A 224,207-nucleotide genomic window follows, 5' to 3' on the forward strand; every position below is an offset into this window, starting at 1 on the left:
TAGCTGAGATGTCTAGATGTGAGTGGGAAGCATCTTTAGATGACGGAATGAAGATGGCGTTGAATGACTCTGGCTATGGCATCAGGCAGTGTGCCAGTAAACTCTCCACATGACGCGTATAGTAGCAGGCATGAAAGTTGCCCGTACATGACCTGTTGTAGTGATATTTCTAAAACTTAAAGTCATTGAGTTTCAGCTTATAGGGCTTAGGAAAGGAGCAGTTTTAGTTTTTAGTGAAACTAGAAAGTTTCGGAATTTAATTCAGTTTACAGATAGATAACAAAACCTCAAAGAAAATGAACAGAACTAGAATTTGATAATGGGTGCACTATAGTGTTTAACTGAAATAACAATCTTTTTTTAATCATCACTCCTGTTTTTACCAAAAATAATCATAGTTCTTTTTTTCAAAATAAGTCTAATTCCATTAAATTTGACCTGATTGTTTACAGAAATGTAACATAATAATTTCGTGTATATTTTTAAATATGATACTTTAATCAGAGCTCTGTTCATATCCAAGGGGCTTTCGTGACTTTGTATCAATCAACCTTAGTTTTCAAAAACTGTCTGATAATGAGAAATCTCAGAACAGGTATTTTAAAACTTCTTGAAGAAGCCAAACTAAGAACTTGCCCAATTATGTTCTGTTATGAGAACCAATTTTTATTGAACCTATGATAATACTCATATTGCAAATAAAAATATTTAATAAGAGTTTCCAAATTCTGGAGTAATCAGGTAGGGAGAGAAAGATAAATGTTGCATTTTTGTTTACAAAGATATATATATAGATATATAGATATATAGATTTTTTTTTTTTTTACACAGAGTCTCACTGTCGCCTAGGCTGGATTGCAATGGCGTGATCTCGGCTCACTGCAAGCTCCGCCTCCCGGGTTCAGGCCATTCTCCTGCCTCAGCCTCCCGAGTAGCTGGGACTACAGGCACCCGCCACCACACCCAGCTAATTTTTTTTTTTTTTTTTTGTATTTTTAGTAGAGACGGGGTTTCACTGTGTTAGCTAGGATGGTCTCGATTTCCTGACATCGTGATCCACCCACCTCGGCCTCCCAAAGTTCTGGGATTACAGGTGTGAGCCACTGCACCTGGCCTACAAAGATATATTTTATCAAATTGTTATTGTAGACAGTTAAGGGAAGAGAAAAAAAGTCTCCTTAAATTTAGAAAATAAAACATTTCTTAGAACCAGCAATGCTTCAAAGAAAAACTCATAAAAAATTAAAATTATTTTCATCAGTTTAGTCTCATATAATTAATTTTTGTTTTCCTTGATATTGGATTAGCAGTTTTATGAGTCCATCAGTTTCCCATTACAGTTTTGGAAATTTTTACACAGTTCCATAGTATGATCTTATCAGAAAGCTGTATTGTCAGCCTTTTCTAATGAATCTCTTGTGCTTTTGTATCATAGTGGCATTCAAATGCTTTCAGGAAGGAAATTTGGTGTTTTGTGGCATATAGCATCTTAAGATAATAATTAGATTTATGACTGATAACAATATACCAGGATATATCAGATTTCTAGGAATTCTACACATTTCCTGGGATACTCATATCAATAACACATATAACTTAAAGAAGGATTAGTATCACTTATTATTTGACAACATCTTCCATGCAATTAACATATCAAATAAGCCTAATTAGTTTAACACTTCTCATTTACAAGGAGAGAAAATAAATTATTTTGAAATATTCCAGGGACACTTCTGGAAACTCCCAAAGTTAATGTGAGGTGGAAAACACTTAATTTAGAATTAATTTTGAGAAGCTGTCAAAAATGTCAAAATGTTTGAAACACTTGATTAAAAAGGATCATAAGTCATTGTGAAACAATATCAAAGTGATAAAAGATTTTAAAGGCAAATACAGAAAGTTACGTAGTTAAAGCTTGGCTTTTTTTTAAATACTGAAGACTAATTTTTCTCAAATAATCGAAGACCTACTAAAAAACAACATAATTTGGACTGCAGGGAAGACAATAAAAACAACAACAACATCAGGCTGGGTGCAGTGGCTCATGCCTGTAATCCCAGCACTTTGGGAGGCCAAGGTGGGCAGATCACTTGAGGCCAGGAGTTTGAGACTAGCCTGGCCAACATGGTGAAACCCCACCTCTGTGTGTGGTGTGCGCATGCCTGTAATTCCAGCTACTTGGGAGGCTTAGGCCGGAGAATCCCTTGAACCCAGGAGGTGGAGGTTGCAGTAAGCCAAGCCTGGGTGACAGAGCGAGACTCTGTCTCAAAAAAAAAAAAATTATCTCAATACAACACAATCTTTGTTTTCTTGGGCAATTATTTAAAAGGTAAAGAAAAAAACGTTCATAATCAAGAGCAAATCAACACTCCAAGAACATGTTGTCCTTTTAACAGAGAGAAAACAGAATTCTAATGACCTCAGCACATTATTGAGCTGTTATATATAAAACCTATCTCACCTTAGTAGTTTGACCACACAAAAAGTTTCTCTTTCACACACCTTCCACAATTTTCTGTATCCATTCAATTTTTGTCTCAGTCTTTTTCTCCTTTTTTATTCTGGAACAATCAGTCAACTTACTTTAAGACAAAATTATTCTTTTTGTCTTTAATGAAAATACATACCTTGTATACTTTTCCTATTAAATACACCTACTTTATTTGTACACTTTTATATACAGCTGTTTTCTTTTACCTTATTATTTCTAATAGTTTGAATTGCATATGTTAATTAAAATTCTTAGCCCTTAGTAATCTTAATTTTACCTTCCTTTTTTTGGAGACTAGGTCTCACTTGGTCACCCAGGCTGGAATGTGCAGTAGGACAACCACAGCTCACCACAGCCTTGACCTCCCAGGCTCAAGCAATCCTCCTCCTTCAGCCTCCTGAGTAGCTGGGACCACAGGAATGTACCACCACACCCAGCTGATTAAAAAAAAATTTTTTTTTGTAGAGATAAATTTTCCCTATGTTGCCCAGGCTGATCTCGAACTCCTGGGCTCAAGCAGTCCTCCACTTCAGCCTCCTGAGGAGCTGAGACTACAGGCACACACCACGGCACTGGGCTAATTTTTTATTTATTTTATTTATTTTTTTTATTATTATTATTTTCTCTTTTTTTGGGGGGACGGAGTCTTGCTCTGTCACCCAGGCTGGAGTGCAGTGGTGCGATCTCGGCTCACTGCAAGCTCCGCCTCCCAGGTTCTCGTCATTCTCCTGCCTCATCCTCTCCAGTAGCTGGGACTACAGGCGCCCGCCACCACGCCCAGCTAATTTTTTGTATTTTTAGTAGAGTCGGGGTTTCACTGTAGCCAGGATAACCTCGATCACCTGACCTCGTGATCTGCCCACCTCGGCCTCCCAAAGTGCTGGGATTACAGGCGTGAGCCACCGCGCCCGACCTGCACTGGGCTAATTTAAAAAAAATTTTTTTTTGTAGAGATGGGGACTTGCTTTCTTGCCCAAATTGGCCTTGAACTCCTGGCTTCAAGTGATCCTCCTGCCTTAGCCTCTTAAATTGCTGGGATTACAGACACAAGCCCCTGCACTCAGCCATTAATTTTTCATGAAAATTAGGAAATACATGATTTCACAGTTTTTTGTTTTTGTGTTTGTGTTTTTCAACAGAGTCTTGCTCTGTCACCCAGGTTGGAGTGCAGTGGCACCATCTCGGCTCACTGCAACCTCCACCTCCCAGGTTCAAGCGATTCTCCAGCCTCAGCTTCTCGAGTAGCTGGGACTACAGGCACGGGGTACACACCCGGCTAATTTTTGTATTTTTAGTAGAGACGGAGTTTCCCTATGTTAGCCAGGCTGGTCTCAAACTCCTGGCTTCAGATGATCCGCCCACCTCAGCCTCCCAAAGTGCTGGGATTATAGGCGTGAGCCACCGCACCCGGCCAGCTTTTAAATAGCATGCGTTTCCTTTTTATTTTTATTTTTATTTTTTGAGGCGTAGTTTCGCTCTTGTTGCCCAGGCTGGAGTAGTGCAATGGTGCGATCTCGGCTCATCGCAACCTCCGCCACCCAGGTTCAAGTGATTCTCCTGCCTTAGCTTCCCGAGTAGCTGGGATTACAAGCATGCGCCACCACCCCGGCTAATTTTGTATTTTTAGTAGAGATGGGGTTTCTCCATGTTGGTCAGGCTGGTCTTGAACTCCCAACCTCAGGAGATCCGCCTGCCTCAGCCCCACAAAGTGCTGGGATTACAGGGGTGAGCCACCGCACCCGGCAATAGCATGTGTTTTCTTGGAGCATGTGCTGTGCCTACTGGTGAACCCAACTCTCTCTAGTCTTTAATAAGAAGCCAAAAATACATAAGCTTAAATTTATGTTCAGGAATTAACGTTTTAGTAGTCATTTTATTTGGATATAATGTAGGTGTTTAATAAATATCTATCATTTAATTTAACTTAATATAATTTTATTTTATTTATTTATTTGAGACACAGTCTTACTCTCTCATCCAGGCTGGAGTGCAGTGGCGAGATCTCGACTCACTGCAACCTCTGCCTCCCGGGTTCAAGTGATTCTCCTGTCTCAGCCTCCTGAGTAGCTGGGATTACAGGTGCCTGCCACCATGCCCGGCTAACTTTTGTATTTTTTGGTAGAGATGGGGTTTCACCATGTTGGCCAGGCTGGTCTTGAACTTCTGACCTCAGGTGATCCGCCCACCTCAGCCTCCCAAAGTTCTAGGATTACAGCGCACCGCACCTGGCCTACTTAATATAATTTTAAAGTTTCAAGTTTTCACAAAGATTTTGGAAACTTTTCAAGCAGACATCTTGTAACATTTAAAAACCTACTTGTCACCTCAGGTTACTTATCTTGTTAATAAATTTTGTAACAGAGATAACATGAGTTTAACTAGCAAAGCTAAGTAGAATATGAATATCCATTAAGAATATCCATTTTTACTAAATCACCAATATTCTTTTTTTTTTTTTTTTTTTTTTTTGAGACAGGATCTCCCTCTGTTGCCCAGCCTTGAGTGCAGTAGGTGGGTTTACAGCTCACTGCAGTCTTGACCTCCCGGGCTCAAGCCATCCTCCCACCTCAGCCTCCCAAGTGCTAGAACTACAGGCTTGCACCACTATGCCTAGCTCATTTTTGTATTTTTTGTACAGACAAAGTTTCCCTATGTTGCCCAGGCTGGCCTTGAACTCCTGGACTCAAGCAATCCTCCCACCTCAGCCTCCCAAAGTGCTGGGATTACAGGTGTGAGCCACCATGCCTAGCTTAATATTCTTATTAAAGATTATTCAAGTCATATAAACTTGAAAAGCATTTGAATTAGTTGCTTTCTTTTCTGAGAAAATAATTTATGTGAGCACTTATTTTTCTCTAGGTCAATTAAGTATTAAGAGCTCTTTTAATATTTTCTTTTAGTAGGGAAAAAGATAATTATAAATTATTTCTGGCCAGGTGTGGTGGCTTGCACCTGTAATCCTGGCACTTTGAGAGGTTGAAGTTGTTGGATTACCTGAGGTCAGGAGTTTGAGACCAGCCTGTCCAACATGGTGAAACCCCGTCTCTACTAAAAATACAAAAATTAGCCAGGTGTGGTGGTGCATGCCTGTAATCCCAGCACTTTGGGAGCCTGAGTTAGGAGAATTGCTGGAACCCAGGAGGCAGAAGGCTGCAGTGAGCTGAGATCTCATCACTGCACTCCAGCACTGGGCGACAGAGACAGACTCCATCTCAAAAACAACAAACAAACAAAAAACAAAACAAAACAAACAAAAAACATAGAGAAACCCTGTCTCTACTAGGAATAAAAAAATTATCCAGGTGTGGTGGCACATGTCTGTAATCCCAGCTACTCAGGAGGCTGAGGCATGAGAATTGCTTGAGCCTGGGAGGTGGAGGTTGCAGTAAGCCAAGATTTGTACCACTGCATTCAGCCTGGGTGACAGAGTGAGACTCATATATATATATATACACACACACACACACACACACACATATATATATACATATATATGTGTATATATATATACACACACATATATACGTATATATGTGTATATATATACACACACATATATACGTATATATATGTATATATATTATTTCTAATAATACCATCTGGAGATAGAACAGTATTACATTTAAATAACATAGACATACATAGGCCAGGTGCATTGGCTCACGCTTGTAATCCCAGAAATTTGGGAGGCTGAGGCAGGTGGATCATTTGAGGTCAGGAATTTGAGACCAGCCTGGCCAACATAGAAACCCTGTTTCTACTAAAAATACAAAAATTAGCCGGGCATGGTGGCACATGCCTGTAATCCCAGCTACTCAGGAGGCTGAAGCAGGAGAATCGCTTGAACCCAGCAGGCAGGTGGAGGTTGCAGTGAGCTGAGATCGTGCCACTGCACTCCAGCCTGGGCGGCAGAGAGAGACTCAGTCTCAAAAAATTAATTAATTTAATTAATTACAAAATGAATAACATAGACATACATAAACATACAGACAGACACAAACAGAGATTCATGGCTTCTGTTCTGAAATTTGAGCCATGCGTCAGTCACAATAATATAAAACTCCCTAACTGGATCCAAATTGTGTTCTTGACAGTTAAAGTTACCTGTTCAGATGGCTAAAGGCTTTCATTAATGTTTTTGGAAAAGACATTCAGGATTCTTTCATCTGCCACTTTTCTAAAAACTTTTTTTTTTTATTCTGATGAGTCATTCTTCGAAGTTTGCATTTTAAAGATTTAAACATTTCTAAGGCAGAAAGCCTGTTAGGTTTTCACCAAAAAGGAGTCTTGGAGCATATTTACTTAGTATTGGGAGTCAATCTTGTTGAGACTGTGGATTAAGTTTTAGGTAAGTGACAGGGGAGAAATCCAATTTTTTTCCAATTAGTCTCAGGCGGTTGCTTTTATAATAGCCAAGTTGTGTGCAAGACCAAGATTTGCATTTAGTTGTTGCAGATACTCCTGGCTCATTTGAAGATCTTTTAAAGGAAGATAGTGTCCAGAATATTCAAGCATTCAGATGGAAAAAGACAAAAGATCAAACAGCCATGCAGATTCAAAATAATTTTTTTTTCTTTTTTTGAGATGGAGTCTTGCTCTGTCACCCAGGCTGGAATGCAGTGGCACGATCTCGGCTCACTGCAGCCTCCACCTCCCGGGTTCAAGTAATTCTTGTGCCTCAGCCTCCTGAGTAGCTGGGATTACAGGCGCCTACCACCACGCCCAGCTAATTTTTGCATTTTTTTTAGTAGAGATGAGGTTTCATCATGTTGGCCAGGCTGGATTTGAACGCCTGACCTCAGGTGATCCGCCCGCTTCGGCTTTCCAAAGTGCTGGGATTACAGGCATGAGCTACCACGCCAGCCTCAAAATAATTTTTATGAGTGTGTTGTAAAGATTTCTTTAGACAGGCTTTTTTTTTTTAAGTCATTCTGTCTTTGGGAAGCTTCCGTGTACCATCGAACAATGCATCTCATTGTTTCTTAAGTACTCAGGATCATCTTTTTTTAATGTACCCATAGATGAATAATTTCATCTAGAGTAAAACTTCCCTATTGTGGCCACTAGAATTGTAAGTTATCTTCCTGAGGCACATCCATTTCACTAGAATGGCACAGGTTCTGAATCTTCAGGTTCTAAACATAAAGTTAGCTGGAGCTCCAGACAGAGGAGTTTCAGACTCCCCAGATTCTGATGAACACACAATGCCCTGTCCTTCTAAATATGTGCTTACTTGAGGCCTCCAACTGGACCCTGTTCATTTCTTGTCAAATACCCACTTCAACCTCCAGATCCCAATCTGGATTCCAGTCTGGAAGTCCGTATACTAGACTGGACCTAGTCCAGCTCCTGTCAAACACCCAGTTTCACCCTAGTGAAAATTGCAAGGGCCCCAACATAGCAAGGAAAAATTGGAGGTAATGATAACTCCTATTTATGGCTTACTGTGTTCCCAGCCCTGTGTGTGCCAAGGGCTTCCAATATACCCTGTGAAATAAAGCTATTATTAACTCCATTTTACAGCTGAGGAAAGAGAGGAAGGCAGATGACTTACAAAGGTCACAAAGGGCCAGGCAGAGCTGGGATTTGAAGCTCAGTCATTAAAATAGACTCGGAGGTGTGCGTTGTTTGAAAGCTTGCTGCAAAAGCCAGGATGTGGCCCCAGAAAGAGGCACCAGGGTTGCATTAACAGAGGCAAGGGGCTGCCTGTGTGATGTGTCTTCCTGTGTGATCTCACACTAGCCCTGTGAGAGTGACAGGCCTGGTCTACCACTCCAGGTGATGGCTGGAGAAACCACGGTCCAGAGAAGTCAGTGATTTGCCAGAGATTACATAGTCAAAGGCAAAGCTGAGGTTCATGAGCCAGGTCAGTGACCATACCCTCTCACCCCACACTCACCATACCCTGACACCCTGTGTGTGTTAGGGCCTAGTGCTATGCACTGCAGACGCTGGAGGAAGCAGGAGGAGAGGGAGTGAAGAAGGGAGAAAGCTTAGTTTCAGGGCAGATGCCAGACCTCTGGTCTCTGGGTGGGATTCCTGACTACACTCCTGAGCCCTTCAATCCAGGGGAAAGCCATCCCAACCCTGACCTTGAACCCTTAGGCCTCCATAATACTCGCTTTAGGTGGCAGCACCCTCGTGTGGCTACAGATGGTAACTACATAAAGTTACAGGTTTCCTCCCTCAAAAGGATGCCTCACTCCCCAGGGCCTCACCCTTCTGCAATCCCTCTGAGCCTCAAAAAGAGAAGATGGCCATTCATGGGGCTAATGGCGGGTGGCAAGGGCAGGATGACATGGACAGGGCACTGGGCTGGGAGTCAGGAACCCTCAGATAAAATCCTCACTTGGTTACTGACTGCGGGGCTTAAGTCTCAAACTCCTCATCTGTATAAAGGGCTGAAACATCTCTCCCTGACTCCCTAAAGCTTTCTACAAGGACCAATGGTATCTCAAATACAAAGTACTCTGTAAACTGTAAAGCACTGTGAGAGGGTAAGGGTTATTACATAAACTGAGGAATGCACATTGGAGGGACTCTGGAAGAGAGACCAAGAATGCCGGTACCCAGTGTGTGACGACAGCCCGGGCCATAGAATCCTTGGGACGGACTTGGTAGCAGAGTAATGGTGGTCAGAAGAGGGGGTGGCCCAGAGCCCAGGCCACTCCATGAAACCCAATCCTGCAGATGGAGGGGTCTGCCCCCATGCCCACCCCCTCGCATGATGAACTAAGGGGAAAGCTTTATTGATCAGAGTTGGTCTATCAAAAGACTTGCATCAGATCCTAGGACCTATTTCCACATCTATGAGATAGGGACAGCCGCATTCTTCACAGGGCTGTTGGTTCCCAGAACAGTTGTTGAGAACATGTGAAAACCATCTCATGTGTGACTTGACGCAGAGTCGGTTCACAACAAATGACATTATTATGTAAACTAATGAACAAAGATAGTTTTGTTCATCAAAAACTGTGCAGGGAAACTGGTATCATTTATTACACCAGTGTGCTGGACACAATTTAATTGCCATAATTTCCCATGACATGACAAGAGAGCCACTTTACATAGATCTGTTACCTTTGGTCCACTTCCAGCAAGGAATTTGGTGAAAGATGAGGTGAACTAACTTGCCCAAGTGCACACAGAGTGGCGAGACCCACATGTGACCCCAGGTCAATCTGACTGGAATCATGCTATCAGAGCAGCATGGACTGCAGTTCCCAATGCCCGCAGCATGCCACCTCTGCAAGCGCCATGATGGCTACTGCAGTGGGGAATGCTGGGAAAGGGCCCCAACGACAGCTGCTGAGGCAAAATCACATGCTGGACTGGAAACCTGCATCCCCTCAGCTTCCTTTTCTTCTCCCCCTATTCCCAGGGCCTGTTAGTGATTAGCCCTTCCCCTTGAGGGGCCCATGTGAAGTTCCTTCAACCATCCTGACGCTCCACTTCCAGACACCAGCTGGTGTGGGCTTCCACCTGGCCTCTCTGGCTGGACCCAGCCTGTAACTGCCAACACTTACCAAATCTGCCCCTGGAGCAAAGTCGGTGAAGAAGGGCAGATGGCATCCTCAGGCTAGGGCCACGGGCACAATTGTGAGCTCCAGCCTCCTGTGTTACAAGCTAAAAGAGGCTCCCCAGTCTGAAGAGATGAGCATGCTCAGACATTGGACTGCTTGGCAGGCCTCAGTAGTGGGCACAGGTTGGCAGGGAGCAAATGGAGCAGCCCAAACAGAGGAAACGCGGAGGAGGAGAGGCCCAGACAGACGGTGCTGTAACCCAGACAGCTCATCTCAGGGGCCCAAGGAGAATATTCTGATGTGCAGAGTTGGAAATCTGGATTTGTATGTGCAGTATCTTGATTCTGAATGCACTGGGCAGGCTGAACCAAACATCTTTGGTTTAAATTGGGCTCAAAGAGCCATTAGTTTGGCACCTCTCCTCCCACCCTCACAAAACAACAAAACAAGCAGAAAGAAGCATGAGCAGGAAAGGGCTGTCCTGGGGAACTACACTGGGGGTGGGGTGGGGGGAGAGGTTAAAATAAAGCACAAACCCAGATTCCAAAGTTCTGTATTTTTCAAAATAAAGATCACACATTGTTTAGAGACAATCTACACAAGAGTTACAAAAAATAGTTGCCCAGGCATAAGCATACACAGGTTTGTTAATTATACACATATGGTTACAAGTGTGCTTGCAAAAAAGTTCATTGGAAATATACACAAGGCTCTGGAAATGTACACCGTGTAGTGTTACAATTCTATATTCAAACAAGGAAAATTGACAGTATGTTACATTCACTTACAAGTAGACAAAATGCAAAATACAGTTCATCTTCTGTACAAAAGGGAAGGGCGATTCACACTTTACAAGGTGAGAGGGGCTCTGATTGTAAGGAAAGCTCGGGCAAGGCTAGACTTTTGCACGTCCTTTTGACTGTCACAAAATCAAAACATTACTTTTTTAGGATTAAAAAAACACTAGTGAGAACTCAATCTTGAATAACATTTAGAAAGAATCTCGCTATACTTGAGACTAGATGACAAATAAAACCAAGCTATTTTTTTCTTTTTAAACATTAACTAGGCTGTATAAAGAACATTTATTCCTTCAAAAGAAAAAAATTTACTTCTGGTTGAAATTACAATTTACAATATACAACACTATATGCTACGACCATAAAAGGTGAGAATATACACTGAATGCACAGGGCTGGCTAATTCTCTTTTCTTACCAAAAAACGTGTTTATGTTGATTCAAACTTCTCCACATTTACATTACAGGTATACAAATGTACAATTGTACAATCAAAAGTATGTTCGACTACTAGGGTACATTATAGATACAGATTAGACATCAAAACAAGAAAATACTACAAATTTGTATATATGCAAAGTCTACACCAAGTATACACTATATATTTATAGAAGCAAGACCAAAAGCAGAGTTGGATTTTTTTTTCTCATGCTAAATAATCAGATTTTACCTTTCAATGTTAATAGAAAAAAATCCAGTAGGCAGTAAACAATCACACCCGCCCAGCCTCAAAAGACGTTCTGGGTGCTCGCATCTCCTCCTCACGAACAGCCTTCTTCAGCATAATATAGTCTCCAAAAAAGGCATTTTTTAGAATTTCATAAACTTAATGTCACAAACTGAAGCTTTAGCAACTCTGAAACCTTTTTCATTATATATATATATATATATATATATATTTTTTATAAACAGTGTTAAATGCCAGTTTGGGGTCATTTAACTACAATTCAAACTTCTCAGGTTTTTTTGTTTTTGTTTGTTTTTTACTAAAATGAGGAGGTGGGGAAGAGCTATTTGCAAAACTTGCCGGCCAGGCAAATGAGCTAAAAACCTTTTCCTTTTTTTCTTTTTTTTTTAAAGCTTTTTTTTTTTGTTAAACCAACCACCCTGAAAGTTTCCACATGTGAAATATAGATACAACAGTGAACAAAATATGTGGCCTCCCATGTACATTGGTTACCTATGTACAAGTATCCTATACACCAGTAAAACAGCAGGGCAATTAGTCAATTAAAAAAAATAGTACATGTTATGTGTAATAAAATTAAATTTACAAAGGCTTTTCCACTCGTGGATTTGATTCCTTTTTTGGAGGAGGGAGTAATCCTGGAGCAACCACTTGCCCGTCTCAGACTCTACACTAGAACATTTCTGGTTGCTGGTTGGATTTGCCAGTGGGCCAGTGAGGTCAGCGGGAATGAGGGAACAGCGGGTGACACTGCCTCAGATGATACCATTAGGGGGGCCACAGATGGGCCCTAAGTCAACACCGTTCTTCATGTAGTACTTCTCCAGCTTGGCCAGAATGTGCTTGCCATAGGTGTACTTACGAAGAGTTGCGATGTGGGGCCGGATCTGGGGAGGAAAGACAGTCTGTGTTACATGGCCTGAGATGAGACTTGGGGGCAGGCTTCCCGGACATGCATTTGCATGTCATGCATCACACACACATACACACACACACACACACACACACACACACACACACACACACACACCCCTACAGCAATACCTTTCACTGGCTCAGCCCAGTCCCCTGACTTCTAGCACTTTGGCAACCCATCAGATGAGGAGAGGAGCTCCTACCCTGAGTGGTGCCACAGGGCCTGAGGACCCTGGAGGCTGGGTGGCCATGGGCCACTCCCAGGACAACACATGGAGAAAGTGCATCCTAGCTGGGAAAATACACTGCCCACTACCCGCCAGCTGCACAGTGCTTCCCTGCAAGCATGAGCACAGGCCCCTCTGGCCCCATGCACGGCATCCAGGCTCTCCTGAGCAGTGGGGGTTATTTCGGGTCACCAGAATCCTGAGCTCACCACTTGACCCTGTCTCTCCAGGTCACAGTGGATCACAGAAAGCTAATCAATGACAAGAAGAGAAATGATGAACATCATGAGCTGGTGTGATTATCCCCATCTTACTGACAGAAAACATGAAGGCACAGAGTAGTTAAGTCACTCAGCCAAGGTTGAATGGCTAACAAAGGACAGCACAGATAGCTGAGCCCAAACTGTGTGGCTCCTCCACGAATCAGGTTTCTCCCCACTGTGCTCTCAAGGCACGCCCGCCACACCAGCCTCATCCCTCAGGCTCTCCGACCTATGCTCTGAGTCACTTCTCCAAGCATTCCTTTCTGTTCTTCCTTCCCTGGGCTGATCATTTCAAGAAGTCCTACATTCCAGAAAACTTGAGAGGTGCTTCTTCTCTGGAAGCCCCTTTTCTTTTCTGTGAGCTCAGGGAGCATTCTACATACCTCAGCTGTGTCTGCTATCTTTTGCTTAATTATCAATCTTTCCATATAAACAGTAAAGGACCACAGTTTATTCATCAGATTCCCCATCCAAACCTGCACCTGCATACATAAACGCACTGGATAAATGTACCGCAGTAGACAGAGGCTCTCCAGGTTGAGAGCTCCATGAGGGCACCAATTTTTGTCTGTTTAGCTGTGTCCTCAAAGCAAGGAAGGGTTGATCCGGTCTAGAAATCACCTGCGCATGCTTCCCAGGACACAGAGCTGCATCGGGTGTCACATTCCCACTTTGGAGCCTACAGGGGAAACTGGCTGGTGGCAAACAGTCCTTGGTTCCAGTTTCACCTCCCTTAAACTCACCTGTAAAACGGCGTATGCAATAATGCTATACTTTCCTTTCAGTTGTAATACTATGTTACTAATGTTTCTGTCATGAGAACTTGAGGTTCAAGATCCCCTTGCTTTTGGTAGCTTTCCTTTTAGAAAATAACTGAAATCCAATCCATTCCTCTGTCCCTGGAACTGGCTGCTGACAAGTCCAGGCACTTCACCTTTGTACTTCCCCAGAACAAAACAAAACAAAAAACCCCTAACAAGCCACACACACACATGTTGAACTCCATTTTTTATTGGATTTAACAAGAAGTGAAACGTTAATTACCTGCTTCTCTCCTTATGTCCCTTTTGCTGAAAAGGATACCACTTAGTAATGGAAGAGCTGAAAAACTAAGAGGGCTTCTCAGGACTCTCCCCGTCAACTCCCTCAGCCAACCAACTGCTAAGCCCTACCAATTCTAGCACCCTATTCTGTCCACTTCTCTTCAATCCCAAACCACCACCATCTGGTGCCTTGACGGCCTCCCATGTGGTCTCATCACTGCCTCCCTCCTCTAAACTACAAAGGCCACATGGCAGCCAGGACAATTATTTGAAATATACGTGTGATTTTGTCACCACACTCCTCCTCCACTGAACTTGTTTTACTTCTTCAGATACAACACGGTCTGGTCTCTGGCGTCCAAGTCTTCACACACCACGTTCCCTCTTCTGGAAAGGGTCATCACTCTATTAAGTATCACTCCGTTAGAGAGCCTCCTCTGTACCCACACGTTATAGAAGACACCCTGCCCATTCCTGGACAACCCTTTCCCCTGTATTTCTCCAGTGTCCCAGTAACTATCTGTGCACAGCACTATCACGTTTACCAATACAACCCTGCTGAGAATACGACCTGCTGTACAACAGGTGTTTAGCACTGAATGAATGAATGAATAGACATGTCTTAAGCTCCTACTTACCTCCAACATTCCCTCTGCCTTCACCAGCATCCTGAAAACTTACAACTTTAAGAACCTGGGACTCCCCCAGCCTTCAACTGCCACTGCCAACACCAGTGCAGTGGTTTGGATTGGTTTAGCTTGACTCAGGGGTGGTGGGTGTCTTGTCTGGCTCAGAACTTGAGTCCATTAACAAAGATTCTCATTACCGAACTTTGTTCTCAGTGAGGGCAAGTGGGTCATCATTGCCAGACAATGGCCAACCAACCCCTCAATTGAGAAGGGCTCAGTGAGTTCAGAGCCCAAAAGCTGCAGGCTCAGATGAGAAGCACCGGAGGCTGGAGGCACTGCCCAGCACAAACACAACTGTAGCACACCCTGCCTGTGGGTCTGTTTTGCCTCCTGGGCCCTGTGGTGTCTGCAGTGCTCACTGGACCCACGCCGTGACTTGTCAAGAAGCTGTGGGCCTGTTCAGGTGACTTCTCTTTCAGTTCCCCACTCACAGCACCTAAGCATTCTCATTTCTGTTCCTTCTTCCCTGTCTAACTCTTCTTTAGCCTTGCCTTCTCCTGCAAAGCCGGCCCTCAGGGACTCTGGGAAGGGTGAGGGGTCCTTCTCATGTCCTCACCACTGCTCACCACCATGGCTCTTCCCCACCAGAATGTACTCTGTGGGCAGGGATCAGGTGTTAGTCATCTCTGTGCTGATGAAGTCTGGCACAGAGTGGGCTTCAGGTCAATGTACCAGGCTATGCACCATGCTGGGCAGGCCTTTGTTCAATAGATGTTGGTGGGATGAAAGAACAGAAGGGAGGAGTGAGAAAAGGAAATGAGGCAAGTTGATTTGTTGGACTCATAAGCTGATTCTCTAGAGATCAGGGATGGAAATATTTCAAAAAATGTAGCTTAAGATTCTCATACCAGTGTGGCTATTGATAAGGGAGGGTTGGCAAATGTGTAAGGACAATGGTGACTCCACATAAAAGAAAAACAGAACACAGCATGGGACAGAGGTCAGTGACAAACTCTTCAAAAACAGCAGGGCACCCACCCTCCTTTGTGTTTCAGAAAGGAAGCCAAGGCCTTGCACACTTTCTCTGAGACCCTGCCCAGCCCGGCCTACCTTATGCATGACGATCTTCCGCTGGCCTGGCTCCGCCACGTCAATCATCTTCTGGACCACGTAGTTGGCATACTGGTCCTTCATCATGGTGTATAAGGCACTGTGGGGACCGTCGTTCATGGTGCACACCTCATCGATGAGCACAGCGCGCTCCGTACGTGAGGCGTGAGTAACACACTTCTCCACAACATTGCTGTAATGAGATAAAACCAGGGACAACTCTTACAAGAGAGGCCCCTGTTAGTGAGGCTGTGCTTGCCTAGCTTCTGCCCTGACCTCCGGACCAGCAGGGAGAGAGAGCTATTTAACATTTGAGGAAGATGAGTCGCCAACTGTCTGACTCTCTCAGTCTCTGACTCTCCACCTGTGCCATCTGTGGCATCCAATCGTAGGAAAGGGGGAACGTGGCATTAAATCAGATTTTTTCTCCAATCCACGGGGACTATAGAGGGTGATCAAATTATACACTGCCATACTACTGCATACTGACCACCCAGAGAGACCAGGTCTTCAAGGACATGGGACCCGGCCCTCTAACGGGTAAGGGTAAGGAGCCCAGGTAGGTGAGGAGACTTAAGCACAAGGTTCAGGACACTGGTTCACCACCAGCTGGTTATTATTTTAACACTTACCAAAATCTGTCCATTCTTTCCTCGCCTTTGTCAGTTCACCAAGGCCAGGAACAAACCTTACTTATGCCTATCTCCCTGCTGCCAAGCAGGGCATGGTGGTGCATGCCTGTAATCCCAGCTACTTGGGAGGTTGAGGCAGGAGAATTGCTTGAATCGGGAGGCGGAGGTTGCAGTGAGCCGAGATTGTGCCACTGCACTCCAGCCTGAGCGACAGAGCAAGACTCCATCTCGAACTCCTGACCTCGTTATCTGCCCACCTCAGCCTCCCAAAGTGCTGAGATTACAGGCATGAGCCACCATGCCTGGCCTCAAATAAGTAATTTTTTTTTAAGTAAAAATAGAAATTTTAGAAAAGGAAAATATAACATCAGAAATAAAATTTACTGTATGGCTTTAATAGTGGATTAGAGATGACAGAAGAGTCAATGAACTTGAAAATAGATCAATAGAAGTAAACAAAAAAATACATCAGTGGCTTTCAGACATTTATTTTTTATTTTATTTTCATTTTTGAGACAGGGTCTCACTCTGTCACCCAGGCTGGAGTGCAATGGCATGATCTCGGCTCACTGCAACTTCTGCCTCCCGGATTCAAATAATTCTTCTCCTGCCTCAGCCTCCCGAGCACCTGGGATTACAGATGTCCGCCATGACACCGGGCTAATTTTTGTATTTTTAGTAGAGACGGGGTTTCACCATGTTGGTCAGGCTGGGCTCAAACTCCCAACCTCAAGCAATCTGCCCGCCTCAGCCTCCCAAAGTGCTGGGATTATAGGCATAAGCCACCGCACCCGGCCCTATTTTTATTTTTGTAGAGGCAGGATCTTGCTGTGTTGCCCAGGCTAGTCTTGAACTCTTGGCCTCAAGCAATCCTTCTGCCTCGGCCTTCCAACATGCTGGGGTTACAGGCATGAGCCACTGTTCCTGCTTTCAGACATTTTTGATGGTGACCCAGAGTACAAAGTAAATTTTTCCACCATTTGAAAAAATTTTTGTTTGAGACAGTCTCGCTCTGTCACCTAGGCTGGCGTGCAGTGGCACGATCTCGACTCACTGCAACCTCCACCTCCTAGGTTCAAGCCATTCTCCTGACTCAGCCTCCCAAGTAGCTGGGACTATAGGCGTGTGCCACCACGCCCAGCTAATTTTTGTTATTTTCAGTAGAGATGGGTTTCCGCATGTTGACCAAGCTGGTCTGGAACTCCTGGCCTCAAGTGATTTGCCTGCCTTGGCCTCCCAAAGTGTTGGGATTACAGGTATGAGCTACCGTCTCCAGCCCCTATTTTTTCTTTTTAAAATAAGATTCTCAGCCGGGCACGGTGGCTGACACCTGTAATCCCAGCACTTTGGGAGGCCAAGGCAGATGGATCATGAGGTCAGGAGATCGAGACCATCCTGGCTAACATGGTGAAACCCTGTCTCTACTAAAAATACAAAAAAATTAGCCGGGAGTGGTGGCGGACACCTGTAGTCCCAGCTACTCGGGAGGCTGAGGCAGGAGAATGGTGTGAACCCAGGAGGCAGAGCTTGCAGTAAGCCAAGATTGCGCCACCGTACTCCAGCCTGGGCGACAGAGCGAGACTCCATCTCATTCATAGATAGAGATAGATAGATAGATAGATAGATAGATAGACAGACAGACAGACAGACAGACAGACAGACAGACAGACAGATAGACAGATAGACAGATACATACATACATACATAATTTTCTACTAAAATCTCCTATCTTTTCATTCACTACAGCATATTTTCCTTTACAACCTGAGTATATTTAAACAGCTGCTGTATAATCCTTCTTTACTAATTCCAATAACTGGGTCATTTTAGACTACCCACTGATTTTTATTTCTTTTTTCTTGAGTATAGGTCACATTTTCCTATTATCCAGATAGACACTGCGAATAACAGGCTACAGAAACTCAGACTTCTGCTATGTTCCACCAAAGAGAAGTGCCCTCCACTCCTGTTTTAGTGCAGTTAACTTGGCTATAGTCAAACTACAAACTTCTCCCATACAGTAAGCAGCAGCTGAAATCCCAGTTCAATTCTTTCAGCCTTAGCTGGAAATGTGGTTCAGGGGTCAGCCGGACTTGGGGGAAGGTTAAAACTGGGCCCCCCCGAACCCCTTCCGGCTCTCTCCCTTTCTAGGATTTCTCTTTGTTGTGGCTGCCCTGAGGATTGCCTATTCCAGCTTTAGCTGCCCAGCATGGAAAAGACTGGGAAGTGACCACAGGCTAACAGCCATCAGAAATAAGAAATTTCCCCAGTGCAATTCTCTTCTTCCAAATGCCAGCCCCCACCTCTCTGGTCTCCACCTGCCCTTTGGTTACTCTCTAGTGTCTTCAGGTAGTTCTTGTATTTTTGTCCACAGTTTACACATGTTATCAATGGGAGGACTGGGCCCACAGTAGCTACTCAGTTATTAATTGTTGTAGCTGGACATGGTGGTGTGCACCTACAGTCCCAGCTACTTAGGAGGTTGAGGTGGGAGGACTGCTTGAGCCCAGGAATCCTAGGCTGCAGTGAGCTAGGAGTGCACCACTGCACTCCAGCCAGGGCAACAGACTCTGTCCCTTAAAAAAATAAAAACTTCTTTTTTTTTAAATTGTTTTTGAATTTGTTGTAATATTAATTAATGCTTAGGCTATATCCAAGGGTGAGAAATTAAATACTGTGAACAAAAATGTAAACAGGAGACTGACCCGAAGAAGAGAACCCAAGAGATTCTGATCCCCATTCCTCAGTCCTGGCAACCGGTCAAAAGGAACCCCCCAAAACAAAACAATATAAAGTCGTAAGAGATAACCCTGATAGGGCTAGGCTATGGAGACACTGGATCTACAGGTACTTTCATTTCTTTTCTCTGTTTTTCCATGCTGTGACATGTTATAAAATTTCACAAATTTAAAATGAATGAGGCCAGGTACTGGTGGCTCGTGCTGGTAATCCCAGCACTTTGGGAGGCCTAAGTGGGAGGATTAAGTCCAGGAGTTCAAGACCAGCCCCTGGCCAATATGGTGAAACCCTGTCTCTACAAAAATAAAAAAAAGTAGCTGGGCGTGGTGGCGTGCGCCTGCAGTCCCAGCTACTTGAAAGCCTGAGGTAGGAGGATCGCTTGAGCCTGAGAGGTGGAGCTTGCAGTGAGCCGACACTGTGCCACTGCACTCAAGCCTGGGCGACAGAGCGTGACCCTGTCTCAAAAAATAACATAAATTAAAAACATCAAGGTTGTATGAGTCCTGTCCTGCCTTGCAATTTATTCTAAAAACCAGGGAAGAATATATTCCAAAAATAAAAAATAGTATGTTATGTGGGCAGTAGGACATATACAGTATCTTCTCAGAAGACTATACCACTATCCACATGGAAGGGCCATTGATTCCTTCTCCAACCTCTGCTACTTATAAGTGACCTAAGACACCTTTCACAACCTGGGAATAACTACTGCATTTCATTCTTGAGCTTGCACAATATGAAGACTGGAAAAGAGATCCTAAGAATACTAAGGCCTATATATAGATATGCATATGGTAAACTGCCTTTCTTTCAGGTGCTAAAAAGGGAAACTGAATAAACAACATTTCACAATTCCAAACAAACAAGTTAATAAAATATTCAGTTCATCAAAGTGTAACACTCACATTCTTTAGTAACATATTCCCCAGATTTCAAAGTGGCTGACTCTATCAGAGTAAGAAGCCCACTAAGGGACCTCTCAGAGTTTATACTTTGTAATAAAACTATTTGACTTTTAAGCTATATATACTTTGAAAACAACAACAACAACAACAACATTAAAAAATAAGATAATTATAGTTCAATACTACTAATCCTCTCTTCTGGGAAATAGTCCTTGTAACTCAAAGCACGTACCTTGCAAATTTGTGCTGACTCAATACAAGTACATTGCCTCGGATTTCTGCTACAATTTTGCTTTTATCCTCAGGACGACCGTGCTCCAGTACATGTTGGATTACATAATTTCCATATTGATCCTGTTTGAGAAACAGTAAGAGAAATAAAATGTATGTGAAAGCCAGTTCTGCAGGTTACTTAAGTCCTTATATCTAATTAAAACCTGTCTTTCTTTTACCACCATAACGGTTTATATGAATACTAATGAACACACAATTTTTAAGACAGGTAGTAACGTTCTTCTCTATTATTACAAAACAGGAACATATTATTACTAGACAATAGAATATACATATTCATTTTTAAAAGGGGAGGGAGTGTTATGGCAGTAAATATTCATTTTTCTCAAACACATATACAAATGGTTCACTGCACCTATCTATAACAGAGAAAAACTGGAAATATTTATGTCCAACAAAAAACAAGGGCATACCTAATTATTTAATCAGTGGTATAAGCAGAGAATGTATCAAAGCTAAAAACAAGAAATCAACAAATCAACTTATTTCATTTAACGATTATGAAACAGAGACCCAGAGGGATTAAATGTCTACCTAAGGTGACACCACAAGTACATGACAGAGTTCTGGAAGTCAGATCTCCTGACTCCAGGGCTAGGGCTCAATTCACTACCCATATTCATAAAACACAAACCAAGCTGCTCTGAATACAAATACAACCACAAGATTCAAGGGTATTTAAAACACATTAACCTCTTCTGGAACCTACACTGACAAAACACACAAACTCTGGCCCTGCACAAGCCCACAGGTGTTCGCAGTTCCTCTACTGGCAACTCCACTACCTGTACAAGCTGCTCTGTGTGCTGGTGAAGCTCCTCTAAAATAGGGAGTGTCTGGTCAGGGAGACAGTGCTCCAGGATTCTCTGAATCACTCGGCAGCCATAAGGATGTGTGGATAAGGCAAATACCTAAGGGTAGACAAACACAAATGAGAAGCAAAAATGACAGTCACCACCTTCAATGCTTCAGTATTGTTTATATATATATATATATATATATATATATATATATATATATATATGTATTATCCCACTAATCTTCACAAATGAACTTAATGGCATTTAAGTTCTCTCTACATATAATAAGGTGTGTGTGTATCAATAAACTCATCGCTTATCTATTTTAGGAATTCATAGATGTGCACAATTCAGAGCTGAAAAGGACTTTTCCAAGCCGCCAAGAAACAGATAGCTAGTCAAAGTCATGAAAAACACACTTAGTTAAGAGTCAAGTGTGTCAACTGACAACCTCTCCAAAAGACAGCGCTAACAACAGAAAAGGGAAGGACTGGGACCAAATCCTGAATGCTTTCACACCGCCAGAACAACCAGAATGCAATGTTCTGATTTAACTGTGATGTTTTTCAGCAATAAGAAAAGATTCTTTTGCTGGGTTTGGAGCAATAGAAAAGCACACTACCCTTGAGATTCTGCCCTTCCTAGCTTAGTGGCATACATCTCACAACTGTAATCAAGAACAATAATAAGAGCAATAATAGCAGCTAACACTTACTGGATGCTTGCCAAGTGTAAGTCATCACACCCAGTGCTTTCTGTATGATTTTGTTTTGTTTTGGAGACAAGGCTGGAGCGCAATGGTGATCACAGCTCACTGCAGCCTTGAGCTCTTGCACTCAGGTCATCCTCCTGCCTCAGCTTCCCAAGTTGCTGGGACTACAGGCACTTGCCACCACATCTGGCTACTTTAAAAAAAAATTGTGTGTAGAGACGGAGATTCGCTATGTTGCCCAGGCTGTTCCTGTACTCCTAGCCTTAAGCAATCCTCCCACCTTGGCCTCCCAAAGTGCCTGGATTACAGGTGTGAGCCACTGCACCTAGCCTTATGTGTGACTTTATACATGTAGCTTTATATTTACAATCGTAAAGATAAATAGTATACTGTATGGTTCTCCTTGAATTTAGCTTTATAAAAATGCTACACTTGTAGTCTGGAGCAACTTGATTTATTTCACTCAACATTATGATTCCCATGTTCATTTACAATACTGTGAGTTTCTGTAGTTTATTCTGCATGGTATATACAAAGAATTTTTTTTTTTTTTATTAGACAGAGTTTCACTCTTGTTGCCTAGGCTGGAGTGCAATGGCACCATCTCGGCTCACTGCAACCTCCGCCTCCCGGGCTCAAGCAATTCTCCTGCTTCAGCCTCCCAAGTAGCTGGGATTACAGGCACCCGGCTAATTTTTTGTATTTCTAGTAGAGACGGGGTTTCACCGTGTTGGCCAGGCTGGTCTCGAACTCCTGACCTCAGGTGATCCACCCGTCTCAGCCTCCCAAAGTGCTGGGATTACAGGTGTGAACCACCGTGCCCGGCCATGTATATGACATTTTTAAAAAATGCAATCCCCTGCTCATGGTCTTCTGGGTTCCTTAAGTCTTTTAAGAGAATAATGGTGTTTAAACATGTCTAAAAGGTCTCATGGTATACATGTACAGATATTTCAACAGGATCACAGAAATTATGAAGGTTGAAATTTGAAAGACAATACTAAATTATTTTCCAAAATGGTTGTGCCAATGTCTATTCCCACCAGCAGTGTACCTCATTCCTGTCAGCACATAGCAACTGATGGGTAAATAATAGTCTATTATTTGTGGCTTAATTTTGCATTTTCCTTGTTCCTAATGGAACTGAGTATTTTTTCATGTCTACTGGCAATTTGTGTTTCTTCTATGAAATGTCAACTTGTGTTCTGGGCTCACTTTTACATCATGTTGTATTGTTTTCTTTCATTAGAGAGGTTCTTTATACATTCTAGTTATCAATCCTTTGACCGTCGCATCTTGAAAATATTCTCTCCTGGTGGATTTATCGTTTTATCTTTTTTGTTGTATAATTCCATAAATGTAACATCTTAATGTTAAGGTAAACAGATCTACCCTTTTTTCTTTAACTCAGAAACTCCCAATAACCACGTGGGTTGCTGTCAGTGATCAACCATTGTGGTCATTGAGCAAACAGCAAAACCTAAAGATTACTACACATCACATATCACTCTATACTCAGCAGTACATAAATTATACCTGAAAATCTATGTGCTTTTTCTCATTTTTCCCCCTTCCCTAAAGAAAGACCAATTTCACACACCCAAAGGGGAGCTGAGTTTTACTGTCCTGTCCCACCCACCTTAGGAGACTGTAAGGACTTTGTGTTTTGGAAAAAAACAAAACAAACAAACAAACAAAAAAACACAAAACTATAGCCAATTCAGAAGCAATTCTGGAAAAAGGTATTTACATATAAAAGTAACAATCTTACTTGGAAGCTGAAGCTAAGAAGAGATTTTTGATATACAGGAAAACAGGAGAAACTAGAAGTTATCTCTGGTTATTTGGCCATTTAATACAATTCAAACCAACCTGGACTGCATCCCTTCCAAAAAAATTTAAGCAAAAAGCACCTTGTTATTTTAAAGATATATTCACACATGACCTACAACATTAGTACCGTAAATTACCTGAATTTTAAACCAAATTTAAAACGAAAGCACTGAAATATCAGAATAAATAGTACTTAACCAAGGGAAATAATTTATTCTTCAAATATGAGATTTCATCTTAAAAACTCTTATGATGGTGTTTCATCCCAATGTGAGCAGACAACTGCATTAATGACGGAAAGAAGACCGAGACCCAGACACTTGGCAACACACAGACAGGTACCTGACAGTACTATACAGGACTGCTTTTTACTGCAGTCTAAAGTACATTAAGATCAGGCACAGTGGCTCATGCCTGTAATCCCAGCAACTTCGGGAGGCTGAGGCAGGTGGATTGCTTGAGTGCAGGAATTCAAGACCAGCCTGGGCAACATGGTGAGGCCACTGTCTCTACAAAAAATTTAAAAATGAGCCAGGTGTGGTGGTATGTGCCTGTAATTCCAGCTACTTGGGAGGCTGAGGGGGGAGGATTGCTTGAACCTGGCAGTTCAAGGCTGTAGTGAGCCGTGATGGTGCCACTGCACTCCAGCCTGGGCAACAGAGTGGGATCCAGTCTCAAAAAAAATAAAGTACATTAAGCATATTGAGAACATGCCACAAATCCTACTCTGTTTTCTGCTCACAAAGGAAATAAATTTGTTTCCATTATTTCTCTCCTGGGTCACTTACCTGTCCCTTAAACGCATCGATGATAAATTGCAAAGACTGGGGCTGTACACATTCAATGCATTTCTGAACCACGTGATTGCCATTCTGATCTTTCACACACTTCAAGACATGGCCATCTAGTTCCCGAACCATCTCATTCTAATGGAGACAAAGAAAGCACCACCAGAATCACAGCAAGCAAACATGTGGACAAATAATATTCTTTTCACCAAACATGAAAGCACTACTGAACAGAGAATCTGTGATGATGAAAGTGGAATAGCAGCTGTGGAACAATGACAACAGGGAAACAAATGAGGACCTGAGTCTTTTCAGACATTAGCCAATTTACAGTAAAATTTCCAACAATAAATTTACTGTAACAATAACCAGTAACCAAAAAGATCTCACACCTGTAAAAACAAAAAACAAAGAAAAGCCTCTTAAGAGTGCTTTTGTGTTTTTATTTTATTTTTTTTGAGACGGAGTCTTGCTCTGTTACCCAGGCTAGAGTACAGTGGTACAATCTCAGCTCACTGCAACCTCCGCCTCCCAGGTTCAAGCAATTCTCCTGTCTCAGCCTCCCGAGTAGCTGGGATTACAGGTGTGTACCACCACACCTGGCTAATTTTTGTATTTTTACTAGAGACGGGGTCTTGCCATGTTGGCCAGGCTGTCTCGAACTCCTGACCTCAGGAGATCTGCCCTCTTTGGCCTCCCCAAGTGCTGGAATTACAGGCATGAGCCACCACACCCGGCCAACTCCTAGAGCTTAAAAAAAAATAAAGGGTAGACATCTTCAAATACAAAGAAGCCTACATCAGGAACAGATACTCCTTAACTTAGAAAAGAATTACATTCCAATTATAAGTTGAAAATATCATTAACTAAAAAATGCATTTAAATATCCCTAATTTACAGAACATCATAGCTAATCCTAGGCCCTCAGAAGTGCTCAGAGCATTTACAGTACCCTAGAGTTGGACAAAATTATTTATCACAGAGCCTATAATTAAAAAAAAAAAAATCATAGGCCAGGTGCAGTGGCTCATGCCTGTAACCCCAGCAATTTGGGAGGCCTAGGTGGGCAGATCACAAGGTCAGGAGTTCGAGACCAGCCTAGCCAAGATGGTGAAACCCCATCTCTACTAAAAATACAAAAATTAGCTGGGCATGGTGGTGCGCGCCTGTAATCTCAGCTACTCGGGAGGCTGAGGCAGGAGAATTTCTTGAACCGTGGAGGCGGAGGTTGCAGTGAGGCAAGATTGTGCCACTGCACTCCAGCCTGAGCGACAGAGCGAGACTCTGTCTCAAAAAAAAAAAAAAAATTATTTTATATATATACTTATATACATATATATAATAAAAACAATAAAAAAGATTCAAAGTACAGTTTTGAAAAATCATAAGTCAGGGGCTATTTGCACACTGTATTAAAGAATTTCTACATGGCACACAGCCATAATCCCAGCTACTCTGGAGGCTGAGGTGGGAGGATCACCTGAGCCCAGGAGTTTGAGGCTGCAGTGAGCTACGGTAACACCACCAGAAGCCTGGGTGACAGAGCAACACCCTGTCTCTAAAAATAAAACTAAACCAAACTAAAGAATTTCACATACAATTAATCGTGTTTTTATTATGATAACTCTGTAAAGTATGACTAGTAATGATACTAATTAAGCTAGAGTTTACCCCTGGTTAGGCATACCTCTAACCGTGTAACATGTTTTAATTAAATTTTCCTAACAGTCTTACGGAGTGGACACCACCATAGATGGAGACACCAAGGAAGAGGCAAATTAAAAGACTTACAAAACTATAGACCTAGATTCCCAACATTCAAACCCAAGCAATCTGGCTGAACTGTATGGTAAACCACTATATCAGTAAACCAAACTGTCAACAATACATTATCCTGAACACCCCACCTCTGCTGGTATATAAAAGAAACTGAGACAGAGGGGCTTAAGTCACATATTTCAAACTATGGATAGAAAGTGACAGAATTAGAATTCTAGCCTAAGCTGTGACTCCAACACCTATGATCTTACTACTAGGTCACAGTGACTGCAGAGTCAGCAGGAATGGTTCTCAATTAATGAAAAGTGTGCAAACAAAGGAAGTAAATGAAATGGCCAGAAACTGAGTCTGTGAGTAGGAAATGGGTGATGGTGACAGGATATATAGAAAGAGAGACACTGGGATTTTGACTGGAGCCCTTCCCCCAAACTCATTGCCCCAGGTCTTAGGTATCTTGAAATTAAATGCCTGCACCATGGCTATACCTGGTGCCTCCTGCCCAGTTTCCCTGCTGTCTCCAATCTCTGTACATTGGCTAAACTGTGCTGCCAGTGGATTTATGTTAGAAGACTGCAAGTCACATCAAAATAGTGATGTTAATGAATACAATGTCTTAAATGCCCAAAATGTTGAGTACCTCAAAGCAACTAAGATATCATCTAATTAAATTAAAGATTACACTGGCAGGGGCTAAAGAAGCAAAAGGCAAGAGACACAGTGATTAACCAAGTGTCAGAAGGGAATAAATTTTTTTTTTTTTTTTTTTTGAAACAGGGTCTCTTAGGATCTGTCACCCAGGCTGCTCACTGCAGCCTCAACCTCCCGGGCTCAAGCGATCCTCCTGCCTTAGCACCCCAAGCAGCTGAGACTATAGGAGTGCACCACCATGCCCAGCCAACTTTTTATAGAGATGGGGTTTCACTATGCTGCCCAGGCTGGTCTCAAACTCCTGGGCCCTAGCAATCTACCCACCTTGGCCTCCCAAAGTGCTGGGATTACAGGCATAAGCCACTGTGCTGGGCCCAGAAGAGAATAATTTACTCTGAAAATACAATTATAGGAATGATGGGAATTGTGGGAATAATTATGACAATGAAGCTTATACAAAAATAAAGTCAAAGAATACTTATAAACAAAATGAAGGAGAGATGGCTTCCCTGGATATTTTTGTGATCCAGAAGAAATAAAAATTCCAACAAAGATGAGTTAATTTTACCCAAAATGGCAAATTTGCATCTAGAGAAGAGTAAAATAATAAAGGGTAGGAAGCATAAGTCAGGCCCAGAACAAGACACCACAGAGAAACATGACCAGAAAAAATATGTGCAAAAATATAACACAGGAAACAACGACAGCTGGGTATGGTATCTCACACCTGTAATCCCAGCACTTTGGGAGGCCAAATCAATTGAACCCAGGGGTTCAAGACCAGCCTGGGCAACGTGGTGAAACCCCATCTCTACCAAAAATACACACATTAACCAGGGGAAGTGGCGTATGCCTGTAGTTCCAGCTACTCAGGAGGCTAAGATGGGAGGACCACTTGAGCTCAGGAGGTTGAGGCTGCAACAAGGACAATTGTGCCACTGCACTCCAGCCTGGGTGACAGAGTGAGACCTTGTCTCCAAAAAGAAAGAAAGAAAAACAAGAAAATTAAAGAAGAACAATTCAACTATCTATGAAAATCCAAGAAAAATTAAAATTGGCAATGATCTGAACATTAAAAGAAAATTTAAAATAGCTTCACACTTGCTTCTAATTACTTATACTTTCTTATTAATGCTACATCTCTAGTACTAAGCACTGAATAAATGAACTCCAGACCTGCTCTATCTCCAACATTCCTTTCTCCCTTCACCAGCATCGTGGCACATACCTTTGAAACTTATCACTTTAAAAACTTTGGACTTCTTCAGCCTTCAACTGCCACTGCCAACACCAGTGCAGTGGTTTGGATTGGTTTAGCTTGACTCAGGGGTGGTGGGTGTCTTGTCTGGCTCAGAACTTGAGTCCATTAACAAAGATTCTCATTACCGAACTTTGTTCTCAGTGAGGGCAAGTGGGTCATCATTGCCAGACAATGGCCAACCAACCCCTCAATTGAGAAGGGCTCAGTGAGTTCAGAGCCCAAAAGCTGCAGGCTCAGATGAGAAGCACCGGAGGCTGGAGGCACTGCCCAGCACAAACACAACTGTAGCACACCCTGCCTGTGGGTCTGTTTTGCCTCCTGGGCCCTGTGGTGTCTGCAGTGCTCACTGGACCCACGCCGTGACTTGTCAAGAAGCTGTGGGCCTGTTCAGGTGACTTCTCTTTCAGTTCCCCACTCACAGCACCTAAGCATTCTCATTTCTGTTCCTTCTTCCCTGTCTAACTCTTCTTTAGCCTTGCCTTCTCCTGCAAAGCCGGCCCTCAGGGACTCTGGGAAGGGTGAGGGGTCCTTCTCATGTCCTCACCACTGCTCACCACCATGGCTCTTCCCCACCAGAATGCACTCTGTGGGCAGGGATCAGGTGTTAGTCATCTCTGTGCTGATGAAGTCTGGCACAGAGTGGGCTTCAGGTCAATGTACCAGGCTATGCACCATGCTGGGCAGGCCTTTGTTCAATAGATGTTGGTGGGATGAAAGAACAGGAGAGAAGGAGTAAAAAAATATGGAAGGTGGGTTGGATGAAAGTTTGACTTGTTGGAGAAAATGATGGCTTATTAGTATTTTACCTGCTTTATTCATGGAAAAAAAAACCACCTATAAAATTGAACCTATTAAAGGCTAAGTTCTAGCCAATGGAAGAGTATTGGATACCACAGGTTTTAATACAAGATACTTGATCTGCAACAAGTTTAAATTATTTGCACAGTTCATGCTTGCCATGCACAAAAAGGCAGCCATAAGCAACAATGCAAAACCATAAAAGAAAACTGAAAATTGACAGAATTACAGGGTTCACTACATGTACCATGGAGAAACATCAAACACCAAGAGAAAAGTTAAAGGGGAAACTTACAATTACCTGCTGGTCTGAAGGAATAAACTCAAGAGCTTTCTGGATAACACGGCAGCCATACATCTGTAGTGCCAATGACAGGACGTGGCCTCGAATCCGTTCTGCCAAAGCCAGCTTCTGTTCAAGACTGCCAAACTAGACATAATGTGTGGGTAAACACCATTACTTAAGTAGAAGGAAATAAACCAGAGAAAGCAAAGCATTCATTATTCTGCATCAACCACTGGCATAACCTCTTTTAGCCCTGATACCCATGATTAACTAAACCTTTTATTTAAAGAGCCATTGCTTCTTCAAGCCAGTAGTTCTCGATCTCTTAATTATGAGTAACCCTTTTTAATGTTAAGAAGTTTCTCGGATACCCAACAATAGGTAGTTTCACTATTAATATCTGCTAAGCAAACACATAATTCCTCAAAGCTGTCATTAATTCATACTATTAAATGAATCTGGCCAGGTGCAGTGGCTCACACCGGTAAACCCAGCACTTTGGGAGGCCAAGGAGGGTGGATCACCTGAGGTCAGGAGTTTGAGACCAGCCTCGCCAACATGGCAAAATCCTGCCTCTACTAAAAACACAAAAATTGGCTGGGCATGGTGGCACGCTCCTGTTAACTCCAGCTACTCCGGAGGCTGAGGCAGGAGAATCGCTTGAACCCAGGCGGCAGAGGTTACAGTGAGCTGAGATAGCACCACTACACTCCAGCCTGCCCAATGGAGCAAGACTGTGTGTCAAAAAAAAGAATCCTACACTCTTACTGCCAAAGCACACATGGACACACTGTTTTGAAATAGTATTCTACATCATTAAGAGAATTGATTTTTTTTTCTCCTATTTACACAAGGTAACAGAGTTGGGAGGGGAAAAATCAGTAGAATCAAGAAGTGAGGCTACACAATGTTAAAATTCTACTTAGAATGATTTTCCATCCTTGGCTTATTATTTTCATTTCAATCACATAATCGTGAGATTGGAGGAGACTTTATGAATTCTCAGCCCATCCAACCTCCTCATTCTCCCAAGGGAAACTAAGATCCAGAGAAGTTCTCAAGCTTGGTCCAAATCATATGGCTATAATCCATTGTACATTTTGTCACCCCAAGGTGCATCAGCCTCCAGAACTAGAAAGCTCAGTATTTTTATATATGTGACAAAACGGCAGTGCAAAGTCATTCTAAAATCAAAAATACAAAAGTCATGTTTAGATTGGTTTCTTAGTCCAAAGCTGAAGAATTCAGGGTGAAAAAACATAAGTCTTCATGAAAAAACTTGGGAAGGTAAAACTTGAGTACGTCAGTTTTTCATCTTCATACAAATCAAACAGGATGAGATGTTAAGACATTTACAAATTTGTTTTGTGGTAGGTAATGTGCAGAATTCCAGCATTTTCCTCCCCATACCAGACTCCTCCTCATCTCGAAGTTTTGTGCCATTCTGCATCTACACCTTAGGGTTGCCAATACCAGATAATAAGGGCTACAATGGTAAGCAAAAAAGTCCCTGCCTCTCTGAAATTTTACCTCACTAGAGGGAAAAGACATCAACCTAACAATCTCATTCTTTCCAAAGACAATGATACAACAAGTGAACATTATTCAAATTAACAGAAGTAAAACAAGAAATCAAGGCCAAACGATCAGCCAAGAAGCAGCATTTAACAATTCTTGTGACCCTAGCTGATAATGAAACATACTGGAGTCGGTGTCCAAAGACAATTCTCTAAGAACCTTAGAAAAATTTGTTTTTGGCAATATTTTATTGTGATCCTGCTAAAACTACTTTACAAGGATTATTTCCTCCTTAAGTGACACGTTTTGTGAAACTATTATAACAATCTGAAATAATGTGCTGGGTCCTAAATGGGGACACCAGTTTTCGAAACACATTTCCAAAATAGATTGGCATTATCTGCTCGGATATTTAAACCATACAGAATAGATAGACTGCTGCTAATGAATTGGAAAAACACTAAAAACCTCTTCAAAAAGACCACACACCCTTCATTCTGAGGACTGGAATGGGACTGCTATGCTTAAAAAGGCTAATGAAAATCAAAATGCTCTGCAGATTCTCTTAAGTCAAAGGATAGAAAGAACAAAGGCTTACTTCAAAGAACTTCTGAATGACGTAATTACCAAACACATCCACCATGAGTTGGTAGGCAGCCTGGAGGATTTCATTGAAGACAAGCTGGCGCTCAGCTGGTGTGGCACGCTCCAGTTTCAGCTGAATGAATCTGAAGTACAAAGTAAAAAGGGCAATCACAGCACTGAAGGAAGACCTGGAGATACATCAGTGTACCTCGGTTTATAGACTGCATCCGTTCTGAAACATGTGAGTGAGCATGTGTGCACACACATGCACACAATAAACCAAACTTTATTTGAATGAATCACTTGAACTCCCTTGAAGAGTTTTTAAATAGAGGAAGAAGGTCCTAACTTAATTGAGCTTTGAAAATTACATATAAATGTTGGCACATTTCATTCCAGTAGGGCATGCATACTGAATCTTATTTATGTGCAAGGTGGGAGGGAAGATGAAAGCGGGGGGGGCGGGGGGGGGGCGGGAGGGGCAGGGGTGCAGGAAGAGAGGAGGGGTGGAGGGAGACATAACACAACATGTACCCTACTTGACTTTTTTCCTTTAGAAACCAGCCTCACATCAATGAACTCAAAGCTTACAGTCCTTACTATATTCTTTAACTTATTTTCATATAAAACAGTACTCATCAGCTACTCGGGAGGCTGAAGCAGGAGAATGGCGTGAACCCGGGAGGCAGAGCTTGCAATGAGCCAAGATTGCGCCACTGCACTCCAGCCTGGGCGACAGAGCAAGACTCTGTCTCAAAAAAACAAAACAAAACAAAACAAAACAAAAAAACAAAAACAAAACAGTATTCATTATCTTCTGAAGTAGTAACAGTCTGCCTTTTTTTAGTCCAAATGACCACTATCAGGAAAATCATGTTGCCTCTGAATCTAGCCTATAGAATTCAAATATGAGAAATTTTGGCCCAGTAGCAAGCTGGCAGAACTTAAGGAGGAGGTAGCTTCTGTAGAAACTGTTTCACTGGACACAGTATCAGAGAAAGAAACAGAAACAGAAATGGGAAAGAAGGATGGGTGTTGTCACCATAATTATGCTCTATCCCCAGGACCAGATTCGCTTTCTGTGAAGCCCACTGCAGCAGCCCAACAGGAAGGGGTAAACCAAACCAAATTCTGTCTTCTATAATAGTTTCTTCTCTCGTCTCTACATAGACTGTCACTTCTACAGAGTGGAACAACAAAGAAAGGTGGTAGAGCTGTCTTACTCCTCAGCACCCTAGATCAAACTTGTATTTGAATAGCAACTCTTTGAGAGCAAAAGATTCTTCATAATGCTTAAAGCAGCCGAAGTGTATGTATGTCTTTGTGTTCATGTTTGTTTCTTAAATCCCTATGAAATAATGTGATGCAAACTAAGAGGCACGCTTTTAAAAAATTACTATATGGCAATTTATTTAAGTAGATACCCATCTGAGCCAAGACAGTTAAGGCATTACAATTTCGGGTACCTTAAAGTGCCAAAGCCAAGTACTCACCTGGACCCATGCTGGTCTTGGGAAAATTCCATTATATGTCCAGCAATCTCCCGCAGTTGTAAATTGGGGTACCGGTTGTTTCGAAAATCTTCCAAAAGCCTGCTCCTGCCAGAAGGCATGACATCAGACATTCCATATCGCAAACGAGAGGAAGAGAAAAGAGTGCTGCTCGGGCTGAAGAGGCTGGAGGCGCTGCTTGCACTGCGGTACTTGGCTTCAGCGCCTGGAGCAGCAGAGATGTATCTTCCACTGCCATTCGTGAGTCCTCCTGTTGGTTACAGAACAGGATAACTTAAGACCACTCTTCAGCAACTTCATTCAAGAGAGAAAAAAGCATTCCCACACCCGAAAGCCTGCACCATTTCTGATTTCTTCAATGCTGTTGTTTTTGTGTCAAGACAATTCTATTAGCGTCATGACTTTCGTGGGTCAACTCAACAACCTGGAAGGAAACTTTTGCACAAAGATTGAGAAGGGAATGCTTTTACCGTTGATGGTAGACTGCTAGTAAGGCTGGAGCAACAGTTAGCATGGCCCCTAGTAAATGAAATGAGGAAGAAATGTGCCGACCAGGTGAACCTAGCACCTGAGCACCAGCAATAAAAACTCAGAAAATGCAAAACAAACTCAGACTGGAGTGGTTTTCCATTCTGAGATCTGCGGAGATTCCTTTCATTCTTGAATAACCCCCATTTCCATCTGAAACCCACTCTAAAAAATCAGGCATCCAGATTGGTCTGTTTTATACAGGGGATCCCATGAAAAAGCTGTCTTTGAAGGAATGATTTTGCCACTAAATAGAAGTGTGAAAATCGCTAAGACATTCCAGGCCATGGATGAGACATAATGAGTACAAGACAGGAGATGCCTTAAAAATGAAAAATTTTCGAGTTTTCATTACAAATGGACAGCTCTTAACAATTTCTATTGTGACACAGCCTGAAATGACTGTAGTTCCAACAACCTTCATGCCACTGATAATGCTGTTTTGATGGGTGACAAGGGAATAATTGTGAATCACAGATAAAACAAACATATGACCAAAAGGCGTATCAAAACATATAGCAGGCCAGGCGTGGTGGCTGATGTCTGTAAACCCAACACTTTGGGAAGTCGAAGCAGGAGGATGGCTTGAGCCTAAGAGTTCGAGACCAGCCTGGACAACAGAGAGAGACCCCATCTCTAAAAAAAAATAAAAAATAAAAATTAGCTGGGTGTGGTGATACACACCTGTAGTCCTAACTACTTGGGATGTTGAGATAGGAGGATCACCTGAGCCCAGTAGGTCGAGGCTGCAGTAAGCCATGATTGCACCACTCCACTCCAGTCTAGGCAACAGAGCAAGACCTTGTCTCCAAAAAAAACAAACAAACAAACAAAAAAAAACAAAAACAAACAAACAGAAAAAAACAGTATAGCAGCATAATAAATTATGAGTATTTTAAAATAACAAAATAACAGGCCAGGGACGGTGGCTCATGCCTGTAATCCTGACACTTTGGGAGGCTGAGACGGGCCGATCACAAGGTCGGGAGATCAAGACCATCCTGGCTAACACGGTGAAACCCCGACTCTACTAAAAAATACAAAAAAAAAAAAAAAAATTAGCTGGGCGTGGTGGCAGGTGCCTGTAATCCCAGCTACTTGGGAGGCTGAGGCAGGAGAATGGCGAACCCCGGAGGCAGGGCTTGCAGTGAGCCGAGATTGTGCCACTGCACTCCAGCCTGGGCGACAGAGCAAGACTCCATCTGAAAAAAAAAAAAAACCAAACCAAAACAAAACAAAACAAAAAACAGTTCTTATTTTATTTCATTTTAAATTTTGATTGCAATAGAAAAAAGATGCCAAGCCTTTCTGGGGTTGTTTCCCCCACCTCCTTTTAAACAAAAGGCCAAAGGAGGTAAGAAATATTACATAAACCACAAAAAGTTTAGATGAATAACAATTAAAAACCCACGAGAAAAGTCATCCAATATTAACTACTTCTCAACTCTTCACAAGTCTTAATAAATGTCTGGTTTGGGGTTTAATGGTAGCCACAAAAAGATACCCAGGCTGGACTTCACAGAATTCCAGGGCCCAGCTTCAAAAGTCTGGGTCTCAATCAAAGTGATGAAACCAAAAGAAAATGACTCAATGCAGAAATTTGTAAAATATTTACTTAGTATTTGTCCTAAGCCCAATTCTATGTTAGAAGTTTTTCATATACACTTTCTCTGGAATTCTCACTGGCATTTTGGAAAAGGAGTTTGCAACTCCCATTTATGTAACAGAAAATTAAGCCCAGAGAGGTGAAATGTTCATCCAAAGATACAAAACCCAAAATTGTCATGGCCAGAATTCAGAACAGGGCTCTTGACTCCAGGGTCAAGGCCCTTTCGGGGTCTGAAATTCATTTTCTGACTCAGTTTCATCAAGTTTTCTTGTTCTACAGAACATTCTTGTCAAATTCCACAGTATTTCTGAATTCAAATGAAAAGTGATTTTTTTAAGGAAGAAAGGAGATTAACTGAAAAGAAAACAGCAGTCATAAGACTGTTTTTTTTTGTTTTGTTTTTTGTTTTTTTTGAGACGGAGTCTTGCTCTGTCACCTAGGCTGGAGTGCAATGGTGCAATCTCAGCTCACTGCAATCTCCGCCTCCCAGGTTGAAGCAATTCTCCCACCTCAGCCGTCCAAGTAGCTGGGACTACAGGTGTGCACCACCACGCCCGGCTAATTTTTGTACTTTTAGTAGAGATGGGGTTTCACCATGTTGGCCAGACTACTCTCAAACTCCTGACCTCATGTGATCCGCCCATCTCAGCCTCCCAAAGTGCTGGGATTACAGGCATGAGCCACGGCGCCCGGCCAAGACTGTTCTTTATTCCATTTCAGAAACAATTCTGTCTTACCTGTCTGAGGCTGGGGAGAAATGGACAAAGAGGTGGTAACAGGGTAGGTTGGCAGGTATGGGGAAAGTGTGGCAATAGCAACAAACATACCAAAGAAGAAGGTATGGGGCGAACACACAATGTTTTGAAAACAATTTAAAGGGATTTTAAGAAACTGGTCACTGACCAAAATGGAAGGTAAATTATAAAGGAGCCAGGTCCTTGGTGACAATGTTTAATGACAAGACAAACCAACCCTGAACACTGCCCTACCACTATACTTCCAGTTATAAAGGCCAATAAATGCACTTATTGTTTAAGCCACTCTTTGTTGGATGTTCTGTTATTATGGGCAAAAACATAATGACTAATCCACACACAGGACTGGACTGAACAACAGTTAATACGCCTACAAAAACGGTTAATACATTTACCGTGAAGTTTTGATTTTTGCCTCTTATCTCCTTAGATGTCAGACAAGTACATACTACAAGGACATTCATACACACACACACACACACACACACACACACACACACAGCTTTTATTACTAAGAAATATAGACATCTCTGAAGTGAAATTTTCCTAGGTACTAAATTATAAATGGCAATGGCAAACTGACAGTTCACAGACATATTTTGTTTGAGCCAAGCAGTACTTCTTTCAACATTAAGCCAAAGCTTAAATTTTTGCTCTAAATTGTAATATCTTGTTTTTGAAAAAAATGCGTGACAAATAGTAAATAAATATCTGACCATCAGTAAGTATTTGTTGACTGAATCTCATTTAGATGGCGAATGCACAAATGTGCTTTCCGATTCACAATAGTCTGAATACCAACATGTACTTGCACCCAAACCACTATAGCTCTGGGGGTTTGGGTGCAACACTCTGGAAGTGTTTAAATTTGCAACTGTTTTAAAAGAAACATTTCTCATAAGGCTTCAAAGGGACAGTGGTGGATTTCATAGGAGTGTGTCCTATGACAACTTTCCACAGAGAGTAAGGGCTTAAATGTTTTATTTAAATTAATAAGTGCTTCAGCTATTTTGCATAATTGTATATAAGGGATTTCTGCCAGTGGTCATGTAGTATGTCATGCCCATGCTACGTCAAATGTTATCATTTACTTGCTTTTTGTACTCATAGATCTAATAGATGCCTAATGGGCAAAGCCCTGCCTTCCCACTTTTAAAGAAAAATTCCCATGGTCCCCAGTATCTAGTTCTGTGTTTAATACAACCAGAAGCAACAATGTTCATCAAAATGTTTTAAAAATAAGTTCTCTCCAATTCATTCTCCAACACAACACCAAGGTAGCTCTAAATTAAATAACCCTGAAAACTGATCATCTTAGTGCATGATTAATGAGTCCAAAATACGTTAATTGTCACATGGTTGGTTTTACAGCTGATACGTCTCCTTCAAAGAACCAAGTGAGAAATCACAAAATATTCATTTCAATTCAGAATGGGGAAATACCTAAACACATACATGACTACTGCTTACTGGCCAGTAACTTAGAAACTTCTCCTTCAGTTCAAGCAAGGACAGAGAAAGGTATTTTCTGTTTGAGCTGTGCTTTTCCTAAAAAACTAAAAGGCGTATAAAACCCTGAAGATAAAGGACAGAAAGAATACATTTTGAGAAGATAATACTTCTATCACAATAATAAAACTAAATGCTTTTTAGTTTAGAACTAAGTTTAGAACTAAATTGAAATTTAGTTATAAATGCTTTCATTTTTTTGCCCTAGACAGCTTATGAACTTTTGAGCTCATTTTTACTATTATATATTTCATTTCTGAAGTAATGAACAACCACAACACTTTTCTTCCAGGGCAAATGAAAAGCCTGGGTGTCGTCAACAAAAAACTGTACCTGCTACCTCTTGATGTTTAAGAGTTTTTAAATGATACAGCCAGGGGATTGTGCAAAAAACTGTAAGCATGGAGAAGCATTCTAAGAAATGAGGGGTGAGAAAGGGCGGGGGAGTAGGATAAAGAGATCCATGGGTAGGCAGGGCATGAAACCATTACAGTCAGTCTTTGGGGACACTCATATCCACATCCCTTACTTTTTTTCTCTTTGAGATGGGAAGTAGAATTTACTAGACATGGATGTTTCAGTTATAGGTGAGAGTTTAAGGTTTTCTATGTAACCCACATATAAACCACAAATGAGAGTTACAGATCTAGTTGTTAAGAAAATTCATATTTATTAACTATGATTAATAATACTGTTAAATTGAGACATGTAACACATAAGTCAAACAAAATAAATACTTGCAACATCTGCCTTGTTCAGGGTCACAACATATTTTATATGTACACATTCATGGGTATATATGCATGTATGGGGAAGATGGGAGAGGAAGATTGAGAGAGAGATTTCACTTATTAAAATAGTACATTTTATGCTAACAAATTTGGCATTTTAGATGAAATGGACAAATTCCTAGAAGGTCACAAATTATCAAAACTGACTCAAGAAGAAATAAAAATCTGAACCTATAAGACCTATAAGATGTAAAGAAATGGGTTAAGTAAAAATCTTACTACAAATAAATGCCCAGGCTAAGACTGGCTTACCTGGTCAAGTTTATCAAATGTTTAAAGAAATAATGCTAGTACTCCACAAACTCTTCCAGAAAACAGAGAGGGATGGTACACTTCGAATTTCATGCTATGAGGTCAGTATCACCCTGACACCAAGCCACAACACACACCTCACGAGAAAGAAAAACACACATCCTTCATTAATACAGATTCAAAAATCCTCAACAAAAATACAAACACACCAAATCGAACATGACCAAAGTAAGATGTATATCTGGAATGCAGTTGGATTAATATCTGAAAATCAATTAATGTAACATACCACATTCACAGAATACAAGATAAAAGCCACATGATGGTCAGTTAAGATGTATATCTGGAATGCAGGATTGGATTAATATCTGAAAATCAATTAATGTAACATACCACATTCACGGAATACAGGATAAAAGCCACATGATCGTCAATTAATGCAGAAAAAATGGCCGGGCGAGATGGCTCACACCTGTAATCCCAACACTTTGGGAGGCCAAGGCAGGCAGATCATGAGGTCAGGAGATCGAGACCATCCTGGCTGACACTGTGAAACCCCATCTCTACAAAAAATACAAAAAATTAGCCGGGCGTGGTGGTGGGCGCCTATAGTCCCAGCTACTTGGGAAGCTGAGGCAGGAGAATGGTGTGAACCCAGGGGGCAGAGGTTGCAGTGAGCCGAGATTGCACCATTGCACTCCACCCTGGGAGACAGACCAAGACTCCAGCTCAAAAAAAAAAAAAAGGGCATAAAAAACACTTGACAAAAACTAAAACCCATTTGCAACAAAAACTCTCAATAAACTTAGGCTAGAAGGAAACTTTCTCAACCTAATAAAGGGCATCTACTAAAAACCAACTGTGATTATGCTTAATGGTAAAAGACAAACACTTTACCTCCACCCCCTGCCAAGATCAGGAACAAGGGAAAGATGTGTGCTCTTATTTCTTCCATTTAACACAGTCCAGGTTGAGTACCCTTTATCCAAAGTACTTGGGACCAGAAGTGTTTCAGATTTCAAAGTCTTTCAGATTTTGGAATACGTGAATTATATCTACCAGCTGAGCATCCTAATATGAAAATCAAAAATTCTAAATGCTCCAATGAGCATTTCCTTTGAGCTTTGTTAACTTTCAACAAAGACTTTGTTGATGCTCAAAAATGTTTTGGGTTTTGCAGCATTTCAGATTTTTGACTTGGGATTCTCAATCTGTCCTGGAGGTTCTACACAGTGCAATCAGACAAGAAAAAGAAAAGTCATCCAGATTGGGAAATGGCTTTTATTCTTAAGATGATATGATCTTATATGTAGAAAATCCTACAGAATCCACCCAAAAACCATTAGAACTACTAATAAACAACTACAGCGAGGCCACAGTATATAAGATCAATATACAAAAACCAATTGTATTTCCATAAGCAAGCAATAGTCTATCAAAAGATAAAACCGGAACATAATTCTATTTGTAATAGCATCAAAAATATATCCAGTTAGGAATAAATTTAACAGAAGCAGTGCAAGACCTGCACACCAAAATTACAAAGGAAAATGGTGCTAGGACAACTAGAAATGCATGTGCAAAAAGATGAACCCTGACCTGACACCCAAAATTAACTCAAAATGGATCACAGACTTATATTTAAGAGATAAAACAATAAATTTTTTTAGAGCAAAACATGAGAAAATATTCCCCCAAGAGTTTGAGTTAGGCAAAGATTTCTTCGATACTATTCCAAAACCAAGATAAACTGGACCTCATCAAAATAAAAAACTAGTGCATTTTAAAAGACAACATTTTAAAAATGAAAAAAAAAAGGGACCAGCCTGGCCAACATGGTAAAACACCATCTCTACTAAAAATAAAAAATTAGCTGGGCATGGTGGCACGTGCCTGTAATCCCAGCTACTTGGGAGGCTGAGGCAGGAGAATCACTTGAACCGGGAGGCAGAAGTTGGAGTGGGCCGAGATCACGCCACTGCATTCCAACCAGGGCCACAGAGTGAAACTCTATCTCAAAAAAATAAATAAAATAAAATAAAGAAAAAAAGGAGCCAGGAATAGTAGCTCACATCTGTAATCCTAGTGCTTTGAGAGGCCAAGGCAAGAGGATCACTGGAGGCCCGGAGTTCGAGACCACCCTGACCAACATAGCAAGACTTAGTTTCTACAAAAAAAAAAAAAAAAAAATTATTTTAATTAGCTGGGTGTGGTGGTGTGTGCTTACAGTACCAGCTACTTGGGAAGCTGGGGTGGAAAGATCCTTTGAGCCCAGGAGTTTGAGGTTACAGTGAGCTATGATAGCACCACTGCATTCCAGTCTGGGCAACAGAGCAAGACCCTGTCCCAAACAATAAAAACGGGGGGGAATAGAACTCAAAAAGGTTTGTTTTTAGTCTGAACTTTAAACAATCAGTAATGAAAAACCATGCCACTCAATAAGTGATTTTTAAAAAAATAATAGGAAAAATTACTAAACAGGTCACTGATTTTGTTAAAAGATACTAACACATATCTGCCTCCTGGGACAAAGTGTAAAAAAGACAAGATGGGGAAAAGATCCACACGAGATATAGGCTGATGTGCGCATTCAAACACTAGTTTTGTGGTCGATATCATTAGCAATATTAATTAAGCCACGCTGAATTTTAAGGGGTGAAGGGTTCTTTTGAGTATTCAACACAATGAATATAAAATGCTTAGTATGGCTGCTCATCACTGCTGATGGCTGGTGGCAGCAGTGAAGTAGTATTAACAACAGAAGCTATATTAGGTGTGGGCCAGAAAGAAATGTTATGTTTCTTATACTAAAATGTCTTTAAGGCCTTTGTATGGAGATTGTTAGAAACCAAGTAGCACACCTCTACTTTCTCGAGGAAACAGACTGAGCTGAGGCAAAGCTGTACTGAGACAAAGAGTTCCTCAGGAATGGCATGTACGAAACATGCACTACACACAACAGAAGTCCAGTGCAAATGTACACTAAAAAACTGCTTGAACAAGGTGAATGTTTCCAAAGAGAAGTTATGTTAAACATAAAACTAGGCAGGCAACAAGTCATTTGACAAGAAATAACTCACACTAATAGTTATTTCCTTCTTCACAGGGAAAACAAAAATTAAGAGGTAGTATTACATTAAATTGCTGATGCTTTAGAAAGAGGAAAGGTATCATGCATGAAAGTAGTATTTCTGGCTCCATTTCCACGCACCAAGGAACCACAGCTTTTTATTTTATTTTATCTTATTTTGTTTTGAGACAGGGTCTTACTCTGTTGCTCAGGCTGGAGCGCAGTGGCACGATCTCAGCTCACTGCAGCCTGTCTCCCAGGTTCAAGCAATTCTCCCACCTCAGCCTCCCAAGCAGCTGGGACTACAGGCACACGCCACCATGCCTGGCTAATTTTTGTATTTTTTGGTAGAGGCGGGGCTTCACTATGTTGGCCAGACTGGTCTTGAACTCCTGACCTCAAGTGATCTGCCCACCTCGGCCTCCCAAAGTGCTGGGATTACAGATGTGAGCCATCATGCCTGGCCCATCTATTTTTATAAATAAGGTTTTATTAGAAGATAGCTACGTATTCACTCATTTACATTTTGTCTGTGGTTGCTTTCACACTTCAACAGCAGAGTTAAATATTCACTACAGACACCATCTGGCCTATAAAACCTAAAACATTTACTATCTGGCTCTTTATGAAAAAAAAACTTAGCAGGTTCAGTTTATTTAGTATGTAGTATGGGATGACATAGTTCACATGTTTTTAAACCAAGAAATTAAAAGATACATATTTCTGGATTTGGTAATGGACTGGTTCAAGATATCCTGAGTACATCATGTAACAGGATATACACTGAAACTGCATGCTTTGGAGTCGAAAAGGCTTGATTCTAAATCTGTTCAAATCTGAGATGACACAGGCTAGGCAAGATATTTAAGTCCTGAGACACGAAATAATACCTATACCTTCCAGTGTTGTATGTACAGGACCCAAAACCATTAACACCAGCAGGTAAATGCCAGGTCAGTGAACATTACTTCCTTCCTTCTAGCCACGTATCAAACTGGGAGTTTGACAGCTCTCTCCAGATTCTGCATTAACCCCCAGTGTTTAAAGCCAGGCATTGTGTCACTAGGAAACACTGTTGTGCAATGTACCCCATCCCCCTGTCTACCTATTATGGACCTACTAATCAGGAATGTCACAGTAACTTTTATAAAGTGATGTTCATATATAACCTGAGAAAATGAGTTCTACAACTAAAGTTCTTACTGTATAAAACTTCAGGATACGCACACACATGCCAATGTGTATATATAAACATAGTTTTGACTTGAAACTCGCCTCTTTCAAACTCAAAGCTATCACTCCTAGGTCTAGAATAATAAGTCTATTACCCTACCCACTTCAGACTTCTCTTGAATCTTATAAATCACTTTCTAGTCTGCCTATCCAAACGAAGGCATCCTGTTTGTTTTTAGTCAAGTTCTCACTTCTGAGTCCATGAAGCCACTTTTAATCTTGCTGGTTAAGAACAGAATCTTCTTGGTAAAGTGGCCACATGTGCTGATTTGCCCAGGACAGTCCTGATTTAGGCCTATCATCACCAAGTAATTATTCATAGCACCCCCTTCCACTCACAAAAGTGTTCTGGTTTGCATGATACATTATATGGTGACTCTACATCTAGCATTCAATTTTCCCCATCTAGCAAATAAATCAGTACTTTAAACTTAATACATAACTGCGGGAGAGGAGTATGCACCATGCTTGAGATAAGAAAACATCTCCCATGTCCTGAAAGATTTAGAGATTTGCCACCAAAAAAAAGGTAATATAATTTTCTTTTCATTCTTATAGCCTGCTGCTTGGGATCCTCTTTTTCTCTCCCTATTTTCTAGAATCTAGATGGTAATATTTTAAAATCCCATGCATAAAACAATCTAAATATTTAATAGGGAAATATACATCTCCTCATTAACATACTATATGGTTTGAGAGTTTATATTTACAAATATTTTAAAATATGGCAAAATTTTAAAAATAAAATGCTTTTTGTGAAAAAGCAAGATATTATATGTACATATAGCAGAGGGGAAATTTTGAAAGGAAATAAGGCAAAATATTAATTGTGGTGGTATTTCAGGTGGTGATACTAGGTGATTAAATTCTGTCTCTGTGTTTCCTAGCTTCACTGAAATGAACCTGTGTTTATATTGTTTACATTGAAATACTCTCACAGGTAGCCAAAGAATAAAATGTTCATACTAAAGCTAACTGAATATACAGGGAATGTACCCAAACTATAATAAAGCCAAAACTGCTATACTATCTATAGGTACAGCCTGAATAACATGAGGTATTTACGGAAGGCACAGAACACCCAGGACACTTCTAGTATAAAGGGACTGTCCTTTGCTTATGCAAAGTTCTTGTAATGTCATCGGTGGCAAGAGAGTTCTAGAGTTCAAGGTGGTGTTAGAGTAATGGTTCTTACCCAGGTTTAAGCTTGAAGAGGATCCATGTGAAGAGAGGGAAGGAGGTGGTGTCTGTGAATGTCCTGGTCCCTGACTAGGGAGAGGCATGCCCACGGGTCCAGGAGAGGAGGAAAAGCTAAGGCCGTTATAAAAACTGTGTCCAATGGGGGTCAAGCTGCTCGATGTCCTCTTATAAAGGTCACTGCTGCCAGTCAGGGAGTCACGGCGGGAGCCACTGCCAGTGTTGGAGTTTGCAACTAAAATGGAATTAAAACAATGCAGATAAGAACAGGCCTGTTCTTCGAAGAACAAGCCCAGTGACCTGTTCCTAACACTTTGATCCAGACTCCTTACCACCGCAAATTTGTCAGCAGAGACAGCCTAACTGTTAATGTAGCAGTACTAGGGGCAGATAAGTAATAAAGAGGACATGGCTCAGGTTAACATGACCATCAAACATATGCCAAATTTACCTTCCTATGGTGTCGTATATTATAGGATAAGGGAGGGTTAAAAAGCTCTGACGGCCACATGAACTATGGAAAAGGTGGAAGAAAATGGACTAGAAGAATGCCTTTCATCAATTGAAAAGGTTCAAGTAGAAAAATGGGATACAGAAAAAAGATTTGTAAATGGGGTACTGCCCCACTACACAAGACTTCTATATGAAAGCCTGTTTTCTCAGTGGGTTCAATCGAGAGTTAATGCTGCCCTCAATTCCAATTAAGATACTTTCTTTCACACATGCCCTTCTATTTAGGGATCACTTTTGTTTGTTTGTTTTTTATAATCTCTGCAATTATCCCATTATTCACCATACTACACTCCTGCTTTTTTCATCAAAACATTAAAAATATCTTGGTCTAATATCCTTCCTCCTAATTTTCCACATGTCTACCTTAAATTCTACTCAAAAGACTGAAGAAAACTTGTAACTCTTTAAGGCCTGCAGGCCAAGAACTCGGCTCAGTCTCAATTGTGGAGTATTTCAGCTCTGCTATCTTTAGTAAGTCCTCCTCCCTCAGTTTTTGATATCAATTTCTACAGTTCCCTCAATATTTTTCCCAAATACAGCAAAAATCTTCCCTAGATTTCAAATCCCTGAAAGAAACTGATTAAGTAAGTAGCCACATGAGCATGGATTGAAATAGGTCCCATCTGTATAACTTGATTTCAATAGTCTATCATCTCACAGATTATGTGGGATGGCTGGATTCCCACAAGGCTTGGTCCAGATCTGCCTGTGGTTCCATGCATTGCCAGTATTCCAGAAGGATTGTAAAAATAATTAAAATTCAGTCTTAAGAGCATATCAGTCTAATTTCTACCTGCTGTTCCAAACCCTCCAAGGGCGGATCCCAGGGTGGCGCCGAGAGAACTGCTACTTCCGAATCCCAAGGATGTGTTGGCAGGCTGGGCAGAGCCCTGGGAGAAGAGGGAGCTGCTCTGTGAATTGCTGTTCAGAGAGTTGTTGCCGTAGAAAGAACTGGATGCCAGGTTGTTATTGGGCTGCTGCTGGGGCTGGGGCTGAGGCTGCTGTGTTCCTAAAGGGCGAAATGGTCCATTTGTTGTTCCAGCAAGACCACCAGCTGCTCCATTTGCTGAAGCTGCGGCTGCTGCAACAGCTATGAAGAAGAAAGCAAACCGTTTGGCTATGAAAGGGACTGGCCACATTTCCAAACTACATTTTTATCTTTTTTCAAAAAATCTTTTAATGCTGCCTATCTTTTCAAAACAGACACAAACCATACAAATCTGTCTTTGATCCCTTCATATGAAGCTTCTATTTTCTGTTTCTACTTTCAATTTGAACTCAAAATACCACTAGAACAAGTTCACTATGCTGGTTGCTTTTAAGAGTATACAGATTAAAAGGGGTATAAACATCAAATGTATCCATTAAATACAACTACTTCCTAAAATCTTAAATTCCATAAATATCTATGTTGAGGGTTTCTTCTAGAACCATGTAATGCACATACACATCCTTCAAATTCCTATTTTAGCACACTGCTGTCTTCTAGATGTTCCTGTTATTGTTCTTAATTAAAAAATAAATAAATATAAACACTTAAAGTAAAAAACTATTACTCCTCCCAACCAAATGTATTATTTTGTCACTTCTCACTACTCTTTCCCACGTCCTCCACTCCTGCCCCTGTGGCAAAAAACAACCCCTCCTCTAAAATTATCTTAAAATAATGACTTGGATTTCTGCCAACAAAGCCATTTTGTGTGAGTAATGCAACTTCTATGTTCTCAGTGGAGCCAGACCTTCAGACCTTGCTTCTAACCAGCTGGCACATGCCACCCCTCCCCCAACCCACCAACCCCCCAACAAAAAGGAGAATCCACTAAGGTCACTTATTGCTTCTGATCTCTTTTTGAAACATTACAGGGTAGAACCGATATACTGAGAATTGCCAAAAGTTTATTTCAACATACTTTAAGAATCTCACTATCAGTCGCCACTTTTAGATCTCTGGCAGGAGTCCACTCAGATGTGCGCTCACCTGCTTGTGCAGCTGAGGAACTAATGATGACTGGGGCAGGAGCTACAAGTCGAACAGGAGCTCCAAGACCATTTCTCGCGCCTGCATTCACTACAAGGGCACCAGTTTGGTCATAGTAAGCAGCAGGAGCCAACACCGGATAACCTAGGAATATCAAGCCAACAAAGAAATGTATATGTTAAACAAACAAGTATCTCCTGGGCACCAACATATTGTCAATAATCACAAACTCAGCTTTGAGGTTGAATTGGCCAGATTTATATACTGGCTCCATCACTTAAATAGTTGAATAAACAGAGGCTACAAATGATTATAAAAATCATAGTACTTTCATACTACATAATAATTTAAGAACAAATATCCTGCAAAATAGCAGGAAAAACCTAGATAGGCTTTAAATAACATGATCTTTCAATATTATGTGAGATAGAATCTCCAAATCCCAGTTTAAGCCATATGAAAAACTGCAGGTGACTTCCTAAGAACACACAAAGGCTCAGTAACTAAAAAACAAATGAAACAGGTTAAAGTTATTTATTGAATTCATAAATGGCTCAGTTAAATTGGCTATGCTCTATGATCAGTAAAGGTCCATAAAAATACGCTGACATCTCTCAAAGACTTGTTTCACATGTAGAACATCAAAGTACATCTAATCCCATGCAAAGCACCAAACCAGCTGACAGTGAACCAAAAACAACATATATTCAAGATGTATCTATATAAACATGTATCTCAGAGGTAGACAGCTAAAAAGGACCCCTACTATTGGTTTAAGAGAAACCTTAAAAACGTAAGGGATGACCCTATCAAGGTATACCAGAAATTTCTCACTAATCATGCTGTTCAAAAACATCAACATAAAGACTAAGCCTTGTAAACTAGCTTGGCCACTCCATCTATCCCTGATTCTGAAACAGAAAACAGATAATCCACCAAGGAAAAACCACATATTCCAAGCTGCATGGACATTTAGATACCTCCAATATGACTTAAGACTGGCTCAGAACAATGCTCTCATCAGTGAACTATAGTCTAAGTGAGGGCAAGTGTGTATCATCCTTGCCAGTCCCCAAATCATGACAAGCCTAAGCAAGGTGAAAGCACTGCTCATTCCCCTCTGTAATCACCTCAAACGTGCAGCCTTTTTCCCTGCCAAAGTATTAGGAATAACAATGCAGCCGCACCTGGCATGCCTGCTGCCAGACCTTGTCCAAATGCAAGGGCAGAATTCACTGCTGCAGCTGCCACAAGGGGATCCGTTTGCTGTCCCTGCTGGTTCTGGTTTGGGGTCAAAGGACGTTGGCTGGCTCCTCCACGGAGAACCTGGGAAAGGAAGACAGAAATAACTCAACCACTTTCTTTTCATTGGAGAAGACCTACCCTATGCTCAGGTTGGGTCAACTTTTAAAACTTAATTGTAAATTGTTTCCCTATAATGGTTTTTATATGTCACAGCTGTTAGCGTATAAATTCAATTAATAACATTTCATAGAGTGGAATTTCATTCTACCATTCTTACTTTAAACACATTATCTCTATAAGCAGCAAAAAGCACACAAAAGTGATGATTCATTCATTCAAACATTTTATCTCATCTGCCTCATAAAGTTCTTGTGACAATTAAGTTAAAAGATGAATTTGGAATATCTGGCATCAGCAAGTGGTAGTGTTATCAAATATTTAATGCCTACCATGTGGCAAATGGGCAAGTGAGACAGAGCAATGAACAAGACCGACAAAGCCCCTGTCCTCATGGAGCTTTTATTTTAACGAATGAGACAGACAATAAACCATACTATATAATGTCAGTGCTCTGACAAAAAGTGGGTGAAGAAAAAAAAAGAGTGTAACAGGCCAGGCGTGGTGGCTCACGCCTGTAATCCTAGCACTTTGGGAGGCCGAGGCAGGTGGATTATCAGAGGTCAGGAGTTCGAGACCAGCCTGGCCAACATGGCAAAACCCCGTCTCTACTAAAACTACAAAAATTAGCCAGGCGTGGCAGCAGGTGCCTATAATCCCAGCTACGAGAGAGGATGAGGCAGGAGAATCACTTGAACCTGGGAGGCGGAGGTTGCAGTGAGCTGAGATCGAGACACTTCGCTCCAGCCTGGGAAAAAGAGCAAAACTCCATTTCAAAACACACACACAAAAAAAAAAAAAAAAAAAAGAAAAAAAAAGAGTATTAATGGGGGTTGGGAGGGGTTCCAGACAAGATGAACAGGGGTAATTTACCCACACATTTAAAGTCAACTGAGTCTCACATGCACACAAAAGATGGAATGAGAATATTTCCTCTTTAACACTAATATATTTATCAAGGTCCACATGGCCCCAAATGAGTTCACCAGATTCGATTTGGTAGGGCTCTCACCTGACTATTTCTATTTCCCTCTCAGAAATTCCACAAACATACGCATTAGTCAAGTTCAGTGCAGAATACCAGTTATGCCACTCTGATAAAGGATCTACTTTTTTTTTTTTGGTGGGCGGCGGGTGGCGCGGAGTGCAGGGAAGAGACAGGGCCATGCTCTGCTGCTCAGGCTGGAGTGTAGTGTGGCACAGTCTCAGCTCACTGTAACCCCTGCATCCCAGGCTGAAGAGATGCTCCCACCTCTCCTGAGTAGCTGGTACTACAGGTATGCACCACCACACCTGGCTAATTTTTCTATTTTTTGTAGAGACAGGGTCTCACCATGTTGTTCAGGCTAATCTCTAACTCCTGGGCACAAGCAATCCACCTGCCTTGGCCTGCCAAAGTGTTGGGATTACAAGTGTGAAGCCACTGAGCCCAGTCAAGGATCTACTTTTTATTAATGAAACACAGACATCAAAATGCTAGCAATCATTATTATTCTGAATGATGTGAAGAATCTATCTCACAAGATCTACACACTCCAGCAAGCAAAAATGCAAAACCCACAAACCAAGGCTAAAATTACTACAGTTCCTAACAATGTGTTTTGTCATATTGTCAAGTGTACAGTTCTTATCAGATCACTTTCAATTTCACTGTGTTATTTATAAAAGTTAGACATATGGTCAAGAAAATGGGTACAAATTATTCTTGGTACCAGTGGTAAAAAAAAAATGTAAAAAGAGAAGCAACACTAATAACCAATTAAATATTTGTTAAGTGAGTATAAGGTGACCAACACTGTCCACACTGGCAAGAAGGGATGTGTGGACACTTAATTTGCCCAATCTTTTACTTCTATATCAGTAATAAGTAAGAATTAACAAATGATCTTGCAGATTTGCTGGAAATATCTCAAATAATGTGTTTAAGCCACACTGCCTGATACCCAGGAGATCATCAATAACCAATAGCAAATCACTATTATCAAGATATTATATAATTTGTTTCTGACCTAAAGAACCTAACCAACTTTGTAAGAGAAAGTGTGTTTCAAACTACGTAGATAGAAGAGTCGGGGGGCTGTACAGGTGAGTTTTACCAAATACTTAGAATTTACATACCCAATAACTCAAAAGAGATCTCACTCTAGGATAAGTAAATAGCAAGCATTTTTGCCAAATACTTAGAATTTACATACCCAATAACTCAGAAGAGATCTCACTCTAGGATAAGTAAATAGCAAGCACAGAAATATGGCAAATGCTAATAGTTCAAAATTGCTGAAGATTTTAAAAAACAATGAAAGCATTGCTTTCACAGAATATAAAGAAGTAGGTTTATGTTTGATTAGGTGTTCTGTGAAAGGGCAGGTGTGGTAGAGTGGACAAGGTACCTAAAGAGGTAGTCTAAGACTATTGATGAGTCTTGTAATAAGGAAGGAAAACAGTGTTAGCTTTTTGTCCACTCTCTAGAAATCTGTCCAGTACCCCTAACTACAAATAAAAGTCCTTCAGTTATCTGCCAAAATTCATATATTTTCATTTCATCAATAGCTGTCAAATCCATGATTTTATGGAAACAAAATATACAGTTTCACAAGTAACATTTTAAAGTCTAATAAATCACAAAATGACTGAATTTATAAAAACTATCCTAGAACAGTCAGCTTGACTAGAACGCAACATATACTTTCTGATAAAATACAAGGGCCCAAAAGGCCAACAGCAAAGTTTAAAAAGAACCTCTCATTTTAATTACTATGACAAGGCAGTTTACCAAAAAAATCATATTTTCCTCAAATACTTAAAATCAGAAACTGGCACCCAAAAAAAAGGAACTAAAACAATGGCTGCTAATTAAAAACTAATGCTAAAAACTTCTTAGTAGGGTTTGACAGAACCTGTAGGGAATGACAGAAAACTGAAAAGTTAATGATTATTATGTCCATTTTATAACAAAAATATATGCATTTAGAGAAGCCATCCAACTTGCCCTAGTTGTAAGCTAGTTAACGGCAGAAGAAACACAAGATCTCAGATTTTCTTTAAGTCAAGACATCACAATATGGTCAGAAGAAAAGTTGTCAAGACAGAGGCTTATGTTCAAATCTTAACAACTTTGTATTTGTGTGACCCTGGGCACACAAATTGTATTTCCTCAATCGATTTCCTCTCAATTATGAAATTCTATTTCATAAAACAAGAAGTTGTACAACTATCATAATAAGAGAAATAGAAATTACATGTACAGCACTTAACTCTGCACAGAAAGCTTTCAATAAACAGCAATTAGTATTATTCTTGTTCACTGTATTAGACCTAATTTTAAAACATGGTAATTACTTTAGTCTTCCAAATGCATAATAATTTGGCAGCCATTTAAACAAAAAGATGATCACACAAATAAATACAGACTTATCCACAAAGAGCAGTTATTAAGAAATTTATTTGCTAGGTGCAGTGGTTCACACCTGTAACCCAGCACTCTGGGAGGCCAAGGTGGGTGGAACACTGGAGGTCAGGAGTTCGAGATCAGCCTGGACAACATGGTAAAACCCTGTCACTACCAAAAATACAAAAACTAGCCAGGTATGGTGGCACGTGCCTGTAATCCCAGCTACTAGGGAGGCTGAGGCACGAGAATTGCTTGAACCTGGGAGGCGAAGGTTGCAGTGAGCAAACTTGGCGCCACTGCACTCCAGGCTGGAAGACAGAGCAAGATTATGTCAGAAAGAAAAGAAAAGAAGGGAAGGGAAGGGAAGGGGAGGGGAGGGGAGGGGAGGGGAGGGGAGGGGAGGGGAGGGGAGGGGAGGGGAGGGGAGGGGAGGGGAGGGGAGGGGAGGGGAGGGGAGGGGAGGGGAGGGGAGGGGAGGGGAGGGGAGGGGAGGGGAGGGGAGGGGAGGGGAGGGGAGGGGAGGGGAGGGAAGAGAAGAGAAGAGAAGAGAAGAGAAATTAATTTATTTAATAGGCCAGGCACAGTGACTCATGCCTGCAATCCCAGCACTTTGGGAGGCCGAGGGGGGTGGATCACTGAAGGTCAAGAGTTCGAGATCAGTCTGGCCACCATGGTGAAATCCCATCTCTACTAAAAATACAAAAATTAGCCAGGTGTGGCGGCACACACCTGTAATCCCAGCTACTCAGGAGGCTGAGGCAGAAGAATCACTTGAACCCAGGAGGCAGAGGTTGCAGCGAGCCAAGAGCTCACTGCACTCCAGCCTGGGCAATAGAACTAGACTCCATCTCAAAAAAAACAAACAAAAAAAGAAATTTGGCCAGGCGTGGTGGCTCAGGCCTACAATCACAGCACTTTGGGAGGCCGAGACGGGTGGATCACCTGAGGTCAGGAGTTCGAGACCAGCCTGGCCAATGTGGTGAAACCCCGTCTCTACTAAAAAGACAAAAATTAGCCAGGCGTGGTGGTGGGGGCCTGTAATCCCAGCTACTTGGGAGGCTGAGGCAGGAGAATCGCTTGAACCCTGGAGGCAGAGGTTGCAGTGAGCCAAGATTGCACCATTGCACTCCAGCCTGGGCAACAAAAGCAAAATTCCGTCTCAAAACAAATTTATTTTAACAGATCACTCATTCTGTCAACAAATTATTTACTGAATTTCCTTATATATATGGTACAAGAACTGTATCTGTTGCCAAGAAAATCATTTAATAGTGTCCAAATAACGGGGGGAATTTCAAGACCTGTTTTTTTTTTCTGTAATTGTGTGGAATCTAAAAAAAAAAAAAAAATTAAACATACACCCTCTGAGTAAGACTGATGTCAAGCAAAAAATTCTTGTTTGGATCATTTAATATATTCATATATGAGCAGGGTGTTTTGTCTCAAATGACAGCTTTTATCTGACAATGCGTATCGAAGCCTAAGTGCTGATTTTATTTGCTCCAGAAAAACTCCATTACTAGGAATTTTTTCCAAGGATAAACTTATGTAAAGGATGTTAATCAATCTCATTTAAAACACCAAAATACTGATACAAATGAAATATCAAATATAATAGACTAGTCAAAATAAAGTATCGTTTGGTGGATTTAAATGTACCTAGTAAAAATGTCATTTAAAAGAACACTAAATAACACAGTAAAGTATGAAATCAGAATGTAAAACCACGTGGACACAATAATGACAATTTTGTAAAATATTAAATAATAAGGCTAAAATAACAGATACCAAACATAATAGCATTGGTTTTCTGACATAAGGATTTAGGGTAATTTTTTTTTTCAAGTTTTCTAGTTTACCACAGTTTCTATCAATAAAGAGGTGTTATTGGCCAGGCACGGTGGTCACGCCTGTAATCCCAGCACTTTGGGAGGCCGAGGCGGGTGGATCACGAGGTCAGGAGTTTGAGACAAGCCTGACCAACATGGTGAAACCCCATTTCTACTAAAAATACAAAAATTAGCTGGGCATGGTGTAGCGTGCCTGTAATCCCAGCTACTCAGGAGGCTAAGGCAGGAGAACTGCTTGAATCCGGGATGCGGAGATTGCAGTGAGCTGAGATTGCACCACGGCATTCCAGCCTGGGCGACAGAGCTAGACTCCATCTCAAAAAAAAAAAAAAGGTGTTATTCTAGCAATCAAGGAGGAAATGACCTGTTTAAAAAAATAAAAGATGTAGTTTTGCAGTTTACCGTCCTTTCTCAACTCAAATAAAAAGCTAATGCAGATATGATAGTTTAAGATTTACATCCAATCCAATCCAATAGGTACTACAAATAAGCAGTCTAAAAATCTAGTACCCCTGCTTTAGTGTCAAGCCCCTTGCAAAACCCTGAAATGATCTGAAAGTGGTGCTTAGCAAGCAACTACAGTATGGCAGAACAAAATTTTACTGTAACTTTGAAGATCCACTTTGCCACTTGCAGCTAAGCAATTTCCCTATAGGTGAACTGGTTAGTATCGTTACCCCACCTAGGTACAATAGTGTCTAATATATAAAAGACATTCCGTAAGAGTAGTTAAATCTGAGCCTGAACTCAGACACACATATATACACACAAGAGGAAATTCATGCATTCACAGTGTTTTTCTATTAGGCGCAATATTACCTATTAATTATCCACAATACTACGATTCCCACTTAGAAGAGGTAAATTTTGTCTACATTTACCTGCTGCTGTCCTTGCTGAGCCTGTGGGGTGGTCTGTTGATTAGCTGAATTAGTTGCTGCAGCGGCAGCGGCAGCTTGCTGCTGGAAAAGACTGGCAGGGTAGACTCCCCAGGGAGTAACTCCATAATACTGGTGAGGGACCACAGCTGGGCCTAAAAATAGCAAAAGAAAGGTAAAGAAAGTCTGAACTACTGAGGCTCATCTCAGCCTTTCCAAAATTACATCTGACTCAATAGATCCTACTGTAAAATATTAACTTAAAAGTATATATTAATTTATGCTAGCTAATCATTAACTCTTTTTAAAGAATAGTAAACATTATATGAGATCCTTACACCAGTCTTCTAATATAATCCAGGCCTAGAGGAAGAAGCAGTGGGGAATGAAACATTAGAAAACTAAAAGGGGGAATCACTGATAGAAGGGGTTCAATTTAATAACAGATGGAGGATGTAGCATAGAGACAATATCTGTTGGTAGAAGGGAGTAAATGGAGGGTTTGCGTGCTTAAAGTGATGGAATAGAACAAAAGGTTAGGATGTATCCTATGTTCAATGATAAGAATGGCACCTAAGGTGATTTAACGGAGTGCTGTTGTTTCATTAACTCCAGAAAAAGAACATCTATCAGTCTGACAACAAAACCTAGACACTCAACTGAACCTCCACTGCAACTTCAAAGTTGCTGTTACTGTTTGTTTTTTTTGTTTTTTTGTTTTTTGAGACAGGGTCTCTCTGTCACCCAGGCTGGAATGCAATGAGGCAATCTCAGCTCACTGCAACCCTGACCTCCCCGGCTTAAGTGATCCTCCCACCTCAGCCTCCCTAATACCTGGGATTACAGATGCATGCCACTATACCTGACTAATTTTTTTTTTTTTTTTTTTTTTTTTGGTAGAGGTCTGTGTTGCCCCAGGCTGGTGTCAAACTCCTGGGCTCAAGCGATCCATCTGCCTTGGCCTCCCATATTGCTGGGACTTTAGGCTTGAGCCACCAGGCCTGGCCCCTATTTCTATTTTTAAAGTCACAAAGGCATTCAACACAACTACATTCAGACACTGATATGTGAAATTTTAAATTTAAGTCAACGTTGAACACAAATAGAAACAAAAAATACAACACCTTGACTTGTTACAGACCTGTTGAGAACCTTAAACAAAATTAAGCATTCTCTGTAACCCCAGCATTACGGGAGGCCAAGTTGGGTGGATCACTTTGAGGTCAGGAGTTCGAGACCAGCCTGGCCAACATGGTGAAACCCCATCTCTACTAAAAAAATATATAAAAAATTAGCCGGACGTGGTGGCAGATGCCTGTAATCCCAGCTACTCGGAAGGCTGAGGCAGGAGAACTGCTTGAACCCAGGAGGCAGAGGTTACAGTGAGCCAAGATTGTACCACTGCACTCCAGCCTGGGCAACAGAGCAAAGAGTGTGTCTCCAAAAAAAAAAAAAAAAATTAAGCATTCTGCTTTAATCCAAATTATCTGTTCATTTTCCTTGGCAACAAAGTACAGCTGCAGTCGGCCACATAAAGTACACAACAGAGATATAACAAAATTATGCAGATATCAACCCAAGTGTGGCAGAAATCTAATTATAGAATTCTATGACGAAGCTGGTAGCAAGAAACACCAAAGACACATTTGCTAACCAGGAAATGGGCTCAAAGTCAATTCTTCAAATCTGCTGAAACATATCTCCAAGTTGAACTTCCTTAAAGCAGAGAGTTAAATATTTCCAACTTGATTCATTAACAGTAACCAAACCTTCCTTACACTGACTGAAGTTCTGAAGAGCTGTTTCAAATATTACAGCTACTCTGATGCTACAGCTAATTCTGGAGAAACACATAATTCATTAAGCCAAAATAAATAGACACATATTCTTGTTTCCCCCATTTTAAGCTTCCAAAACACAAATAAGTCAAATTGTACCACTGCCCAATATAAATATGTTTTGACATTTCTAATTTGGTGTTTTCTATACCTGTGGGCTTAGAAAAGATTAAGAAGCTGTTTACAAGCAAGGGTGCACACTGAAACACTATACCTGGGTACAGAATAAAGGTGTTGCTAAGAAAAGCTGTTACACTATGAACTATTTTACTATAAGAAGAAAAGGGGTTAAAACATTTTTTAATTTGTCAGAAACTGAACGGCCTAAAAGCCATGTATTCAAGTTTAAAAAAAAAAAAAAGAGTGATAGAGCCTCATACTCATTTGATTAGTGTTTATAAAGCAGGGTGGTCTTGGGCAGTTAAAGAAATAAATAAGAGAAAAAACACACAAAAAAGACCCTAACTGTGCCTTAGTTTCCTCACCTGTAAAAATGGGTAAACAGGTAGAGTGTTCCTTAACCAGAGTGCTTGAGACCAGAAGTGTTACCGATTTCAGATTGTAGACTATGTGTGTGTCCAAGAGTTATCTTGGGGATGTGACCCAAGTCTAAACACAAAGTTCATTTACGTTTCATATATGCCTTATACACATAGCCTGGGGGTAATTTTACTTTTCCTTTGGGGATGCTGAATAGATGAACTGTGTGTTATGTGCCTGTGGTTTTGACTATGACCCATCACATGAGATCAAGGTCAAGTGTGGAATTTTCCACTTATGGTGTCATGTTACTACTCAAAAAGATTTTGAATTTTCAGATTAGGGATGCTCAACCTGTAATACATGTTGGGAGTACAGCCGTATCTACCTTGAATGAGTGGTTGCAACCTGCAATAATAGTCCCAACGCTCTCCCAAAAGCCAACAAAAGCGAGCCTCTACTGGGCAAGGACTGCTATTACCATTAACATCTGCATTACTCTCTAAATTTTCTCAACTGGCATTTCTACTACTATACGCTGGTCACATGGCCTAAGGTTAAATTTAGGAAAACATCCCAGGGCAAATCAACTGAGCTTGGCACATCAGGATGCCCACTTCAATTCCTGTGTGACTGACACCCTCAAAGAATACACATTTTCATAGTTTTAACAGTTAACATTTCCTGTTATTTGTGAAAGTATTAACTCATTTTCACCCTGGCTCAACTGACATATACAAAAAACAAGATTCTGATCACCGAACTACCATCTCAGTGACAGCAGCAGTGTCAACCCTAAGACCAGTTCTTTGTTTCAAGTAACATAAATTAGTAAAGACTTCTAAAGAAAGTACAGAAAAGACAATTCAAGACAGACAGCACAGGCATTCTATATACTATAGTGAAGCATACGCATGAGCTTTGGAGTTAAACCTGGTTCAAACCCCAACTCTACAACATTTAAATTGTGTGACTTCAAATGAGACAGTTCTCTCTAGGTTGGGCGCAGTGGCTCACAACTGTAATCCCAGCACTCTGGGAGGCCAAGGAGGGTGGATCACTTTAAGTCAGGAGTTTGAGACCAGCCTGGCAAACATGGCAAAACCCCATCTCTACTAAAAATACAAAAATTAGCCAGGCGTGGTGGTGGGTGCCTGTAGTCCCAGTTATTCAGGAGGTTGAGGTAGGAGAATCAATCACTTGAACCCAAGAGGCAGAGACTGCAGTGAGCCGAGATCGCACCACTGAACTCCAGCCTGGGCGAGAGAGCAAGACTCAGTCTCAAAAAAACAAAAAACAACAAATAAGGCAGCTGTCTGAGCCACAAATTTCTAATCTCTAAAATCATCATCTGAAAAATCATATGAAAGAAAAGCATTCAGGACAATGCCTGACAAAAGTTAAGTGCTCAATAAATATTAATGATGGTTAGCAGAGATCATTCTCCTACGAAGAGCTTTCTGTTTTCCCCCAAAAGGGGGATGACCACGGACAGCCAGATGACCCTATGTTAACTATCTTCCCATCATAACCATGCCAAAATGTAAACAATTTTTTAAAAAATCTAAGAAATGCTAGGCTACATTTAAGTTCATAATTGCAAATTACATGTTACATAATAAGTAGTAAAATTTCGAAGTAATATTTAGTCATGATGAACTTGACTTGGAGGGATCTTCCCCCAGTGAATATCTAAACTGGAAGACATTTTGTTTGTCCTAATGTTGAATTCAACCCATCATACATTTATGGTCCCATCACGGTGACGGTAACTGTGCAACACACAGTCAAATAACAAAGATGCCTGTCTTTTAAAAATCTAGTCTCAAGGGAAAGAAAAAAACACTCATAGGCTGGGCACAGTGGCTCATGCCTGGAATGCCAGCACTTTGGGAGGCCAAGGGAGGAGGACTGCTTGAGCCCGAGAATTTGACACAACACCAGCCTAGGCAACGCTGGCGAGACCACCCCATCTCTCCAAAAATTTAACAATTAGCTAAGTGTGGTGATGCACAGTAGCCCTAGCTACTCAGGAGGCTGACGCAGGAGAATCCAGTGGGCCCAGGAATTCAAGGTTACAGTGAACTGTATTCACGCCACTGCATCCCATCCTCGGCAACAGAGTGAGATCCTGTCTCCAAAAAAAAAAAAGAGAGAGAGAGAAAGAAAGAGAAAAAAAAAAAGAGGGGAAAAAACTCATGTATACATCCCACAAGCAAATAAAAACAGTGCAGTAATTAGCCAACTAGGGCACTTCACAGGCAAAGAATGGGAAAAAGAGCTTACTACAGAAGACCACAGTGACCAAAGACAGGGGCCTAAACCAATGCAGTATCTGCAGCAAACTAAAATCAGATCTGTACTGCTACAATGTATGGTGTTAGCCAATGGCAGTCAACTAGGAAGGGAATTGGGTGGTACATATGTAGAGACCTGTATGTATGAGGCATGGTGATAGAGCCCTATATACTGTGGGTCCCAACCCTAGCTAACCCACAGAATTATCTGGAAGCTCCTTAAAAATACTGATTCCAAGGAACAAAACACCACCACCCCCACCCCGACTCCAAGTAAGTTGTAATGATCAGCCATGTTTGGTAATAACTGTAGTATGACATACTAGGGTAGAAAAAAGGGAAATCAATAAAAGGTTTAAGCAGAAAGATGAAGAGGTAAGATCTAAGTTTGAAATCATTTTCTTGAACAATTTAGAGGGGAAGAGGAGGTGAGAGAGGCAAGGAAATTATAAATACATTAGAGACCAGTAAAAGTACCTGAACTATATGATAGACTAGAGGTGGTAGGAGATCTGGGCAAGGGGGGAAATTCCCAAAATATAAATGAGTATCTGGTGGCTCCATGGATCAAAAACACATATGCAAGGCGTATGTGATTAATTTGCCTTTGAACATTTTCAAGTCTGAGGGGCCTATGATACAGCTACGGAGAGATATTAAGCTGGCAGGTAGATGGCATTGAAAATCTGGATAATCTCCACTGGAGACATGGATTTGGGAAAGAGTATAAAGAATGCACGCCCATCTCAAATGACTTTTCAGCAGGTGAGAAAATCCCTCATGCAGCAGAATGTCTCACCTAGTGTCGCTGCTGCAGCCAATCCAGCTGTGTAGGGGTCCGTCCCTGGGGGAGCAGCGCTGATGATGTATGGATTGGGGACAAACGCAGCGGGAGCTAAACCTGCTGAAAACATACCTGTCAGTAAAAACAAACTTGACTAAAACTGCAGCCCTATCAAATACCTACACAGTTTCGCTATTCACTCCAGACAGTAGATAAGGAAAAAATGAAAAAAGAGAAGACGGGACAGGTTGAGGGTAAAGAGAAATTTTAAAAAGATAACTGCTATACTAAAGATTATAATGAAATGTTTATATAGTCAAATTTTACCTTTGCTAAAGAAATATTTAACTTAAAACTGTATATAGTTATAAATTCAGCATTTCTAAAAGATTATTAAAATTGTAACAGCCTACAATAGAACAATTTTAAAGACTAATATTAAAATGGGATGAAGTATTTATTTCTATTTAAAACAATTTTCCAAACAGTTTTCATGAAATAAAATGTATGGGTATTTATAAAGATTACCATCTACAACTATACATTATCAGACCCAAGGACTTTATGCCTGGCCTTTATTTATTTAGGTTGGAAGTAAGTATATTCTTCTATAGCCTATCACATCCAAGATTAGCTATCTCCTTTCTACTCAATCATGCCATTTTGACACATTAAAAAAAAAAATTCTACTTCTACTTGTTTATACTTAATGCACTCTAAGAGACCTTAAGAAGGTCCAGGGGGAAGAAACGTCTAGGCAGTACGATGAATACATCGCTCAAAACTTTAACAACTGCTAAAGGAAAAGGGCAAAGCTACTTTAAAATCGGTAATTATATGAGAATACTTTTAAATTTTTTCAATGCATACTTACTGGAAAATGGATTTATACTGTTTGTTCACAAAATAAGAAGCTGATATATTAGTCTATAGAACCACAACTTATGTAATCAATGTCATCCAAATCTTACCGAAAGAGCTAATGGTAGTCACCAGTCATTACTCTGATAAATACTTTAAATCCTGAAACATCTGAGGTAGGGCAATGGCTGAACACTGAAGAAATGTTATGATGCGGGTCTACAAGCTATGTCAAAACTAATGTGGCTGGAGACAACTGGACAAAAGGAAGAGGCCACTTACTCTGTCTGAGGGATTTGTCTGAACTTTTATAATCAGTTTAAATTACTGGGTTTCACAGCAACCAGTTATCCTAAAATGGCGGCCACACCTATCATGAAAGAGCTATGGGCTTAAGGACTTACCGATGTGCGGCTGATGAGCAGCTGCCAGTGCATACTGCTGCTGCTGAGCAGCTGTCAACTGCTGGACAGCAAGCGCATTAGGTCTTTGGAACAGCTGAGGCAAGAGGAAAAACACGGTGTGGTTAGGGAAACTGTCTTACAAAATCATTTAAAAACCTCTCTGACTAAAAATTTTAATAAGCACTTGTTTAGGCGTGACACCTTAACAATAAATGTTCTCACACTCTACTTCATTCCCATGGGATTAAAATGTTTCATACTTCTGTTCTCCCTGTCTCTCTTTCTTTACTTCAATTTACTGTGTCCTGGTTCCATGAGCTGACCGCTTCACAGATTATATGTCCCCTGAACCACAAATACACACTCTCTCACACACACACACACACATATGAGATATCTATATCTATATCTATATATCTATCTATATATCTCATATATATGCATTCAAAAGCCCTAAAGATTATCAGGTCTACAGGTCCTGCCTGATCCAAGGCAAAGTTAAAAATTAGACAAATGTACTACCAACTGATTTGTCACATTGTCCCTAGTGCTGAATCTCCTTTCAGTGCTTTCAAGACCCCACAAATAACTGAATTAATCCTCACCTACTCACATTTTGGAGAAGAATATGAAAAGTGTTCACTTCATCCTCTGAGCTGCCTCTTCCTGGGAAAATGGTATTGAATAACTTCCTCAACTAGTAGCTTATCCTAATGAGTAAATTAAGACACCTGCCCAACTTTCGGGAGCTCCAGAGTCTTCTGGGATACTATTCTTTATATGTTAAAAATAAAACAGCAGAAACACAGCAGCTACTAACAAAACTTGGATTATGAGCTCACACCTAGCACACTTCTTAGTTCTAAAGAAAAGAAAGTTCAAAGGCCTTAACAACACTAAGAATGTCTTACGATTCTACGTTAATACAAAACCAGTCATTCACTCATTAATTCAACAAATATTTATGAAACAAATGATACCTGCTAGGCACTGTGCAAGGAACTAGGGATATGACAGTCAATAAAACAATACATAATCCTGCCCTGATGGAGATTACATTTTAGTATGAATAGTATTGGTATAAAGAAAGGGGATGCCAGTAACCTAATTTGTGGATCACCTTAATGGGCCTCCTTCCAAGGAGTCATACTGAAGACTTCAATGTTTGCTAAAATCAGACTGAAAGCACTTACTGAAGTGACCTCCCTGGATAGGACCTTCAACCTACCTGCTCTTCCTACAGGATTTTTCAACAGCTCAGCTGACATTGCTGGATGATGTTTAACAGACACCATGGATCTTGAATTACAGATGTCCTCATAAAGAGACCTGATTGTTTCAGACATTAGGAGATAATGTCATTCTAGCAACTCAGCTTAATTATTGTCATGACTGGACTTACTCTTATCTTAGGTGGTGGAGAGATTTTATCCTGAGATTTGGCTACCCTCTACACCTCAAACATGAGGCTAATTTTAGATTAAAAGAAAACAAAAAGTGAATACTTTGAAGATATTGGCCAATTTCACCTGTTAACTCTTTAGTCTTAGTCTCTGCTTTTGGAGTATGAATGTCAAAAGTAACCATGCACAGATTTCAAAAATACTTTAGTTTTTTTTGTTTTGTTTTGTTTTGTTTTTCCCCAAAAGTTAAAGAAAAACTTCACTGCGATGCTGGCAAAAAAGAAACAGTATTACTAAATATCAAGTCTTAAAAAGAAATAGGGGAACTGAATCTACTGACAGACATTATCAAAACATTTGTCCTCCAGGAAGGGAGCCAGTCAAGACTATTTGGTAACAGTGTGCTTGTGATTTCTGCAAGTTGGTTTCACATTTCTGTTTTACTAAAGATGTGTCTCACACAGTATTCCCTCCAACAGGAGGCAGTCCACCCAAGAGGGGCAGCCAGGAGTGGGAAATAAGTAAAACAGTAGAAAGTTACTTTTAAATTATTTCCAAGGTTGTGAAAACATCTCATAGTTCCACTAAACATGTATTGCCTCTTCAATGGGTTTCTGGAATTTTCTTGGCCTAAAACCTTTTGCAACATTTAACATATCAGCTTGTGCTAGCTGCTTCTCTCTACCCTTCTTTGCCCTACTGCAAACAAAAGAATTCATTTCATTCAACAGATGTTTTTCGAGCACCTATTATTAGGCAGGTGCTGTGACATGGAACTGGGGAAAAAAAGACAGTATGTTCAGAACACAACTCTTAAGGGTATCTCGATTTATTAACCAAAAACAGTAGTCCACTGCCATTCCATCTGACTTAACCTCACTTCATATATTTTTGTTTGTTTGAAGAGTCGGAGTCTTACTCTGTCTGTCACCCAGGCTTAAATGCAGTGACGTGATCATGGCTCACTACAGCCTCAAACTCCTGGGCTCAAGCAATCCTCCTGCCTCAGCCTCCAAGTAGCTGCGCATGTCACCACGCCTGGCATTTTTTTTTTTTTTTTTTTGAACTTTTTTGTAGAGATGAAGTCTACGTTGCTCAGGCTGGTCTGGAACTCCTGGGCTCAAATGATCCTTCCACTTTGGCCTCCCAAAGGACTGGAATTACAGGCGTGAGCCACCACACCTGGGCTATATATTTTTTTAATATTACATGTAAGTCATTTTATGTATGTGTACTGTATCTGTAAATATACACGGAAATACATGGCATGTGGGAATACCACAAAAGTAATCATTCCATATAACATTAGCTTGTGGTTTTCACCACCACATTAAAACATTCTGAAAGCAGGAACTATTACTTTTAACTAAAAGCAAACAAGCCTTACAAGAGACCCCATATAGCCTATGTTTGAGAGCTGATTAATATCTTAGTAATTATGGTGAATAGAAAAGGATTTTCTTGAGACCATTTTGCAGTAAACAACTTAACAAAAGTAAATTATACATCTACAGCAGACAGATTTGATTACAGAACAGATTACAGCAATTTTGGCACATTCTCTTTATGTAAATGGTGCAATATTAACTGGAAATACAGAGTATTCAAAACAAATTGGGTAATTGGCAAGTGACAGATTCCAAAGGATCCTGAAAAACTCACACAAATGCCATCTGCTGGGCAAAGCACTGAGCTCTGCTAACATTTTCATGTTTTTCACAAAGCAAGCGAATATCCCATAACTGAGAAACAAAATACTGTGAGTTGGGGGAAATGCTCAAAGGTCAGTATAATGATAAATGTGACGCAGTTAATTATAATTCACTTGGGTAGATTTCACAAGTTGTTCAAGAGTCTGAATGCTGGGGAAAATGTATCATCTACTTCAAGCATATCGAGGTTCCTAATAAATACTGAAGGCATAGTTTAAGAAGTAGACAAGCTGGTTTGCCTCCTTTCTCTGTCACTTACTATATTAAAAACAGTCTACAGAGCTCTTATTCCAGAAAGGAATCCGGGCAGCCAAAAACACCCAATATAGTGACTGACATGTAGTTGGCATCTTATAAAAGATAGCTACTACTATTATTACTGTTGTTGTTATCAATAGCAGTTGCTGACATAAAAAATTATGGCTTTTTTTTTCTAAACCTGGAGGAGTAATGTCTAAATAAGGAGTTAGTAAATGCAAAAGACTACCGCCCCCACTCCCCCCTGGCCACCGGCCACAATAAAATGTACTGCCAGCCCTGACTTTTTTACCAGTTTGAGACTATATACATAGCAGACAGGGGTTAAGAGCACTGACTCTGGAGCCAGACAGCCTTGGTTTCTATCTCAGCTCACCAGTGACTTGCTATGTCACCTCTGGCAAATCGCTTAATCTCTCTGTGCCTCATTCTCTTCTCCTCTTTAATATGACAATAAAGATAATATGTAACATGGCAGGTTGCTGTGGGGATTAAAATTAACACATGTAAAGATTTATAAGAGTCCTTTATGTGTGATGTTCTTTCTGATGAATGGGGAGAGCACCCCCAACAGACTCAGCCCTTCTGAGAGTCACCCTTTACAGTTCCTTCCCAGAGCCAGGCAGCCCAAGCAGACCAAAAGCAGAGGGCAGGACTCCTCCTAGTCTGTATTAAGAGTCTAAATCAGCCAGGCAAAGTGGCTCATGCCTTTAATGCTAGCATTCTGGGAGGCCGAGGCAGGCGGATCACCTGAGGTCAGGAGTTCGAGACCAGCCTGACCAATATGGAGAAACCCCATCTCTAATAAAAATACAAAATTAGCCGGGAGTGGTGGTGCAGGCCTGTAATCCCAGTTACTCGGGAGGCTGAGGCAGAAGAATTGCTTGAACCCAGGAGGCGGAAGTTGAGGTGAGCCGAGATGGCCATTGCACTCCAGCCTAAGCAACAAGAGTGAAACTCCATCTCAAAAAAAAAAAAAAAAAAAGAGTCAAAATCTCACCGCACCAGGACCACCAGCTGCTATCAGTGGGTCACAAAGATAACAGGGAAGAAAGAAAACCATTTTTGTTTTTACGGATGAGTACTTTCTGCATTATACTACTTTAAGAAAAAGCTATGTAGTTGAATTTGAAGGTGAGACAACTCCACCTATTAAAAGGCCCTGCGTTTCTAATACAAAGTTCAAAAGAGACAGCCTGAAGCTAGAAACCAAAATAATAGCTATCTGCATAGCTTGTACTAGATGACCTTCAAACAAGTCCCTAAACTTCACTGATTTTTTTTTTTGGAGACAGAGTGAGACTCTGTCCCCGGGGCTGGAGTGCAGTGGTGCGATCTTGGCTCACTGCAACCTCCGCCTCCTGGGTTCAAGCGATTCTCCTGTCTCAGCCTCTGGAGTAGCTGGGATTACAGGCTTGCGCCACCACACCTGGCTAATTTTTGTATTTTTACTAGAGACGGGGTTTCACCATGTTGGCCAGGCTGATCTCAAACTCCTGACCTTGGGTGTCCTGCCAGCCTCAGCCTCCCAAAGCGCTGGGATTACAGGCATGAGCCACCATGCTTGGCCTCTTATGTGTAAAAATAAAATAGCTGCCCTACCTCGTGGGGTTGTTTTCAGGGTTCACAGAGAAAATCCCTTCGAAACAGTAAAAGCACTATATCAATGATGGGATTCTAAAATTTTAAGAAAAAGGTTTATTTTGGAGTCATTCCTCAGCATATGAAATTTGTGAAATCTTGTTACTGCTTGAAGCTTCTAGATAAAAGCCCAGTTTATACCAGGTTATTTGAACTACTGCAATGATCAACTAATGATTACAATGATTTTTCGTAGGCGCATACAAATTAAACCATGCTGCTAAACTAAAAAAAAAAAATCATCATCATCATCATCTGTGCATTTCTTTGGCAGATGAAGAATCTGATTCCAAAACAAATGATTTCTAAGGTCCTAGGGAAGAACAAAACACATCCCTTCACTAAGTATTATTAATACTTTTTGAGAAAAACTTCACCATAAGTAAAATTTGAACGAAGTCAAATAACAATAGAAGTTAAGCTTCAACTGATCAATTACTAGTCACTCTTTGTCAGTTACTATACACATGACACTTGATAGAATAATCATTTGTAAGTTAAAGAGAAAGTTGAGCATATTAAATACCTACATTAAAAGTATATACACACTTGGCCTCACGAGAATGACATTTAATCACACTGCCACACTTTTAACACATGCCGATTTCCACTCCCCTCTGACTGTGGTCGTGCAGGAATGAATACCATACTTCAACTTTCATTTTCAGAATATTGAATCTTTGTTAAAATTCATGCTTAACAGATGAGTTTTAGTACAACAGTGTCCAATTTTGTGAAACATACTACATTAGGCTATTTTTAGATTAACTGAATTCTAAATAAAGATCAACAATACAATTAATTCTACACTGATATAATCCTGGCTTTGGTTTGTGCCATGTTTGTAACATAATACAACCTAGTAACAAATTTTTTTTTTTTTTTTTTTAAGACGGCGTCTCACTCTGTCGCCCAGGCTGGAGTGCAGTGGCGTGATCTCAGCTCACTGCAACCTCCGCCTCCTGGGTTCAGGTGATTCTCCTGCCTCAGCCTCCCGAGTAGCTGGGACTACAGGCGTGTGCTACCACGCCCGGCTAATTTTTGTATTTTTAGTAGAAAGGGGATTTCACCATATTGGCCAGGCTGCTCTCGAACTCCTGACCTCATGATCTGCCCGCCTCGGCCTCCCAAAGTGCTGAGATTACAGGCGTGAGCCACCGCGCCTAGCCAAAACCTAGTAATAATTTTCTAAACTGCATTTAAGGAAACAGGCAACTGTATAGCATTTTGTAAAAAATAAATACTGCTCCAACATCACAGTACAAAATGGTATGAACACATTATGCATGAACTGCTCACAGCTGTTTTCCAGGATTAAGAAGACAATGAAGTGAATTTGAGACAAAGGAAGAACATTTTAGAAATAACAACGAGCATTTCAAGCTGACAAAATACTCCAAGTCAGAGGTTCTGAACCCAAGATATTTGTACTTGGGTGGGTAATACTGCATCTTTATCTCATGCACATTTACCTGAAATTTAGCATGTTCTTCAATTATGATTGTAGACAACAAACTACATTAACTTTAGCAATATACCTGTGACATTATCACAAACAGAAATCACATATACTTTCATGTTACTTTACAGTTGTTACAAGTATCTCAACATCTTACTTGTGCTCATTATGACAGCTAGTACATCTACTTCTATTTCATGCATCATATCATAAATAAGTAAATATATAATTAACTTTGTTTTTAAATATGACAGCTATTTTTATACCACTGGTTTCCTTTGTAATCCTACTTTATACATTTTAAACATTATTCTGAGAAGTAGTCCACATGGTTCACTTATTAAGAAGTTCACGGCACACACAAAAACAAACAAAAAAGAATTAGAAACTCCTGCTCTTATAAATAAACCTTACAAGGGTTAAATTCAGAGTGATTAACAGTGACCAGACAACCAACTGACTCATCAAAATCCCATGTCACAGCTAACAAGAACTAAGTTTGCAATGAATTAAATGAAAATTACCTTTTCCCTATTTGCAGGCTGCTCCATGTCATGTATCTCATTATAGGCTGATAATAAGTTTGATGAAACCAGCTTATTACACCAAATCAAAGCCAAGATTGAAAGAAAATATAACAAAAGAGAGAATTACTTATTTTGTCAACCTCCAAACCAGATTCCTATTCTAAAAAATCACAAATAAAGCAAACCTACCATTTGCAGCAAACTCTAAACCAAGAAAAATGATCACCTTTGTTGCTTATTTCAGAAAGCCAAGATAAAAAGAGCAGAATGTGCAGAAAAGTATGTGCTGCACTAGACCTCTGGTCCAACCCTCACAATCATCAGTACTGTCTGAGACTTCCAGCTGGTTCTCAAGGCCTCCGGGACTCAATTTTCAAAGGCATCTGTACCTCCTTGTCCTCTTGTACACTCGTCTTCTACTCTCTTCAGCCTAGGACTACACCACAGTCATTCCCAGCTCCATACCTCTGCTCTGACCTGCAACAAAATGTATTCCACCTGTCCTTCAAGTCAGTTGCATGCAACCTTTGTCCTCATTGAGCCCTCCCCTTGTCTGATAAGATTCAGAACCCATTAATTTAGCACTTAGTTCCCCAAATATTCCACTACTGTTTCATTCAGAACCCAAGGTTCCTAGAAGGACACAACAGTCAACAGTTAACTGAATAATAAGAGTAAGAGAATGCCTCAAACTGCTGCTAAACTCACACTAACCACAAAAAAAACAAACTATAATAATTAAGTAATTCCTGCTTTAAAGTGTCTTCTCATTTCCTATAGGCAACACAGCATAAGACTCACAACACCATCTCTTCAACCTCTCTAGTTATTTTTCTTCAACCTAACCACCAACCAGACTGACTACTTCTACATTATCTACTGAACACATATCTGTTTTACTATTTCCTCCACTAGAATTCTCATTTTCTTCGTATATAAAAAAGTCTTTCAAGGCACAGCTAAAGAACTACCTCTTCTGGCTGGGCGCAGTGGCTCATGCCTGTAATCTCAGCACTTTGGGAGGCCAAGGCGGGCAGATCACCTGAGGTCAGGAGTTCGAAACCAGCCTGGCCAGTAAGGCGAAACCCCATCTCTACCAAAACTACAAAAATTAGCCAGGCACAGTGGTGGGTGTCTGTAGTCCCAGCTACTCGGGAGGCTGAGGCAGGAGAATCGCTTGAACCCAGGAGGCGGAAGTTGCAGTGAGCCAAGATCGTACCACTGAACTCCAGCCTGGGCAAAAGAGTGAGACTCCGTCTCAAAAAAAAAAAAAAAAAAAAAAAAAAAAGAACCACTTCTTCCACAAAGTCCTTCCCTTCCCAAGAGACCAGAGTACACTCTCCATAGTTGCAGGGTTCCAAGAATATGGGCATAAATGGTCTCATCACTTGTCATCGAGTACTTCCATGCACAATTTAAATGATAAAGTGAGTTACAATGACTAACCTGAGAGCAAATCAAGAAGAAGAAAGGGAATCTTACTCTATTCATGAAAGATATGGTTGGCTACAAAGAACAAAAGATATGAACAGAAGGCTGTATCTGTAGAACACAAATCTGTGGTCTCCCTGAAGTTATCTACAAAACTGAGTGTCAGAGAATTATGTACATTTTTCTCATGAGAGAGACCATGGCTTCTGATCAGATGACAACAGAGTGAGCCTTAAAATATTAAGTTCTGATCCAAGAAGTAACTTTCCTGGATATTATACAGCATAGTTATTTGTATATAAGTGGTAAGCTGGATCCAAAGGACACACATATTAGAAAACACGGTAGTTCTCAAAGAGTAGCCTCCAGACCTCCTGAAAGGCTAGTTTCAAATTTTAATTTTGGGAAGCATATTACGTACAGAGGATGCACTGAGATATTATAATAGGGATGGGGGAAAGTCCCCTGAAACCTTGTTCTGCTAAAGCAATGCAGAGGAAATGGGGTAAGGTTCAGTCTTTGCCCTCAAGGAGCTTACAATCTGGCAAGGACTATTAGACGAGTAATCACAACACAAGACAAAACATGGTAACACCTTCTCTTAAAGGAAACACAAAATGCTATGGAGTTCTAGGGAGGCAGACATGACAGCTTTTTGGTTTGGAGACTAAGAAAGGAAGGTGACAGTACTGAACCTTGACAAATGAGGTGGACGTAAATTAGAAATGAAAAGTGGAATAAAATGTAATGAAAACTAAAAGGATAAGGGATAAAATGTAAGAAACAAACACCAATTTCCAATAGAAAAGGAATCGTTCCTTCTTGACAACTACTAGCTCTTATACAGGAACACCGAGAGATTGAGGGTCTTAAAGATATAGGAGGCTTACGCCAGTGGTTCCCAGGTATGCTATTAGGGCCCCCGGTACAAGAATGTATAAAACAAACTACTCAGAAAAGAATTATGGCCCATGAGATAAAACAACACTCACATCATGACAGTGGTATGTCTGTGTAAAAATGCCTCTATGTTGCAGCAACCAAGACATGCACAGGAAACCTGAATCCAACAAGAGATTAACTTTCAAAATAATGTTTACTTTCAATAACTGCTGAGATATATGGTGAGGGCACCCTTGGTTTTATATTTTTGAATAAGTGGTAGCTATGATGTAATCATGCTAACTACTTGTGGGTACATAGAAGTACATTTCTGTTCAAGTTCTAATAATTGTCCAGTCTCCAAAAACTGGTAAAATTATTTTGAAACCAAAGATCAATAAATCAAAAAAGAATATCAACTCTGATTATGAAGTAAAGAACAGTTTAAAAAAAAAAGAGAGAACCATATATTTTTGTTCATAAGAAATCTGAGACAAACCCTTCTTAAAAAACACAGAAAGTGTTAGATTGCATTACACTGGGAATGGAAGCTAAGAACCAAAAATGGCCATAAAGAGAAAAAAAGCACAGAGAGTCAATTCATATGGGGAGGCAGGCATACCTACTAAGAACTGCACGGAGAAGAGTGTACACTTTCAGTTTACTCTCTCTGAAAGATATTTTGTTAATTTAACCTTATATGAATATGCACATTCACACAATCCCTTAAAGGTATTTATTGTTCATAAACGACACAGGAGACTTAAAGGGAAACTTCATATGTTTAACTTTTTACTCTATCAATCAAAATTCATTTAGTATCAGCTATTTATGACAATAACTAAAGGTACAACACGGCATAATAATCTCCAAAGACCATAAGCTAATTTCCCTACATAGAATTTCTAAACTTCAAAATGAGATGCTAACCTTTCAAACCTAGAAGTCTGCATTAACGATCTATTACAAAACTACTAAAGAGTAACAGAAATTCATGGTCAATCAAACTGCTTCCGCCACAAGGGAGAACTTAACAAGATTGGGAAACTAACAGCCCCTCTTTTGTAGTTCAGACAGCTGACCTTTCTTTAAAAAATAAATAAATAAACACAGAGATCAGTTAATCCTAGAGGTAGTCCTACATGTCTTCAAAAACAGAAGGTAGACATACAACATCTTCAGGGACTTATGAATTTAAAAAAAGAAAAAGAGCCAAGCAATTTCATGGTAGATTTTAAGTTGAATGATTTGTGTGTGTGGTTTCCTCTGATCGCATTCTAATACTTTTGAAAGATGCCAGATCCTTGTCTATGCTATCTGGAGTAACTTGTTTAACTGTAAGACACAACTGGTAAGATGACCTGGCACTACACTCCTGACAGCGGTGGATAGTAGAGTTTACTATTTTAAAAACAAAACAAACCAACAGCATCACAACCACATAAATCTTCAGAGATTAATTTAGCACCCGAGAGGGTTGTGTTACAAGAGGCAATACTACCTCATCCACTCCCCAGCTGCTGAGGAGAGAGAAGAACCAAAGGAAGTACATACAGAGGACGGTGGCCTCTTGCCAGTGACCTCAGCATAGGGACCAGCTTCATGAGGGGACTCTGTAAACCTACATCACTAACAGGTTCACAAGGGCTAGCTATGGATAGCCTGAAACAATGCCACCACCTCCCCCATCCCCCCATTCTTAATTACTTGAACAACGTGCTGGCTGGAGGGAGAGTAGAGAGGGTGACAGAGACACACACAGTACCTGTTGTTGAGAATTGTAGTCAAAAAGTCCCACAGTTGCTGCTGCTGAGTCCACAGGTACCTGCGTGCCTGAATAATCAAACTGAAGAGGCTCCATGCCCACATGTTCCATGGGGTCCAAGGGGACACTCTGGGACTCCATGTTGGAGAAATCCTCCACAGGCTTGGCACCATTGGTGCTGGTCAGCTGGGCTAAGCCCTCAGAACCATTCTGGTTTGGACCCAGAAGATCCACTTCATTAGCAGAGTTCTGGCAATTACCAGGGGTACGGCTAAACAGAGAAAGTAAAGGGCATTAAACCTTATTTTCAGTGGGGAGGGACTACAGCAACCCAAGTTTAAGGACAATGTCCTCAACATAGCTCATTATCAACAGTATTTAAAACTATTTCTATAAAATAACCAGAGATACTTTACAGGGCTTACAGGGTTACATCTTCTAAATTGATGCTTCTATTGCCGGCAATTCCATATAACTCACCCCTTAAATTCACATTAATTGCTATTAATTTACATCCCTTCACCAAGGGGGCCGGGTTTGAGGAAAACTGAAATAAAGTGGAAAAATCACTGTCTATAGCATCCATGAAAGCAGATCCCAAAATGCATCAAAATGCAACATCTACTCTATCTACTCTTTAAATACAGAGACAATGGAAAAAGTTGGTTTCTGGGGGAAATTCCACAACTCAGTGATTCTAAAAAGTTTTTATCTTCCTGGCATATTTGTGAGGAAAGAAACAGAATGAAAAAAGTTTTTACATGTCGTTGGTATTACTGACCAATGTTAAAACTAACTCCCCTTTCTAAGAAACCGAAATAAGCAGACTATTCCAAAGTAGTACAAGATGAACTCATTATCTAGGATATGCCCCTGTTAAGGAGACAATTCTAAGAATTAAAAGTAATGGGAAGATGTAATTTATCATCCAAACCAGGACATGCCTAAGATTTAAAAAAAAAAAAAAAAAACAGGGCACTATTGATAATTATTGTAGGACACAAGGTTCTGGGTAACCCAGGGTCTACCATCACCTTATATAAAAGGACTTCAGGATTATATGATCCAAAATCAGACTAATATATAATATTATATAAACAGAAGAGTGTAACCTGTGGCAACATTCAATGCCCTTCTTCTCCACCTCCAACCCCCTACCCCAAAAAATCCTGTAGTCCAGTAGCTGGTACATATTAAAGGTATTATTCTGGTTCCTTCTCTTTCTTTCTCTCACTCACACACTCACCACCACCACCACCAGCCCCCATTTAAATACAACAAAATACTGCTACAGGCTGCTGGATATTCAAGGTGGAGAGGACACCTGAACTCATCTGAAAGACCTTAGGTAAGTATTTATTACCCTGTGCCTTAAATTTCTTCCAAAGATTGTAATTCAGGCCGGGCATGGTGGCTCATGCCTGTAATCTCAGCACTTTGGGAGGCTAAGGCAGGCAGACCACTTGAGCTCAGGAGTTCAAGACCAACCTAGCAACATGGCAAAACCCCATCTCTACAAAAGATATAAAAATTAGCCAGGCATGGTGGTGCGCGGCTGTAGTCCCAGCTACTCGGGAGGCTGAAGTGGGAAGACTGCTTGAACTCAGGAGGTGGTGGCTGCAGTGAGCTAACTTCATGCCACTGCAGTCCAGCCTGAGTAACAGAGTGAGACCCTGTCTCCAAAAAATAAATAAATAAAAATAATTTTTAAAAAGTTTAAGACTGTAATTATTTACACATGCAAGATTAACAATAATTAGATTAGGGATACAAAACAACTGACACTTGTCCTACAACGATGGTCCAAAATACATTTTCATTTTGACTTTGGCAGACATTAGAATAAGCAGAGGGGTGTGAGTGTGTGCATGCACACACATTAGCTTTACACTGATATTAAAATTACTCAAAATTAAATTCTCTACCTGTACTATCACACTGGAGATTAAAAAAAAATCCTCTACCTGTATATATAACTGGACAAGGATTTTTATAGATTTTTCAAGAATATGTGCCAATTGTGGAAGATAAATATACATTATTTTAATACTGTGTAACTTAAATAATAGGGTAAAACCTGTACATTAATCATGACCAGAGATGGAATGAGAGGCATCTGCAGAAGAGATATGATTAAGAACAAATCATTTAAGCTGCATCTCTGGCTCTTCAAAATAAGGAAAATGATACCTGGTCCACCTACCTCAAAAAGAGCTCATGAGACTCAAATGAGATAATGCACAAGTTCTCAACTGTTTTTCCCTCTAAACCACCAGAGGGATATGACATATTCCATTAGTAACCATAGCTCTCTAATACGGTAATTTGGGAGAAACTTAAGAAAGGTTCCAAGGCATCTATCCTAGGTGATTTTAATATCTGAGAATCACTGAAATAGTCTTCTCTGGAATCTTTCTTCAGATTTTAAAGTTCTATGCAAATGCAAAATCTATCATTTTGGCAACGCTTCAGGCATTGACACCTTTTAGAAAATTCCACCTCACCAGTTAATTTACAATCTTTGTAGCATAGCCTACACTAGATTGGATTCTTAAAAAGAAAACATGAAGAGGGGAAGAAAACGAAAATCAAAGTAAAACTAAATCAAAACAAACAAAATCCCATAGCCCATATTCAAAAATCAGAAGTGTAAAACATACAAACCTAAAATCTTTGACGTCTGCATCAATCCCATTCTGCACTGGTAAACCATTGGTCTTGTCCATCACATCACCCTCCTCCTTCAAATCTCCTAGCTTATCTCCATCAAACGTACCCTTGTTCTTCTTTTCACCTTTGTCGTTTTCATCACTGTCTGCATCCCTTGGGCCCTGTTTAAAAAATAGCTTCAGCTTCACTAATCGTCATCAACTAATAATAACGGGCAACCGTTGTGGGCACCAGACTACACTAGATGCTACTCAGAAGAGGATAGTGTTGTGCCCTTTCACACATTACAATCTAATTAACAAACAACACAGAGGCAGGAACACTGCAGAAGGTCTTGCCAAATGAGGGAGACAGACATACATTTATGTTACAGAGTTCAGAACAGTCTTACTATATCCAATGTCCCACCAACCCATTTTCTTCCTTCCTTTTTTTTCTTCCTTCCTTTTTTTTCTTCCTACCCAAAGCCCAGCCATAACTTTGCAGCTCTTGGTCAAGTTCTCTACTCCCAAACCTAACTCTGTATAATAGCATGACTCTTAATAAGCCCCAGGTATGACAGCTAATAGCATAGAAAAAAAAAATTATTAAGCCTGTAAAAAGAATTTCATACTTCTCCACTGCACTATGTAAATTCCTCCCTTACTTCTAAATATTGAGCCAAGTGTGGTCTAACATCATATCAACTCAATTATTCTGTACCTGATCTTGGGATATATGCCCTGTCAATTTGCATCACCTCCCAGCTCTACCCTATAAGCCTCACAGGTATGCATCAATTCACTGATGACCCTTAAATTTTTTAATGCCTCAAAACAAGTTAACTCTGAGATTCTTTCACCAAAAGTATTCTAATAACTATCTTCTACCATCTACTGGTAACAAAGATTATTCATGAGATCTCTAAGTGGGAGTATGTTAAATTGAAGCATTTGATACAAAAGAATTTCTCTCTGAAGTGTCTATCTCCTCTTACCGACATCCCAAGTTAAGCCCTGGACATATAAAGTACATGTACCTTGATTTCCAAAGGAAAAGATTTGGTATAGTGACTTGACATAGTACAGAGAGATTTGCAGAACCTTACACCAAAGGGTTAAGGGTTTAACCCTTTGTTCTTGTAAAACTAGAGGGAAGCAGCCTTGCTTTTCCCCACGACTGACTCCTGGTTTAAGGAAGAGAAATGCACATGGACCAAGTTCAAGTTCCTGGTACAAGGCAAGATCCACTCAATAGAAGATGAGAGTGGCTGCAAAGCATTCCCAGTCACCAAAACCAAATGTCAATGGGGAGAAATCAACAATGGAGGACACAGCAGCAGACACTCGGTTATAAATAGACTGACTGTGGACAGGCCTGTAGATCCAAAACCAACAGATGCTCTTAAGAGATCACTGGCCCAGAAAGGCTGACATTCTTAAACCTTTCAACTACTACTTTAGAGCCCATTTTACTTCTAAAGTTATTCTCTGTTCAAATGTGATACAGAAAAAGATAATATAAAAAAAGAACAAATATGACAAGGAACTGAGAAAGGATATACAACTTAGCTTCATGTGGCATCAAAACAGTAAACCACAGCTTTGACGGCCATTGAGATGTGCCCTTCAGAATAGAATCTTTAAAGTATGTGGCTGTTATTGATTTAAAAGGACTGAATGATAACCAATTATGCACCACATTGAGATTCCTCAAAGCAGAGATAGGAATATGATAGGGTTCTAAAGGCAAAAAGATCTTTCAAAATATCCAAAGGCAATAGCTTCCTCCATACTGCAGAGGCAAAACTGACTAAAGCTGTGTACTCATTTTTATATCCCTAGCACTGACTGCAGTGCCTGATAAAAGCTCAATAAATATGATGAAGAAAATTAAAAGGAACAAAAAAATCATGCAAAACTGAACTGTTAAAATAAGAATGATCTTCCTGTTGTCCTTATCATCATTAAATAAGAGTCCTGGAGGTGGTAATATGGTCTAGATGACAACTCTGCCTGAATCAGAAACCATTAATGTCAACAGCAAAAGAATATTACAAGAATCATCCCACTGCCACGCCTAAGTCATCATCTTCCGCAGTCTACAAATCAAATCACTGGCTCAGAAGAAACAGTTCAGCTCCAATTTCTCAAAAGGAGTTCAAAAGGTCTGTAGGCAAAAATGGAAAGAAAGGGCCAGGCGCAGTGGCTCACACCTATAATCCCAGCACTTTGGAAGGGCAAGGCAGGATCACTTGAGCTCAGGAGTTCAAGACCAGCCTGGCTAACATGGTGAAACCCTGTCTCTAAGAAAAATACAAAAATTAGGCAGCACCTGAAATCCCAGCTACTCGGGAGGCTGAGGCAGGACAATCGCTTGAACCCAGGAGGCAGGGGTTGCAGTGAGCCAAGATCACACCATTGCACTCCAGCCTAGGCAACAAGAGTGAAACTCGTCTTTTTTTTTTTTTTTTTTTTTAAAGGAAAGAAAGGAGGATAAAGCAGCAGTAGGAAGTTTCAACAACAAGCAAGACAGCTGGTTGCAGGGGATGTGCACTAGTCATATCAATGCTCTGCATTATCTTTCCTCAGGGGCTCTTCACAAGGGCTTTACTGAGAACCTGCTCAGCTCTTCTACATGCTGACTGGCCTGAAATCTCTTTTGTGGTGGTGGTGGTGTTTTTTAAGACGGAATCTTGCTCTGTTGCCCAGGATGGAGTGCAGTGGTGCGATCTCAGGTCACTGAAACCTCCACCTCCCAGGTTCAAGTGATTCTCCTGCCTCAGCCTCCCCAGTAGCAAAGATTACCGGCATGCACCACCACGCCCGGCATGGCCTGAAATCTTGACTGCTAAGTTACACTTTCAGCCACTAATTTACATTCTCAGTTATACTGCCACGGGCCAGATTTTCAAATATTTCCCTGCAATGTGTTGCATTTTACCAATATCGTACAGGCCATTCCTACAAAATACCGGGTTTTCTACTCTGAATAAGCTATTGATGCCTAACCAAAATGGTGGGCTCCTTCTTTTAGAGAGTGGGGAACCCAAGGGAAGTTTCTAATTCTTGATCTGGGAAGGTGTTATATGGGTGTTTTGATTTTGCAGAAATTCAAGACGAACATTTATGGCTCGTACACTTCTCTGAACATAGGTCATATTTCAATATAAAGTTTACTTAAAAGAAAAAAGAAACTCAAGAAATCAACAATGGCCCTCCATAAAAATGGCCAGCAGAAGTCTGACTTCTGAGTAAAAACAAAAGCACAAATAGGAAACCATTCTGTCAAAAGTCTGTTATTAAGAGATAGTATCAGCTGCACGCAGTGGCTCATGCCTGTAATCCTAGCACTTTGAGGCAGAAGCGGAAGGATCTAGGTTGAGGCCTAGAGTTCAAGACAAGCCTGGGCAACACAGAGGAGACGCCATCTCTAAAAAAAAAGTTTTTAAAAAAATTAGCTGGGCAAGGTGGCATGCGCCTGTAGTCCTTGCTACTCAGGAGGCTGAGGCAAGAAGACCACTTGAGCTCAGGGGTTCAAAGCTGCAGTGAGCTGTGGGGTGGGCACTTGATCTACTCCAAGAATAGATAAAATAAAGGATACGAAAAGAAAAGAAAAATAAAAGACTTGACTGATATTTTGAGCTCTCCTGTTATTCTGAAAGCTGCTCTCCTGAAGTTTGAGATTCCTATGGGGAATACTACCAAAAATTTACAGTGAATGCTCAGAACAAAATATGCACTGGCAATGCACTCCAGTCTGGGGACAAAGTGAGACCCTGAGTTTATTTCATTAATAGACAGCAGTATCAGGTTCAAGATCCTTAAAATGGTCTCTTAAAAACATGAAGACCCTAAAGACAATAGAAGAAAGGTATAAATGGGCTAAGTTTTATGAAAATTTTACACTTCTGAAAAATATTTAAGATAAACTATTCATAGCTGTGTGGTGTTTTTGTTTTTGTTTTTGTTTTTGTTTTTGAGACAGGGTCTCGCTCTTTCACCCTGACTAGAATGCAGTACTGCAATGATGACTCACTGCAGCCTTGACCTCTAGGGCTCATGTGATCCTTCCACCTTAGCCTCCCAAGGAGCTATGACTACAGATGCACACACCATGCCTGGCTGATTTTTATATTTTTTGTAGAGATGGGGTCTTGCTATGTTTCACAGGCTAGATTCAAACACCTGGCTTCAAGTGATCCTCCTGCCTTGGTCTCCCAAAGCTCTGTGATTACAAGTGTGAGCCATAACACCTAGCCCAGTCTTTTAAAAAAATACTGAACCCGCCAGGTGCGGTGGCTCACACCTGTAATCCCAGCACTTTGAGAGGCCGAGGCAGGCGGATCACCTGAGGTCAGGAGTTCAAGACCAGCCTGGCCAACAAGGTGAAACCCCATCTCTACTAAAACTACAAAAATTAGCCAGACGTGGTGGTGCACACCTGTAATCCCAGCTACTCGGGAGGCTGAGGCAGGAGAATCGCTTGAACCCTGGAGGCAGAGGTTGCAGTGAGCCAAGATCACACTGCTGCACTCCAGCCTGGGTGACAGAGCAAGACTCTGTCTCAAAAAAAAAAAAAAAAAAAAAAAAAAAAAAAAAAAAAGGTGCTGAACCAGGGTGCACAGAACCTACATTCTATCTCAACTGCTAACACTTACTGGTCACAGGACTTTGGACAGGTCATTTAATCTCTGAGACTTTGTTTACTCATGAATAACAATGAAATAATGCATGCCTAAAAGTTTTATAAAGATAAGCCATTTTACACAAATGTAATATAATAGTAATAAAGAGACGCACTGGGATGGTGTTTCTTTGTAACACTATACATGACATCAAGAATAAAAATCTTAAATGTCCCAATTAAGTGGTTTAAATCTCAAATACAAGTATACGGCCAATATGGCCCTCCCAGGGGCATTGTCATTTGCACAAAGCAGTGGTTCTATGATTAGGGTTAGGCATCGCAATCTTTTTAAATTCACAGGTGGCTGGGCCCACCCTCTGCACCAGAGATTGATCTGATTGGTCTGTAGAGGTTCCTGCAAATGTTGTGAAAAGCTTCTCCTCAAATAGCTCGGGTAAGTATCCACAATTGAGAACCAAGGTAATTAAATGCAACATAAGCATCAGAAAGGCATGGTTTGTGATTTGCTTTTTTGTTATATATTATCAAGTACATACAGTACTGGAAAAGTCTATTAGCTAAATGAATAAATGAAAAAGGCTTAACAGCATCTTTTAATTATGGGCTTTCTTTAGCTGAATGTTAACCCAAAGCTATAGTGCTCAAATACAAACTTCAGTAAAATGCTCAAATTGCAAGTGGCCAAGCCCAATCAAAATCTCAAGAGTGGAACCAAGATGGGTGCTGAGAGATCCCAGACCTACAGAGAGGCAGAGAAATTGCTAAATATCAAAGAACTGGGAGAAAAGCAGACGTAGGTAGAACTATATATTGTTGAGGTCAGAATCCATGCACTTATGGCTCAACTTCCTCAAAAGACTCACATAAAGGGGGGAATACTTCCTAATATACCTATTAATTCTGAATGAAGTCAGAAGATTTCAAATCTATTTACTACTCTTACTGCCGTGATCTTAAAAGAAAGCTTCACACAGCAGAAGTCATATTTAATGGGATTAGTCATTTTCCTCCCTTCTTTCTACAAAGTATTTTATACCTGCTTGACACACTGAGTCCAAAAACTATAACAATGTTAACTAAAACACTGGTTTCTCCTGCACACACTTACCCATTTTCACAAAATGCCATAAAACTGAAATGTCTGATTCCTTTGAAGTACAACAATGTCGAGCTCTACTGGTAATTTAAAATTTCAAATATAAATTAGCTGGGTGTGGGCCGGGCACAGTGGCTCACGCCTGTAATCCCAGCACTTTGGGAGGCTGAGGCGGGCGGATCACGAGGTCAGGAGAGCGAGACCATCCTGGCTAACACAGTGAAACCCCATCTCTACTAAAAATACAGAAAAATTAGCTGGGCATGGTGGTGGGCGCCTGTAGTCCCAGCTACTCTGCAGGTTGAGGCAGAATGGCATGAACCCGGGAGGCGGAGCTTGCAGTGAGCCGAGATTGCGCCACTGCGCTCTAGCCTGGGCGACAGAGCAAGACTCCGTCTCAAAAAAAAATAAAAATAAAATAAATAAATAAATTAGCTGGGTGTGGTGGCACATGCACTCCTGTAGTCCCAGCTACTGGGGAGGCAGGGGCACAAGAATCACTTGAACCCAGGAAGCAGAAGTTGCAGTGAGCTGAGATCACACCACTGCATTCCAGGTGACAGAAAGAGACAGAAAGAGATTGTCTCAAAAAAAAAAAATTCAAATATTAAAAATTATAAGTTTGAAACTGCTGGCCATGTGAAATACTCCTTAATTTAACATATTAAATCTGATCCTTTTGTGAGGATTCCTACTCACAAACAATGCCAGTATGGCACAGTTGAAAGCAATACAGCTAAAAATTGAAATTAGAACAAACAAAGTTTGAATTCAGCCCCCCATTTCCCCTCTAAGACTCAGTTTTCTCATCTATAAATTAATAGAGACAACAGTATCTACCTCAAAGTGTTGTTCCAAGGACTAAACAAAGAAATTCATGAAAGTACAGTTGTCTTTTTAAAAAAATACTTTATCCAATTTTCACATTTTTTCCCCATTGCCTTTTTCACAATGCCCTCACCAGCCCTCCCCACCAAGGCTTAAAAATTGCTAGACATACTATGTTTTTTCCCCTAGGAAACTTTTAAGGCTCTAATCATTAGACTCTTTGTCCAGCTGAGTTTTCTGAGATAACGCGTATGATAGCAGTGCTTATCAAACTTTAATGTGCATACAAATCATCTGGGTAGTCTTGTCAAAATGCAGATTTTGATTCATTCGCTCTCAGGTATGATCTGAGATTCTGCGTTTCTGATAAGCTCCCAGGTGATGCTAATGCTGTCGGCCCACTGACTTTGGTAGTAAGACTTCTAATGTTTACAAAGCATTTTCACATATGCTACACAGCCGTATGAATTAGACTTTGTTGAGTTTTGATTATTCTCATTTTGCAGATGAATTAAGGTCCATTTGAAACTCAAACCCCTGATTTCTATCTGCATTACATTGTACAGAAGTTTTCAAACAAAACCTATGAAAGTTAAGTAGCACTGGTTACCTAAAGTAAATGCAGTGAAACCTAGACAAACAAGTTTCACGGCCCAAATAGATGTATACTACGAATGTGTATACATCCTCCAGATCAAAAAGCAGATACTCTCTACAGAACAAACAGAAAGACCTTCCCAATATATTTTTTCTAAAAATCTTTCTTCTGTGAGGTTAAGGTGGTCATTACCCTAATCAAAGTTTAGAGTGATCTTCTCATTTCCCTGGGCACCATAAACCAGCAAGGTAGAAATCATGATCCATTTTTTGGCTGGCTAGGCTTCCACCTATTTGAAAAAGATCAGCTGGTATTCCAGAGAGCAGGGTCCTTAGATGGCAATCTCACCCATGGGCCTCAAAAATAAAATAATTACATCTGATTTTGTAACCACCCTGAACCATGGGGGGCTGTGGGGTGAGCACCTGTTCTACTCCAAGAATAAATAAAGGATACAAAAGAAAAGAAAAATAAAAGACTTGATTGATATTTTTGAGCTCTATTATTCTGAAAGCTGCTCTCCTAAAGTTTGAGATTCCTATGTGGAATACTACCAAAAATTTACAGTGAATGCTCAGAACAAAATATGGTTGCCAGATTCTTCTTGTTAGCCAGAATGTATTCTTATCACAGAAGCCAAAACCACTAAACTGAGACCATTTGTACAATCAAAATGAATTCAAGCTAGACAAAGAGCTAAACAGCTTCAATCTAGCCATAACCAGCAAAGTTCACTGAAAATGGTAAAACACTACATAGAGATTTATTTTAGTTCTAAACACCTTTACCTGAAAAGTTAAAGTCTCAATTATCTGTTGTCAGTGTGTTAAGAATAACTTCTTAGTTACTTGCTTTGAGGTCTACAATCACTATACCATCAGAGATGATGCTTTCAGCTCTCAGGATTAAAGTGAGGCTTACTGGAATTAATGTTGATACAGCTACCCCAAAAGTAAAAATACGTGGATGCCCTGACCCCATACACTACCAAGTACCACTCCTCCTTTAGAACAATTATCTACAAGAAGCAGAAATCCTATCTTCCTGGTTCTCTGAATTCAACACTTTAAATGACAGACTAGACTTTAAAAGAAAAGGCTCACTTTCCTCAAGAAGATGTATGCATACTATGACAAAAATAAAGTGATTCAGGCTTCCACAAAAAGAGCTTTGGTCAGGTGTCATCCTGACCAACAGGCAGAGCAAAGTCAGGTTAGGTATAAAATCAAGAGGATACAACCACAAAGCTGATAATCAGTTCACTGGCCGGGCGCGGTGGCTCACGCTTGTAATCCCAGCACTTTGGGAGGCTGAGGTGGGAAGATCACCTGAGGTCAGGAGTTTGAGACCAGCCTGGCCAACATGGGGAAACCGGATCTCTACTAAAAATACAAAAATTACCCGGGCATGGTGGCAGGCATCTGTAATCTCAGCTACTCAGGAGGCTAAGGCAGGAGAATCGTTTGAACCCTGGAAGTGGAGGTTGCGATGAGCCAAGATCATGCCATTGCACTCCAGTCTGGGCGACAAGAGTGAAACTCCACCTCAATAATAATAACAATAATAATCAGTTCACTGAGCCACAGGTCTCCATCCACCAGAAGACTGTATATGCCAACAAGTGGCTTGATGTCACTAGATCAGTCCTCTTGTATCACTCTATAGATGCAATCTAAGTCAAACTATGGGATAATATTCCATTACCCACAATCTTCCTTCTAAAAGAAGCTGGAACACAGATTTGGAGAATTTTCATTTATCTTCATGCATACTTCAGAATTTTCATTTATCTTTATGCATACCTCAGCAGCTCAGTAAATTATCTTGATGGTTAAAGTCCAATCTTCTGGCCCCATCTATCTAGCCTGAAGTCTTAACCTCCTCTGTCACGATTCTTTTGTAAAAGAGGTAAATCACCAGTCTCCCAAGACAAATGATACAGCTTTTGTCATCAAAATAACCGTCTAGTGAGATGACTGTTTAAAGAGAGAAAAATAAGTGGCAAAATGATTCAATCCCACCATGTATCTTCCTCCTAATTCCAACTATTTTTCTGCCTCCTACAAGCTTCACAGTAATGCAGGCACATGCCTCCTGGTTAGTGCCCAAGAATTAGAAACTGATCACACACATGACAGAGAATTCACAGCTAGAGTCACAGGTTCCAGTTCACCACACTAGCAACCTACTGATGCACAACACTAATTTCTGCTGAGGAATCTGTGCTCATAAGATGAGGAAAGAGTGAGGACAGAAAAAGAGGTGAGCTGGGGATAGGGTGAAGAAAGAGAAGTAACTCACATCCAAAGGGTAGATCTTGTTCTTCCCAAGCAGCCCCTTGGGAAGGTTCAAATAACAGGAGCCATCTCCTATCTGATTCACAAGCTACTAAACCTGACCTAGGTCTCTGCAGGGTCAAAACACTGAAAAGCAATCAGGTCAGCTTTAGAATAGCTAGTACTTAAGAACTGTACTTGACACTTGAGAAAGCTGCACCAAAAATGAACTACTGTTACTCTAACAAAATTTAATGTGGAATAGGGAAAATAGGACCAAGCCTCTGATACCCAGCAAAAGATGTATAACACTAAGAAATACTGAGCAACAAATGCTATTAAAGAAAGACAGTTATAATATTAATTCTCAATTTGTGGGAAAGAAGGTGCTTCTGCTGTTCTTTCCCACAAATTACATTAAAATCTTTTAAATGACTGTTTTCAGGTGATATCAGCCCAAAATGACTGCAGGGAGAAATGTCTTTGAAAAAGTACAAAACAAGTTTAGACAGGAGAAAGGGAGGGAAGAAGATTCATGTGCCTCTCATGGCCTTCCTGTCTGTGACCTGGAATATGACAACAGTCGCAGAATTCAAAATGAGGAAGACTCAAATGGAAATACATCTTAACACTTCTCGATCTAGAAAGTTAATGATAAAGAAAGAAATTGTTTTGAGAAAGGCTATCACAGATGCTCATAGAAAAATGCTTAAGACTTAAAAAGAAAAAGGCTATAGACACAGAGACTTATTTGACTTCAGTTTAGCATCAGAGAGGTCAGTGATAATGAATCAAAAAAATTTGTAAGAAAGAATTAACAGAATCCCTAATTTCTTGACAGGCCAGGTGTGAGAAACAAAGCCGTTCAAGGAGGGCCAAAGAGGATTCTATAATTAAATCGTAGCTAACAAAACAAGAATAGCCCTATAATCTGATCTATATTAAGGTTTCTCGGGTATTGGCAAATCACTGCTCTCAAATCTGGAATTCCCTGTTAACATCCCAGCATCAGCTTTATTTTTTTAATTCCTTCACCACCCCCCTTTTGCTTTTATTTTAAAGTAAAAATGGTGTTTTCTGATAGACCAATGAACTTTGATCCAGATTTCAGTTCTTATCTCACAATACTATCAATGTGTCCCCCCACCAAAACATTATTACTTTAGTTTTTAAAAGTTGAGTTTACATCTCCTACTATGTTTGCTGAGTTCTATTTACAACAAACGTTGTTTGAAAATACCCTGTAATTAATGCTGTGAACATCTAAGGAAACTAAACAGGCATGTTTTGCTTTAGGGGAAAAAAAGAGAGAGAGAGAGAGAGAGAGAGAGAGAGAGATAGGAACAAGTTCCTCAAGCCAACTTACAAATCCTCCTTTTCTTAGACAGGAATCGCCCGGGGATGAGCTCAACACATACTCCACCATGCTAACGCCTAGTCCCCCACTCTCCGATCGTGGGGACAGTACAGAATTGACCTCACTGTTCACATGGAAACTCTGACCAGGTCTTCTCTGCACCATGATTGGCTGGGAAACTGAATGATCTACAAAAAAGATACACAAGCATGATACAGTGCAGCCAGAGGCTCAAACAAATTATGAGTGATGTCTCATGGATAACCAATGGAATCAGGAAACTTGCCATGGTCAGTTGAGCCAAAACCTCCTATCATGTCCCTCACTGTATGATATTCAACATAAGCTAAGGAAATGGAACACACTCCTCATTTATCCAGGATAGCAGAGGAATACAACAGTTTATCTAGCTTATCTGGTTTAACTAGCTGAGTGGATAAAATTTTTACCCCTTTATAAGTAAAAGGATTTCTTTTTAATATATTTTATTAGTATTACTAAAACAAAATATGATTTTACTGCCCTTTTTAAAAACAATATAATTTGTTCTTTTCTGATAATTCACTGTCATCATGAGGTTCCATGCTTACGTTGTACTGTAATACACGACATTGGCTTTTGGGTTTTCTGTCTCCTTCCTCCCTATCATCTGTCACTTTTTCTGCTGTCAGTGTGTCTGCCTCTATAAGTTCTCCCCATCCCTCTTCAGGGGTAGTATGCCAGAAGAATGTCCATGCCCAGTGACTTGATTTGGTCCCAATCACGTTTAAAGATAGATCATTCCATACACGGTACACAAGGGCAAGGGGAGAAAAAGAAACATGAACTTCAAATGGCAGGTGTGGATTTTCTAATTCCAAGTATGCTGACAGCAGTACAGAACAAAACGTTACAGCTGAAATTATGGTCGTTTCAAATAAGACCATTCCCCTGTGGCTAGCACTTCAAAAAATATTGAAGATATGATTTTGTGTTAATTATGTTTTAATAAATTACATCATATAAGCTCCTTAATGGCAATTATACTACAGGAGAGGACACTGCTTGACATGCTTATGTCACTGATGTAAAATTCATGACTTGCCAATTGCTGAGGAAAGGAGCTCTAAGACAGGCATAAATCACAGTACAGATGCTAGATCTAGATTACCTGATGTTCCCCAGGCACTGTCTCGCCATTGATCACCCAGGAATATTCCTTTTGGTCCATCTTTGCTGGATTCATCTGTTTCCCAAAACTTTTTACCTGGCAAGAGCTGCTGCAAATTAAAAATAATAGATGCTTTTAAAGAATTCATAAAGGATGAAAGTACAGCAGTCAACACTTTCTTTTAGACAAGGGTACTGAAGATGCTCACGTGCCCTGAAGGTCTTTAATTAAAGTGTTCCAACTACACAACTGTGGTCAGAACACTGCTATATATTTGGTAAAAGTCACAGAGAGGCCTAAGGCAAGGTGGGGGGCAGGGGTGGGGACACTGATCAAACCATCCAATAGAGGCTGAACTTAAATATCTAGAATTACTCGCTTAACCCATGCCAAGATTTTTAAGGAGTGGGGAAGGGAACTAACAGTGACCCTATTAGCTAACTACTAAGTGGACTCTTACTGAAAAAGAAAGTATTTACAACTATTAAAACACTTCTCTCTATACGTGTACTAACTACCAGACAAAGTTACTCAAGCTGGAGCATGAACCAGCTATGAACCTCAGCTATGGAATGCCAGAGGCAAAATTCACTTCCTTTATACACAGAGACTCCATTAACCAAAATACTTCCCAACCACAACACTAACCTATTCCAAGATTTTGGAAGGACAGAAAAGCTATTCCTTCATTACTGGAAGGGAAATAAAATCTTCTAACCTCCATTAATTTTTTAACAATACTTGGTAATGCCATTAAAGTGACTTCACAAATCACTCCATGCTTCAGAGAAACAGGGATCGCTGGCCATAAGCCAACATGAGAAGTTTATACTAGCTTCAACAAAAAAATGCAAAGTACCCTTCAAGCAAGACACAGTACAGTTTTGCATAAGATCAAAGCACCAGTGACCAGGCTTACAAAGTAAAATTCCACAGAACTCTATCATTCTTGGTTCTGGTCATCAGCTTTACTGACTAAAATGCCCCCTCTTATTTCCTCTAATTATGTTTTCAACTGCTATTACACAGGAAACTAAGATGTTTGAGATAGTATTTAACCACCATTTTTGAGCACAAAAATACCTGGAGAGTTGAATTTCTCAGAAGAACACAATAAAAAACCAGAAAGCACAAAACATTTCCTCTCCTTGACGATAAAGGTTTAACTTTCCCATTTAACCCATAACCCAATGATAATGGAAAAATAATTAAACTCTGCTCTCACTAAAATAAATCTCTGCTTCCCAAATCTAATTTCTGGGTTTCTCGGCATAATTTTCATCTACCTTTAAGTGGCTCTATAATCTATCTCATGGACTTGGGTTACTGCCTGGACCAAAGCAGTTTGCCATACATTTTGCTCTTAAGGACCTAATTTGTTGTTTACTAATTAAACAAGATTGAGAAAAAAAAAAAACATTTGTCTGGTATTTAATTGCACAGATACCTAAGTTTCCTTGAAAATGAACAGTTATAAGTAGCAGTCTTCCTGGTGTACCACTTATTACCCTAAGGGCATTTGGGGGAGGGTGAGGATCAGGGTAAAATGGGAAAGAGCCCCGATCGAGGGTAGCATTAGGGTCGGGAAGCACTAAACTGGACAACTTTGAAGTGCCCTAGGAAATCTTACTAAACTGCCCTGAACCTCATTCTCTTTTTATTGATGAAGAAAATATCGTTCAAGTTGCTGTGATGATTAGAAATATTGTTGATGAGTGCCTAGCACAACAGGTTCTCAATAATGTATTCAAAAACATCACACCTAGGCAAAACAGCGGTCAAACCAGGTCACAGAGGGGATACTGAAAATTAATGTAAACTATGCAAAGGACAATTCAATAATTATTTTTAAACTTATTTTTCTCCTTTTAGTCTCAAAAATGTCCTGTCCCCTGCAAGGCCGGGCGCGGTGGCTCACACCTATAATCCTAGCACTTTGGGAGGCCAAGGCAGGAGCATCACAAGGTCAGGAGATCAAGACCATCCTGGCTAACACAGCGAAACCCTGTCTTTACTAAAAATACAAAAAAAAAAAAAAAATTGGCCGGGCGTGGTGGTGTGTGCCTGTAGTCCCAGCTCCTCAGGAGGCTGCGGCAGGAGACTAGCTTGAACCCAGGAGTGGGAGGGTGCGGTGAGCTAAGATCATGCCACTGAACTCCAGCCTGGGCAACAGAGCGAGACTCCATCTTCAAAAAAAAAAAAAATCCTGTCCGAAGATTACAAATAAAATTTCTTTCCTCATTGGTTATACCCTTTCTCCAATTAAAATTCTGATTTTTTTTCTCCCGTATTTTGTGCAAAGCAAAAGCAACTACTCTTTTGTATTCCAGAAGAAAGAATGTCAGCCTAAGGAGGGTCTCACTTGTTTTATGCTCCACATAACAGTGCAAAGAACGCTAAGGTGATCAAAACCATTCTTGTCCTTTAAATGTTTTAAGAGTTCATTCCTCACAGAAACTTGTAAATGTTTATTTAAAACTCAAGGAACAGGGCCCAGCATGGTGGCTCACGCCTGTAATCCCAGCACCTTGGGAGGCTGAGGCAGGTGAATCACCTGAGGTCAGGAGTTCGAGACTAGAATGGCCAACATGGCAAGATCCCCGTCTCTACTAAAAAACTCAAAAATTAGCTGCGTATGGTGGTGTACATCTATAGTCCCAGCTACTCGGGAGGCTGAGGCACAAGAATTGCTTGAACCAGGGACGCAGAGGTTGCAATGAGCCAAGATCACGCCACTGTACTCCAGCCTGGGCAAGAGAGCAAGACTCTGTCTCAAAAAAAAAAAAAAAAAAAACAAAAACAGAAACAAAAAAAAACACCTCAAGGAACAGTTTCCAAAAGTACCAGCCTCCATATGTAAATATAGTCTTATCCATAATTTGTAAAATTGCTTACAGAAAGCAGCAGCCTTTCAGCTCAAGGCTTCAAAAATCAGTTCTGGGATCCTGTCACCTTTCATGATAGTATACCAGGCTGTCATAATGTGCAAAGCCAGGAGAAGCAGGTGAACACATAAGCGAGGCTATTTTCAGGGTAAATTCTCTCAAAAGGAAACAACAATACAGCAAACATGAAGCAAAGTGCTATTAGGTTGGTGCAAAAGTGTGGTTTTTGCCACTATGGCAAAAAAAAAAGAAAGCAAAAGACTGAACCAAGGTGCTTGGGCAAAGACAGAAGCAAAATTAGCAAAGCTCTTAAAAGTCTCTGAATCTTACTCAGTCTTTCTCCCTTTCCTCCAAAACATATGCGTCTATACTCAACTGCTGTGGTTAGCAGCATCTGAAATGACTCTTAATGATCTTCACTTACAAGTACTCATACCCTGAGTAATCCCCTTCCCCTGACTGTGGGCTAGACCTATGACATGCCTCTAAGAAATAACATAAGACAAGTCATGGGATGTTCCTTTCAAGATGTTACAAAAGCTGTGATTTCCATCTTGCTTGTCCTCTTCTATCTATTGTCCTGATTGCTTACTCTGATGATGACTGCTGCTATGTTGTGAGCTGCCCTATACAGACGCCACATGAAGCCAAGAGAGAGACATCTCTGGACAACAGCTACATATACAAAGCTGTTGCTCCGCAGCTTCCCACTGAACTCTGCCTCTGCCCTGGGTCATTTACACACAATTAAGAACTGAGATCCTCCGTCCAACAACCAGCAAAGAATGGATTCTGATGGTTGATACCACATGAGTGAGTTTGGAAACAGACCTTTCTCCAAGCAAGTTTGAGACAGACCTTTCTCCAAGCAAGCTTTGAGATGAATGCAGCCAAAGTTGAAATCATGACTGCAGCTTGTGAAGGACCCTGAAGCAGATGACTCAGGAAAGTCATGCCTAGGTTCCTAACCTATAGCAACTATGAGGCTTAAACAACTGTCTTGTTTTAGGCAGGGCGTGGTGGCTTACACCTGTAATCCCAGTGCTTTCTAAGGGTGAGGCCAGGAGTCTAAGATCAGACTTAGCAACCAACATAGCGAGACTCTAGCTTTACAAAAGACTTTTTAAAAATCAGTCCGGAGTGGTGGCACACCCCTGCAGTCCCAGCTACTCAGGAGGCTGAGGTGGGAAGACTCCTTGAGCCCAGAGGTTTGAAGCTGCAGTGAGCTACGATTACACTACTGCACTCCTGCCTGGGCAACAGAGTGAGACCCTATCTCTTAAAATACACACACACACACACACACACACACACACACACACACACTGTGCTGTTTTAAGCCACTAAATTTTAGGGTGATTTGTTAAGCAGCAATAACACTGTTGTGAATATGTGGAAGTATTTTTGTATATTTGAAACACTTCTTTAGGAGTCTGTTTTCAAGAAACACTTCTTGTTCCATTTCTAATATTTAAATGTAAGTGATGAAACTAAAATCCTTTTCAATTGAAAAAAAGTAAAAGACTGGCTTTTTTAACTCGGCAAAATCAAATCAATTTAGACATGTTGAGCTTACTGAGAATTAGTAGCAATCACTTATATTCAACAGTCAGCTAAAAGATACCTAACTGTTCAAATCTGATCATATTAAAAGGAGTTAGAAACTACTGAATTATAAAACCAAATGATAATGTGTTATCCAAGTACAATTTCAAATTCAACAGTAAGCTCTCTGGAGGTAACATCATCCACAGCGTTGGGTAAAATATCCTAGTTTGCCAACCCACTGGCATAAATACCAGCAGTTGCCAAATCTTCACTTAACACACAATAACCAAAAATGTAAATGCATCCAACCTATGAAAAGATAGTTCCTATCCACCCCATCAAGAATCTGGAAATAAAGACTAGTTTTTTTGACAAGGCGAAAAGTAACAGATCACAAGAGAGATGTAGAGTTTGTTTTAAAGAATAACTTAGCAGTAAGAGGATTAAATGATGTGACAATTCCAAAAGAAGATAACAGGAATTAGGAATTGGTCCAACAAAAGCAAAAGAGACCCAAGGAATCAGATGTAGCCAGTATTATCCAGGTGACACATTTAAGGGCAGGGCATATGATGCACAAAGAAGCCTATTCTTATCAAAGCAATTAATGCATCTGGTTAGATAGTAGCTTAATTACACTGGACACTAAAAACACCCAAGTAATCTCCCTGGCTCCAACTCTGCTTACCAAGCCACCTTCTTAAAGAACTGGCTTCCTCCTATAGCCAACCATGCCAATCACCAAACACAACCATCCTTGTCCATCTAAGAGTTGTTTTTTTTCCTTAAAAAAAAAAAATCAGCAGACTGCATTTTGGTTTTCATACATTAGCCTCTTGTTGTTCTGGTTAGTGTGGGGTCAATATCGCAACCCAGTCATCTGAATTAGTAATAACAGTCCATTTCAAGATCTACAAACTGAGAACCATGACTTGGGGAGTCCTATCATCCCCAGCAATAAAATAAATAGACCTTGTACTCTTTCTTGTAATGAAACATTAAGTGGAATTCCTAACTGCCCCACCAATAGTGTGTGCTCTCAAATCTCTGGGAGAAACACACACACGTACACTGTTTATCCCACCCTGAATCGTAAGTTTATAAAATAAAAAAACTTATGAAAAGTAAAAAAAAAAAAAAAAAAAAAATTCAGTAAGCTTATCTATGAGGCTTCTGGAAAACAAAATAGAAGTCAAGCACTGGTTTACAAGCAATGTCAGCCACTTGAGACACTTCTTTTAAATTTGTCTGGAAACACCTTTTTTCCTTTCCATCTAACAAAAAAGAACAATACGCAAAACCACACTTAACACTTAACAATCAATCATGTCATAAACCCCTACACCAAGAACCCTTAAAACATGGATTAAGACAATAAAAAGTGGAGAATATCAAGAAACTCTAAGCTTCTTATTTTAAGAACAGTGATAAAGACCCATGAATGCTCTGAAATCACTTTATTTTAAACTAGTTTTAAATCCCAGCTGTGTGAATTTTATCCTCTTCTGCTTTTTCTCACCTATAAAATGACCTATTGTGTACAATGAAAGAGATAACACATGTAATGACATAATACAATGCTGAAACAGTAAACAAAAAATCAGCTACTATCCTTCTTTAAAAGAGCAAAGTAGCAGCCAATAGACATCACAATACTAATGATTTGTCAATGAAATGCTCCTATGTCAAACTATCAGACACAGTGATCATGGCATCACCTAGGCCATGTCAGTACAAACCTCATTACATTAACTACCCCAACAAAACAACACTACAAGAACCATGATTACGGCTTTTCAGGAACTGCAGAGGCAAGACAATTATTGCCTGGACTTGTTTGACCATACCGCCACTAATATTTGAATAGGGATTTATCAATGAGGTTTACTGATGATCTCAACAGTAAAAGGGCTCTCCAGCAACTACTCTGTACTCAAAAGGAATAAAATATTAGGTAACTGCTTACACACTCAATACAGGCTGCACAGAGCATCTCTCAGAGCAGAAATTGAGCATCTTAAGAAATACTACTAACATGGATGTTACAACCCTGCAGACGTGATCAGTTTGATCATGTTATTATCTAGCATCTCTAACTTACAACACAAGCTTAGTTTCACTGGAATGCAGCCAATGCAGGAAACAAATGCTTGATATTTAACTAGCTGGTAAGACAGACCAACAACCAAAACAATTATTAATCTCTTAGTATATATCTCACCACACTCTCAGTACATTAAGAGAAGATGACATCAACTCAGAGAAAGGACCTTTCAGAACTAACTGAAATGAGGAAGTTTGATTGGTAACCACTGATAATCACAGGTGGTAGTCTTACTTGTAAAAATTTTGTATTTTTCACAACTTATGTAGTCTCTCCATACCACAGACTGTTGTTGTGAAATCAAGTGAGATAGTATATGAAGTGCTTTTATAAATACTAAGAACTATACTGATATTAAGTTATACTAAAGCTTTATTTAAAGCTTTAACTTATTAAAACATATCTTTAAGAAAAGCCAAGTTCATTCATTCCTGGTTAGCGTAATTCTTTTGGAAGGGCCTCAGAAACTACATACGTATCAAAAGTCACAGCCAGGTATGATGGCTGATTCCTGCAATCCCAGCACTTTGGGAGGTGAGGCAGGAGGATAGCTTGAGTCTAGGAGTTAAAGACCAGCCTGGAAAACATGTGACAGCCCATCTCTACAAAAACTTAAAAAAGCCAAGTGTGGTAGCACATGCCTGTGGTCCTAGCTATTCAGGAGGCTGACCTAGGTGGGAGGATCACCTGAGCCCAGGAGGTCAAGGCTGCAGTGAGCCATGATTGTGCCACTGCACTCTAGCCTGGGCAACAGAGCAAGATCCAGTCTCCAAAAAAAAAAAAAAAAAAAAAATCTACATTCAAAGTGCTTGTAAAAATAAAAAAAAGTCGAGGCTGGATGCAGTGGCTCATGCTTGTAACCCCAGCACTTTAGGAGGCTGAGGTGGGAGGGTCACTTGAGGAGTTCAAGACCAGCCTGAGCAACATGCCAAGACCCAATCTCTATTTTTAAACATTAAAATTAAAAAAAAAAGAATTAAAAAAGTTGAAAGTAGGCCTGTAATCTCAGCACTTTGGGAGGCTGAGGCGGGCGGATTGCTTGCGGTCAGGAGTTCAAGACCAGCCTGGACAACATGGTGAAAACCTGTCTCTACTAAAAATACAAAAATCAGCCAGGCGTAGTGGCCAGGCGCCTATAATCCCAGCTACTCGGGAGGCTGAGGTAGCAGAATCACTTGAACCCAGGAGGCGGAGGTTACAGTGAGCCAAGATCGCACCACTGCACTCCAGCCTGGGCGACAGAGCAAGACTGTGTCTCAGAAAAAAAAAAAAAAGTTGAAAGCAAACTGCAAACTAAGTATTCAACAATAAATTAGCTGTGGGCCTGGTGCAGTGGCCCACACCTATAATCCCAGCATATTGGTAGGCAGAAGGATCACTTGAGGCCAGGAATTCAAGACTAGCCTGTGCAACATAGTGAGACCCTGTCTCTTTAAATAAATAAATAAGCAAGCAAACAAGTTGTAGTACAACAATGTAAGCTCACCAAAAATAGCCATAATGACTACATGTAATATTTATAAAATAACATTAAATTTTAAAAGTAAAATACAAAATTGTACATGTAAAGACTGCTTCTCCTCATGCATTCTTCCCTTTTGGATCAAGACTGGAAAGAAAAATAAAAGCAGAAGAGTGTTTGTTAGTGCACTGGGATTGTGGATTACTTAATTCAAAATATACTTTTGTTATGATTTTCAACTAATTCTCTAATAAATAAAACTGAGATTATGGTGGTCTGAAATTCACTGCAAATAAATAAGGCATATCTCTCAAGCAGATACATTTCACTTCAACATAATTTCATTTTCTTTTTCTTTTTTTTTTTTGAGACGGAGTCTCGCTCTGTTGCCCAGGCTGGAGTGCAGTGGCATGATCTCGGCTCACTGCAAGCTCCACCTCCTGGGTTCACGCCATTCTCCTGCCTCAGCTTCCCGAGTAGCTGGGAATACAGGCACCTGCCACCACGCCTGACTAATTTTTTATATTTTTAGTAGAGACGGGGTTTCACCATGTTACTCAGGATGGTCTTGATCTCCTGATCTCGTGATCTGCCCACCTCGGCCTCCCAAAGTGCTGGGATTACAGACGTGAGCCATCACGCCCAGCCACTTCAATGTAATTTATTTATTTTTCTTTTTTTTTCTTTTTTTTTTTTTTGAGATGGAGTTTCTCTATTGTTGCCCAGGCTGGAGTGCAATGATGCGATCTCAGCTCACCGCAACCTCCGCCTCCTGGGTTCAAGCATTTCTCCTGCCTCAGCCTCCGGAGTAGCTGGGATTACAGGCATGCGCCACCATACCTGGCTAATTTTGTATTTTTAGTAGAGATGGGGTTTCTCCATGTTGGTCAGGCTGGTCTTGAACTCCTGACCTCAGGTGATCCACCCGCCTCGGCCTCCCAACGTGCTGGGATTACAGGCATAAGCCACTGCGCCTGGCCACTTCAATACAATTTCAAAAGGGCAAAAGTTAATAGCAATTTTAAGAAGAGAGCTCATGTCCTAAATTTCAAATATTTTTAAGCAAGCTGATACAGGCTTAGCATCCTTAATCCAAAAAAATGCAAAATTTGAAATGCTCTAAAATCCAAAACTTTTTGATTGCCAATGTGACAGTCAAAGGAAATGCTCACTGGATCATTTCAGATTTCACGTTTCCAGATTGGGCTGTTCAGCTAGTAATTATTATGCAAATATTCCAAACATCAAAAAATTCCAAAACATTTCTGGCCCCAAGTATTCTGGGTAAGAGATACCCAACCTGTAATAAACTTCCAACTCATTTTGAAAATTGTTGCTTAAATAAGGAATGTTAAAAATGTTGAGTGTTCCATCACAAGCCAGTTTTTTTAATTAAAAATAAGTATATAAAGCAAAGAATTTTTAAGTTTTCACCTTCTCTTTCAGTGAAGGAATAAGATCTTCCAAATTCTCGTTTTGCATTTATATATATGTATATATTCATGGTATTAAAAATAATCTACATATAAGCAGAGTGAAGTGCATCCACTTTAATCAGTTACTCAATACTTACATGTAAAGATGTTAAATGTTAAAATTTGTGTTCTCATTAATTTAATTCAAATCACCAAAAAAACTGTCTAAGAATCAACATCTCCAATAATTTTCTTCATATTTCTCTACTAGGTATCATCACAATCTGGCATGCAGTAATTACTGCTTAAAATTTTTACCCTGTTGTTTCAAATGGTTACTACTGAAAACAGATTACCATAGACATGGTGGTGTCTTAACAAAATGCCTCTTTTGGCTGAAATCTAATATACTGCTTTTAAAAAAAGCAAACTTTAATCTGTTGCATAATTATAATTATGCAGTATATAAATTAACAGATTTTTTAAAGGTTTTCCCAGGTTATTAAGCACCTTTTATAAGCACTGTTGATACCTGTATCTAATGCCTTTAAATAACACTTCCTCCACTAAGGATGAAATCAAGGAGATCGCAGAGTATAGGACAAGATGAGGTAATCTGATCTTCTCTCCCACAACTGGGAAATCAACACTGCTTTTCTGACTATTGAAAAAATAAATTTCAGTATTTGAAGTACTTGCTGATGCCCAAAAGTACTACTTGCACACACCCTAAAATGCACAGCCTGCATTAGCCACTATTGGAAAAAACAAAAAAAGCAGTAAAAGACATTCTTTGCCCTGAAGGAACTTAAAAGATTAAAAAGAAAAACCAGAGTCAAACGGACACGTAATTTTAAGATAAGCACACTGCCTAATAATGGAGTATAGACTGCTAAAATTCACAACCTACTACAGATGAAGAAAGGAAGAGTAACCAACCACACCAATGAAGAAATGAACCTGGGATAGGATGGTCAAGAAGTATCTTAAAGAAGGGGACAGAATTTAGAGCAAGCTTGTCCAACCCGCAGCCCAGAACTGCTTTGAATGTGGCCCAATACAAATTCATACACTTGCTTAAAACATTATGAGATTTTATTTTGCGATTTTTTTCTTCTTTTTTTTTTTTAGTTCATCAGCTATCACTAGTGATAGTGTATTTTATGTGTGGCCCAAGATCACATTCTTCCAATGTGGTCCAGGGAAGCCAAAAGACTGGACAACCCTGATTTAGAGTGAGTGAGACAGTGCAAAGGACCTTCTACAATGAACCAAGGTAGGCAGAAATGAAAGCAAGTGGAGCAGGTGCCCACCTGGAAACTGGCCATCAACACAGGGTAGCAATAAGAAGAGGGTGAAAAATCACTAATGTCAGCTGTCAGTGAGACTACAAAAAGCACCCCTAGGGCTCTAATCCAATAGGCAACAGTAGTAACATTATAAAATTTATCTTTAAAAGATTGATCTGACAGTCCTCCATAAAATGGGGTGAAGGAAAGCAAATGAATATTGGGAGTCTAAGCAAAGAGGCCAATGTAGTAATCCAGATGTGAAATGGTAAGAAAAGGAACTGTGGAAGTAGGGGCAAGGACAAAATTGCTGCTGAGAGACTCTTTTCAAAGCAAGTGTTTTTGTTTTTGTTTTTTTAAGCTATATAATTTTACCAGGCGCGGTGGCTCATGCCTGAATTACCAGCACTTTGGGAGGCCGAGGTGGTGGATCACCTAAAGTCAGGAGTTCAAGACCAGCCTGGCCAACATGGTAAACTCTCATCTCTGCTAAAATACAAAAATTAGCTGGGTGTAGTGGCACATGCCTGTAATTCCAGCTACTTGGGAGGCTGAGGCAGGAGAATCATCTGAGCCTGGGAGGTGGAGGTTGCAGTGAGCCGAGATCTCGCCACTGCACTCAAGCCTGGATGACAGAGAGAGACTCCATCTCAAAAAAATAAAAATGAAAAAAATTAAAGGCTGGCGAGGCGTGGTGGCTCACGCCTCTAATCCCAGCACTTTGGGAGGCCGATGGATCACCTGAGGTCAGGAGTTCGAGACCCAGCCTAACCAATGTGGTGAAACCCCGTCTCTACTAAAAATACAAAAAATTAGCCAGGTGTCATGGCATGCACCCGTAGTCCCTGCTACTTGGGAGGCTGAGACAGGAGAATTGCTTGAACCTAGGAGGCGGAGGTTGCAGTGAGCCAAGATCATGGCACCGTAATCCAGCCTGGGTGACAGAGCAAGGCTCCATCTCAAAAATTTTAAATAAAGTAAAACAAAATAAAAGCTATAAATTTCAGAAGAGTCATTGCCCATTATGATGATCAAGAATGAATTCACTAAGTATACATAAGCCAGTCTATCATTGGAGTTCTTTTAATTAGGAATCTATTCTGCAGAGACAGCTGAGTGCAAAAGCTAAATGAAAACAGAATCCATTAAGTCTCCTGTGGGGTACATGAAGAAAAAGAAAATTCAAAAATAAAAAATAAAAACACAAACAGATCCAAATGTGTGCATATAGTATCAAAAGTTTAAGTTTTATGCATTCAAAGGGTATTGAGGCTGCCCTGAAGATCCTCTATAGGCTGCTGGGCGACAGTAAGAGCAAAAAGAGCAATCAAGTTGAGATAAGAATTTGGTAGCTTTTAAATTTTAGGACAACCAGGTCGGGTGTGGTGGCTCATGCCTGTAATCCTAGCTCTTTGGGAGGCTGAGGCGAGCGAATCGCTTGAGCCCAGATTTTCAAGACCAACCTGGCCAATATGGTGAAACCCCGCCTCCATTAGAAGTACAAAATTAGCCAGGTGTGGTGGCAGGCACCTGTGATCCCAGTTACTTGGGAGGCTGAGGCACGAGAATCACTTAAACCCAGGAGATGGAGGTTGCAGTGAGCCAACATAGTGCCGCTGCGCTCCAGCCTGGGCAACAGGGCAAGACTCTGTTTCAAAAACATAAATAAATAAACAAATTTTAGGACAACCACAAATTAGATATTAGATAGAATTGCAAACTTGATGACTACCATTAAACTTCAAAACGCACAGGGGTTTCCTGTTTTCTGCACACACCAAAGAATACAACCCTGTCTGTCAACGACTTCATCCTAGAAACCAAGCACATCAAAAGATATCATTCATACTTTCATAAAGCAAGTCCATTAAAGAACATTCAGAAATACTGTTAGCACCTTACACTCCATGTTATTTTGTCATGAATTAACCTGAACAGGCTCCCATACACGTGCCCTTCTGAATCTGAAAGTAAAGGTTTCTTTATACCTTCACATTTTGTTAATGGAACAGAGCCAAGAAACTTCTCTTCTCTACTGTCTTCATAAAACCTGACAGACTGACAGTAAAGTATGTTGATAAAATGATGAAATTCCCAGAGTGAATCGGGCTTTTCTGCATGATACAGGAACAGCATATAAGGGATGTTATGTTATCTACAGGTTACCTATAAATAAGGTCACGTGTTTTTACATATGAATAAACTACACAAGGTTTTTTTTTTTTAGATTCAGAGAGCAAATGTGCAGGTTTGTTACATGGCTATAATATATTGTGTGATGCTGAGATTTGGGCTTCAACTGAACCTGTCACCCAAATAGTGAACATAGTTACCCAATAAGTAGTTTTTCAACCCTTGCCTCCCTCCTTCCCTTTCCCTTTTTGGAGTCCTCAGGGTCTACTGTTCCCTTCTTTATGTCTATGTGTACCCAATGTTTAGTTCCCACTTACAAGTGAGAACATGTGGTATTTGGATTTCTGTTCCAGTGATTAATTCACTTAGGATAATGGACTCCAGCTGCACCCATGTTGCTGCAAAGGACATAATTTCATTCTTTTTTTATGGGTGTAGGTGTACCACATGTTCCTTATCCAATTCACTGTTGCTGGGCACCTAAGTTGATTCCACGTCTGTGCTATTGTGAATAGTGCTGCAATAAACATGCAAGCGCAAGTGTCTTTTTGGTATAACAATTTATTTTGACTACATGGTTTGATCTATAGCATAACCACATTCATTTTATAATAGGTATTCACTTTAATAATTACATATTACAGTACTTGTGAGCCCAGTATACAAAAGATAAGCTCCAGACCCCTCAGGATACTGTAAAGTTCACAAATACAATGATGAAAACATCTAGATTGCTTCATGACCCCCTCACACCCCCAAAGCAGGAAGCAAACAGCCCGACTGAGATAACAAAGAATACTCCACATCAAGATGGGACCAAATACTCTAATAAACCCACACCCAGTTAGCCTCAGGGAATTTTAAATTTTTGATCTGAAAAAGACAAGGATCTCAACCCTGAGTTCCCCTTTTCCTTCATTATAGGAAACAAATATTTCATAGATATGCCTGCTATGTATATAGGGAATACAACACAGAAAATAAACTTTTGCTACATGCTTCACCTCAATGAGAACCACATCATGCACCAATTAATCAAAATACAATGGATTTGCTTTGATGTTATGGTTCCTTATTAGCAAGGTTACAGTAACCAAGAAGGAATTACACACAACATAGTTTAATACCAGCTTGAGAAAGCAATGGAACAAAAGTAATTCTATTTTTCTAAACATCATTATGTCTGGTTACTGTATATATAATGAGGATATATTTCCATGCTCCAACAGATGGCCCAGAGAAAGTACCATCGATCTGTAACAACGTAACAACTATATTAAACAAAAGATCCTTTATTTAAAAATGCCTTTATATATCGGATTCAATTTGGGTAACAGCACTGCTGATTTATTGTTTGTCTTCTATATTTTTGCAAAAGTAGCTAATGAATAGCTTTTAAATGTACATATTTGCAGACAGCCTGAATATATGCTTTCAGTTTTGTCTGTTCTTTATTCTCTCCCTGTACACTCCAACATCCCTGAGAGCAGAAAAGTCATGTGAACAGAAAATACAACCAATATTTACTAAATTGAACTGAGCTCCCTTGGGGGATAGACAAGGATACCAATTTCTGATGTAAAAGGAAAAATAAAGAGGAAACTATGCTTAGGAAAAAATATTTACTGATATGATTCTTTCAATACAATATATTTAGCAGCTATTGTTTACAAAGCACATTATTAGCTGAAGCCCCACCCTCAACAAACTTTTGTATGAGAAAAAAGAAAACATCACCATATATACACAAATCATTATGTATAAAACAAACTGGGCCATGATTGTTGAAACAGTACTTTAGAGTCCAGCATGCAAAAGATAAAGCCCAGACCATCTGGGTATCATCTGGGGCTTTGATAAGCCACAGATCATCATTTGTATCATCTTTGTAAGAATACTACAAATCACTTGCTACTTGAATTCCCCTTCACAGCTTCTAATGGGAGGGAGCAAAAAAGCTTTAATAGGGGAGCTGATATCTGAAGCTAAATCTTGAATAAGTAGACTGTGAATATGCAGAAACCAACCAGAAAAACTCAGGATTTGAGTTATAAGAGATCTGGGTTCAAACAGAGGCTTAATGATTACATTAACTTCTCTAATCCTTGTTCACCCCATCTAAAAAAAAAAGGCATCATAATATTGCAGGACCACCCTAAAAACTGTAACATACATGAGGTGATTAGCATAGTTCTGGGAAAATTGTATACACTCAATATTTTGTAGCTATTATTACTTCCGAGCCTAGAAAAAAAAAAAAAACAGAATTTGAAGATAATCCCCATCTTGACACTTAAGAATTTAGCTGGAGTCATTTAATCTTAGGGCTCATTCTGCTCATCTAAAAAAAAATGGGAATAATACCTCTCAAAAACCTACTGGGAGATTCATATCGATAATGATATCATATAGATCATTATATTGAAAAGTGTTACCATTTATTAGTCTTCCCTCCAATAAAGCATGCTAGTATGGATAAAAGAGTAACATTTTAGCCAAAGGAGGTTGATGAAAGGGAAGAAATTTAATGAAGACAAAGTAAGCAGCATGTGGATCTTCTGCTGCAAGAGTATGATTTGCTGCATTCAAACATTCCAAGACAGCTTAACATCTACATACAGTAGTATGTTCCTGGTCTTCCCAGTGCAGGTTAGAAGACAGACAGAAGAATGGGTGGGGTTTGCACATTGGTCTCAAAGTCAGGACAGACCTGGGAACTACGTTCCAAATCAGTTATGACCACATTTCCTGGGTTAGAAAACACCTTCTCCTATCTCGTTCCTCAAAGTGCCCAATCCCAATCCCAAAATTATTATTTTGGGTCCCAGGAACTTCCTCAAACAATACTGATAAAAAGGTCACTTTACCTCTAACAGTCATTAACCTAAAATAAGCCATCTACCAAGATCTTGTTCCTCCAGACCACTTGGCGTGGTTAGCTGTTTTTTCTAAAATAAACATTTCAAGAACAAGATGTCAAAAAAATACCCAAAAAACATAAAGTTAAGGGAACTAGGGTGTTTTTACTATTCCTATTGTACGTGAAAGCTACATTTTGGCTGGGCGCAGTGGGTCACGCCTGCAATCCCAGCGCTTTGGGAGGCAGAGGCAGGTGGATCACTGGAAGTCACGAGTTTGAGACCAGCCTGGCCAACATAGTGAAACCCTGTCTCTATTAAAAAAAAATACAACAAATTAGCTGGGAATGGTGGCACACACCTGTAGTCCCAGCTACTTGGGAGGCTGAGGCAGGAGAATTGCTTGAACCCAGGAGGTTGAGGTTGCAGTGAGCTGAGATCGCACCACTGCACTCCAGCGTGGGTGACAGAGTGAAACTCCATCTCAAAAAAAAAAAAGGCTACATTTTGAGGAAAAAGGGGAATTAATTACACTGCTTGGTCACATATTTTTATATTAATATACCTCAAGGCATTATTAATTTTTCATCCCTTCAGCAAGAAAGTCTATATGATTTTGCTGGCAGACATCTTTCCAAAACTCAGTCCATTTTGGAGTCAACTGTGCTGCTTTTATGGCACCCTAATTGCAAAGAACTGCCAGTGTTAATTTAAGGTAGCCCTCCCAGAGCTGTGGATTCTAGAAGTACTTTTAGCTATTCAAAAGCCTCCAATTCTATTAAGACACTGTTTGCCATAATAGAAAGATGTGGGAAAAAAATTTAACAGATTTAGTCTCCATACTGGAGTCAGGCTAATACTTGCCTTGACTCCAGTATTACCATCCCACGAACTCTGATGGACACTTCAGTGTCTTGGGCAGCTGCAGACAGTGAATAAGTCACTTTAAAGAACCCAACGAAGCCAGGCGCGGTGGCTCATGCCTGTAATTCCAGCACTTTGGGAAGCCAAGGTGGATGGATCACGAAGTCAAGAGATAGAGACCATCCTGGCCAACATGGTGAAACCCCGTCTACTAAAAATACAAAAATTAGCTGGGTGTGTGGTGGTGCACATCTGTACTCCCAGCCACTCAAGAGGCTGAAGCAGGAGAATCGCTTGAACCCGGGAGGCGGAATTTGCAGTGAGCCAAGATCGCGCCACACTTCAGCCTGGTGACAGAGCGAGACTCTGTCTCAAAAAAAAAAAAAAAAAAACCCCAATGAAAAGTTACAAAATCTCTAAATCACAGGGGGGAAAGTCAATCTAAAAGGATATCTTTTAGACACTCTCTACTATATCCTAAAAAGGCCAGAACAATTCCTCTTTTCTATCTTTTTAAAGAGAGAAAGAAGGGCAAGCTCCCAGAATCTTAGACCTGAAAAGGTCCTAGGAAACTATCTAGTCCAACATCTTTGTCTTACGGGTAGAAAAAAGTAAGTGCAAAGAAGATGAATGTTTGAACCTAGGCTCTAAGAAGTTGTGGCGTCAGAGTTCTGGCCCAATCCAATGCTACCTCTATCCCACCAAATTTTGCCTTTCTTTGGATTAACAGCTCACCCAAATCACTATCCAATTCCTCCCTCTATAAGCCACTCTGCTATCCCACACCTATGGATCAAGTACTATATAATGTCTAATGAGAATATAAAGCTACAATTTAAATATATCTCAGGTTATCCTAATTCCTGTGAATAAGGTAGGATTTGTTATCACTCTGTATATAGGAGCACTTTCTAGATTTCCTTTGTCAGGTTTACAAACTTGTTATAATCAAGGGTATGTTTTTCTATGCTTCAGCTTTCTAAGACAAAGGTGAAGAGTCACATATCTAAATACAATCCATTTGTTGTAGAAATAAGCTAGTATTCACTACTATTTTAACTTCCCTGGAAGTTGTCAAGTTCACTACACATAAAACATTAAAGAATCTTAAGGGAAAAAAAGGTCCTTGATTTTTAAAAGTTAAAAAACCAATTATGCGAACAAAGTACCTTTCTGTCAACCTCTCAAAGTACTTTCCAACTACAGCTTCTTTTTTAAAAATCCATCCTTTTCTAGGTCATGAACAGTAACAATGCTGCCAACCTAAAGGTGGAGCAAACAGGTTATGCAAGATCATAAACCAAACCAATTTAGAAATAGAGCCCAGAAGCCCAAGGTCAGTGAGCCTTCCTCTCTACTACAAACATCCTTTTCTAGAATCATCGATTAGCAGACTGATCTCTTCATATATAAATAAAAGCTGCTAAAGTATGTGCCTTTAAACTTCTCAGGGCTTTAAGCCAAATGAAAGGGGCTAACAAGGAAAGTAGACAAAATTTTTAAATAATTTGTGGCCTTGATCCTAAGATCTTTTCCTATCTTCTTTTTTATATTAGCTTTGTAGAATAGGAAGCACATAAAGCACTTGTACTATGAGTCCTTCAGCTAAGAACAGCTTGGAGAGTGATATTTTTAAGTAGTCACCTCTTAGCAAGATTTCTTCTAAGAAATACTCTAAACCTTTCAAAGTGACACCAAGAGGCCAACAGTGGCTTTGAAGAAAAAAACGTAACAAGAGTCAACCAGCACTAATTTTCAACTACTAGAAATCAATTACTTTGAATGGAACCAATTCTATTTGAATTCTAAAGACTCCATACATTCTTTACATAACTAGCATTTACCCTAATGACTCACACAGATGCACACGCGCATAGGTGCCCACACATCCACAAAGAAACCAAATAACTCAAACGAAGATATGGTGCCTAGCTTAAAAGTCATGCAATTTACTTCTAGTGTTTATATGGGTAAATACTGGTTTGTTTTTTGTCTTTTTTTTTTTTTTTTTTTTTTTTGAGACGGAGTCTCACTCACTCTGTTGCCCAGGCTGGAGTACAGTGGCACTATCTGGGCTCAGTACAACCTCCACCACCTGGGTTCAAGTGATTCTCCTGCCTCAGTCTCCCAAGTAGCTGGGACTACAGGCGCACACCATCACGCCCAGCTAATTTTTGTATTTTTAGTAGAGATGGGATTTCACTATGTTGACCAGGCTGGTCTCAAACTCCTGACCTCAGGTGATCTGCCCACCTCGGCCTCCCAAAGTGCTGGCATTCCAGGCGTGAGCCACCACGCCCGGCCAGTAAATACTGTATTTATACACACTCCCTCTCAGAGATGTTTTATTGCTAAAAAGGAAGAAAATTTAATGAAGTTAATTAGAAGCTGTTCTTTTTTATTATAAAAGCTTATCTTCCACCGGGCACGGTAGCTCAAGCCTGTAATCCTAGCACTTTGGGAGGCCAAGGCAGGCGACTGCCTGAGCTCAGAAGTTCAAGACCAGCCTGGGCAACACAGTGAAACCCTGTTTCTACTAAAATACAAAAATAAAATTAGCCGGGCACGGCGGCATGCACCTGTAGTCCAAGCTACTCAGGAGGCTAAGGCAGGAGAACTGCTTGAACCCAGGAGGCGGAGGTTACAGTGAGCCGAGATTGTGCCACTTCACTCTAGCCTGGGTGACAGAGTGAGACTCAGTCTCTTAAAAAAAAAAAAAAGAAAAGGAAAAAAAAGCTTATTTTCATTTTTTCTTTTGTGCTGTTCTCCCGTTGCTGCAAAAAAAATTCTCTTAATCTGTACCTATCCAAAGCCTAACTAAACTAGAAGATGCTTTTTAAGGAATATCTCTCCTCCTCCATTAAAGTCTAACTAGTCCTGTCAATAATGATCCTGCCTTCTCTGAACTCCAACCATACATAGAAAAAAATTTACTCTTTCTGTTTATATGTATATTCATTGTTTCCTTAACTAGCTAAAGAAAGAACTCCTTGAATACAGAAACCTCACTCCACACTTAGGAAATGTTTTACCTCTCAATTATTTTACAAACATTAACTTCATTTACCCTAATTAAGGGCACATGCCTTGCAGTGGGAGGAAGCCAGGGAAGAATCCTATCACTTACTAGATGTGTTACCTTTGGCAAATTATTTCATCTCTCTTGGCCTTTTTCCTTATCCGGATAATAGAACTGTCCTCATAGAGTTATTAATCAGATAATGCATAAAAGCCCCTTAGCATCTACCTATGATTGATAAATGGTAGTTGTTACTGTTACTTGTGAATAGTGGGGAAAGGAAGAAGAATGACACAGCATTACTGATGGAATATACTGTTTTGTTATTAACATATGCCTATATTCATGCCCACGGAATTATATACATATACCACAAAAAAAAAAAAAAAAAGGCGTTTCTGGAAGAAGAAAAAAATGATAAAAAAAGAATTTAACACTGTCAACTTGTCATTTAAATAAACTTTACCCTCTACTGAAATTGTTTGCTATTCAATTAAAATTAAGCATTCAGTGATTATAAACTGTTGCTCACAAAACAATAATAGGGCATTATTCTTATCTTGTATCATTAATTTTTTAAAAATAAAAACAGGCTGGACACAGTGGCTCATGCCTGTAATCTCAACACTTTGGGAGGCCAAGGCAGAAGGATCACTTGAGCCCAAGATTAGTCTGGACAACATAGTGAGACTCTGTCTCTATTTTTATAAAAAATTCAAAAAAGAAAGAAAAACACCTGGAATTGGATTTTTGGTGGAATACACCAGCTTAGAATTATAGGAGTAAGAAAGACAATACATATAGTTTCTCTTTCTATACTTAATATCCAACAAATATGTTAACTTTCTGTTCAAATCTGCTCCAAAAACTTAGTGACAAAGTCTTTTAGACTTTCTAAACCATACAGGGTTTATTGATTTGCATTGTGTCAGTGACATTAGGCAGGCACAGGAAACACAAGGACATCTCCCAATCATCTCCTAAAGCTCTAGGAGGAAAACAGACCAAAAATGCATGAACTCAAGATGATAGGACACTGGACTCTGTGGCCACAAGAAGATTCAGAAAGTTGGAAACAAAATCTTGTAACAAAGAAAGCAAGGATCTCAGTTTAAACATCAACAATTTTTAACTGTTCACTGCCTAACCACAAAGGCAATCAAGGAATATTTGCTTCAAACTCAGAAGAGTAATTATCCTAATTTTGACCTCAGAACCTAGCACAGTGCCTGGGGATCAAACATTTGCTGAATCAAAGAACAAATGTATCTAATAAATGGTATAAATGAGGACCCTAGAATAAAGTAATTCTCCCTCTTGTGAAATATTAAAATCGATGTAGGAGCTATCAAATATTAGATACACAAAAAATGAAATGGAAGAGAAAACCTAACGTCACTTTCCAGAACAAGAGAGCCACAACAAATGTCACTTGTGGGCCTGTGGTATTTTAAGTAGTTAATTCAAACTGTATATTCTACCTTTGTCATCAATACATGCTTATTGTCACAGCTACAATAGCCAGCAGTTGGCTACATGTTAGATATCTATACTCCCCTTCCTTTTTAAGACTTACAGCAACCCTCTCTATTGATGTAATGGATAAAAGTAAATTTTGTTTCTGCAAATTTTAAACATTACAGTCAAAGCAAAATTCTTATTTCTGAATTTCCTGTAATGGATGACTGGCTCAGCTCTCTACCTTCTGTAATTCCTCCACTAGAAACCTAACAACTTCCCTTTCACAATGGAGCTCTAAACAACTTCCTCAAAAAAAGGCACTACTCTAAAAATAGGTTACTGACATTTTCTGATTAGCAGCCAATCTAAGACTCCCTTTGCCATTGGCGGGGGGGGTGGGTTGGGGGAAAACCTAGCCACTGGAAAATGAAGTAAAGGTTGGCCTTTTATTTAATGCATATAAAATTAAAATACTTCTTAAACTTAAAATGTCTCAATTTATAGCTGACATTAATATTCAATAATTTGTGCTCACATTTTGGCTACTTTGTTTTGCTTTTAAGACATTAGGTTATGGTTAACATTCTTCTTTTAATGACATAGTTTTGGCAAAATTCTCCAGCATCCCGTTCCTATCATGAGAATGGCAACAAGGAAAAGCAAGCACATATTTCTGGAGACTAGATTTGGACACATTTGATGAAAGACAACTCCAACCTTCCCTTAAAAACAGACCCACTTTTCTGACACACCAGTTCACTTACCTCTCCCATCGCTCTTCCCTCCAGAGCAAGTGCTTGAAAATCATGATTCAGTTCATCCATGGAACGCACCTATTGTTTAGAATAGAGAAGGAAAAATCTTCAAGTCAGCATCTTGAATTTTACATACACATTACACACAATTGAAAATTTATTCTATGTTTACTTTCAGACATTGGCAAAGACAATAGCAATGATCAAGTGACTAAGAGATTAAACATTCACTTACCTTTAACCATCAGGGTTCAGCAATGACCCCTACTTTCTCCCCTCCCATTCCCTTATATTTTCAAAACATGAAAAACACAAAATCCAAATGAATGAAAAAGCAAATTCCATCATGAGAATTATGTTAGCTATTTCTCATACTTTTTAATTTAATAAGACCAACATTCTGAAGAGCAATGATGCCTTCAAGATGACTATGTGACCTAATGAGTCAAAAGATCATGGCTCCTCCCCAGTTGTGAACAGTTAAGTTAAATTAGGGAGTGCATTTGATTCAATCCACTATTTCTCTTTGGTAAACCTCAGGAAAGGGGGATGCAAACCCTATAATGAAGTATCCCAATATCTCTCCATATTGGGAGATCCCTGGGGGCTCCCCAAACCTAACCAGGGGGAGAAAATAACATGTCACAAGAATCCCTCCAAACCTTACTAATTGTTAAATGTAATCCTACCTACAGCATAACAATCTCTTTAGGCTTCAATTTACCTATCTATCTCCAAAGCCATTCCTACAAGGTAATAACATCAAGGATGATGTGTGAAATAGATTATTCAAAACAGTTATAATTCAACTAGTTTACTGGTCTTCTTTGTTATGAGCAGCAAGCATGTCTCTGCTGTCTGAGGCTAGAGTCACCACCTACCCCTGGGCAAGGGATTCAAGAGTACATTCCTTTGTTTATTAAAGACGTAGGCTCCCAGCCTGGGGAACATGGCAAAATTCCCCTCTCTACAAAAAATATAAAAATTAGTTGGGCTGTGGTGGCACACACCCAGATACTCAGCAGGGTGAGGTGGGAGGATCACGTAAGCCCAGGAGCTAGAGGCTGCAGTGAGCCGTGATCGCACCACTGGACTCCAATCTAGGTAACAGAGGGAGATCCTTTTTCAAAAAAAAAAAAAAAAAAAAGGCTGGGCGCAGTGGCTCAAGCCTGTAACCCCAGCACTTTGGGAGGGCGAGGCAGGAGGATCACTTGAGATCAGGAGTTCGAGACCAGCCTGGCCAACATGGTGAAACCCTGTTATCTACTAAAAATACAAAAATTAGCCGGGCGTGGTGGCAGGCGCCTATAATCTCAGGAGGTTGAGGTGGGAGAATCACTTGAACCCGGGAGGCAGAGGTTGCGGTGAGCCAAGATCGCGCCATTGCACTCCAGCCTGGGTGACAGAGCGAGATTCTGTCTCAAAAAAAAACAAAACAAAAAAAAGATGTAGGCTTTGCTCTTCTGCCTACATGAAAAACAATGTTGACTACCTGAAGCAGGAGTCTCTCAAACTCCCTCCTCTGATCTCCACTACCTTCCAATGTCTGTTTACAATTTCTACCACTGGATAAACGTATTGAGGGTCAAGTTAGGGCCAAGCAATGGAGAAAAGAGTATGGAGAACATGAGCCAGAATACAATTAAGAGAATCAGTTTAAGAATTTTATTTGAGGCAAGATCACTAAAGCCCAGGAGTTCAAGACCAGCCTGGGCAATGTAGTAGAGTACCCTGTCTCTACAAACAAAAATTTAAAAAATAAAAATAAAAATAAAATAGCTGGGCACGGTGATGCACGCCTATGGTCCCAGCTACTCCGGAGGCTGAGGTGGGAAGATAGCCTGCACCCGGGCAGTCGAGGCTGCAGTCAGCAGAAATCACGCCACTACACTCTAGCCTGGGTGAGAGTGAGACAGTGTCCGGAAAAAAAAAAAAGGATTTAATAACATGCTGCCTAGCTGCCTATACATTATATCACCTAAGAATCTTAACTGTCAGAACTAACACTGCAAAAAGATACAGTTGCATTATTGTTTTCAGTCACATATTTTAAAAACGCACAGCCAATACTATGCTACAAATGAGACACACCGTATCACTAAGATACAAAAGATTGGGAATGCTCACTAAAAATTGAAATTTATAAAACTCAAAGTAAGAGTAAAGTTCAGTTAGTTACATGAGCACAAAGAGACAGACAAGGCTTATAATACTGTGGTGTTTTAAAAAGGCCCTGAAATAGGAGCTATGATCATTTTACATGGTGTTTAGATTATTAGATGAGCACAATAAATAGACTCATAAACTGTATATAATAAAAATAAAGGAGGGTAGGGAGGATGAAGACAGGATGTTAGCTAGGAACTCTACACGTTATATGAAATGATAAACCTTTAGGCCAGCATTAACATTGACAAAGCATGTAAATCAAATGCACAAAGCTCTGTATCTAGCTCTTTCTGTGGAATCTAATTATACATTTAAATAGAGCTAGACATTTCTTGGAAATCCAAAAACCTACAAATACAGTTTCAACCAGAAATATTAAAAATTCTATTTATATGTCCCAAGGAAACTAAGTAGGAGGAGTAAGAAAAAAAGTATGCACTGTGTATATTTATGTAGCCATCACAACAACCTCACAGTGATTATTCCCATTTTAGAGATTAGGAAACTGATCCTCCAAGAAATGCCTTCTCCAACCATTGTTAGGTAGGGAAAAGCATAGGAGGAAACTAAGGCTCAGAGCACTTACATGGCACTGCCAGGATCTTAATCCAAGTCTTCCCATTTAAAGTTCAAGGCCCTTTCTGTACCACCAAGCTGCCCCCTGGCAGTCAAAGGAAGTTTCCACCTCCAATATTCTATTATTTTACTACATAAAACTGCTGTCAGTTTCTGCTGTGGGCTTCGATGAATGTGCTCTCTTGGTCTTGCCTTTGCTTTTCACTATCTCTTCCCCTACCTTCAAAACTTGCTCATCCTGCCCTTGTAGCATTTTCCATTCCTTTCTACACTATCTTCCTGCCACCATTCTCTTTCACCATCTATTTACACTCTTTTGGATATGCGCACTCTCGCTCCCTGCCTCCCCTGGCCCTCTCTCTCTCTCTCTCTCTCTGGTTTCTTCTCTCCCTCTCTTTTTCTCTCTACTCACCCTCCCCACCTCCCTCTTTCAGGGTATCTCCCGCTGCCTCATTTATATAAGAACCACACTCTTTCCCTATCCCTGTATACCACCCTCCTGCCCTACCTCTTACAGTCAATTGTTGAGAAAGGAGGCTCAACTTCTAAGAGTTTTGCTAGTGCAGAAACTACATTTTAAACCAGTCACCCACGTTGACTACATGAGATAAACCAAGTCATTCTCTCACAAAAGTTTTTAACTATTTGGGAACTTATTTATTCATACTGGGAGCTGTATTTTGTACAGTCACTGCCACAGGGCAGACTCTCCAGACAAAATTCTTCCTAGGAAACAAAACTAATACTCAGAAAAAGATGCTCAAGAATCAAGAGAAATCAAAAAATGAAGGCACTGTAAGAAATATTTGTAAGAAATATTTTAGAAGGGAGAAGTATTTTCCATGATAAAGGAGAAAAGCTAGCTGTCAATTATAATCAGAGTAAATGCTCCCATCAAGGTAGAATAAGCCTTTCAAGTTCCTTCTACACTTCCCTTTTCTCTAGCAATCTATTTGAGTCTCAGGTTAATGTTTTGTTTTGTTTTTTGAGACTCCTGCTCTGTTGCCCAGGCTGGAGTGCAGTGGCGTGATCTTTTTTTTAAAAAAAAAAAAAAAGGTTTTTAATCAAATAGATAAACCTGGAACTACATTACCACATTTTGGAAAATGAAAAATTAAAAGTATCACTTTACAAATCTTTTGGCATGTGCCTGTAGTCCCAGCTACTCATGAGGCTAAAGCAGGAGGACTGCTTGAGCCTCGGAGATGGAGGCTGCAATGAGCCAAGGTAACACCACTACACTCCAGCCTGGGCCATAGAGGGAGACCCTGTTTCAAAAATAAAATAAAGTGGGCCAGGCGTGGTGACTCACACCTGTAATCCTAGCACTTTGGGAGGCTAAGGCGGGCAGATCACCTGAGGTCAGGAGTTCAAGACCAGCCTGGCCAACATGGCAAAACTCCGTCTCTACTAAAAATACAAAAATTAGCTGGGCGTGATGGCGCATGCCTGTAGTCTCAGCCACTCGGGAGGCCGAGGCAGGAGAATCGCTTGAATCCTGTCTCTAAAAAAAAATACAAAAAAAGAAAAAAAAAAACGTTATTTTCCTTGACTACAGTGTAGGCTGGCAGAAATAAAAGGTGGAAATCTAAATACAGGGCTAGGAAGAGAATTAGGAGACCATATTGGTTATCGAGCCAAAAAATAAAGGAAGTTTAGAAGACGACCTTACTGATTTTTCCTTTTTTTTTTTGAGATGGAGTCTGGCTGTTGCCCAGGCTGGAGTGCAGTGGTGCGATCTCACCTCACTGCAACCTCCACCTTCCAGGCTCAAGTGATCCTCCCATCTCAGCCTCCTGAGCAGCTGAGACTATAGGTATGTGCCACCACATCCAGCTAATTTTCTTTTTTTTTTTTTTTTTTTTTTTTTTTGAGACGGAGTCTCGCTCTGTCGCCCAGGCCGGACTGCGGACTGCAGTGGCGCAATCTCGGCTCACTGCAAGCTCTGCTTCCCGGGTTCACGCCATTCTCCTGCCTCAGCCTCCCGAGTATCCAGCTAATTTTCATATTTTTTGAAGAAGACGAGGTTTTACCATGTTGCCCAGGCAGGTCTCGAAGCCCTAAGCCCAAGTGATCCATCCAGCATGGCCTCCTAAAGTGCTGGGCTTACAGGTGTTAGCCACCACGCCCAGCCCATTTTATTTTTTTGAGACAGGGTCTGGCTCTGTTACCTAGGCTGGAATGCAGTGGCGCAATCACAGCTCACTACAGCCTCAAACTCCCACCTCAGCCTCTCGAGTAGCCAGGACTAGAGACACACACCACCACACCCAGCTAATTGTTTTTAATTTTTTTGTAGAGACAAGGTTTCACTATGTCATCTAGGCTGGTTTTGAATTCCTGACCTCAAGCAATCCTCCCGCCTTCTAAAGTGCTGGGATTACAGGTATTAGCCACCGCACCCAGCCATGGAAAATAAATTCAAACAGACTTGGGCACAAAGGAATTCTGAATTGTAAGAAGTTAATGATCCAAATAGAAATTCAATTATTTGAATAATTACAATTTATCCATTTTTCAAGCAGGTATTATTGAACATTGAATCTTAAAAAGCAGAATAAAGCAAACATTATGTTAAACCATGCATTCTGGAATAAAATCACTAAAAACGACACAGGTTTTGCTAGCATTCTGGTTCAGTTCTTGTACTTGCTTTACTGGCATTCTTGTCCTGAACTGCTCAGTGTGTCTTTACAATGAACGTCCCTTTACTGGAGCCGATTTGACTAGTTGTCTGTTGCCTGATTAGAGAAACCAAACTCAGTTACAACAGAGTATCACTGAGTTGGGGAGTTCATTAAATCACACTGAAAATTTCCATATTAAAACAAATGTACAGGCTCACACCTGCAATCACAGAACTTTGGGAGGCTGAGGTGGACAGTTTCACTCGAGGTCAGCAGTTCAAGACCAGCATGGCCAACACGGTGAAATCCCGTCTCTACCAAAAATACAAAAATTACCCAGGTGTGGTGGCTAATTGACGTATAAGCAAAAGGTAGCAGTCAACATAGAGAAAAGAAATGTGCTGAAAGAAGCAGAGACAAGGGACTACAGTGCCCTTTAAAAAAACAGAAAGCCTCCAAGTATTCAGGAAGCCCACATATATATTTCTTGCTCTGAGGTTCAGAGAGTCCTTAGTGTTCTTTCACTAAATCCCCTGAATTTTTGTTAACTAGAGTAGATTTCCATACTTTTAACTGCCTTTGCTAGATTATTTCCTCATAAAGATAGGCTCTTCATCTCCACACCTACTTTTGTTCTCAAGGATTTTTTGCATACAGAAACCTAGATCATGATGGTTCCATTTCACTAAAAGAGATCAGAACAATATAATCAGAATCGTTGATGCCAGGAACCATTATGGAAAGGAAATACCAGTGAGAAAATGGCAGGCAAAGAGGAGAAACTTGAGCAATGAGAAAAGGAAAGAGAATATAAGAATTAATCTAATTTGAATTTAATCAACAAAGGGAAAAAAACCTAGTAAATCTGTTCTACAGCATCTTCTGCACACGATATATCTGTATTAATAACAACTATTACTAAGACTTACTTTGTGTCTGGTCCTGATCCCATAAATACTTTATACACTTTATCATCTCTTTTAATAGTCATAACTACACAGGAGGCTGAGGTAAGTGGGTCCCTTGAGCCTGCGACCAGCCTGGGCAACATGAGAAAAATCCTGTCTCTATTAAAAATATGAAAATCAGCCAGGCATGATGGCACATGCCTGTAATCCCAGCTACTTGGGAGGCTGAGGCACAAGAATCACTTGAGCCCGAGAGGCGGAGGTTGCAGTGAGCCGAGACTGCACCACTGCACTCCAACCTGGGTGACAAAACAAGTCTGTCTCAAAAGAAAAAAAAAAAAGTCATAACTACCCTGAAAACACAGATAATATTATTCCCATTTTGGAAGCAAAGCAAGAAGTTGGTGGGGCGCAGTGGCTCACACCTATAATCCCAGCACTTTCGGAGGCCGAGGCGGGCGGATCACCTGAGGTCAGGAGGTCGAGACCAGCCTGACCAACATGGAGAAACACCGTCTCTACTAAAAATACAAAATTAGCCGGGCATGGTGGCGTGCACCTGTAATCCCAGCTACTCAGGAGGCTGAGGCAGGAGAATTGCTTGAACCTGGGAGGCAGAGGTTGCAGTGAACCGAGATAGCGCCACTGCACTCCTGCCTGGGCAACGAGAGTGAAACTCCATCTCAAATAAAAAAAAAAAGAAAAGAATAGCAAGAAGTTATTACAGCCCTTAAACAAAATATAGATAAATCATTCTTTCCTAATTACTGGAGGAGAAAAAAACCAAAAAACCTCTTTTGGTATAAATGGCTGCAAAACCTATTGCATGATGTTATGAATGAATGTTCATATCATTTATTAACTGTCAATAACAACAACACTAAACACCAGGCACTGGCACTGCGAAACAGACGTTATTCCATTTTATATACGAGGAAACCAAGGTTTACAGAAATTACTTGTCCAAAATCATGTAACTGATAAAGATCCGAAATAGAATTCAAACTCAAGTTTGTTTTTTTTTTTTTAGTCTCACTCTGTTGCCCAGGCTGAAGTGCAGTGGCACTATCTCGGCTCACTGCAACCCCTGCCTCCCGAGTTCAAGCAATTCTCCTACCTCAGCCTCCCGAGTAGCTGGGACTACGAGTGCGTGCCACTGCACCTGGCTAATTTTTTGTATTTTTTAGTAGAGATGGGGTTTCACCATGTTGGCCAGGCTGGTCTTGAACTCCGACCTCATGATCCGCCTGCCTCGGCCTCCCAAAGTGCTGGGATTACAGGTGTGAGCCACCATGCCCGGCCCAAATTCAGCTCTTTATGCCTTTTACCACTTGTTCCTGTTGTCATCAAAGGCAAGAGCAGACCATACAGGGTGGCTCACACCTCTACATGGCCAGTACTTTCGAGGCCAAGGCAGGAGGATCACTTGAGGCGAGGCCAGGAGTTCAAGATCAGCCTGGGCAGCACAGCAGACTCTCATCTCTACAAAAAATATGTTCAGGCAAACATCCTGCTCCCCAGTCAAGGCACTTGGCTAAAAATGGGATTGGACAGCAGGGGAGGCAGGGATTCGGAGTGCTCTGAGGCCTCGAGCTCTCCACTGGGGAGCAGCTTAGTGTTCTGTTTTGAAGAATGCTATGAAGTTCCTGGCTATACATGAGGACACGTTTAGGTCTTTGGAGCCACACTCAGAGTACACGAAGGGTAGGAAAAACCACACGAGGCAAAGAACTTACATCAAGACCAGGCCTAAAATACATTAATGTGGGTGGTTCAGCACAAGGGCAGTTGTCTGATAGCTATAATGAAGAAGAGTATGACTGTCCCATTTCAGATGAAGATAAGAGTAATTGATGAGTCAGATAACCATATGAGAGAAGGTAAAGATACTGCTGATTACCATGGTTGTGGTTTCTTCCCTGAACACTGGCTTCACATAGTTTTTTGTGCTGAGAACAGATACCAACCAGTGTATTGTACACAAGACTTAAACAAGGGGTTAAGGTCAGAAGAAACTAAAAGACAATACTCAGTGTGAGATTTCTCACTCTTTATGAAGCCACAATATCCTACAAGGAAAAACCAGGCATCAACTATTCAGCAATAAACCAGAAGAGCTAGAAAATAATATAGATCAGATCTTGAAATAAATTGAAAAGTGGATCAAAGATCGTAACACTTGGACCATAAGACTAGCCACTTTACAATCACTCCTGTTGATATTTCTCTGCTGACGTGACAGAAACTGTCCAAGTATCGGTGACGCTTCATTAAAATTATTTTCCAAGACTAGCAGGTGGACAGTGAAAAGGTTTATTAAGTCTGGGTATCTACCTCCCCATGAGAAAGTTAAAGATCTAAAACATAATGAATTTAGGCTGGGTACAATGGCTCATGCCTCCCAGCACTTGGGAGGCCAAGGCGGGCGGATCACTTGAGGTCAGGAGTTTGAGACCAGCCTGGCCAACATGGTGAAACCCTGCCTCTACTAAAAATACAAAAAATTAGCTGGGCGTGGTGGCGGGCACCTGTATTCCCAGCTACTCAGCAGGCTGAGGCAGGATAACTGCTTGAACCAAGGAAGCGGCCAAGATTGCACCACTGCACTCCAGCCCGGGCGACAAAGCACGATTCAGTCTCAAAAAAAGAAAGAAGGAATATAAGATTATTCAGGATTTAAAATAAAAATTGGCATCATTTAGGGCCGGGCGTGGTGGCTCACACCTGTAATCCCAGCACTTTGGGAGGCCAAGGTGGGCAGATCACGAGGTCAGGAGATCATCTGGCTAACACAGTCAGGAGGTCAGCAGACCATCCTGGCTAACACGGTGAAACCCCGTCTCTACTAAAAAATACAAAAAAATTAGCCAGGCGTGGTGGCAGGGGCCTGTAGTCCCAGCTACTTGGGAGGCTGAGGCAGGAGAATGGCGTGAACTCAGGAGGCGGAAGTTGCAGTGAGCCGAGATTTCGCCACTGCACTCCAGCCTCGGAAATAGAGTGAGACTCCATCTCAAAAAAAAAAAAAAACCCTGGCATCATTTAATACTTCAACTGCTAAAGAATAAATAAACATGGCCAAATGGGTGGATACCTTTTATTACAGAAGAAAATGCAGATGATCTTTAAAGCTAAAGGTTAAAAAAAAAAAAGAGAGAGAGAAATATGTTCAGAGGAGAACTATCAGCTACCAGGCATGCCTACAGTGTTAGTCTCCATGAACTGAGGGGGTAGAAATTATTTAAACAAGGGGGAAAAACTTTAACCTGCGATTACTTCTCTAGTTGATTTGCTCTCCCTTTGCGATGGACTAGGCATTGCAGAAATGTAGACTACTGTTCAAAGACCATGGTAGACACTACTTTCTACACTCTCCTTAACATCTGAAGTAACACCCGCCAAGTACCAAACCGCACCTTATTAACAGTGCTATGGTGATTTGTCTTATCTCCCTAAAAATAATCCCTTGAGCGTCTAGCACAGTATCAAAAACATGACAGGCATTACATACAAATATTTGTAATGTGAGAAACTGCCCTTAGTCATACAAGTGGTGAAATAGTACTGCTAGAGCTAGGTTCTTTAAGATGATTCTTATCCTTCTTTAAAACACGCATACAAATACACACAACTTTACCTTGCTTTATTTGACTTTTCTGGACATCTGACAATATGTAATATGGGTTTGATTAATATTCATGCCCTTTGATCTGGTAATTCCACTTCTAGGAATTTAACCTAAGCAAATCATGAGAAATATGGGCACAGATTTGTTAACAAACATCTTTAACCTGGTACTGTAATAGGAAAAGATGGAAACAGTCTAAATACAGCAGTAATTATTAAAGCATATACTTAGAGAATTTATATAGCCATTTAAAATGTTTTAAAATTTTATATATATATATATATATATATATATTTTTTTTTTTTTTTTCCTTTTCTCTTTTTGAGACAATGCCTCATTCTGTCACCCAGGCTGGAATGCAGTGGCACAAATACAGCTCACAGCAGTCCCAACCTGCCAGGTTCAAGCAGTCCTCCCACCTCAGCTGCCTGAGTAGCTGGGACTACACGTGTATGTCACCATGCCTGGCTGACTTTTTAATTTTTTTATAGCAATGAGGTCTCCCTGTTACCCACGCTAACAAAAAAAAAATTTTTTTTTTTTTTGAGGCAGAGTCTGGCTCTGTCACCCAGGCTGGAGTGCAGTGGCACGATCTCAGCTCACTGCAAGCTCCCTCTGCCTCCCGGGTTCGTGCCATTCTCCTGCCTCAGCCTCCCGAGTAGCTGGGACTACAGGCGCCTGATACCACACCCGGCTAATTTTTTTGTATTTTTAGTATAGACAGAGTTTCACTGTGTTAGCCAGGATGGTCTCAATCTCCTGACCTTGTGATCCACCCACCTCAGCCTTCCAAAGTGCTGGGATAACAGGCATGAGCCACTGCACCCAGCCTACCCAGGCTAAAACTTTTTAAACACAGAAAAATGTTATGTATGTGTAAGGATTCTATAACGTAGGCTATAGATGGGTGTATATAAAAAGATGTTAGGCTGGACCCAGTGGCTCACGCCTGTAATCCCAACACTTTGGGAGGTTGAGGCAGGCTAATCACCTGAGGTCAGGAGTTCAAGACCAGCCTGGCTGACATGGTAAAACCCCGTCTCTACTAAAAACACAAAAATTAGCCAGGCATGGTGGCGCACTTGTAATCCCAGCTACCTGGGAGGCTGTGGCAGGATAATCGCTTGAACCCAGGAGGCAGAGGCTGCAGTGAGACAGAAAGCTGAGATGCTGCCACTGTGCTCCAGCCTGGGAGACAGAGCAAGACTCTATCTCACAAGAAATTTAAAAAAACTCATGCTGGGCCCAGTGGCTCACACCTGTAATCCCTGGGCGACAAGAGCGAAACTCCATCTCAAAAATAATAATAATAAATATTAAAAACAAAATACATGAACTGTGTCTTATCATTGAGAATTCTAATTCAGCAGGACTGGACTTAAGCCCAAGAATCTCTTTTTTTTAAAAAATAGAGACAAGGGTCTCACTATGCTGCCACAGCTCTTCTAGAACTCCTAGGCTCATGCGATCCTCCCACATTGGCTTCCCAAAGTGCTGGGATCACAGGCATGAGCCACCATGCCCCGCCAAGAATCTCTTTATTGAAACAGCTTCCTAGCACCGGATGTTAAGGGAAAAAGTAAATATTAAACTCCAATACAGGAAGATAAAGCTTCAATGAGATGTGTATGACATACAATAGTGGCATCAAAGGCAGGCACCCAACCTTGGAGAAAAGTGGGAGTAAAGGAGTACATTTATCAGAGATGAAGATACATTAGTTGAAGCTTGAAAGATGAGGAAAAGGCCAGGTAAATGAAGAAGGTAGGGGATTCCAAAGAGAAAACTACATAAATAAAAATAGCACTAGTATGCTGAGAAACTGCACAAACTATAAAAATAGGATGGGTATTCACAAAACTACAAATACTTTAGTATAGCCGAAATGGAGCGCCAGTAAGGACTGGAGAGGCAAGCTGGACCAAAACACAAAAGACAGCTGGGCATGCGAAGGCATATGCCTGTAGTGCCAGCTACACAAGGGGGAAGGGACTGCTTGAGGCCAGGAGTTCAAGTCCAGCCTGGGCAACAAAGTGAACACCCTCATCTCTAAAACTAATAATAAATTTAAAATAAAAATTTATTTTATCTTTAAAAAAAAAATAACATGAAAGGTCTCCTATGCTATGAGGAGGAGCTTAGAAGTTATCCCAAAAGCAACAGGAAAGAAAACGCACACACACACGAGTGCGTGAGCAAAAGGGTGAGAAATAAGCAGATCGTATCTTCAAAAACATCAATTTGGCAGTGGCACAGACAATGGCTACAAAGAAGAAAACGGGAGATGCAGGAAAGCCAGTGAGAAGACTACTGAACATCTCCAGGCAAGAAACATGAGCCTATCAAATAAAGCAACATAGGTATAATCTCGGAACTATTGTCGGCAGAAACAGGAGGCAGAAATCTAGGATAGCTCCTAACATGCCACAAATGGATATATCAACCACAGAAACAGAATACAGTACAGGAATTGAAGGAAATAATTAAATTCAATTTTGAATAGCATCATGCCATTCACTGAGCACTTATGAAAACTAAACTCCTAGGCTTTTTAAATATTTTTTAACAGATATGGGGGTCTTGGTATGTTGCCCCAGCTGTTCTCCAACTCCTAGACTCAAGTGATCCTCCCACCTTGGCCTCCCAAAGTGCTAGGATTACAGGCATGAGCCATCACGGCCAGTCAAAAAGTAAATTTTTTTTTTAAAGAAAAGCTATCCTCTGGGGGGCGGGGGGTGTGGGGAAAGGATATTATACTTTGATATAGCTTGGATGTTTGTCCCCTCCAAATCTCATCTGAAATGTGACTTCTAAGGTTGGAGGTGAACCTAGTGTGTAGTGTCTGGGTCATGGGGGCCCATCCCTCAGGAAGTACTTGATATCCTCCCCATGGTAATGAGTGAGTTCTCACTCTATTAATTCACACAAGAGCTGGCTGTTTAAAAGTGCCTGGAACCTCTTCTCTCTCCAGCTCCCTCTCTTGACCATGTGACACATGTGCTCCCACTGTGCCTTCTGCCATGAGTAAAAGTGTCCTGAGGCCTCACCAGCAGCAGATGCTGTAACTTACTTCCTGTACAGTCTGCAAAACTGAGACAAATAAACCTCTTTTTGTTATAAATTGCCCAGTCTCCTATATTCCTTTATAGCAACACAAAATGGACTAACATACTTTTTTTAAAAAAAAATGAGAAAGATAAAAATGTGCATACAGTACTGAGTGGCTCAAATCATGTAAAAATATTAGAACACTTCCAGGACAAAGCATATGATTACTCGTTATTAATTCTAGATACAGAAAGGAAATAATACTAAAATAAAATCATCTCTAGGCCAGGCCCAGTGGCTCACGCCTGTAATCCCAGGACTTTGGGAGGCCGAGGCAGGTGGATCATCTAAGGTCAGGAGTTCGAGACCAGCCTGGTCAACATGGTTGGAACCCTGTCTCTACTAAAACTATAAAAATTAGCCAAGCATGGTGGTGCATCCCTGTAATCCCAGCTACTCAGGAGGCTGAGGCATGAGAATCGCTTGAATCCAGGAGGCAGAGGTTGCAGTGAGCCGAGATTGCACCACTGCACTCCAACCTGGGCAACAGAGCGAGACTCTGTATCAAAAATAAATAAATAAATAAATAAATAAATAAAATAAAATAAAATAAAATTGCCTCTAGATCTCATTGAATACACCCAACCTATTTCAGCAACCTATATTCAACATATCTACTAACTTTTTTAAAAATTAAAAGAGAGATAACTAATGCAAAGGACAGCACTTCATCAGGGGAAAAAAGCTAAATAATTTCGATTTCCAAGGTCTTTTCTAACATCTAAACTCCACTGGAAATGTGTAAACCATCTGCTTTCACTCAAAATGGCAGACCAAGCTCTTAACAGATGGTATAAGGTTTGTCTTTTTTTCTTTTTTAACTGTTTGAAATTCAGAAAATACAAAATGGACAAGAGCAAAGCATACTACCTGTAATCTCTCCATGCATACAAATATAAACACTTTGCAGTACTTTCTTCCAGTCCTTAATCCATGTACATCACTTTTAAGGGCTACACTGAACTTAAAGACCATTTTCTTAAAAGACAGGGTCTCGCTCTGTTGCCCAGGCTGGAGTGCAGTAGCACGACGTCGGCTCACTGCAGACTCCACCTCCAAGAGTCAAGCCATTACAGGCATGCACCAGATGATTTTTCTTTTTTTTTCTCAGTAGTGACAGGGTTTCTCCATGTTGGCTAGGCTGGTCTCGAATTCCTGACCTCAGGTGATCCACTTGCCTCATGTGCTGGGATTACAGGCATGAGCCACCACGCCTAGCCAGAAACAATTATCTTTATAATTCCCTCCTCTCTTTATGAAACTAAGTTTCTCCAAAGGAACGACATATTAATTTCATTGTTTTGTATTTTACAAGGCTTCTGACCCTTAAAAGTGGTATCTCCCTAATTTGGGACAACTGGGTGGGGGAAGCAATTTGACTCAATAAACTCTAACAAATTAAAGAACATTTCCTTTTTTTTTGAGACAGTTTCACTCTTGTTGCTCAGGTTGGAGTGCAATGGTGCGATCTCAGCTCACCACAACATCCGCCTCCAGGGTTCAAGTGATTCTCCTGCCTCAGCCACCTGAGAACCTGGGATTATAGGCACCCCCCCATCATGTCCGGCTAATTTTTTTTTTTTTGTATTTTTGTATTTTTGTAGAGATGGGGGTTTCACCATGTTGGTCAGGCTGGTCTTGAACTCCTGACCTCAGGTGATCCACCTGCCTCAGCCTCCCAAATTGCTGGGATTACAGAGAACATTTCTTAATAATTAACACCCAATTTGGTGATTTTAAATACATATAATAACCAAGACTAGGTTAATGAACTGTCCCCTTGTTAAAATTCTTAGGGAACTTGCTTTAATAAAGAAAAATTGTCACCAGCAGATCAATCAACTGCATATTCATTGCATCTAAAGAGTTTACGGAGCTCACTGAAAACACCTGTTCTCTACAGTTTAAGCACTCCTCTTCCCGGGTTTGTAAACAAGTTTATTTACAGTGTTAGCCTCCAAATACTTCCTTCAGAGAGAAAAGAAAGTAGTCATTAGCCCCAGTAAAATGTGTGGCTTGGAAAAATTCCAAATCCATAGTGTAAGTTGTAGATAAACTAATCCTCCCATCCCCCATTTCTAATGAGCACCTGCCCCTAGTGAAGAAATTTGTTATTTTTGTACCTATACATTACAAATTTATATACTCTCAAACCTGAGAAATGAAAGCATGTCTACAGAAAAAAACTTGAACACAAATGTTCATAGCAGCATTATCCATAATAGCCAAAAAAGAAGAAAAAAAGGCCCATCAACTGATAAATGGATAAATTAAATGTGGCAGATCTATACAATGAAATATTATACAAAAATAAAAAGAAGGCCGGGCGCAGTGGCTCACACCTGTAATCCCAGCACTTTGGGAGGCCGAGGCAGGTGGATCACGAGGTCAGGAGATCGAGACCATCCTGGCTAACACTGTGAAACCCCGTCTCAACTAAAAATACAAAAAATTAGCCAGGCGAGGTGGCGGGCGCCTGTAGTCCCAGCTACTCGGGAGGCTGAGGCAAGAGAATGGCGGGAACCCCAGGGGGCGGAGCCTGCAGTGAGCTGAGATCGTGCCACTGCACTCCAGCCTGGGCGACAGCGAGACTCCATCTAAAAAATAAAAAATAAAAATAAATGATGTACTGATAAATGCTACATACAACATAGATGAACCCTTAAAACATTATGCTAAGTAAAAGAAGGCAGTCACAAAACATGCTTCACTTATGTCCAGAATAGGCAAATAAAGAGACAGAAGTGGACTGGTGGTTGCCTAAGACTGGGGAGTGACGGCTGCTGGGTAAAGGATTTTTGGGGTAATGCAAATATTCTAAAATTAATGATTATGATATATGCACAACAATGAATACACTAAAAACTAAAAACTACTGAACTATATATTTTTTTTAAGATGGAGTCTTGCTCTTGTCCCCCAGGCTGGAGTGCAATTGCATGATGTCGGCTCACTGCAAGCTCCGCCTCAGGCTCCAGCCCAGCTAATTTTTATTGTTTTGTTTTGTTTTTTGTTGTTGTTGTTGTTTGAGACAGAGTATAGCTGTGTCACCCAGGCTGGAGTGCAATGGCACGATCTCGGCTTACTGCAACCTCCGCCTCCCGGATTCAAACAACTCTCTTGCCTCAGCCTCCTGAGTACCTGGGATTAAAGGCATGCGCCACCACGCCCAGCTAGTTTTTGTATTTTTAGTAGAGATGTGGTTTCATATGTTGGTCTCGATCTCCTGACCTCGTGATCCACCCGCCTCGGCCTCCCAAAGTGCTGGGATTACAGGAGTGACCCACCGTGCCCAGCTGGAATTATACACTTTAAATGGATAAACTACAAATCTGTAAAGCTGCTTTTTTTTTTTTTGAGACGAAGTCATCACCTAGGCTGGAGTGCAGTGGTGCGATCTCAGTTCACTGTAACCTCCGCCCCGACAGGGTTCAGGCGATTCTCCTGCCTCGGCCTCTTGAGTAGCTGTGATTACAAGCGCCCACCCCCACACCCGGCTAATTTTTTTCTGTATTTTCAGTAGAGACAGGGTTTCACCATGTTGGCCAGGCAGGTCGCGAACTCCTGGCCTCAGACGATCCACCCACCTCAGCCTCCCAAAGTGCTGGGAATTACAGGCTTGAGCCACTGCACTGGCCAAAGCTGCTATTTTAAAAAATCTTTAACAGGCCAGGCATGATGGCTCACACCTGTAATACCAGCACTTTGGGAGGTCAAGGCAGGAGGACTGCTGGAGGCCAGAAGTTCAAGACAAGCCTGGGCAACATGAGACCCCATCTGTACAAGATGATAATATTAATTAATGAATAAAAATGAATTTAAAAATATTTAGGGCCCCCAATTTCCAAAAACCTAGAACAGTTTTCCTGATGAGACTCATAAAAATATTAAGAAAGGTACTTGGACCATAAAAGAGCACTTACTAATGGCAACAGACAAATCCACATCTACTAAATCTAGTAAAACCATTAATAAGCTATCAACAAAAATCAATAGTTCAGGCTGAGCCCACTGGCTCACATCTGTAATCCTGGCACTTTGGGAGGCTGAAGCGGGTGGATCACTTGAGGCCAGGAGTTCAAGACCAGCCTGGTCAACATGGCGAAACCCAGTCTCTACTAAAAATACAAAAATTAGCTGGACGTGGTGGTGCATGCTTGTAATCCCGGCTACTCGGGAGCCTGAGGCAGGAGAATCGCTTGAACCCAGGAGGTGGAGATTGCAGTGAGCCGAGATCGTGCCACTACACTCCAGCCTGGGCAACAGCGTAAGACTCTGTCTCAAAATAATTTAGAAAAAAAAAAGGGCTGGGGGCGGTAGCTCACGCCTGTAATCCCAGCACTTTGGGAGGCCAAGGTGGGCAGATCACCTGAGGTCGGGAGGTCGAAACCAGCCTCACCAAGAAGGAGAAATCCCATCTCTACTAAAAATACAAAATTAGCTGGGTGTGGTGGCGCACGCCTGTAATCACAGCTACTCGGGAGGCTAAGGCAGGAGAATTGCTTGAACCCGGGAGGTGGAGGTTGCGGTGAGCCGAAATCGTGCCACTGCACTCCAACCTGGGCAACAAGAGTGAAACTCTCTCTCAAAACAAAATTAAAAAAATCAACAGTTTTCAAAAAAATATTACACAAAAAACATGAAGCGCATTCCTCTGGAGAAGTCTAATAACTGCAGCGGGGTTTTTGGGTTTTTTTTTTTTGTTTTTTTGGTTTTTTTTTTTTTTGAGACAGAGCCTTGCTCTGTCACTCAGGCTGGAGTGCAGTGGCGCGATCTTGGCTGACTGTAACTTCCGCCTCCGGGGTTCAAGCGATTCTCCTGCCTCAGCCTCCTAAGTAGCTGGGATTACAGGCACCTGCCACCACACACAGCATGTTGGTCAGTCTGGTCTCGAACTCCTAACCTCGTGATCCACCCACCTCCGTCTCCCAAAGTGCTGGGATTACAGGCATGAGCCACCACACAAGGCCCAACTGCAAGTACCAACACATTTACACCATTCAGGGCCAAGTTCTTTAACCAAATTCCCAAGTATTAAACTTACCCAACCTATTGCCAATCACTGACCCCACCACTTCTTACATGGAGGTGTAAGATTATATTCACAGCAGGCTATGCACAGTGGCTCACGCCTGTAATCTCAGCACTTTGGAAGGCCAAGGCGGGTGGATCATAAGGTCAGGAGTTCAAAAATCAGCCTGGCCAACATAGTGAAACCTCATCTCTACTAAAAATACAAAAATTAGCCAGGCATGGTGGTGCACACCCCTAGTCCCAGCTACTCAGGAGGCTGTGGCAGGACTCACTTGAACCCGGGAGGTGGAAGCTGTGGTAAGCCGAGATTGCACCATTGCACTCCAGCCTAGGCGACAGATAGAGACCCAATCTCAAAAAAAGAGTACATTCACAGCAAGGAGCAAAATGCCAGGGCAGCCAACAACTACACACTGAGCTGAAGCCACAGTGCTATTATGGCTCTTTACAATATCCAGAAGTCAAAGAAACTGAATGTAAAAAACAAAGAGGAGATCAGAAATCTCTCAAAAGGAAAAGAAAAAAAAAAGATGATTTACCCTATCCTCAGCACTTCAGCACTGACTTCTCTCCTGGCACTATGTTGTCAGTTCTTTCATCCTGTATGAATGTTTAAGTCCTTTCACAAGAGTGAATAACTAGATAGATTCTAATTGTTAAAGTATTCTTTCCACACACCCAGAAACCTAATTTTGTACTCAGGCTTAGCCTGCAGAGTATTCAGCAAATGCTGTTGCCTGAGAGAAAATGGACACATGCACAAAAGACATGTGTGTCTTCTGAAAATACAGAAAGGTGTCATGAAAAACAAGTAATAACATCCCACTGGCTGGGCATGGTGGCTCATTCCTGTAATCCCAGCACTCTGGGAGGTGGAGGTGGGTGGATCACCTGAGGTCACGTGTTCGAGACATCCTGGCCAACACGGTGAAACCCCATCTCTACTAAAAGTACAAAAATTAGCTGGGCATGTTGGCACATGCCTGTAATCCCAGCTACTGGGGAGGCTGAGGCATTGGAATGGCTTGAACCCAGGAGGTGGAGATTGCAGTGAGCCGAGATCGCACCACTGCACTATACAGCCTGGGCAACAAGAGTGAGACTCCGCTAAAAAACTTTTTAAAAGGCCGGACACAGTGGCTCACGCCTGTAATACCAGCACTTTGGGAGGCCGAGGCGGGTGGATCATGAGGTCAGGAGATCGAGACCCTCCTGGCTGATACAGTGAAACCCCATCTCTACTAAAAATACAAAAATTAGCTGGGCTTGGTGGCGGGCGCCTATAGTCCCAGCTACTCGGGAGGCTGAGGCAGGAGAATGACATGAACCCAGGAGGCAGAGCTTGCAGTGAGCTGATATCGCGCCACTGCACTCCAGCCTGGGCAACAGAACGAGACTGTCTCAAAAACAATAAAATAAAATAAAATAAAAAATAAAAAAAAGAAATAAAAAAAATCTTATTACTTTACAGTTTACAAAGCACTTCAACCACATCTATAACTGAAATTCCAAACACAACTCTCCCTAACTGCTGTTTTTTCCTCTAAGTAAGAATCTCAGGAATCATTATGCTTTCCTCTTTTCTTTAGCCACCAGGACCATCAAGGTAAATTCTTTTTTCTTTTTTCTTTTTATTTTTATTTTTTTTATTTTTTTTTTGAGATGGAGTCTCGCTCTGTCGCCCAGGCTGGAGTGCAATGGTGCGATCTCGGCTCACTGCAACCTCCGCCTCCCAAGTTCAAGCAATTCTCCTGCCTCAGCCTCCCAAGTAGCTGGGACTACAGGCGCGTGCCACCATGCCCAGCTAATTTTTTGTATTTTTAGTAGAGACGGGGTTTCACTGTGTTAGCCAGGACAGTCTCAATCTCCTGACCTCATGATCCGCCTGCCTCGGCCTCCCAAAGTGCTGCGATTACAGGCTTGAGCCACCATGCCCGGCCCATCAGGGTAAATTCTATAACCCATTATTCTGGTGCATATTTCTAACTTTACTCCAATTTATTTTCCTATCATGACCTTTTATTCCCATAGTCACATCTCACTACCACCTATCATACAATTTTACTAATTTCACATCAAAAACCTTTTGAGGCCGGGCGCAGTGGCTCACGCCTGTAATCCTAGTACTTTGGGAGGCTGAGGCGGGTAGATCACCTGAGGTCAGGAGCTCAAGACCAGCCTGGCCAATATGGCAAAACCCCGTCTCTACTAAAAATACAAAAATGAGCTGGCATGATGGCACATGCCTATAATCCCAGCTACTCAGGAGGCTGAGGCAGGAGAATCACCTGAACCTGGGAGGAGGAGGTTGCAGTGAGCCGAGATTGTGCCACTGCACTCCAGTCTGGGTGACAGCGAAACTCTGTCTGAAAAAATAAAAAACAAAAAACTACAAAAATTGGCTGGGGGCGGTGGCTCATGCCTATAATCCCAGCACTCTGGGAGGCTGAGGCAGGTGGATCACTTGAGGTCAGGAGTTCGAGACCAGCCTGGCCAACATGGTGAAACCCTGTCTCTACTAAAAACAGAAAAAGTAGCCGGGCATGGTAGCATGTGCCGGTAATCCCAGCTACTCAGGAAGTTAAGGCACAAGAAGTGCTTGAACCCAGGAGGCAGAGGTTGCAGTGAGCCAAGATCGCGCCATTGCACTCCAGCCTGGGCAACAGAGCAAGATTCCGTCTCAAAAAAAAAAAAAAATTAGCCAGGCATGGTAGTGGACACGTATAATCCCAACTGCTTGGGAGGCTGAAGCAGGAGAACTGCTTGAACCCAGGAGGAAGAGGTTGCAGTGATCTGAGATCCTGCCACTTCTCTCCAGCCTAGGTGAAAGGATGAAACTCCATCTCAAAAAAATAAAATTAAATTTAAAAAACCTTCTAAAATTAAACAAGGTAAAGATACATCATAAATATCTCTACAAGTTGCCATTTCAGAGGCATATATAATCAAGTACCATTCAGCATTAGAGAAGAGCATCTGACTGAACTTCCTTTTTTTTTTTTTTTTTTTTTTTTGAGACAGAGTCTTGCTCTGTCGCCCAAGCTGGAGTGCAGTGGTGCAATCTCAGCTCACTGCAATCTCCGCCTCCCAGGTTCAAGTGATTCTCCTGCCTCAGCCTCCCAAGTAGCTGGGACCACAGGCACCCGCCAACACACCTGGCTAATTTTTGTATTTTTTAGTAGAGACGGGGTTTCACCATGTTGGCCAGGCTGGTCTCAAACTCCTGACCTCAGGTGATCCGCCCACCTCAGCCTCCCAAAGTGCTGGGATTACAGGCGTGAGCCAATTGCAACCAGCCGAACTTCTTTTGTTTACACTGGAACAAGGTAATTCTTAAAGTTATAATCAGGCTAGGTTAAAATTATAGTCAGGCCAGGTACGTGGCTCACACTTTTAATCTCAGTACTTTGGGAGGCCAAGGTGCGAGGACTGCTTGAGACCAGGAGTTTAAAACCAGCCTGGACAACATTGTGAAACCCTGTCTCTACTAAAAATACAAAAATTAGCCAGGCATGGTGGTACACCCCTGTAATCCCAGCTACTCAGGAGGCTGAGGCACCAGATTGCTTGTACAAAGGAGGCAGAGGTTTCAGTGAGCCTAGATAGTGCCAGTGGGTGACAAAGTGAGACTCTGTCTCAAAAAAAAGAAAAAGTTATAGTTGAAGAAGGCCTGCTGATGATTCCTTTGACCAAGCACATAATGTTAAGCCTTGTGAATTCTGAGCATAATGAAAAGGCTCTAAGAGTACATGTGTAAGAGAAACAAAATATGAAAGATGGATTATTCAGCTTTAACATGTTAACCAAATGCTACTAGCACAAATGCTAAGGCAATCTACCCAGGTAGACAAGATTCATTGTCTAAGAGAGTCCATCAGCAGGTACAACAGAAAGACATTTCTAGGGAATGTCAAGACTCCCCAGTTTGGGAAATACTTGGGCTCCCTCCCAGTTTAACATAGTAGTCCCTGTTAATTACAAGGTATAAAAATTAACTGGAGCTCTTTCCTTTTGTCTCACTGCACTCCTGAGAGCAAGATGGGTCACCAGCAGCTCTACTGGAGCCACTCGCAAAAATTCAGCCAGGGTTCTCTCTCTTGTTGCGTATGCTCAGACCAGCAAGATCTGATCCAAATTACGGCCTCAATATGCCCCACCAGTGTTTCTGTCAGTAAGCGAAGAAAATGGGTTTCATTAAATTGGGCTGCATTAAGTTGGACGAAGTGATCTTCCTTGAATGGATTATCCAAGGCATCCACCCCAATGAAAGAAACCATGATAGCTCTTTTTTAATACATAATAAAAATAAAATTTTTAAAACCCTTCAAAAAAAAAAAGACTAACAGCACTGAAGAGTAAGACTGGTTGACATGTCAGGGGTGGGTATCAGAATATCATTGTTAAGATGGCCACACCAAGTGAAAGAAAAAGAAGGTACAAGTGGAGTCAAAATATATTCATCCACTGAATTTTTTTTTTTTTTTTTTGAGACGGCATTTCGCTCTTGTTGCCCAGAGTGGAGTGCAATGGCACAATCTCGGCTCACCGCAAACTCTGCCTCCCAGGTTCAAGCAATTCTCCTGCCTCAGCCACCCAAGTAGCTGGGATTACAGGCGTGCGCCACCACGCCCCACTAATTTTGTATTTTTTGTAGAGATGGGGTTTCTCCATGTTGGTCAGGCTGGTCTCCAACTCCTGACCTCAGGTGATCCGCCTGCCTTGGCCTCCCAAAGTGCTGGGATTATAGGTATGAGCCACTGCACCTGGCCTCACCCACTGATTTTTTTTTTTTGCCTGGTTCTCTGGAATTATCTCCTATAGGCTGTCAATCTATGATGGATACTGATATATCCTAGTGCTAAAAGAGTGCAAGCAAAGTGGGTAAGCTCTGTGGAACTGTCCTCCAAATTTCCCTTCCCCCAGGGCAAAGCTTCTACCTCTGTCCCTCATAATCCAGTACAGAGGCTACAGTTCAACCAATCGACTTTAATTTTTTTGCCCTATTTCATCAACCAGTTTATCTATCCCACAGCAGTTTACAGAGAAAACAGATTTCACAATACAAGAATAAAACACTCTCAAGTCAAAGACTTGACCTTAGGCTTTTAGTAATGAAATTTTCAATGTTATTCAGGAAAGAAAAAAATCTAAAGGTATAAAAATTACTGTCAAAATAAGTAACTTTTTTTTTTCTTTGGAGACGGAGTCTTGCTCTGTCGCCCAGGCTGGAGGGCAGTGGTGCGATCTTGGCTCACTGCAAGCTCCACCTCCCGGGTTCATGCCATTCTCCTGCCTCAGACTCCCGAGTAGCTGGGACTACAGGCGCCCACCACCACACCCGGCTAATTTTTCATATTTTTAGTAGAGACAGGGTTTCACCGTGTTAGCCAGGATGGTCTCGATCTCCTGATCTCGTGATCCGCCTGCCTCGGCCTCCCAAAGTGCTGGGATTACAGACATGAGCCACCGTGCCCAGCCCAAAATGAGTAACATTTTCAAATACATAACTCATTTGGGTGGGAAGATGTGTCTAGTGTTTCCTAGTATTTGTTTTTTAAATTTCCTTTTTTTCATTTTTTTTTTCTTTTCAAAGAGACAGGATCTCACTGTCACACAGGCTGGAGTGCCTGAACTCCCTGGGCTCAAGTGATCCTCCCTTGAGTAGGACTACAGGCATATGCCACCATGCCCAGCTAATTTTTTTCCTTTTTATTGTAGATACAGTGTCTCACTATATTGCCCAGGCTGGTCTCAAACTCCTGGCCTCAAGCAACCCTCCTGACCCAGCCTCCTGAGTATCTGGGATTAGAGGCAGGAGCCAATGTACCCAGCTTTATTTTCTAGTATTTTGCTCCATATCCATTATCTTTTTTTTTTTTTTTTGAGACAGAGCCTTGCTCTGTCGCCCAGGCTGGAGTGCAGTTGTGCGATCTCAGCTCACTGCAACCTCTGCCCTGCTTCCCGGGTTAGAGCAATTCTCATGCCTCAGCCTCTCGAGCAGCTGGAATTACAGTAACGCGCCACGACGCCCGGCTGATTTTTGTATTTTTAGTAGACACGGGGTTTCATCATGTTGCCCAGGTTAGTCTCGAACTCCTGGCCTCAACTGATCCGCCCACCTCGGCCTCCAAAAGTGCTGGGATTACAGGCATAAGCCACCACGCCTGGCCCAATATCCATCATCTTTTTTTTTTTTTGAGACAGAGTCTCCCTCTGTCACCCAGGCTGGAATGCAGTGGCGGGATCTCGGCTCACTGCAACCTCTGCCCCCGATTCAAGCGATTTTCCTGCCTCTCCTGAGTAGCTGGGATTACAGGCACGTGCCACCACACCTGGCTAATTTTTGTATTTTTAGTAGAGACAGGGTTTCACCATGTTGGCTGGTCTCAAACGCCTGACCTCGTGATCCACCTGCCTCAGCCTCCCAAAGTGCTGGGAGTACAGGCGTGAGCCACCACGCCCAGTCCACATTATCTTAATTGTATACTATGGGTATAATTTTACAGGCAAAAAAAAAAAAAAAATTTTTTTCATGAGACTTCTTTCCCTCACTTCCCTCCGAAGACCTCAGTTTGGCCCAAAAATGAGGGCTCTCTGCCGGGCGCAGTGGCTCACGCCTGTAATCCCAGCACTTTGGGAGGCCTTTTTTTTTTTTTGAGACAGGGTCTCAACTCTGTCACCCAAAATGGAGTGCAGTGGCACAATCTCGGCTCACTGCAACCTACGTCTCCTGGGCTCAAGTGATCCTCCTACCTCAGCCCTCCAAGTAGCTGGGACCACAGGCACAGCGCCACCATGCCTGGCTAATTTCTGTATATTTTGTAGAGACATGATCTCACCATGTTGTCCAGGCTGCTCTCGAACTCCTGGGGGCTCAAACTATCCACCCTCCTCAGCCTCCCAAAGTGCTGCGATTACAGGTGTGAGCCACTGCGTCCAGCCAAAAAATGAAAAACTTTTTAATGTAAGTATACAAGTGGCCCAGGAACGGTGGCTCATGCCTATAATCCCAGCACTTTGGGAGGCCGAGGCAGGTGGATCACCTGAGGTTAGGAGTTCGAGACTAGCCTGGCCAACATGGTGAAACCTTGTTTCTACTAAAAATACAAAATTAGCCGGGCGTGGTGGTGCACACTTGTAGTCCCAGCTACTGGGGAGACTGAGGCAGGAGAATCACTTGAACCCAGGAGGCGGAGGTTGCAGTGAGCTGAGATCGCGTCACTGCACTCCAGCCTGGACTACAGAGCAAGACTTTATTTCAAAAAAAAAAAAAAAAAAAAAAAAAAAGGAGTTTGAGACCAGCCTGAGCATGGCAAAACTCCACCTCTACAAAAAATACAAAGATGAGCTAGGTGTTGTGACGTGTGCCTGTGGTCCCAGGATAGGGAGGCTAAGGCAGAAGAATCGCTTGAGCCGAGGAGGCAGAGGTTGCAGTGAGCCTAGATGGTGCCCATTGCACTCCAGCCTCGGCAACAGGAGTGAAACCCTGTCTCAATAAATAAAAAGAAAAAAGTGTAAAAGCAATTGCTCTTAAATGGGAGTAATTACGAGAGAAATAAAGTACCTGGCATGACAAAGAGTTCCCCTCCCTCCAATGCTACTGGCATCACAGCCTGTGATATTCTTTACTTCGCTAGTTCACTAGTGAAAGCATCCTGCCAATTCGATCTCAAACTTTGTTCCATTATGCCAAAGGGCCACTAAAAAAAAAAAAAAAAAAAAAAAGGCCCAGTGGTAGGGTAGAATGAGCTGGCAATAGGATCACTTTATATTGAGTCATTCTGTCTCTACAGAGATAATTTTCCATCCACATTACCACTTAGAACACATATGTAATAAAAAACAGAACTGAAGAAAAATGGACTTTACCATTACTGCTTTTGGGAGTTGGGGGCAAGTACTCCTGCAATTATAGGAGAATGGTCAACATTTGTATTCATCTCATTATTAAGTTTACAGTCTCTAAATTTCAAGCAAAATTATGGCAAAACAATTCTTTGGCCCTGTAATGTGCCACTTGGTTGCACAGTTTTGTCTGGTTTATCTTGCCTAGGGAAGCAGAAACAGATCTAGAACGTGGACACTGGAATCAAAGACTGATTTCAAAAACCAGGTATTACCTGGTAACAAAGCCTCAGTTTCTCACTTTTCAAAAAAGGGTATTTATCTCCTTCATAGGATTGCTGTAAGGATTATATATAGGAAATACAATAGCCCAATGCCTAGAACATATAAATATTTCCGTTATCATCAGTGGTTCTCAACCTCTTTTTCACTCTGACCCACATGACAGATCAGGCACCCTCTTACACCTCCTATCCGTAACAGTGGCTAATAAGGGCAGAGATTCTCCACCTAGAGATGTGCCCCTTTGCTCTTCAATTATGCTACCCTTAGCACAGCTGCCTATCAAGTGGCCTCTACCTGTTGCCATGTGTTTCCCAGCAGGATGACTGAGCTGTAAGACCCACTCCTTTACCTGAGCGCAAAACTGAAGAACCTCTCGTCTTCCCTCATTCAATCAACACGAAAGTTTCATAATACCTCCTGGAAAAGGGGCATGAAAAACACAAGTCTCTGATCTAGAATAGTTCAGTCCAGAAGGTGAGAACAACACTAAAACCAGTACAATACACTATAATGACTACAGAAAAGTAACCTGTGGGTGGTCCACAACTGCAATATACCAACTACCCTGAGTTCCCCAACGTTGTTCATTATTTCATGCGTCCAGCCCAAAGAATTGTGTTGTAATGATGAATGCCAATTCCAAGGTCACTGGTTTAGGCCACCTGAGTGGGAAACAGGTTTTGCCATTTACTATTATTAACTCAAGTTTGCTAACTGACCTGGATAAAACTGCTCAGTAAGTCAGATGTGATTCCTTATGATAGGGCTCAGTGTAAGACAGAGGCCTGAGTAAGCCTTCAATAAACGCTTCTTAACTTGCACAGCAATAATCAGATCTTAGAGCTCTGCCAAGGACTGACCTAGAGTTTGATTTGCTCACCTAGCAAAGAACCTGCCAGGCACCTTGACTCTCCTTTCAGCTTCCACCCATCAGTCTATCATTAGGAAACACAACAAAAGATCTTATAGATCTTTATTACAGATTTTAAAAAACCAATGTTTATGATTTTTGAATAACATTTAGCCAAATAGTACAGAGATTACAGGGTTTGTTTTTGCCCCACTACACAGATGCCACCCAAATCAAATACCTCCTACCTTGATTTCCTGCTACAGGTAGAGCTGCCTACAGTATACACCCAGATATTCTGCTTCTACCTCAAACTCAACAGGTGTCCTATCAAATGTAATCACTGTGTCCCAAACCAGAGGCACTCTGTACTTTTCCTCCATTACTTCATCTTTCCAGGATATAAGATTTCTAATTCAATCACCAAATTCTGTGCATATCTTCATCCCAAAGAAAGAGAAAATCTTTCTTTTTTCTTTTTTTGGAGACAGAGTTTCGCTCTTGTCACTCAGGCTGGAGTGCAATGGTGTGATCTCTGCTCACTGCAACCTCCACCTCCCGGGTTCAAGCGATTCTCCTGCCTCAGCCTCCCGAGGAGCTGGGATTACAGGTGTGCACCACCATGCCAGGCTAATTTTTTTGTATTATTAGTAGAGACGGGGTTTCACCATGTTGGCCAGGCTGGTCTTGAACTCCTGACCTCAGGTGATCCACCTGCCTTGACCTCCCAAAGTGTTGAGATTGCAGGGGTGAGCCTTCTTTCAGCCTTACAGCTGAAAACCTTCCTTTTCTTTTCTTTTTTTTTTTTTTTTTTTTTTTTTTTTTTTTTTTGAGACAGGGTCCCACTCTGTTGCCCAGGCTGAAGTGCAGTGGCATGATCTCTGTTCACTGCAACTTCTGCCACCCACGCTCAAGCAATCCTTCCACCTCAGGCTCCCAAGCAGCTGGAAACACAGGCATGTGCCCCCACGCCCAGCTAATTTTTTACTTTATTTTTTGAGATGGAGTTTCACCCATTGCCTAGGCTGGAGTGCAATGGCAAGATCTCAGCTCACTGCAAACTCCCTGTCCCAGGTTCAAGTGACTCTCCTGCCTCAGCCTTCCAAGTAGCTGGGATTACAAGCATGCGCCACCACGCCTGGCTAATTTCTGCATTTTTAGTAGAGACAGGGTTTCACCATGTTGGTCAGGCTGGTCTCAAACTCCTTACCTCAGGTGATCCACCCACCTCGGCCTCCCAAAGTGCTGGGATTACAGGCATGAGCCACTGCACCCAGCCTGTCTTTGTTTCGACTATAGTAAAGAACTGGTCAGATGCAGTAGCTCACACTTGCAATCCCAGCACTCTGGGAGTCCAAGGCAGGTGGATCACTGTGAGCCTGGGCTCAAAGTAGAGCCTGGCCAACATGGCAAAACCCCGTCTCTACAAAAAATACAAAAGTAGCCGGGTGTAGTGTTGCAAACCTGTAGTCCCAGCTACTCAGGAGACTGAGGTGGGAGGATCGCTTGAACCAGGGAGACCGTGGTTGCAGTGAGCCAATATCATCATATCACCACACTCCAGCCTGGATGACAGAGCCAGACCTTGTCTCAAAAAAAAAAAAAAAAAGAAAAAGAAAAAAAAAAAAGGGCTGGGCATGGTGGCTCACACCCGTAATCCCAGCACTTTGGGAGGCTGAGGCAGGTGGATCACATGAGGTCAGGAGTTCAAGACCAGCCCGGCCAACATGGTGAAACCCTCTCTCTGCTAAAAATACAAAAATTAGCCAGGTATGGAGGTGGGTGCCTGTAATCCCAGCTACTCGGGAAGGTAAGGCAGGAGAATTGCTTAAACCTGGGAGGGGGAGGTTGCAGTGAGCCGAGATTGTGCCACTGCACTCCAGCCTGGGCGACAGAGCGAGACTCCATCTCAAAAAAAAAAAAAAAAAAAAAAACAACTATGGTTCACTTTTGGGGGGATCAGAGGAAGTATAATAAAATCAGACTTGCAGGTATGTTTGTACCTGATTTTTTCTGAAGTAAAACAGAAGCACTAGAAGCCTAATGAAAAATGTCAGTTCTCGCTAATCAGTACTGACGGGTGACACAAAATGAACCTTTCCAAATTCAACCTATACCCAATTTCAAAGAATACCCTGATCAAAACAGTCTAATCTTTTGGTTGGTCATTATCAAGAAATCAGGAAACATGGATAAGGCTAACCTCTCTTCTCAGTAAAATATGCTATGATTCCCACTATGGTTTTAGATTAATAAGACTGAACATGTTAAAATTAAAAATTAAACAATAACAAGAGGACAAAGGTGGTTAAAACCTAAAAGCCACAACCACTTCTCTCTGACACAATATATCAGTCCCATTTCAAATAAATTTCACTTGAGCAGCTGATGTTATCAACTTCCCCCTACTTTCAACTACAACATCTTAAAATCAAGTCACCCACACCCAAGAGAAAAGATTCAAAAATATGTATCTATCCTATAAACAACCCTAGCAGTTCTTATGTCAACAGTAAAAAAAAGAATCCTTTGTTCCAAAAAAAGTGTTCTTAAAAATGCGTTGTAGGCCGGGCGCAGTGGCTCACGCCTGTAATCCCAGCACTTTGGGAGGCCGAGATGGGTGGATCACGAGGTCAGGAGATAGAGACCATCCTGGCTAACACAGTGAAACCCCGTCTCTACCAAAAAAAATACAAAAAATTAGCCAGGCATGGTGCGGGCACCTGTAGTCCCAGCTACTCGGGAGGCTGAGGCAGGAGAATGGCATGAACCTGGGAGGCGGAGCTTGCAGTGAGCAGAGATCGCGCCAGTGCACTCCAGCCTGGGCAAAAGAGTGAGACTCCGTCTTAAAAAAAAAAAAAAATGCATTCTATAGGCCGGGCGTGGGTGGCTCACAACTGTAATCCCAGCACTTTGGGAGGCCGAAGCGGGCAGATCACTTGAGGTCAGGAGTTCGAGGCCAGCCTGGACAACATGGTGAAACCCTGTTTCTACTGAAAATACATAATCAGCCAGGCGTGGTGGTGCACACCTGTAGTCCCAGCTACTCAGGAGGCTGAGGCAGGAGAACTGCTTGAACCTGGGAGGCAGCAGCTGCAGTGAGCCGAGATCAAGCCGAGATCAGGCGACTACACTCCAGCCTGGGTGACAGAGCAAGACTCTGTCTCAAATGAATGAATGAATGAATGAATTGGCTATTTACTATTTAGCACCAGAATGATAAATGACCCAGTAACAGTATTACAATGATCAACCTTTATAACAAGTAACTGTTTGTACCAAATGAAATCAGCAATTTAAGTTTTTAAAGACATTCATTGAAAGCAGATATCCTAAGTGGACAGTGATTATAAAGGAATGTCAAAGCTAAAATAGTGAACTTTTTTTTACCTGATGTTCTGCATGAATGTTATCCCCAGTAGGCCATCGATGTTTGCTATTATTATAGCCGCCTCCTCCACTTCCTCCTCCCCCAAGCTGCTCACCATGCTGCCTCTGAAAGAAGTAGTCCACCATAGCGTCGTCCTGGGAACGGCCTGCAACTCCTATAGATCCTGGGACAGGGCTGGAGTGAGTCCCAGCTGCAAGAGCCTGATTTGCAGCTGGTTGTGGCTGCGCTTGCGACCCTGTTCCAGATGTCAAAACAACAGGCATGTTGGGATTAGCTGGTTCTTGAGGGTGATGTTTCAGGTGGGGGCTGAAAGAGTCCTGCCAAAGCACTGCTTTTCTCTTCAAGACACATGCAACGCTCATTCCACCAACACCTAAGGACAAACAGGTTACAAATATTTAATATTTCCATCTTTTGAAACATAAAACACACTAAGATAAAAACATGAACCCCATGTCTTTTACAATAAATAAATGTCGTTGGTGGCATGCACTCTGGCAAGGTATTGGGATCAGAACTCAATACTACCACTTCAGAGAAGTTTATGTTGTTAACCAACACATAGCAATACAGAATTAGACTTCTATCAGTCTACCCAACTTACTTATACCTCAAACCAACTGACAGTTTTTAAATGAACAAAAGCTTTTTTTTTTTTGAGACAAGAGTTTTGCCCCTGTTGCCCAGGCTAGGGTGCAATGACGCGATCTCGGCTCACTACAGCCTCCGCCTCCTAGACTCAAGCGACTCTCCTGCCTCAGCCTCCTGAGTAGCTGGTACTACAGGCGCCCACCACCACGGGTGGCTAATTTTTTGTATTTTTAGTAAAGACGGGGTTTCACCATGTTGGCCAGGCTGGTCTCGAACTCCCGACCTCAGGTGATCTACCCACCTCGGCCTCCGGAAGTGCTGGGATTACAGGCGTGAGCCACCGCGCCCAGCCCCAAAAGCCTTTTTAAAACTATCACAACTTCGGCCGGGTGTGGTGGCTCATGCCTGTAATCCCAGCACTTTGGGAGGCCAAAGTGGGTGGATCACCTGACGTCAGGAGTTCAAGACCAGCCTGGCCAACATGGTGAAACCCCATCTCTACTAAAAATATAAAAATTAGCCAGGTATGGTGCTGGGCACCTGTAATCCCAGCTACTCGGGAGGCTGAGGCAGGAGAATGGCTTGAATCCAGAAGGCAAAGGTTGCAGTGAGCCGAGATCATGCCACTGTACTCCAACCTGGGTGACAGAGCGAGACTCTCTCTCAAAAAATCAATCAATCAATCAATCACAACTTTACAGCTGGAGCAGACATATGCTAATAACTAAACAAAAGCCTAAACCCATATATAAGTAGCAATGGCTCAGATTGTGTAATTTGAAAGGATCCCTTAAAGTGTCCAACATATTGGCCAGGCGAGGTGGCTCACGCCTATAATCCCAACACTTCGGAGGCCAAGGCAGGTGTATCACTTGAGGTCAGGAGTTCGAGACCAGCCTGGCCAACATTATGAAACCCCATCTCTACTGGAAATACAAAAATTAACTGGGTGTGGTGGTACACACTTTTAATCCCAACTACTTGGGAAGCTGAGGCAGGAGAATCGTTTGAACCCGGGAGGCAGAGGTTGCAGTGAGCCAAGATCGCACCACTGCACTCCAGCCTGGGCGACAAATCGAGACTCTGTTTCAGTAAAAAAAAAAAAAATAATAAATAAATAAATAAATAAAACCTCCAATATATTGATAGGATATTTCTTAAAGAAACAATAAAACCCTCTGACCAAGAACAGCAGCAGAATGCTTTTAGCCTAAGCCCTCTCCTCAGTTGTCACTGATTTTTAAAAGCATTAATATTTTTACCAGTAACTTACAACTATTAACTGTAATCACATTATGCCATTAGTACTTCAACTACTATAAACAGGATGAGACCAAACCAAATTTAAACACTTCATATTAGTGTAGAAAGCCTCACTACAGGCTGGGCACAGTGGCTCACTCCTGTCATCCCAGCACCTTCGGAGACTTAGGCAGGGAGAATCGCTTGAGCCAGGAGCTGAAGACCAGCCTAGGCAACACAGTGAGACCCCCATCTCTATTATTTTATTAAAAAATAAGGCTCTAAGAAGGCCAATGGAGGTTGGGCACGGTGGCTCATGCCTGTAATCCCAGCACTTTGGGAGGCCGAGGCGGGTGGATCATGAGGTCAGGAGATCAAGACCATCCTGGCTAACATGGTGAAACCCCGACTCTACTGAAAACACAGAAATTAGCCAGGCTTGGTGGCACGCGCCTGTAATCCCAGCTACTTGGGAGGCTGAGGCAGGAGAATCACTTGAACCAGGGAGGCAGAGGTCGCACCACTGTGCTCCAGCCGGGCGACAGAGCGAGACTCTGTCTCAAAATAAATAAATAAATAAAATAATTTTTTTAAATTATAAAAAAAAAAGAAAGCCTCACTATACAAACCAGAAGCCTCAGTTGGGTGTGGTGGCTCATACCTACAATCCCAGCACTTTGGGAGGCTGAGGTGGGCAGACAGCTTGAGCCCAGGAGTTCAAGACCAGCCTGGGCAACATAGCAAGACCTATCTCTACTAAAAATAATTAGCCAGGCATGGTGGCATGTGCCTATAGTCCCAGCTACTAGGGAGGCTGAGGTGGGAGGATCATTTGAGCCCAGGAGCGGGAGGCTGCACACCCGCTTGGGCGACAGAGTGAGTTCCTGTCTCAAAAACAAACAAACAAACAGAAGCTTCAACACGGTAATAGTGTAATGAATATATCGCAGACATTGTCTCATCACAAAAGCATTGAAAGGTAGCCATTATTATTTCTATTTTACAAATGAAAACACTAAGGTACAGGAGGAAAATGGGATGTTTCCAAGGCCATTCAACTAGCAAGTAGCAGAGAAAGGATTCAAACCCTAATCGTTCCCAAGCTTACTTCTTTCTACTAACCCCTTGCAGGAGTAACTCAACAATATGTCTCATTTGTATCCTCTACTCCTCTGGAAGACCAACAAAGAATCCCTCAAATGTTACTATGAAACACTAAAGTTCCTTAAAACCAAAAACTGCATCTGTACTTAAGATAGAACACTTGCCAGCCTGTGGGTGCTTTTAAAAAATGCTACAAAGTGTCCGGACACGGTGGCTTACGCCTGTAATCCCAGCACTTTGGGAGGCGGAGGCAGGCGCATCTCCAGGTCAGAATTCCAGACCAGCCTGGCCAATATACTGAAACCCCGTCTCTACTAAAAATATAAAAAGTAGCCAGGTGTGGTGGCACGCACCTGTAGTCCCAGCTACTCGGGAGACTGAGGCAGAAGAATCGCTTGAACCCAGGAGGCGGAGGTTGCAGTGAGCCGAGATCAAGGCACTGCACTCCAGCCTGGACGACAGAGTGAGACTCCATCTCAAAAAAAAAAAAAAAAAGCTACAAAGTAAATAAATCAGTTACCAATTAGGACACACCTGTCCACAGCCACGGTCTAATTTCAAAGCCATCGGCCTAACAGTCTACTGCTACAAATGCTTTATCTCTTCTCCCAACCCCCACTGTGATGCTTCAAAAACACATGAATAACAAATCTACTATCTCTCTGTTGAATAAATAAACCTTCTGATAAAGTAGCATTTGCTTCTCACAACTAAATTCATGTTTTTGAAGCCAGCCTAAGAAGACACAATGGAATTTGTAATTTGTTTAAAGCCTAATTTGGAAATGCCTAGTCTAGGTTAAGAATTCCAATCCATCAGAACCTTAGCAGGGTACTGGAGTAGTCTAACCTAGACACTAGTCCCTGCTCAAGTACCAAAACCAAAAAGTCATAGCCCGGTTTCACCATCGGTCTTTCAAAAGTGCAAACCAGCCTAATGCCTCCCTGCTTGGTTTTTTAAAGAATTCATTACTCTCTTAGTACTAATACTAGACAGTCCCATTCTGTTCTAAAAGGAAATCTCGACCTAACAATCTTTGTTCTAGAGCAGGCCAAGAGTTCCAAAACCCAAGTTCTTTCACTAAACAAAACTACCTGTTTCCTCATCTAGAAAATGAAAGAAATCCTTCCTCTATGACTCTCAATGTTTTGGGTTTTTCTTAATGAAAATGAGATAAATATAAAAGTTTTTGGTAAATTTAAAGTCATCGTGCTTAAGACTCTTAGAATTTAGTTACCCCTAGTTAAGGCAACTCCAGTCCCTAACAGAATTCCTAAAACAGCAAATGCAATCTTTTCTGAAATAAAAGCCTTCTCAAAATAGTTATCTAGGAGGCTGAGAGAAGGATAATGAGAGATTACCTAAGGAGGACAATGTACGTTATTCCAGTGATGGACACACAAAAAGCCCTGGCTTCACCACTACGCAATACACGCATGTACAAATTACACTTGTACCTCACAAATTATACAAATAAAAATTTTTAAAAGAAAAAAGTTATCTAACAAAGAATATCCACATAAAAGAGGAGTTTATCACTGACGCACACTAAACACACCTTCATTCTAAAAGGAATGGGGGAAAGAAAAGACTCCTATAAAAATGTTCAAACGAAACAATTGGCTTTTGTAAAGCTATCTGTATGCCCTAAGACTTCCTGCTTTACCTAAAGAGGCAAGGCAGTTTCTCAAACCAGAGAAAACCTGGCAGAACAGTTTCAAAGTGAGCAAATACCTAAGCAATTAACATGTTATCTTGGGTAGTTTTGTGGTATTTTGGCAAATACGGCACAAAAATTAAAAACTCAGTATCCTAAATATCAGAAAAGCTCACTAATACGTGTAGCATTTAAAATGTGATTTTTTTACAAATGACACCTTATAAGTACTTTAAGCAACTAGAAGTGCTCAGTCCAGCTACTCTTTCACAGCTTTCAAATGTTTACAAAGTTTTTTAAAATATCACTAATTGAGTTGAATTCAAAGGAACACGGTTTACTTTATTTCCATGGCTCACCTTTTACTAAAATGCTTAGTGGTTTAAAAGGTGTTTATTTTTACCACACTTAACAAACATTCTGTGGTCATAAATTTATCTTAAAACAGTTCATTTTAAACCTAAACTAAACAAATTCCAACTTCAAAAAGCTGTGGCCTTGAACAAAATGAATTCAATTGTCGCTAAAGCAAAACACTAACTCAAAGTTCAGAATCCGGAGAGCGTTTCCCAAGAGCCCAGATAAAGAATCAACAGCCCCCCAGTGTTTTATAAAGTTAAAATTAGCAAAGGGTCAAAATGTTTATTTTGCTTACGAAAACTGCATCGGAAGCCACATTTCTTGGGGTTGGGCCTGTCTTAGTAAGTTTTTAGGTGCTTTCAAGAAACAAAATGCTAAGCCTATTGTTTCAGAAGTTAACTGACTTTAAAACAGAACCCAGGAAAAGCTTCATAAAATCTTATTCTTAATTAATCCCAGTAATAACAGGAATTGAGCAAAATGGTATCGAGGGCTGAGAACAGTGTTTTCTTAATTGAACAATAAAAGGTAACAATCTAAGTTACGGGAGAATAAAGCCTTCTCTGGTAATGCTGTGTGTGGGTTTCTGGCTTTGTTTTTTCAGCGGGGGGGGGGGGGGGGGCTATAGGAGGGAAAAGTTACAGGAGTGTATTCCTCACTTGACGTGGGAATGGTACTGACAAGTAAAACAAATGATCTATGTTTACCAAGCATGTTTGTGAGGACTAAAACTAGTATTGTGTATCTAGATTTTCCTACTAGCAAGGGGTGAACCCCTCTTTGAGTGAAGAGAGACACCAACACCGGGAGGCTCAAAAAGGAAGAACCCACCAAAAACACAAGCTCACACGGAAACAAAAGGCCACAGCAACCCAGGAGCCTAAAAAGCATTCTGAAACTTCCTGATCGCCACTTCTCCACATTTAAGGCTCGCAAAGTTCCCCCACGGTGAATCTCGCCTGTGGACAAGGGCCACGGCTGCTTCTAAAGCGATTTATTGTTCCTCCTCCTCCGGCGCTGCCACGGAAGCTCAAGAAGTCGAAGAAATCGGGGTGGCACAGAATTACACTTCATGGCCACACAGAAGACTCGGGGCTTCGCAAACCCATCAAAAAAAGCAACCCGAATGGCAACATCAATCTTCGGTGGTTCCCAACAGGGCCAGGCAAAAATGTAGAGGCACGTCTACGCCCTGGGCTCGGGCCTAAACCCCCAGCATTTTCCTAGCTTCGACCCCGCTCCCCACCCCCTCCCTCCTTTGATAACAATAGGGGCCTTGCTGCTGACTCCAAAACATGTACGAGGAACAGCGAGTGAGAAGCCTCAGCCAGGGCCCCGGCGGCTTTTCCAAAGCCCTTCTCACCCCCACAACCACTCTCAAACACCAATATGAAGGGACAATCTGCTCGTTAGGGGTCCGGAGCAGCGTTTGGGGCCGGTGGGGTGCGGATACTCACGGGCGGAGCGGTAGGATGAAGATGGATTTCAGCCCCCCGATCTTCTCTCTCTGGCGCTCTCGCTCCCCCTTACCTTTCACTCCGACAACATGGCGGCCCACTGGGGACTGGGTTGGCGCGGTGCATCCTGGGATAGGCTCCGGCCCCGGCCCCGGCGGTGGCAGCGGCATGTGCGGAGAAGGCTGGCGGCTCTGGAACAGGTTGCCTGGTTGCCATGCCAACCCAGGGCCTGTGTGAACTCGGGAAACTCGCAGGCAACACAAACGCTGCGCGCGAGTGCCCGCCCGCTAGGCGAGCGCGCGCCGCCAGGGCCGAAGGCGGGGTCCCGCCGGCCCGCACCTGGGAGAACACGGCCTGGAGCTGGGCACGCGGGGTTGCGCCGGTGACGCTCCACCGAGTCTCGGACGCGCTCCTCGCGCCCGCCGCGCCCTCGGAAGCTTGCCCCCGAGCACCACAGCTAGCAGGGTTCGCGGACGGCCACCCGCACTGCCCTGGCCCCAGAGGTGCAGGGTTCAAACCCCTTCTCTGCAGCTTTCTAGCTCTGCGGCCTTATTTAAATCGACCTGCCTCCATTTCCACATTTGTACAATGAAGAAGAAAATAACCCCCACTTAACAGAATGGCCTGGAGGATTAAGTGGAATAATGTATGTTAAGTGCTTTTAGTCTTACTGTCTCAAACTAAACTCAAAATAGATTGAAGGCCGGGCGCGGTGGCTCACGCCTGTAATCCCTGGACTTTGGGAGGCTGAGGCGGGCGGATCATGAGGTCAGGAGATCGAGACCATCCTGGCTAACATGGTGAAACCCTGTCTCTACTAAAAATACAAAAAAATTAGCCGGGCGTGGTGGCGGGCACCTGTAGTCCCAGCTACTCGGGAGGCTGAGGCAGGAGAATGGCCTGAACCTGGGAGGCGGAGCTTGCAGTGAGCAGAGATCGCGCCACTGCACTTGAGCCTGGGCGACACGGAGAGGCTCCGTCTCAAAAAAAAAAAAAAAATAGATTGAAAACAGACAAATCGCAATACTGTAAAAGACCAGAAGAAGATATGGGGAGAAGCTCTATAATTGGAGGAGGGAAAATGTTTATACTCATGAATCAAAGTCAAAAGATCATAAAAGAAAATATTGAAAGAAATATAAACATCTGTACGAGAAGAGATGCCATCAACAAAGTAGAACAAATGGATAAAAAATATTTGCAGTACACGGCCAGGCGCGATGGCTCATGCCTGTAATCCCAGCACTTTGGGAGGCCGAGGCGGGTGGATCATGAGGTCAAGAGATCAAGACCATCCTGGCCAACATGGTGAAACCCCGTCTCTACTAAAAATACAAAAAAATTAGCCGGGAGTGGTGGCGGGCGCCTGTGGTCCCAGCTACTGGGGAGGCTGAGGCAGGAGAATCACTTGAACCCAGGAGGCAGAGGTTGCAGTGAGCCAATATTGTGCCACTGCACTCCAGCCTGATGACAGAGCAAGACTCCGTCTCAAGAAAAAAAATATATATATATACACATATATGTATATATACATATATACATATATATACACATATATACATATATACACATATATACATATATACATATATACACATATATACATATATAAACATATATATACGTATATATACATATATATATATTTGCAATACACATGATAAGGAAATGGTTGATCATCATGATAAATGCAAAATTTCTCCCATCAGGGTCCTGGTGGGGTGGCTCACACCTGTAATCCCAGCACTTTGGGAGGCAGAGGTGGTAGAATTGGTTGAGGCCAGCAGTTTGAGACCAGGCTGGGCAACATAGTGAGGCCTCGTCTCTACAAAAAGTTAAAAATTATCTGGGCATGGTGGCACACATCTGTAGTCCTAGCTACTTGGGAGCTAAAGCAGGAGAATTCCCTTGAGCCCAGGAATTGAGCTGCAATGAGCTATGATTGGGCCACTACATTCCAGCCTAGGAGACAGAAAGAGGCCCTGTATCAAATAAATAAATAAATAAAATCTGTAATCAATTTCTAAAAATCCGAAATGGGCTGGGCGCAGCGGCTCATGCCTGCAATCTGAACACTTTGGGAGGCCGAGGCAGGCAGATCACTTGAGGTCAGGAGTTCGAGACCAGCCTGGCCAACATGGTGAAACCCCATCTCTACTAAAACTACAAAAATTAGCCGAGCGTGGTTATGGGCGCCTGTAATCCCAGTTACTCTGGAGGCCGAGGCAAGAGAATCGCTTGAACCCAGGAGGTGGAGGTTGCAGTGAGCTGAGATGAAGCACTGCCTGGGAAACAGAATGAGATTCCATGTCAAAAGGAAAGAAATAAATCCAAAATAAAATAAATCCAAAATAAACAAACATAACAAAATCACATACAGCCAAGAAACATAAAAGTAGCCTGGGGTTGAGGGATGAAAGAGCAGAAATGGGAAGGTACTGCTAATGGGTATGGGGTCTCCTTTTGGAGTGTTGAAAACCTTTTAAAATTAGAGTGCGATGACGGTTGCAAAACTGTGAGTATACCATAAACCACCAAAGTAGACACTTTATGATTTAAATGGTGAATTTGTATTTTACTTTTGTTTTTCGAGACAGGGTCTCCCAGGTTAGAGTGCAGTGGTGTAACCATGGCTCACTTGTAGGCTTGAACTCCAGGGCCCAAGCGATCCTCTCACCTTGGCCTCCTAAGAAGTTGGAACTTCAGCCATGCACCAACACACTTAGCTAATTTTTTTGTTTTTGTTTTTGTTTTGAGATGAGTTCACCCTGTGTTGCCCAGGCTGGTAAATTAGTGAATTTTAGGCCGTGTATGGTGGCTCATGCCTGTAATCCCAAAACTTTGGGAGGCTGAAGCAGGCTGATGACTGGAGGTCAGGAGTTCAAGACCAGCCTGGCCAACATGGTGAAACCTCATCTCTACTAAGAATACAAAAATTAGCTGGGCGTAGTGTCAGGTGCCTGTAATACCAGCTACTTGGGAGACTGAGGCAGGAGAATCACTTGAACACGGAAGGCAGAGGTTGCAGTGAGTAGAGATTGCACCATTGCACTCCAGCCTGGGTGACAAGAGCCAGACTCCGCCTCAAAAAAATAAAATAAAATAAAATAAAATAGTGAGTTTTATGGTATATGAAATATATATCGGCCGGGCACGGTGACTCATGCCCGTAATCCCAGCAATTTGGGAGGCCGAGGCAAGCGGATCATGAGGTCCTGAGATCGAGAACATCCTGACCAACATGGTGAAACCCTGTCTCTACTAAAAATACAAAAATTAGCTGGGCGTGGTGGTGTGCACTTGTAGTCCCAGCTACTTGGGAGGCTGAGGCAGGAGAATCACTTGAGACTGGGAGGCGGAGGTTGCAGTGTGACGAGATCTCGACACTGGATTCCAGCCTGGCGACAGAGCAAGTTTCCGTCTCAAAAAAAAAGTTTTATATATATATATAATCTCAAAGCTGTAAAAGATGAGAAAAAATAACTAATAAAAGAAATGCAACTTTAAAGTATAATATTTTCATCCATTAAACACACTGGCCAAAATTAAAATGATTATTAACATAGTGTTTCTACAAGTGTATAAGAAAATTGGTATCCATGTTGTTTACATTGTTTGAGCATGTATTATCTTTTTTTTTTTTTTTTAATTTTTTTTGAGATGGAGTCTCACTCTGTCGCCCAGGCTGGAGTGCAGTGGCACAATCTCGGCTCACTGCAACCTCTGCCTCCCAGGTTTAAGCAATCCTCCTGCCTCAGCCTCCTGAGTAGCTGGGATTACAGGTGTGCACCAACACGCCCAGCTAGTTTTCCTATTTTTAGTAGAGACGGGGTTTCGTCACGTTGGCCAGGCTAGTCTTGAACTCCTGACCTCAAGTGATCCGCCTGCCTCGGCATCCCAGAGTGCCAGGATTACAGGCATGAGCCACCACGCCCAGCCTATCTTTACTTTAAAAAACAGAATGTTACTTTTGTTTAAAAAAATAGAAGACAGAGATTTTAATCTCTGAATGAGTTGGAAGTTAAAGATGTGAGCTTTGCTATTTTCTAGCCATGTGACCTTGAGAGCATGAGTCCAGCTCCCTCATCTGTTAAATGAGGATATCTATACTTTTCTTGCATGTTACGATGGTTAAATTAACTAGCACACGGTAGTGTCTGATACAGCCAGGTGCAGTGACTCACATCAGTAATCCCAGTTATTCCAGAAACTGAAGAAGTAAGATCTTTTGAGCGCAGAAGTACGAGACCACCCTAGGCCATATAGCCAGACTCCCTCTCAAGGAAAAAAAAAAAAAGTATCTGATACAGAATTATTATTATTATTATTATTTTAAAGAATAGAGATTAGGTTTCCCCATGTTGCCCAGGCTGGTCTGGCTCAAGAGCTGGATTTCCGAATACAACACCTTATGGGGTTGTTGAATTTGAGTGTTGACACTTTTATTTTTTTGAAATGAGGTCTCATTCTGTCACCCAGGCTGGAGTTCAGTGGTGATTACTGCTCACTGTAACCTCAAACTCCTGGGCTCAAGCAATCCTACTGCCTCGGCCTCCCAAAATTCAAATTCAACAACTCCATAAGATGTTGTATTCGGAAATCCAGCGCTTGAGCCAGACAAGAAATCATTTACTTAATCTCTCTGAGCCTCCATTTTCTCCCCTATAACATGGGTCTAATAGAATAGCACTGAATGAAATAAAGCTGATAAAGCATTTAGCCCCATCGGGCCAGGACATTGCAAAGTGCTGGTAACTATAATAGGAAAACCTGCAGGGGGAAATTGAGCAAATGAGCACACATGAGAAAGTTACAAAGATTTCAGTTTTCAGAACCTTACCACACGTTCTGTGCTCCATGATTTCATTCTGAGATCCATGACTAACTCCTTAGGTTTTGTTTGTTTGTTTGTTTTGAGCCAGAGCCTCGCTCTGTCGCCCAGGCTAGAGTACAGTGGCGTGACCTCAGCCCCCTGGGTTCAAGCAATTCTCCTGCCTCAGTATTCCTAGTAGCTGGGATTACAGGCCTGCGCTACCACACCCAACTGATTTTTGTATTTTTAGTAGAGACGGGGTTTCACCATGTTGGCCAGGCTGGTCTCGAACTCCTGACCTCAAGTGATCTGCCCGCCTCAGCCTCCCAAAGTACTGGGATCACAGGCGTGAGCCACCGTGTCCAGCCACTCCTTAGTTTTAACTTTAGCTTTTATTATTCAGGTGTAGAGATTCTTTTTTTCTTTTTTTCTTTTTCTTTTTTTTTCTTTTTTTTTTTTTTTGAGATGGAGTTTTGCTCTTGTTGCCCAGGCTGGAGTGCAATGGCATGACCTCGGCTCACTTCAACTTCCGCCTCCCGGGTTGAGGCAATTCTCCTACCTCAGCCTCCGGAGTAGCTGGGATTACAGGCACCCGCCACCATGCCAGGCTAATTTTTTGTATTTTTAGTAGAGATGGAGTTTCACTATGTTGGCCAGGCTGGTCTCGAACTCCTGACCTCAGGTGATCCACCCGCCTCGCCCTCCCAAAGTGCTGGGATTACAGGCGTGAACCACCTCACCAGGCCTGGTGTATAGATTCTAAAGTCAGTTTAGCCACAGCCACGTGGAACCAACCTTCAGCTGCCTCCCCATCCAGTCAAATGATGCAATCCCAACAGAACACTTGACACTCATCCATAGATTTCCCTTAAAGAATTACCTTCCAGGGCCTGAGGCACCAGCTCAGCACCCAAATAATCCTATCAGAGCAGTGCCTCCAACAAACACTAGAGACTGTCCTGTTAGCAAATGTTTACCTGTGCCACACACCGTGTTAAGACTTCTATAATTGCCTGGCGCGGTGGTTCACGCCTGTAATCCCAGCACTTTGGGAGGCTGAGGCAGGCAGATCGCTTGAGCTCAGGAGTCTGAGATCAGCCTGGGCAACATGACAGAACTCTGTACTAAAAAGTACAAAAATTAGCCTGTAATCCCAGCATTTTGGGATGCCAAGGCATGCAGATCACTTGAGGTCAGGAGTTCAAGACCAGCCTGCCGGTGTGGCAAAATCCTGCCTCTACTAAAAATACAAAAAAATTAGCCAGGTGTGGTGCTGCATGCCTGTAATTCCAGCTACTGAGGAGGCTAAGGCAGGAGAATTTCTTGAACCTGGGAGGCAGAGGTTGCAGTGAGCAGAGATCACACCACTGCTCTCTAGCCTGGGTGATAGAGCAAGACTCTGTCAAAAACAAACAAACAAACAAACAAAAAAGACTTTTATAGTCATTATTTCATTTAAAACTCCCAAAATATCTATGACATGGACAAAATTATTATTCCCATTTCCCATGAGAAAACTGGCTGGGCATGGTGGCTTATGGCCTGTAATCCCCAATTGCTTGAGCTCAGGAGTTCAAGACCAGCTTGGGCAGCATAGTGAGATCCCCATCTCTACAAAAACAATTTAAAAATTAAAAAAATTAGCCAGGCATGGTGGTGCATACCCGTGGTCCCAGCTACTCAGGAGGCTGAGGTGGGAGGATGGCGTTGCAGTCTTTCTGCTCCTTAGCTCAGCTAGGTCTGAGTTCTTTACCTAGAAAAAGGAAAAATTAGGAATATGGACACTGGAGAGTGAGTGGAGTAGAATTTATTAAGCAAAAGGAAAGCTCTCAGCAGAGGGGATGTGAGGGGTGGTTCCCCTACCCTACTTGAAAGCGGGCAAGTCCCCCAGGTGGTTGGGTCTGGGGCCCTTTATGGACTTAGAATGGAGAGTGTGTGCTGACTGGTTTGTGAGTATGCAAAAAAGGTTCAAGTAAAGACACCACTCAAAGGTGGGCACAACAGTGTAGAAAAACCAATTAGGAAAGGGTAGGTATATGTAAAACAGGTGAAGGGTGGGGCCCAATCAGAGGAAAGTACACCAAACAGGAAGAAAGTTCTCAATACAGTCGGAGGATTTAACTTGTAGCTTGGGCTTCAGGCTTTAAACGGTCTTCAGCTTGGAGGTGGGGTTTCACCCGGGACTCACCCTTATCTGCCTAGGCATTTGTCTGCCTCCTGCCACTCTCACTGGCTTAGGCCCTGGAGGTCAAGGATGCAGTGAGCCATGATGACACCACTGCTTGCCAGCCTGGGCAACAGAGACTCTGTCTCTAAAAAAATAATAATTTAAACAAAATTAAAAACTAATTTTAAAAAAGATGAGAAAACCAAAACTTGAAGAGGTAAAGGAAACGGATTAGTATTTATCCAAACATTGTCTAAGGCTGTTTGCTGAGTGTTGTCTGATCAAGACAATGTGGAAATCATGTCTAAAACTTGGCAATCTTCTCAATTCATCTGGTTAAGCGGATACATAATAGACAATATCATCAAACTTTGGGGGTTTGTGAAACTTAAAATCTAATCAAGCTGACCCAGGGAGAGGATTAAGGTGGATTTGAGAAGGGTATTTTTATTTATCTAATCAGTAAAACCTAATCCATTCCATTGTAACCTAATCAGAGAATGATAGAAATCTCAAAATAGAAACTTTTAGTGTAGGTCATTCTAGAAAGCCTGGGTTCAGGAATTTTGAATGCTACTTCTTCATAGGGTAGCGGTTCTCAAGGTGTGCTCGGAGGCTTAGTGGTGAATCAGCCAACCTGGCCCTGCTGACCATGAGAACAAAGTCCACAATAGACAACTGTGATACAATTCCACAGATTTTCATTCTCTTACAACCACCTGTACTTGGCTAGTATGTTACTATCATCTGGTATTTGTAAACTGAATGTAAAGCATTCCCAAGTAAAGTTTACATCCCTCAATTTTCAGAAAGGATTTTTCTCTTTGGGGGAGGTGGATATTTTGTTATAAGTGTTTGAGTTGCTTTTTCAACTATGTTACACTTGTGTTCTTCTATTTGTAGAATCTCCCTTGGATGGCACTTCAGTTCATTGTTTTGGTGCTTAGGTAATTGTTACACTGTTAGCATTTCCACTGTCATTTTGTTTCATAGCAAGTCGTGATTCTTAGAGTGCTTTTCCCATGGGAAAGTAGGAGTGAGGAAGAATTTGGACGTCTGGTATTGGTAACTATGTAATTCTGACCAACGCTGGTAAAATTGGAAAAATATTTTAAAGATCTCTGCTTGATATTATTGGAAAGCCAACAAGGTAGTGAAGAATTACCGAGCCAGGATTTCTGAAAGGAAGGAAACTGAGGGATGTAAACCCCATATTTAGAACTACTTTTCCAGGTGAGGTATTTCCTGACAGATAGCTAAGACGGTGAATGGTGTTTGGTCTTTGTTTTTGTCAAAGACTTGTTTGAGATCTGGAGTGGTGTTTTTATTTTATTTTGTTTTTTTGTTATTTGTTTATTTGTTTATTTATTTTTGAGGCAACATCTCACAGTGTCACCTAGCCTGGAGTGCAGTGGCACCATCATGGCCCACTGAAGCCTCAACCTCCCAGTCTCAAGCAATCTTCCCACCTCAGCCTCCTGAGCAGCTGGGACTACAGGCAGGCACCATCACACCCAGCTAATTTTTCAGTTTTTTGTAGAGACAGAGTCCCACTGTGTTGCCCAGGCTGGTCTCCAACTCCTGGTCTCAGGTGATCTGCCCACCTTGGCCTCCCAAAGTGTTGTGAACCACAATACCCAGCGTATTTTGACTTTTTTTTTTTAATTTATTTTATTTTGACACAGGCTCTCTCTCTGGCACAATCATGGCTCACTGCAGCCTCGATCTCCTGGGCCCAGGTGATCCTCCTGCCTCAGCCTCCCCATTAGCTGGGACTACAGGCATGTACCACCACACCTTCCTAATTTTTTTATTTTTATTCTGTAGAGCAAAAGTCTCACTGTGTTGACCAGGCTGATTTTGAACTCCTGGGTTCAAGATATCTTCCTGCTTTGGCCTCCCAAAGTGCTGGGATTACAGGCATGAGCCACCATGCCCAGCTATTTTATTTATTTATTTATTTATTTAGGGATGGAGTCTTACTCTGTTGCCCAGGCTGGAGTGCAGTGGCGCGATGTTGGCTCACTACAACCTCTGCCTCCCAGGTTCAAGTGATTCTTCCTCAGCCTCCTCCTGAGTAGCTGAGATTACAGGCACCTGCCACCACAGCCAGTTAAATTTTTTTTTTTTTTAATTTAGACGGAGTCTAGCTCTGTCACCCAGGCTGGAGTGCACTGACACAATCTCGGCTCAGCCTCCCGGGTTCACACCATTCTCCTGCCTCAGCCTCCCAAGTAGCTGGGACTACAGGCACCTGCCACCACGCCCAGCTAATTTTTTGTGTTTTTAGTAGAGACTTTCTCCATGTTGGTCAGGCTGGTCTTGAACTCCTGACCTCAGGTGATCCACCCACCTTGGCCTCCCAAAGTGCTGGGATTACAGGCATAAGCCACCTCACCTGGTCTTTTTTTTTTTTTTTTTTTTTTAGATGGATTCTCGCTCTGTCGCCAGGCTGGAGTGCAGTGGCGTGATCTCGGCTCACTGCAACCTCTGCAGGGATCAAGGGATTCTCCTGCCTCAGCCTCCCGAGTAGTTGGGACTACAGGTGCACACCACCATGCCCAGCTAATTTTTGTATTTTTAGTAGAGACAGGGTTTCACCATGTTGGCAGGATGGTCTTGATTTCTTGACCTCGAGATCCACCAGCCTTGGCCTCCCAAAGTCCTGGGATTACAGATGTGAGCCACCAAGCCCAGCCTAATTTTTATATTTTTAGTAGAGACAGGATTTTGTCATGTTGGCCAGGCTGGTCTCAAACTCCTGACCTCAGGTGATTCGCCTGGTTCGGCCTCCCAAAGTGCTGGGATTATAGGCATGAGCCATGGCACCTGGCAGTATTTATAACTTTTAAACCAGAAGAAGAAAACTTTGTTGTGAAAAGAACAAAAACAATGTACAGTAAATAGGAGATATAAAATATAGCAGAAAAAAGTCTTAAGAGTAATTCCAATAAATATAGAAGGGTTAAACTTACCACTAAATACAAGAATGCTATGATGGGGCTGGCTGGGCATGGTGGTGCACTCCTGTAATCCCAACATTTTGGGAGGCCAAGGCAGATGGATCACTTGAGGTCAGGAGTTGGAGACAAGCATGGCCAACATAGTGAAACCCCATCTCCACTAAAAATACAAAAATTAGCCTGGGCATGGTGGTGCGCGCCTGTCATCCCAGCTACTTGGGAGGCTGAGGTGGGAGAATCACTTGAACCCGGGAGGCGGAGCTTGCAGTGAGCTGAGATCGTGCCACTGCACTCCAGCCTGGGAGACAGAGCAAGACGCCATCTCAAAAAAAAAAAAAGCTATGATTGGGTAAGATTATAAGAGGGATAGTTAAAAATAAATACCACCTAAATATGAACCTAAAGAAAGCGAGTATAAAAATGTAAATATGTGATATGATAAACTTAGGTTTAAAAATATCAATAAGGGCTACTCTGTATGATAGTATACAAGTGGACATGGCTGGGCCCAGTGGCTCACGCCTGTAATCCCAACACTTTGGGAGGCAGAGGCAGGCGGATCACCTGAGGTCAGGAGTTCAAGACCAGCATGGCCAACATGGTGAAACCCCGTCTCTATTAAAAAATAATAATAATACAAAAATTAGCCAGGTGTGGTGGCACTTGCCTGTAATCCCATCTACCCAGGAGGCTGAGGTAGGAGAATTGCTGGAACCTGGGAGGCAGAGGCTACAGTGAGCCGAGATCGCGCCACTGCACTCCAGGCTGGGCGACAGAGAGAGACTCTGTCTCAAAAAAAAAAAAAAAAAAAAAGAGTATACATGCCATTATACATTTGTCAAAACTCATAAAATGTGCAAAACCAATTGTGAACTCTAATGTAAATATGGATTTGGGGTGGTGATGATGTGTCAATGTAGGTTCATTGATTGTAACAAATGTACCATTCTGGTGCTGGATGTTGATAGTGGTGGAGGCTGTGCGTTTGTAAAGGCAGGGGGTGCATGGGAACTTTCTGTACTTTCTGCTCAATTTTGCTGTGAGCCTAAAACTACCATAGAAAATTGACTCTAATTTAAAAATATATGTAGGTGGGCCCAGCACGGTGGCTCACACCTGTAATCCCAGCACTTTGGGAGGCCAAGTCAGGCAGATCACCTGAGGTTGGGAGTTCGAGACCAGCCTGACCAACATGGAGAAGCTCTGTCTCTACTAAAAATACAAAATTAGCCAGACGTGGTGGTGAATACCTGTCATCCCAGCTACTCAGGAGGCTGAGGCAGGAGAATCGCTTGAACCCGGGAGGCAGAGGTTGTGGTGAGCCGAGATTATGCCATTGCACTCCAGCCTGGGCAATGAGAGCAAAAATCTGCCTCAAAAAAAAAAAAAAAGTATGTATACATACATACGTACACACACATATATATACTAAGGGTAGAGGGTAAATAAGTATGTTATATATTGATAAAATGAATATGTGGGCCGGGCATGGTGGCTCACCCCTGTAATCCCAGCACTTAGGGAGGCCAAGGCTGGTGGATCACCTGAGGTCAGGAGTTCGAGACCAGCCTGGCCAACATGGCAAAAACCCATCTCTACTAAAAATACAAAAATTAGCTGGGTGTGGTGGCAGGTGCCTGTAATCCCATGTACTTGGGAGGCTGAGGCAGGAGAATTGCTTGAACCCAGGAGGCGAAGGTTGCAGTGAGCCGAGATCCTGCCACTGCACTCCAGCCTGGGCAATGGAGAGAGACTCCGTCTCAAAAAAAAAAAAAAAAAAAAAAAAAGAATATATGGCCATGGTAAACTTTATTTACTTTTTTACAAACAAGGTCTTGCTCTGTCACTCAGGCTGGAGTGCAGTGGTGTGATCATAGCTCACTGCAGCCTCACCCTCCTGAGCTCAATCAATCCTCCCATCTCAGCCTCCTAAGTAGATGGGACCACAGGTATACACCACCATGCCTGGCGATTTCTTTTTTTTTTTTTAAGATGGAGTCTCGCTCTGTTGCCAGGCTGGAGTGCAGTGGTGAAATCTCGGCTCACTGCAACCTCCGCCTCCTGGGTTCAAGTGATTGTCCTGCCTCAGCCTCCCAAGTGGCTGGGACAACAGGCACCCACGACCATGCCCAGCTAGTTTTTTGTATTTTTAGTAGAGGCTGGGTTTCACCATGTTGGCCAGGATGGTCTCGATCTCTTGACCTCATGATCCGCCTGCTTCAGCCTCCCAAAGTGCTGGGATTACAGGTGTGAGCCACTGCACCTGGCCAATTTTTGTATTTTTAGTAGAGACAGGGTTTCACCATGTTAGCCAGGCTGGTCTTTGACTCCTGGGGTCAGATGATCCACCTGCCTCAGTCCCCCAAAGTGCTGGGATTACAGGCATGAGCCACTGCACCTGGCAGATGCCTGGCTAATTTTTTTTGGAGCAGGGGAGTAGGAGAGTCTCACTGCATTACCCAGGCTGGTCACAAACTCCTGGGCTCAAGTGATCTGTCAGCCTCCCAAAGTGCACAGCCCTCTCCCAATCATTTTGCTTATTATATCCTTCAGTCTATGTTTCTGTTTCTGGGGTTATTCTGTTGTTTTTTTCCTTTCTATTTATCTCATCATTTTTCGACTAGCTTGTCTTTTTTTTTTTTTTCGGTAGAGATGGGGGTCTTGCCATGGTACCCAGGCTGGTCTCAAATCTTGGGCTCAAGCATTCCTCCTGCCTTGGCCTCCCAAAGTGCTGGGATTATAGGTGTGCGCTACTGTGCCCAGCTGTTCATGATAAACTATAGTATCAATAACACAGCCTGAGCCGGGTGCAGTGGCTCACGCCTGTAATCCCAGCACTTTGGGAGGCCGAGGCAGGTGGATCACCTGTGGTCAGGGGTTTGAGACCAGCCTGGCCAACGTGGTGAAACCCTGTCTCTACTAAAAATACAAAAATTAGCGGGGCATGGTGGCACACACCCATAATCCCAGCTACTCGGGAGGCTGAGGTGGGAGAATCTCTTGAGCCTGGGAGACAGAGGTTGCAGTGAGCCAAGACTGAGCCACTGCACTCCAGCCTGGATGACAGAGTGAGACCCTGTCTCAAAAACAAACAAACAAACAAACAAACAAAAAATAACAACAACAACAACAAAATTAACACAGCCTGCAAATACAGAAATGTGACCGACAGAGCTGCAGGAAAAAACAGATACATTAACCATTATAGTTTTCAACATACTTCTTTCAAAATAGAGCAAATAGACAAAATATGTAAAATCTGTCTAGATGCAGTGGCTTATGCCTGAAATCCTAACACTTTAGGATGCTGGGGCAGGATGCTTGAGCCCAGGCATTTAAGACCAGCCTAGGCAACATAGCAAGACCTGTCTGTACTAAAAATTTAAAAATTAGCTGTGCACAATGGCATCTGCCTGTAGTCCCAGCTTCTCCAGAGGCTGAAGTGGGAGGATTGCTTGAGCTCAGGAGGTTAAGGCTGCAGTAAGCTGTGGTCATGCCACTGCACTCTAGCCTGAGCAAGACCCTGTCTCAAAAAAGAAAAAAGAAAAGAAAAGAAGAGGCCAGGCGCGGTGGCTCACACCTGTAATCCCAGCACTTTGGGAGGCCGAGGTGGCCGGATCACGAGGTCAGATCGAGACCATCCTCGCTAACACGGTGAAACCTTGTCTCTACTAAAAATACAAAAAATTAGCCGTCATGGTGGCGGGCGCCTGTAGTCCCAGCTACTCAAGCGGCTGAGGCAGGAGAATGGTGTGAACCCAGGAGGCGGAGCTTGCAGTGAGCTGAGATTGAGCCATTGCACTCCAGCCTGGGCGACAGAGCAAGACTCCGCCTCAAAAGAAAAAAGAAAAGAAAAGAAGAAAGAAAGAAAACCACAAATCCTGTACTTGAAACTAAACAACGTTATTAAAAAACTATTGAGTTAAGATAATTGTAGAGGAGGCCGGGCATGGCAGATCATGCCTGTAATCCCAGCACTTTGATAGGCCGAGGCGGGCGAATCACTTTAGGACAGGAGTTTGAGACCAGCCTGGCCAACATGGTGAAACCCTGTCTCTACTAAAAATACAAAAATTAGCCGGTCGTGGTGGCGCACACCTGTAATCCCAGCTACTCGGGAGGCTGAGGCATGAGAATTGCTTGAACCCAGGAGGCAGAGGTTGCAGTGAGCTGAGATTATGCCACCGCACTCCAGCCTGGGTGACAGAGCGAGACTCCTCTCAAAAAAAAAAAAAAAAGACAATTGTAGAGGAAATTGCTTAGAAATGAATAATGAAAACACTACACATCAAAATTTGTGGGTCAGAGCAAAAACGGAACTTGGGGGAAAATATGAAATTTAAATACATTTTTTAGGAGATAAAATTGTTCAAAATGAACAGGCTAAGGAATTCAATCAAGAAATAAGAAAAAGTTACAGAGCAAAAGCCTAAAGGAAAAAGAAAGGAAACCCATGTGGATTCTTACAAGGCAAAAGCCAAGAGAATATTAACATAAGAATTAAAACTGCAAAAGATTTGTTGGCTGTTACTCTCCGTGGAGATACCCTTGGTCAATTTTATGATCTTGCGGAACATTTTTTAAAGTGTAGAAAATTACTAGACATATCTGTTCAAGGGAAAATATGTATATAAACACTGTTGTTCAGTGGACACCGTGACTCTGTTTGTGATATTAAAGATATATTATCCAGGCTGAGTGCATTGGCTCATGCCTGTAATCCCAGCACTTGGGGAGGCCGAGGCAGGTTGATCAGTTGAGCCCAGGAGGAGTTCAAGATCTCAAATGATTCACCTGCCTCGGCCTCTCAGTGTTGGGATTACAGGTGTGAACCATCGCAGCTGGCCAATTTTTTTTTTTGTAAAGATAGGGTCTCACTAAGTTGCACGGGCTGGTCAACCTATTATTATTATTATTATTATTATTATATTATTATTATTATTTGAGATAGCATCTGGCTCTGTGGCCCAGGCTGGAATGCAGGCCCAAGATCACAGTTCACTGCAGCCTCAATCTCCTGTGCTCGAGCAATCCTCTGTGTAGCTCAGATGTATTATATACATACATACATATATATATATATATATATATATATATATATATATATATATATTTTTTTTTTTTTTTTTTTTTTTTTTTTTTTTTTTGGCACAAAGTCTCACTCTGTTGCCCAGACTGGGGTGCAATGGCACAATCTCGGCTCACTGCAACCTCTGCCTACAGGGTTCAAGCGTTTCTCCTGCCTCAGCCTCCTGAGTAGCTGGGATTACAGGTGCACGCCACCACGCCCGGATAATTTTATATTTTCAGTAGACATGGGATTTCTCCATGTTGGTCAAGCTGATCTCAAACTCCTGACCTCGTGATCTGCTCACCCCAGCCTCCCAAAGTGCTGAGATTACAGGCGCAAGCCACTATGCCTGGCTATATTTTTTAAGCTCAGAAAGCTGAGAGTAGAATCTTAACTTGGTAAATGTTTTATACCAAAAATCTAAGCCAATATTGCATTTAATGGAGACTTTTTTGGCACACTTCTTTTAAATTGAAAACAAAGGCCAGAGGCCCAGCATAGTAGTGCGGGTCTATGGTCTCAGCAACTCATGAGGCTGAGGTGGGAGGATCGCTGGAGCGCAGGAGGTCGAGGGTGCGTTGAGCCAAGATTGTGTCACTGCACTCCAGCCTGGGTGACAGAGAGGGGCCATATATTTGCAATTTTTTTTTTTTTTTTTTGAGACAGAGTCTCCCTCTGTCACCCAGGCTGGAGTGCAATGGCACGATCTCAGATCTTGGCTCACTGCAACCTCTGCCTCCTGGGTTCAAGTGATTCTTATGCCTCAGCCTCCAGAGTAGCTGGGATTACAGGCGTCTGCCACCACATCTGGCTAATTTTTGTATTTTTAGTAGAGACAGGGTTTCACCATGTTTTTCAGGCTGGTCTCAAACTCCTGACCTCAGGTGATCCACCTGCTTCGGCCTCCAAAAGTGCTGGGATTACAGGCATGAGCAAAAATTTTTTTAAATAACAATAATAATAAAGAAAATAACCAGGATGCCCAATCACCACTCTTGTTTACCACATGACTAGAGATCTGGGCAATGCTGTGAGGAAAAACAAAGGACTTAAAACGGATGAGGTTTCAGGGCGAACGTGGTGGCTCACAACTGTAATCCCAGTACTTTGGGAGGCTGAGGCGGGTGGATCACTTGAGGCCAGGAGTTTGAGACTAGTCTGGGCAACATGGCACAACCCCATCTCTATGAAAAATACAAAAATTAGCTGAGTGTGATGGTGCATGCCTGTAGTCCCAGCTACTAGGGAGACTGAGGCATGAGAATTGCTTGAACCTGGGAGGCGGAGGTTTCAGTGAGCCAAGGTAAGCCGAGATTGGGCCACTGCATTCCAGCCAGGGTAACAGAGTGAGACTCTGTCTCAAAGAAAAAAAAAAGGATAGGAGGCCAGGCACGGTGGCTTACACCTGTAATCCCAGCACTTTGGGAGGCTGAGGCAGGTGGATCACCTGAGATCAGAAGTTCAAGACCAGCTCGGCCAATATGGTGAAACCCCAACTTCACTAAAAATACAAAAATTAGCCGGGTTTGGTGGCACGCGCTTGTAATCCCAGCTACTCAGGAGGCTGAGGCAGGACAATTGCTTGAACCAGGAAGGTGGAGGTTGCAGTGAGCCAAAATCATGCCACTGCACTCCAGCCTCGGTGACAAAGTGAGACTCTGTCCAATAAATAAATAAATAAATAAGGATTCAAAGGAAAGAGCTGAAATTATCACGGCTTGCATATATCTATCTACTGGGAAAAGCCAACAGAATCATCAGAAAAACTATTAGAACCTATGCAAAGGCTACACAATGTTGCTGAATATATTATCAAACCACTAACATCAAGAAAATTTCTCTACCAGCAATAACCAGAGAAAATACAATTCAAAAAATAAGAGGCTGGGTGTGGTGGCTCACACCTATAATCCCAGAACTTTACGAGGCTGAGGCAGGAGGATCATCTGAGGCCATGAGTGTGAGATCAGCCTAGGCAACATAGGGAGACCTCCTCTCTACCAAAAATAAAAATAAGGCTGGGCGTGGTGGCTCATGCCTGTAATCCCAGCACTTAAAGGGAGGCCGAGGCAGGTGGATCACCTGAGGTCAGGAGTTCAAGACCAGCCTGGCCAACATGGTGAAACCCCATCTCTAATAAAAATACAAAAAAAAAAAAAAATTAGCCAGGTATGGTGGCAGGCACCTGGCTACTCAGGAGGCTGAGGCAGGAGAATCACTTAAACCTGGGAGGCAGAGGTTGCAGTGAGCCAAGGTTGCGCCACTGCACTCCAGCCTGGGCAACAAAAGTGAAACTCCATCTCAAAAAATAAAATACAATACAGTAAAATAAATAAAAATAAAAATAAATTAGCCAGTGTGGTGGGGCACACCTGTGGTCCCAGCTATTTGAGAGGCTAAGATCATAAGCTGGCTTGAGCCTGGGAAGTCAAGGTTGCAGTGAACTGTGATCTTGCCTCTGCACTCCAGCCTAGACAACAGAAAGAAAGAAAAATGTCAGAATACTAACAGAAACCTTAATGTATTTAAGAACTAAGCAAAAACATGCAGACATATACAGAGAAAACTTAAAGATTATATTGAAAGGCTGGACATAGTGGTTCATACCTGTAATCCCAGCACTTTGGGAGGCAGAGGTGGGAGGACTGCTTGGGCCCAGGATTTAGGGACCAGACTGGGAAATAATAGCAAGAACTTGTCTCTACAAAAAAAATTAAAAAAAAAAAAGCATAGTGATGAACATATAAACAAAGAGACTAGTCTTAGATGAAATAACCAAACATTATATACATGTCACCACTCCCTAATATTCCATAAATTAATTGCAGTCCCAATAACAATAATTCCAGATTAAAGGTCCACAAATAAAGTTCCATCTTGGAAAGCCTGAATGGGCCAGGCGCGGTTTCACATGCCTCTAATCCCAGCACTTTGGGAGGCCGAGGCCGGCAGATCACAAGGTCAGGAAATCGAGACCAGCCTGGCCAAGATGGTGAAACCCCATCTCTACTAAAAATATGAAAAAAAAAAAATTAATCGGGCATGGTGGCAGACACCTGTAGTCCCAGCTACTCGGGAGACTGAGGCAGGAGAATGGCGTGAACCCAGGAGGTGGAGCTTGTGGTGATCCGAGATCACGCCACAGCACTCCAGCCTGGGTGACAGAGCGAGACTCCGTCTCAAAAAAAAAAAAGAAAGGCTGAATGAACAGGGAGGATTGGGCTTCCTAGATATTAGGGCATACTACAAAACCATAGCAACAAAATTCATTGTGGCATTGTTCAAGAACAGACAAATAGACCAATGGAATAAACTAGAAAGCTTGGAGCCAAGCCTATGTAGATATGAGAACTTAATACACAAGAAAAGCAACACCACAATCACCGGGGAAGGGATGGCTTACTTAGGAGGTGGTGCTGGCAAAGCTGGCTCTCAATAAACCTGGTGACTGCTTAACACAAAAACAAAGGTAGGCTCCTGATGGAATAAAGGCATAAATGTGAAAGGCAAAAATCGCCAGTTAATCAAAGAAAATACTGTAGTCCCCCCACTTATCCACAGGGGACACAGGTAACACCTCCCAGTGAATGCCTGAAACTTCAGATAGTACCAAACCCTCTATAAACTGTTTTTTCCTACATGTATATACCTATCACAAAGTTTAATTTATGAACTAGGCACAGTAGGAGATTAACAACAAATAATAAAATGGAACAATTATAACAATGTACTGTGAGGACTAAAAATAAAAATTTTAAAACCAACCAGACTCCCTCTTGGCCTAGAGGATCCAAGAGAACCCTTAAAAACTGGCAAGAGAGGTTAGACACACCTCACTATACCACTCCTTTTTGGACACAGGTGGCCAGCATTAATGCGAAAATAGAAATCATAAGACTGATGAAACAGACTCTTTGTGACAATAAGATACCAAATTATAAACAATACTCGACCGGGCACCATGGCTCACGCCTGTAATCCCAGCATTTTTGGAGGCGAGGCAGGCGAATCACCTGAGGTCAGGAGTTCGAAACCAGCCTGGCCAACATGGCAAAACCCCATCTCTACTAAAAACAAAAAAAACAAAAAAACAATACTCAAGGCCATGCTAGGCAAGGGTTAAGCCATCCACCCCTACACTTAAAGAACAAACTATGTTCTAACTGCCACAGGTTTTTCTTTCTTTCTTTTCTTTTTTTTTTTTTGAGACGGACTCTCACTCTACTGCCCAGGCTGGAGTGCAGTGGTGTGACCTCGGTTCACTGCAACCTCCGATTCCTAGGTTCAAGCGATTCTCCTGCCTCAGTCTCCTGAGTAGCTGGGATTACAGGCATGCACCACCATGCTAAGCTAATTTTTGTATTTTTAGTAGAGACGGATTTCACCATGTTGGCCAGGTTGGCCTTGAACTCCTGACCTCAGGTGATCTGCCAGCCTTGGCCTCCCAAAGTGCTGGGATTATGGGTTTGAGCCACTGCGCCCAGCCACAAGGTTTTTCTTTTTCTCTGACAGCCAAACAAGCACTGGTCTGGAGATAAACAATCTTAAAACAATTACAACTCATCCAACACCAGACGCTGACAAACTGACCCCCCCTCCCCACCCCCCGTACCACAAACCGTAACTACAGCTTTAACTGGGCTAGTTCAGTGACTTTCTCTTGATAAGAGACCACCAACCGTGGAGTGGCTCTGGTGGTTTACAGAGGCTGTGCACTTTGAGTGCCTTCGTGTCCCTGTTTTACCCTATGTCATATAGGGCCAGATTGTAATGTATTTAAATGTTAAGTCTTCACTCTAAAGTAAACATGAGATGTATGTAACATGCATGTTTATTTAATATACATGTATCAGGACTCCCTTCATAAATATTCATAGCTCCTCCTAGGCCGGGCGCGGTGACTCACACCTGTAATCCCAGCGCTTTGGGAGGCTGAGGCGGGCAGATCACGAGGTCAGGAGATTGAGACCATCTTGGCTAACATGGTGAAACCCCGTCTCTACTAAAAATACAAAAAATTAGCTGGGCGCCATGGCAGGCGCCTGTAGTCCCAGCTACTCGGGAGGCTGAGGCAGGAGAATGGCGTGAACCCGGGAGGCAGAGCTTGCAGTGAGCCGAGATCACGCCACTGGACTCCAGCCTGGGCAACAGAGCAAGACTCTGTCTCAAAAAAAAAAAAAAATTCATAGCTCCTCCTATAACCTGTTGAATATGCATACATGACCAACCTGTTCAACATAAATCCCTGTTCCACTCTCCACTTGCTCAAAGTGCCTGCCTTTCAGTCTGTACTGGAGGCCACACTTCCCAGTCTATCAGAAAGGCCCCCTTACGGGCTGTAACCCATGTAAAAAGTAAAGCTCTGCTTTCTAAATTTATAATTTGTTGGCCAGCCACAATGGCTCACACCTGTAATCCCAACACTTTGGGAGGCCAAGGTGGGAGGATCACTTGAGTCCAGGAGTTCAAGACCAGCTTGGGCAACACAGTGAGACCTCATCTCTACAAAAAATACAAAAATTAGGGGCTGGGTGTGGTGGTTCATGCCTGTGATTCCAGCACTTTGGGAGGCCAAGGCAGGCGGATCACTTGGGGTCAAGAATTCAAGAACAGCCTGACCAACATGGTGAAATCCCGTCTCTACTAAAACTACAAAATTAGCCAGGCATGGTGGCACATGCCTGTAAACCCAGGTACTTGGGAGGCTGAGGCGGGAGAATCACTTGAACCCAAGAGGCAGAGGTTGCAGTGAGCCGAGATCAGATCATGCATTTGTACTCCAGCCTGAGCAACAAGAGCAAAACTTCGTCTCAAAAAAAATAAAAAATAAAAAAATAAAAAAATATGTATATATACACACACACAAAAATTAGCCAGTGTGGTGGTATACTCCTATAGTCCTAGCTGCTGGGGAGGCTGAGACAGGAAGGTCACTTGAGCCTAGCAATTTAATGCTGCAGTGAGCTATGATTGTGCCACTGCACTCCAGCCTGGGCAGCAGAGTGATACTCTGTTTCAAAAAATATATGTATTATTTTAATTTGCAATATACTTAATTACAATTCCAAGAGTATACATATGTTAAATGATTGTCTTTGAGGGCAGTGGTGGCGGGGGAAGGCGATGGAAATGGTGGGAGCAGAAAGAACTAGGGAGTGAGAAGGAAGAGTAGGATAGGAGGTCAGGCCTCTGGGGCCACTGCAAGGCTAGCTAGCCAAGATATTGATCAGGGCTGCGTGATGCAGTCTGACTTAGGTTTCTCAAAAATCACTCTGTATGTTGCATCAGGAATAGACTGTGGCAGGCCGAGGTAGAAGCACAGAGACCTGTTTAGAGGCTATTTACAGTAAACCTGGAAAAAAGATAATGACAGCTCAGACAAAAGTGGTATGAGTGGGACTGGTAAGAAGAGTCTGGATTCTGGATATTTTTGAAGGTAGAGTAAATAAGATTTCCTAAATGAAGGAGTCATGGAGAAGGTAAAAGAAAATAAAGGAATCAGACCAGGTGTGGTGGCTCACGCCTGTAATCCCAGAAGATGCCCAGCTGGGTGGACCACCTGAGGTCAGGAGTTCGAGACCAGCCTGGCCAACATTCTGAAACCCCATCTCTACTAGAAATACAAAAATTAGCCAGGCGTGGTGGCAGGTGCCTGTAATCCTGGCTACTTGGGAGACTGAGGCAGGAGAATCGCTTGAACCCGGGAGGTGGAGGTTGCAGTGAGCCAAGATCATGCCACTGCATTCCAACCTGGGTGACAGAGTGAGACTTGGTCTCAAAAGATAAAAAGAAAAATAAAAAAAGCAAATAAAGGAATCAAAGACAATAATACACCAAGGGAGTTAGTTGTGGTGATAAGGTGGTCTTCACTGGGTTTAGGCAACAAGAAATAAAGATGTGCATTGTCAGTAAATAATTCTAAAATAGACTAAATGTTACTCTGCTATTCAATATCATCATGTACTAGCAATTTTAAACAATGTCTAAAAGTTATAAAATATTTCTCGGCCAGGCGCGGTGGCTCATGCCTGTAATCCCAGCACTTTGGGAGGCCGAGGCAGGTGGATCGCCTGAGGTTGGGAGTTCGAGACCAGCCTGACTAACATGGAGAAACTCCATCTCTCCTAAAAATACAAAATTATCCGGGCATGGTGGTGCATGCCTGTAATCCCAGCTACTCAAGAGGCTGAGGCAGGAGAATCACTTGAACCCAGGAGGCAGAGGTTGCGGTGAGCTGAGATCACACCATTGTACTCTAGCCCAGGCAACTGAGCGCAACGCCATCTAAAAAAAAAAAAAAAAAAAAATTTCTCCCCACCTTAGCAGACCACTCCTACTGCTCATTTCCATCAACCTTGGTGTGCCCTAAGATGACTTAAGGATTTGAGGACTAGAGTACTAGAAAGTTTTACTGAGGGCTGGGCAAGGTAGCTCACACCTGTAATCCCAGCACTATGGGAGGCGGAGGCAGGCAGATCACAAGGTCAGGAGTTTGAGACCACCCTGGCCAATATGGTGAAACCCCATCTCTACTACAAATACAAAAGTTAGCTGGGCATGGTGACGGGCACCTGTAGTCTCAGCTACTTGGGAGACTGAGGCAGGAGAATCACTTAAACCCGGGAGAGGTTGCAGTGAGCCAAGATTGCATCACTACACTCCAGCCTGGGTGACAAAGTGAGACTCCATCTCAAAAAAAAAAAAGAAAGTTGTTCTGAATTTTGTTGGGAAAGGCTATGATCAGAGCAGGTTTTAGGGGAGGGGAGGGGTGCAGGTGAGATTGGGAGTTCAGTTCTGAACATTTTAAATTTGAGCTATTTATTCAACATTCAAGCAGTTCAAGCAGTGTTGTTGGGTAGAATAAGTAAGTCTGGAGTTTAGGGAAAAGATCTGGGCTAGAAATGTACCTTTGGAAGTTGCTGGCATACAAACGGTTTGGTTTTTTGGTTTTTTGGTTTTTTGTTTGTTTGTTTGTTTGTTTTTGAGACAGGGTCTTAACACTGTGGCCCAGGCTGGAGAGCAGTGGCGTAATCTCGGCTCAGTGCAATCTCTGCCTCCCGGATTCAAACAATCCTTCCACCTCAGCCTTCTAAGTAGCTGGGACCACAGGCACGCGCCACCACACTCAGTTAATTTTTGTATTTTTTGTATAGACAGGATCTTGCTATGTTGCTTGGTCTGGTCTTGAATGTCTGAGCTCAAGCAATCTGCCGTGAGCCACGGTGCCCAGCCTTAGTTTGCATTTGTTTTTTTGTTTGTTTTTTTTTTTTGAGATGGTGTCTCGCTCTGTCACCCAGGCTGGAATGCAGTGGTACAATCTCAGCTCACTGCGATCTCTGCCTCCCGGGTTGAGGCGATTCTCCTGCCTCAGTTTCCTGAGTAGCTGGGATTACAGGCCCTTGCCACCATGTCCGGCTAATTTTTGTATTTTTAGTAGAGACAGGGTTACACCATGTTGGTCAGGCTGGTCTTGAACTCCTGATTTCGTGATCTGCCTGCCTCGGCCTCCCAAAGTTCTGGGATTACAGGCGTGAGCCACGGTACCAGGCCCTTAGTCTGCATCTTATATGTTGCTGTTATTTGTGTTTTTATCCTGGATTCTTTTCTTTTTCATCCATGAAAAAGATTCCATGTGCTCAAATTCATGTACTAATTGTGCTCAAATTTAAATCTCTAGTACAGACTTCTCTGCCCAGATCCCGGCTCCCACAGCCATCAACTGCTTATTAGACTTTTCCACACATGAATATCCAACAGATAGCGAAAATCCAACATATCTAAACATTCACATATCTTTGCCTCCTCTCCAAGTGTACTGATATTTTTGTTTGTTTGTTTGTTTGTTGTTTTGAGACGGAGTCTCGCTCTATTGCCCCAGCTGGAGTGCAATGGCATGATCTCGGCTCACTGCAACCTCTGCCTCCGGGATTCAAGTGATTCTTCTGCTTCAGCTGCCCAAGTAGCCAGGACAACAGGCAGGCGCCACCATGCCCAGCTAATTTTTGCATTTTTGGTAGAGATTGGGTTTTGCCATGTTGGCCAGGCTGGTCTTGAACTCTTGACCTCAGGTGATCCAACTGCCTCGGCCTCCCAAAGTTCTGGGATTACAGACGTGAGCCACCGCACCTGGCCGCCAAACCTACTATTAATCCCCATGTCTGTGAGTGACACCAGCATTCACCCAGTTGCCAAGAAAATTATATTTGACTTCTCTCTCTCACCCAGTGATCCCAGAAATCTCAGGTATTGTATTTCCTTTACCTACATTCCTTCCTCCAAGTCACCACTGAGTGTGGTAAGGATTAAATAAGCTAATCCATACAAAGCATTTAGAATAGGGTCTGAAACATAGTAAGTTAACCTTTCTATGTCTTCCATTAGGCCAGGGGCCAGGGGCCAGGGGCCAGGGGCCAGGGGCTGTGAGTGGTCCATCTTTAAATCTCTGGTATCTACGCTGGGCGCAGTGGCTCACGCCTGTAATCCCAGCACTTTGGGAGGTCAAGGCGGGCAGATCACGAGGTCAGGAGTTCAAGACCAGCCTGGCCAACATGGTGAAACCCCGTCTCTACTAAAAATATAAAAATTAGCTGGGCATGGTGGCGCGTGCCTGTAATCCCAGCGACTCGGGAGGCTGAGGCAGGAGAATTGCTTGAACTGGGACCTGGGAGGCAGAGGTTGCAGTGAGCCGAGATCGCACCACCGCACTCCAGCCTGGGCTACAGAGCGAGACTTTGTCTCAAAAAAAAAAAAAAAAAAAAACCCTCTGGTATCCTTATTGAATGGATGAATAATGAGATCGTAGAAGAAGACAGACTAGAGAAGCTATTCAAAGATACATTGTAGCAGTGTTGAGGAAGATAGGAAAAAGAACCAATAAAAAAAAGCTTTGAGGAAGGGAATAGATGAAACAAGATAGTACTGCATTTCAGGAAGCCCAGACAGTGTGAACTTGGGAAAAAACAAGACTGCCAATAGGGTCCCGTACTTCAGGAGACAGAGAAAACGAGAGTAGAAAGAAGCCACTCTGTAGAATGATTGGGGGTACTCCTTGCAGGGAGTCATTTCAGGCTCTCCCTGTAGCCCACACCTCTCTTTCCATCCCCTCCTGGAAGCAATGGTCATGGGATAAGGATAGAATAATAAAATAAAATGAATAAAATAACATTTTTAAAAGGTGAGGCATGGTGGCTCACACCAGTAATCCCAGCACTTTGGGAGGCCAAGGCAAATGGTTCACTTCAAGTCAGAAGTTTGAGACCAGCTTGGCCAACATGGTGAAATCTCATCTCTAGTAAAAATACAAAAATAAGCTGGGCATGCTAGGAGGCACCTGTAATCCCAGCTACTCAGGAGGCTGAGGCAGGAGAATTGCTTCAATCTGGGAGGCAGAAGTTGAAGTGAGCCGAGATCGTACCATTGCACTCCAGCCTGGGTGACAGAGTGAGACTCTGTCTCAAAATATAAATAAATAAATATGTAATTTAAAAGAATCTACAAAATGAGAGTTACACAGACATAACTTCACAATTACTATGCAAGGACCTGCTAATTGTATCATGTCAACTGTTTATTATTATAGAAACTCTATGACCAGCGAGGTGGCTCACGCCTGTAATCCCAGCACTTTGGGAGGCCAAGGCCAGAAGTTCAAGATCAGCCTGGCCAACATGGCAAAACCCTGTCTCTACTAAAAATACAAAAATCAGTCGGGTGTAGTGGCACACACCTGTAATCCCAGCTACTCGGGAAGCTGAGATAGGAGAATCGCTTGAACCCAGGAGGTGGAGGTTATAGTCAGCCAACATTGTGCCACTGTATTTCAGCCTGGGTGACAAAGAGACTCGGTCTAAAAAAAAAAAAAAAAGAAGGAAACTTTATTACTACAAATATTAAGTACTGCTAAAGTTTATTAGCATATAACATTGACATGATTTCTTCCTATTTTTTTATTATGTTAAAATACGTGGGCTGGGCATGGTGGCTCACACCTGTAAGCCAAGCACTTTGGGAGGCCAAGTCAGGCGAATCACATGAGGCCAGGAATTTGAGACTAGCCTGGCCAACATGGTGAAACGCTGTCTCTACTAAAAATACAAAAATTAGCTGAGTGTGGTGGTGCATGCCTGTAATCCCAGCTACTTGGGAGGCTGAGGCACGAGAATCACTTGAACCTGGAAGTCAGAGGGTGTGGTGAGCTGAGATTGCGCCATTGCACTCCAGGCTGGGCAACAGAACAAGATTCTGTCTCAAAAAATAAATAAATAAATAAAATAAAATAAAATGCATGAGCTGGGCATGGTGGCTAATCCCTGTAATCCCAGCACTTTGGGAGGCTGAGGTGGGAAGACTGCTTGAGCCCAGGAGTTTGAAACCAGCCTGGATAACATAGCAAGACCCCATCTCTTAAAAATAAATAAATAAATAAATAAAAAATTAGCCAGGCATGGTGGCTCACGCCTGCTTGGTGCTACTTGGTTTTTCTGCTTGTTTGTTTGTTTGCTTTGAGATGGAGTCTCGCTCTGTCACCCAGGCTGGAGTGAGTGGCCCAATCCTGGCTCACTGCAATCTCTGCCTCCTGGATTCAAGCGATTCTCCTGCTTCAGCCTCCCGAGTAGCTGGGACTACAGGCGTGCGCGCTACTATGCCCAGCTAATTTTTTTGTATTTCTAGTAGAGACAGGGTTTGGCCATATTGGCCAGGCTGGTCTTGAACTCCTGACCTCAAGTGATCTGCCAGCCTTGGCCTTCCAAAGTGCTGGGATTACAGGGGTGAGCCACCACACCAAGCCCTTGGTGCTTGCTTGGGAGGCTGAGATGGGAGGATCATTTGAGCCCAGGAGGTCAAGGCTCCAGTGAGCTACAGTCACATCACTGCACTCCAGTGTGGGTGACAGAATGAGACACTGTCTCTAAAAAACAAAAAACAGAACATAAAATAAAATTGATGAAGTGAACTATTGCTAAGTGTACAGTTCAATTGCACTGAATACATTTATAGTGTTCAACCATCACCACCATACATCTTATTTTCTCTTGTAGAACTGAAACTCTCTACCAGTTAAACAATTATTCCTCATTTATCCCTCCCTCCAGTCCCTGGCAACCACCATTCTACTTTCTGTCTCTATAATTTTGACTATTATAATTATCTTATATAAGTAGAGTCATATAGTATTTGTTGTTTTGTGATTGGCTTATTTCATTTAGCATAATGTCCTAAAGTTTCATACGTGTTGTAGCATACTACAAAATCTCCTTCCTTTTTAAGCCCAAATCATAGTAGTTCATTGTGTGTATCTATCACATTTTGCTTGTTCATTCATCTCTAGATGGACACTTGGATTGTTTCCATATGTTAGCTATTTCGAATAATGCTACTATGAACATGGGAATACAAATATATATTGGAGACTCTGCTTTCAATTCTTCTGGGTATATACCTAGAAGTGGAATTGCTGAATTATAGAGTTAAACTTCTATTTTTTTTTTTTGTTTGTTTAGACAGAGTCTTGCTCTGTCGCCCAGGCTGGAGTGCAGTGGCTTGATCTCGGCTCACTGCAAGCTCTGCCTCCTGGGTTCATGCCATTCTCCTGCCTCAGCCTCCCGAGTGGCTGGGACTACAGGCGCCTGCCACCATGCCCGGCTAATTTTTTGTATTTTTAGTAGAGACGGGGTTTCACCATGTTAGCCAGGATGGTCTCGGTCTCCTGACCTCGTAAATTCGCCTGCATCGGCCTCTCAAAGTGCTGGGATTACAGGCGTGAGCTACCGCGCCCGGCCTAAACATCTATTTTTAATTTTTTTGAGGAACCATCATACTGTTTTCCACAGCAGCTGCACCATTTTACATTTTCATCAAAAGTGCACCAAGGTTCCACTTTCACCACATCCTCACCAACACTTATTTTCTGTTTTTTGAAAGTAGCCATCCTAATGGGTGTGAGGACACTGATATTATTTTAGACTGTTGTAAATAATAAAATCCTAAATCACGAAATAATTTCTCCCCAGACATCAGAAAAAAATGTTTACTTAATTTGTTTTCCATTTAAAACTTTTTTTTTTCTTTGGAGGCAGTCTTGCCATGTCTCCCAGGCTGGAGTAGAGTGGTGCAGTCATCGCTTATCACAGCCTCAAACTCCTGGGCTCAGGCAATCCTCTAGCCTCAGCACCCTGAGTAGCAAGGACTACAAGCACATGCCACCACACTTGGCTAATTTAAAATTTTTTTCTTGCGTAGAGATGAGGTCTTGCTGTGTTACCCTGGCTGATCTTAAGGTCCTGCCTTCAAGCGATCCTCCCTCCTTTGGCATTCCAAAGTGCTGGGATTACAGGTATGAGCTACAGTGCCCAACAACAACAAAAAAATTTTAAATCATGAGATCCAGGAAAAAAAAAAAAAGCCTGTTAAAAAAATTTTATTGGCCGGACATAGTGGCTCACACCTGTAATCCTAGCACTTTGAGAGGCTGAGGCAGGAGGATTGCCGGAGGCCAGGTGTTTGAGACCAGCTTGAGCAACATAGCAAGACTCCATCTCTACTGTGTAAAAACATGGGCCAGGAACGGTGGCTCACACCTGTAATCCCAGCACCTTGGGAGGCTGAGGTGGATGGATTGCTTGAGTTCAGGGGTTTGAGACCAGCCTGGGCAACACGGCAAAAACCCATCTCTACCAAAAAAAAAAAAAGAAAAAAGAAGGAGAAGAAAATTAGTGGGGTGTGGGGGCATTCCTCTGTGGTCCCAGGTACTCAAGAGGGTGAGGTAGGAATGGATCACTTGAGCCAGCGAGGCAGAGGTTGCAGTGAGCCCAGATGGTGCCACTACACTCCTGCCTGGGTGACAGAGTAAACCCTGTCTCAAAAATAAATAAATGCATACATACATAAATACATAAATAAATGCAAGAAACTTATTTTTCTCTAGACAGCAGGGCAAATTTCTTTTTTTTTTTTTTTCGGTTAAATTCGTCCAATATTTGTTGAATTGTGAATGGTTGCAAACGTTGCTGCAATCAGAGACTCACCCATCCTGTTGCCTCTCCTGGCTTCCCTTTGAGAAGGAAGCCTGAGGCGGGACATCCCCCAAACTCTGGGAGACAACTGGGGAGACATGGGGTATGCATAGAGATATGATGAAATCGGGGAACAGGTAGGGCGGTGTGGATTCCGGGGAAGACACATACAAACAGACTCTACCACACAGAGGTAAAGACCAGGGGTGTCAACCTCTGCCCCCAACAGCAGCTGCGAGAACAGGGGAAGACCAGGCGTCCATGAGACATTTCAGTTCTTCCTGTCATGAAGCATCTGCTGAGAGGAGCTGGGTCAAGGTCCCTGGACTCTGCCTTCAGGGCACATTAGCCCTGAGCCAAGGCAGCTTTGATGGCAGCCACCAGCTTCAGAAACTTGTTTTCTGTGTCCACATAGCCATCACCTTTCTTCTTAGAGTGAATCAACTTCCCAGCTACCATTACGTCAAAGAACCCGGTGGCCTGGGGAGTTCCCTTGCTGCAGATGTCCAAAGTCCAGAGGAACTCATCTTCTTTTTCTTTTTTTTTCTTTGAGATGGAGTCTCACTCTGCTGCCCAGGCTGGAGTGCAGTGGTGCGATCTCGGCTCACTACAACCTCGACCTCCTGGGTTCAAGTGATTCTCCTGCCTCAGCCTCCCAAGTAGCTGGGACTACAGGCGCCCGCCACCGTGCCAGGCTAATTTTTTTTGTATTTTTAATACAAACGGTGTTTCATTATGTTGGCCAACATGGTCTCGAACTCCTGACCTCATGGTCTGCCCACCTTGGCCTTCCAAAGTGCTGGGATTACATGCGTGAGCCACTGTGCCGGCCGGGGGAACTCATCTTCTAACTTCTTCTTGAGCTGAAGATACTTGGACTTGTAGCCTCAAGTGCCACATAAACCACTCGCGAGAGCCATGGCTCTGGGCTGCCACCCTCGCTGGGGAGCAGAGACCTGGGTCACAGAGACCTCCTGCCTGGACGCATGAGGTCTGCACCACAAATTTATTTAAAAAGGAATTTTATTCATTTAAAATATATGCATACAGTTGCTTACTATAATCTAGGCACTGTCTTAAGCATTTGTTTCCACCAGCTACACTAAATGACTCATCTACATCACCAGATTTCAGGAGAAATTAGATGCACTGCCAGAAGAAAAGGAAATACTTTAGATACTAGTTTTAGCAAAACATGGCATTAATACATTGCAGATGGAGCAGGATGTGAATTTACCTACAACTTCCACACTCTGTAACTGATGGATTTTGAGAAAAACTAGGAAAAAACAGTGACAAAGAATTCATTAAACCAAATTACTTTTTGACTATATATCTACTTGGCCACATAATTTTGCATATTAAACAGCAACTGTAGTTAAAATTATCTATCTCAGATAAGAATCTTTTTCTTTTTAGTTTGTATGTATGTATGTATGTATGTATTTTGAGGCAGGGTCTCACTCTCTTACCTAGGCTGGAGTGCTGGAGTGCGATCACAGCGCACCGAGGCTTTCCCTCCCAGGCTCAAGTGATCCTCCCACCTCAGCCTCCCCAGTAGCTGGGTACACAGGCAAGGATCACCACATCTAGCTAATCGTGTTACTTTGTGTAGTGACAGGTTCTCCCTATGTTGCCCAGGCTAGTCTCGAACTCTTGGGCTCAAACAATCCTCCTGCCCCAGTCTCTCAAAGTGCTGGATTACAGGCATGAGCCTCTGTGCCCGGTCTTTTTTTATTTTAGGTATTTTTGTATTTATTTATTTTTGAGACGGAGTCTTGCTCTGTCACCCAGGCTGGAGTGCAGTGGCACAATCTCAGCTCACTGCAAGCTCTTTCTCCCGGGTTCACAACATTCTCCTGCCTCAGCCTTCTGAGTAGATTGGGACTACAGGCGTCCGCCACCACGCCCAGCTAATTTTTTTGTATTTTTAGTTGACACGGGGTTTCACCGTGTTAGCCAGGATGGTCTCAATCTCCTGACCTTGTGATCCTCCTGCCTTGGCCTCCCAAAGTGCTGGGATTACAGGCATGAGCCACTGTGCCCGGCCGCCTTTTTTTTTATTAATAAGAGATGGAGTTTTGCTTAATTGCCCAGGCTGGTGTGCAGTGGTCTGATCATGGCTCACTGCAGCCTTGAACTCCTGGACTAAAGCAATCTTCCTGTTCCAGCCTCCCCAGTACCTAGGACTACAAGCATGTGCCACCACGCAGGGTGATTTTTAAAAATCTTTTTGGGCCGGGCGCGGTGGCTCATGCCTGTAATCACAGCACTTTGGGAGGCCGAGATGGGCAGATCACGAGGTCAGGAGATCGAGACCATCCTGGCTAACACGGTGAAACCCCATCTCTACTAAAAATACAAAAACTTAGCTGGGCATGGTGGCACACGCATGTAGTCTCAGCTACTCAGGAGGCTGAGGCAGGAGAATTGTTTGAACCCAGGAGTCGGAGGTTGCAGCGAGCCAAGATGGCGCCATTGCACTCCAGCCTGGGCAACAGAGTGAGACTCCATCTTAAAAAAAAAAACAAAAAAAACTGTAGATATGTGGTCTTGCCATATTGGCCAGGCTGGTCTCAAAATCTTGATTGCCCAGGATGCCAAAAATCTTGTTATTTTCTAGAATCTAATATGAGAACCATTGAATAATTACAACATATTTGCAACAATGATAATTTTCTATTACCTTATATTCAATATTTGATTTGTATAATTTTTACAGAATGATTTAATGCTTGTCATAATTGTTATTCTTTAAAAAAATTTTTTTGTAGAGCTCTTACTATGTTGCTGAGGCTGGTCTGGAACTCCTGGCCTCAAGTGATCCTCCTGCCTCACCCTTCCAAAATGTTGGGATTATAGATGTGAGCCAGTTCTATGCCCAGGTATGCCCAGTCTTATAATTGTTATTCCCCAGAAATAATAAACTAACTTATATAATGTCTTACTGGAGGATGGAGCAACTTTTTGTAATTCTCTAAAACAGGGATCAGCAAGTACAGGCCACAAGCTAAATTCTCAGCTTGCTTCCTGTTTTCTTTTCTTTCTTTCTTCTTCTTTTTTTAATAGGCTTTATTTATTTATTTATTTATTTATTGAGATGGAGTCTCACTCTGTCGCCCAGGTTGGGGTGCAGTGGCATGATCTCGGCTCACTGCAGTCTCTGCCTCCTGGGTTCAAGCGCCCGGCTAATTTTTGTATTTTTAGTAGAGACGGGTTTTCACCATGTTGGCCAGGCTGGTCCTGAACTCCTGACCTCAAGTGGTCTGCCCGCCTCGGCCTCTCAAAGTGCCGGGATTACAGGCATGAGCCACCATGCCCGGCCTATTTATTTTTTGAGATGGAGTATTGCTCTCGTTGCCCAGGCTGGAGTGCAATGGTGCAATCTCGGCTCACTGCAACCTCTGCCTCCTGGGTTCAAGCAATTCTCTTGCCTCAGCCTCCTGAGTAGCTGGGATTACAGGCGTATGCCACCGTGCCTGACTAATTTTGTATTTTTTTTTTAATAGAGATGGGGTTTCACCATGTTGGCCAGGCTGGTCTCAAACTCCTGACCTCAGGTGATCCCCCCCCCAACCTTGGCCTCCCAAGTGCTGGGATTACAGGCGTGAACTACCGCACCTGGAAGACAGGCTTTATTTTTTAAGATCAGTTTTAGGTTTGTGGCAAAATTGAGCAGAAGATACCATATTTCCTGTATACTTCCTACCCCTATACATGAATAGCCTCCTCCGTTTTCAATATATCCCCCATCAGAGTGGTACATTTGTGACAACTGATGAATCTACATTGACACGTCATTACCACCTGACTCCCTGTTTTTGTAGGACCCCTGCAAGCCAAGAATGATTGTAACATTTTTAAAGGTGGGGAAAAAACTTTAAGAGTACTATTTCTTGACATTTTTCTGCAAATGATATGAAATTCAAATTTCAGTGTCCATAAATAAAGTTTTGTTGGAACACAGTCAGACCCAGTTGATTAAGTAGTGCCTGTGGCTCCTTTTGTGCCCCACAGCTGAGTTGAGTAGGTACCACCATGACCATATGGCCTACAAAGCCTTTGGGAGGCCGAAGTAGGCAGACCAGTTGAGGCCAGGAGTTCGAGACCAGCCTGGCCAACATGGTGGCCATGCTCTCCAGCCTGTGTGACAGAGGCTGGATCATAGTTCACTGCAACCTTGAACTCCCACCTTGATCCTCCCACCTCAGTCTCCCACGTAGCTGGGACCAGGCACACGCCACAGTGCCCAGACAATTTTTTTTTTTATTTTTTGAGATGGAGTTTCGTTCTTGTTGCCCAGGCTGGAGTGCAATGGTGCGATCTCGGCTCACTGCAACCTCCGCCTCCCAGGTTCAAGCGATTCTCCTGCCTCAGCCTCCCGAGTAGCTAGGATTACAGGCACGCTCCACCACGCCCAGCTAATTTTGTATTTTTAGTAGAGATGAAGTTTCTCCATGTTGGTCAGGCTGGTCTCGAACTCCTGACCTCAGGTGATCCGCCCTCCTCAGCCTCCCAAAGTACTGGGATTACAGGTGTGAGCCACTGTGCCAGCCAATTTTTTTATTTTTTGTAGAGACTGGATCTCACTTTGTTCCCCAGGCTGGTCTTGAACTCCAAGGCTTAAGTGATCCTCCTGCCTTGGCCTCACAAAATGCTGGGATTATAGGAGAGAGCCACTACACGCAGCTATGTGTTCCTGAATTTGCCAACCTCTCCCTTTGACTCTCAGGACCCAAATTCTTGGCTCTCCAATCAGGTATGTCCTCTTCCCATTCCTGCACCCCTGCCCTTGCCATTCTGGTAAATAGAAATAGGTCACGTTCTACTGAGAGGCCTCTGGAGAGTGGCAAGGCCTGCCCTACTCCCTGCCTTCCCCACAGGCTTAACTGAAGGGACCCATGATAAACCCCCAAGGGCCAAGATTTCCTCACAATTTACTTTCCATAGTCTGCATTAAGAACAAAGTTAGAGTTTTGTTTTGCATTTTCCAAAGAAAAATGCTGTTGTAATATGTAATATTCTTTTACAAATTGTTCACTCATGCGGGGAATACTGCTACACGCCCTTCCTTTCTCTCCCTTTTTCCTCCTCCCTTCCCCTGCTTTCCTTGGGCACATTTCTTGTATCTTACTTTCCCCAGGTCAGAAGCAGGCTGTTGGAGGGCCCAGTTGGCAACTTCTCCACCTGAGAGGCCCCAGAGCCTGCCCAGGGTGGACAGCAGTTAATGTTTAATGAGTGAGTGAATGAATACATTTTAAAAGGTATGAAGGCCAGGCCTGGTGCCTCACGCCTGTAATCCTAGCACTTCAGGAGGCCCAGGTGGGCAGATCACTTGAGCCTAGGAGTTCGAGACCAGCCTGGGCAGCAATAGGGAGTCCCCTGACTCTACAGATAATTTTTTTTTTGAGACGGATTCTTGCACTGTTGCCTGGGCTGGAGTGCAATGGCATGATCTCAGCTCACTGCAAACTCTGCCTCCCGGGTTCAAGTGATTCTCCTGCCTCAGCCTCCTGAGTAGCTGGGATTACAGGTGCACACCACCACACCTGGCTAATTTTTTTTTTTTTTTTTTTAAGACAGAGTCTCACTCTGTCGCCCAGGCTGGAGTCCAGTGGCACGATCTCGGCTCACTGCAAGCGTTGCCTCCCGACATCCGGCTAATTTTTTTTGCATTTTTAGTAGACACAGGGATTTACTATGTTGGCCAGACTGGTCTCAAACTCCTGACCTCATGATCCACCTGCCTCGGCCTCCCAAAGTGCTGGGATTACAGGCGTGAGCCACCGCACCTGGCCCAGATAATAAAAATTAGCCGGATATAGTGGCACATACCTCTAGTCCTAGCTACTTGGGAGGCTGAGGCAGGAGGATTGCTTGAGCCTCGGAAGTTGAGGCTGCAGTGAGCCATGATTGTGCCACTATACTCCAGCCTGGGTGACAGAGCAAGACCATGTTTCAGAAAAAAAAGGAAAAAGATAAAAAATATAAAGGAAATTGGGGAACTATGCTGTCTCCCCGGGGACCTTTCTGCTGAGTCAAGGTGGCCTCTCTGGGCAGTAGGATGAAGCCCGACTCTCTGGTCAACTCATTGTTCACGAAGTCCTTTCCCACAGCAGCTGAGGGACAAAGTCACAGTCCCTGCCCAGTCCTCTGCACCAGCCACCCCTCTGGTTTAACCTGTCCCAGGTCTTCCCCCTTGACTACACCCTCTAAATCCTAGAGTGGGGAGAGAATGAAGATGTGAGGTGACAGATGAGGTCTCTTCCCCAGCCAGAGGGTGCAGAAAGCCCCAACATAACACATGTCCTGAAACCCAAAGAGAAGACAGAAATTGTCAGCAAAGGTTAGCTAGCTCCTGAGGTCATAAGCAACCTTATTTTTATTTTGTGTTCCCAAATGTGTTGTCTGGAACATGTATACATATTACGTATTAAAGCAAAAGCAAAATCAGAATAAATATTGTCTTCCAAGTTGTCTTTGTGTGTGTTTTGGTTTTGTGGTTTATTCCTCTTTCTTTTCAGTTGGATAGAAGCCAGGCTCCTTTCTCCCAGCACACGCACAGACTCAGCACACACAGAAACCCCAGGAATTAAATGACTCTCCAAAATGATAAGTAGGAAGAAGGGGGTGGGGTAGAGAGGGAGGAAGGGGGAGAGAGGAGGCCTTTTCCCCTGACCTGGGGAGGAGCCCTAGTCCAGGAGAGGTCAGGGTGTGCAAAGGCCTCTGGGTAGGAATAGGAACAGGGCCATTGGCCAAGTGCCCTCTGCTCTGTTACTCCCAGAGCCGGCTCCTACCCTCAGGCCTGGGAGCCCGCCGTCTGCTAGTAAGGGGCTTCAGGAGTTGGGGGAGTGCAGATGAGGAGTAGCTCTCTTTTTCTCACATTCCCTCTTAAACCTCAGTTTTTTTGTTTTTTTTTTTTAAAGAAATGATTCTAAAATTAGCCAGGTGTGGTGGCATGCGCCTGTAATCCCAAATGTGTTTCTACTTGGGAGGCTGAGGTGGGAGAATTGCTTGAGCCTGGGAGGTTCAGGCTGCAGTGAGCTGAGATCAGGCCACTGCACTCCAGCTGGGGAGACAGAGGGAGACCCTGTCTCAAAAAAAAAAAAAAGAAATAATTTTTGTCCTTTTTCTATAAGCATCTTTTAAAACTTTTTTCCAGGCAGGGAGCGGTGTCTCACGCCTATAATCTCAGCACTTTGGGAGGCCGAGGTGGGCGGATAACCTGAGGTTAGGAGTTCGAGACCAGCCTGACCAACATGGAGAAACCCCATCTCTACTAAAAATACAAAATTAGCTGGGCATGGTGGCGGGTGCCTGTAATCCCAGCTACTTGGGAGGCTGAGGCAGGAGAATCTCTTGAACCCGGGAGGTGAGCCGAGATTGCGCTATTGCACTCCAGCCTGGGCAACAAGAGCGAAACTGTCTAAAAAAGAAAAAAGGCAGCATTTTGGGAGGTGGAGGTGAGAGGACAGGAGTTTGAGACCAGCCTGGCCAATGTGATGAAACCCCATCTCTATTAAAAACACAAAAATTAGCCGGGTGTGGTGGTGCACACCTGTAATCCCAGCTACTCGGGAGGCTGAGGCAGGAGAATTGCTTGAACCTGGGAGGCGGAGGTTGCAGTGAGCTGAGATCATGCCACTGCACTCCAGCCTGGTGCCAGAGCAAGACCCTGTATCAAAAAAAAAAAAAAAAAAGAACTTTAAAATAAATAAATAAATAAATAAATAAATAAATAAATAAATAAATGATTTGCACAGCAACTTTGTGAACAGAGCCCCCTTCCCTTTCATTTTCTGCCTGACTACCCACAACAGAGTCCCGGGTGGGGGTGGGAGGGTCAGGGATGGGCTGTGGCGTCTGCATGCAGGCTTGCCTCCACTGGCCTGAATCTCAGCAGGAAGAAGCAGCTCTTCCCTCAGGCCAAGCAGGAAATGATTCTCCCACAAAACACCTGACCCTGAGACCTTCCCAGGGAGTTGCACAAATTCGTTTTATAACCAGCAAAGCAATTCTGAGGGTTTTAGAGTGGGAAGGGCTTGCTCCTAGTTCTCCTAAGACTGTCTACTGTTTAATTACGAAAGCCACTGTTGTGCTCAACAGCTGAGGAAACACAGGAAGGATCAAGAAGTGAACTTTCCCTGACTCCACCTCCCCATACTGCCTCAGAGACCCAGGAACAGGCTGTCCCCCAGAAAGGGATGCCTGGGAGGACTGAGCAGGCACTGACCGCTCATGCTAGGGAACCAGGCCAGTGAATGCAGCTTTGAATCTACGCTGGATCACCTCCATGTCCTCATCTGTAAAATCATGCCAGGCACGTCACATGCTTGGTACACATTCATTCATTGCATTTGGGCCACAACCCTATGAGGGAGGTGTTATTATCATCTTTGTTTTACCGAGAAACCTAAGGCACAGAGAGGGTAAGAATGTTACTGGGCCAGGTGCAGTGGTTCATGCCTGTAATCCCAGCACTTTGGGAGGCTGAGGCTGAGCCTGGAGTATCGCTTGAGCCCAGGAGTTCAAGACCAGCTTGGGCAACATAGTGAGACCCCCATTTCTACAAAAAGTAGAAAAATTAGCTGGGCTGTTGCACGAGACTGTGGTCCCAGCCACTTGGGAGGCTGAACAGGAGGATGAGGATCACTTGAGCCCAGGAGGTAGAGGCTGCAGGGAGCCATGATGGTGCCACTGCACTCCAGCCCCAGTGAGAGTGAGACCATGTCTCAAAAAAAAAAAAAAGTTACTAAGGCCATATATCTTGTGCATGTATACCTGAAATTTGAGACCAGGCAACCGGGTACCACTAGGCTGTACTGCTCCTATGAGGAGCACACACTTACCTGTACCTGTCTCAGAGAATCTCTTCGAATTAAAGGAGATAATGCACGTAAGGTGCTCTGAACAGAGTCTGGGACTTAGTACTCTCAGTAAACACAAGTCCAACATCATCATCATCATCAATAGTCTTACCTATTCAGAATTCTTTATTATTATTATTGTTATAGAAAGGGTCTCACTGTGTCACCCAGGCTGGAGTGCAGTGGCATGTTCATAGCTCACTGCAGCCTCAAACTCCTGGGCTCAAGCTATCCTCCCATCCCAGCCTCCCAAAGTGCTAGGATTACACCAAACCTGGCCCAGTCAGAATTCTGAAGCAGTCGCACTCCTGGTCCTGGCTGCACAAACATGGTGGAAACTTATATGCTTAAAAAAAAAATTGTACTGGGGCCGGGCACGGTGGCTCATGCCTATAATCCCAGCACTTTGGGAGGCCGAGGCAGGCAGATCACGAGGTCAAGAGTTCGAGACCAGCTTGGCCAACATGGCGAAACCCTGTGTCTACTAAAAATACAAAATTTAGCCTGGCATGGTGGTGGGCACCTGTAATCCCAGCTACTCAGGAGGCTGAGGCAGGAGAATCGCTTGAACCCGGGAGACAGAAGTTGCAGTGAGCCAAGATCACACCACTGTACTCTAGCCTGGGCGACAGAGTGAGACTCCGTCTCAAAAAAAACAAAACAAAACAAAAAAACCAAATTGCTTTTAGTGGTTATTGCCAAGCAGGGTTGTAGGGGAAACTCATTTTCATAGACCTCTATAATCATAACTATTTTATATAGTAATCATGTATTATTTTGTAATTAGAAAAATATGCATAGATAGGCCAGGTGCAGTGGCTCATGCCTATAATCCTAGCATTTAGGCCGAGGCAGGCAGATCACTTCAGGTCAGGAAGTCGAGACCAGCCTGGCCAAAATGGTGAAACCCCTTCTCTACTAAAAATACAAAAATTAGCAGGGTGTGATGGCATGCGCCTGTAATCCCAGCTACTCAGGAGGCTGAGGCAGGAGAATCACTTGAACCCAGGAGGCGGAGGTTGCAGCGAGATCGCACCATTGCACTCCAGCCTAGGAGACAGAGTGAGACTCCATCTAAAAAAGAAAAAAGAAAGAAAAAGAAAAAATAATAATATGCATAGATGAAGACATAATATATAAATGCCAAGTGCATGTACTGAGCACTCAGTTCACTTGTTTGTGTATGTTTCTTTCTTTTCTTTTCTTTTTTTTTTTTTTTTTGAGACAGTCTCTCTCTGTCACCCAGGCTGGAGTGCAGTGGCAAGATCTCAGCTTACTGCAACCTCCGCCTCCCAGGTTCAAACAGTTCTTCTGCCTCAGCCTCCCTCATAGCTGGAATCACAGGTGCCCGCCACCTTGCTCAGTTTTTTTTTGTATTTTTAATAGAGATGAGGTTTTACCATGTTGGCCAGGCTGGTCTCGAACTCCTGACCTCAGGTGATCTGCCCAGCTTGGCCTCCCAAGCTGCTGGGGTTACAGGCGTGAGCCACCGCACCCAGCCCCTCTGTTTGCTTTTTTTTCTTTTTTGTATTTTTAGTAGAGACAGGACTTTGCCATGTTGGCCAGGCTGGTCTCTAACTCCTGGCCTCAAGTGGTTCACCGGCCTCGGCCTCCCAAAGTTCTGGGATTATAGGTGTGAGCCACCATGCCTGGCTTGTTCATGTGTTTCTCTCTCTCTCTCTCTTTCTTTTTTTTCTTTTTGAGACAGAGTTTTGTTCTTGTTGCCCAGGCTAGAGTGCAGTGGCGGGATCTCGGCTCACTGCAACCTCCGCTTCCCGGGTTCAAGTGATTCTCTTGCCTCAGTGTCCTGAGTAGCTGGGATTATGGGTGCCCACCACCATGCCCGGACACTTTTTTTGTATTTTTAGAAGAGACGGGGTTTTGCCATGTTGGCCAGGCTGGTCTCAAACTCCCGACCTCAGGTGATCCACCCGCCTCAACCTCCCAAAGTGCTGTGATTACAGGCATAAGCCACCGCGGCCAGCCCATGTATGTTTCTATTCACCATTTATGGAGCATCTATTGGCTACCAGGCCTTGGCTACAGGAACTGCCATGTGGCGTCAGAACCCTGAAGAAGTTCCCAGTGTGATTCACTGGATGGGGTGGGAAGAATCTTCTATCTGCTATGGTAGGAACAGAGGGCTGTGTGCAGGTGACAGGCCAGGCCTGGAATGTGAACCTCTAATTCCCCATCAAGTGTGATAGAAGATGCTGAGTGCGGTGGCTCACGCCTGTAATCCCAGCACTTTAGGAAACCAAGGCAGGCGGATTGCTCGAGCTCAGGAGTTGAAGACTGGCCCAGGCAACATGGCAAAACCTCATCTCTACACAAAATACAAAAATTAGTCAGGCATGGTGACTCGTGCCCGTGGTCCCAGCTATTTGTGGGGCTGAGATGGGAGGATCGCTTGAACCCAGGAGGTCCAGGCTATGGTGAACTGTGGAAGCACCACAGCACTCCAGTCTGGACGACAAAGTGAGACCCTGTCTCAAAAAAAAAAAAAAAAAAAAAAGAGGTGTGATAGAAATACTGAAAGAAGCAGGCTCTCAGAACAAAGGTTAGGTTTTTGGTTTTTGTTTTATGTTTCTTTTTGAGACAGAATCTCACTCTATTGCTGAGGCTGGAGTGCAGTGACATGTTCATAGCTCACTGCATCCTCAAACTCCTGGCCTCAAGTGATTCTCCCACCCCAGCCTCCCAAAGTGCTGGGATTATACCACACGTGCCCCAGTCAGAATTCCAAAGCAATCACACTCCTGGCCTTGGCTACACAAATATGGTGGCACCTTATATGCTTAAAAAAATTGTACCAGGCCGGGCGCAGTGGCTCACGCCTGTAATCCCAACATTTTGGGAGGCCGAGGGGAGTTGATCACCTGAGGTCAGGAGTTCGAGACCAGTCTGGCCAAAGTGGCAAAACCCCGTCTCTACTAAATATACAAAAAATTAGCCAGGCATGGTGAGGGGCACCTGTAATCCCAGCTACTTGGGAGGCTGAGGCAGGAGAATTGCTTAAACCTGGGAGGCGGAGGTTGCAGTGAGCTGAGATCATGCCATTGCACTCCAGCCTGGGCAACAGATCAACACCTTGTCTCAAAAAAAAAAAAAAAAAAAAAAAAAAGAAGGCCAGGAGCAGTGGCTTACGCCTGTAATCTCAGCACTTTGGGAGGCCAAGGCAGGCACATCATGAGGTCAGGAATTCAAGACCAGCCTGGCCAACATGGTGAAATCCCATCTCTACTAAAAATACAAAAATTAGCCAGGTGTGGTGGCGGGCGCTCATAATCCCAACTAATTGAGAGGCTGAGGCAGGAGAATCGCTTGAACCTGGGAGACGGAGGCAGTGAGCCTAGATCGTGCCATTGCACTCCAGCCTGGGCGACAAGAGCAAGACTCCGTCTCAAAAACGAAAAAAAAAAAAAAAAAAGAAGAAGAGGAAGAGCAAGAAGAAGAAGAAGAAGGAGAAGAGGAAGAAGAGGAGAACACTGGGGGAAAAGGAGAGAAGTACAGAATAGGAAAACAAAACTAGACTCTGGTGATTTAGGCAATCTGCTGAGTTTTTCTCCTTGGTTCTTATGTTTTATTTTTTTCTTTCTTATTTCTATTTATTTATTTATTTATTTATTTATTTATTTTGAGATGGAGTCTCACTCTTCCAGACTGGAGTACAGTGGCATGATCTCTGCTCACTGCAACCTCTGCCTCCCGGGTTCAAGCGATTCTTGTGCCTCCGCCTTCCCTGTAGCACCTGCCACAGCTTGCCCCAGCTAATTTTTTTTTTTTTTTTTTTTTGAGAAAGAGCTTTATTCTGTCACCCAGGCTGGAGTGCAGTGGTGCGATCTTGGCTCACTGCAAACTCCACCTCCCAGGTCAAGCAATTCTCCTATATCTGGAGTAGCTGGGACTACAGGCGTGCACCACCACACCTGGCTAATTTTTGTATATGGATATAATTTTTGTATACTCTTTGTACTTATCATTCTGTTGTATTGGAAATAACTTGTTACCAGTTTGGTGCCTTTGATAATTTTTTTTTTTTTTTGAGAAGGAGTCTTGCTCTGTTGCCCAGGTTGGAGTGTCGCCCAGGCTGGCTCACTGCAAGCTCCACCTCCTGGGTTCACACCATTCTCCTGCCTCAGCCTCCTGAGTAGCTGGGATTACGGGCGCCCGCCACCACGCCCGGCTAATTTTTTTGTATTTTTAGTAGAGACGGGGTTTCACCGAGTTAGCAAGCATGGTCTTGATCTCCGGACGTGATCTGCCCGCCTCGGCCTCCCAAAGTGCTGGGATTACAGGCGTGAGCCACCACACCCGGCCCAGTTTGGTGCCTCTGAAAGAAGAAAGGGAAGTAATCTATGTAAATAAATATATACTTAAAATGGTGACTGGGGAAAACAAACAAAAGAAATATATACAAATGCCATGTCCTGCGTTTGCATGAGGTTTGTTTCACAGCAAAGTAGTTACGCTTGCAAACTCTAAACTCCTGGGATCAGACATTTGGGCTGAATTGTATTTGCTTATTATAATAGCATTTCTCACTATTTACCAACCTCCATTTTCATTTCCTTTTTTTTTTTCTTTTTAACAGCCCAGAGGTCTTTTTTTTTTTCTTTTTCTTTTTAACACCTATTATGCCATGAATTCATGGGGAATAGGTTCCAGCAGCTCAGGCTCCTTCCCACTGGTTCTCACAAAGTGCGTTTCTCTGGGTGGAACAGGCTGGCGCTTCAGTCGAACCCAGGTACCTTTCTCTTTGGCTTCTTTCTTTTTCTGATCATTTTCCTTCATGCACTTCAGGAAGCTATCCTGACTCTTAGAATGCTTAATATGCTCAATACGCACATCAATTCTCCGGCAAGAATCTTGCCCTTAACTTGTTTGTTTACAACAATGCCAACAGGACGCTGAGGAACATTGTAGACTCTTCCAGTTTAGACATGGTAACACTGTGGGGCATTCCTTTTTGAACAGTGCCCATTCCCTTGATGTCTACAATATCACCTTTCTTATAGGTTTGCATATATGGGGCCAAAGGAACAACTCCATGTTTTCTCAAAGGCCTAGAGAACATATATCGGATGCCTCTCCTCTTTCCCTTTGTGTTCATCATTTTGGCAAATTACTGGAAGACGGCAGTTCTGGCCAAAAGACTCTATTTTCATTTCTCACCAATCTCTATTTTCATCTGTATATTTTTCATCTGTACATATTTTTCTTCTCATTTCTACTAAGCCTGTTTCAACTTTGAGCATTTTCCATGAGCAAAATTATTCTACAGCGCTTTACATTCATAATCCCAGCATTTTGGGAGGCTGAGGCGGGCAGATTACCTGAGGTCAGGAGTTCGAGACAAGCCTGACCACTATGGTGAAACCCGTCTCTACTAAAAATACAAAAATGCGTGGTGGCGGGTGCCTGTAATCCCAGCTACTCAGGAGGCTGAGGCAGGAGAATTGCTTGAACCCAGGAGACAGAAGTTGCAGTGAGCGGAGATTGCGCCACTCAACTCCAGCCTGGGTGACAGAGCAAGACTCCTTCTTGGGGAAAAAAAAAGAAAAAGAAATTGGACTTTTAAACTGAACACTCTTCCTTTCCTTTGCTTTGCTTTGCTTTCCTTTCTTTCTTTCCTTTCCTTCCCTTCCTCCTTCTCTTCCCTCCTTCCTTCTATTTCTTCCTTCTATTTGTTCTTTCTTTCACAGATTTATTGAGCTATAACTCACATTCATATAATTCACATATCTGAAGTGTACAGTTCATTGTTTTTTGGTATACTTGGAGTTGTGCAACCATCACCACAATCAAGTTCAGCATAATTTTTTTTTTTTTTGGGATGGAGTTTCGCTCTTGTTGCCCAGGCTGGAGAGCAATGGCTCGATCTCGGCTCACCACAAGCTCTGCCTCCCGGGTTCAAGTGATTCTCCTGCCTCAGCCTCCTGAGTGGCTGGGATTACTACAGGCATGCGCCACCACACCCAGCTAATTTTGTATTTTTAGTAGAGATGGGGTTTCTCCGTGTTGGCCAGACTGGTCTCAAACTCCTACCCTCAGGTGATCCACCCGCCTTGGCCTCCCAAAGTGCTGGGATTACAGGCGTGAGCCACCATGCCTGGCCTTTTTTCCAGTCTTTTAGATATTATCATGAACACTACATTTAAAAACATTTGTGCACAAGTTTTTGTATGGACGTATGTCTTTAATTCTCTTCAGCATATTCTTAGGAGTGGAACTACTGGGTCACGTGGTAACTCTATGTTTAACATTTTGAGGAAATGCTCAACTGTTTTCCAAAGTTGCTGCATCTGTTTTTTTTGTTTGTTTGTTTGTTTGTTTTTTTGGACTGGGTCTCACTCTGTCACCCAGGCTGGAGTGCAGTGGTGCAATCATGGGTCACTGCAGTCTCCACCTCCCAGGCTCAAGGGATCCTCCCACTTAAGCCTCCTGAGTAGCTGGGACCACAGGCATGCACCACCACACCCAGCTAATTTTTGTGTTTTGTGTAGAGATGGGGTTTTGCCATGTCACCCAGGTTGGTCTTGAACTCCTGGACTAAAGCGATCTGCCTGCATCAGCCTCCCAAAGTGCTGGAATTATAGGCATGAGTCACTGCACCCAGGCTAGCTGCATAAGTTTCTTTATTTATTTTTGAAATGGAGTCTCACTCTGTCCCCCAGGCTGGAGTACAGTGGCACTCTGCAACCTCTTGGCTTGCTGCAACCTCTGCCTCCCAGGTTCAAGTGATTCTCCTGCCTCAGCCTCCCGAATAGCTGGGATTACAGGTGCCCACCACCACATCCAGCTAATTTTTGTATTTTTAGTAGATATGGGGTTTCACCATGTTGGCCAGGCTGGTCTTGAACTCCTGACCTCAGGTGATCTGCCTGCCTCGGCCTCCCAAAGTGCTGGGCTTACAGGCATGAGCCCCCGCTCCCAGCCAGCAGTTACTCAATTCTAATGATGTAGTGCGGAAGCAGCCATAGACAATATAGAATGAGTGAGGTGTGACTGTTTCAATAAAACCTTATATATAAAATTAGAGTGAGCAGATTTGGCCCATAGGCCATAGTTTACTGATCCTTCCAGTAGTCTGTTGTAATATGTCAAACTGGACACATCTTTAATAGCTGAAAGAGACTGAGAAGTTATGGAATCTGATCTACATGTCATTAAAGACTCTATTACCGTCTGCGGCCATACCACCCAGAACGCACCCAATCTCGTCTGACCTCAGAAGACTCTACTACCCGGGGTAAAGGGAAAAGATGGAAGAAATATGTAATTACCGTGTTTGTTTCACCAGCAATAACAGTGAAATGGGATAAGTGCTGTGATAACTCATTCTATGAGTGCCTTAACCTAGTTCAGGGTGGGGACAGAAATATGAGGGGAGAGGAGAGTGATGCGGAGGCTGAGGTCTGAAGGGTGAATGGGAGCTGGTGGTAGGAACAGGAGAGTGTTCAGGTGAAGAAAACCGGTGGCAAGAACAGGATTACTGTGTTGAAAGGAACTGAGAAAACGTCAGTGTTGCTGGAGCCCACAGTGTGTGAGGTGAGTTCAGAGCTGTAGAGGCCAGGCGATGAGTCTCTTGTAAACCAAGTTAAGGAATTTTTACTTTGATTTTTATTCTGAGGGCAACAGAAAGCTATGAAAGGGTCGGGCACAGTGGCTCATGCCTGTAATCCCAGCCCTTTGCAAGACCAAGGCGGGCGGATCACTTGAGGTCAGGAGTTTGAGACCAGCCTGGCCACATGGCAAAACCCCGTCTTTACTAAAAATACAAAAATTAGCTGAGCATGGTGGTGTGTGCCTGTAGTCCCAGTTACTCAGGAGGCTGAGACAAGGAGAATCACTTGAACCCAGGAGGCGGAGGTTGCCATGAGCCAAGATTGCACAACTGCACTCCAGCCAAGATTGCGCAACTGCATTCCAGCCTGGGCGGCAGAGTAAGACTCTGCCTCAAACAAAAGAGAAAAGAGAAAAGAAAGAAAGCTGTGAAAGGACTTGGGGTTTTAAGAGCTGTGTTTCAAAAGGATGACTCTGGCTAGGCAGACGCACTCACCTATAAAATGGAAATAATACCTACTTCCCAGTGTTGCTGTGGCAATGAAATAAATATGAGCACAATGGCTCATAGTAAATACACAGTAGAATTGTCATCAGAAGCAGTAGTAGGAAAAGTGACCCATAAATCAGATTTTGATTAGACACCTAAGAGAGTAAATCAGAAGTAACAACTGTGGCTGGGCACGGTGGCTCACACCTGTAATCCCAGCACCTTAGGAGGTCAAGGCAGGCAGGTCGCTTGAGGCCAGGAGTTCGAGACCAGACTTGAGCCCAGGAGTTTAAGACCAGCCTGGGCAACATGGCAAAACCCCATCTTTACAAAAAAAAAAAATTACAAAAATGAGCCGAGTGTGGTTGTCTATTCCTGTGGTCCCAGCTCCTCAGGAGGCTGAGGTGGGAGGAACGCTTGAACCTGGGAGGGAGAGGTTCCAGTGACCCAAGATTGTGCCATTGCATTTCAGCTGGGTGACAGTTTGGGACCCTGTCTCAAATAAATAAATAAATAAATATAAAAATGAGATACCTACACCTAAAAGAAGCAGAGGAGGCAATTCATTCACCAGTGAACTAGAGGTGTTTTTTTTTTTTTTTTTTTGAAACGGAGTTTGGCTCTCGTCGCTCGTCGTCCAGGTTGGAGTGTAATGGCACAATCTTGGCTCACTGCAACCTCGCCCTCCCGGGTTCAAGCGATTCTCCTGCCTCAGCCTCACAAGTTGCTGGGATTACAGGGCCTGCACCACCACGCCCGGCTAATTTGTGTGTATTTTTAGTAGAGACGAGGTTTCGCCATGCTGGTCAGGCTGGTCTCAAACTCCTGACGTCAGGTGATCCACCCCTCCTTGGCCTCCCAAAGTGCGGGGATAATAGGCATGAGCCACCACGCCCAGCTGAACTAGAGGTTTTAACAAATGTCCCGGTGACGGAAACTGAATGGGTAAAAGTTAATAATGAACCATATTGGAGAAAGCGACAAATTAGAAAATGGGGGGGTGGGAAGGACGTTGGAAAAGAGAGTCTCCTTTAATGGTAAAATTCTAGAGAAGTTTCTGACTGGGAAATGAGAATTGAGATAAAGAGTTGAAGTAATAAATGGGCTGTAAATCTAAGTGTTAATTGAATGCTCCACTCAAACAACCCTCCACCACACAGCACAGCAGACTAGAACGGGAGGGTTCTTTTCTAAAGAAATTGACCTTGTCAGGCAGTGGGGTGGGGGAGAGAAACTAAACACTCTCTGAAGATAATGAAGACAGTTGAAGCGGGAGCTACCGTCCCAAATAAATTCCTCCTTTAGAGGTACCCTTTCACCGTCATGGCCCCTCCCATTCCTCCAGAAATGAAGCCTTCAGTCAGAAATCAAGTACACGCGAAATCCTGGAGAGCCTTTGCATTCACTCTTTTTTTCTTTCTTTCTTTCTTTTTTTTTTTTTTTTTTTTTGAGACGGAGTCTCGCTCTTTCACCCAGGCCAGAGCGCAGTAGCGTGATCTCGGCTCACTGCAACCTCTGCCTCCCAGGATTACAGGAGTCAACCACCGCGCCCGGCCTGCCTGATGTACATTTTTAAGAAAGAGTGAATGCAGCCAGTCCCGGTGGCTCATGCCTGTAATCCCAGCACTTTGAGAGGCCGAAGCAGGCGGATCATCTGAGGTCGAGAGTTCGAGACTAGCCTGGCCAACATAGTGAAACCCTGTCTCTACTAAAAATACAAAAGTTGGCCGGACACGGTGGTTCACGCCTGTAATCCCAGCACTTTGGGAGGCCGAGGCGGGCGGATCACGAGGTCAGGAGATCGAGACCATCCTGGCTAACACAGTGAAACCCCGTCTCTACTAAAAAATACAAAAAATTAGCCGGGTGTGGTGGTGGGTGCCTGTAGTCTCAGCTACCCGGGAGGCTGAGGCAGGAGAATGGCGTGAACCCGGGAGGCAGAGCTTGCAGTGAGCCGAGATCGCGCCACTGCACTCCAGCCTGGGCGGCAGAGCGAGACTCCGCCCCAAAAAAAAATAATAAAAAAAAAAATACATCAGGCCGGGTGCTGTGGCTCATGCCTATAATCCCAGCACTTCGGCAGGCTGAGACAGACAGAATGCTTGACCTCAGGAGCTCAAGACCAGCCTGGGGCCACACACAGTGGCTCACACCTGTAATCCCAGCACTTTGGGAGGCCGAGGCAGGTGGATCACTTCAGTTCAGGAGTTCGAGACTAGCATGGCCAACATGGCAAAACCCCGTCTCTATTAAAAATACACAAATTAGCTGGGTGTGGTGGCACATGCCTGTAGTCCCCGCTACTTGAGAGGCTGAGGCAGAAGAATCGCTTGAACCCAGGAGGCGGAGGTTGTAGTGAGCCAAGATCGCACCACTGCACTCCAGCCTGGGTGACAGAGCGAGACTCCATCTCTAATAATAATAATAATAATAAAAGACCAGCCTGGGCAACATAGTGAGACTCTGTCTCTATAAAAAAACACAAAAATTAGCCAGGTGTGATGGCACACGCCTGTAGTCCCAGCTATTCAGGAAGCTGAGGTGGGAGGACTGCTTAAGTCTAGGAGGTGGAGGCTGTTCATACCACTGTACTCCAGCCTGGGTGACAAAATGAGACCCTGTCTCAAAACAAAACAAAACCCCAAACAAACACCAAACAAGACTTTACAGGCATTTGAGGAAAGCTTGCTATGTGAAAGAAGACCAATATAAACAAGTATAAAAAAGGATTTCAGAGGTAGCACAGATAATTTAAGAGATCCTAGTTAGTATTTTTAGGGAAATGTGAGGCTATTGCATCCATTAAACAACAACAGGGTGCTCTGAAAAATGAATAGAGAACAAGAAAGTCCTCTTGGAACTAAAAACCTGGTTGCTAAAATTAAAAAACAAATTGTAGTTGAAGGATTTGAAATAAAAGGTGGTAAAATTTCCCAGAATGCAGGAAGTTTGAGAACTGACCCCAAAATAAATAGAAAACTTGAAAAGGCCAACCATCAAGAAGAGATTTATCCAAGTCACAACATAAGAAGGAGGAGGAGGAAGAGGAGGAGGAGGAGGAGGAGGAGGAAGAAATAGAGATTGGAAAGTGACTAAATTGCTATTATTTTCTTTTCTTTCTTTTTTTTTTTTTTTTGTTAAGACAGAGTTTTGCTCTTTTTGCCCAGGCTGGAGTGCAATGGCGGGATCTTGGCTCACTGTAAACCTCCACCTCCCGGGTTCAAGCAATTCTCCTGCCTCAGCTCCCCAAGTAGCTGGGATTACAGGTGAGCGCAACCATGCCCGGCTAATTTTGTATTTTTAGTAGAGATAGGGTTTCACCATGTTGGCCAGGCTGGTCTCAACCTCCTGACCTCAAGTGATCCTCCTGCATCCGCCTCCCAAAGTGCTGGGATTACAGGCGTGAGCCATCACGCCCTGCCTATTATTTTCTTTTTTTTTGAGACGAAGTCTTTCTCTGTAACCCAGGCTTGCGTGCAGTGGTGCAATCTCGGCTCACTGCAACCTCTGCCTCCCAGGTTCAAGTGGCCCAGGTTCAAGCGATCCTCTTGCCTCAGCCTCTCAAGTAGTTGGGACTACAGGCGCCTGCCATGACACCTGGCTAATTTTTGTATTTTTAGTAGAGACGGGGTTTCACCATTTTGGCCAGGCTGGTCTCGAACTCCTGACCTCAAGTGTTCCACCCGCCTCAGCCTCCCAAAGTTCTGGGATTACAGGCGTGAGCCATTGCGCCCAATCTTGGTATTGTAGTTTTGAAAGACAGGGTCTCTCTATTGCCCAGGCTGAGTGCACTGGCACCATCATAGCTCACCGCAGCCTCAAAATCCCGGGCATCAGCGATCATCCTGTCTCAGCCTTCCATGTCGCTGGGACCACAGGCACATGCTACCACACCCTGCTAAATTTTTAATTTTTTTGTAGAGACGGGGTTTCATCATGTTGCACAGGATGGTCTCATACTCCTGGGCTAAAGCTGTCCTCCTCTGTCGATCTTCCAAAGTGCTTGGACTACAGATATGAGCCACAATGCCTGGCTAAATATGATTTCTTTTCTTTTCTTCTTTCTCCTTTTTTTTTTGGAGATGGAGTGCCGCTCTGTCACCCAGGCTGGAGCGTAATGGCACGATCTCGGCTCACTGCAACCTCTGCCTCCCAGGTTCAGCGATTCTCCTGCCTCAGCCTCCTGAGTAGCTGGGATTACAGGCGCCCACCACCATGCCCAGCTAATTTTTGTCTTTTTAGTAGAGACGGCGTTTCACCAAGTTGGTCAGGCTGGTCTTGAACTCCTGACCTCGTGATCCGCCCACCTCAGCCTCCCAAAGTGCTGGGATTACAGGCATGAGCCACCGCGCCTGGACTCTCTCTCTTTCTTCCTTCCTTCCTCCCTCTTTCCTTCCTTCCTTCCTTCTTTCTTTTCTTTCTTTCTTTCTCTCTCTCTTTCTTTCTTTCTTTCTTTCTCTCTCTGTCTCTCTCTTTCTTTCACAGTGTCTTCTTGCTCTGTCACCAAGGATGGAGTGCAGTGGTGGATCATAGCTCAAGCAATTCTCTTGTCTCAGTCTCCTAAGTAGCTAGGACTACAGGCACTTACCACTACACCCTACTAATTTTGTTTATTTTTTGTAGAGATGGGGTCTCACTATGTTGCCCAGCCTGGTGTCAAACTACTGGGCTCCAGTGATCTTCCCACCTCAGCCTCCCAAAATGCTAGGATTACAGGTGTAAGCCACCACCTCCTCACTTTTTCAACCTCTAAATGGTGACAGTCCCCAAGATACAGCCCTTGGACTTCTTACCTATATTCCCTTTGGAGGCACTGTCATCCAATTCCATGGCTTTCAATCCCATTGTTATTCCAACAACCCCAGATTTGTGTCACCAACTCTCTCCTCTCCCCTGACCCCCTGGTAACCTTTTCCACTTGGTGATATAAAAACCCTGTCAATTAAAAAAAGGAAGAAAAAAAAAAGTAAGTCATGGTGGTTCAAACTGAATATAACCAAAATTAAATCTTTACTTTCCCCACAAAACCTGTTCTTCTCCCACTCTTCTCCCATCTCATTAGTGACAGCTCTATTCATCTGATTTTTCAGGCCAAAAATACTGTGTCCTTCTTGATTCTTCTCTCATATCTCCCTTCTCTATCCATCAGCAATGCTGTCAGCTGTCTTCAAAATAGATCCCTAGCAGGATGCAGAAGCACATTCCTATAATCCCAGCTACTCAGGAGGCTAAGGCAGGAGGATTGCTTGAACCCAGGAGTTTGAGATCAGCATGGGCAACATAGTGAATATCCTATATACATATATATAATATGTATAATATGCATATAAAATAGATAATATAGATATATAATACATTATATATTATATATGCATATAACATATACATATATTTATATATATTTGTATAAATATATATTATATAATATATATAATATAAATATAGGCTGGGCATGGTGGCTCACACTTGTCATCCCAGCACTTTGGGAAGCTGAGGTGGATAGATCACCTGAGGTCAGCAGTTTGAAACCAGCCTAGCCAACATGATGAAACCCTGTCTCTACTAAAAATACAAAAATTACCTAGGCACGCCTATATTCCCAGCTACTCAGGAGGCTGAGACAGGAGAATCGCTTGAACCCAGGAGGCACAGGCTGCAGTGCGCTGAGATCGTGCCACTGCACTCCAGCCTGGGGCGAGACAGAGCGAGACTCCATCTCAAAAAATATATATACATACATATATTAAACATATATATATTATATATATTAAAATATATATAATATATATAAAGTATAAATATATATAATATAAGGCCAGGTACTGTGGTGCACACCTGTAATCCCAGCACTTTGGGAGGCCAAGGCAGGTAGATCACCTGAGGTCAGGAGTTCGAGACCAATCTGGCCAACTTGGTGAAACCCCATCTCTACTAAAAATACAAAAATTAGCTTGGCGTGGTGGCGGGTGCCTGGATCCCATCTACCTGGGAGACTGAGGCAGGAGAATCGCTTGAACCCAGGAGGCAGAGGTTGCAGTGAGCCGAGATCGTGCCACTGCACTCCAGCCTGGGTGACAGAGTGAGACTCTGTCTCAAAAAATATATATATATATTAAATATAATATAATATATATATTATATAATATATATATTATATATTATATATTATATATATTTATATATAATATATATAAATATGTATGTATGTATGTAGGTGAGCAAAAGTGAAAATAGTTAAGAGCCAAATTAAATAATCCAGGAGAGAGATGAGGTGGCTTGCACTAGGGTGGTGACTGTGGAGGTATAAGACATATTATAGATGCATACATATATTATACATATATACATAAACATACATCTATTGTATTTATATATTATATACATGTATTTTATATTATATATAACATGTATAACATACATTATATATGTATATACATATATAATGTATATTTTTATATGTATATACATATATAATGTATATTTTTATATGTATATAAAATATATGTATGCTTATGTATGTATATGTATGCATGTATATGTATGTTATAAAAAATGTATGTGTGCATAATATGTAAGTATAATACATAATATATATGTGTAATATGTATGTATCTATCTATACACACACACACACACACACACACACACACACACACACATACATGTATATCTGGTACCTCCACAGTCAACACCCTAGGGCAAGCCGCCCTCATCTCTCTCCCAATTATTTAATTTGGCTCTTAACCATTTTCACCATTGCCCACCTATAGTCTATTCTCCACTCAGCAGCCACAGTGACCTTCGAAAACTGTCCCTTCTGTGCTTAACCCCTAATCCACAAAGCACATCATCACATACTCACCTCCAGCCCTTCACTTCTGCCAAGAATATTCTTCCAGTGATTCACATGATTCAAATCACTGCTCAAATGTCACCTGATCAGAGCAAATGTATCTAAGATTGTCTTTCTGATCACTTCCTACCCCTAAGCCTGCTTTACTATCTTTTATGGCAGTTATCATCCCTTGATATATTTTATATTTATTTATTCATGATGATCTCTCCCCATGTATATTTATAACCTGAATGTGTCTAAGATATACATTGTCAAGGGAAAATAACAGGCTACATACAGCACATCTTCAGTAAGTCCTCTTCTACATCCATATTTGTATATAACTGAAAGGCAGCCTGAATGGATATGGGCAAGGAGTTCATGGTGGTATATGTGCTTGTGAATTTGGAGTGGTCATCTCTCATAATGCCTGCTTTGCCCGCCTTAATTTTGTTTACCTATATTTTCTATTTTTTTTCAAATTAATTTCGAATCTGAAAGGAAAGATAAGGGATAAATACATTCAGAAGGAGGGATAAGATCTACTAGGAATACCAGAGAGAATAGAAAGAGAAAAGGCATTGTAGGGCTTCACAGATAGTCGAACCACACAGACCTTCAAAGGGAAGGGGTTAGCATCTCCAGCTGATTATTCCTAGAATGCAAATTTTGGGTGGGTTCAGTGGCTCATGCCTGTAATCCCAGCACTTTGGGAGACTGAGGCGGACAGATTGCTTAAATCCAGTAGTTTAAGGCCAGCTTGGGCTGGGCAAGGTGGCTCACACCTGTAATCCGAGCACTTTGGGAGGCCAGGGCGGGCAGATCACCTGAGTTCAGGAGTTCCAGACCAGACTGGCCAACACGGCGAAACCCCTGTCTCTACTAAAAATACAAAAATTAACCGGGCATGGTGGCGGGCACCTGTAATCCCAGCTAATCGGGAGGCCGAGGCAGTAGAATCACTTGAACCCGGGAGGCGGAGGTTGCAGTGAGCCTAGATTGCACCACTGCACTCCAGCCTGGGCGATAGACAGAGCGAGACTCCATCTCAAAAAAAAAAAAAAAAAAAAAAAAGACCAGCTTAGCCAGCATGGTGAGATCCTGTCTCTACAAAAAATATAAAAATTAGCCAGAGGGCCAGGCGCAGTGCCTCACACCTGTAATCCCAGCATTTTGGGAGACTGAGTTGGGCAGATCACCTGAAGTCAAGAGTTCGAGACCAGCCTGGCCAACATGGTGAAACCCCATCTCTACTAAAAATACAAAAACATTTAGCTGGGTGTGGTGGTGCATGCAAATAGTCTCCACTACTTGGGAGACTGAGGCAGGAGAATTACTTGAACCTGGGAAGCGGAGGTTGAAGTGAGCCAAGATCACGCCACTGCACTCTAGCTTGGGTGACAGAGCATGACTCAGTCTCAAAAAAAAAAAAAATTAGCTGGGTATGGTGGCACATGCCTGTAGTTTCAGCTACTGGGGAGGCTGACATGGGAGGATCACTTGAGCCCCGGAAGTGGAGTTTGCAGTGATCAGAGATCACACCACTGTACTCCAGCCTGGGCAACAGAGTGAGATCCTGTCTGATAAAAAAAAAAGAAGGCAAATTTTTTTCCTTGCTCCTGTCTTCATAGACACCAGTTTAGAGAGGCAGCTTCTGTCAGTGTGCAAAGGATACTTTCACACACACACACACACACACACACACACACACACACACACACACACAGAGAGAGAGAGAGAGATTGGGAGCAAAGCAGCCCTGGACAGCTCAGCCTCCAAGTGACTTTCCGTGTCCTTCCAGGCTGAAAAACAACCAGTAACTTTTAAATAGCAGCTTCTCTTGCCAAACCAAAATTAAGATCTGTCTCTCCAGGCAGCTTTCTTCATTATTAATGGCTAAGAGACTATTAAAACCTGCCTGGTCCTGCCCTTCTCTAACTCCACCCTATAGCCTGGGAGAAGCAGAAAGCTGGGGCCAGACACGCTATTAGGACCCTCACTCCATGTGCCTTGGCTGTTCTTCTTTTCATTGCAGAAAACCAACCTGAAACTCCAGAGTAGGAGCACCATGCTCACAGTTGCATGCCCGGTGGGCTCCCAAACTCAGATCAGACCCTAGGCTCCTGTGCCATTTCACTCAACCATGTAGGAAGGCTTATCAGATTGTGGATGATTCCACTCAGAAAACCATAGTCAGCATGGTGCGTATCCCCAGTGGCGTGCTGGTACGTGTTTAACAACCAGCTCTCTGGGGTACAAAGGCAGCCCTGGTTTGTAGCATGTGTCAATTTCCTTGGTGTGAAGTCTTTCACTGTGGCCGATTTCAAGCTACCAACTTGACATCAACCTGAAAATTAAGCAGTCAGCGCTCAGGAGCTGAGGTGCGCAGACTCCAGCACATTACGGTCAACTCAAGGCCCTTCCCAAGGACGTACAGACCCAGGGTTCTGACACCTTCTAGATCAAGTCTTGCCTGTGTCCCACCTGCACAGGACCCTGGTATTTCAAAGACTGTCACTCATAAGGGTTTTTATTGAGGCAGTGTGGACAGGGTGGGGGCAGGAACTGGGGAATTGCACAGGCTTGGTTCCTAATAATAGCCCCACCATATAAGGCCCATGCTGCCTAGCTAAGCAGCTCCACCTTTCTGGGTCTCAGCTGCCTCATCTGTAAAACTGGGATAATGATACCTGAGAAAGTTGTTGTGAGAAATAAATGAGATAATATTCACAAAGTACTTGACAGTCAGTCAATATGGCTTCCTTCTGTGTATTACCATGAACAATTGCTTACAATATAAAACAAAGATTAAAAATCATAATGCGGGCTGGGCACAGTGGCTCATGCCTGTAATCCCAGCAATTTGGGAGGCCGAGGCGGGCAGATCACTTGAGGTCAGGAGTTTGACACTAGCCTGGCCAAGGTGGTGAAACCCTGTCACTACTAAAAATACAAAAAAAAAAAAAATTAGCTAGGCATGGGGGCAGGCACCTGTAATCCCAGATACTCGGGGAGGCTGAGACAGGAGAATTGCTTGAACCTGGGAGGCGGAGGTTGCAGTGAGCTGAGATCATGCCACTGCACTCCAGCCTGGGCAACTGAGCAGAACTCTGTCTCAAAAAAAAAAAAAAAAATCATAATGTGGCCAGGTACAATAGCTCATGCCTGTAATCTCAGCACTTTGGGAGGCTAAGGTGGCTGGATTGTTGGAGGTCAGGAGTTCGAGACCAGCCTGGGCAACAAGGTGAAAGCTTGTCTCTACTAAAATACAAAAACTGGCCAGGCGTGATGGTGCATGCCTGTACTCCCAGCTACTCGGGAGGCTGAGGCACAAGAATTAATTGCTTGAACCTGGGAGATGGAGGTTCCAGTGAACTGAGATCATGCCAGTGCACTCCAGCCTGCTGGACAGAGTGAGACTCCGTCTCAAAAGAAATAAAAATAAAAATAAACTAACCAAAAAAAAACAGAAAAAATTCAGGACACCAAACTCTTCCTGTGGCTTATTGTACTGGGATGGGGGTGTGGGAGATGAACAGAGAAGGGCAGGGAGTGACTTCCCAGGGCAGTGGAGGTGTTTTTATCTTGAGAACGGTGTGGGTTACAGAAGTGTATGCTTCTGTCAAGACTCAACCAACTCCACTTAAAATCTAAGGATTTCATTCTAAGAAAATTATACCCCTGTTAAAAGATGTTAAAAAGTGGAGGAGCATGATTATAGATGACAAGTAAGTGTGCAAGTGAGTTAAAAGACTTACCAACTCTGCCCATCCCCCCTCCAAAAAAGGCATGCAAATTAGCAAGTGAAGATGAGAAAGAGCTGGGTGAGCAGGCCAGGCAGGCCAAAACTCTCCTCCCGGTCTGCCTGGAGGCAGCCTGATTTTCTCTCCAGCACAGATGTCTCTAAGCAGCTGCTGATCACAGTGAGCCTGGGGGCCCTAGGCTCTGGCAAGTACACTCTGTTGTCCAGCATCATCGCACTCCAGCTAAAATGTGTCTCCAGCAGGCAACTGCTCCAAGACCACGTGCTGAAGGAACTAGACGTCGGTGTTCAGTGGAGATGTTCATTGTTGGGTGGGTATGGTGGCTCATGCCTGTAATCCCAGCAACTTTGGGAGGCTGAGGTGGGAGGACCTCTTGAGCCCAGGAATTGGAGGCCAACTTGGGCAACATAGCGAGACCCCATCTCTATGAAAAATTTAAAATTAGCCAGGCATGGTGTTGTGTGCTTGTAGTCCCAGGAGGAAACAGGAGGATCACTTGAGCCCAGGAGGTCAAGGCTGCAGTGAGCTGTGATTGCACCACTGCACTCCAGCCTGGTTAACAGAGACCCTGTCTCAAAACAAAAGAGCAAAAAAACAAAAAAAAAGCCTTCCATTGTCCATGGGATGCTCCACAATGTGATGCAGCTGAAAAGCCGCACCTACTAGAGCGGCTAATGGATGAGGTTTATCTGACAGGCACAATATTCAACCCCAGCCTGCCTTCGAAGACTGCTAAGCACAGCATTCCCACTCCCTGGATCCCTGGAGCCAGTGCTGTGTGTGTCGTGCTGAATTCGACCCTCCACAGCCTATTGGTAACTGTGCTCTGACCGAAGTCTGTTGCCAAGAGACCAAAGCTTGGGAAGCCCCGAGGAACGCTGTTTTGCAATATTAATAGGAAAAAAAAGGTCAGAAACATTCTCCTGAACATAAACCAAGAAGATCTACCCCCATTTACACCATTTCCTACAAAGAAAAAGAAAGTGGCACAAATAAACCAGCCAGAAAGCAGCAGTTACTTCCAGATAAAAAAGGGATAATTAGTAAGATGAGCAGAACCTCCTTTCCCTGCCATTCAGATTCTGGGCCTAAGAATCTAGCAGACAGAAATACTTTTAGATTATATTTCCATTTCACTTCCACTAATTTTGATCTGGATACCAAAAGATGTGCAAAATAGCCCAATAGTAAGATTTAGTTTTTAGGCTGGGCACAGTGGCTCACGCCTGTAATTCCAACACTTTGGGAGGCCAAGGCAGGCAGATAGCATGAGGTCAGGAGTTCGAGACCAGCCGGGACAACATGGTGAAACCCTGTCTCTACTAAAAATACAAAAAAAAAGAAAGAAGAAAAAAGTTAGCCCGGTGTGGTGGTGCACACTTGTAATCCCAGCTACTCCGGAGGCTGAGGCAGGAGAATTACTTGAACCGGGAGGCAGAGGTTGCAGTGAGCCGAGATCGCACCACTGCGCTTTAGCCTGGGTGACAGAGCGAAACTCTGTCTCAAAAAACAAAAACAAAAACAAAAAACCATCAAGTGACATTTAGAAAAAAAAATTTTTTTTTGGTTTTTATGTTTTATTTCATTTTTTGAGACAGGGTCTTGTGCTATCATCCAGGCTGAAGTGCAGTGGTGCGATCATAGCTCACTGCAGCCTCTTAACTCTTGGGCTCAAGGGATCCTCTCACCTCAGCCTCCCAAGTAGCTGGAATTATAGGTGTGTGCCATCAAGCCTGATTAATTTTTTAAATTTTTTTGTAGAGATGGAATCTCCCTGTGTTGCCCAGGTTGGTCTCGAACTCCTGACTCAAGCAATCCGTTCACCTTGGCCTCCGAAAGTGCCGGGATTACAGGGACAAGCCACCATGCCTGACCAAAAATATTATTTTTAAATGGCTTGCTTTTATTTTTCTTTTAAAAGTACGTATGTTTTGAGTGTTATAATTTATGCTAGAATTTGACACCATGATAAGAGTGCTTGAACAAGCACCAAATTTGCTTTTTTTTTTTTTTTTTTTTTTCAGACAGTCTGGCTCTTTCGCCCAGGTGGAACTGCAGTGGCGCTATCTCGGCTCACTGCAAGCTCCGCCTCCCGGGTTCACACCATTCTCCTGCCTTAGCCTCCCGAGTAGCTGGGATTACAGGCGCCCGCTACCGCGCCCGGCTAATTTTTTGTATTTTTAGTAGAGACGGGGTTTCACCGTGTTAGCCAAGATGGTCTCGATCTCCTGACCTTGTGATCCACCCGCCTCGGCCTCCTAAAGTGCTGGGATTACAGGCGTGAGCCACAGCGCCCGGCCCTAATTTTTTTTTTCTTTTTTATTTTTGAGAAAAGATTTCACTGTCACCCAGGCTGGAGACAGTGGCACGATTTCAGCTTACTGCAACCACGACCTTCTGGGCTCAGGTGATCCTCTCACCTCAGCCTCCTGAGTAGCTGGGACTACAGGTGTGTGCCACCACGCCTGGCTAATGTTTGTATTTTTTTAAGAAATGGGGTTTTGCCACATTGCCCAGGCTGGTCTTGAACTCCTGGGCTCAAGTGATCTGCCTGCCTCAGCCTCCCAAAGTGCTAGGATTACAGGTATGAGCCACCACACCCAGCCTCTTTAATTTTTTTCTAGGGAAAAGCTGAATTAGATCACATGTTTTCAGAGGTTTCTCAGTTTAAGGAATTTGTGTGTTGGCCAGGCGCGGTGGCTCACACCTGTAATCCCAGTGCTTTGGGAGGCAGAGGCAGGCGGATTACCTGAGATCAGGAGTTCGAGACCAACCTGGACAGCATGATGAAACACCATCTCTACTAAAAATACAAAAATTAGCTGGGTGTGGTGGCACACATCTGTAATCCCAGCTTTCGGGAGGCTGAGGCAGGAGAATCGCTTGAACTGGGAGGCAGAGGTTGCGGTGAGCTGAGATTGTGCCACTACTGCACTCCAGCCTGGGCGACAGAGCGAGACTCCATCTCAAAAAAAAAAAAAAGAAAAGAAAAGAAAAGAAAAGAAAAAAGAAATGTGTGTGTTGGCAGGGTGCGGTGGCTCGCTCACTCCAGCACTTCGGGAGGCCGAGGTGGGCGGATCACCTGAGGTCAGGGGTTTAAGACCAGCCTGGCCAACATGGCAAAACCCCGTCTCTACTAAAAATACAAAAATTAGCCGGCCGAGGTGGCGGGCACCTGTAATCCCAGCTATTCAGGAGGCTGAGGCAGGACAATCACTTGAACCTGTGAGGCGGAGGTTGCAGTGAGCTGAGATCATGCCGCTGCACTCCAGCCTGTGTGATAGAGCGAGACTCCGTCTCAAAAAAAAAAAAAAAAAGAAAGAAATGTGTGTGTTGCAATCCACTTCCCAGTTTTTCTTTTTTCTGCCCAAATATGCCTTAATGGGTAACAAATCAGAGCACAGTAAAAGGAACAAAAGATAACCCATCGCACTGTGCACATCAAGCCTTCTTTGTCATTAGGAAATAGAAATACATTGAGCATATCTGGATTAAAATATCTCTTGCACTCATAATTAGTAAACAAGAATAGCAACAAAGAGACCACACGTAGTTAGGTCCCAGGTTAAGGAGGTATTGGAAAATAAGTTAGTTTGCTGGAGAATGATCATTAAGTTCTTTGTTCCTGGTGAAAGTCGTTGAAACTGGCTAGCTTTCAGGCTCTCCCATCTCAGGGCTATTGAGTATAATCTGAGCAGCCATTCTGTAATCATTATGGGACTTGGATTCCTGAGTGAGGTAAAGAGGATGTGCATTTATGATGGTCAGACTTGGGGCGGGATAGGTTAGGGAGCTGTGAGCTGTGTAGCAGAGATGGAGGGGCCACTCAGTTATGTGCAAAATTACACATTTCACGCTGAGATTATTGTGCTAAATCAAATGACTGTTCATATGGCGAATGTTATTAACTGCCTTTGAAAGTGTGTTCCACCTCCTAATACTTTAAACATTTTAATACACTGTCAGTCTTTCATCACGGACAAGACTCTCTGCTTGTTCTTGGCAGACGAAAAAAGAAAATGGACAAGGCCTTTAATAGGATTACAACTACATTTTACTCTCCACATTTCCTTCTTTATTAAACTTTCTATATGCCACAATTTTAACATTGATATCAGCCGGGTGCAGTGGCTCACGCCTGTAATCCTAGCACTTTGGGAGGCTGAGGCAGGTGGATTACCTGAGGTCAGGAGTTCGAGACCAGCCTGGCCAACATGGTGAAATCTCATCTCTACAGAAAATACAAAATTAGCCAGGCATGGTGGCGCATGCCTGTAATCCCAGCTACTTGGGGGGCTGAGGCAGGAGAATCACTTGAACCGAGGAGGCGGAGGTTGCAGTGAGCCAAGATCGTGCCACTGCACTCCAGCCTAGACAACAAGAGTGAAACTTTGTCTCAAAAACAAAACAAAACAAAACAAAAAAATTTGATATCTTGTGCTTTTCAAAGTTGTTATGAGATGTTAGACTAAATGATCCATCACTAGGCTCTGAAACATTCTTTATTGCTTTATTATAATATAATTAAATTGTGGCCAGGCACGGTGGCTCACACCTGTAATCCCAGCACTTTGGGAGGCCAAGGCGGGCAGATCATGTGAGGTCAGGAGTTTGAGACTAGCCTGGCCAATATGGTGAAACCCCATCTCCACTAAAAATATAAAAATTAGCCAGCATGGTGGCAGGTGCCTGTAATCCCAGCTACTCAGGGGGCTGAGGCAGGAGAATCGCTTGAACCTGGGAGACAGAGGTTGCAGTAAGCCGAGATCGTGCCATTGCACTCCAGCCTGGATGACAAGAGTGGAACTCCATCTCAAAATAATAATAATAATGATAATAGTAAAATTGCAGGAAAAAATGTAGTACTAAGAAATTGACCCAGAAGGAAAAGGGAAGGAAAAGGAAAAGAGGGAGAAAATAAGAAATAGGGAGGCCATTCTGAGAGCATCTAACATACAGTCCAGGAGTTGAGAATGGGGTGGATGGCAAATACTTTAAGAAATAAGATCTGAGGATTTTTCCAGAATAGAAGAAAGACATGAGCCTTCAGATTAAAAGTACCTAAATACTGAGTAGCTTCAATAAAAATAAGTCATCAAACACATCAAACTGATAGCTGTGGTAGCCTCTAAAAGGGTTGGGATTGGTTTGATGCTCATAGGAGATCTTTGCCTTAGCTGTAATGCATACATTTTTTATAAGGAGACTGGATCGGTGCGTCTCACATGCAGTCAGGAACTATTTTTAAAATAACCTAACCAGACTCAAATGTTGAATTCCTAACTGGAAAGCTAATCACTTGGAAGCCAGGGGGAGACGTCTTAAGCGAGCAGCCACTTGAATCATCACATAGGGTATCTGCCCTCAAAGAGCCAGAGCCTAGGGGAGGAGACAAAGCCCCAGAAAAATATACTGGGAAAACTCCCAATATAGACGGAGATATCAATTGCTGGCACCACCAGCCCGTGTTGATGATACGCTATGTGCCTAACAAACAGTAGCTGATCTAAACTTCATGGCAATCCTACAAGGCTGGGCTATCATTATTTCCACATTATAAAGAATCTGAGGCTGGGCGCACTTTGGGAGGCCAAGGCAGGCAGATCACTTGAGGTCAGGAGTTTGAGACCGGCCTGGCCAACATGGTGAAAACCCGTCTCTTTTAAAAATACAAAAATTAGCCAGGCATGGTGGCACATGCCTGTAGTCCCAGCTACTTGGGAGGCTGAGACAGGAGAATTGCTTGAACCTGGGAGGCAGAGGTTGCAGTGAGCCAAGATTGTACCATTGCACTCCAGCCTGGGTGACAAGAGTGAAACTCCATCCCCTGTGCCAAAAAAAAAAAGAGAATCTGAGGCTTAGAAAAAGTAAGGTGGCCAGGTGTGATGGCTCATGCCTATAATCCCAGCTCTTTGGGAGGCCAAAGTAGGTGGATGATATACCCCAGAAGTTGGAAACCAGCCTGGGCAACATGGTGAAACCCAGTTTATACCAAAAATACAAAAATCAGCCTGGCATGGTGGTACATGCTTGTGGTCCCAGCTTCTCAGAAGGCTGAGGTGAGAGGATCTCTTGAGTCCGGGAAATCGAGGCTGCAGTGAGCTGTGATCACACCACTGCACTCCAGCCTGGGTGACAGAGTGAGACCCTGTTTCAAATAAATAAATAAATAAATAAATAAATAAATAAATAAATAAATCAGAGCTGTGCTCTTAATTAATTAATTAATTTTTGAGAGGGAGTCTTGCTCTGTCTCCCAGGCTGGAGTACAGTGGCGTGATCTCAGCTCACTGAAACCTGTCTCCTGAGTACAAGCGATTCTCCTGCCTCAGCCTCCCAAGTAGCTGGGATTAGCACACCTGGCTAATTTTTGTATTTATGGTAGAGATGGGGTTTTGCCATGTTGGCCAGGCTGGTCTCAAACTCCTGACCTCAGGTGATTTGCCTGCCTCAGCCTCCCAAAATTCTGGGATTACAGGCGTGAACCACCGCACCCAGCCCGCTCTCAATTTCATATTTTGCAAATGCAGTGAGGACACAGAGGAGACGAGGTTTTAACTTGCATTTGTGGATGAGGGGCCTAGAGAGGAGCAGGGCAGGAGACATTTGAGTGGGCCTTGAAGGGCAAATAGGATTTTGCCGGAGCTGGAAGAAAGGACCGTCTCACAGAAGATAACTCATGAGCAAAGTGGCAGGGCTGGATGTGGCCTGGGGGGAGTAGGTGAAGTAGATGTGAGCAGGAGGCGAGTGTCCCAGTGAGGGGAGGTCTCTGATGGTCTTTTATGTACTTGAGCTTAAACCCCAGACTATGAATGAGTGACCCACCTGCTCTGTCCTGTTTCTTTTCTTTTTTTTTTTTTTTTGAGATGGAGTCTCGCTCTGTTGCCCCGGCTGGAGTGCAGTGGCACAATCTCGGCTCACCACAACCTCCGCCTCCCAGGTTCAAGCTATTCTCCTACCTCAGCCTCCCCAGTAGCTGGGACTACAAGCATGTGCCACCATGCCCGGCTAATTTTTGTAATTTTAGTAGACACGGGATTTCACTATGTTGGCCAGGCTGGTCGAGAACTCCTGACCTCGTGATCCACCCGCCTCGGCCTCCCAAACTGCTGGGATTACAGGCGTGAGCCACCGCGCCCAGCCTCCTCAGTTTCTTTTCAGTTCAGAGTACATGAGACAAAAGTGCTCAGACAGCGCCTGGTGCATCCTAATTCTCAGTATGTTCGTTATAATTAGTTTTGATACAAGCAAGAGTAGTTGCCTTCTCACATTTCTGTATCAGCCATGACTTGTTTCAAGTGACAGAAACCCAGATCAGACAAATGGTTTTTATTTTGTTTTCTTTTGGAAGACTGGCATCACCATGGAAAGTGCAAGGGTCCAGGTTGCAAGGGTTCAGGGATGGCTAGATCCAGGGTCTCAGACGCTGCCCAGTCTCTCATCTCTGCTTCTTTCCACCTGAACTCTATTGTTCCAAACCTACGCTGGAGTCATGGTGGCCAGTGGCCATAGAGTCTCCCATCTTCACCACTGAACTGGAAGTCAGAGTCATTCTCTCTAGCTCCAGGTTTAAGCAATCTTGGGGTTAAATACACTTTGACGTAACATGGCCAGGGAGGTGGGGCCTGTAAGACTTGGGGGCACCCATTTGGAACACATGGTGTATGTCGGGGAAAGGAGGATAGGAACATTCCCCAGAAGAGTGAGGTGTAGTTTCTGGGCAGATAAAACAATAGAATTCACTGTAACTTCACTTACATCCAAAAAAAAAAAAAAAAAAAAAAAAAAAATTCTTGCCCATACTGTTTTTTGTCTAGTAACAGAATGGGTGTCTTTTGTTTACAAAGATTTAACATCAATGGCCAGATTCTGTGTGTGCATGCTTGTGCAGTTTACATCAGCATATTTTCTTCTGTACACAGGATTGGAAAACTTGTTTTTCTCTCTGTAATCTTGTAACATCTTCTTTTTGTCTCTTTGTTCTGAAATTTTTGCCAGGTTACCTTGGCATGAACCGATTTTCATCCAATTTTCTAGGAACTTAGTAGATCCTATGGAAACCAATGTTCTTTAAACTTCTTGAGTTTTCTTTGAGGATTTCCTTCCCTCTGTTTCCTCTGCTTTTTCTGGAACTCTTGAAACTGAAATATTACACTTCCTAGACAGGCCCTCTGATTTTCTCATTTCTGCCCTATTTTATTTATTTATTTATTTATTGAGACATGGTCTCGTTTTGTCACCCAGGCTGGAGCACAGTGCCATGATCTCTGCTCACTGCAACCACCACCTCCCAGGTTCAAGCGATTCTCCTGCCTCAGCCTCCCAAGTAGCTGGAACTATAGACACATGCCACCATGCCCAGCTAATTTTTGTACTTTTTGTAGAGACAGAGTTTCACCATGCTGCGAAGCTGGTCTTGAACTTAGGGACTCAAACAATCAGTCTATCTTGGCCTCCTAAAGTGCTGGGATTACACGTGTGAGCCACTATACCTGGCCCTATTTTCTGTCGATGTTGTTTTGCATTATTTTCTGTGATCTTCCTGTAACATAACTCCAACTCTTCTAATTTTCATTGCTATTGTCATTTTTATTTCAATACCTGTTTTATATGTGTGTCAAACATGATTTTACACAGAAAACTGTTTTAGTTTTTTTTTTTTTTTTTTTTGACAGGCTGGAGTGCAGTGGCACAATCTCGGCTCACTGCAACCTCCGCCTCCTGGGTTCAAGCAATTCTCCTGCCTCAGCCTCCCGAGTAGCTGGGATCACAGGTGCCTGCCACCACGCCCAGATAATTTCGTATTTTTAATAGAGACAGGTTTCACCATGTTGGCCAGGCTGGTGTCAAACTCCTGACCTCAGGTGATCTGCCTGCCTCGGCCTCCCAAAGTGCTTAGATTACAGATGTGAGCCACCGTGCCCGGCGTTTTTTAGCTTTTTAAAAGCATCTCTACATGCAAAACAAAGAACAAACTTCTTTGACCCCAGAGAACTTGAACTCAGAGAATTGCTTGAACCCAGCCACTATGCCCGGCCCAATTAAAAAAAAAATTTTTTTTGAGACAGAGTCTCACTCTGTCGCCCAGGCTGCAGTGCAGTGGCGCTTTCTCGGCTCACTGCAACCTCTGCCTCCCAGGTTCAAGCAATTCTCCCACCTCAGCCTCCCGAGTAGCTGTGACTATAGGCACACGCCACCATGCCTGGCTAATTTTTGTATTTTTAGTAGAGATGGGGTTTCACCACGTTGGACAGGCTGGTCTCAAACTCCTAACCTCAGGTAATCCAGCCACCTCAGCCTCCCAAAGTGCTGAAATTACAGGCGTGAGCCGCCGCGCCCGGCCTGTAAATTTTTTAAAAAAGAACATAATCAGTGGGGCACAGTGGCTCATGCCTACAATCCCAGCATTTTTTAGGAGGCCGAGGCAGGTGGATCACCTGAACTCAGGAGTTCAAGACCAGCCTGGGCAACATGGCAAAACAGTGTCTCTACTAAAAATATAAAAACTAGCTGGGCGTGGTGGTGCACACCTGTAGTCCCAATTACTGAGGATAATGAGGTGGGAGAATCACTTGTGCCCAGGAGGCAGAGGCTACAGTGACCTGAGTTGGTGCCACTGCACTCCAGCCTGGGTGACAGAGTGAGATCCTGTCACACACACACACACAAAAATTAGCCATGCTAGGTGGCTCATGCCTGTAATCCCAGCACTTTGGGAGGCCGAGGCGGGCAGATCACCTGAGGTTGGGAGTTCAACACCAGCCTAGCCAACATGGTGAAACCCTATCTCTACTAAAAATACAAAAATTAGCCAGGCATGGTGGCACACATCTGTAATCCCAGCTACCCGGGAGGCTGGGGCAGGAGAATCACTTGAACCTGGGAGGCAGAGGTTGCAGTGAGCCGAGATCACACCACTGCACTCCAGCCTGAGTGACAGAGCAAGACTCCGTCTCAAAAAAAAAAAAAAAAAAAAAAAAGGCCAGGCGTGGTAGCTCACGTCTGTAATCTCAGCACTTTGGGAGGCTGAGGCGGGCGGATCACGAGGTCAGGAGATCGAGACCATCCTGGCTAACACGGTGATACCCTGTCTCTACTAAAAATACAAAAAATTAGCCGGGCGTGGTGGCGGGCACCTGTAGTCCCAGCTACTCAGGAGGCTGAGGCAGGAGAATGGCGTGAACCCGGGAGGTGGAGGTTGCAGTGAGCCGAGGCTGCGCCACTGCACTCCAGCCTGGGTGACAGAGTGAGACTCTGTCTCAAAAAAAAAAAAAAAAAAGACCAGGAGTTTGAGACCAGCCTGGAGAACATGATGAAACCCCATCTCTACTAAAAGTACAAAAATTAGTTGGAAGTGGTGGCAAGCGCCTGTAATCTCAGCTACTCGAGAGGCAGAGGCAGAAGAATCTCTTGAACCCAGGAGATGGAGGTTGCAGTGAGCCGAGATTGCTCCACTGCAGTGTAGCCTGGGTGACAGAGTGAGAGACTCTATCTCAAAAATAATAATAATAACAATAATAATTTTTTTTGAGAAACTGGTTGTGCTTAATCAAAAATTGCAAAGATGCAGCCAGGTGCAGTGGCTCACGCCTGTAATCCCAGCACTTTGGGAGGCTGAGGTGGGCAGATCACCTGAGGTCGGGAGTTGGAGACCAGCCTGACCAACATGGAGAAACCCAGTCTCTACTGAAAATACAAAATTAGCCTGGTGTGGGTGGTGCATGTATGTAATCCCAGCTACTCAGGAGGCTGAGGCAGGAGAATCGCTTGAACCCAGGAGACAGAGGTTGCAGTGAGCCGAGATCATGCCATTGCACTCCAGCCTGGGCGACAAGAGTGAAACTCTGTCTCAGAGAAAAAAAAAACAAAAAAACAAAAAACTTCCCAAGGAGACAGGAATGATAGGGCACACCTGTAGTCCCAGCTACCTAGGAGGCTAAGGCAAGAGGATCACATGAGCCCAGAAGTTTGAGGCCGCAGGGAGCTATGATCTCACCACCGCACTCCAGCCTAGGTGACAGGAGACCTCATCTTAAAAAAAAAAAAAAAAAAGACCAGGTGCGGTAGTTCACATCTGTAATTCCAGCATGTTGGGAGGCCGAGGCGGGCAGATCACTTGAGTCCAGGAGTCCGAGACCAGCCTGGCCAACATGATGAAACCCTGTCTCTACAAAAAAATACAAAAATTAGCTCGGCATGGTGACGTGTACCCTATAATCCCAACTACTTGGGAGACCGAGGCAGCAGAATCGCTTGAACCTGGGAGGCAGAGGTTGCAGGGAGTCGAGATCGCACCACTGCACCCCAGCGTGGGTGACTGAGCAAGACTGCCACCGCAAAAAGAAAAAAAAACAAAAACCTTCCTAATGGCTTTCTTATCCACAAAGCCCTGCAGAACCAGCCTCTGTGGGTTTTCTGACTTTATCTCCTACCATCTCCCCTTTGCCCACTTTTCTTCAACCGCAATGCTCCTCAGGCACTCTCCCACTTAAGGGCCTCTGCTCTAGCTATTCCCTTTCCCTTGATTGTTCTTTCCCCAAGGACCATATGGCTTGCTTCCTCTGTTCCTTCAGATCTTTGCCCAAATGTCACCTTCTCAGTGAAGACTTCTCTGAACACCTTAACCAACATTTCAATACTTGCCTTCTCCTGCCCAGATACTTCCTATCCTCCATCCCAGCATTTTTTCCCCTCTCCTTAGCTCAAATCATCATCTAACTTTTATTTTTCTTTAAATTTATCTTGCTTATTGTCTCTCCTCTAACAAAATGTCACCTCCATTGGGCAGGGGTTTTTACTTTCATGGTTCACTGATGCGTCCCCAACACACAGAATAGTGCCTGACCCATCATTGATTTTCAAAATGTATTTATTCAGGCCGGGCACGATGGCTCACTCCTGTAATCCCAACACTTTGGGAGGCCAAGGTGGCGGATCACTTGAGGTCGGGAGTTTGAGACCAGCCTGGCCAACATGATGAAACTGCATCTATACTAAAAATATGAAAATTAGCCAGGCCTGGTGGCGCATGCCTGTGGTCCCAGCTACTCAGGAGGCTGAGGCACGAGACTTGCTTGAACCTGGGAGACAGGTTGCAGTGACCTGGGATCATACCACTGCACTGCATCCTGGGTGACAGAGCAAGACCTTATCTAAAAAAAAAAAAAAGTATTTATTGAATATTTATTTAATGAATAAATATTTATATTTGCAGTCTGCTTTTTCTCTTTTTCTTGCCTTTCTGAGCATATGGTAGTAAATTACTGAGTTGGTTCTGGAGCTTTATGGTAAATTCCAAATTCTCAGTACAAAGATGCTTATTGGCCCAACTTGAGTTAGGTGTTCACCCCTGGACCAATCAGCTATGATCATATGCCCACCCTTCACTGTGGGAGAGGTTAGTTCCCAGAGAATCAGGGCTGGACAGATACCTTAAAATGGTTCTACGGGTGTGAAGACGCGACTTAAAATGTATCTACCTATCTATTTATTTATTATTTTTAGAGATGGGGTCTTGCACTGTTGCCCAGGCTTAGGTGCGGTGGCCTAATCATGGTTCACTGAAACCTCTAACTTGTGGGCTCAAGTGATCCTCCCACCTCAGCCTCCCAACTAGCTGGGATTACAGGCACACACTACTATGGCCAGCTTCAACTTTTTTAAACCAGAAAAAAAAAGTATGGCTGGGCGCAGTGGCTCATGCCTGTAATCCCAGCACTTTGGGAGGCCGAGGCAGGTGGATCACCTGAGGTCAGGAGTTCGAGACCAGCCTGGCCAACATGGCGAAACCATGTCTCTACTAAAAGTACAAAATTAGCCAGGCTTGGTGTCATGTGCCTGTAATGCCAGCTACTTGGGAGGCAGAGGCAGGAGAATCGCTTGAACCTGGGAGGTTGCAGTGAGCTAAGATCATGCCACTGCATTCCAGCCTGGGTGACACAGTGAGACTCCGTCTCAAAAACAACAAAAAAAAATTAGCCAGGCATGGTGGCAGGCGCCTGTAATCCCAGCTACTTGGGAGGCCGAGACAGGAGAATCACTTGAACCCAGGAGGCAGAGGTTGCAGTGAGCCGAGACTGTGCCACTGCACTACAGCCTGGGCAACAGAGCGAGACTCCATCTCAAAAAAAGAAAAAAGAAAAAAAATACTATATATTGGTTCCTTTTACATTTGTGGCAAAAATGCCAGTCAGATTCTGGCCACATTCAATTTCCCCTCCTGGCTTGACCTAGCCCGGTTCCCTCACTCTTTCGTGTTATTATCCTTGCCAGAGAGAAATGGCCAGGGTGGATTCCTTGCCCAAGGGAAACTAATCCTTTTGTTGGATTGAGGTGATGGAGACTCTTTTCCAGTAATTTTTTTTTCTTTTGAGACAGAGTCGCACTCTGTTGCCCAGGCTGGAGTGCAGTGATGCGATCTCGGCTCACTGCAACCTCTGCCTCCCAGGTTCAAGCAATTCTCCGGCCCCAGCCTCCCAAGAAGCTGGGATTACAGGCACGTGCCACCATGCCTGGCTAATTTTTGTATTTTTAGTAGAGATGAGGTTTAGCCATGTTGGCCAGGCTGGTCTCAAACTCCGGATCTCAGGTGATCCACCTGCCTCGGCCTCCCAAAGTGTTTGGATAACAGGCGTGAGCCACCATGCCCAGTCTTTTCTAAGAATGTAAGCAAAGAGACCCAAAGGGTGTGGTCAGTTGGCAGCTGGCTCTAGAGCAGAAAGGCCCTCATATACAGTCAGGACCACGGTGGGCCCAGGGGCAAGCCCGAACCTCAGGGAGGCCAAAGTGTTGGGAGAGCAGCAACTAACTTTGAGTGTTGTAAGTTGGTCTATAGAGAGAAGAGAGCCCAGCTTGGGAATTGTTCCTATACCCCTAGCTACTTGGGAGGCTGAGACAGGATTGAAATGGACAGGAGGCAGGGAAATACTGGGTAGAAGAGGGCAGTCCCCTGTGAGGGCCACACCCTCAAGCCTGGGACAGCGGCCCAAAGTGAGAATATGCATTCCTGTTTTCCTGTTCATATGTTGTTTTTGGCCTGCCCCACCCCCCATCCTGTACCCATAAAAACCCCAGGCTCCAATGGCAGAGGGGCAGCAGAGCAGCAGAGCAGCTGAGTGGAAGAGTGGAGTGGCAGAGAAGGAGAGAAGAGAAGAAGCAGCCAGACCCTTAAAGAGAAGCAGCTTGACTTCAGCAGGATGGCTTGACAGTGGGACTTTGGCCACCTTCCCACTCCATCCCCTTTCCTGCTCCCCATCCCGCTGAGAGCCACTTCCACTGCTCAATAAAATCCTCCACATTCACCACCCTTCAATTCATTCATGTGACCTGATTCTTCCTGGATGCTGGACAAGAACTCAGGTACCAAGAGGGTGGGTGCAAAAGACTGTCACCCTGAGCCTCCACTGAGCTGTTAAACATTTAAGTCAGTCAGGCACAGTGGCTCATGCCTATAATCTCAGCATTTGGGGAGGCTGAGGCGGGTGGATTGCTTGAAGCCAGGAGTTCAAGACCAGCCTGGCCAACATGGTGAAACCCCATGTCTATTAAAATTACAAAAATCAGCTGGGCTTGGTGGCACATTCCTGTAATCCCAGCTCTGTTGGGAGGCTGAGGCACAAGAATTGCTTGAACCCAGAAGATGGAGATTGCAATGAGCTGAGATCATGCCACTGAACTCCACCCTGGGCCACAGAGTGAGACTGTATCTCAAACAAAACAAAACAAAAACACTTAAGCCATCCGTGGATGGCAAAGCTAAAAGAACACAGGTAACACAAGCCCTCTGGGGCTCTGGGGATTGTGAGTATCCACCCTGCCCCCCAGAAACTGCTGCAGGGACACATGGAGTTCTGCTCCTGCCAGTGCCCAAAAACACTCATCTGGACCCTGCACCTGCTCACCTGCATGTCCCCCCTCCTGTGAGGGTTTCAGAGCTTTGGGGTGAGTAAATGAGCCCACCCCTTCCCAAGTCCTGTGAAGGGGTCAAGGAAACTATCCCATTTCAGGATGATTGCTTAAAGTCAGGAGTTTGAGGTTCCAGTATACCATGATCACACCTGTGAATAGCCTCTACATTCCCGCCTGGGAAATTGAGTGAGACCCCCATCTCTAAAAAAGTTTTTTTTGGCTGGGCACAGTGGCTCATGCCTGTAATCCCAGCACTTTGGGAGGCTGAGACAGGTGGATCACAAGGTCAGGAGTTCGAGACCAGCCTGGCCAACATGGTGAAACCCCGTTTCTACTAAAAATAGAAAAATTAGTCAGGCATGGTGGTGCCCACTTGTAGTCCCAGCTACCCAGGAGACTGAGGTAGGAGAATCACTTGAACCCAGGAGGCGGAAGTTGCAGTGAGCCGAGATCACACCATTGTACTCCAGCCTGGGCAATAAGAGGGAAACTCCGTCTCAAAATAAAAACCAAAAAAAACAAAAACAAAAAAAAACGGGTTTTTTTGGTCTGGCATGGTGGCTCATGCCTATAATCCCAGAACTTCAGGAGGCTGATCACTTGAGAGGAGGAGTTCAAGACCAGCTTGGGTAACATGGAGAAACCTGGCTTTATAAAAAAACAATAATAGGCCGGGTATGGCAGCTGACACCTTTAATCCCAGCACTTTGGAAGGCCGAGGTGGGTGGATCACTTGAAGCCAGGAGTTCAAAACCAGCCTGGCCAACATGGAGTAACCCTGTCTCTACTAAAAATATAAAAATCAGCCGGGTGTGTTGGTGTACTCCTGTAATCTCAGCTACTTGGGAGGCTGAGGCACGAGAATCGCTTGAACCTGGGAGGGGGAGTTTGCAGTGAGCTGAGATTGTGCCACTGTACTCCAACCTGGATAACAGAGCAAGATCCTGTCTCAAAATAATAATAATAATAATAATAATAATAATAATAATAATAATAAATTAAATTTAAAAAATAAATAAATGTTTAAGGTTTTTATTTAAGACAGGATCTCACTCTGTTGCCCAGGCTGGAGTGCAGTGGCCTCATCATAGCTCACTGTAGCCTTGATCTCCTGGGTTCAAGTTATCCTCCCACCTCATCCTCTCTAGTAGCTGGGACTATAGGCTTGTGCCACTGTTACTGGAAAAGGGTCCTGATCCAGACCGCAAGTGAGGGTTCTTGGATCTCGTGCAAGAAAGAATACGCGGAGAGCCCATAGAATAAAGTGAAAGCAAGTTTATTATTATTATTATTATTATTATTATTATTATTATTATTATTATTTTTTGGAGAAGAAGTCTTGCTCTGTTGCCCAGGCTGGAGTGCCAGTGGCATGATCGCGGCTCACTGCAACCTCTGACTCATGGGTTCAGGTGATTTTCCTGCCTCAGCCTCCGGAGTAGCTGAGACTACAGGCGTGTGCCACCACGCCTGGCTAATTTTTTTTATTTTTAGTAGAGATGGGGTTTCACCGTGTTAGCCAGGACAGTCTTGATCTCTTGACCTCGTGATTCCCCGCCTCGGCCTCCCAAAGTGCTGGGATTACAGGCAGGAGCCACCGCACCCAGCTGAAAGCAAGTTTATTTAAGAAAGTAAAGGAATAAAAAATGGCTACTCCATAGACAAGGCAGCCCTGAGGGTTGATAGATGCCCATTTTTATGGTTTATTTTTATTTCTATATGCTAAGTAATGGGTATAGATCACTCATGCCTCCCCTTTTTAGACCATATCGGGTAACTTCCTGCTGTTGCCATGGCATTTGTAAACTGTCATGGCACTGGTGGGAGTGTAGCAGTGAGGACGACCAGAGGTCATTCTTGTCGCCATCTTGGTTTTCGTGGGATTTAGCCAACTTCTTTACTGCAATCTGTTTTATCAGCAAGGTCTTTATGACCTGTATCTTGTGCCGATCTCCTGTCTCACCCTGTGACTTAACTGTCCGGGAATGCCTTAACTGTCCAGGAATGCAGCCCTGGTCTCTGCCTTATTTTACCCAGCCCCTATTCAAGATGGAGTTGCTCTGGTTCAAATGCTTCTGACACCACCATGCCCAGCTAATTTTTGTATTTTTTGTAGAGACAAGGATTCGCCATGTTGCCCAGACTGGTCTCAAACTCCTAGACTCAATGATCCTCCTGCCTTGGCCTTCCAAAGTGTTGGGATTACAGGCGCAAGCTACCACACCCAGCCAAACTTTTTTTGAGACAGAGTTTCGCTCTTGTTGCCCAAGCGGGAGTGCAATGGCTCAATCTCAGCTCACCACAACCTCCACCTCCCAGGTTCAAGTGATTCTCTTGCCTCAGCCTCCCAAGTAGCTGAGATTACAGGCATGCGCCCCCTTGCTGGCTAATTTTGTATTTTTAGTAGAGATGGAGTTTCTCCATGTTGGTCAGGCTGGTCTCGAACTCCCAACCTCAGGTGATCCACCTACTTTGGCCTCCCAAAGTGCTAGGATTACAGGCGTGAGCCACCGCGCCCAGCACAAAAGTTCTTTTTAATTAAAAACATGATTTACAGCTGGACTTGGTGGCTTACGCCTGTAATCCCAGCACTTTGGGAGGCCGAGGCAGGCAGATCACAAGGCCAGGAGTTTGAGACCAGCCTGGCCAACATGGGGAAACCCCGTCTCTACTAAAAATACAAAAAAATTAGCCAGGCATGGTGGCACGTGCCTGTAATCCCAGCTACTCAGGAGGTTGAGGCAGGAGAATTGCTTGAACCCAGGAGGCGGAGGTTGCAGTGAGCCGAGATTGCGCCACTGCACTCCAGCCTGGGCAACAGAGCAAGACTCAGTCTCAAAAACAAAACAAAACAAAACAAAACAAAACAAAAAACAAAACAGACAAAGAAACATGATTTAAAAATATAGACAGAGCCGGGTGTGGTGGCTCACGCCTGTAATCCCAGCACTTTGGGAGGCCGAAGTGGGCGGATCACGAGGTCAGATCGAGACCACCCTGGCTAACATGGTGAAACCCCATCTCTACGAGAAAAAAAACACAAAAAAATTAGCCTGGCGGGGTGGCGGGCGCCTGTAGTCCCAGCTACTCAGGAGGCTGAGGCAGGAGAATTGTTTGAACCCGGGAGGCGGAGGTTGCAGTGAGCCAAGATCACACCATTGCACTCTGGCCTGGGAGACAGAGCGAGACTCCATCTAAAAAAAAAAAAACAAAACTATATATCTATCTGTAGATATATAGATAGATAGATAGATATAGACAGAGAGAAGAATCCAGAAGGCCCAAGGGCAAAGGAGAGACAAAAGACAGCATTGCCTCAGAGAGAGGGAGACAGAGAGAAGCTAACAGTTTTCCAGTCCTTCCTTTCATTCACGTAGCAACCATTTATTGAGCCTCTCTTCCTTGCTTGTAACTGTGCAAGTCATTATGTATATGGATGAACAAGACTGAAGAGGGCCTTCCCCTTTTGGCACACACACTCCAGTGGGGGAGAAATAGTGAAACACATAGCTGCATGGATAATGATTTCATTAATTAGAATTTTTTTTTAGGCCGGGCGCGGTGGCTCACATCTTTAATCCCAGCACTTTGGCAGGCCGAGGCAGGTAGATCACCTGACGTCCGGAGTTCAAGACCAACCTGACCAACATGGAGAAACCCTGTCTCTACTAAAAATACAAAATTAGTTGGGTGTGGTGGCACATGCCTGTAATCCCAGCTACTCGGGAGGCTGAAGCAGGGGTATCACCTGAACCCAGGAGGCGGAGGTTGAGGTGAGCCGAGATCGCACCATTGCACTCCAGCCTGGGCAACAAGAGAGAAACAGGATTTTGCTCTGTCATTCAGACTGGAGTGCAGTGGCATGATCTTGGCTCATTACAACCTCTGCCTCCCAGGTTCAAGCTATTCTCTTGCCTCAGCCTCCCATGTAGCTGGGATTACAGGCTTACACAACCACAACCGACTAATTTCCGTATTTTTAGTAGAGACGGGGTTTTGCCGTGTTGACCAGGCTGGTCTTGAACTCCTGGCCTCAAGTGATCTGCCCACCTCAGCCTCCTAATGTGCTGAGATTATAGGGGTGAGCCACCGCGCCCAGCCTATGATTTCGTTTATTAGAATTGTAACTCTAATAGTGCCATTGCCCAATGCATACAGCAAGTCAATATGCCAAGACACCAGGTTGCAGCAGAGAAAGAGGTTTAATCACAAGACTATCAAAGGAGGAGAGGAGAGGAGACCTCACATCGGTCTCCCTGATGAGTTTGGGGCTAGGGTATTTAAAGGTTTTGGAGTGGGCCGAAGTGTACAGATCACTGGTCAAAGAGTGCAGGGTGAAGTGATAGGACAGGGAGATGTGGAAATGGCATTCTCATGCTGGTTCAGTTCCTTGGTGAGGGCTTTTTTTGTTTTCTGGCTTTTTTTTTTTTTTTTTTTTTTTGAGACAGAGTTTAGCTCTTGTCGCCCAGGCTGGAGTACAGTGGCACGATCTCGACTCACTGCAACCTCCGCCTCCTGGGTTCAAGCAATTCTCTTGCCTCAGCCTCCTGAGTAGCTGGGATTATAGGCATGTGCCACCATGCCCGGCTAATTTTGTATTTTTAGTAGAGACAGAATTTCTCCATGTTGGTCAGGCTGGTCTTGAACTCCCGAACTCAGGTGATCTAGCCACTTCGGCCTCCCAAAGAGCTGGGATTACAGGCATGAGCCACCATGCCCGGCTGGTGAGGGTCTTTAAACTGGTTGGTCAGCTGTTCCTCTGGAATTTAGGTTCTCCTTAAGCAATTCTTTTTTTTTTTTTTTTGAGACGGAGTCTCTCTCTGTTGCCCAGGCTGGAGTGCAGTGGCACGATCTCGGCTCACTGCAAGCTCTGCCTCCCGGGTTCATGCCATTCTCCTGTCTCAGCCCCCTGAGTAGCTGGGTCTACAGGTGCTTGCCACCATGCCCAGCTAATTTTTCGTATTTTTAGTAGAGATGGGGTTTCACCGTGTTAGCCAGGATGGTCTTGATCTCCTGACCTCGTGATCCGCCTCCCTCGGCCTCCCAAAGTGCTGGGATTACAGGCGTGAGCCACCGCGCCCGGCCCTGCAATTCTTTTTTTTTTTTTTTTTTTTTTTTTGAGACAGAGTTTTGCTCTTATTGCTCAGGCTGGAGTGCAATGGCATGATCTTGGCATGATCTTGGCTCACTGAAAACTCCGCCTCCAAAATTCATGCGATTCTCCTGCCTCAGCCTCCCAAGTAGCTGGGATTACAGGCGCCCACCACCATGCCCAGCTAATTTTTTTGTATTTTTAATAGAGACAGGATTTCACCGTGTTGGTCAGGCTGGTCTCCAACTCCTGACTTCAAGTGATCCACCTGCCTTGGCTTCCCAAAGTGATGGGATTACAGGCGTCAGCCACCGCGTCCTGCCCTGCTTAAGCAATTCTTAAAGAAAGCCTTATGATTTTAAGTCAGAAATCCTATCTAGAGGAACTGTGGGGACACAAATGGTCATTATCTAGTGTTACTTGACTTTTGATCACAAGGAAGTGGGTCAAAGTGCAGCCTTGTTAATGCTCAATTATAACTGTATATCTGTCCGGAATTCTTGTTAACTCTGGGAGGACATCTCCAGAGTCATAATTACAGATGTGAATTCATGACAAGACTAATTATTTGTAAGTGCTCCAAAGGTAAAATAGAGTGTACTCTAAAGACATATCAAAAAAAAAAAAAAAAAGGCTGGGCATGGTGGCTCACACCTGTAATCCCAGCACTTTGGGAGGCCAAGGTGGGTGGATCACTTGAGGTCAGCCATTTGAGACGAGCCTGGCCAGCATAGTGAAACCCCATCTCTACTAAAAATACAAAAATTAGCTGGGTGTTATGACACACGCCTGTAGTCCCAGCTACTGGGGAGGCTGAGGCAGGAGAATCACTTGAACCCAGAAGGCGGAGGTTGCAGTGAGTCGAGATCCTGCCACTGCACTTCAGCCTGAGTGACAGAGTAAGACTCCTTCTCAAACAACAACAACAACAAAAACAACTTAGGGCTGGGTATGGTAACTCACACCTGTAATCCCAGTATTTTGGGAGGCCCAGGTGGGATTGCTTGAGCCCAGGAGCTTAAGACCAGCTTGGGAAACACAGTGAGACACCCCATCTCCATTAAAAAAAAACAACAACAGTCCGGGCATGGTGGCTCACGCCTGTAATCCCAACACTTTGGGAGGCTGAGGTGGACGGATCACCTGAGGTCGGGAGTTTGAGACCAGCCTCTACAACATGGAGAAACCCCATCTCTACTAAAAATACAAAATTAGCCGGGCATGGTGGCGCATGCTTGTAATCCCAGTTACTCCAGAGGCTGAGACAGGAGAATCGCTTGAACCTGGGAGGTGGAGGTTGCAGTGAGCCGAGATCGCACCATTGCACTCCAGCCTGGGCAACAAGAGGGAAACTCTGTAGTCCCAGCAACTTGGGAGGCTAATTTAGGAAGATCACTTGAACCTGGGAGTTCAAGGCTGCAGTGAGCCATAATCGTGCTACTGCACTCCAGCCTGGGCAACAGACAGACTCAAAATAAATAAATAAATAAATAAATAAATAAATAAAATAAAGACTTATAACAAAATTGAAAAGACATATGACATGGGATGTCACCCAGCCTGGGGCCTCAGGGAATAATTTTCTGCTGGCACCTCCAGGATAAGTAGGAGCTAGCCAGACAAAGAGCAAGAGGAAAGAATATTGTAGAAAGAAGAAATAGGGGCCGAGCATGGTGGCTCACACCTGTAATCCCAGCTACTTGGGAGGCTGACGCATGAGAATCGCTTGAATCCAGGAGGCAGAGGTTGCAGTGAGCTGAGATCTTGCCACTGCATTCCCGCCTAGGTGACAGAGCGAGATTCTGTCTCAAAAAAAAAAAAAAAAAGGATAAGAAATAGGGTATGCAGGCTGGGTGCGGTGGCTCATGCCTGTAATCCCAGCACTTTGGGAGGCCAAAGAGGGCGGATCACCTGAGATCAGGAGTTTGAGACCAGCCTGACCAATATGCAGAAACCCTGTCTCTACTAAAAATACAAAATTAGCCAGGCGTGGTGGTACATGCTTGTAATCCTAGCTACTCAGGAGGCTGAGGCAGGAGAATCGCTTGAACCTGGGAGGCAGAGGTTGCAGTGAGCCAAGATCGCGCCATTGCACTCCAGCCGGGGCAACAAGAGCGAAACCCCATCTCAAAAAGAAAAAGAAAAAGAAAAAGAAATAGGGTGTGCAAAGGCCTTGGTGTAATAATAAAAGAGTATGGCACATTCAAGTAACTAGGGGAAGGCTGGTATGGCTGGAGTGAGCAAGAGGAGATAAGAAATAAGCCACTGGGCAGGACCAGATCAGGCCACTCCTGCTGCACTGTGAAAGCATTTGGATTTTATTCCAAATGCAATGGGAAGCACTACTATGTCAACCTAAAGGAAAAAAATGAGGCAAACTTAGAAGTAGAGAGTTTATTTTGGCCAAATTTGAGGGCTGCAACCCAACAGCATAGATTCAAGTTGTCCCGAATATACACTCCGATTAGTGACAGTTACAAATGAGGTTTTCAAAGGAAAAGAGGCCAGGCATAGCGGCTGACGCCTGTAATCCTAGCACTTTAGGAGGGTGAGGCAGGCAGATTGCCTGAACTCAGGAGTTCGAGACCTGACCGGCCAAGATGTTGAAACCCCATCTCTATTAAAAATACAGGCCGGGGCCAGGCACGGTGGCTCATGCCTGTAATTCCAGCACTTTGGGAGGCCGAGGTGGGTGGATCATGAGGTCAGGAGTTCAAGACCAGCCTGGCCAAGATGGTGAAACCCCGTCTCTACTAAAAAATACAAAAATTAGCTGGGCGCGGTGGCGGGCACCTGTAATCCCAGCTACTCAGGAGGCTGAGGCAGGAGACTTGCTTGAACCCGGGAGGCGGAATTTTCAGTGAGCCGAAATCAAGCCACTGCACTCTAGCCTGGGTGACAGAGCAAGACTCTGCCTCAAAAAAAAAAAAAAAAAAAAATACAGGCTGGGCATGGTGGCTCACGCCTGTAATCCTAGCACTTTGGGAGGCTGAGGTGGG

General features: G+C 42.9%; 2 protein-coding genes, 3 non-coding genes and 3 pseudogenes across 6 annotated transcripts, besides 12 other annotated features; 2 read left to right on the top strand and 6 right to left on the bottom strand.

Annotated features, from left to right (window-relative positions):
• Positions 1 to 10,551: 10,551 nt before the first annotated feature.
• PUM1 (pumilio RNA binding family member 1) lies at positions 10,552 to 144,763 on the bottom strand. Of its 2 annotated transcripts, none has more exons than NM_014676.3 (22): positions 144,662 to 144,763; positions 138,250 to 138,623; positions 107,842 to 107,910; positions 86,040 to 86,148; positions 84,899 to 85,077; positions 74,100 to 74,266; positions 71,436 to 71,706; positions 60,358 to 60,451; positions 59,108 to 59,209; positions 53,697 to 53,848; positions 47,400 to 47,538; positions 46,213 to 46,356; positions 45,028 to 45,324; positions 43,720 to 43,956; positions 32,760 to 33,027; positions 31,280 to 31,409; positions 29,179 to 29,307; positions 24,392 to 24,529; positions 21,044 to 21,169; positions 20,197 to 20,318; positions 15,689 to 15,881; positions 10,552 to 12,388 (listed from the first exon to the last, which is right to left on the bottom strand). In NM_014676.3, the coding sequence occupies exons 2-22, from the start codon at positions 138,610 to 138,612 to the stop codon at positions 12,257 to 12,259; spliced, it is 3,561 nt and encodes a 1,186-aa protein (NP_055491.1). In that variant the 5' UTR covers positions 138,613 to 138,623; positions 144,662 to 144,763; the 3' UTR covers positions 10,552 to 12,256. The 2 variants fall into 2 exon arrangements, with proteins under 2 accessions (NP_055491.1, NP_001018494.1); NM_001020658.2 differs by having other exon boundaries at positions 29,173 to 29,307.
• Positions 14,735 to 14,822, bottom strand: SNORD103A (small nucleolar RNA, C/D box 103A). Its single transcript, NR_004054.2, has one exon. It is a non-coding gene; the product is annotated as a small nucleolar RNA, C/D box 103A (small nucleolar RNA).
• SNORD103B (small nucleolar RNA, C/D box 103B) lies at positions 28,164 to 28,251 on the bottom strand. Its single transcript, NR_033295.1, has one exon. It is a non-coding gene; the product is annotated as a small nucleolar RNA, C/D box 103B (small nucleolar RNA).
• Positions 30,823 to 32,022: an enhancer, noted in NCBI's record as "BRD4-independent group 4 enhancer chr1:31424624-31425823 (GRCh37/hg19 assembly coordinates)". NCBI's record gives its function as "activates an origin of replication core promoter dependent on BRD2, P300/CBP, MED14 and CDK7 cofactors, and independent of BRD4, by STARR-seq in HCT116 cells {active_cell/tissue: HCT116}" and the evidence as "EXISTENCE:reporter gene assay evidence [ECO:0000049][PMID:35650434]".
• Positions 47,209 to 47,283, bottom strand: SNORD103C (small nucleolar RNA, C/D box 103C). The gene has a single exon (NR_003066.1). It is a non-coding gene; the product is annotated as a small nucleolar RNA, C/D box 103C (small nucleolar RNA).
• Positions 64,677 to 65,177: an enhancer, noted in NCBI's record as "H3K4me1 hESC enhancer chr1:31458478-31458978 (GRCh37/hg19 assembly coordinates)". NCBI's record gives its function as "activates a minimal SCP1, AML or CMV promoter by ChIP-STARR-seq in naive H9 embryonic stem cells {active_cell/tissue: H9 hESC(naive)}" and the evidence as "EXISTENCE:reporter gene assay evidence [ECO:0000049][PMID:30033119]".
• Positions 89,015 to 89,144: an enhancer, noted in NCBI's record as "active region_637". NCBI's record gives its function as "activates an Ori minimal core promoter by ATAC-STARR-seq in GM12878 lymphoblastoid cells {active_cell/tissue: GM12878}" and the evidence as "EXISTENCE:reporter gene assay evidence [ECO:0000049][PMID:35858748]".
• Positions 113,106 to 113,607: an enhancer, noted in NCBI's record as "H3K27ac hESC enhancer chr1:31506907-31507408 (GRCh37/hg19 assembly coordinates)". NCBI's record gives its function as "activates a minimal SCP1, AML or CMV promoter by ChIP-STARR-seq in primed H9 embryonic stem cells {active_cell/tissue: H9 hESC(primed)}" and the evidence as "EXISTENCE:reporter gene assay evidence [ECO:0000049][PMID:30033119]".
• Positions 129,918 to 130,222, top strand: LOC107985097 (40S ribosomal protein S29-like; annotated as a pseudogene).
• Positions 135,523 to 136,023: an enhancer, noted in NCBI's record as "H3K27ac hESC enhancer chr1:31529324-31529824 (GRCh37/hg19 assembly coordinates)". NCBI's record gives its function as "activates a minimal SCP1, AML or CMV promoter by ChIP-STARR-seq in primed H9 embryonic stem cells {active_cell/tissue: H9 hESC(primed)}" and the evidence as "EXISTENCE:reporter gene assay evidence [ECO:0000049][PMID:30033119]".
• Positions 144,420 to 144,739: an enhancer, noted in NCBI's record as "active region_638". NCBI's record gives its function as "activates an Ori minimal core promoter by ATAC-STARR-seq in GM12878 lymphoblastoid cells {active_cell/tissue: GM12878}" and the evidence as "EXISTENCE:reporter gene assay evidence [ECO:0000049][PMID:35858748]".
• Positions 144,420 to 145,521: a biological region, named in NCBI's record as "NANOG-H3K27ac-H3K4me1 hESC enhancer GRCh37_chr1:31538408-31539322".
• Positions 144,607 to 145,521: an enhancer, noted in NCBI's record as "NANOG-H3K27ac-H3K4me1 hESC enhancer chr1:31538408-31539322 (GRCh37/hg19 assembly coordinates)". NCBI's record gives its function as "activates a minimal SCP1, AML or CMV promoter by ChIP-STARR-seq in naive H9 embryonic stem cells {active_cell/tissue: H9 hESC(naive)}" and the evidence as "EXISTENCE:reporter gene assay evidence [ECO:0000049][PMID:30033119]".
• Positions 144,850 to 145,069: a silencer, noted in NCBI's record as "silent region_564". NCBI's record gives its function as "represses an Ori minimal core promoter by ATAC-STARR-seq in GM12878 lymphoblastoid cells {active_cell/tissue: GM12878}" and the evidence as "EXISTENCE:reporter gene assay evidence [ECO:0000049][PMID:35858748]".
• SELENOWP1 (selenoprotein W pseudogene 1) lies at positions 173,635 to 174,684 on the bottom strand (annotated as a pseudogene).
• LOC124904579 (UPF0764 protein C16orf89-like) lies at positions 179,252 to 187,039 on the top strand (the record flags this gene model as incomplete). The annotated part of the gene is made up of 4 exons (XM_047439474.1): positions 179,252 to 179,328; positions 184,588 to 184,639; positions 186,668 to 186,751; positions 187,013 to 187,039. Coding segments are annotated over 4 exons (240 nt in total), but the record flags the coding sequence as incomplete, so codon positions are not given.
• Positions 187,147 to 187,709, bottom strand: RPL21P22 (ribosomal protein L21 pseudogene 22; annotated as a pseudogene).
• Positions 189,760 to 190,701: an enhancer, noted in NCBI's record as "NANOG-H3K27ac-H3K4me1 hESC enhancer chr1:31583561-31584502 (GRCh37/hg19 assembly coordinates)". NCBI's record gives its function as "activates a minimal SCP1, AML or CMV promoter by ChIP-STARR-seq in primed H9 embryonic stem cells {active_cell/tissue: H9 hESC(primed)}" and the evidence as "EXISTENCE:reporter gene assay evidence [ECO:0000049][PMID:30033119]".
• Positions 191,644 to 192,584: an enhancer, noted in NCBI's record as "H3K27ac-H3K4me1 hESC enhancer chr1:31585445-31586385 (GRCh37/hg19 assembly coordinates)". NCBI's record gives its function as "activates a minimal SCP1, AML or CMV promoter by ChIP-STARR-seq in naive H9 embryonic stem cells {active_cell/tissue: H9 hESC(naive)}" and the evidence as "EXISTENCE:reporter gene assay evidence [ECO:0000049][PMID:30033119]".
• Positions 201,232 to 201,733: an enhancer, noted in NCBI's record as "H3K4me1 hESC enhancer chr1:31595033-31595534 (GRCh37/hg19 assembly coordinates)". NCBI's record gives its function as "activates a minimal SCP1, AML or CMV promoter by ChIP-STARR-seq in naive H9 embryonic stem cells {active_cell/tissue: H9 hESC(naive)}" and the evidence as "EXISTENCE:reporter gene assay evidence [ECO:0000049][PMID:30033119]".

This window comes from Homo sapiens, chromosome 1 (genome assembly GCF_000001405.40).
Source record: "Homo sapiens chromosome 1, GRCh38.p14 Primary Assembly".
Lineage (NCBI taxonomy): Eukaryota > Metazoa > Chordata > Mammalia > Primates > Hominidae > Homo > Homo sapiens.

Bases quoted from the DNA above. Each gene is read 5' to 3' on its own strand.
- PUM1 (NM_001020658.2), bottom strand. From the start codon at position 138,612: ATGAGCGTTGCATGTGTCTTGAAGAGAAAAGCAGTGCTTTGGCAGGAC. The intron at 60,452-71,435 runs GTACTGTGTGTG...CTCTTGCCTCAG, and splicing joins ACTACAATTCTCAACAACAG to CTGTTCCAAAGACCTAATGC. The intron at 24,530-29,172 runs GTAAGTTTCCCC...TGTCTCCATTAG, and splicing joins CTTCAGACCAGCAGGTAATT to AATGAGATGGTTCGGGAACT.